At 43.9% G+C, this 269,697-nt stretch overlaps 2 protein-coding genes across 14 annotated transcripts; one reads left to right on the forward strand and one right to left on the reverse strand.

Moving 5' to 3' along the window:
- Window positions 1-4,321: 4,321 nt before the first annotated feature.
- trpm2 (transient receptor potential cation channel, subfamily M, member 2) lies at window positions 4,322-234,987 on the forward strand. Of its 12 annotated transcripts, none has more exons than XM_059647003.1 (36): window positions 4,322-4,442; window positions 21,996-22,613; window positions 37,546-37,652; window positions 41,230-41,442; window positions 48,027-48,103; window positions 55,463-55,628; window positions 65,467-65,647; window positions 68,367-68,533; window positions 87,095-87,275; window positions 89,092-89,153; window positions 90,090-90,290; window positions 97,974-98,076; window positions 98,705-98,826; window positions 104,153-104,509; window positions 113,597-113,746; window positions 114,575-114,704; window positions 116,703-116,848; window positions 118,696-118,808; window positions 122,278-122,388; window positions 156,432-156,669; window positions 158,405-158,523; window positions 168,776-168,908; window positions 174,542-174,713; window positions 176,669-176,849; window positions 181,754-181,935; window positions 184,605-184,737; window positions 185,227-185,308; window positions 185,507-185,594; window positions 187,534-187,682; window positions 201,080-201,147; window positions 204,782-204,856; window positions 214,864-214,950; window positions 221,784-221,886; window positions 231,476-231,577; window positions 233,928-234,029; window positions 234,598-234,987. In XM_059647003.1, the coding sequence occupies exons 3-36, from the start codon at window positions 37,650-37,652 to the stop codon at window positions 234,775-234,777; spliced, it is 4,677 nt and encodes a 1,558-aa protein (XP_059502986.1). In that variant the 5' UTR covers window positions 4,322-4,442; window positions 21,996-22,613; window positions 37,546-37,649; the 3' UTR covers window positions 234,778-234,987. The 12 variants fall into 12 exon arrangements, with proteins under 12 accessions (XP_059502986.1, XP_059502991.1, XP_059502992.1 ...); XM_059647008.1 differs by having other exon boundaries at window positions 37,546-37,618; XM_059647005.1 differs by lacking the exons at window positions 4,322-4,442; window positions 21,996-22,613 and adding exons at window positions 28,007-28,138; window positions 36,544-36,597.
- Window positions 234,988-251,206: 16,219 nt separating this feature from the next.
- On the reverse strand, window positions 251,207-262,920 carry LOC125454273 (NAD(P)(+)--arginine ADP-ribosyltransferase 1-like). 2 transcript variants are annotated; one of them, XM_048534880.1, is made up of 4 exons: window positions 262,747-262,920; window positions 261,423-261,677; window positions 255,801-255,906; window positions 251,207-252,291 (listed from the first exon to the last, which is right to left on the reverse strand). In XM_048534880.1, the coding sequence occupies exons 3-4, from the start codon at window positions 255,835-255,837 to the stop codon at window positions 251,363-251,365; spliced, it is 966 nt and encodes a 321-aa protein (XP_048390837.1). In that variant the 5' UTR covers window positions 255,838-255,906; window positions 261,423-261,677; window positions 262,747-262,920; the 3' UTR covers window positions 251,207-251,362. The 2 variants fall into 2 exon arrangements, with proteins under 2 accessions (XP_048390837.1, XP_048390838.1); XM_048534881.1 differs by having other exon boundaries at window positions 262,722-262,920.
- Window positions 262,921-269,697: the final 6,777 nt, after the last annotated feature.

Consider the following 269,697-nt stretch of genomic DNA (forward strand, 5'->3'; position numbering starts at 1 on the left):
GTCTTCTCTCTTGCCACCTGTTTGGCCTGCCCTGATTATTCTGGATCATGTTTTTAAATTTCTTGCTTGTTTTCTCTCATGTCTTTCAAAGAGAATTTCTTTGAAATTGCTATTAAGCTATCGTCTGCAGTAGTTTTTTAAAAATTTAAAATATGGGGGCAAGGGCCCAAAGTTGGGATGTTATGGTGAACCAAACAGCGGTGGAAAAAGGAAATGGAGGAAGGCATTTATGTGGAAAATGACAAACAGGCAATGACAGGAATGGCCAGAACATACAGATTGAAGAGCAAAACAGCAGGTAGAGAGTAGAGGTTACAAAAAATAGTAAAAGGACAAAATGTAAGGCACTGTATTTGAATACATGCAGCATTCAGAACAAAACAGATGAACTGGTAGTAAGAGTTGAGATAAATAAGCACAATCTATTGGCCATTACTGAGCTGTGGCTGCAGGATGGCTTATCTTGGGAACATTGAAGGGTATGTGACATTCAGAAAGGGCATAATGCTGCGCAAGAGTGGAGGAGTGGCTCTGTTAATTAAAGATGATACAAGCACAATAGAAAGGGATGGACAGGAAATTAGAATAAATAGCTGGTATGGGTAGAGATGAGGAATAATAAAAGCAAGCCCTTGAGCAATAACCACATGATAGGGTACGTGTCAAGGAAGGAGTAGTGGAGACTTTGTACACTTTTCACTGTATGCCTGTACTCAAGTACAAGTGACAATAAAATCTAAATCTAAATAAAATCTAAATTACTTTCAAATATATAGTGGAGGCAGGCATTGATTGGGCCCATGCGGGTACAGATGACCACCCTCTTTGTCTGTAGGAAGTGGGAGGAAATAAAGGAGAAGTTGTTGAGGGTGAGGACAAATTTCGATAAGTGGATAGGGTGTCATTGGAGGGGGACCTGTCAGGTCTGCGGGACAGGAAGAAGTGGAGGACTTTTAGGCCATCAGCATGGGGAATGCAGGTGTATTGGGACAGGATGTCCAGATTGAAGATAAGGTGTTGGGGACCAGGGAAAGGGAAGTTCTGGAGGAGGTGGAGAGTGTGGGTGGTGTCATGGACATCGGTAGAGAGTTCCTACCAAGGAACTACCTAGGACCAAGGGGGGGAAAATGGAATCCAGATTAGGTGGAGATAAGTTCGGTGGGGCAGAAGCAGGCAGAGATGATGGGTCAACCAGGGCAGTCAGGTCTGTCTCCTCTATAGATGTTAATGTGATAACATCCCATTGATTTCTATACTTAGAACATAGAACATAGAACAATACAGCACAGAACAGGCCCTTCAGCCCACAATGTTGTGCCGACCATTGATCCTCATGTATGCACCCTCAAATTTCTGTGACCATATGCATGTCCAGCAGTCTCTTAAATGACACCAATGATCTTGCTTCCACAACTGCTGCTGGCAACGCATTCCATGCTCTCACAACTCTCTGTGTAAAGAACCCACCTCTGACATCCCCTCTATACTTTCCTCCAACCAGCTTAAAACTATGGCCCCTCAAGTTAGCCATTTCTGCCCTGGGAAATAGTCTCTGGCTATCAACTCTATCTATGCCTCTCATTATCTTGTATACCTCAATTAGGTCCCCTCTCCTCCTCCTTTTCTCCAATGAAAAAAGCCCGAGCTCACTCAACCTCTCTTCATAAGATAAGCCCTCCAGTCCAGGCAGCATCCTGGTAAACCTCCTCTGAACCCTCTCCAAAGCATCCACATCTTTCCTATAATAGGGCGACCAGAACTGGATGCAGTATTCCAAGCGTGGTCTAACCAAAGTTTTATAGAGCTGCAACAAGATCTCACGACTCTTAAACTCAATCCCCCTGTTAATGAAAGCCAAAGCACCATATGCTTTCTTAACAATCCTGTCCACTTGGGTGGCCATTTTAAGGGATCTATGTATCTGCACACCAAGATCCCTCTGTTCCTCCACACTGCCAAGAATCCTATCCTTAATCCTGTACTCGGCTTTCAAATTCTACCTTCCAAAATGCATCACCTCGCATTTATCCAGGTTGAACTCCGTCTGCCACCTCTCAGCCCATCTCCGCATCCTGTCAATGTCCCGCTGCAGCCTACAACAGCCCTCTACACTGTCAACGACACCTCCAACCTTTGTGTCATCTACAAACTTGCTGACCAATCCTTCAATCCCCTCATCCAAGTCATTAATAAAAATTACAAACAGTAGAGGCCCAAGGACAGAGCCCTGTGGAACACCACTCACCACTGATTTCCAGGCAGAATATTTTCCTTCTACTACCACTCGCTGCCTTCTGTTGGCCAGCTATAAATTACTTCTATAAATTAAAGTCTTTTATCTGCATTTGATTCCTATACAGAGACTTTGAATTATAGAAGTGAAGTCTTTTATCTACCTACACATAGGAATGCAGGCACTGCCCTGAAGCTTCCTGCCCAGCTAGGAATTCAGTGTAAAACTTTTGTAACTCCTTATCTTCTCACACATCGTTCGATAAGGTTCCCCACAATAGGCTATTGTACAAAATGCGGAGGAATGGTATTGTGGGAGATATAGCAGTTTGGATCGGAAATTGGCTTGCAAAAAGAAGACAGAGGGTGGTAGTTGATGGGAAATGTTCATCCTGGAGACCAGTTACTAGTGGTGTACCGCAAGGGTCGGTATTGGGCCCACTGAACATAGACCATTACAGCACAGTACAGGCCCTTCGGCCCTCCATGTTGTGCCCACCCATCTCACCTACACTATTCCATGTACGTCCGTATGCTTGTCCAATGACGACTTAAATGTACCTAAAGTTGGCAAATCTACTACCGTTGCAGGCAAAGCGTTCCATTCCCTTACTACTCTCTGAGTAAAGAAACTACCTCTGACATCTGTCCTATATCTTTCACCCCTCAATTTAAAGCTATGCCCCCTCGTGCTTGCCATCACCATCCTAGGAAAAAGGCTCTCCCTATCCACCCTATCTAACCCTCTGATTATTTTATATACTTCAATTAAGTCACCTCTCAACCTTCTTCTCTCTAATGAAAACAGCCTCAAGTCCCTCAGCCTTTCCTGCTGTTTGTCATTTTTATAAATGACCTGGATGAGGGCGTAGAAGGATGGGTTAGTAAATTTGCAGACAACACTAAGGCACTAAGGAATTGCGGATAGTGACGAAGGATGCTGTAGGTTGCAGAGAGACATAGATAAGCTGCAGAGCTGGGCTGAGAGGTGGCAAATGGAGTTTAATGCAGACAAGTGTGAGGTGATGCACTTTGGTAGGAGTAACTGGAAGGCAAAGTACTGGGCTAATGGTAAGATTCTTGGTAGTGTAGATGAGCAGAGAGATCTTGGTGTCCATGTACACAGATCCTTGAAAGTTGTCACCCAGGTTGACAGGGCTGTTAAGAAGGCATACAGTGTTTTAGCTATTCTTAACAGAGGGATTGAGTTCCGAAACCAAGAGGTTATGCTGCAGTTGTACAAAACTCTGGTGCGGCCGCACTTGGAGTATTGCATACAGTTCTGGTCACCGCATTATAAGAAGGGTGTGGAAGCTTTGGAAAGGGTGCAGAGGAGATTTACTAGGATGTTGCCTGGTATGGAGGGAAGGACTTGTTGGGCTGAAGGGCCTGTTTCCACACTGCAGGGAATCTAATCTAAACACCAGGAGTGACAGTGAACTTTATACCAACGGACAGGAAGAAAGGTTGGAACGGAAATCCCATCGGAGAGAGGACCAAAACTTCAAGGTGGGCATGCCTAGAAGAGATATGGCAGTCAGTTAAAGACTAAATAAAATCCAAAAGGGCTGCAGATGCTAAAAATCAGGAACAAAAACAGAAGTTGCTGGAAAAGCTCAGCATTTCTGGCAGCATCTGTGAAGAAAAAAATCAAAGTTAACGTTTTGAGTCCAATGAACTGATGGTAGCTGGGAAAACGTTGGCTTATATGCACAAAATAGGGAGGACATGGGGTCGGGGGTAATCGATAGGATAGAGCCCGAGGAGAGAACAGTTGGATAGACAAAGGAGTTGATAACGATCTGGCTTGGAGGGTGAACAGTTGTTAATGGGAACTGTTAATGACTAATATTCAATTCATTATTTGTCCTATCTCTCTCACTTAATACTTACGTTATTTTCTTCTAGTGCCAGATTTGAAATCAAATTCTCTTTATCCTCTGTGTTCAAAACAAATTAAGTTTATTTGTAGTCATTTCTCCAATCTCTGTACTTGCCAACCAATTAAGTTTCTATTTGAAGTCTGAAAATTTCAGTTCCTTTAAAACATTCAACGAGAATTTGAAGTTAACAGACAGCAGCATTCAGCCACAAGCTGCTTATCTACAGAACAGACTCCATCGAAGACACATCTGTACAAAGCAAGTGACGACGTCTGGATCTCCAACACTGATTTTCAAAAAATTAATCAACAGCTGAATTATAACAAGGTAGGGACAGAAATGAAGTAATCTTCATTAATGTTGAGTTGAGGGAACAATCAGATAAGGTTTTATTGAAATTTATAGGTTCTCACATAAGAATCGTGAAAGATTTAGAAGTTTTTAGAAGCTAACTTTTAGAATCTGACCAATCCTTCTCAGAACATTAACCCACTGAAGTCAAAACCAGAAATGTGCTCATTCTGGCTGTGTATAAGAAACACTAGTCTAATCATGGGCAAGAAGTGTGAATGTAATTCCTATGAAAGCCAATAAATGGCCTATTCATTTTCGGATAAGGGTCTTAGTTAGACTTAGTTCTCTTGTTAAACATTAGGCTCTCCAGTTCTTGCGCTTAATGCTTGCTCACTCTCTCATGCCTTATCCATATTAACTCCTGCCTCCAGCTACTTATAGCTTATAGCTTACATGACAACCCATTCTCCCCACACAACTCCAAAGGCCCCTCAGACCTTCCATACTAACCATATCCCCTGCAGCTCCAAAAGCCCCATACCAATCCTCTCAATACCCTCTGTTTTATTTACAAACGAACACAGACAATATCTTCAAGGATATACTTCAGGAACCAAGTTGGGATGTCCTTGAACCCTGGTTGTCTAGAAATATTCAGGAGTGGAAAAAAGGAAAAGAGAGGTTTTAGCAGGTACAAAGGAAGCAAATCAATGGAGGCCCTCGTGGAGTATAGAAAGTGCAGGGGAAGCTTACGAAAGCAATTAGGAAATCAAAGAGAAGGCATAACAAACACTTTGCCCCTTAGTCTCTAATGGGCCCTACTCTTTCAGTGGTTATGCTTTCCTGTAATATACTTACAGAAAATCTTTGAACTTGCCTTAACGGTCCCTGTCATTTGCCCTGCTAATTGTTTTCTTAAGATACCCACACCCCCCCCTTTAGTTTTTATGGGGTTTCAGCAAAGCCCTTGACAATATCCCACATGGGAAATGATAAAGAAGGTTTGCGATGCAAGGGATCCAAGGGAATACAAACATGGGATCCAAGGTAACTTGGCAAAGTGGATCCAAAAGTGGCTGAGTGGCGGTACTGGAGCCCAGTGTGCAGTGGCACACTTCAGCAATCAGTGCTGTGTCCCTTGTATTTCGTGATACTTATGAACAATATTGATGAGAATTTGGGGAGGGATGTTAAGTAAGTTAGCGAATAGCATAAAAATTGGCCAGGTGGTTCATAGCGAGAAAATAATTCTTAGGTTGCAGAAGCGATTGATCAGATGAGAGATAGTGGTGGGTGAAATTTAACCCAGAAAAGTAAGGGTTTGTGTTTTTGCAAGAACTAACAAGACAAGGGAATACTCAATAAAGTTCAGAGGAACAGTTGGATTTTGCCCACAGATTCCTGAAGGTGGCGGCGGGTTAACAATGTAGTCAATACGCCATAAGGACATCGCCTTTCAGTTCAGGCTTAGACTATAAGAGCAGGAAGGTGATTTTGGAGTTGTACAAAACTTTGGTTAGGCCACAGCTAGAGTACAGTTTGTTCTGGTCACCGCACTATGGGAAAACAGTGATTGCATTGCAAGGGGTGCAGAGGAGATTCACCAGGATGTTGCCTGGGATGGAGCAATGAAGAGAAGCTGGATAATTGGGGACCGCTTTGCAGAACACCTACACTCAGTTCACAATAAACAACTGCACCTCCCAGTCGCGAACCATTTCAACTCCCCCTCCCATTCCTTAGACGACATATCCATCCTAGGCCTCCTGCAGTGACACAACGATGCCACCTGAAGGTTGCAGGAACAGCAACTCACATTCCGCTTGGGAACCCTGCAGCCCAATGGTATCAATGTGGATTTCACAAACTTCAAAATCTCTCCTCCCCACACTGCATCCCAAAACCAGCCCAGCTTGTCCCTGCCTCCCTAACCTGTCCTTCCTCTCACCTATCCCCCCCTCCCACCTCAAGCTGTACTTCCATTTCCTACTTACTAACTTCATCCCCTGCCCCCTTGACCACTTTGTCCTCCCCGGACTGACCTATCCCCTCCCTACACTCACCTTACAGTCACCTCTACAGGCTCCATACCCGCCCCTCTAACTTCTCTATCTCCTCTCCACCTATCTTCTGCTCTATACATCTTCGATAACCTTCCCCCTCTCTCCCTATCTATTTCAGAACCCTCTCCCCCTCCTCCTTTTCTGATGAAGGGTCTAGGCCTGGAAAGTCAGCTTTTGTGCTCCTCTGATGCTGCTTGGCCTGCTGTGTTCACCCAGCTCTGCACTTTGCTATCTTGTTGGGTTGTTTTCTTTGGAACAAAAACTTTTGAGAGAATGCTTGATAGAGGTCTAACAGATTATGAGAGCCCTAGACAAGGTGGATAGGAAGCAACTTTTCCCCTTAGTCAAAGGATTAATAACATGTGAGCATAATTTTAAGGTGAACGGAGGTTTAGAGGGCATTTGAGGGAAGTTGTTTTCACCAAGAGGGTGGTGGGAATCTGGAAAGCACCGCCTAAGAGGGAATAGAGGCAGGAAACTTCACAATCTTTAAAAAGCATGTGGATGAGCACTTGAAACGAGAGATTGGACAGAATCCTTACAGCATACGAGATTAAGAGTGGACATGATCGAGTCGCATGAATATGATGGATATACTTTGGATAGACAGCAAGAAACTTCTCCCCTTTATGAAGGATCAATGACCTGTGCGGACATAGATTTAAAGTAAGGGAGAGAAGGTTCAGAGGTGATGTGAGGAAAACCTTTTTACCGAGAGTGTATGGAGTCTGAAACTCACTGCCTGTAAAGACAGTTGACACAGAGACCGTCATAACATTAAGAAAGTATTTAGGTGTGCACTTGTGATGCCAAGACATACAAACCTATGAATCAAATGCTGAGAAATGGAATTAGAATAGGTTGGTGGTTGTTTTTAACTGGCATTGATATGATGGCCTGAAAGGCCTTTTTGTGTGCTGAACGGCCCTTTAATTAAGTTGCAAACATCTATTACAACGCTTACTTTATTAAAAAATTCCAATTCATGAAAATCCGTTCAAAACTCAAGGATTTAATTCTTATTTTAAAAAAAGTATATCCATTCCCACATATCCAAACAGCTAATCGTAAAACCTGCAAGCTATTAACCCATCTGTGAACTTTAGAAATGCTTACTGAGATAATGATAGGTTGTGGAAGGCAGCCAAGTATCAACAATGACATCATTTTAGCACTTAGGGCAATATCAACAAATAGCTATTGTTACTGCTAAAATAGTTTATTTTTATAAAAACTGATGCAGGCATCCATTTTTTATTTTATAAGTGGCTGGAGATTCAAATTTAATTTCATTGCTTTAGTTTTTTTAAAGTCTTCTAATGACACAGCAGTTTTAAATGGGATAAGGATTTAAATAACTTCACAGCTTGACAGTTCTAAAGACCTATTCTCTTTTCACAAGCCTTTGTGAATCTTCACAAAATCCGTTAAAGTGCAGGTTTTGGTCATTGATACAGTGAGCATACTATGTAAGTAGCTCTGCTGAGTTCAAATTTCTCTCAATAGTGAGTTATGCCCTGGGCTCTTTCCCTGAATGTGTAAGTAGGATCAATTGAAAGTGGGCACAAGGCTTGCAAACTTGAGTCCCAGCCACCATTTTGAACAATCCATGGAGTCTCTCCATCTCTAAGCAAATTTTTGCTAGACAATGTTGCTAATGGGCTGCATGTTGAGAAATATGAAGGAACAAAGGTTCAATCTGTGGCAACTTTAGAGGTTAACCAAAGAGGCAGAAGCAAGAAAAGAAGTTGTTGGAGTTGGCTATGATTAGGTTAGATTAGATTCCCTAGTGTGGAAACAGGCCCTTCGGCCCCACAAGTCCACACTGCCCCTTACAGCATCTCATCCAAACCCATCCCCCTATAACCTACACACCCCTGAACACTATGGGCAATTTAGGATGGCCAATCCACCTAGCCTGCACACCTTTGGATTGTGGGAGGAAACCGGAGTACCCGGAGGAAACCCACACAGACACGGGTAGAACGTGCAAGCTCTCCACAGACCCGGGGCTGGAATTGAACCCGGGTCCCTGGCGCTGTGAGGCTGCAGTGCTAACCACTGAGCCACCATGCTGCCCAAAGATTAGACAGATACGAATGCATTTAACATTTTTTGGGAGTTTACAGTTTGTAAGGGCTGTATTCTGCTGTAATGAGGACCAGGAAACATGGGCCGGAGAATAATTAATATTATCTGATAGTAAGCATCTTCCAAAAGGTTAATTTCCCACATTAGCAGGAGAGCTTATAGCTATAGTGCACTCCTCCTGCTCTGTGTGAGAAGCTGGACACATTTCTAGTGCCCAGCACCAGAAAGTGTGCAGAAAATGTCTAAAGCAGCAGTTCCTGGTAGCCTGGGTTTCGGAGCTGGACAGGCAGCTGAGGATGCAGTGGAGCATCGTGAGGCAGACAGTGTCATGGGCAACTCATAAAGAAAGGTACTGATACCATAGGTGAAGAGTCCATCGGCAGGAAGGAATTGAGTGACCACCAGGCCGACAGGCAATATAGAAATCTGCTGTGGCTACTGTCCTGAACAACAGGGAATTTGCAGGGAATCGCCTGTCAAGGAAAAGCAGCAAGAGGAAAATTTGTTGTGCCATGGTGGGGTCTGTTGCACAGGGAGGATTAAAAAGTGTGGATATGTAACACTTATAGCGAAATTAATCTCAGGAGAAGAAACAGGCATTTCTGTGGCCACAAATGAGATTCCAGGATGGTAAGTTGCCTCCTGGTGTTGGGGTCAAAGAGCAGCTACAGGACATTTTGAAGGGGAGGATGAACAGTCAGTGGGCATGGTACACATTGTTACAAGTGACATGCACAAAAAAAAACAAGTTGAGATCCTATTGGTTTAAGAAGTCATTTTAAAAGTAGAATCTCAAAAGATAGTGATCTCAGCATTTTACCACTGCCAATTGTTAAGCAGAGTAGAAATAGCAGGATATATCAGATGAATCACATCATCTGAAGAGATGGTGTGGGAATCACACTCTGGGGGCATTGAGACCAGTTCGGCAGGAGGTGAGACCAGTACAAACTGGATGAGTTATACGTGGACAGGAACAGGTCTGATGTCCTCAGAGACTATTTGCTAGAGTGGTTGGGGAGGCTTAAATTAAAATAGCAAGGAGATGGGAACCTACGCAGGGAGAAGGGGAATCAAGGACAGAAAGGGGAATAAGAACAGCAACAGAGAAATCATGGGCCACTATTAAACAGGATCAGTGAGAAACAGTGGGAATGGGACAAGTAATGTTAAAAAGACAAGCCTTAAGGCTTTGTGCCTTAATGCTCAGAGCATTTGCAATAAAGTGGATGAATTAGTGACAAAAATTGATGAAAACAGATATGATTAGGTTAATAAAACCATAGAGGAGGAATCTCTGGAGTGTATAAAGGATGGTTTTCTGGGCTAATACATTGAGGAACCAAATAGAGAGCAGTCCACGTGAAGCTGCATATTGTATAATGAGAAAATAATAAAAGAACAATGTAGTTATGCAAGGCCTCTTGGGAATAAGCAACCACAATATGGTCTCATCAATATAATCTTATCAAGGTGGAGAGTAACGCAGTTGATTCTGAGGCTACAGTCCTAATGCTAATTGGAGGAAATTGTGATGGTTTAAGGCACAAGTTGGCAACGTTAGACTAGGGAGCATTATTTTTAAAGGAACTATAGTGGATAGCAATGGCGAATATCCAAAGAGCAATTATGTATTTCTAACTGGGACAAAACAGAATGAGAAAGGGGGCCAAACGATGGCTTACAAGGGAAATTAGAGAGAGTATCAAATTCAAGGAAAACAATTACAAATTCACCAGAAAAATAACAAACCTCAGGAGTGGGATTCAGCAAAGGAGAACATTAAGAAAGGGAAAACAGAACACAAGAGTAAGCTTGCAAGGAATATAAAAACTGACTGTGAATGGTTATATGGGTATAGTGAAGATAAATGTAAATCCCTTAGTCAAAAACAAGGCAATTTATACTGGGGGAAGGAAAGAAATGGCTAACCAACTAAATACATACTTTGGTTCTATGTTCACAAAGGAGAATACAAATGACGTATCAAAAATGTTGGGGAACACAATATTTAGCGACAGGGAGGAACGAAAGAAATCAATTTTAGGCGAGAAATGGTGTTGGGGAAATTGATGACTTTGAGCAAATGCCCACGACCCTGTAATCTACATCCCAGAGCACTTAAGAAAAGTGGCACTAGAAGCTTTGGATGCATTGGTGGTCATCTTCCAAGACTCCACAGACTCGAAACAGTTTCTGTAGACTGAACGGTAGTGAATACAACCCTCTATTCCAGAAGGAAATCAGAGGGAACACTTGGAATTACAGACCAATCTGCCTGATATAGAAGAACTGGTAAGTAAATTTGCAGACCACACCAAAATTTGGTGATACAGCAGACAATGAGGAAGGCTATCTCAGAGTACAACAGGATCTTGATCAGATGGACCAAGGAGTGGCAGGTGGAGTTTAATTTAGATAAATGTGATGTGTTGCATTTTGATAAGGCAAATCAGGGCAGGAATTATACATTTAATGATATGGCCCTGGGGAGTATTGCCAAATAAAGAGACTTTGGGATGCAGGTTCATGGTTCCTTGAAGGTGGAGTCACGGGTAGACAGGGTAGTGAAGAAACCGTTTAGTATGCTTGCCTTTATTGGCCAGTTCATTGAGTTTAGGAGTTGCAATGTCATGTTGTGGCTGTACAGGACATTGGTTAGGCCACTTTTGGAGTACTGCATTCAATTCTGGTCTCCCTGCTACAGGAAAGATGTTGTTAAGCTTGAACGGGTGCGAAAAGATTCACAAGGATGTTGTCAGGGTGGAAGGTTTGAACTCTTGGGACAGGTTGAATAGGCTGGGGCTATTTTCCCAGGAGCACTGAAGGCTGAGAGGAGGCTTTATAGAGGTTTATAAAATCAGGACAGGTTTGGGTACGGTGAATAGCCAAGGTAATTTTCCCAGGGTAGGTGAGTCCAAAATTAGAGGACATAGGCTTAAGGTGAGCGGGAATGATGTAAAAGGGACCTGGGGGAAACCTTTTCACACAGAGGGTGGTATGTGAATGGAATGAGCTGCCAGAGGAAGTGGTGGAGATTGGTACAATTACAACATTTAAAAGGCATCTGGATACGTACATGAATAGGAAGGGTTTAGAGGGATATGGGCCAAATGCTGACAAAGGGGTCCAGATTAATTTTTGATACCTGGTCAGCATGGATGAGATGGACTGCAGGGTAGTTTTCAGTGCTCCATAACTCTAGAATGCTATGTCGGTAGTGGGGAAAATGCTAGGGTCCACTTAAAAAATTAATAGCAGAGCACTTGAATAACATTTGGTGGGATTGGACACAGTCAGCGTGGTTTTACAAAAGGGAAATGGTGCTTGACAAATCTGCTGGAATTCTGGATGACTTGATGAGTGGCAGCCTGTGGATGTGGTTTATTTGGACTTTCAGAATATTTTCAACAGAGTCCAACATAGGAGATTAGTGTGTAATATTAAAAGGACATGGAATTAGGAGCCATGAGATGGGTAAAACTGGTTGGCAACAAAGAGGAGAAGTAATCAGGTTACTTTCAAAATAGCAGGTAATGACTAGTGGGGTACTGCAGGGATCAATGGTAGAACACCAGCCATTCATAATATTAATTTGCATGAGGGAACTAAATGTAACATCTTCAAATTTGCAGATGTCAAAGCTGGGTGGGAGGGCAACCTATGAAGAGGATGCAGAAATATTTCAGTGTGATTTGGACAAGCTGGGTAAGTAGGAAAATGCAGTATAATGTAAATAAATACGAGGTTATCCACTTTGGTGGTAAAAACAGGAAAGCTGATTATTATCTGAATGGCTATAAATTGAGAGACAGGAACATGCAGCAAGGTCTGGATGTCCTTATATACCAGTCACTAAAGGTGAGCATGCAGGTGTAGCAGACAGTAAAGAATGCAAATTGTACACTGGCCTTCATCACAAGATTCAAGTAAAGGAACAGGGATTTCTTACTGCAACTGTTATAGGGCCTTGTTGAGATCACACCAAAAAGCAAGGAGGTGATGCTATACCAGGGACAGTACAGAACAAAAAAGCCCTTCAGTCTAACAAGTCTATACTGCCAAAGTTTCACAAAGTCTAGATTGGTCCCACCTTCCATCAGTAGACCCACAGCCTTGATTATGATATTTCAAGTGTCCACTCAAGTACATTTAAAAGGTGTGAGGCTTCCTGCCTGAACTACCCTCCCAGGCAGGGCATTTCAGACCCCCATCATCATTTGGGTGAATAAAAATAACTTTTTTCAAGTGCCCAATAAACATACTTTCACCTTAAAATTATGCTCTCTTGTTCTTTATCCTTCAACTCAATGAGACAGTTGCATTCCAGTCACCCAGTTCATGTCTTTCAATCTTATACAGGGTGACATGGTGGCACAGTGGTTAGCACTGCTGCCTCACAGCACCAGAGACCCGGGTTCAATTCCAGACTCGAGCAACTGTCTGTGTGGAGTTTGTACATTCTCCCCGTGTCTGTGTGGGTTTCTGCTGGGTGCTCTGGTTCCCTGACGTGCAGGGTAGGTGGATTGGCCATGCTAAATTGCCCGTAGTGTTCTGGGAGGCCTAGATTAGGTGGGTTATAGGGGGAATGGGTCTAGGTGGCACACTCTGAGGTTTAGTGTGGACTTGTTGGGCCAAAGGGCCTGTTTCCACACTGTAGGGATTCTATTTTGTAATCTTATACACCTCTAACAGGTCTCCCCCTCAACCGTCTCTGCTCCAAAGCAAACAGCCCAACATTATCCAGTGTCTCTTCATAGCTAACATGCTTCATCCCAGGCAACATCCTGATGAATCTCCTCTGTAACCCCTTTAGTACAATCATATCATTCCTTTGGTGCACAGATCAGACTACACAAAGTACTCTAATCATGGAGTTTTGTACAGCTTTGATTTTACCTCAGTGCTCTATAATCTATGCTTTGACTGATAAAGGCAGTATACCTTATGCCTTCTTAACAGAGTTGTTAGCCTGTCTTTCCAGCTTTGGAAATCTGTGGACAAGTACTTCAAGATCCTTTCGTACCTTTGAGCTTCCTAGTGCCCTGCCATACATTCAGTACTGACTTTTCTATTTCTTCTTCTAAAGTACATCACCTGACATTTCCTATCTGGCCCTCATTGCCCATCTGACAAATCCATTTGTATCCTGCTTGTAATCTAAGGCCTTCTTCCTCACTGTCAATCTATTTCATGATTTGACCAAGATATGGATCAACATGAGGAGTTTAGACAGAGTAGATAGGGACAATCCATTCCTACTAGTGGAACAAACGCAGGGAGTACAAATTTAAGGTGATTTATCAGCAACAATGGCAACATGAAGGGAAATGTTTTCTTGCAGTAAGTGCGAATATAATCTGCAATTAGTTGCCTGAGAGGGCAGAGGAGTCAGTTTGAATTGAGACTTTCATGGGGCAACTACATAATTATCAAAAAAGGAAGAATGTGCAGGGTTACAAGGAAAATGCAGAAGTATTGCACAAGATGACAGAGTTGTACAGCACAGAAACAGATTCTTCAGTACAACTCGTCTGTGCAGTAAACAAGTCCTAGAGAGAGTTGGTGTAAATCTGACAGGTAGAATTACCTCCCTCTGTTCTGTAAATGGTATATAATTTGAGATCAGCTCAGAAAAAGGATAGATTATACAGCAGTAGAGCATGTTGCAAAATCAGGGCAAGAGCAGGGGACGTGACCTCAGTGGGGGAGAAAAGGAGAAATACAGGCAGCTGAGCAGACAGTTTCAATCTTAGACAGCAAATGAGATCAGCTTTACGATTTCCTCTCAATTCCTGACAGTGAAGATCGAGTAGATGGGGGAGAGGAATTTAAGGATATAGCTTGCAACAGACAAAAAGATATTCTGGAATAGTGATTTATTACGGCAGACGAGGGCAGTGTGCAATAATGGTCTGTATGGTACAACCAGATCTGGTTGTGAATTTACTAAATCTATTGTACACCACACTTGAGCAAGCCTGTTTCACGTGGACTTAAAGAAGTGAAAGCATGGGTTGCACCAGCAGCAGCAAGCAGGGCAATGGAGTCACGTTCCACAGTATCAGAGATGGAGGAGAGGTTTTAGCTGTGCAAATGAGTACCTCCAGAAACATCACAATAAACAGATGTGTCCAGCTTGACAGTTGAAATTTGGAGACAGTGTTTTCAACAGCAGCAGAAAAGAAAAGAAGTTTTGAGAGGCAGGGGTGAAGATGACGTCTGTGAAGATTTTTACATTGGGACCAGGGATCGCCATATTTGTGATCAAAATGCTGGGAGTAGAGAGGCTGCACAAAATGGTGAGGTCGAAGAGATAGCTGCAAACATTGTTTGGTGAGTTTATGTGGAAATGAGGGATTGAGGAAAGATTTTAAAAAAGGAGCTATATCGAGGGAAAGCACAATTATTTGAGTTGAGGAATAGAATTACGGAAACCAAGAAGTCACTTTGTGCAAGAGGATGCAGGCAGGCAGAAAGAATGGAATCTATATGGAATGAGAATATTTATGTTACTCAGGTGAATGGAGCCAGACAGAGAATTTAAATTTAAGAACAGAGAGATGAAGAAAACAGGGGATGCTCAAAAGGAGAAAAATTGAATTACACCACATTACATCAATACAATTCCTCCTGGTCAAGGTTATGCTAGCTACTAACTAGCAGTTACAATACATTGGATTGGCTGGGCCAAATGCATTCTGTAGAGATATCCAATCAGTCCCCTTCTCCTGCTCCATCCTGGTCATCCTGCCTTGTATTTCTCTCAACTTCACTGTCTCCCATATTGCAGGGTGATAAATACCCCTTCAGTGAGATAGTGAGTCTGTCTTTAAGCATAAAAACAGGCTCTTCAGTTCATCATGTCTATGCCAAGCAACAAACACCCAATTACACTGATCCCATTCACATGAATCTTGGTTTATAGCCTACAATGCTCTGGCATTTTATGTGCTCATCCAAATGCTTGTCAAGTGTTGAGACAGCACCCGCATCCGCCAACCTCTCAGGCAGCACATTCTGTATTTCTACCACCCTCAGTGTAGAAAACATTTTCCTCAGATTCCCTCTAAACTACTTACTCACTTTAAACTTATGCCCTCTGGTCTTAGAGATCTACCCTGTCAATGCGTCGCAATTTTGTATACCTCAATCAGATCTCCCATCAACCTCGTCTGCTCCAGGGAAAACAAACCCAGCCCACCCAGTCTCCCTTCATAAATTGAGAATTTCCATCCCAAGCAACATCCTGGGAGTCCTCTCTGCACCCTCTCCAGTGCATTCAGGTCCTTCCAATAGTGTGGTGACTAGAACTGCATACAATATTCCATCTGTGGCCTAACCAATGTTTTATAAAGTTGTAACAAGACTTCCCTGCTCCTATATTCTCCCTCCGGCTGATGAAGACAAGAATCCCATATGCCTTCTTAACCACCATCTATCAGTGCTAACACCTTCAGGGATGTTTGGACATGTATACCAAGGTCGCTTTGTTCCTTGGTATTTCCTAAGAACCTACCAATCATTGTATATATCCTTCCCTTATTAGATCTCCCAAAATAGATCACCTTACACTTGTCAGGATTAAATTCTGCCCCATTTCTGAAGAAGGGTCCCCACCTGAAATAGCTGCTTTTCTGCTCCTCGGATGCTGCCTGGACTGCTGTGTTCCTCCAGCTCCACACTGTGTTATCTCAGGATTAAATTAGAACATAGAACATAGAACATAGAACAGTACAGCACAGAACAGGCCCTTCAGCCCACAATGTTGTGCCGACCATTGATCCTCATGTATGCACACTCAAATTTCTGTGACCATATACATGTCCAGCAGTCTCTTAAATGACCCCAATGACCTTGCTTCCACAACTGCTGCTGGCAACGCATTCCATGCTCTCACAACTCTCTGCATAAAGAACCTGCCTCTGACATCCCCTCTATACTTTCCACCAGCCAGCTTAAAACTATGACCCCTCGTGCTAGCCATTTCTGCCCTGGGAAATAGTCTCTGGCTATCAACTCTATCTATGCCTCTCATTATCTTGTATACCTCAATTAGGTCCCCTCTCCTCCTCCTTTTCTCCAATGAAAAGAGACCGAGCTCAGTCAACCTCTCTTCATAAGATAAGCCCTCCAGTCCAGGCAGCATCCTGGTAAACCTCCTCTGAACCCTCTCCAAAGCATCCACATCTTTCCTACAATAGGGCGACCAGAACTGGACGCAGTATTCCAAGTGCGGTCTAACCAAAGTTTTATAGAGCTGCAACAAGATCTCACGACTCTTAAACTCAATCCCCCTGTTAATGAAAGCCAAAACACCATATGCTTTCTTAACAACCCTGTCCACTTCGGTGGCCATTTTAAGGGATCTATGTATCTGCACACCAAGATCCCTCTGTTCCTCCACGCTGCCAAGAATCCTATCCTTAATCCTGTACTCAGCTTTCAAATTCGACCTTCCAAAATGCATCACCTCGCATTTATCCAGGTTGAACTCCATCTGCCACCTCTCAGCCCATCTCTGCATCCTGTCAATGTCCCGCTGCAGCCTACAACAGCCCTCTACACTGTCAACGACACCTCCAACCTTTGTGTCGTCTGCAAACTTGCTGACCCATCCTTCAATCCCCTCGTCCAAGTCATTAATAAAAATTACAAACAGTAGAGGCCCAAGGACAGAGCCCTGTGGAACTCCACTCACCACTGACTTCCAGGCAGAATATTTTCCTTCTACTACCACTCGCTGTCTTCTGTTGGCCAGCCAATTCTGTATCCAAACAGCTAAGTTCCCCTGAATCCCATTCCTCCTGACCTTCTGAATGAGCCTACCATGGGGAACCTTATCAAATGCCTTACTGAAGTCCATATACACCACATCCACAGCTCGACCCTCATCAACTTTTCTAGTCACATCCTCAAAAAACTCGATAAGGTTTGTAAGGCATGACCTACCCCTCACAAAGCCGTGTTGACTGTATTTGATGAAGCCATGCTCTTCCAGATGGTCATAAATCTTATCCCTCAGAATCCTTTCTAACACCTTGCAGACGACAGACGTGAGACTTACTGGTCTGTAATTGCCGGGGATTTCCCTATTTCCATTCTTGAAGAGAGGAATTACATTTGCCTCTCTCCAGTCCTCGGGTACGACTCCAGTGGAGAGCGAGGATGCAAAGATCTTCGCAAGTGGCGAAGCAATTGCATTTCTCGCTTCCCAAAGCAGCCGAGGACAAATCTGGTCCGGGCCTGGCGACTTGTCAATCTTAATGTTTGACAAAATTTTCAGCACATCAGCTTCCTCTATCTCTATCCATTCCAGCATGCACACCTGCTCTTCAAAGGTTTCATTCACTACAAAGTTCGTTTCTTTCGTAAAGACAGAAGCAAAAAACTCATTTAGGGCTTCCCCTACCTCCTCAGGCTCCACACACAAGTTCCCTATGCTATCCCTGATCGGCCCTACTCTTTCTTTGATCATTCTCTTATTCCTCACGTAAGTGTAAAATGCCTTTGTGTTTTCCCGGATTCCTTCTGCCAAGCCTTTCTCGTGCCCCCTCCTGGCTCTCCTCAGACCATTTTTGAGCTCCTTCCTTGCCTGCATGTAATCCTCTCTAGCTGAACTTGACCCTAGCTTCCTCCACCTTATGTAAGCTACCTTCTTCCTTTTCACTAGAAGCTCCACCGCTGTCGTCATCCAAGGTTCCTTAATCTTACCCCTTCTTGCCTGTCTCAGAGGGACATATTTACTCATCACTCCCAACAACTGTTCCTTAAACAGTCTCCACATGTCTATAGTTCCCTTACCATGGAACAACTGCTCCCAGTCCATGCTTCCTAACTCATGTCTAATCGCATCATAGTTTCCCCTTCCCCAATTAAATATCCTCCCATTTTGCCTAATCTTCTCCTTCTCCATAGCTATGTAGAATGTGAGGCAGTTATGGTCACTATCACCAAAATGCTCTCCCACCACAAGATCTGATACCTGCCCCGGCTCGTTTCCGAGCACCAAGTCTAGAATGGCCTCTCCCCTCGTCGGCCTGTCAACGTACTGCGTTAGGAAACCCTCCTGAACACACCTTACAAAAACAGCTCCATTCAAATCTTCTGCTCGAAGGAGGTTCCAATCAATATTAGGAAAGTTAAAGTCACCCATTACAACAACCCTACTGCGTGCACACTTTTCCAAAATCTGTCGACCTATGCTTTCTTCAATCTCCCTGCTGCTATTGGGGGGCCTGTAGTAAACCCCTAACGAGGTGACTACTCCCTTGCTCTATTTGCCATTGCTCTGCCCAATTTACCAGTTGATCATAATCAGACGTCAGCCTTTCATGTCATCAGCTTTCATGTCATCTACAAACTTATGAATTATACCTCCTACATTCACATCCAAATTGTTAATACACATAACAAACAACAAAGGTCCCAGTACTGATCCCTGAGCTATGCTGCTGGGCACAATAATTTAAAAAAACAGCAGCCATCCAACATGTGCCTCTAATTTGCGAACCAATTTTGCAGCCCGTTTGCCAACTTGCCTCAGGATCCCATGGGCTCTTACCTTTTAGATTAGATTCCCTACACCGTGGAAACAGGCCCTTTGGCCCAACAAGTCCACAGCGGCCCTTGGAGCATCCTCCTATAACCCACACACCCCTGAACACTACGGGCAATTTAGCATGGCCAATCCACCTAGCATGCTCATCTTTGGATTGTGGGAGGAAACCGGAGTCACTCGGAGGAAACCCACGCAGACACGGGGAGAACGTACAGACTCCAAACAGACAGTCGCCCGAGGTTAGAATCGAACCCGGGTCCCTGGCGCTGTGAGACTGCAGTGCTACCCACTGAACCACTCTGCCAGCTTTTTATGCGGCACCTCGTCAAAGGTGTTACTGGTCCATATTAACCACAAGAACCACACCACTTTCATAATATATTTTGTTACCTTTTCAAATCACACAGTTAAAAACTAATCAGACACAATCTCCAAGCTAACACCAAGCCTTTAGCCAAACATGGTAAAGAGTATGTAGCTTGCCAGATGTCCTCTCCAAATCCATGGAAGACAATATCCTTGATGTTTCCTTCACAAATTTTATGTTATTACAATCAGAAAATTAAATTTGATTAGTCAAGGAGGTTCTGTTACTCAGTCTAACACAATATAATTACTAGCTTGCAGTTTATTGGCATGAACTGACGCTAATAATGACTATATTGCCAGTTACAGTAAAGAGCATGACAGCAGCGTGTCCCATTATCTCTGTTACATTAATTATTGACTAGTTTCGCTGGGTACTGGCCAAGGATACAATAGCACTTGACTGATACTAACAGACTCTGGTTAGTCCAGCTGTAATCGAACTTCTACTGAGTTTTTTTGCTAGTTATTCAATGGTTATAACGTGTGAACGTTACTAACCAAAATTATACTGAAGGTTAAGTGTTTACAACTAATCATCTCCAACCATCACGTTAGTCGTTAGCAACGGGCGGGGATGACGACGGATTCAGGAGCCTCCGGGGGTGGACACTGTCGAGGGCCGGGGCCTCTCTCCCTCCGATTCTGACTCCTCTAATTCCCTTCCAACCCCGACTCAGTATTGACCAAAGGATTCAATTTCCGACGAAAACAACTCCTTCCTTGAACATAATGGCGGAGTCACCATGGCAACCGTCGGCGTACTTAAAGGCAAGGGTCCGAAACCAACTGTTAAAGGGGCGGAGACCACATAATAGATTAAAAGGCGGCGACAGTAAAGTTTCAACGGGAAGCACAGTCCATGGTGCGAGTTATTTCAGGGAGAGCACAATGTACGAAGCAGGTTGATAAATGGAAAGCAGGGTGCATGGAGCAAATTGATAAAGGGACAAGCGTGAAGCACGGAACGTAGGGACTTCCCATTTACCTTTAGGAGCAGGATTTTTATTAGAGCTTTCTTTTTCATTATCCTTGGCAGTACTTGTTCTTTTTCTACGAAATGTCTTGAGTAGGTTACTCTTGTTTTGCAAATTAACTTTTTGGCTAAATTTATTACTTATCCAGACAAATGTAATTGCTAAAATAGGTCTTCTACTTGTCCTGAGATAGCAAAAACTGCAGACGCTGGAGTCAGAGTCAACACAATGTGGAACTGGAGAAACACAGCAGGTCAGACAGCATCAGAGGAATAGGTTGCAGCAGAGCGAGAGGAATTGGGAGTAAGGGATCACATTCTTTCAGGAGGGTGGCTGAGTGAAGGTGCAGCCCAGGTAGCTATGGGAATAGGTGGATTCGAAATAGGTGTCAGTGCAGAGACAGTTACTGGAGTTGGAGATGGAGAATTCAGGAAGGGGAGGGAGGTATCTGAGATGGTCCAGATGAATTTGAGGTTGGTGTGAAAGAAGTTATTAAAGTTCACGAACTGTTCAACCTCCTTATGGGAGTACAGGGCAGCGCTGATACAGTCATCAATGTAGCAGGGGAAGAGGTGAGGGATGGGGCCGGTGTAACACAGGAAGAGATACTATTTCATGTATCTTACGAAGAGGCAGGCATAGTTCCAACCCATAAGGGTGCCCATAGCCACCTCCTTAGATGAAGTGCCGTGACCTGAAACATTGACTCCCCTGTTCCTCTGATGCCACCTGACCTGCTGTGTTCCTCCAGCTCCACACTTTGATGATTTCTATTTGCCCTACATGCTGTTACCATGCAATATACCACACCATAACGTCATCCAAATAAACTGCACACTTACGAAATGTATCTACAACTTGATTCATAAGCCTCTGGGCTGGAGCTGAGGCATTAGAAACCATTTGGTGTAAGAAAAGCAGATATTTCTGTAGTACTGATGTTAATCATGTGACAATAGTATGGCTTTAAGAGGTGTATTTTGTCCAGTTCTTTTGTGAAGAAAGGTTGAGACAGAAGTGATGAGCAGCCTGTTTCATAGCCAATAAAGTAAATGGCTTGTGAGATTTTGAGATTTTTTTGAAGTTGGAACATGAGAAGTGGCCTGAATGGATGGGATCAAGCTCTTACAGAACTAGTTTTCTTTCAGTTTTAGCCTTCAGAAACAGTTGCTGGGGTCTTGAAGTTGGATGTGGAAGTTCTTATTCCTCTCTCTGTTACAGCAAAAAGCTGGGGTTCTCCTGCAGCTAGAGTTGCGTGTGAGACTATCTATTTTACTGAATTTGCCTTTGCCAAGGATATGTTTGTTGAATGTAACTATATTGATACAGTTAATCAGTAGTAGTTTATATGTATATATGTTGTGTTAAGCATTTCAATAGAGTTACAGTTAAACCAATTTTTAAAATTATTTTGTCTGTATTTTAATTATAGCGTGTGAATTAATGTGTTTTGTTTCAAACCTGGTTGTTTGACCAATCCAGTCGCATCCAAACGTAATACCTGACACTTACCTTTATTCCCCATCAGGATGGTCCGAGAGTTTTCGGCTTCTTCCTCGACCAGAGGATAGCTCCAAAAAACATTCAAGGGGCTTGATACTATCCAGGGCAAAGCAACTTGCTTGATTGGCACCTCAGCTTCCACGTACAATATTCATTCCCTCCATCACTGATCCGCATATCATCTGCATTTACATCTATCATCTACTAGATTCACTGTAGCAACTCACCAAGTATTTTTTTGACAGCACCTTCCAAATGTTATCTGTAAACTGCATGGCAGTGTATGGTCACAACTGGTCTGATGCGATTGGCATCAGTATGCCAATTGCGCCATCGAATTCCAGTTCCAGAAGTCGCTGCTGCACGCCGGCCCTGAAGTCTCAGGTAACCAGGAAGAAAATTAGAGTGAATGCTGCTTCCAAGCCCATGTAACTACCAACTAGAAGGAGAAAGGTAGCAGATGCAGGGAACATGACCACCTGCAAGATCCACTCCAAGCCACTCATTCCTGACTGGAAATATATCACCTCCTTTAATGTCACTGGCGAAAATCCTAGAACTTCCTCCCTAACAGCCATGGGCATGCCTACGCCACAAGAACAAAGAACAAAGAAAATTACAGCACAAGAACAGGCAAGAAGGGGTAAGATAAAGGAACCTTGGATGACGAGAGCGGTGGAGCTTCTTGTGAAAAGGAAGAAGGTAGCTTACATAAGGTGGAGGAAGCTAGGGTCAAGTTCAGCTAGAGAGGATTACATGCAGGCAAGGAAGGAGCTCAAAAATGGTCTGAGGAGAGCCAGGAGGGGGCACGAGAAAGGCTTGGCAGAAGGAATCCGGGAAAACACAAAGGCATTTTACACTTACGTGAGGAATAAGAGAATGATCAAGGAAAGAGTAGGGCCGATCAGGGATAGCATAGGGAACTTGTGTGTGGAGCCTGAGGAGGTAGGGGAAGCCCTAAATGAGTTTTTTGCTTCTGTCTTTACGAAAGAAACGAACTTTGTCGTGAATGAAACCTTTGAAGAGCAGGTGTGCATGCTGGAATGGATAGAGATAGAGGAAGCTGATGTGCTGAAAATTTTGTCAAATATTAAGATTGACAAGTCGCCAGGCCCGGACCAGATTTGTCCTCGGCTGCTTTGGGAAGCGAGAAATGCAATTGCTTCGCCACTTGCGAAGATCTTTGCATCCTCGCTCTCCACTGGAGTCGTACCTGAGGACTGGAGAGAGCCAAATGTAATTCCTCTCTTCAAGAAAGGAAATAGGGAAATCCCCGGCAATTATAGACCAGTAAGTCTCACGTCTGTCGTCTGCAAGGTGTTAGAAAGGATTCTGAGGGATAAGATTTATGACCATCTGGAAGAGCATGGCTTGATCAAATACAGTCAACACGGCTTTGTGAGGGGTAGGTCATGCCTTACAAACCTTATCGAGTTTTTTGAGGATGTGACTAGAAAAGTTGATGAGGGTCAAGCTGTGGATGTGGTGTATATGGATTTCAGTAAGGCATTTGATAAGGTTCCCCATGGTAGGCTCATTCAGAAGGTCAGGAGGAATGGGATACAGGGGAACTTAGCTGCTTGGATACAGAATTGGCTGGCCAACAGAAGACAGCGAGTGGTAGTAGAAGGAAAATATTCTGCCTGGAAGTCAGTGGTGAGTGGGGTTCCACAGGGCTCTGTCCTTGGGCCTCTACTGTTTGTAATTTTTATTAATGACTTGGATGAGGGGATTGAAGGATGGGTCAGCAAGTTTGCAGACGACACAAAGGTTGGAGGTGTAGTTGACAGTATAGAGGGCTGTTGTAGGCTGCAGCGGAATATTGACAGGATGCAGAGATGGGCTGAGAGGTGGCAGATGGAGTTCAACCTGGATAAATGCGAGGTGATGCATTTTGGAAGGTCGAATTTGAAAACTGAGTACAGGATTAAGGATAGGATTCTTGGCAGCGTGGAGGAACAGAGGGATCTTGGTGTGCAGATACATAGATCCCTTAAAATGGCCACCGAAGTGGACAGGGTTGTTAAGAAAGCATATGGTGTTTTGGCTTTCATTAACAGGGGGATTGAGTTTAAGAGTCGTGAGATCTTGTTGCAGCTCTATAAAACTTTGGTTAGACCGCACTTGGAATACTGCGTCCAGTTCTGGGCGCCCTATTATAGGAAAGATGTGGATGCTTTGGAGAGGGTTCAGAGGAGGTTTACCAGGATGCTGCCTGGACTGGAGGGCTTATCTTATGAAGAGAGGTTGACTGAGCTCGGTCTCTTTTCATTGGAGAAAAGGAGGAGGAGAGGGGACCTAATTGAGGTATACAAGATAATGAGAGGCATAGATAGAGTTGATAGCCAGAGACTATTTCCCAGGGCAGAAATGGCTAGCACGAGGGGTCATAGTTTTAAGCTGGCTGGTGGAAAGTATAGAGGGGATGTCAGAGGCAGGTTCTTTACGCAGAGAGTTGTGAGAGCATGGAATGCGTTGCCAGCAGCAGTTGTGGAAGCAAGGTCATTGGGGTCATTTAAGAGACTGCTGGACATGTATATGGTCACAGAAATTTGAGGGTGCATACATGAGGATCAATGGTCGGCACAACATTGTGGGCTGAAGGGCCTGTTCTGTGCTGTACTGTTCTATGTTCTATGTTCTAGAACAGGCCCTTCGGCCCTCCACGCCTGCGCCGATCAAGATCCTCTGTCTAAACCTGTCATCTATTTTCTAATGGTCTGTATCCATTTGCTCCCTGCCCATCCATGTACCTGTCCAAATATATCTTAAAAGACGCTAACGTGTCTGCGTCTACCACCTCCGCTGGCAACGTGTTCCAGGCACCCACCACCCTCTGTGTAAAGAACTTTCCACACATATCTCCCTTAAACTTTCCTCCTCTCACTTTGAACTCATGACCCCGAGTAATTGAGTCCCCACTCTGGGAAAAAGCTTTTTGCTATCCACCCTGTCTATACCCCTCATGATTTTGTAGACCTCAATCAGGTCCCCCCTCAATCTCCGTCTTTCTAATGAAAATAATCCTAATCTACTCAACCTCTCTTCATACCTAGCACCCTCCATACCAGGCAACATCCTGGTGAACCTCCTCTGCACCCTCTCCAAAACATCCACATCCTTTTGGTAATGTGGCGACCAGAACTGCACAAAGTACTCCAAATGTGGCCGAACCAAAGTCCTATACAACTGCAACATGACCTGCCAACTCTTGTACTCAATACCCTGCCCAATGAAGGAAAGCATGCCATATGCCTTCTTGACCACCCTATTGACCTGCGTTGTCACCTTCAGGGAACAATGGACCTGAACACCCGGATCTCTCTGTTCATCAATTTTCCCTTGGACTTTTCCATTTACTATATAGTCCGCCCTTGAATTTGATCTTCCAAAATGCATCACCTCGCAAGGACTGCAGTAGTTCTAGAAGATACCTCACCCACCACCTTTTCCTGGGCAATAAATTGTCATTGGACAATAAATTCTGGCCTAACCTGGCACGGACAATAAATTCTGGCCTAACCTGTGACACCCACATTTTATGAACAAATAAAACAAACACATGGCTGACCAATGCAGCCCCACATTCCTGGTGCAGTCCCAGCAATGGCTACAGTGCATGATGACAGTTTGTAGGCTGCAGGTCATCTGATTCTCTGATTGAACCAACAGTTCTTAGGGATAGACCTCTGTCTTCAATTGAATAGAGGCCCAAGACCCAATCTGTCCTCCAATTTCACAGGGAAAATGTGAGGCAAAGTTATAAACAACTCAGCAGGCCAGGGTCTGGCTTTAGCCTGGGATTGGGATTAGACAGAGATTTCATTGCCTCCCTCAATTCAGTAATGTTGCAGATAGTCTTTTAATTGTATTTTTCAGACCTGTTTTCTCCTATAGAGTCATCCTCAGTCTGGCTGCAGGCAGACATCACTCTTCTTCAGCAAGAACTACTTTAGCCTGCAGTGATCAGGCAAATCTCATTCTTCCACAGCCAGGCCTCAAGCAGACTGGCCATTTAGAATAACACAAACTCGGCAATAAAGCAAAAGGCTGCGGATACTAGAGATTTGCACCAAAAACAAAAGACAACTGGAGAGACTTGGCAGGTTGGGCAGCATCAGTGGTGAATGAAACAGAGTTAATGTTTTGAGGTGATGACCTCCAAGCAGAACTGAAGAAGGTATAGTGTAGATGTTTGGAAGCCAGGGATAGGAGAGAAGAGGCGGGAAGTCTACCCCTCCACCCATCCTTTGGGTTCAAAACTCTTACATCTGGGCACAGAAACTTAGGCCCTCCCTGGCCTAAAACATACAAGTAACATCTTCCAACATTATCTTTGATGAATGACCAGTGGGGCCAGATACTTGAAATAGTGCAGTAGCCAGGCAGTGTCCATGGTATTTGAGCAGCTGGGCAATACATTAATGAGAGGGTTAGACCATAAAGTGTAGGAGCAGAATTAGGCCACTTGACCCATTGGGTCTGCTCTGCAAGGTTATTTCTGATGTACAAACTTGAGAAAATAATCTTGAGAGAGCATCTGTAAAAGCTAATCATTAAATCATAGAATCCCCACAGTGTGGGAAAAGGCCATTCATCCCATCAAATCTACACCAATTCTCTGAAGAGGATCAGACCCAGGTACCAGGTAATCCCCACATCTATCCCTATAACCCTGCCTTTACCATAGTTTGCTTAGCTTGCACATTCCTAGACACTATGGGGCAATTTACCATGGCCAATCCACTTAGCCTAAACAAGTTTGGGAGAAAACCAAAGCACCTGGCAGACTCCCACACAGTCACAGGGAGAACATGCAAACTCTATGTGGTCATTCAAGGTTGAAATCAACTCATGTCTCCAGTGCTGTGAGGCACTGCCACTCTGTTGCCCGGATTATGATAATTGATGATAATATTTGAAAGCCAACGCTCCTAAGGGATTAGCTCAAACAATAAGTGCTGCGAGTGAGTGGAGAGCAGAAAAAATGCTGCAGCTTTGCAAGCTAGTACAGAGAGGTTCCTCCAGTTGACAGACATACACAGGAGACTCTGCTACTTCTTGAACTGCTTCTTGATTCTCCCAGTATCTGTGAGTAAGTTTGATGTACAAATTAGATGATTAAGATGGGGTCAATGTGCTACCATTCATCTCAGCTGTTTAATTACATAGTATACTGGTTGGCAAGCACTGCCACTTCCATTGTGAGGAGGAAGCTAGCAAACTGACAATGGAATGTCCATCTGATCACTGGACGATCAGAATTTTTCTCCAAGTGCTATCAAGGCAACTTTCACGACAGGGCTCTGTTTCCCAAATGTTTCATTTGAAGGACCCTCAATCCTGAGGAGTTAACAGAGATTCTGGTTGTAGTGGGGTGGAAGAGAGCAGAGACCAGCATTCTCACACCCTTTGGATGTACACAGCGAGGCTACCAGGCTCACAAGCAGGGCTATGCTATTTGATTTGGGCACCAAGGTTTAACTTAGTTTGTTGAAAGTATAGTTGTTTCCATTTGTTAAGATAATCTCTTTACCATATTGGGCATAAACTAATTGCAGTGAGCTGATATTGGAATGTGTAGGGGTGGGGTAGAAATAGGATGGGAGTCAGGATTGCAGAATAAGATACAGTCTGGGAGAAAGGCTGCTTTACTGTTGACTGCATTGTGCAGCACTGGGGGGAATTACTGGAGTTCCTGCATCATGTTGTAGAGTGCTGCTCATTGCAAAGCAGTGACAATTTCAGAATCCACTGTGATGCCCTGTGTTGTTGGGTAGTTTGGGTGAGTTACCATAAGATTGTTGGCACTCAGGGAATTATGATTATCCGCACTGGAGAGACCAGTATGAGGAAATGCCTGGGATTATATTCCAGGCAAACAACAAAAATAATGATAGGTTAACATTCATGTTATACAAGATAGGTATATGATTATGACTTCAGGCAATAGAGGTATTTCTTCTCCTCCTCCGAGCCTCCTCCCAGATTCATGTAACTAAGCAACCCCCAAGCACTCTCCCAGGTGAGAGAAGTCTAGCAGCAGTATATACCTGGTCAGGAGGCCATACAATGTTTCTTTGCCTTTGACTTGTATCTTCTCTCAAATGATTCAAAATCTCATGCACAATTCCTCTCCGTTGGACTGTACTTGCAGGGTGTGGACAAGTAAGTGACATGAAACAATACCAAGTGAGTCATGGCAAACAAAGTAAGTGGCAGTCACCAGGAATAAGAATTTCTTGGTTAGTTTAATCCGACACAGGGGTGTGTTCTGTAATGGGTTATCTCTGACCGTGATGGACTTTCAGGGAGGATCTTCCAGGTATTAGTTGGCATTATTGTGCAGAGGCTGCATCCAAAACCATGTTCCTCTGTTGTAACTGATACCAAGCCATATTTTGTCCCTTTTGCTCACTCAGCCCAATTGGCTGTCAGTTTCACTCCCAGTTAAGCATGTACTGAGTTTAAATTTTTCATCCTTGCATTCGAACAAACAAACAAGGTACAGGCGGTGGCCATTCAGTCCCTCAAATTTGCTTCCTCATTTGACAAGATCATGGCCTCAATTCCACATTCCCAATATTCCTTGGCTGTCTGTTTAATCCAGAAACTATCCACCACTGCCTTAAAAAATATTCACTGACACTCCCTCCGCTGGTCTCCTGGAACAGGATTTCCACAGACCCTTTAAGAGAGAAACTTCCTCCTCATCTTTATCTTAAACGGACGATCCCTTATTTTTAAGCTGTGACCACTAGTTCTAGTCTCTCTCACAAGCGGAAACATCTCAGCCTGTTAAATCCCTGTATGGTCTTATATGTTTCAATTAGATTACTTTTTATTCTTCTAGAATCCAATGACTGTAGGCCTAACTTCTCCTCGTAAAATACCCACTTCATCCTAGTATTAGTTGAGTGAACATTCCCTGAACTGTTTTGAATACATTTTACACACTTTCTCAATTAAGGAGACCAATATTGTGCTTAGCACAAAACCAAGAAAGTGCTGGAGAAATTTAGCAGGTCTGGCAGCATCTGAGGGAAGAGATACAGGGTTAATGTTTCAAATTTGATATGATTCTTTTTCAGAACTCCTGATGCAGGCTCAGCACCATATAACTGAAGCATAAACTCATTATTTTTGTATTCAATTCCCCTCAGAATAAATAACGACATTCAGATTGCCTTTTTAATTACTTGCTGCACCTACATGCTAACTTCATGGGAGCCTTGCACTCAAGTGTCAAATTGCAGTGAGACAGCTATGAGGGCCTTGGATGCGCTGTCTCACCATCCTCATAATTAGTGAGGGGGCAAGGACAACGTTATGGCACAGAGTGCACCCCATTGGGCGCTCCCTGTAACTTGCAGAGTTGTAAACCTCATTTTCTTCCCGAGTTAAATCACAATCATTTCTCTTGAAAGTGCGTGTCAGTAACTTATCTTCCTACACTATTAGCTTTATTCACTGTAGTCAACAAATCTGATCGGGATTAAAAAGCAAATTAGTCTGTTTTTAACAGGGAATTTAAGAAGTCTTTATTTGATTCAATTTGTTAATTAAGCAGTACGCATCCAAGGCTAAAAGCATTCTCCTTTTAGACGAATGTAGCCCATTTATCTCACACCAATGTGCTGCCAGTGATAGCAGCATAATCAATTGTCAATCTAATAATAGCCTCAATATTACAAAGCACTTTCTGCAGATTGTCCCATGAGCTTTAATGGAGCTTTAAAGCCATTAATGGTCTCCGTCTGAAACACTGTGGTCAGTGCTATGATCCTAGGCCAGATGCTGGTGAGGAACCAAACATATTATTTGTAAAGTGGAAAAAGAGTGAAATCCAGGCGATTTACTAAATAAAGCCATCCAATTCCAATAGTTTTAAACAAGCAATAATAAATGTAACCATACGAAAATAGGACAGCAATGCAATCTACAACCCATGTACAACTTATTTGTAACATTGACCTAATAGACTGTGACTGAACACCCCTCATGTACAATAAATAACAATGCGATCAGTACAGATCCCTCAGATTTCTCAGCAACAAAATGACACATCATTAAATTTCATTAAACTTCACAAGGGATCACAATTTTTCATTTCTTTGATGATCTGGTCTTGAAATTCCCTCTGAAGGACTGCTTTGTCATGGACAATCTCAACAACTGCTCCTGTTAACATAGAACATAGAACAATACAGTGCAGAACAGGCCCTTCGGCCCTCGACGTTGCGCCAACCTGTGAACTAATCTAAGCCCCTCCCCCTACACTATCCCATCATTATCCATATGCTTATGTTCTGGTCAATCATGCACTTTCTATGTTCCTCTTGGACTTAGAAAGCTGTTCTCCTGCATTCATTCTTAGGTGCAACTCCAGCTTTTCAACCACAACTAACCTCACCACGCTCAAGCTGTCCCTGGCTTGTTCCTGAGCTCCAATCAGTCATATGAACTAATTACCATTTGTGCCTTTTCGGCCTTCAGTCTTATATACTGACCTATTACCATAACTTCAATGACTTTTCCTAAGCACAGATAACAACACTGAGCTGCCTAAAAACTCCTCAAACTTGGCCTGACATAGAATATAAGAACATAAGAACTAGGAGCAAAAGTAGGCTGTTTTGCCCTTCGAGCCTGCTCCGCCATTCGTTAAGATCATGGCTGATCTTTTCGTGGACTCAGATCCATTTACCCGTGTTCTCACCTTATCCCTTAATTCCTTTATTGTTCAAAAAAAAATCTACCTTAGCCTTAAAAATGTTTACTGAAGTATTGTCAACTACTTCACTGGGTAAGGAATTCCATAGATTAACAACCCTCTGAGTGAAGAAGTTCCTTCTCAATTCAGTCCTAAATCTGCTCCCTCTAATCTTGAGGCTATGCCCTCTTGTCCTAACTTCACCTGCCCCAGCGGGAACATCCTCTCTACTTCGATCTTATCTATTTTCTTCATAATTTTATATGTTTCTACAAGATTACCCCTCAATCTCCTGAATTCCAATGAATATAATCCTAATCTACTCAGTTTCTCCTCATAAACCAACTCCCTCAACTCTGGAATCCAACCTAGTGAACCTCCTCTGCACCCCCTCCAGTGCCAGTACAGCCTTTCTCAAGTAAGGAGACCAAAACTGCAAACAGTACTCTAGGTGTGGCCTCACCAGCACCTTGTACAGCTGCAAACTCAATCCCTTTAGCAATGAAGGACAAAATTCCATTTACCTTCCTAATTACTTGTTATACCTGCAGACCAACCTCTGTGATTCCTACACAAGGACACCGATGTGCCTCTGCATAGCAGCATGCTGTAACTTATTACCATTCAAGTAAAAATCCTTTTTACTATTACTCCTACCAAAACGTATGACTTCACATTTATTTACATTGTATTCCAGCCAGGGATATGCAACCTCTTTTGGAGCTTAATTCGCATGGAACCCATGTAACTGAATTGTCTTCCTCCCAATTTGGTTAAAAATCAGCATTTCTAGTGTAGTTAGTGTAGGGGGATGGGCTTAGATTAGTTCACAGGTCGGTGCAACATCGAGGGCCCAAGGGCCTGTTCTGCGCTGTCTTGTTCTATGTTCTGTGTTCTACCATGGAGTTTCTGCTGTCTCTGTTAATTTTACCAACTGCCTGTACCAACTACCTGTGACCCCACAATTCCTTTTCAGTGACCCTTGAACTGTGCTGAGAACTCAATCAAAAACTTTTCAATATCCCTACTACTATCACGGGACTAAATTAAATGTTTTACCACCTAGTAATTTTTGCAACTGCTTGTTCTATAAATATTATGTTTTCATAGAATGCTGGCAATGTCACCATGCCACTCATAAACTCCAGCTTTTATATGCAATCTGTAAACATCCCTAAAATACCTGCACAGAGGCAGTATCCCATCACCAAGTCACCCTTTATTTACGTATGCTCAGTACATGGACACTGACCAGCTAACTCAGAGCCAGTCCCAAGAGTGAGGACACTGTCTCCTGTTTATTTCTGTCAGCCAGGTTAACAACCCCAATCAAAGATCTGATTGTCAATGGGATACACATGACTCTAGTTCCAATCACTACATCATCCCCCGCTAAGTTCTGGGATACTGTTCTTCTTCTAATAGTTGCTCCTGGTGTATCTACACTCCAGGTCCAGTTCCTCTGACTCAGACACAGGTAGCATGTACCAGACTGTAGTGTATCTCTTGCACTCAAAGCATCTCGGGAGACTTTACTCCTCTTCTTTAGGCAGTAACAGTATCGAGGCTGCATCTATCGCGGACTCTGAGGTTTCTTTGACACTGGATGGAAGGGGTAGAACTCACAGTTTTTGACAGCCTTTCTGGCTATTCTGAGGGGCCAGGTATGTTTTGCTCCTGCCCCAGTTGCGAGGTAACAACTTTCAGATGATCCACACGTTTGGTCAGGATGACCCCACCCACTTGAAATTTATATGTCACAGAACCTGACATCATGGTAACCTAGCCCTGTATCCACTGCAGGGCCATTTCTGAGGTTTCAACAGCAAACTTCATACCTGAAGTAAACAGTCTGTCTCACTTTGATGAGGCATGTGGCCAGCATTGGCATTCCTGCTGCCATTTCATCCTCCCTGCCAAGCCTGAGAATATCAGATTTAACCTGGTGCGGAGACTTCTCCCCGTCAGCAACTCTGCTGGAGCTTTCCCCATAGTAGCACACGGGGTGTTCCTATACTCAAGCAGAAGGCTAGACAGTTTAGTGTCGAGTGAAGCTGCTGGCTGTTTATTTAAGCCTGCTTTCAAGGTTTGGACTGCCCTTTCCGCCAGACCATTGGATGATGGACACTATCTGAACATGCTGAATGCCATTCGACTTCAGGAAATACTCAAAATCCCTGCTGCTAAATGATATCCCATTGTCTATGGCCAGTACTTCCAGCGGTCTGTACATGACGAACAATGCTTTCAGCTTTTCAATTGTCATCCCTCAGTTTGCCAAATGAACACCATGCACAACCAACCTCTTTGAATGGGCATCCACAATGACCTAGAACATTGAGCCCACTAAAGGATCACCATAGTTGATGTGTAACCGAGCGCATTGTTTACCCAGCCGCTATTCCCTCAGCTGATCAAATAGCCTCAACAGCAGTTGATAGTGATGAACATTGGACATAGAATAGTACAGCACATGATGTTGTGCTGACCTATTGTCCTACTCTAAGATCAAACTACTCTGCATACCCTACATTTTACTATCATCCAAGAGTCGCTTAAATGTCCCTAATGTATCTGACATGAGATGACAGATACATCAATTCCTGTGAGAGTTGGGTGGCATGCATTGTGAATTACTTTTTTTCACTAAGCTTAGCTTGGTTTTCATTTGAAACTCTGCACTGGCCCTCATTGCTCATACTTAGCCAGTTTAGCACTTCTCTTGCCTCCTCAGACGAGACTTAATTCTTTAATGATTTGCAGTGATATGGTTCAGAATCTCTTTTCTCACCTCCTTAGGGTTACTGACTCAATTTCATATGTACAAGATGCCATTTTTGGTTTTCACATCGCCTCTTGTGTGCCTAAAACTCCCTTATGGCAAAAGGTGTGCCCTCGGTGGTTTCAGACTGTCCTTGCAGCACTACTTCCCATAGAATTTGCATAGTGGCATCTAGATCTTGTTTGTTTGATCTGAGCAAATGTTTATCCTTCACAGTCTAAACCTCTGCAACGTTGAGCTGTTGCTTCACATTGAATCTGGAAGATTTCACATTCTGCATGAGCATCCTCAACATTTTTCATGGCGGTGTTCCTTTCAACAGCATGTCAACAATATATATCTGTTTTCCTCACTTCTGCATTTCTTCTGAATTATAGTCCTTGAACATTAAGTAACACCCTCTTGTAGACATTTTATGGAAGATAAAAGCTCTCTGAAAAATATGCTTTGAAGTTGCAACTGGTGTGATTTTACTATAACTATCTTACGCAAACAAGTATTAGCTAAAATATTCACAAGCAAAGAAAATAGCCAAGATCTCTTTGTCAATCTGTGCAGAGTGTTGTTCATTAAAACTCTTGGTGTAAACACAACACGTTGCCTTTGCTGCAGAGGGTAGTTGTAAGTACTGTCTTGTTGGCATCACACTGTTGGGTGATTTTATTGTTGAAACTGTAGCCATTAAAGTTGCTTCTCATTCTGTGTCCAAATACCATTACACATTCTTTGCAGTGAGACAACTCAAAAGGATTAAGACAGTGAATTTGATATATTTAGGAGAGGGACAATGTCCTAGTGGTATTATGAATAGAATAGAATCCCTACAGTGTGGGAACAGGCCCTTTGGCCCAAAGAGCCCACACTGACCCTTGGAACATCCCACCCAGACCCATCCCCCTTTCACCCACCTAAGCTACACATCCCTGAACACTATGAGTAATTTAGCATGGCCAATCCACATAGCCCACACACCTTTGGACTGTGGGGGGAAACCGGAGCACCCAGAGGAAACCCACACAGATACCGGGAGAATGTGCAAACTCCACACAGACAGTTGCCCGAGGGTAGAATCAAACCCAGGCCTCTGGCACTATGACGTAACGATGCTAACCTCTGAGCCACTGCGCCGCCCCAATCATTGGATTTTTACTTCAGAGATCCAGGTAATGCCCTGGGGACCCAGGTTTGAATCCATCCATGGTAGAATTTGAATTCAATAAAAATTGAAAATCTAAAAAAGACTATGAAACAATTATCAATTGTGAGAAAACCCCATCTGTCCTTGTGTCCCTGTGTCCTTTAGGGAAGGAAACTGCTGTCCTTACTGAGCCTGGGCTGCATCTGACTCCAGACCCACAATAATGTTACTGACTGTTAACTGCCCTCTGAGATGAGCAAAATAAATGCTGGCCAGTTAATATACAAACAGGCAGTAAGACCTTCTTGAAATCTATTAAAAGTAAAAGCAAGGTTAAAGTGAATATGCTTAGAAACGGAGGCTGGGGAAATAATACTGGGGAACTAGGAAATGACAGAGATCTTGAAAATAACTTGCATCAGTCATCATAGTAGACAACTCTAACATCAATAATCAATTGCTTGGTGGTGAAATAAGAACAATTACTATCATTAGAGAAAAAGTACTGTTGAAACAAATGGGATAAAAGTTGATGAGTCCCCTGGAACTTATGGGATCCATCCAATGCTTTTAAAAGATGTAGCAACAGAGATAATAGATGCAGTAGTCATAATCTTCTAAGAATCTTTAGATTCAGATTGGAAAACTTCCCAAAATTTCAACGTCAAAATGGGACACAAAAAAATTAACTGTAGGTCAGTTAGCTTAACATCTGTCAGTGAGAGAATGTTAATATCTATTATAGAGATTGCAATAACTCAGCATTCAGAATTAAGAAAACTATAATAACAGAGCATTCAGAAACACATAATAAAATTTTCAGCATGGTTTCATGAAGGGAAAAGCATGCCTTATTACAGGCTTTTGAAGTCTAACATGCAGATAAATAATGGGGAATCATTAAATATAATATATTTGGATTTCCACAAATCATTCAATATAGTACTGTAGAAAAGGCTTTTTAATAATGTAAGAGCCCAGAGTATTGGGGGTAATTTCTTAAAATGGATAGACAATTGGCTAACACATAGAAGATAGAGATTTGGGATAAGGTGGCCAGTATCCAGTTGGCAAACCGTAACTAGTGGTGTGCTGCAGGAATCAAGGCTGGAGCCACAATTACTTACAATATTTATTGATGATTTGGATGAAGAAAGTGAATGTGAAGAAAGTGAAAACCAAGTTTGCAGATGATACAAAAATAGGTGGAATGATAAGTGGCAAGGATGACATAAAGAATTTTCATAGGGATATTGACAACAGGCAAAAACTTTGCAAATGTGGCAAAATGTGAAGTGGTACACCTCGGCAAGAAAAACAGAATAACTGAATATTATTTAAATGGAGAAAGACCGCAGAAATCCACAGCACGTAGGGATGTTGTTTCTTCATTCATAGGATGTAGGCCAGCATTTATTGTCCATCCCTAATTGCCTGAAGACAAGTTAACAGTCACCCACATTGCTATGGGTATTGAGTCACATGTAGGCCAGATAGGATAAGGACAGCAGATTTCCTTCCTTGTCCATCTCCCTTATGAATAAATCACAAAAAGCCAGCATCCAATTGAAAGGGTAATAGAATAGACTTTTGGCCTTTATTTCAAAGGGAATAGAATCAATTGTTTGAGTGCAGATATGGAGGAACTGTCTCATTTGGGAGGTTGAGTAGGCTGGGCTTGTACTCATTCGAGTTTAGAAGAATGAGAAGCAACCTTATTGAAACCTACAAGATTCTTGGGAGGTTGTGGAGAGCTTGTTTCCGTTTCAGGGGGGATCTAATACCAAAGGGCTTTAGCCTCTCTGCTTCATTTTTCTTCTGTGGAATGGAGATTCTTAGGAATTGTTCCACCATTTGGCCTCACTTTACTTTTTCATTTTATCAGTTCTGAAGAAAAGTCAAATGGGCTTGAAATATTAACTCTGTTTCTCTTTCCAAAGATGCTGCCTGAAGAATGAAACAAAATAAAAAGACAAGAACAGCTCAGTATTATAGTAAGGATGTAAATTCTAAAGCAAAATAGCTCATTATGTGGAAAATTACTGAAAAACATCATATACATAGCGGGTAGATGTCTGAGAGCAGGAAATTAAAAACACAAAGTTTGGAGTGGATTTGAGTCATAGAATCTGTACAGTGCAGAGAGAGGCCATTTGGCCCATTCTGTCTGCACTAAATCTCTGAAGAGCATTCCACCCAGACATATTATGCCCACCTTATCCCTGTAACCCTGCATTTACCATGGCCAATCCACATAACCTACATATTTTTGGATTGTGGTAAGAAACCAGAGAATGCAAAAGAAACTCATGCAGACGCAGGAGGAACATGCAAATTCTACACACAATCACCTGAGGCTGGAATTGAACCCAGATCAGTGGCACTGTGAAGCAGCACTGCTAACTGCTGTGGCACCATGCCGCCTTTAACTCTGTGGCTATCTATAATTTTGCCATTGAACTGGAAGAAATTCTAAGCTTGCCTCAAATCACCTTTCATCTCTATGTGAACAGGGACTGCAAAATTCATAGCTGGACTGATTCATCCATTTCTATAGAATTGCAGAATGAAGCTCAAATTATTCCCTGCTGATTCCCATAGTGGATAACTCTTGTAAGCTGTCAAAATGCACACAATTTCAGCAGCACTCTCTTAATATCATGTTCCCAGAAGCCAGTTTTAATGTTTTTCCTCTTCAAGCCGCAAACAGAAAATAACAACATCCAGTGTCATATGATTATGGCAAGTTACAGTGTACAAGCCATTGTGGACAAGTACATTTCTCCATTATCCAAGATGAAATAACTATATTAGAATAAATGTGATATCCAAAGTCATTCAGAAGTATAAATTCAGAGAAAAGAAATGTTTCTTCAAATGTAAGCACATGTGAAAATTGCATTTAATTTGTTCATATAATCATATTAAAACTTCATTTTCAGGGAGTAAATAAAAATTTGAAGTTATTCCATCAGCTACGAGGATCGATATGTTTAACAGACAGCAGTACTCCATGTGAGAGAGCTACACGAACTTTAATAAGCCAATGGTATAATTTTTAGATGTAACAATATTGTGGTTTTGCACGTGTTAATTTCTCTACACCCACGTCCCTCTCCCCTCCCCATCCCGCTTCCCTGACCCTCATCTCATTCCCTGTCCCTGCTCACTGTGTCACCTATCCTGCTTCCTTCACCTTTCATAGAATCATAGAATCCCTACAGTATGGAATCAGGTCCTTCAACCCAACAAGTCCACACCGCCCCTCAGAGCATCCCACCCAGATCCACACCTTGTAACCCACCCAATCTACACATCCCTGAACACTAAGGACAATTTAACACTGCCAATCCGCCTAGCTTGCACAGTCTTTGGATTGTGGGAAGAAACTGGAACACCTGGAGGAAACTCACGTGGACACAGGGAGAATGTGCAAATACAACACAGACAGTCACTCGAGGGTGGAATCGAATCCGGGTTCCTGGTTCTGTGAGGCAGCAGTGCTAACCACAGAGCCACTGTGCCACCCAGGTCAGGCATTTAGCCATAGAATGCTCAAAATGGGAATGACCAATGAAGTATTGGGTCCATGGTGAAGATGAAAGTATTTGGCTGGGATGACAATCGAACAATTGAGTTGGAAAATGTGGGTCTGAAAGGTTGAGTTATTTGTTTGAAAGGATTAGGTAAGGATAAGTATGGAAGGATTGGGTTGAGAGTGATTATTGAAGTACTGGGTTTGTGGTGACTGTGGAAGGGTCAAAGTGAGGTGACAATGGAAGATTTGAGTTCGTGGTGACTATGGAAGTGTCAGGTAGTGGTGACTATGGAAAAGTTGAGATGGGATGTCTATGGAAGGGTTGAAGTGTCATTGTATTTGAAGAGTTGGACAGTTGTGACTGTGGAAATGTGGATGTGGGATGATAATGGAAGGGTTGAACTCATGGTGACTATGGAAGAGTAGGGTTGGTGAGGCCTATGGAAGTGTTGAGGTGTGGGTGAGTATGGAATAGTTGCGATGAGGGTGATTTATGGAAGGATTGAGGTGGGTCTGACTATGAAAGGGTTGGAATGGGGTGAAAATAGAAGGATTTGGTTGGTGGTGACAATGGAATCAATGTATTGATTGATTTATGATGCCAGAATTGAGAATTTAAATTGATAATTAACTCACAATCCAAAAAATGTACATTGAGTCGATATGAGTGCTTGCATCTACAAATATAACAACTAGACAAACTGTCCAAAATCAGTAACATCAACCTGCATTTGTATAGCATCTTTAATTTAACACACTTACATACTTTCATTTCCACATTATTAAGCAAAGTTGAACACTCGACAAGCCATTCAGATGGAGAGGGGGAATCTAAAACTTTGTCAAAAATATACATTTTTACATACATCTTAAAAGAGGGAGGATTACTGAAGAGATGAATTCCAGAGATTAGGGATTTGGAATCAAGGACAAGAGCTAAAAATATAATCTTTACTAACTGTCATGTAATGTGTGAGCGGGTCCTGGTGTATTGTAGGATACCAGCAGTAGCATTTTAGTCAAGGTCAAGTCTTTGGAGGGTGGATAGTGCTTGGGTTCTATAACTATATGTCCTTCATTTTAAATCTTTACTGCAGTAATGGAGTTATGGAGTTCACTCCGGGAAAATGCAAGGTGATGCATTTTGGAAGATCTAATTCAAGACCGAACTATACAGTAAATGGAAAAGTCCTGGGGAAAATTGATGTACAGAGAGATCTGGGTGTTCAGGTCCATTGTTCCCCGAAAGTGGCAACGCAGGTCAATAGAATGGTCAAGAAGGCATACGGCATGCTTTCCTTCATCGGACGGGGTATTGAGTACAAGAGTTGGCCGGTCATGTTGCAGTTGTATAGGGCTTTGGTTCGGCCACTGTGTACAGCTCTGGTCACCACATTACCAAAAGGATGTGGATGCTTTGGAGAGGGTGCAGAGGAGGTTCACCAGGATGTTGCCTGGTATGGAGGATGCTAGCTATGAAGAAAGGTTGAGAAGATTAGGATTATTTTCATTAGAAGGACAGAGATTGAGGGGGGACCTGATTGAGGTCTACAAAATCATGAGGGGTATGGACAAGGTGGATAGCAAAAAACTTTTTCCCAGAGTGAGGGACTCAATTACTAGGGGTCATGAGCTCGAAGTGAGAGAAAGAAAATTTAAGGGAGATAGGCATGGAAAGTTCTTTACGCAGAAGGTGGTGGGTGCCTGGAATGCGTTGCCAGTGGAGGTGGTAGACACAGACAGAACACTGTCTTTAAAGATGTATCTGGACAGGTATATGGATGGGCAGGGAGCAAAGGGATACAGACTCTTAGAAAATAGATGACAGGTTTAGACAGAGGATCTCGATTGGCGCAGGCTTGGAGAGCCAAAGGGCCTGTTCCTGTGCTGTAATTTTCTTTGTTCTTTAGTTGTGGAGAATATTGTTTTGCTGCAGATGTATAGGATATTGCTGAGACCCACATTTGGATTATGGTAGAGTTTTGTAGCTTTGGTTTCCTTATTAAAGACATGTTGAAAGCACGTTGGAAACAGTTCAGAGAATATTCATTGGACTGGTACCTGGAATGAGGGAAGGTTGGACAGATGAACTTGTATTCATTACAATTCAGAAGAATGAAAGTTAATCTTGTTGAAATATCCTGAGGAAAAATCCTGAGGGAATGTGACATGGTAGGGCTGTTCAGAAGAATCCAGAACTAGGAGGAAAGGTTAAAAATCGGGGGTTTTCTGTTTAAGATGGAAAAGAGAATGAATTTTTTTCTCTCAGAAGGTCATAAGTCTATGGAACTCTCCTCCCCAGAGTGGTGGAAATTTGGTCATTAAACATTCTGAAGGGAGAAGTGGATAGATTCTTAACTAACAAGGGAGTAAGAAGTTATGAGGTGGTTACTACGTTATCTACATAGGAATATAAATTTGTGGTTACAATCAGATCAACCATGATCTTATTGAATAGTGGAGCAGGCCCAGGATGTGAATAATGTAGTCCTGTTTCTGATTCAAATATCTATATATATTGTAAAGGTACACATGTCACACAACTTTGCTCAGTGGTTTGAGTAACCATAATAGAAGGGAAACAGGCTGGGTGGTCCAAACCTTGACAGCAGAGGGGGTGGAAGAGGAAATAGTTAAAAGTGACACACAACTAAAAAGATTCAGCAAGAATTTTAAGGTAAGTACCATGTGGGAATCCTATGGAATTAGGTCTTTATTGCACTCTGTACAATGTTATCTTCAATGCGGAGAATAACATCAGGTAGATGATAAATTTACATATTGAGCAAGCTCTCCTTGTCACCATTACATTGATCTTTCTACAGTTACTCTTCCTCTGAGCTTTTCTTCTGTCCCAGCTAAGCCACTGTTACTCCAGTCCATGTAGTGTCCCTCCTTCTGATATCACACTGAAATCACACTGCATGGTTTCCCACTTAAATACATTATTTCTTGGCCTTCCAAATTCTTCCCTGCTTTCAGTTCTCCCACACATTGCGGAGTCGTAACAGAAATGTGGTGGTCATTGATTTTAAGTAGCACTTGAATTCCATTAATTTAACAGATCAAACTTCTTCTTTGCCAACAGGATGGGGCATTGACCATGAGTGAGAAGGCCACACCGGCTAAACACAAGTCCTCTGCTGATGAGCAAAACATAAACCGAGTCCATCCTCTTCAAGCCGAGCTCTATGACCAGTGCAAAACCATGTACAACACCGATATGCTGAACATCATTAAAAGAAGCCCCAGTTTCATCAGGACAGGGCAAAGTTCAGCAAAAATAGTTTCTGCAGAGCAGGTAGAGTTCATGGCCATTTGAGCGAATAATACAACGATCTAATTCCAATGGTGTTTATGTGATTATGTAAGAGAATGCTAGCAATGGAATAATTTCCACTTACCATGTAATTATGTCCTTTCTGAAATAAGGACATCAAAAATGTACACAGAGCTCCAGATAGTAGTTTTAATCAATGCCCTGCACAACTGCAGTTAAACATCTTCACTTTTAGATTCCATTCTTCTTGCAATAAGTGCCATTTGACTTCCTAATCACTTGAAATATCTGCTTGTCATTTATGAAACATCTGGCCATCCACTCAGTCCCTTAAAATGTCCCAGCACTGATACAGCAAAGGTTAACATGGGCTGCGAAGATCCCTCAACAGTTTCTAACCAAGCTCTAACATGGTTATTATTGTGGTTGGTGGGCCATTGTTGCCAGACTTGCTGAGCTTTACCACCATTTCCTGTTTAGCAGCACACAGACTGCCAGAATGAACAGATATAGTGCTCATGTAATTTCCTGTGGCCAGTCGTGAAATGCTGCACTTCAGAAGCATCAGCATGGATAAGCAGTTTAATTTAAAGAACTTTACTCTGAGAGGTGGAGGGAGCATGGAGGGCACATGCACAAAGCTTTGAAAGTATCAGGCTATGTTAATAAGGTGATTATGGAAGCAGGGATATTTGGCATTGTCAGTAAGATCAAATGCAACGTAAAATCAAGCCAGTCCTGTAATGTGAAATCATTACATGTTACAAGTTGAACCTCAACTCAGTGTTTATGCATTCTGAAGAAGGGTCACTGGACCGATATGTTAACTCTGATTTCTCTTCACAGATGCTGCAAGACCTGATGAGCCTATCCAACAACTTCTATTTTTGTTTCTGCCTTATGCCATCTTTGCTCACACAATTAATGGAGACGACATACCTTTGTAGTGGGTACAGAGGGCAGTTACCAGGCCAGAAGAACCTGGGGTACATGAGTGACAAGGTGGCTCAGTGGTCAGCAATGCAGCCTCACAGTTCCAGGGGCTCAGGTTCAATTCCACCCTTGGGTGACTCCAAACATGGAGTTTGCACATTCTCCCTGTGTCTGCATGGGTTTCCTCTGGGTGCTCCAGATTTGTTCCGATGTGAAGATAATTGGATTGACAATGCTAAATTGCCCATAGTGTCCAGGGCTGTGCAGGTGAGGTGGATTAGCTGTGGGAAATGCAAGGTAGGAGGCTGAGTCTGGGTGGAATGCCGTTTGGAGGGTTGGTGTGAATGTGATGAGCTGAATGGTTGCTTTCACACTGTAGGGAGTCTATGATCTATTCTATGACTTGGAAGTTGAAGAGGATTCCACTGGAACTTTCAAAAGCAGTTGAACAGGAATTTGATGATGATGAATTTTCAGACTAATGGGGAAGATATTGACAGCAACATTAAGTGAGATAGCTCATTTGAATCTGTACTGAAAACAACAAATGCTGGAGATCTAAGAGGGTCAGGGCAGCATCAATGGAGAGAAAACAAGCTAATGTTTCGAGTCTCGATGACTCTTCATCAGAGCTGATGTTGAGGAGGCAGCATTTATGCAATAGTGGGGTGGGGTAGGAGCTGAATGTTGGGGAAGAAACAATGTTGATAGTTCAGATTTAGTGACCGGAAAATGAGAATGGTGTGTCTAACTGCCAGGCTGGAAAGAATAAACAGTCCCAATGGAGTTGGGGGGAGTGAAGAGAGGGCATAGTGACAAAGAATGTAACAAGTAAAGCTAAAAGAAAGGGAAGAAATGGGAGTGGGTTCATAATTTGAAGGTGTTGAACTCGATAAATATCAAGCCCAGAAAGTGCCTAGTCTGAAGATGAGAAGTTGCTTCTCCAGTTTTTGCTGGAGCGAATTGTTCTGCCATTCTCACATTCTGATTACCTAATTTGAGATATTAATATTGTTTCTCCCCCAGAAATCCACACACACCCCCGACCCACCCACTATTGCATAAGTGCTGCCCCTTCCACACCTCACATCAGCTCCGATGAAAAGTCATCTAGACTCAAAACGTTAGCTTACTTCTGTCCATGGATGCTGCCAGGCCCACTCTGAATTCCAGCATTTTTGGTTTTCAGTCAATCAAATGACTATTCTGGAGATGATGGGTGAATAATATTCTGGGCTACAAAATGCTATGATTCTACGAGAAAAGTTTTCGCTCAACTGTAAAAACAGACAAAATCCTGAAGCTGAAATTGTATTGTTTAGAAACAGACAATGCTCCCTACTCAGAGCACCATCAAATACTCTCTTGATGGTTCTAGTAAAGGTGACAGGCAGAGTACAGCATCGTCTGAACTCTCCCATCAAAAATACATAGATTAACTAATGCATGGATAAGCTCAATAGCGGAGCTCTGTCTATAACATCACAATAACTATGAGGGGAATATTACAAGTTAGACACAGCATAAAATTGCGACAGTACTCCCCTGTAACCAATTCCAACAATCACAAAACAAACAGTGAGACACACTGCAAAGATTCTCCTTCACTTTCCAGCCAAACTCCTTCACAGAAAGCATAGCATAGGGTTAGATAGAGAGTAAAACTCTCACTACACTGACTCCATCAAACACTCCCAGGACTGAATATGCACAGGGTTAGACCCAGAGTAAAACTTCCTTTAAAATGACCCCATCAAACACTCCCAGACAATAAAATTTTGCAGCTGCTGATAGCATACGGAGTTCAACAGCACACATTGAAACCAGGAAAGAATATAAGCAATTTACGAGAGATATTGGAAGATTAAGTAAGTGGACAAAAAGTTGGCAAACAGAGTACGATGGGAGAAAATTTGAAGTTGTATATTTTGGAATGAAGAATAAAATAGCAGTAATATTTAAGTGCAGAGAAACTGCAGAAAGCTGCAACACAAAAAAAAAAGACTTGGGGATAACATGGTGTGAAGCTGGATGAACACACCAGGCCAAGCAGCATCAGAAGAGCAGGAAAGCTTGATGTTTCGGGTCGGGACACTTCTTCAGAAATGGGGGAGGGGAAGGGGATTCTGAAATAAATAGGGAGGCAGGGGGAGGCAGATAGAAGATGGATAAAGGAGAAGATAGGCTGAGAGGAGACAGACAGGTCAAAGAGGCGAGGTTATAGCCATTGAAGGTGAATGCACGTGGAGAGTTAGGGAGGGATAGGTCAGTCCAGGGAGGACAGATAGGTTGGGGGTGGGGGGTGTGCGGGATGACGTTAGTGGGTAGAGGGTGGGGGTGGGGATGGGACTTGAGGTGGGAGGAATGGTTAGGGAGGCAAGGACTAGCTGGGCTGGTTTTGGGATGTGGCCGGGGTGGGGGACTTTGAAGCTTTTGAAGTCAACATTGATACTTTTGGGCTGCAGAGTTCCCAAGCGAAATATGAGATGCTGTTCCTGCATTTTTCGGGAGGTGTCATTGTGGCAATGCAGGAGGCCTAGGATGGACATATTGCCTGAGGAGTAGGGGAGTGGGGCTAGTTGAAATGGTTCGTGACTGGGAAGTGGAGCTGTTTGTTGCGAACAGACCATAGGTGTTCTGCAAAGTGGCCCCCAAGCCTCCGTTTGGTTTACTGGATGTAGAGGAGGCCACAACGGGAACAGCGGATAGGGTATATAACATTGACAGATGTCCAGGTGAAAAACTGTTTGATGTGAAAAGTCTTCCCTGGCCTGGGATGGGGGTGAGGGGGAGAGGTACAGGGGCAGGTGTAACACTTGCTTCGGTTGCAGGGAAAAGTGCCGGGGGTGGTGGGGCTGGAGTGGAGTGTGGAGTGGACAAGGGAGTCATGGAGAGAGTGGACCCTCCGGAAAGCACATAAGGGTGGGGAGCAAAAAATGTCTTTGGTGGTGGGGTCGGATTGCAGATGACGGAAATGTCAGATTTGGATTTGGAGGTTGGTCAAGTGGTACGTGAGGACAAGGGGGATTCTGTTTTGGTTATTACTGTGAATAGGGGGTGTGAGGGAAGAGTTGCGGGAAATGCGGAAGACACGGTCGAGGCCAGTTTTGATCACTTTGGAGGGGAAGTTGCAGTTTTTGAAAAAAGAGGACATCTGGGATGTTCGGGAGTGGAATGCCTCATCTTGGAAGCAGATATAGCGGAGGCGAAGGAATTGGGAATAGGAGATGGCACTTTTACAGGAAGGTGGATGAGAGGAAGAATATTCTAGGTAGTTGTGGGAGTCAGTTAGTTTAAAATGGATATCAGTTTCCAGGTGGATGCCAGAGATGGAGACAGAGAGTTCAAGGAAGGACAGAGCGGTATCAAAGATGGTCCAGGTAAACTTAAGGTTTGGGTGGAAGGTGTTAGTGAAGTGGATGAACTGTTCAAGCTCCTCATGGGAACACGAGGCGGCGCCGAAACAGTCATCAATGAAACGGAGGAAGAGATGGGAGATAGGGCCAGTGTAACTTTGGAATAGGGATTGTTCCACGTACACTACAAAGAGGCAGGCATATCTTGGGCCCATGCGGGTACCCATGGCCGCCCACTTTGTCTGTAGGAAGTGGGAGGAATTAAAGGAGAAGTTGTTGAGGTTGAGGACGAGTTTGGCTAAGTGGATGAGGGTGTCAGTGGAGGGGGACTGTTCGGGTCTGCGGGACAGGAAGAAGCGGAAAGCTTTTAGGCCATCCGCATGGGGAATGCAGGTGTATAGGGACCTGATGTCCAGAGTGAAAATAAGGTGTTGGGACTGGGGAATTGTAAGTTCTGGAGGAGGTAGAGAGCGTGGGTGGTGTCACGGACGTAGGTAGGGAACCTGGGGATACTTATGCACCGAAGTGCAGTCGGTAATCAGGAAGGCTAATGGAATTACCAGGATGCTGCCTGGACTGGAGGTCAAGTCCTATGAGGAAAGGTTGAGGGAGCTAGGGCTTTTCTTGTTGGAGCAAAGAAGGATGAGAGGTGATTAGATAGAGGTATACAAGATGATGAGAGGCATAGATAGATTGGATACCCAGAGACTTATTCCCAGGGTGGAAATGACTCTTACGAAGTGGCACAATTTTTAAGGTGATTGAGGGAAGGTATAGGGGAGATGTCAGAGGTAGGCTCTTTGCACAGAGAGTGGTGGGTGCGTGGAATGTGCTGCCCACCGTGGTAGTGGAGTCAGATACATAAGGGACATACAATTGACTGTTAGATATAACACAGATGATAGTAAAATATACGGTATGCAAGGTAGTTTGATCTTTGAGCAGGATAATAAATCGGCTCAACATCATGGACCGAAGGGCCTGTATTGTGCTGTACTGCTCTATGTTCTATGTTGGCCTTTATTTCAAGATGGTTTGTACTGTTCTACTGTATACTCTGTAACTGTACAAAGTGCCAGTGACACCACATCTAAAGATAAAGATACCGTAGTCTTACTTACCAAAAAGCTGCTCTCTCATTAGATAATGTTATCATAGAAAAATATAGAATCTTTACAGTGCATATTGAGGCCATTTCACCTATCGAATCTGAACTGACACTCCAAAGTATGCCACACCCTATCCCCATAACCGCAAATTTATAATGGTTGCAATGTGCAATGCTGCACATCCATGGACACTGCAGGACAATTTAGCATGGCTAATCCACCTAATCTGAACCCACACAACCATGGGGAGAATGTGCAAACTCCACCCAGATAGTCACCCAAGGCTGGAATCAAACCCAGGTCCCTGGTACTTGAGGCAGCAGTACTGACCAATATATCTCCACGCCACCCTAAGGATCACCATGCCTCCGGTGAAGGGAGAGGTTGAGAAGGAGAATTCTTCATGGTAAATTCAGCTAGTGTAGACATTGAACCCAGACTGTTAAGCATCACAAACTGGCTGTCAAACCAACTGAGATAACTGACCTCCAACCATATTTAGAGTCCTGTGAGCAGTTTTCGTTCCCTTATTCAAGGAGGAATATAATTTTATTGGAGGCACTTCATAAAAGGTTCACTAGATGCTCCCTGGTATGGAAGGAATGTCTTAATGGACTTCTACTCACTGGGATTTAGAAGAATGAGAGGTGATCTCATTGAAAATAAACAGGATTTTTAAGGGGATTAACAGGGTAAATGCGAAGATGGTGTTTCTGTTTGTGGGAGATCTAGGACCAGAGGACATAATCTCAGAATAAAGGAGCACTAATTTAAGACTGATGTGAAGAGGAACTTCTTCTCTCATAGGGTTGTGAGTAACTGCTTACTACAGAAAGCTGTGCAGGCAGAGGTCTTGCATATATGTAAGGCTGAGATAAATAACTTTTCATCAGTAGGAGAATCAAGGGTGATGGGGAAAGGGCAAGAAAGTGAACCTGAGGAATGTTGGGTCAGCCATCATCATATTGAGTCACAGTGGATTCTCAAGGGATTGAACAGCCTCATTCTGTTCCTCTTTTTTATGGTCTCATAGGATTATTTGTTAGTAAGTAGGCATTACAAAAGCATATTTAAAAAAGGAGGCAGCTGAATTTAAGAAACAGATCCGTCAACATTCAAACAAACAGAATTAAGACCCTGAATGGACTCTTTTCCATTAGAAACCCATAATCAGAACTTAATTTATTCATCTGTTTATCTGCTTCAGGACCAGTTCAGAAAATGGATTCGTGACAACATCAGGAAAAAGGAGTGCACCTATTTTTCTGAGAGACAGACTGCTGGGTAAGACAGAGAAGTGAACGATTATGTTGACTGGATCTGGAACAGATAAATCACAAGCTTCATCACATACTCAAAGTTCTAGTTTTCACCTTGATATTCAACTCAGGATGACTTGAAAAGTGGTTGACTCATTTCCAGTGTGGTCATTGATGACATGATATACAACAGGTTAATTAATTCCACTCACAGATCAGACCATCAAAACAAAATCTCAGCCTTTATCCTGCATTAAGTTGTTTCTGTGGGCTTACTGAAATATCACTGCACTGATGCAATGATAGCTATGTGCAGCACTATTTACAGATCCACAAACTCAAAATACTCATTAGCATCTGTCTTCTCCTCTAACACCTACAAAGTGGTATGATCCAAAATAATCTGGTCATTTATGGTGTCACATTTGCAATAAGTAACTGAAAGAAGCTGAATTGTCAATAAAACCAAACTCACTCATGAATGTAGCAGTAAAATGAGATTCCTGAAAATTCTGATGGTATTAAATATCAGAGGATAAAATAAGACACCAGTCAAGAATGAGAGAGAAACATTACACTTGCAAGCTGTATTTGAGAACCTTGTGATCAGAGATAATGGGAACTGCAGATGCTGGAGGATCCAAGGTAACAAAGTGTGAAGCTGGATGAACACAGCTGATGAAGGGTCTAGGCCCGAAACGTCAGCTTTTGTGCTCCTGAGATGCTGCTTGGCCTGCTGTGTTCATCCAGCTTCACACTTGTTATCCTGTATTTGAGAACCTACTATGTACAAGGGTGGTGTAGTACAAAAGGAGTCAAAGAGCCTACTTTACTGAAAAGGAGCAAGCAGCTTTATGATTAGATTTCCTACAGTGTGGAAACAGGCCCTTCAGCACAACAAGTCCACACTGCCCCTTGGAGCATCCCACCCAGGCCCATCCCCCTTTAACTCACACAACCCTGAACACTATGGGCAATTTAGCATGGCCAATCCACCTAGCCTGCACATCTTTGGACTGTGGGAGGAAACTGGAGCACCCAGAGAAAACCCACATAGACACAGGGAGAATGTGCAAACTCCACACAGACAGTTGCCCGAGGCTGGAATTGAACCTGGGTCCCTGGTGCTGTGAGGCTGCAGTGCTAACCACTGAGCCACCGTGCTGCCCAGTGTATGTCCGGACCTCCACAGCTGGAATATTCCTGATGAGTATCTCAATTGGCTTTTAAGGTAAGCTAATGCAAATGCCCTGTGCCAAATCTTCAATGGGTAATCTTTATCTCCCTCCAGTTGTTCTGGTGGACCAGAGATCCCTGGCACCTGGGAGTGCACAAGGATACGCGGGTCATGACTAATTCCAGGATAGCTGGCACCCACCTGCATAGTCCTCTCATACAGACCCACATGAGCTCAATGCACACTGATGGAGTGGAAAGTTTTTGGATTCATGGAGACTCCAGCTGTCCCCAATGATCACATGCTGAGGGATTCCTACCCTCAGGGCATTGTGGTTCCACCTACTGCACATAGATTGCAGGTTTTCATGAAGGCAGCTCACTACCACCTTCTCAAGAGCAATTAGGGATGGGCAGTAATTGCTGGCCAGCCAGCGACACTCACATACCACAAGTGAATAGAAAAGATCCGGCTTTATTTTTTCTCTCAGGCAGACTAGCCTTTTACATGTTGATGTGGAATTAATTTATTTTCCCTTCAAACATTACTTCAACCCTTACCTTGATTCATTGGTATGCTGAGACTTATGAGGTTCTGCAGAGCTCTCAGAATGATGCTAGGAATTATCCCATTGCATAAAAATTCAAAGTATCCATTACCTTGAGAGCAGCAGGCACAGATTGAGCACAAACACAATTTGAAATCATCTCCCAGCCAGTTTCCATGCAGGGATGTACTTGTCTCCTTAGAGAAACACTGACTGTAAACATCTTTGCATCCAACAGCTGAAGGTAGAGACTCCTTTCCCCTTTCTCATCAAGGATATTATAATCTTCTATTGACTACTGTGGTCTCTCTTCTGCACAGTAGCAGGCATCTCACCTGCATGATCCACAGAGCACCCCCTGTCCTTGGATAGCTCTTCTCTGCTGTCTCCTGCTTTCCTTTTCCGTTCCTACACAAACTACATGATGAGGAAGATCCAGTTTCTGAGGCTGGTGACCTTCACCTTCCAGTGTATTTGTGTCTGTAGGCTGTTTACCCATGCATTCCCTCTGGAGTGCTTTTGTAGCATTGTGGTGGTTTCTCTACCTCTGAACCAAGTCCCACCTGCTCCAAAGGTATATCATAACGTCTCTGAACAGGTCGATTAGGGAAATTTCTGCAAGACTATAGGCTAAGTGTTAGAAATGGCATTAGTATATACCATAAGACCATTAGAAATAGGAACAGGAGTAGGCCGTTTGGACTGTCAAGCCTAATCCATCATTCAGTAGGATCATGGTTCATCTGAATTCCACACATTCACTTTCTTGCATTTTTTTCTTAGATAGATGTTTGATGACTACTGTGAACATGATGGAGTGAAGGGCTTCTTTCTCTGCTGTAAAATCTCTACAACTCCTGAGGCTTTCAAGAAGGCATTGGATGTTTATTTGGATAAAAATAATGTGCAAGGATGAGGGAGAAAGGAAATTGGCACTAAGCAATAATCCTCACTTCATGAGCTTGTGCAAGCACAATGGACCAAATGGCCTCCTTCCACACATAAAATCATAGAGTTTCAGAGATGTACAAGACAGAAACAAACCCTTCAGCCCAGCTCATCCATGCCGACCTGATATCCTAAATTAATCTGGTCTCACTTGCCAGCATATCCTTCTAAATCCTTTCTATTTGTATACCCATCCAGATGCATTTTAAATGTTGTAATTGTATCAGCCTCCATCACCTTGTCTGGCAGCTCATTCCATACACATTGCACCCTCTGTGTGAAAGTGTTGTCCCTTTGGTCCCTTTTAAATCTTTCACTTCTGCCCTCCAGTTTTGGAGTCCCTTACCCTCAGGAAAGACCTTGACAATTTTCCCTATCCACGTGCCTCATGATTGTAGGGAAAGCATGGTGGCTCAGTAGACAGCACTGCTGCCCCACAGTGCCAGGGATGTGGGCTCAACTCCATCTTCGGACAACTGTCTGTGTGGAGTCCACACACTCTCCCCATGTCTCAATGGGCCTCTTCCAGGTGTTCCTGTTTCCTCCCACAGTACAAAGATGTGCAGGTAAGGTGGACTGACCATTCAAAATTGCCCATAGTATAAGGACATCTGTGATACTTCTTCTGGTAAACAGTAAGAAACTGAAGTCACAAAGCTAACAAACACTGCCTCATTCAGCAGCACCTGTGGCCTAATTCACTACCTGCACTGCCCCAGCACTGCCTCCTCACACGGGCATAACCCTCTCCAATGTTTCCCTATGGACCGAATCATAAATAGAGTTGGTCGCATAAAGCCCTGGTGTTTGGATGCTTAACAAACTCAAATCCTTTTAAATTTTTTTTAAAGTGACAGGCTTCCGTGTTTGGTATCTTTCTGCAGTATCAGAAAATGGTCTTTTTTTTATACATTCGTGAGACAGTATTCATTGCTGTGGGTCTGAAATTGCATCTAGGCCAGTAAGGATGACAGATTTCTTTCCCTGAAGGATATTAGTGAAACAAATAGGTTTTTATGACAGATGATGATGTTGGTTGCTGAATATTATGTATACACGGGAGATGAAATGCACCTGATTTTCAGAAAGAAAACATATCCCTTTGTTTCCTGACTTGCCCAATCTCCACTCCCTTTTACTCTGGAAGGCTAGGTTTTCTGTCATTCAATCTCTCCCGCCTTGCACCCACAGACCTTCTTTCCAAGAACTTCCTCTTGTCCTTGGCCCACCTCTAACAAGTAACAAAATCCCCATCATTGTTCACCATCATAATGGTATAGTTATATGGATCTTTAGCTGATCACAGAAACCAAGTGGGATATTTTGTATAGATTCATAATCACCAACCCTTCTGGCTGGTGTTAGTCTAAGTTACTGATATTGAGCCAGGAAGGACGCCCACCTGAAGTCTCAGGCAGAAGGTAGGCTCAGTCTTTGGAAACACAATGAGTTTATAACATAGAACATAGAACAGAACATAGAACATAGAACAGTACAGCACAGAACAGGCCCTTCAGCCCACAATGTTGTGCCGACCATTGATCCTCATGGATGCACCCTCAAATTTCTGTGACCATATGCATGTCCAGCAGTCTCTTAAATGACCCCAATGACCTTGCTTCCACAACTGCTGCTGGCAACGCATTCCATGCTCTCACAACTCTCTGCGTAAAGAACCTGCCTCTGACATCCCCTCTATACTTTCCACCAACCAGCTTAAAACTATGACCCCTCGTGCTAGCCATTTCTGCCCTGGGAAATAGTCTCTGGCTATCGACTCTATCTATGCCTCTCATTATCTTGTATACCTCAATTAGGTCCCCTCTCCTCCTCCTTTTCTCCAATGAAAAGAGACCGAGCTCAGTCAACCTCTCTTCATAAGATAAGCCCTCCAGTCCAGGCAGCATCCTGGTAAACCTCCTCTGAACCCTCTCCAAAGCATCCACATCTTTCCTATAATAGGGCGCCCAGAACTGGACGCAGTATTCCAAGTGCGGTCTAACCAAAGTTTTATAGAGCTGCAACAAGATCTCACGACTCTTAAACTCAATCCCCCTGTTAATGAAAGCCAAAACACCATATGCTTTCTTAACAACCCTGTCCACTTGGGTGGCCATTTTAAGGGATCTATGTATCTGCACACCAAGATCCCTCTGTTCCTCCACGCTGCCAAGAATCCTATCCTTAATCCTGTACTCAGCTTTCAAATTCGACCTTCCAAAATGCATCACCTCGCATTTATCCAGGTTGAACTCCATCTGCCACCTCTCAGCCCATCTCTGCATCCTTTCAATGTCCCGCTGCAGCCTACAACAGCCCTCTACACTGTCAACGACACCTCCGACCTTTGTGTCGTCTGCAAACTTGCTGACCCATCCTTCAATTCCCTCGTCCAAGTCATTAATAAAAATTACAAACAGTAGAGGCCCAAGGACAGAGCCCTGTGGAACCCCACTCACCACTGACTTCCAGGCAGAATATTTTCCTTCTACTACCACTCGCTGTCTTCTGTTGGCCAGCCAATTCTGTATCCAAGCAGCTAAGTTCCCCTGTATCCCATTCCTCCTGACCTTCTGAATGAGCCTTCCATGGGGAACCTTATCAAATGCCTTACTGAAGTCCATATACACCACATCCACAGCTTGACCCTCATCAACCTTACTAGTCACATCCTCAAAAAACTCGATAAGGTTTGTAAGGCATGACCTACCCCTCACAAAGCCGTGTTGACTGTATTTGATCAAGCCATGCTCTTCCAGATGGTCATAAATCTTATCCCTCAGAATCCTTTCTAACACCTTGCAGACGACAGACGTGAGACTTACCGGTCTATAATTGCCGGGGATTTCCCTATTTCCTTTCTTGAAGAGAGGAATTACATTTGCCTCTCTCCAGTCCTCAGGTACGACTCCAGTGGAGAGCGAGGATGCAAAGATCTTCGCAAGTGGCGAAGCAATTGCATTTCTCGCTTCCCAAAGCAGCCGAGGACAAATCTGATCCGGGCCTGGCGACTTGTCAATCTTAATGTTTGACAAAATTTTCAGTACATCAGCTTCCTCTATCTCTATCCATTCCAGCATGCACACCTGCTCTTCAAAGGTTTCATTCACTACACAGGTCGTTTCTTTCGTAAAGACAGAAGCAAAAAACTCATTTAGGGCTTCCCCTACCTCCTCAGGCTCCACACACAAGTTCCCTATGCTATCCCTGATCGGCCCTACTCTTTCTTTGACCATTCTCTTATTCCTCACGTAAGTGTAAAATGCCTTTGTGTTTTCCCGGATTCCTTCTGCCAAGCCTTTCTCGTGCCCCCTCCTGGCTCTCCTCAGACCATTTTTGAGCTCCTTCCTTGCCTGCATGTAATCCTCTCTAGCTGAACTTGACCCTAGCTTCCTCCACCTTATGTAAGCTACCTTCTTCCTTTTCACTAGAAGATGTTCACTAGAACATATTACCTAATTGTCAGCTACAATTATATTAGTGGTACAAGATGAGACATCAGTTCAATTTAAGTATAAGTTCGGGTTACTGCAACTGAAACATTCTTATACATAATGTCTGAACCACTTGAACTAACTGGTTAGTTTCTACCAGGAGAATCCCAATGTGCAAAGCTTATTTCATTGCGCCAGTTCATCCCTTCAGGTACTAGCCGCCTCATACATAGCCATTGTGTGCAAACCTATTGAATTTCTAACTTTTCTCAGTTTTGACAAAATGTCATAGCCCTGAAACATTTGTTCTGTTTTTCTCCATACAAACACTGTCTGATCTAATGAGTTTTCGTCCAGCATTTCCCACTTTCATTTCAGATTCCACCATCTGTACTTTTCTGCAATTTAAGTAGCATCAGCTCTCAAAGGACTTAGAACTCATTCAGCCAGACTTTTGGAACAAAAATCAGGGCAGCCTGCAATGAACAACAACTTGGGCCCTGCCATGGGAGTTAACTTGAGCTTCCTGGAGAGATGCATGAAGAGTTAGAGGTGCCATGAGCTAACCAGGGTGAAGACAGGAAACAATAGGATTGATTCATGCTAAATAAAAACCAAAAGAGCTGCAGATGCTGTAAATCAGGAATAAAAACAGAAGTTGCTGGAAAATTTCATCAGGTCTGGCAGCATCTGTGAAGAAATATCAGAGTTGGGTTTCGGGTTAACTGAGTTCTGAGGAAGGGTCAGTGGACCGAAACATTAACTGTTGTTTTTCTTCACAGATGGAGGTGCAGAGGCTCAGTGGTTAGCACTGCTGCATCACAGCACCAGGGTTCAATTCCACCCTCAAGCAACTGTCTGTGTGGACTTTTTATGCTTTCCCCATGTCTACTTGGGTATTTTCCGGGTGCGCCGGTTTCTTCCCACGGTCCAAAGATGTGCAGGGTAGGAGGACTGGCCATGCTAAATTGCCTGTAGTGTCCAGGGATGTTTAGGTTAGATGGGTTAGACACGGGAAATGCAAGGGGTAGGAAATGAGTCTGGGTGGGATGCTCTTCAGAGGGGCAGTGTGGACTTGTTGGGCTGAATGGCCTATTTCCACACTGCAGGGATTCTCTGAATCTATGAATTCTATGCTGCCAGACCTGCTGAGCTTTTCCAGCAACTTCTGTTTATGCTGGATGGATACTATTTGTTTTGGGGACTAGGCCTGGGAATGGTGAACCTGCTCCAAACTATGACTCGGGGATTTGATACAGTTTGTTTTTCTCTTCAAAGGTCAGTATGTGAGTGTGGGTACCCCAAGGAACATCACAGTGAGGAAGCCATTAACCTGGGCCATTTACACAGTGAGAGCTGGAATGCCTTGAAACACTGCCAGCAAGTTCCAACTGATGCATTTGGAGACATAGCATTTAAAGGTCAAGGGCAGAAGACTGCAAAGGTTTGTGAATCCATCCTAACCATGTCCCACTTTCACTTCAGTTTAGAAGGTTAGCTGTCAATCTTCCTTTCTATTCAGAAGTCACATGACACCAGGTTATGGTCCAACAGGTTTATTTGAAATCACATGTTTTCTGAACAATGCTCCTTCGTCAGGTAATGTCTGAATTTTGACCTTGTCCACCCCAATCCAACACCGATACTGCCACATCATTCTGTCCTATTGGCACTCATATCCTGCCCATTAGACCTATTTAAACCACTTGAATAGGATGTTAAGTGCCCTGGAAGAGTGGCTATCTGTGATGGGAGGGGAAAGCAGGTTAAAGTGTGAAAATAACTGGTCAATCAGTGTCCTCAGAAAAATACCAGGAACTTTTGGTTCTCTGAGCTTTGAAATGTCATTCAACGACAGTGGAGATTTTGTTATAACTTGAATACACAGACTTCCTTCTGTTGGACTTCAGTAAGGCATTTGATAAGGTTCCCCATGGTAGTCTCATTCAGAAGGTCAGGAGGAATGGGATACAGGGGAACTTAGCTGCCTGGATACAGAATTGGCTGGCCAACAGAAGACAGCGAGTGGTAGTAGAAGGAAAATATTCTGCCTGGAAGTCAGTGGTGAGTGGTGTTCCACAGGGCTCTGTCCTTGGGCCTCTACTGTTTGTAATTTTTATTAATGACTTGGATGAGGGGATTGAAGGATTGGTCAGCAAGTTTGCAGATGACACAAAGGTCGGAGGTGTCGTTGACAGTATAGAGGGCTGTTGTAGGCTGCAGCGGGACATTGACAGGATGCGGAGATGGGCTGAGAGGTGGCAGACGGAGTTCAACCAGGATAAATGCGAGGTGATGCATTTTGGAAGATCGAATTTGAAAGCCAAGTACAGGATTAAGGATAGGATTCTTGGCAGTGTGGAGGAACAGAGGGATCTTGGTGTGCAGATACATAGATCCCTTAAAATGGCCACCGAAGTGGACAGGGTTGTTAAGAAAGCATATGGTGTTTTGGCTTTCATTAACAGGGGGATTGAGTTTAAGAGTCATGAGATCTTGTTGCAGCTCTATAAAACTTTGGTTAGACCGCACTTGGAATACTGCGTCCAGTTCTGGTCGCCCTATTATAGGAAAGATGTGGATGCTTTGGAGAGGGTTCAGAGGAGGTTTACCAGGATGCTGCCTGGGCTGGAGGGCTTATCTTATGAAGAGAGGTTGACTGAGCTCAATCTCTTTTCATTGGAGAAAAGGAGGAGGAGAGGGGACCTAATTGAGGTATACAAGATAATGAGAGGCATGGATAGAGTTGATAGCCAGAGACTATTTCCCAGGGCAGAAATGGCTAGCATGGGGGGTCATAGATTTAAGCTGGTTGGAGGAAAGTATAGAGGGGATGTCAGAGGCAGGTTCTTCTCACAGAAAGTTGTGAGAGCGTGGAATGCGTTGCCAGCAGCAGTTGTGGAAGCAAGGTCATTGGGGTCATTTAAGAGACTGCTGGACATGCATATGGTCACAGAAATTTGAGGGTGCATACATGAGGATCAATGGTCGGCACAACATTGTGGGCTGAAGGGCCTGTTCTGTGCTGTACTGTTCTATGTTCTATGTTCTATGTTCCTGCAAGCCATCAGGTCAGACTTAGAAGCAGGACTGCAGTGAGTCGCTGAGCTGAGCATCTGCCAGGCAGGGATAGCTTTAAAAGACCTTGGAGTTGATTCGTTGCATAAATGAAAGGTGTTTGCTCACAGGCCTTCAACAACCCCTAATCCATGAGGGCTCTGCCATTGCAGGTTTGGAAATGCTGTCTAAGGATCCATGGAGAATTTCTACAGTGCATCTTGTAGATGGCAATTACTGCCACTCCTGAGCATCAGTGGTGGAGGGAGTGAATATTTACCAATCAAGTAGAGCTGCTCTGTCCTGAATGGTGTTGAGCTTCCTGAGTGTTGTTGGAGCTGCGCCCATCCAGACAAGTGGGAGTATTCCATCATATTCCTGACTCGTGCCTTGTGGTTTGGGGTGTCAAGAACTGAGTTACTCACTGCGGTATTCCAAGCCCCATGGCCTGCTCTTGTAGTCACTGCACTTATATAATGAGTCTGGTTCAGTTTCTGGTCAATGGTAACCCCCGGTGATGGTAATGCCACTGAATAGCAAGACGTGAAGTTTAGATTCTTTCTTGTTTGAAGTTGGCAGTTGCCTGACATTTGTGTGCTGCGAATCTTACTTGCCAGCCCAAACCTGGATATTGCCCAGATCTTGCTGCATTTGGACGTGGAATGCTTTGGTATCTGAGGAGTAATGAACACTATGTGGCCAAAGAGTGAGACAGCATTAGAGACAAGTAGAAAAAAAGTTGAGTGGTTCTAGTACTGAGGAAGTTCAGTTGCATAGATAGATCAGAGATATTGGGCTTGTTTTCCTTCAAGAAGAGAAGGTGGAGAAGCAATTTGAATTAAGTGTTTAATAGCATGGGGGGCCTAGACAGAGTGTATGTGGAGAAATTGTTTCCGTTAGTGGAAGGATAATGAAGCGGGGAGCACAGTTGTGGGAGCATGGAATGCGTTGCCAGCAGCAGTTGTGGAAGCAAGGTCATTGGGGTCATTTAAGAGACTGCTGGACATGTATATGGTCACAGAAATTTGAGGGTGCATACATGAGGATCAATGGTTGGCACAACATTGTGGGCTGAAGGGCCTGTTCTGTGCTGTACTGTTCTATGTTCTATGTTCTATTTAGTTAATCAGAAGCGGGGAGCAGAGTTAACTTATCTGAAGTAGCAATGGTGACATGAAGAGAAATGTTTTCATGCAGTCAGAGAGATTATCATCTGAAATTTACTGCATGTGAGTGCAGTGGACACATTTCAATTGAGACTTTCGTGACGGAATTGAATCATTATTAGAAAGGGGAGAATGCGCAGGTTAGAGGAAAGGGCTCAAATTAAATTCCTCCTTCAGTGAGCCAGCACAGACTCAATAGGATAGACAACTTCTCTTTGTACTGTAACTATTCTGTAAAATCTATGATTGGTGAACATCCCCACTTCAGACCTTATCATGGAGGGAAAGTCATTGGTGAAGTAACTGAAGATGGTTGGATCTGAGGAACTACCACAGAGATGTCCTGGACTGACCTCCAACAACCACGTACATGCTCTTGTATGCAAGGTTTGACTCCAACAAATGTAGAGTTATCTTAGTCTGTCATGGAATGTAGGTGACACTACAATATAGCATTTGTTTCCTACCCTTAATTACCCTTGAACTGATTAGTCTGCAAGGTCATTTCAGAGGACAATTAAGACTCATCCACATTGTGGTTCATTGGCTCACCATTGTTTTTCTGTGGATGTTTCATTACCCTGCTGGGTAGCATCATCAATGCAGCTCTGGTGAAATGCTGTTGTGTTTTATCACCTGGTATTTAAACTCTAGAGTGCATTGAACTGGATTACCTCACTTCCAGCTTTCCTTTGCAGTGGAGTGTAAATGGGGTTGAGCTCTATGTGTTTGTTAATGGCTTTCTTCATGGAGTACCAGGCTTCTAGGAATTCCTGTGCTTGCCTCTGCTTTGCTAGTCCCAGGATCTTGGTGTTGTCCCAGTCAAATTTGTGGTTCTCCTTATCCATATGGATAGAGATGAGTGAGTATTGGTTGTGTCCTTTTGTAGCCATTTGATGTTCGTGTACCCTTGTTGTTAATTTCCTTCCTGTTTGTCCGAGGTAGTGTTTGTCACAGTCTCTGCAGGGAATCTCATGTATGAACCAGCTATGGTAGGGTTGAAATTGTATCAGTGATAATGGGAACAGCAGATGCTGGAGAATCCAAGATAACAAAGTGTGAAGCTGGATGAACACAGCAGGACAAGCAGCATCTCAGGAGCATAAAAGCTGACGTTTCGGGCTAGACCCTTCATCAGAGGCCCTCTGATGAAGGGTCTAGGCCCAAAACATCAGCTTTTGTGCTCCTGAGATGCTACTTGACCTGCTGTGTTCATCCAGCTTCACACTTTGTTATCTGTGGACGGGTTGATGTGGGTTTGTGTGTTGCTCTGATGCCTAGTAGTTGTAAGAGTCTTGTGGCCAGTTCAGGTGTGTTCCTGATGTAAGGTAGCGTGATGAGTGTGTAAGGGCATGTAGTATCTTCCTGTTGTTGTTTGTGTTAAAGGCATCTTCTGACCCAGTTTTTTTTTGGGTATCCATTGTCTTTGAATACTGGGAAGAGATACTCTCCTTCTCAGCGTAGCTCTTATCTGCTGCAATGTGTTGTTGGCAGTTTAAATAATGTTCTCACACAACTTTGTTTATGTGTGTTGAGGTGGTTGCTGTGGAATTTCAGTACTTGGTCAGTGTGTGTGGCTTTCCTGTGTACTTTTGTTAGGAATTCCCCATTTTTCCTGCGCTCTACCATGACTTCCACATACACTCCATTGTGAAGGGAAACTGGAAGTGATGTTGTGACTCTGATATCTATCATGCTATTCCAGTCATTGGTTTATCTCCATACCACCTTATTTTTTAGTTTTTTTGTAATTATCTCTGTATCTCATTTAATTGGATTACAGTCATCCCTTCACTTGCTATTTAGGGGTTGACACTTAACTCACACTGTCTGACACTTTTGATCACTTGCAGAGACTTATTATTCAACACTCACACCATTTTTTGATCTTTTGATCTCTCTGCCTGGATCTCTCTGACTATAAATTCTGTATCTGACTTCACGTGACAAAGGGGCTATGGTCTGAAAGCTTGTGATTTCAAATAAACCTGTTGGACTATACCCTGGTGTCATATGCCATCTGACTTCGTCCAGGCCATTCCAAAACCACATCATGAAAAAGAAATCAAGGCTAGAGAATTCAGGGAAATAAATATTGATGCTTTGAAAATAGTTCACATTACAGAAGAGGGTGTACTGGGGATCTTAAAAGACATAAAAGCAGATTAATTTCCAGGACCTGATCGAGTATATACCAGGACACTGACAAGTTAGGGAGGAAATTGTGGGGCCCCTAACAGAAATATTTGACTTAATGGCAGGAGACAGAGAGTAATGGTAGAGGGCTTCTTTTTGGCCTAGATGCTTGTGACCAGCAGTGTTACACAGGGATTGGTTCTGGGTCCTCTTTTCTTTGCCATTCGTGAAAATAATGAGCACGAATGAGCCAAAGTTAGAAATTTTGTGGACGACACCAAAATTGGTGGCATAATAGACAGTAAAGAATGTTTTCTAAGAATACCAAGGGATCTTGATCAAATAGGTCAATGGGCTGAAAAATGGCAGATGGACTTCAATTTGGCTAAATTTGAAATATTGTGTTTTGGTACAACAAACAAGGGTAGGGCTTATGTAATTAATGGTATCCCTTGGGTAGTGATGTAGAACAGGGGGAACAATGGTTCTTCAAAATTTGTGTCACACATAGACAAGATAGTTAAAAAGGCCTTTGGCACGCTTGCTTTCATAGCTCAGTCTATTGAGTATATGAGTTGGGCAGTCATGTGAAAATTGTACAGGACATTGATAAGGCCTCTTCTGGAGTATTAGAACATAGAAAATTAGAACATAGAACATTACAGCACAGTACAGGCCCTTTGGCCCTCGATGTTATGCCGACCTGTCATGCCGATCTCAAGCCCATCTAACCTACACTATTCCATGTACGTCCATATGCTTATCCAATGACGACTTAAACGTACTTAAAGTTGGCGAATCTACTACCATTGTAGGCAAAGCGTTCCATTCCCTTACTACTCTCTGAGTAAAGACATCTGTCTCTGACATCTGTCCAATATCTTTCACCCCTCAATTTAAAGCTATGCCCCCTCGTGCTCGCCGTCACCATCCTAGGAAAAAGGCTCTCCCTAGCCACCCAATCCTAACCCTCTGATTATTTTATATGTTTCAATTAAGTCATCTCTCAACCTTCTTCTCTCTAATGAAAACAGGCTCAAGTCCCTCAGCCTTTTCTCATAAGGGCTTCCCTCCATACCAGGCAACATCCTAGTAAATCTCCTCTGCACCCTTTCCAAAGCTTCCACATCCCTCTTATAATGCGGTGACCAGAACTGTACACAATACTCCCAAGTGCGGCCGCACCAGAGTTTTGTACAGCTTCGCCATAACCTCTTGGTTCCGGAACTCGATCCCTCTATTAATAAAAGCTAAAACACTGTATGCCTTCTTAACAGCCCTGTCAACCTGGGTGACATCTTTCAAGGATCTGTGTACATGGACACCAAGATCTCTCTGCTCATCTACACTAGTAAGAATCTTACCATAAGCCAAGTACTTTGCCTTCTGGTTACTCCTACCAAAGTGCATCACCTCACACTTGTCTGCATTAAACTCCATTTGCCACCTCTCAGCCCAGCTCTGCAGCTTATCTATGTCTCTCTGCAACCTACAGTATCCTTCGTCACTATCCACAACTCCACCGACCATAGTGTCGTCTGCAAATTTACTAACCCATCCTTCTACGTCCTCATCCAGGTCATTTATAAAAATGACAAACAGCAGTGGACACAACACCAACCCTTGCGGTACACCACTAGTAACTGGTCTCCACGATGAACATTTCCCATCAACTACCACCCTCTGTCTTCTTTCAACAAGCTAATTTCTGATCCAAACTGCTATATCTCCCACAATTCCATTCCTCCACATTTTGTACAACAGCCTATTGTGGGGAACCTTATCAAACGTCTTGCTGAAATCTATATACACCACATCAACCGGTTTACTCTCATCTACCTGTTTGGTCACCTTCTCAAAGAACTCAATAAGGTTTGTGAGACACAACCTTCCCTTCACAAAACTGTGCTGACTATCCCTAATCAATTAATTCTTTTCCAGATGATTATAAATCCTATCCCTTATAACCTTTTCCAACACTTTACTAACAACTGAGGTAAGGCTCACTGGTCTATAATTACCAGGGTTGTCTCTACTCCCCTTCTTGAACAGGGGAACCACATTTGCTATCCTCCAGTCATCTGGCGCTATTCCTGTAGACAATGACGATTTAAAGATCAATGTCAAAGGCTCGGCAATCTCCTCCCTGGCTTCCTAGAGGACCCGAGGATAAATCCCATCTGGCCCAGGGGACTTATCTATCTTCACCCTCTGAAGGATTTCTAATACCTCTTCCTTGTGAACTTCAATCCCACCCAGTCTAGTAGCTTGTATCTCAGTATTCTCCTCAACAACATTGTCATTTTCCAGAGTGAATACTGTTGAAAAATATTCATTTAGCACTTCACCTATCTCATCTGACTCCACACACAACTTACTACTACTATCCTTGATTGGGCCTAATCTTAGTTTCGTCATTCTTTTATTCCTTAAATACCTATAGAAAGCCTTAGGGTTTACCCTGATCCTATCCGCCAACAACTTCTCATGTCTCTTCCTGGCTCTTCTGAGCTCTCTCTTTAGGTCTTTCCTGGCTACCTCGTAGCCCTCAAGTGCCCTAACTGAGCCTTCACATCTCATCCTAACTTAAGCCTTCTTCTTCCTCTTGAAGAGAGATTCCTCCTCCTTCGTAAACCACAGCTCCCGTACTCTACAGCTTCCTCCCTGCCTGACAGGTACATACTTATCTAGGACACAAAGGAGCTTTTCCTTGAATAAGCTCCACATTTCTAATGTGCCCATCCCCTGCAGTTTCTTTCCCCATCCTATGCTCCCTAAATCTTGCCTAATCTCATTGTAATTGCCTTTGCCCCAGCTATAACTCTTGCCCAGTGGTATATACCTTTCCATCACTGAAGTAAACATAACAGAATTGTGATCACTATCACCAAAGTGCTCACCTACTTCCAAATCTAACACCTGGCCAGGCTCATTACCCAGTACCAAATCTAATGTGGCTTCGCCCCTTGTTGGTCTACCTACATACTGTGTCAGGAAGCCCTCCTGCACACACTGAACAAAAACTGACCCATCTATCGTACTCGAACGATAGTGTTCCCAGTCAATATTTGGAAAGGTGAAGTCCCCCATGACAACTACCCTGTCTCTGTCACTTCTATCGAGAATCATCTTTGCTATCTTTTCCTCTACATCTCAGGAACTATTCGGAGGCCTATAGAAAACTCCCAACAGGGTGACCTCTCCTTTTCTTTTTCTAACCTCAGCCCATACTACCTCAGTTGGCGAGTCCCCAAACATCCTTTCTGCAACTGTAATACCGTCCTTGACCAAAAATGCCACACCTCCGCCCCTTTTACCATCTTCTCTGTTGTGGACAATTCTGGTCACCCAGTTATAAGATGAATACTACAAAGCTGGAGAAGGTTCAGAAGAGATTTACCAAGATGTTGCTACATATGGAAGATTTAAGTTATAAAGAAAGGCAGGTTAGGTTTTGAATTTTTTCACTGGAGCACAGGAGATTGAGAGGCAACCTGATAGAAATTTATAAAATAACGAGAGGTATAAATCGAGTTGTCTTTTCCCCAGAATGGGTGATAGAACATGGAACATAGAACAGTACAGTACAGTACAGGCCCTTCAGCCCATGATGTAGTGCTGGACTTTTCCCCTAAATCTAAGGTCTATCTAACCTCCACCAGTACTTCGTATTTTTAAGGGATTATTAAGGTGACAGGAGGTTTAATGAAGACATAAGAGGCAATTTTTTTACACAGACGCTGATTCACACGTAGAATGAACTTCCTGAGGAAGTGGTGAATGTGGGTACAATTACAACTTTTAAAAGACATTTGGATAGATACATGAATAGGAAAGGTTTGGCAGGATATAGACCAGGAGCAGGCAGGTGGGGCTAATTTAGTTTGGGATTATGTTCAGCATGGGCTGTTTGGACCAAAGGGTCTTTGTTCCACACTGTATGAGCTTCTGACCTATCTACATCCAACCCAGCAGAGATTTCAGGATCCTCATACTCACTCATCCTCCAACACAAATTAGTGGACCATCTCCATCATCTTTTTACAGTTTGCTTACAATGTGCACATCACTTTGTGACAATGAGTGAGTTGTTTTGTGGGTCCCACTGAGCTTTGCAAAGCTAAGCTGCTGATGGAATCAGGTGATTTTGTCTGCTTCTACATTCTCAGAGTGCATGACCTCCTGTTAGAAGAGTGTTACAAATATGCACACAAAAATTAGATTAGATTCCCTACAGTGTGGAAACTGGCCTTTCAGCCCAACATCCACATGACCCCCTGAAGCATCTCACCCAGACCCATCCCCCTATAACCCACACACCCCTGAACACGATGGGCAATTTAGCATGGCCAATCCATCTAGCCTGCACATCTTTGGACTGTGGGAGGAAACCAGAGCACCTGGAGGAAACCCACGCAGACACGGGGAGAATGTGCAAATTCCACACAGACAGTCACCCGAGGCTAGAATCGAACCTGGGTCCCTGGTGCTGAGGCGCAGTGCTAACCACTGAGCCACAGTGCCACCCAAAGTTGAGCAGGTATAAACCAATCAGGCCCTCAAGCCTGGAATGCCATTCAATAAGATAACTGCAGATGTAACTCTGCTTCGCCCTCTGCCAATTAATAGAAAATTAACTTGAAAGTTAGCCCCTTATTAATGGCCATGACAACAATCAAGTATGAAGCAAAACTGGAGATTAGAAAAAAGCCTATTTGACTGGAAGTCTATAATTGCCTGACAGAGTCTTCTCATTCTCTTATGGCCAGTGGTAGGTCATGGTGATAGATGCGCTGAGTGACCAGTAATCAGAGGGTGCGATCATTGCAGTTGGTGTCATTTGATGAATCCTCCTGAAATCGAGGCTACCAGGATTAACGACCTGTGACATGAATAACACTTGTGCCCAACTCTTATTTTCAGTACGCCCGAGTCTCAAATGACACTGCTCCAGCAACACTCTACCATCTTATGACTGAGTACTGGGGACTAACCCCTCCGCATCTTCTCATTTCTGTAACTGGAGGGGCAAAGAACTTTCACTTGAAGCCAGGCCTGAGAGTCATGTTCCGGAGAGGCCTAATTAAAGTGGCTCAATCGACAGGTGTGACACAACCATCATTTTTAAACATGTTCCTGATGATTTTAGAAGTTATCAGTTGTATTAAGGCCTTTCTAGATCTCTGTTGTACCTTTCTGATTTGTAATGTGTGAACCAGAATTGGGCATGAAACTCTGTTGCTGCAATTCGGATCATGCATGACTTTAAACCTATGTCTGCTCTTGATTCTGTTTCTTTAGAAATGAATGCCATTGCGTTATTTACACTGTTATAAGTTTGTTAGTCTATGTTCTGAGATAATGATTATTGAACCTATATCCCTGAAACCCTCTCATCCTCCACACCACTTGCAATTTCATAGAAAGCACGGCCTCTTTAACCAGTTATCAGTGTTGACATTCATTTGCCATTTCAAAACATCCTGCAGATTATTCAAGTCTTTGTTTATTTTCTCAGGGTCCTTCAGTGTTATCAACACTTCCTAATATCATCTCATCTATAACCTTGATATACTTCAGTGCACAAGTCAGTGAGCAATCAGTCGCGTCTTCTCCTGCTGGATACATACTAAAATTAGTTTTCTTGTGTTTCAGTCCTGATGTTGCAAGATGAAAAGCATCAATGTCATCTCTTTCTTTGTTTAGCAATTCTTAAATTCTGTAGGACAAAGCAATTCCTAATGCACAAGTATAATGGTGTCACCAAATCTCTTCCCTGTGTCTTTAATATGTCTGTGGAATGTTTTGTGATTCCATTTCACAGTCTTCATTTCGGAGGTACTTTTCACTTTGATATTATTTATATGTTATTTTGCCATTTCCTTCCTTGTTGTTTTAGAAATGTAGAGACATAGAAAATAGGAGCAGGAGAACACCATTCAGCCCTTTGAGACTGCACTCCCATTCAGTATGATCATCCAATTCAATACCTGGCTCCCACTTTTTCCTCATATCTTATGATCCATTTTTCCTTTAGAATTATATCTGTTTCCTACTGGAAAACATTCAGTGTTTTGGTTTCATCACTCACTAGGTCAAGGAATTTCTACTCATCTCAGTCGAAATGGCCTAGCCTATATCTTAGAGCTGTGACCTCATGTTCTGGATTCCCCAGCCACTGGGGGACGATGCTTCCTGTGTTTATACTGTCTGGACCTGTTTGAATTTTTAGGTTTCTATGAGATCCCCCTCATTCTTCTAAACTCCAGTAAATACAGTCCTGACTGAGCTAGATAAAAACCGAAAAAACTGTGGATGCTGTAAATCAGGAACAAAAACAAAGTTGCTGGAAAAGCTCAGTAGGTCTGGGAGCATCTGTGAAGGAAAAAAACATAGTTAATGTTTCGGGTCACGTGACCCTTCCTCAGAACTGGTAGTGGCAGGGAAAACATCAGTTTATATGCAGAAAATAGGGAAGTAGGCGTGGTAGGGAGTAAACAATAGGATAGAGCCAAAAGAGAGAGAAAGACAGTTGGATAGACAAAGGAGTTGCTAATGATCAGGCTGGGAGGGTGAATAGTTGTTAATGGGGACTGTTCGTGATTAACAACAGGGGATGTGTAATGGTAGGCTATGTGGTAACAAGGTGTAGGCTTGGCGACAAGTTCGCAGAATATCTACGTTCTGCTCGCAAAAAAGACCCAGTTGCCTGCCATTTCAACACACTACCCTGCACCCTGGCCACCATCTCCATCTCTGACTTGCTGCAGTGTTCTCACAAGCCCAATGCAAGCTGGAGGAACAATACATCACTTTCTGTTTGGGGACCCTACAGCCCTCCAGACTCAATATTGATTTCAATAATTTTTGGGCCTAAATGCTCCCATGTCCCAGCCCCCTACCCCACACACCAGGCCTTGTTACCACATAGCCTGCCATTACACACTCCCTGTTGTTAATCACTAACAGTCCCCATTAACAACTATTCACCCTGCCAGTCTGATCGTTGGTAACTCTTTTTATCAGTCCAACTGTCTTTCTCTCTCTTCGGGCTCTATCCTATCGTTTACTCCCTACCCTGCCCACTTCCCTATCTTCTGCATATAAACTGATGTTTTCCCTGCCACCACCAGTTCTGAGGAAGGGTCATCAGACACGAAATGTTAACTCTGTTTTTCTTCTTCACAGATGCCGCCGGGCCTGCTGAGCTTTTCCAGAAACTTTGTTTTTATTTCTAACTGAGCTGTCTCTCTTCACACATCATCAGAAATCAGTGTGGTAAACCATTGCTGCATTCACTCCATGGCTCAGATGGGGATTCTGTGATTCTATAAAGAGACAAAAACTGTGCAGAATACTCCAGGTGTGGTCTCATCAAAACTCTGTATAATTGCAGCAAGACATTCCTCCTCCTGTGATCAAATCCTCTCACAATGAAGTACAACATATTGCTTGCCTCTTCACTGCCTGCTACACCTGCACACTTACTTCCAGCAACTGGTGTACAGAGAAACCAAGATCTCGTTGCATATGTACCTCTCACAATTTACAGCCATTCAGATAAAAATCCATTTTCCTGTTATTGCTCCCAAAGTAGGTAACCTTACATTTTATCCACATTACCTGCCATGCATTTGGACAGTCACTCAACTTGTCACAATCACATTTCAACATCTCTTCATGATCCTCACTCTTCACCCATCCACTCACCTTTGTGTCATCTGCACGTTTGTAGATTTTAGATTCAGCACCTTCATCTAAAACATGACTATATATAACAGATTCTGTGAGCCTTGACGTTTACCCCTCTGTTTCTCTCCCAGGAGCATGGATTATCACAGGAGGTACCTTTGCTGGTGTAATGAAGCATGTTGGAGAGTCAGTGCGACACTGTAAGATGACCAGCCGATCCAAGAAACAACAGATCGTGTCCATTGGCATTGCTAGCTGGGGCATTGTGCATAACCGAAAGGGTCTGATATCTGAAGAGGTGAGCCATATAGGAACAGCATACCTAACAGCTGGAGAGAGGGTCATAAGAAAGAAAGAGACTGATTAGTGAACAGGTGAGCCACAGAAAGAGAGCCTGATACCTTGAGAGATGAATGATATATATAGACAGAGAAGCTGATAGCTGAATAGGTGAGTGACACAGGGAGAGAGTAGCTGATGGCTGGAGAGATGAGCAGCAGAAAGCGAGAGCTTGATAGCTGGAGACATGAATGATAGAGAGAGAGAACTTTGTATCTAATGCCATCAGCCATAGAGAGAGAGAGAGAGACAGAAAGAGGAGAAAGAGAGAGAGAGTCTAACAGCTGGACAGGTGACCCTGAGGCAGACAGTCTGCTAGCTGGAGAGTTAGTGATATAAAGAGAGAGATTGAGATCCTGATAATTGAACAGGTGAACTAAAAAAAGAGAGAGGGTCTGATAGTTGAGGAAGTAAGCTGTAGTGGAAAGGTAAATGAGAGAGAAAGAGACAGAGTGAGCCTGATACCTACAGAGGTAAGCCATATAGAGAGAGGGAGAGAAAAAGAAGAGCCTGATAGCTGGTGATGTGAACTGTAGAGAGAGACATGAGTGATAGAGCTAGAGACTTGGATATCAGGAGACGTGAACAGATATTTGGAGGCAAGCCATAGAAAGAGAAAAGGAAAGTGCTTGATAAATGGAGAAGTGTGATATATAAAGAGAGGAAGAGCCTCAGAAAGGTGAACCATAGAGAGAGAGAAAACCAGATAGCTGGAGAGAGCCAAGCCATAAAGAGAGAATGATATCTGGAAAAGTGCACCATAGAGCAAGAAAGAAAGCTTGATAGCTGGAATGGTGAGTGAAAGGGACAGAAAGTCTGATAGCTGGAGATGTGATCCACCGTGTGAAAGAGATAGAGAAGTCCATTGACCCAGTTGATCGAGATCCCATTGTACCCTTATATAACCTTCTTCACTGTCCACTATACCAACCAATTTTTGTGTCATCCACAAACTTACTAACCATGCCTCCTATATTCTCATCCAAATCATTTACATAAGTGATAAACAACAATGAAGACAGCACTGATCCTCTGTGGCATACCACTGGTCATGGGCCTCCAGTATGAACAACATTTCTGTGCTGCCACACTCTGTCTCCTACTGTCAAGCCAATTTTGTATCCAATTGTTTGGCTTTCCATGGATCCCATGTGATCTAACCTTACCTACCAGTCTACCATGCGGAACATTGTCAAAGGCCTTGCTAAAGTCCATGTAGACAATGTATACCTCTTTTCCCTCATCTGTTTTCTTGGTTACTTCTTCATAAAACTTAATCAAGTTTGTGAGACACGATTTTCCATGCACAAAATCATGCTCGCTATCCCTAATCAGTCCTTGCCTTTCCAAATATATGTAGATCGTGTCTCGCAGGTTCCCCTCCAATAACTTACCTACCACTGATCTCAGGTCTGCAGTTCCCTGTCTTTTCTTTGCAGGAGTAACAGCACAGCATTAGCCGTACTCTACGCTTCTGACACATCACCCTGGCTACTAATGATGCATGACAGAGAGACGATGATAATTGGAGAGGTGAGCCGTAGGGACAGAGCCTGAAAACTGAAGATGTGAGCCACAGAGAGTGAGAGAGACAATGAACCTGATAACTGAAGAGATGACTGATCCTGATAGATAGAGAGGTGAGCCATAACACAAGAGAGAGAGAGAGAGACAGAGACAGAGACAGAGAGAGAGAGACTGAGAGCTGGAGAGGTGAGCTACACAGAGAGAGAGAGAAAGAGAGAGAGAAAAGAAAAGGGTGATAGTTGGAGAGGCGAGCAATAGGGGCAAAAACAGCTTGAAAGCTGGAGATGAGATACTGATGGAGAGGTGAGAGACTGATAGCTAGAGAGACAAGTGATAGAGATAGTGAGAGAGCCCAGGAACAAACTACTGCAGATGCTGGAATCTGTACTGAGGAAAACCATTGTTGGAGATCACAGTGGGTCAGACAGCATCCATCGAGATAGAGCAAGTTTACATTTCGAGTCTAGGTGACTTCATCAGAGCTGAAGTGAAGTATGGAGGGAACAATATTTATGCTTTTGTTTGGGAAGTGGGGGTGATGGATGTGGGACTAGTGGGTGTAGGGTGTTGGTGGAGAAAGGATATTAATAATTCAGATTAACTGTTCGGAATGTGAGAACGATAGAACAATGGCGTGTCTCCAGTCAGACTTGAAAGGATAATAACTGGGATGGGAGGAGGGAGGACGTGGTAACAAGCTAAAAGTAAGGGAAGAAATAGTTCACAATTTTAAAAATGCTGAACTCAATATTAAGTCCAGAAAGCTGTAAAGTGCCAAATCTGAAGATGAAATGTCATTCCCCCAGTTTGCGCTGTGATTCATTGGAGCACTGCAGCATGCCGAGGACAGACAAGTGGGCATGCAAGCAGGACACTATGTTCAAATGACTGGCTATGGGAAGGTCGGGATCATGCTTGTGCACAGACTGGAGGTGTTCCGCAAAGTGGTCACCCAGTCTGCATTTGGTTTCTTCAAAGTAGAGTGGGCCACATTGGTTGCAGCGAATACATTTACAAGATTAGAGGAGGTACAGGTAACATGCTGCTTCTCCTGGAAAGAATGTTTAGGCTGTTGGTTGGTGAGCAGGGAGAGTGTGAAGAGACAGATATTGCACCTTCTATGTTTACATGGAAAGGTGCCATGGAGAGAGGGATGTTGTTGGTGGTTATGGAATGTACTAGGATGTTCCAGAGGGAATGATCCCTGTGACATGCAGACAGGGGGAGTGAGGGGAAGATGTGTTTGTGGGTGGCGTTCTGCTGAAGTTGTCTGAAATGGCAGAAAATGATCCTTTGAATATGGAGGCTGATGGGATGAAAATTGAAGACAAGCGGAACCCGTTCACACTGTTGTGAGTGATGGGAAGGGGCAAGGGCAGTAGCACAAGTGATAATGGGAACTGCAGATGCTGGAGAATCCAAGATAATAAAATGTAAGGCTGGATGAACACAGCAGGCCCAGCAGCATCTCAGGAGCACAAAAGCTGACGTTTCGGGCCTAGACCCTTCATCAGAGAGGGGGATGGGGTGAGGGTTCTGGAATAAATAGGGAGAGAGGGGGAGGCGGACCGAAGATGGAGAGAAAAGAAGATAGGTGGAGAGAGTATAGGTGGGGAGGTAGGGAGGGGATAGGTCAGTCCAGGGAAGACAGACAGGTCAAGGAGGTGGGATGAGGTTAGTAGGTAGGAGATGGAGGTGCGGCTTGGGGAGGGAGGATGGGATGGGTGAGAGGAAGAACAGGTTAGGGAGGCAGAGACAGGTTGGACTGGTTTTGGGATGCAGTGGGTGGAGGGGAAGAGCTGGGCTGGTTTAGGGATGTGATGGGGGAAGGGGAGATTTTGAAGCTGGTGAAGTCCACATTGATACCATTAGGCTGCAGGGTTCCCAAGCAGAATATGAGTTGCTGTTCCTGCAACCTTCGGGTGGCATCATTGTGGCACTGCAGGAGGCCCATGATGGACATGTCATCTAAAGAATGGGAGGGGGAGTGGAAATGGTTTGCGACTGGGAGGTGCAGTTGTTTGTTGCGAACCGAGCGGAGGTGTTCTGCAAAGCGGTCCCCAAGCCTCCGCTTGATTTCCCCAATGTAGAGGAAGCCACACTGGGTACAGTAGATGCAGTATACCACATTGGCAGATGTGCAGGTGAACCTCTGTTTAATGTGGAATGTCACCTTGGGGCCTGGGATAGGGGTGAGGGAGGAGGTGTGGGGGCAAGTGTAGCATTTCCTGCGGTTGCAGGGGAAGGTGCCGGGTGTATGGGGTTGGAGGGCAGTGTGGAGCGAACAAGGGAGTCACGGAGAGAGTGGTCTCTCCGGAAAGCAGACAGGGGTGGGGATGGAAAAATGTCTTGGGTGGTGGGGTCGAATTGTAGATGGCGGAAGTGTCGGAGGATGATGCGTTGTATCGGGAGGTTGGTGGGGTGGTGTGTGAGAACGAGGGGGATCCTCTTTGGGCAGATGTGGTGGGGGCGGGGTGCGAGGGATGTGTTGTGGGAAATGTGGGAGACGCGGTCAAGGGCGTTCTCGATCACTGTGGGGGAAAGTTGCGGTCCTTGAAGAACTTGGACATCTGGGATGTGTGCGAGTGGAATGCCTTATCGTGGGAGCAGATGCGGCGGGGGCAGAGGAATTGGGAATACGGGATGGAATTTTTGCAGGAGGGTGGGTGGGAGGAGGTGTATTCTAGGTAGCTGTGGGAGTCGGTGGGCTTGAAATGGACATCAGTTACAAGCTGGTTGCCTGAGATGGAGACTGAGAGATCCAGGAAGGTGAGGGATGTGCTGGAGATGGCCCAGGTGAACTGAAGGTTGGGGTGGAAGGTGTTGGTGAAGTGGATGAACTGTTCGAGCTCCACTAGGGAGCAAGAGGCGGCGCCGATACAGTCATCAATGTAACGGAGGAAGAGGTGGGGTTTGGGGCCTGTGTAGGTGCGGAAGAGGGACTGTTCCACGTAACCTACAAAGAGGCAGGCATAGCTGGGGCCCATGCGGGTGCCCATGGCCACGCCCTTAGTCTGTAGGAAGTGGGAGGAGTCGAAAGAGAAGTTGTTGAGGGTGAGGACGAGTTTGGCTAGGCGGATGAGGGTGTCGGTGGAGGGGGACTGGTCGGGCCTGCAGGACAGGAAGAAGCAGAGGGCCTTGAGGCCATCTGCATGCGGAATGCAGTAGCACAAGTGTTAGGTCAGATGCTGTTGAGGGCCCTGTCTACCATAATGGGTGGGAAACCATAGTAGATGAAGGAACTGGGAGAATGGGATGGAGTACTTGCAGGACATGCAGTGTGATAAGCTGTAGTGAAGGTAGCTATAGGAGTCAATAGCTTTGTAGTGGATAGCAGTGGATGGTTTATTTCCCAAAACAGAGACAGAGTGGCCGAGGAAAGGAAGGGATGTATCATAAATGGATGATATGAAAGCCATAGAGGGGTGGAAATTGGAAGAGAAAGAATGAAGTTTTCAAGGTCCTGGCAGGAGCACGAAGTGGCATCGAAGCAGTCATCAATATACCGAGAAAAGAATTATGGAATGGGTCCAGTGTAAAACTGATGTAAGGATCTTTCCACATATGCCATAAAGAGGCAAGCATTACTGGGACCTATGTTTGTGCCCACAGCAGTTCCTTTGACTTGGCAGAAGTAAGATAAATTAAAGGAGAAATTGTTCAGTGAGAGAACAAGCTCAACCAGGTGGACTAGAGTGGTGGTGGATTGGGGCTGTTCGGGCCTCTAGTCAGAGAGAGACCCAGGTAGCTGGAGAGTTGATCAATAGAGAGAAAGAGCACTAAAGGTGGAGAGATTAGTGGTAAATGGAAAGAATCTGACAGCTGAAGGGGTAAGTGAGAGAGAGACTGTTAGCTGGAGAGTTAAGCAGTAGAGTGAATGAGAGAGAAAGAGCCTGATAACTGGAGATGTGAACCATAGAGTGTGAGAGACTGATAGGTGGATGGGTGAACCATTGAAAGAGAGCCAGAAACATGGTGAGGTGAGCAATAGAGAGAGAAATATAGTCTAATATCGAGAGCTGAGCCATTCAGTGAGAGATATTGATACTTTGATACCTGTTGAAGTGAGTAATACAGACAGGGAGTCTGACAGCTGGAGATGTGAAGTAGAGAGAGAGAGAGAGAGAGAGACTGAGATCCTGATAGCTGGAGAGGTAAACCATAAAAACAGAGACAGCTTAATATCTATAGGGGTGAGACATAACAACAGAGAGAGAGCCTATCAGGTAGAGAAGTGAGCAATAGAGGGACAGAGAAAGAGAAGCTGAGATCTGGAGAGGTCAACCACAGAGAGGGAGTAATAGCAGGTGTGTGAGTGATAGAGACAGAGAGAGAACCTGATATCTGGAGAGGTAAGCAAGAAAGATTTTCAGCTGCAGAGGTCAGGAATTGTGTGTGTGAGAGAGGGAAAATCTGATAGCTGAAGAGGTGAACCAATGAAAGTGAGGGACTGATAGCTGGAGAGAAGAGCCACAGAGAGGGAGAGACTGAGATCTAGAGAAGTGAACAACAGAGAAAGAGAGAGAGACTGATAGTGGATGAGGGGAGATACAGAGAGAGGGAGAGAGTTTGTTGCTGAAGAATTGAACCAAAGAGAAAGAGAAAGCCTGATAACGGGAGAGGTAAGCCACAAAAACAACAGAGAGAGGCTGAAGAATGTAAGATGAGCCACAGCAAGAGAGAAACAGCTTGACAGCTGGAGGTGCGAGCCAGAGAGGGAAAGCCAGAGAGAGCCAGAGAGAAATAACTGAAGAGGTAAGCCACAGGGAGCGAAAGAGAGATGGGGAGGGGTATAGAGAGACTGATTGCTGGAGAGGTGAGAAGTACAGGCCCTTCGGCTCATGATGTCGCGCTAACCTATTATCCTGCTAAGGTCAATCTATCCTGCATACCCTACATTTTACTATCCTCCATGTGCCCATCCAAGAGTCGCTTAAAAGTCTCTAAAGTATCTGACTTCATTACCACTGCTGGCAGCACATTCCACGTGCCCACCACTCTCTGTCTGAAGAACCTAACTCTGACATCTTCCATCTACCGTCCTTCAATCACTTTAAAATTATGATCCTTAGTAATAGTCATTTCCACCATTGGAAAAAGTCTCTGACTATCCACTCAATCTTTGCTTCTCATCATCTTGTAAACTTCTATCAAGTCACTTTCCATCCTTCTTTGCTCCAATGAAAAATGCCCTAACTTCCTCAACCTTTCCTCATAAGACCAGGCAGCATCCTGTGGACCCTCTCTAAAGCTTCCACATCTTTCCTGTAATGAGGTGACCAGAACTGAACACACTATTCCAAGTGTGGTCTAACCAGAATTTTATAGAACTGCAGCATAACCTCACGGCGCTTAAACTCAATTTCCCTGCCGATGAAAGCCAACAAATCATATGCCTTCTACGTAACCCTATCAACCTGGGTAGCAACTTTGAGGGATCTATGGATGTGGACTCCAAGATCCCTCAAAGTTGCTCCACACTGCCAAGAATTCTACCATTAACACTGTATTCTGCATTCAAATTTGACCTTCCAAAATGAATTACTTCACACTTTTCTGGATTGAATTCCATCTGCCACTTCTTTGCCCAACTCTGCATCCTGTCAATGTTCCGTTGCAACCTATAAAAGCCCTCCACAACTCCACCAACCTTCGTGTCATCAGCAAACTTACTAATCCACCCTTCCACTTCCTCATCCAAATTATTAATAAAGATCACAAAGAGCAGAAATCCCAGAACAGATCCCTGCGGACCACCACTGGTCACCGAGCTCCAGGCTGAATAATTTCCATCTACTACCACACTCTGTCTTCTACTGAACAACCAGTTCTGTATCCAAACAGCCAAATTTCCCTGCATCGCATAGAGAGAGAGCAATATATATAGACATAAAGGCCGGTGAGCTTGATGTCTGTGGTGGAGAAGTTCTTGAAGAAGATACTGAGTGACAAGATCTGTGTGTTGGATGAAATTGGATGTATTAGTGACAGGCAGCATGGTTTTGTCCAAGGAAGGTCATGTTTTTTCTTTTATTCATTCATGGTATGAGGACATTGCTGGCTAGGCAACATTTATTGCCCATCCCTAATTGCCCAGAGGGCAGTTCAGAGTCAACCACATTACTGTGGGTCTGGAGTCACATGTAGGCCAGACCAGGTATGGATGGCAGTTTCCTTCCCTAAGGGACGTTAGTGAACCAGATGGGTTTTTCCTGAAAATCGACAATGGATTCACAGTCATCATTAGATGCCTAATTCCGGATATTTATTGAATTCAGATTCCACCATCTGCCATGGGGGGATTTGAACCTGGGTCCCCAGAATATCATCTGGGTCTCTGGATTAACAGTCCAGTGATAATACCACTGGGCCATTGCACCCCAACCTGATGGAATTTTTTGAAGAGGTAATGAGGATAATTGATTAGGGAAGGCCTGTGGATATAGTTTATATGGACTTTAGTAAAGTATTTGATAAAGTCCCACATGGTAGGTTGGTACAACAGCTAAAATCACAAGGGATTCGGGGTGGCCTGGCTAGATGATGGAAACTGGTTTGGTCATAAAAGACAGAGGAGAGTGGTGGAAGGATGTTTTTCAGAATGGAGACCAATAACTAGTAGTGTTCCACAGGAGTCAGTCTTACGTCCTTTGTTGTTTGTAGTATATATAAATGTTCTGGAGGAAAATGTGGGTGGTCTGATAAGCAAGTTTGCTGATGATGCAGAGATTGGTGGAGTTGCTGATCATGCCAACGGCTGTGAAAGTATACAATAAGATATTGGTATATTGGAGTCTTGGGGGCACAGAAATGACAGATGGAGTTTATTCCAGACCAACATTTGACCAAATTTGAATGTGAATTGTGCTGTAATTGGCAGAACCATTAGAAACACTAACATTTAAACTGATCAGGGCAAGCAGGTCCACAATTCCTTGAAAGTGGCAACACAGGTAGCCAAGGTGATTAAGAAGGCAAATGGCTTGCTTGCCTTCATCGCCTGGGGCTTGGAGTACAAGAATTGGCAACACATGTTGCAGCTATATAAAGCCCTCATTAGGCCACATTTGGAGTATTGTGTGCAGTTTTGGTCACCATACTACCCGAAGGATGTAGAAGCTTTGGAAGAGTACAGAGATGGTTCATTAGTATGTTGCCTGGTCTCCAGAGCATTGACAATGAGGAAAGGTGAAAAAGACTAGGATTGTTTTCGCTGGAAAGACAACAGCTGAGAGGAGACCTGATAGAGGTCTTCAAAATTATGAGGGGTGGATCGTCAGAGGCTTTTTTACCCAATGTTGAAGTGTCAATTATAAGGGGACAGGTTCAAGGTCACAGGGGGAAAATTTAAGGGAAATGCTGTGAGTGAATTTTTTCATGCAGAAAGTGGTAGCAGCCTGGAATGCACTACCAGAAGTGGTGGTGGAAGCAGACACACTGAAGGCATTTAATAGGCACCTAGATGGGTACAAGAATAGCGAAGGAATAGAGGGATATGGATCAAAAAATGGCAGGTTTGTTTTTAGATTAATTAGGGCATGATGGTTGGCACATGCTTGGAGAGCCGAAGGCCTGTTCATGTGTGATACTTTATCATTTGTTCATTCTATTTTCCAGTCTATTTTTATAACTCAAATCTCTATTCCTGGCAATATCCTGGTAAATCTTTTCTGAACCCTCTCCAATTTAATAATATCCTTCCTATAACAGGGTGACCAGAACTGAACACAGCATTCCAAATGTCATGTAGAACCTCCACATGATGTTGCAACTCCTATACTCAAAGGTCTAAGCATTAAAAGCAAGCATGCTAAATGCCTTCTTAACTACCTTGTCTACCTGTGACGCAAATTTCAAAGAATTATGCGCCTGAACCCTAGGGTCTGTCTGTTCTACAACACTACCCAAGGAATTGTATAAGTGCTGCCCTTATTTGTTTTACCAGAATGCAACACCTTGCATTTATCCAAATTAAGCTGCATCTGCCACTCCTCAGCCCATTGGTCCAATCAATAAAGATCTCCTTGTAATCTTATATATTATTCTTCACTGTCACTATATCACCAATTTTGATGCCATCTACAAACTTACTAACCATGCCTCCTATATTCTCATTGAATTCATTTATATAAATGAAAAATAAAAGTGGACCCAGTACCAATCTCTGTTGAACACCACTTATCATAGGCCTCTGGTCCAAAAAACAACCCTCCGTTACCACTGTTTGTCTCCTACTGTCAAACTAGTTTTGTATCCAAATGGCAAGCTCATGCAGAATCCCACTTGATCTAACTTTACCAATTAGCCTGCCACACTGAAAGGCTTTACTAAGGGCCATGTCTAACACCAATGACAATAGCCACTGAGAGAGAAAAAGTGAGTGATAGCTGGAGAGGTGAGTCAAAGAGAGAAGTACAGAATTTGATTGTTGGAGAGGTGAGTACTGGAAAGAGAGAGAACAAAGAAAAATACAACACAAGACCAGGCCCTTCACCTACAGGATCCATATCCCTTTATTCCCTTCCTATTCATGTATTCGTCCAGGTTCTTCTGGAATACTGTTCTTGCGTCTGCTTCTACCACCTCTTATGGCAGTGTGTTACAGGCATTCACCATCCTTTAGGTGAAAACCTTGCCTCCCAGATCTCCTTTAAAACCACCCCATCTCCCACTGCAAAACCTTGAACATGTGTCTCTCAGTAATTGACCTTTCCATCCTGAGAAAAAAACCTCATGCTTTCCACTCTATCCAAACCATTCACAGTCTTATAAACTTCTTTCAAGTTGCCTCTCAACCTCCTGCATTCCAGTGCAAACAAACCTGGTCTATCCAAACTTTCTTCATAGCTAAAATTCCCCAGATCAAGCAACATCCTGGTAAGCCATTTCCGTACCCTCTCCAAAGCATTCACATCATTCTGGTAGTGTTGTGACTGGAATGATATGCAATATTCCAATTGTAGCTGAGCTAAAGTTCTATAAAGATAAGGGAAAGGAAGGCTATGGCCTAATGGTATTATAGGTGATTAATCTAGAAACCCAGATAATGTTATGGGGACCCAGGTTCAAATCCCACTGCAGCAGATGGTGGAATTTGAATTCAACAAAAAAAAATCTGGAATTTAGAATCTACTGGTGACCATGAACCCATTGCCAATTGTCAGGGAAAAAGCCCCACCTGGCTCACTAACGATCTTCAGATAAGGAAATCTGCCGTCTTCACCTGGTCTGGCCTACATGTGATTCCATGCAATGTGGTTGACTCTCAATTGCCCTCTGAAATGGCCTAGCAAATGATTCAAATGTACCAAATGTTACTGTATCTCAAAGAAATGAAACCAGACGGACCCCCTGGCACCAGCCTAGCCACCGGAAAAGACAATGGCAGAAGCAGTCCTTTAAAATCTGCAAAGTCCTCCTCACTAACATGTGGGGGTTAGTCCCAAAATTGGGAGAGCTGTCTCACAGACTAGTTAAGCAATGGCCTGACATAGCCATACTCACAGAATCCCAGATGTCTCAGAAACCACCATCACCATCCCTAGATATATCCTGCCTCACTGGCAGGACAGAGCCAGCAGAGGTGCTCGCAAGTGGTAAACAGTTGGGAAGGAGTTGCCCTGGGAGTTCATAAAATTGACTGCAGTCCCCATGAAACCTCAGCGTCAGTTAAACATGGGAAAGGAAACCTCTTGCTGCTTACCATGGATCGTCTTCCCTCAGCTGATGAATTGGTACTCATAGAATCATAGAGACCTACAGCACAGAGACAGGCCCTTTGGTCCAAACTAGCCCATGTCAACCAAAATGTCCATCCATTCTAACCCCATTTTCCTGCACTTGACCTATATGCTTCCATTCCTCCATGTTCAACAATACTTAGAGGAAGCACTGAGGATGGCGAGGGCACAAAATGTACTCTGGCTGGGGGATTCCAATGCCCACCACCAGGAGTGGCTCAGCAGCAATACTACTGATTGAGCTGGTCAAATCCTAAAGGACGTAGCCGCTAGACTGGGTGTGTGGCAGTGATAAGGGGAAAATGTAATTGACTTCTTCCTTACCAATCTGCCAGCTGCAGATACAACTTACCAACAGGATTGGTAAGAATGACCACCTTACAGTCCTTGTGGAGATGAAGTCCCGACTTCACATTGCGAAACCTCCATCATGTTGCGTGCAATTATCATTGTGCTAAATAGGTCACACTTCTAACAGAGATAATGGGATGCTGCTTGGCCTGCTGTGTTCATCCAGCCTCACATTTTATACACTTCTAACAGATCTTACTTTTTATGCATTTATAAAAAACTTTGGGTTCTGCTTAATCCTGTTTGCTAATAACTTTCTATGACCCCCTTTAGCCCTTCTAATTCCTTGTTTTAAGTTCTTTCCTAATTTCTTTGAATTTCTTCAAGGGCTTCGTCAGTTCTCACCCTCCTTGAGCTTACCTGTACTTCTTTCCTCTTTTGGCCAAAGACTGGGGGTAGGGTGGTGGGGTTTAACCTACTGTGGCAGGGTGATGGGAACTAGGGGAGGAGAGTGGTAGATGCAGAAATTGAAAGGGAGGAAGAAACCAAGGCAAACATGACTAACCAGAACAGGCAGGGAAACACTCCTGAAAAGAGCAGGGCTGATGGCCTGAAATGCATGTGTTTCAATGTGAGAAGTATAATAGGCAAGGTAGATGAACTTAAGAGCTTTGATTACTACTTGGAACAATAACATTATTTTGCTTATGGACACTTGGCTGAAAGAGGGATGGGACCGGCAGCTAAATGTCCTAGGATTTAGATGTTTCAGATATGATAGAAGGGGATGTAAATGGGGTGGGGAAATTTCAAGATAACAAAATGTGAAGCTGGATGAACATAGCAGGCCAAGCAGCATCTCAGGAGCACAAAAGCTGACATTTTGAGAGCTCTCTGATGAAGGGTCTAGGCCCAAAACGTCAGCTTTTGTGCTCCTGAGATGCTGCTTGGCCTGCTGTGTTCATCCAGCTTCACACTTTGTTATCTTGGATTCTCCAGCATCTGCAGTTCCCATTATCACTGGGGAAATTTCAACACTGGTAAAGGAGTATCTCACAGCTGTACTAAGGGAGGATAAATCAGAGGATTCCTACAGTGAGACAATATGGGTAGAACTCAGAAATCAAGTTCTGGAGGCATAATACAGGCCTCTCAACAGCCAGTGGTAGATAGTAGAAAGAATAGTACACAGGCTTTGGAAAGATGTGAAAACAGCAGCGTTATTGTGGTGGGTGATTTTAATTTCCCCTTTATTGACTGGGACTCACTTAGAGCAGGGGTGGAAACGCCAGGCCTGGACCAGATTTGTCCTCGGCTGCTTTGGGAAGCGAGAAATGCAATTGCTTCGCCACTTGCGAAGATCTTTGCATCCTTGCTCTCCACTGGAGTCGTACCTGAGGACTGGAGAGAGGCAAATGTAATTCCTCTCTTCAAGAAAGGAAATAGGGAAATCCCCGGCAATTCCAGACCAGTAAGTCTCACGTCTGTCATCTGCAAGGTGTTAGAAAGGATTCTGAGGGATAGGATTTATGACCATCTGGAAGAGCATGGCTTGATCAAATACAGTCAACACAGCTTTGTGAGGGATAGGTCATGCCTCACAAACCTTATCGAGTTTTTTGAGGATGCGACTAGAAAAGTTGATGAGGGTCGAGCTGTGGATGTGGTGTATATGGACTTCAGTAAGGCATTTGATAAGGTTCCCCATGGTAGGCTCATTCAGAAGGTCAGGAGGAATGGGATACAGGGGAACTTAGCTGCTTGGATACAGAATTGGCTGGCCAACAGAAGACAGCGAGTGGTAGTAGAAGGAAAATATTCTGCCTGGAAGTCAGTGGTGAGTGGTGTTCCACAGGGCTCTGTCCTTGGGCCTCTACTGTTTGTAATTTTTATTAATGACTTGGATGAGGGGATTGAAGGATGGGTCAGCAAGTTTGCAGACGACACAAAGGTCGGAGGTGTCGTTGACAGTATAGAGGGCTGTTGTAGGCTGCAGCGGGACATTGACAGGATGCAGAGATGGGCTGAGAGGTGGCAGATGGAGTTCAACCTGGATAAATGCGAGGTGATGCATTTTGGAAGGTCAAATTTGAAAGCTGAGTACAGGATTAAGGATAGGATTCTTGGCAGTGTGGAGGAACAGAGGGATCTTGGTGTGCAGATACATAGATCCCTTAAAATGGCCACCGAAGTGGACAGGGTTGTTAAGAAAGCATATGGTGTTTTGGCTTTCATTAACAGGGGGATTGAGTTTAAGAGTCATGAGATCTTGTTGCAGCTCTGTAAAACTTTGGTTAGACCGCACTTGGAATACTGCGTCCAGTTCTGGGCGCCCTATTATAGGAAAGATGTGGATGCTTTGGAGAGGGTTCAGAGGAGGTTTACCAGGATGCTGCCTGGACTGGAGGGCTTATCTTATGAAGAGAGGTTGACTGAGCTCGGTCTCTTTTCATTGGAGAAACGGAGGAGGAGAGGGGACCTAATTGAGGTATACAAGATAATGAGAGGCATAGATAGAGTTGATAGCCAGAGACTATTTCCCAGGGCAGAAATGGCTAGTACGAGGGGTCATAGTTTTAAGCTGGTTGGAGGAAAGTATACAGGGGATGTCAGAGGTGGGTTCTTTACACAGAGAGTTGTGAGAGCGTGGAATGCGTTGCCAGCAGCAGTTGTGGAAGCAAGGTCATTGGGGTCATTTAAGAGATTGCTGGACATGCATATGATCACAGAAATTTGAGGGTGCATACATGAGGATCAATGGTCGGCACAACATTGTGGGCTGAAGGGCCTGTTCTGTGCTGTACTGTTCTATGTTCTATGTTCTATGTTCTAATTTGTAAGGACCATTCAGGAGGGTTTCTTGGCATAGTTTATAAACAGTCCAACCAGGGCAGGAGTTATACTGGACATGGCTTTGGGAAATGAGCCGGACCAAGTGAATGAAGTTTCAGTGAGGAAGCATTTCAGGAGTAGTGACCATAATACTGTGAGTTTTAAGATACTCATGGATAGGGATGAGAGTAGTTCTCGGGTGAAGGTGTTAAACTGGTGGAAGGCGAACCACAACAATATTAGACAGGAACTAGAGACTTTTAACTGAAGGCAGCTGTTTTAGTGTAAATCCACGTTGGACATGTGGGAATATTTCAAACAGCAGTTGACAAGGGTTCAGGAATGGCATATTCCTGCAAGAATGAAGAATAGGTATAGTAACTTACATGAACCTTGGATGACCAGGGATATTATGAATTTGGTGAAAAAAAAAGAGAGAGACAGAGAGAGATGCTGATTGCTGGAGATATGAGCCATACAGAGAAACAGAGAGGTAGATAGCTGCAAATGTAAGCCATAGAGAGAGAGAGACAGAGAAAGAAAGAGACTGACTAGTGGAGAGGTATGCCATAGACAGAGAGGTGGAGAGTTGGGACACAGAGAGTGAGAAAAAAATGACTAAATGTTAGGGAGATGCGACAAGGAGACAGTCTGTTAATTGCGGATTTATAGATTCATACAGCTTAGAAAATGACCTTCAGCCTAACGAGTCTGCACTGCTGAAAGCCTGCTAATCCACAATTCTGCATTCATCTCGTATCCTTGAATATTATGATATTTGAATTGCGCATCCAAATATTTTTTTAAAGGTGGTAAAGTTTACAGCCTCCACTACCTCCCCCATTACCCTCTGCAATGCATTCCAGATTCCAAGCATCTGTTGAATGAAAAGGGTTTTTTCCCAAATGCCCTCTGAATTTCCTGCCCCTTACCTGAAAACTATCCCCTCTCGTACCTCTCATCCAAGGGGAACAGCTGCTCTCACTGTTCACCCTGGCCATACCCCTCTTAATCTTATAAGCCTGAAACATGTCCCTCCTCAGCCTTCGCTGCTCTAGCGAAAACAATCCAATCCTATCTACTCTTTCGGTATAGCTCAGTTTCTCCATCTCAGGCAACATCCTGGTGTACCTTCTCTGTACCCACTATAATGCTATCACATCCTCCCTGTGATGAGGTGGCCAGAACTGCACATAGTACTCCAGCTACAGCCTGAGCAACTCTTTGCACAACTCCATCATTACCTCCTTGCTCTTACACTCAATGCCATGATTATGATAGCAAGTGTGCTGAATGCCTTTTTAACTATCCTATTCATGTGCCCTGTCGACTTCACGGATCTGTGAATAATTACCCCACAATCCCTCTGTTCCTCTAAGCTACCCAGTGTTCTGCCATTAATTAAGTACTCCTCATCTTGTTTCATCTTTCAAACTACATCACCTTGCACTTCTCAAGATTAAATACCATCTGCCAGTAGTCTGTCCATCTGACCAACACACCTATTATCTTCCTGTAACCTACAACCATCTTCTTCAATGTTAATCACTCTACAAAGCTTGGTGCCATCTGCAGATTTGCTAAATATTTCCCCATATTTTCATCAATATCATTTATATATATGACAAACAACAAGGGTCCTAGGACTGATCCTTGTGACATTCTGCTGGACACCAGGCTCCAGTCACTCAAACAACCTTCTACCACTCCCCTTTGTGTCCTATTACTAAGACAGTTTCTGACCCATCTGACCAGGTTTCCCGCAGTCCAATATGTTTTAACATTCTCAATAGGCCACACATGTGGGACCTTGTCAAAAGTTTTGCTCCTGCCTTGCCTCTATAAGCAACCTAGATTGCAATTAATTCGGGCTTGGGGATTTGTCTGATTTTAAGCTTGACGGAACCTCCAAAACCTCGCCATTTCCTCTGTCAAAGTTTTACATCAACTGAGCCTCTCTCATCCACTCACTTGATCACACTTTCAAAAAATTCTAACGAATTTGTTACACGTGATCTTCTGACAGAGCCATGCTGACAATCCCTAATAATCCCATGCCTTTCCAAGTGATTATTAATTTGGTCCTTCAGAATTTTCTCCAATAGTTTCCCCTACCACTGATGTGAGCCTCACCGGTCTGTAATTTCCTAGTTTATCTCTATCATCCTTCTTGAAAAGTGAAACTACATTAGCTGTCTTCCAGTCCCCTGGTACTTCCTGTGCGACCAGAGAGGAATTAAAAATTTGTGTCAGAGCTCCTGCCTTGCCTCTATAAGCAACCTAGATTGCAATTAATTCGGGCTTGGGGATTTGTCTGATTTTAAGCTTGACGGAACCTCCAAAACCTCGCCATTTCCTCTGTCAAACTGTGAAAATTACTCACTGTAAAGTTTCCTGAATTCCATCCCTACGTTCTCTCTTCAGAATGAAGGCCAAAGACTTCACGCCCTTCCAATATCCTGTACCCTCACACACAGGTTTCCCCCTTAGTCCCTATTGGGACTTACTCTTTCCCTGGTTAACCTCTTCCCTTTACTGTGTTTATGTAATATCTTAGGGTTCTCCCCAACCCTGTTTACAAGTCTTTTGTCATGGAGAGGTGAGCCATGGATGGGGATGTACCTGATAGCTGGACAGGTGAATGATTATATACATGAGAGAGAGAGAGAGAGAGAGAGAGAAAGAGAGAATTTGACAAGTGGATTGGTGAGCCATAGAGAGAGACAGCCTGATAGCTGGGGAAATGAGCCACAGAGAGAGTGAGAGACTGATAGTTGGAAACAAACAGAACTGTGGATGCTGGAAGTCAGAAATAAAAACAGTAATTGCTGGAAAAAGTCAGCAGGTCTAGCAGCATCTGTGGAGAGAAATCAGAGTTAATGTTTCAAGTTCAGTGACCCTTCTTCAGAACATTAGGTAGCTGGAGAAGTGAGCCTTGGGGCGGCACGGTGGCTCAGTGGCTAGCACTGCAGCCTCACAGTGCCAGGGACCTGGGTTCAATTCCAGCCTCGGCTAACTGTCTGTGCGGAGTTTGCATATTCTCCCTGTGTCTGCGTGGGTTTCCTCCAGGTGCTCCGGTTTTCTCACACAATCTAAAGATGTGCAGGCTAGGTGAATTGGCCATGCTAAATTGCCCGTAGTGTTCACGGGTGTGTGGGTTATAGGGGAATGGGTCTGGGTGGGATGCTTCAAGGGGCAGTGTGGACTTGTTGGGCTGAACGACCTGTTTTCACGCTGTAGGGAATCTAATCTTAAGACAGAGAGCCATGTTGGAAAGAAACAGGAGCAATGTCACTGGACCAGTAATTCAATTGTCCAGGTACTGGTATGGAAATAAATTACAGTAATTAATTAAAATCTGGACATTTGAGCTACCCCACTGAAAAAGCCCACCTGGCTCACATGAGTTTGCACATACTCCCACTGTCTATGTGGGTTTTCTCCGGGGGTCTAGTTTCCTTCCATGATCCAGAGATGTGGAGGGTAGATAGATTGGCCATGCTAAATTGCCCAAAGTGTTCAGGGATGTGTAGATTAGGTAGGTTATAGGGGATGGGTATGGGTGGGCTTCTCTGAGGGTCAGTTTGGACTTGTTGGGCCAAAGGGCCTGTTTCCACACCGTAGGGATTCTGCAATCTGTGATGTGTCAATTAGGGAAGGCAATCTTCCATCCTTACCTGGTTTGGTCCACAAGTGACTCCAGACTCAGAGGCTTGAGGGCCCTCTGACAGGGTCAAACCATTGCAGGTAATGGATGCTTTATCACAGATTAAGATCGCAGATTACCACTACCTTCTGTAGGGCAATTAGAGCTTGGCATTATATGTTGGCCTTGCTTGCAATCCCACAAATGAAGAAATCAAAATTCAAGGACACCCATGAAACAGGATTCCTGGCTGGATCTGAGCTGCGTGATGAGGTCACAACATTTGTGGACATGTAGGTTAAGGAATCTGAGGCCTTGGTTATACTGGGGGCTTCAATCACATCATACCTGTCTGTTGGTCTCTTCAGCAGGAAGACAGGAACTCAGCTCTCTCCAAACTGATGCAATGAGGTCGAGCTAGAGGCAGGAATGATATAACAGCTATACTGCTTGCAACTGATCAGAACTCACTTTTCTGGAACAGGGCAGTTTTCCTGTGGAATATTACATGGATGAGGCCAGTCAGGGTAGACTATCCTGTCTGGACCACAACCATACTCACTTTATCCTGGTGGACAATGGCACCCATGGACAATATGGTGTGGAGATACCCCTAAGGGCCCAATTGGAAAAGTACATCTCAAAGCAGCGAATGGGAACTGAAGGTAAGGCTTGTCCACTTGTAGTTTTGGGTTAGGCAGCTACATTTGCCATGCATTGAGGGGGCTGTTTAACACTCCATGATTGAAACCGTGACCTAAACCTAACTGGTGTTGTCATTGCACTGGGAGTGTTACTGAAATAATATACACAGAATTTAAATCTGAATTTCACCCGAGCATTATCTTTCCTGTAAGTGTCTCATGCAACTGTTTTCTACTATTATATATTGAGCCCGTGTGGTGATACATGCCAGAGAAACTTTTAATCTCAATTTAAACAATGCCATTCCCATACTGGACTGTTCATATAACTGTGTAAGTGGCAGTCACTTAGTCACGGGCTAATGCTGTCCTGTGAGTGTTTGATGGGAACAGTGTCAAGAGAGATTTACATTTCCAGCTTAAAAGATTTGAGGCAGCTTTACTCTGTATCTAACAGTGATATACCTTTCCAGGGATTGACTGGGGATAGTGTACAGAGAGCTATCCTTTCAGTTTCAGAGATAAAGGGAGTTTTACTTTCAGTTTCAAAAGAGTAGAGGAAGTATTATTCAGCATCTAACCCTATGCTCCTGGAAGTGTTTAACGGGGTCAGTGTAGAGGATACTCTATGTCCAGTTTAAAAGAGTAGGGGACATCTACTTTAAGTTTGAAAAGAAGAGAAATTTGTAACCTCTATCCAACCCCATGCTGTCCTTTCCCAAGAGAGCTTCATGAGTACAGTGACCAGGGAGCTTTATTTTCTGTTTAAGAGTACATGGAACGTAGAACATAGAACAATACAGCGCAGAACAGGCCCTTCGGCTCTCGATGTTGAGCCGACCTGTGAACTAATCTAAGCTCCTCCCCCTACACTATCCCATCATTATCCATATGCTTAGCCAAGGACTGTTCCTGCCCTAGACATACTTGATTGGGACATTGTAGAGACAGAGTTACTCTGTAATAGTCCATGTTATCCTTGTCCTGTAACTGTTTGATGTTTAGATCTCAGGTGAGAATAATGTCTGTCTCAGCTGTGAAGCTTTCCAAAGTCAAATAGCTGAAAGTATCTACCGAAACACGCATGAGGTATAGCAATAATGGTCAGGATGTAGAGAAATATGTCTTTTAAAAGAGGAAATGAGGATAAGTTACAAAAACTGTGATGCTAACTATCGTGTCTGATTCTTCCAGCAATATTGCTTTCAGTGAAACTGTGAGCTACAGCCATAGATTTAAGGTTTCCCTGTCTGGAAGAGAAGAGCGAAGATCAAGAATGAAGGATCAGATTTAGGAATATTGCATTTACCAGGGAGTGTCACTCACAAAGCATCTATGTTGAGAACTCATGGCCATGGTGAAGAGAGTATTGTTTTAGAGAACAAAAGAACATGGGGCTGTAAGGTAGCTCAGTGGTTAGCACTCCTGCCTCACTCTGTGTGTGTGTGTGTGTGTGTGTGTGTGTGTGTGTGTGTGTGTGTGTGTGTGTGTGTGTGTGTGTGTGTGTGTGTGTGTGCGTGTGTGTGTGTGTGTGTGTGTGTGTGAGTGTGATTTGCACATTCACCCTGTGTCTACATAAGTTTCCCTCTGGTGCTCCAGTTTCCTCCCACAGTCCAAAGATGTGATGGCTAGGTGGATTGGTCATGCTAAATTGCCCACAGTGCCCAGGTTAGGTTAAGTGGATTAGACATGGGAAATGCAGGCTTGGGAGAATGGGTCTGGGTGGGATGCTGTTCGAAGGGGCAGTATGGACGTTTTGGGCCCCAAGGCCTGATTCCACATTGTAGGGGGTTCTATGATTGCTGCTGACAAATTCTGACTAATGATTGTTTTGTAGATGTTGGAATTGAAATCCCAATTGTATGTGTTGTCCTTGAAGGAGGCCCAGGAACTCTGAATGTGAGTAAAAAAAAATGAGATTCAAACATTTGCTTCCTATCACACCAACAAACTGCAGGATGTCCCAAAGGTCACAGATAGAATGAAGTACCTTTTGCAGTATATTTACTGCTGCAATGCAGGAATGTAAAAGTATTAATGCAGAGTAACTTACCCTTAATATTGGCTGAGACCTGGTCAGTATTCTGTTGGAAATGCTACTGGAAATTTGACTCCACCTGGGAAGCTTTTCTTTGATGAATAATCTGAAAGATGGTACAAGCAACAGTGTGGCATTCCCTCAGTCCTGCCCCCACCTGACTGTGCAGTGCTCCCTCACTCCTGCAGAGACCCTCTCAACAGTTTGGTGCTCCCTCAGTCCTGCAGCCCCCTGTTGGCAGTGTGGCACTCTTTCAGTTCTACAACCTGTGCAGTGTGGCTTTCCCTCAGTCCTATTCTCTTTCCAACAGTGTGGTGCTCTCCCAGCTCTGCCTGTCCTTAACCGACAGTGCGACATTCCTTTAGTCCTGCTTGCCCATCTGACATTGCGGCGCTCCCTTAGCACTGAATCTCTGACCCAGTCCTTTTACAGCCTGGAGCAGGCCTTCCTGCTGAGCCCAGCACCTCCAACAGATAGTCAAGATGATGGGAACTCAGGCCTGAAGGACATCCTGAATTCTGTACCTCATGCTCCCCGCTCACCTTCTCCAGGCCTGTGATGGGTTGCTGCAGTTGGAGAAAGCACTTCAGGTCATCATTGATTCCTAGTCAGATTGCCAGATCAGGAACGTAGCCCACCTTGATTTCAAGCTGCACTTCATCAATGAAGCATGTCATTTTCCTCCTGAGGGGCTGAACAAGAGACTAATGTAAGGGAGTAGCTTGGAGCAAATGGCCTCCTGTTATGTAAGGACTCCTATGTTTTCTGGTTTAGTAATGGTGATTGTTCTGTTACAGACTATATACAATGCCATGGAAAATGGCACCCCCTGTGTAATAGTAGAAGGTTCAGGAAGAGTAGCCGATGTTCTGGCCAATGCAGCTGATTTGCCCGTGGCTCAGATAACCATCTCCTTCATCCAGAAGCAACTGCGCGTATTCTTTGCTGAAACTTACACCAACTTCTCTGAGCAGGAGATAATATCGTGGACCAAAAAGGTACAACATCAGAACTCTCCTCAATATCACTGTCACTGTGGCTGCTACCTATGCTGCTACATTCCGTTCTGGATTTCAATGAAAAGCCTCTTGGAGATCACCTTCTCAGATAATAGGATTGAAAAGCCCTACACACCGCACTCCATTCCCCAGTCCAGTTGTTTCTTCGAAAGACCCCATTGAATGTGTCCCATATGGCTTGTATTGAAGTCATCACACTGACTGCACCTGCTTCTGCCATGCATTTCTAAATACTCACTAATTCAATCTAGAATTGAGAATTTTAAGAAACATCCCATAAATTATTTAGATGAACTGTCCATAAATGTTGCTGAAGAAAAGACTCAATTTAAGGGGAAAATACCAATATTTACACTATTAAATATTTATACAATTCTTGTTAATTGCCCAGATGAGTGTAAGATACAAAGCTTTCATGAAAAGTTTACTTTTTTTAAGTAATACTCAAATCTGTACTTCCAAATAACTACTTATTGAAGCTTTAATTTGTCAATAGTCTTTCTTTCCAGTCAAAAGTGTTACAGTATTTATGCCCCAGTTACTTGGCATAATTTTCTTCTTTAAGGGCTGTTGACAAAGTTCAATCATATATTTTGTTATATTCTGTTGAATTTTAGGGCCTTTACATGCCAGAATGAGACCATTCTGTCCATCATGTTTGTGTCAGCATCCTGAAACTGCTATTTATTAGCAGTTATTATTTATTAGCTGATGGACTGCACCAGGCTGCATCGGAGAGATCCTCGCTTGTGCTCATAACCTTAAATTACTCTGAGCCGACTAGGATGCTCACAGCATCCATACCTTTTCTTGCCTTGTTGTGCTTTGCCTCATCAGCTAGACAGCTCAAGGTAATGCTGACTTGTCTTGCTGTTTAGCACAGACTCAAAACCAGGAAGCTTGACATTGTTTTCAGTAAGCCTCAGTCAAATTAATGGGTTGGCCTTTGATCAGTGTGGTCCAGTGCAGTTGCAGTCCCTGATCTCAGTCCAGAGGTTTGGACACAGTCAATCAGAAACTTGGGGTGGTCAGATTCAGGATTGTCTACCCATAAGAGGCACAGAGCTGAATGTCAAGCAGCCCAGCTTCCGTCTTGACCATTTCTGCTCCACTGTTCTCCTCCTGACAGGCAGATATTACAGGAGATGCTGGCAACGGGTAGCACGGTTATTACTGTAGTTGCAGATTAGCAGGTATTCTGAGCAAGTGAATAGGCAACATAGAGTATATGCAGGGTTAGTTGTGTTGTGGGGGGTGGGGGGGGGTGAGTGAAAGCAAGTGATATAATATATTGCAGGTAACAGTGAAAGTGGTAGAGCATGAGCCTTGGAGGGAGGTCAGTAAAGTAGCAGAAATGGACCGAGTGTGAGGTTTTCGAGGGATGGCAGTGGTACTGACCTAGGCAGAATAGAGAAGGTCGTTAACCTTCTTTCTGCAGTACTGAGCATTTCTCCAGATGTCTGAGACTACATTGACCTGTGTAGCATCCTTATAACAGGTGGCATGGTCTGGTGTCATAGCCTCTAATGCTGTTACAAGGGGAAGAGGAAATGCTGACTCTGCACAATTGCTTCCAGCTGAATGTTCAGGAACCTATCCATAAAACAGGCACCAATTTTCCCCCATCTGTGATGCTTGACAGGATGCAGAGCTGGGCAAAGAAGTGGCAGATGGAATTCAACCCAGAAAAGTGTGAAGTGGTTCATTTTGGAAGGCCAAATTTGAATGCAGAACATAGGGTTAATGAAAGAATTTTTGACTGCGTGAAGGAACAGAGAGATCTTGGGGTCCACATCCATAGATCCCTCAAAGTTGCTACCCAAGTTGATAGGGTTGTAAAGAAGGCATATGGTGTGTTTGTTTTCATTGGCTGGGGAATTGGGTTTAAGAGCCATGAGGTTATGCTGCAGCTTTATAAAACTCTAGGTAGACCACACTTGGAATATCGTGTTCAGTTCTGGTCACCTCATTACAGGAAAGATGTGGAGACTTTAGAGATAGCGCAGAGGACATTTACCAGGATGCAGCATGGTCTAGGGGGCAGGTCTTATGAGGAAAGGTTGAGGGAGCTAGGGCTTTTTCACTGGACTCAAGAAGGATGAGAAGTGATTTGATAGAGGTTTACAAGATGATGAGGCATAGATAGGGTGGATAACTAGAAACTTTTTCCAAGGGCAGAAAAGGCTATTATGAGGGGACATAATTTTAAGAGGATTGAAGGAAGGTATGGGGAGATGTCAGAGGTAGGCTTTTTACACAGAGAGTGGTGGGCATGTGAAATGCAATGCCAGCAGTGGTAGTGGAGTCAGATACTTTAGAGACTTTTAAGCGACTCTTGGATAGGCACATAGAGGATAGTAAAACGTAGGGTATGCAGGGTAGATTGATCTTAGTAGGATAACATACACACAACATTTTGGGCTGAAGGTCCTGTACTGTTCTATGTTCTATGTTTATTCTGTTTGAGGCAAATGTCAGGAACCAAGCAGACAATTCTAGACTGACAGTGCTTCGCCAGGTGCACAACAGGCTTCCAAAGATGGCACCAGCAGCAGGGATGCCATTCAATTCTGGAATCCCTTCTGAGTGGTGGGGTGCTCCAAACAATGCAGGTGGTAACTTGGGGTGGATGTAGGGTGTGATTCTGACCAGAAGGACTCAAATGGTAATTAATGTGATAAGTTTGGTGAGATATAGTGAGAAAACCCGCTCAGCCTTGAGGTGGCATGGTGGCTCAGTGGTTAACACTGCAGCCTCACAGTGCCAGGGACCCAGGTTCAATTCCAGCCTTGGGCAACTGTCTGTGTGGAGTTTGCACATTCTCTCCGTGTCTGAGAGGGTTTCCTCCAGGTGCTCCGGTTTCCTCCCACAGTCCAAAGATGTGCAGGCTAGGTGGATTGGCCATGCTGAAATTGCCCGTAGTGTTCAGGGGTGTGTGGGTAATAGAGGGATGGGTCTGGGTGGGATGCTTGTGGACTTGTTGGGCCGAAGGGCCTGTTTCCACACTGTAGGGAATCTAACCTAAACCAAACTCAACACCGCCTGACCTTGGCCAGAGAAAATGGTGATATTTTCCCCTTGTCTACTTGATCCCTCTGTACTCACAGCTCCTTCATCAGTCTAATGAGCCCTTGTTGGACTCAGGTAACTAAAACCTTCCTTGAGTAAGGAGACCAAGCACGCACTCACCAAGGAGGATAGAATTGTACTCAAACCTCTTTTGCTAACATTCCAAACTTTCTGTACCAAACATAAAATCAGCTTTCCCAATTACTTGAGAGCACATTAATGTTCAGGGATTCATGTCCAAAGACAAGTAATTCTCTCTGCATGCCAGAATTTTTCAGACTTTTGCCATTTTAGAAATATTCGTCTTTCCCACACCAAAGTTAATGACCTTGTACTTCTACACATGATATTCCATCTGAGATTTTATTGCCCAGTTAGCTAATGTACCTGAGTCTTTTTGCAGCCGTTTTCCTTTTTCCTCTGAGCCTGCCTTCCTACTCAACTTGTATCATCATTGTCTTTGGATTACATTTTGTTCCCCCATCCATGACATCAAAATTATGCTCGTGACACAAGTAATAAACATTTAGGTTTTGCTAAATGCATCCTGCTAACCTAATCTATTTATTCTCACTTTTTGTTTTCTATTGTAAATCCTTAATCCTTCCCCATGAGTCCTTATTTTGTACAATAACTCTTCTGTGGTAATTGATTGAATGAGTCCAAATCAGTACATCCACTGGTTTCTCCTCATCTACCATATAACATAGACTATAGAACATTACAGCACAGTACTGGCTCTTTGGCCCTCGATGTTGTGCCGATCTGTCATGCCAATCTGAAGCCCATCTAACCTACACTATTCCATGTATGTCCATATGCTTGTCCAATGATGACTTAAATGTACTTAAAGTTGGCGAATCTACCACCGTTGCAGGCAAAGCGTTCCGTTCCCTTACTACTCTCTGAGTAAAGAAACTACCTCTGACATCTGTCCTATATCTTTTACCCCGCAATTTAAACCTATGCCCCCTTGTGCTCGCCGTCACCATCCTAGAAAAAATTTGCCATCTACCAATCTACAGGAGCTAGTGTAGAACCAGAGAATGCTTGGGAGTTCAAAGCCAATGTGTGTTATTTCTCCATGTCATCATTTGACATCCAAAGCAGAGCCCACTTATCCACCTTGGATTTTCCATAATGATTTCGAATAAATTTCTTCTGTCCAGTTACATCAGGCAGTTGTTTCAACTCATCTAGTGGTATGTCAAGATTCTCATTTTCGTCATCATCATCCCTGTCCACCCTATCTAACCATCTGATTATTTTATATGACTCAATTAAGTCACCTCGCAACCTTCTTCTCTCTAATGATAACAGCCTCAAGTCCCTCAGCCTTTCCTCGTAAGACCTTCCCTCCATATCAGGCAACATCATAGTAAATCTCCTCTGCACCCTTTCCAAAGCTTCCACATCCTTCTTATAATGCGGTATCCAGAACTGTACGCAATACTCCAAGTGTGGCCGCACCAGAGTTTTGTATAGCTGCAGCATAACCTCATGGTTCCGGAACTCGATCCCTCTGTTAAAAAAAGCTATAACACTGTATGCCTTCTTAACAACCCTGTCAACCTGGGTGGCAACTTTCAAGGATCTGTGTACATGGACACCGAGATCTCTCTGCTCATTTTAATCGGAAAAGGCAGTTCAGATTTTAACAGATTTGTCAAACAGTTTTCTTTCCACAAATCTGTGTTGCTGCTATTGAAACAAATGGTTTTCTGAATGCCCATCCATCATACAATCATGGAAAATGAAAGAGGCCCTTCAGCCCATTACATTTATACTATCAAAGCTACATTAAATATTAGATAGTCCTGCCTTCCAGCACCAGGCCAATGCTTTAAATGCCAATGACATTGTGTCACTAACAATAGATTAAGGGTTAATGGGTGTGTTACTACTGGGGGGAGCAGAGAGTGTACACGTGCTGAAACACAGGGTTAATATTACAGCTATTGTTAAATCTGATGAGTAAGAGCACACACACACACACTCAGACACCCACTCAGAGACTCACTCTCACATTTTGTCTCTCTTCTCTCTTTCACAACTTTACCATACAGACAGACATACATAGGGTCAAAAATCACACATCAGGTTATAGTCGAACAGGTTTATTTGAAGACACAAGGTTTTGGGGCCTCTCTCCTTCCTCGGGTGTCATGGATAGCCCCGACATATGCTCCTCTCAGGACCCATATATTTATTCACATGAGATATTGCCTGTCCCACTGGGTGGACAACATCAACCACCACTGACTGATACTGGGAATAGAGTCATGGTACTTGAAAGGACAGAGTATCAGATTAATAAAAGCAAGCATTTCTCTGCAAATAAGCCGTCTCCATCAACCAATTTCTAGCTTTTATCTTAAACTTAATCACTGCAGTGTGACATTTATGCACTCCTCTTGACAGTGGTGGACATCTTTTCTAGTCATTTGACATTGGCAGCACATACTCCGTGATAGAGTTTTCCTTCCTACTAATGCCAGGCTAACTGGCCTATTGTTCTCTCTTCTTTCTCTCTCCGTCCCTCTCTGCCCCTTCTCATCTATTGTGTGATTACGTTTGCCATCTACCAATCTACAGGAGCTATTGTAGGACCTGGAGAACGCTTGGGAGTTCAAAGCCAATGTGTGTTATTTCTCCGTGTCATCATTTGGCATCCAAAGCAGAGCCCACTTATCCACCTTGGATTTTCCATAATGATTTCGAACAAATTTAGAACATAGAACATAGAACATAGAACAGTACAGCACAGAACAGGCCCTTCAGCCCACAATGTTGTGCCGACCATTGATCCTCATGTATGCACCCTCAAATTTCTGTGACCATATACATGTCCAGCAGTCTCTTAAATGACCCCAATGACCTTGCTTCCACAACTGCTGCTGGCAACGCATTCCATGCTCTCACAACTCTTTCTTCTGTCCAATTTCTTCTGTCCAATTACCTCAGACAGTTGTTTCAAATCATCTAGTGGTATGTCAAGATTCTCACTTTCATCATCATTGTAAAAGCTGATGTCAAGTTTTTTTTAAATGATTTCAGCATACAACCATAACTCGCAAGTTCCCCAAGAAAGACTTTTTTACCTTTTAAAGACATCTCTATACTATCTACATTTTCACTTTTCTTTTGAACTTTATCTTTCTCTCTTATGCCTCCAACTCACATTTTCAATAATCCACCAGGATTTTCTTTGCAATTGTTCATTGTTTGCTAACTTTTAAGTCATTTTTTCTCTGATTTCCAGCATCTGCAATTCTTTCAGTTTTTATGAGGAAGACTTTCTTCTCTATGAGGGTAGTGAATCTGTGAAATTCTTAAGGCACAGGGCAGTTCAGGCTAGTTCAATAAGTGGATTCAAAGCTGAGACAGACAGATTTTTAATCAGTAAGGGGATCACGGTGGCTCAGTGGTTAGCACTACAGCCTCACAGAATCAGGGACTCGGGTTCAATTCCAGACTCGGGCGACTGTCTGTGTGGAGTTTACACATTCTCCCCATGTCTGCGTGGGTTTCCTCCAGGTGTTCCGGTTTCCTCCCACAGTCCAAAGATGTGCAGGCTAGGTGGATTGGCCATGCTAAATTGCCCATAGTGTTCAGGGGTGTGTGGGTTATAGGGGGATGGGTCTGGGTGGGATGCTTCAAGGGACGCTGTGGACTTGTTGGGCCGAAAGGCCTGTTTCCACACTGCAGGCAATCTAATCAATTCTTTCATTTAGATATTGGGAGGTATTCTCTGCAAATGCCCCTTTAGGTGCTGTACAAATGCTGTTCTGTTTTGTTGATCACATTTGATATTCGAAGGCTGTTGAGTACAGATCTGACCTAAATAGTCATATCTCCCATTATTGAGAGGTTAGGCCCAATTACCAGATGGGGACATGGGGGTACGATACACCCACAATTGCTGGATGTGGGTGATTTATACAAACAAGTGACAGAGAACTCCTCCTGCTCCTGCTTCTTTAAATAAGGCCATAAAATATGAGGTATTTAGCCCCTCGAGTTTGCTTTGCCATTCAACGTGATCATGGCTGACCTGCTAATCCTCAACTCCACTTTCCTGCCTTTCCTCTGTAACCCTTGATCCCCTTACTGATTAAAAATCTGTCTGTCTCAGCTTTGACTTCAATTATTGACCTAGCCTGAACTGCCCTGTGCCTTAAGAATTTCACAGATTCACTACCCTCTTAGAGAAGAAAGTCTTCCTCATAAAAACTGAAAGAATTGCACATGCTGGAAATCAGAGAAAAAATAAACAGAAATTGCTGGGAAAGCTCACCAGGTCTGGCAGCATCTATGAAGAGAAATCAGAGTTCATGTCTTGGCTCCAATAACACTTCCACAGACCATTCTTTACCTTTGTCTTAAATATGTGACCTCTTATTCTGACATTATGCTGTCTGGTTCTACACTCTCCTTCTTTTGCCAATGTGTCTCCTCTCTGAGCTGTACTGCAAACCTCTGTCCCTTCAACTGGGTTTCCCTTTGAGCTGCCAGGATCGAGGTAGATATATGTGTGTTACTGATGAATATAGCTGTCAAATGAGTAAATGGCTGCTTGTCGTCACTCCTCAGATCCAGGACATTGTTCGGATGCGGGACCAGCTGACTGTTTACCGAGCAGAGAAATCAAGGAATGATGAGTTGGATGTTGCTATTCTGGAGGCCTTGCTGAAAGGTAGGTTTGGAATATCAGAATGGTAGGGGCTGGATTATCTGGCATTTTCGTGCTGGGCCTTAATCTTGGGCTCCTGATACAGCCCTAAGTGAGAACAGAGAGACAACAGGCTAGATGCCCCTTAGCAAGCATTTTGACAAGGTCTCATATGGTAGACTGGCCAGAACAGGAACCAAGCCTGTTGTATCCAAGATAATGGGAACTGCAGATGCTGGAGAATCCAAGATAACAAAGTGTGAAGCTGGATGAACACAACAGGCCAAGCAGCATCTCAGGAGCACAAAAGCTGACGTTTCGGGCCTAGACCCTTCATCAGAGATGAAGCTCTCTTCAGCTTCTCTCTTCACAGATGCTGCCAGATCTGCTGAGTTTCTGTAGGAAGGTCACTGGGCTCAAAACAATAACTTTACTTTCTCTCTTCACAGATCTTGACAGGCTTGCTGAGTTTCTCCAGCAATTCCTGTTTTTGTTTTGATGTTTGTTGTGCTTCTTTGTTTTATTTCCAGAATCTAATCTTAGTGTTCTACATTATTATCTCAGTGACATTAGCACCGCAGCACAGTCTGCTTGCATTGCATCAGTCACATACATTAAAAATGAACTGTTTCTCTTCTGTCTGGCATCGCAGCATCTAGTTCCTGTGGACACAAAGGCCAGGAGAACCTGGATCACCAACTGAAGCTGGCGGTGGCCTGGGACAGAGTGGATATTGCCAAAAGCAACATTTTTACCGATGACAAACATTGGAAGGTGAGTCACAGTGTGCTTTGTGCAATATTCAGAGAACATTACAGCACAGTACAGGCCCTTCGGCCCTCGATGTTGTGCCGACCTGTCATACCAGTCTCAAGCCCATCTAAAGTACACTATTCCATGTACGTCCATATGCTTATCCAATGATGACTTAAATGTACCTAAAGTTGACGAATCTACTACCGTTGCAGGCAAAGCATTCCATTCCCTTACTACTCTCTGAGTAAAGAAACTACCTCTGACATCTGTCCGATATCTTTCACCCCTCAAGTTAAAGCTATGCCCCCTCGTGCTCGCCGTCACCATCCTAGGAAAAAGGCTCTCCCTATCCACCCTATCTAACCCTCTGATTATTTCATATGTTTAAATTAAGTCACCTCTCAACCTTCTTCTCTCTAATGAAAACAGCCTCAAGTCCCTCAGCCTTTCCTCGTAAGACCTTCCCTCCATACCAGGCAACATCCTAGTAAATCTCCTCTGCACCCCTTCCAAAGCTTCCACATCCCTCTTAAAATGCGGTGACCAGAACTGTACACAATATTCCAAGTGCGGCCACACCAGAGTTTTGTACAGCTTCACCATAACCTCTTGGTTCCGGAACTCGATCCCTCTATTAATAAAAGCTAAAACACTGTATGCCTTCTTAACAGCCCTGTCAACCTGGGTGGCAACTTTCAAGGATCTGTGTACATGGACACCGAGATCTCTCTGCTCATCTATACTACTAAGAATCTTACCATTAGCCCTGTACATTGCCTTCTGGTTACTCCTACCAAAGTGCATCACCTCACACTTGTCTGCATTAAACTCCATTTGCCACCTCTCAGCCCAGCTCTGCAGCTTATCTATGTCTTTCTGCAACCTACAGCATCCTTCATCACTGTCCACAACTCCACCAACCTTAGTGTCATCTGCAAATTTACTAACCCATCCTTCTACGCCCTCATCCAGGTCATTTATAAAAATGACAAACAGCAGTGGACCCAACACCGACCTTTGCGGTACACCACTAGTAACTGATGTCCAGATTGAACATTTCCCATCAACTACCACCCTCTGTCTTCTTTCAGCAAGCCAAGTTCCGATCCAAACTGCTATATCTCCCACAATTCCATTCCTCCGCATTCTGTACAATAGCCTATTGTGGGGAACCTTATCGAACGCCTTGCTGAAATCCATATACACCACATCAACTGGTTTACTCTCATCTACCTGTTTGGTCACCTTCTCAAAGAACTCAATAAAGTTTGTGAGGCATGACCTTCCCTTCACAAAACCGTGCTGACTATCCCTAATCAATTTATTCTTTTCTAGATGATTATAAATCCTATCCCTTATAACCTTTTCCAATACTTTACCAACAACTGAGGTAAGGCTCACTGGTCTATAATTACCAGGGTTGTCTCTACTGCCCTTCTTGAACAGGGGAACCAGATTTGCTATCCTCCAGTCGTCTGGCACTATTCCTGTAGACAATGACGAGTTAAAGATCAATGCCAAAGGCTCGGCAATCTCCCCCCTGGCTTCCCAGAGGATCCAAGAATAAATCCCATCTGGCCCAGGGGACTTATCTATCTTCACCCTCTGAAGGATTTCTAATACCTCTTCCTTGTGAACCTCAATCCCACCTAGTCTAGTAGCCTGTATCTCAGTATTCTCCTCAACAACATTGTCATTTTCTAGAGTGAATACTGTTGAAAAATATTCATGATTTATTCATATTCATGATTTATTTCAGGTTAACTTTCATCTTTCTTGCAAATCCCTCACCATGAGCTGCCAAATCAATAGCAAGGACAGAAAAATGCTTTCTTTTGGCCTTATATGAAGTGGCCAGAACGTAAACCAAAATGCCAACCATTATATGATAATACTCTCAAGCAATGCACAGTTTGTCATCCCTGGCAACCTCATTCACTCAGTAATGAAAATGTGACAGGATTGAGAATTTCTTGCCGTTGAGGACCTGACACTGGGACCAAACAGGCACTATGCCCCACTTGGCACCAGTGAGATTGGCATTGAACTTTTCCCAGAGACAGGCATCCATTAGATTAGATTAGATTCCCTACAGTGTGGGAACAGGCCCTTTAGCCCAACAAGTCCACACTGCCCCTTGAAGCATCCCACCCAGACCCATCCTCCTATAGCCCACACACCCCTGACCACTACAGGCAGTTTAGCATGGCCAATCCACCTAGCCCGCACATCTTTGGACTGTGGGAGGAAACCAGAGCACCTGGAGGAAACACACACAGACACGGGGAGAATGTGCAAACTCTACACAGACAGTTGCCTGAGGCTGGAATCGAACCCTGGAGCTGTGAGGCTGCAGTGCTAATCACTGAGCCACCGTGCCGCCCCTTATTATCAATAATATAAAAGTAGGGAGTAAAATCAAACAAAGAAATGTCGATGCTTGGAGTTTCTGGAGAAACTTTGCAGGCCTGGCATCATCTGCACAGAGAGAAAGCAGAGAGAAAATGTTTTAAGTCCAGTGACTCTTCTTTCGAGCGGCTCTGAAGATCAGCCATACTGGATTAGAAATGCTAACTCTGCTTTTCGTCTAGATACTATCAAACCTGCCGATTTCAGCTGATTCTGTGCATCTAGACCAGAAGCAGAGTTAGCTCTGAAGAAGCGTCACTGGACTTAAAACATTTTCTTTCTGCTTTCTCTCTGTGCAGATGCTGCCAGTCCTGCTAAGTTTCTCCAGCGACTTCTGTTCTTGCATAAAAATACAGAGATTTTGCTGAACTATACAAGGCAGTGGTGAGACCACAGCTGGACTACTGTGAACAACCTGTCAAGGTGTTGGGCTTGAAATCCAACAGGATCTCTCCACGTGTTCAAATCCTATTCATGGCATAGAACAATGAACAGTACAGCACAGGAACAGGCTCTTCAGCTAATCTCTTTTGCCTGCCTATGGTCCGTATCCTTCCACTCCTTGCTTATTCATGTTGTTGTTTTTTTCCTCCTTAAACAATACCAAAGTGGTCAAATCAATACAAATACACACCAGTATCATTGAAAAAACAGTCCCAACTTTATTAGGAACAAAATTACAACCTTCAATACTAAATGTACCGTTTCTAATCCTATTTGCCCTCTTAAGGTTACGATATTTCCTGAGTCTCTTGTATATTTATGCAGTTGCTCTCTCTCTCTCAATGGTCAACTATTCTCTGTTTCTTGCCATGTTGGTGTCCTCCGAAGGCCTCAGCCAATTCTAACAGTCTGCTGGTGAACCCTGCTTTTATACCTTTGAGAAGACTTTCTGGGACTTTCAACAGTTCTGCCCAATCAGGGACATAAGCTTAATAGTTTGAAACAGAGTCAATCATTTCAACGGCATACTACTGTTAGTTTCTTTGCGTAGCAGCAAGCACTTGGTGCCTTTCTGTCTGACCCCTCCTTCATTTAGTGATAAGTTGCTGGGGATATGTCTGTTCAGGATAACTGACGCCTTTTGTATTATACTAATATCATTACCACCTGGTTGCTGTCCTTGCACTGTGTCTGGTGTGTAGGTTTTGTGATTTCAGAGTTTCACTTGGCTAATGCACCCACCACCCTTGCTGTTTGGCCAAGTTAGCAATCAATCTGTGTTTTAGAAGCTACAATGTGCTTATCTAAATGCCGCTTAATATGCCCCTATTGTATCTGCCTCCACCACGACCCTGGCAGTGTGTTCCAAGCACCTACCACTTCCTGTGGAAACAAAATTTGCCTCTCACATCTCTTTTAAAGATTCCCCCTCTTAAATGCATGCTTCCAGCATTAGACATTTCAACTCAGGGAAAAATATTCTGACTGTCAACCTTACCTGTGCCTCTCATAGTTTTATAAACTTCTATCAGGTCTCCCCTCAGCCTCTTCTGCTCCAGAATAGACACCTCTGGTTTGTTCAGCCTCTCCGTATAGCTCATACCCTCGAATCCAGGCAACATCTTGGTGAACTTTTTCTGCACCCTCTCCAAAGCCAAAGATGATGCAGGTTTTCTTGAGTCTTCTTGTGGTGCAGTGGGGTAGCATCCCTACCCCTGTCACAGAGAACCTGGGCCCAAGTCCCACCTGCTCCAGATGTGTGTAAAAACATTTCTGACTAGGTTGATTAGGAAAAATAGGTTGTTTCTAACAAAAAAGAACAAAAGGTACATGGCCATTGGAAGAGACCAGAGAAGGTTCATTAGGTTGATAATGAGAATGTCTTATGAAGAGAGGTATCCACTGTGCTACCATATGGGGAGTTGAATATGTGGGAGGGGACAGCCTGTTCAACTCACCCAGTCTTCTGATGCTTGGTCACCAATCAGCTGCTGAGGACCTTTGAGCAACTTAGTCTCCACCCTACACCCAAGGGCACAATTGTAAATCTGAGCACATTTCACTTGTGGTGTTTTCCTACATGGTGCGCCCCTTTGTCCACTACTAGACCTGGACCAGCCATGGTGGGCATGAATTAGTCATGTGAGGGGTCTGGTAGGTTATGGGGGTTTGGGGAGTGGGAAGTACTGAACATGGGTGCATTAATTTAGATGAAGTGGTGGTGGCAGGATCCAATTCCCTTCCCTCCTAGTGATTAAAATCCCTGCTGCCACTAACCATCCCACTGGGAGGGCCTCAATTTCCACTTCCAATTTTTAAGTTTGTTTTGTTTCCCCTTGGATAAGCATATGGATAATGATGGGATAGTTTAGGGGGAGGGGCCTAGATTAGTTCACAGGTCAGCACAACATCGAGGGCCGAAGGGCCTGTTCCGTGCTGTATTGTTCTATGTTCTATGCTCTAAGAACACGATGGCACACTTTATATATGTGTGTGTGTATAAACAGTGTGCAGGGATATGGAGAAATGGCAGGAGATTAGCAGTTGAGAAAATAAACAGTGCAGTCACGATGCCTAATCAACATCCTTCTGCACCATAACAATTCTACAATAACAAAAACAAAATTGCTTGGAAAGCTCAGCAAGTCTGGCAGCATCTGTGAAAGAGATAACAGAGTTAACATTTCAGGTCCGGTGATCCTTCAGGAAGGGCCTGAGGAAGGGTTATCAGACTCGAAGCATGAACTCTGTCTTCTCCTTCACAGGTACTTCCAGATGTGCTGAGCTTTTCTAGCAACTTTGTTTTTGTTCCTGATTTACAGCATCTGCAGTTCTCTTGGTTTTTATTTACAATTTTGTGGTAACTTGCTTAGTGGAACAGTAGATGTTTGAATGCAGAACTGGAGCAGGTTACTGAGAGAAGTCCTTCAACAAAAGTGCATTGACTATTCTTCACTCAACCCAGTAAATCATTTGTTTCTCTGAACGCCAGTCCTACCATCTCCACCAAGCCATGTTCGCAGCTCTTGTCAGTGACAAGCCTGGCTTTGTAGAACTATTCCAGGAGAAAGGGGTGAATCTGCAGGAATTCCTCACACCAGAAATCCTCATGCGACTTTACAACAACATCCCGCCCTACACTCTCCTGCACAAGAAGCTACAGAAAGTGGTGCAAGGGGGAAAACATCCTCATGTCACTGATACAACAGACAGCAAGAGGAATGTCCATCTCCACCATGTCTCCATGGTCCTACAGGAGCTTCTAGGTGAATTCACCGAACCACTCTACAGAAAACTGAAGGATGTACAGGAGAGAAAGAAGGTCAACAACACGGCAATAAAAATAAATGTAAGTAATTTAACTCCCAGGGATTGGAACCACTCCAAAGGATGTTAGGTATAGGGTAATCTTCTTCAAGGCCCTTAATGAATACTTTTCTTCAGTATTCATAACTGAGAGGGACCTAGTTGTCGGGGAGGGCAGTGTGAAACAGGCAGTGTGACTTGATAGTGTTGTACAAAATGATCAGAGGTATAGATAGAGTGGGCAGCCCAGAGACTTTTTCCTGGGGTGGAGGTAGCTATTACGAGACTAGAGGAGGTGGATGTTAGTAAGGAAGATGTACTAGGCATTTTGAGGAACTTGAAGATAGATAATTCCCCCGGGCCTGATGGGATTTATCCAAGGATTCTATGAGAAGCGAGGGAAGAGATCGCAAGGCCTTTGGCGATGACCTTTTCATCCTCATTGTCCACTGTTACAATGCCAGAGGATTGGAGAGTGGCAGAAGTCATTCCCTTGTTCAAAAAAGGGAATAGGGATAGCCCCAGAAATTACAGGCCAGTTAGTCTTATTTCAGTGGTGGGCAAATTATTGGAAAGGGCTCTGAGAGATAGGATTTATGGACACTTGGAAAGGCACAGTTTGATTTGTGATAGTCAGCATGGATTTGTGAGGGGTAGATCATGCCTCACAAACCTTATTGAATTCTTTGAAGAGGTGACCAAACATGTGGATGAAGGTAGAACAGTGGATGTGGTATACATGGATTTAACTAAGACGTTTGATAAGGTTCCCCATGGTAGGATCATGCAGAAAGTAAGGATGCATGGAATAGGGGGAAATGTGGCAGATTGGATTCAGAGTTGGCTGACCCTTAAAAGAAAGAGTGTGGTAGTGGATAGAAAGTATTCAACATGGTGCTCAGTTACGAGTGGGGTATCACAAGGACCTGTTCTCAGTCCTCTTCTATTTGTGATTTTTGTAAATGATTTGGATGTAGAAGTGGAAGGGTGGATTAGTAACTTTGCGGATGATACAAAGGTGGGTCGAGTTGTGGATAGTGCGGAGGGCAGTTCTAGGTTACAAAGGGACATTGATAGGATGCAGAGCTGGGCTTAGAAGTGTCAGATGGAGTTTAACACTGAAAAGTGTGAGGTGATTCATTTTGGAAGGACAAACTTGAAAGCAGAATACAGGGTTAACGCAAAGATTCTTGGCAGTGTGGAGGAGCAGAGGGATTTTGGGGTTCAAGCCCATAGTTCCCTGAAAGCTGCCACCCGGGTGGATAGAGTTATTAAGAAGGTGTATGGTGTGTTAGCTTCCATTAATAGAGCGGTTAGACTAGATTCCCTACAGTGTGGAAACAGGCCCTTTGGCCCAACAAGTCCACACCGCCCCTTGAAGCGTCCCACCCAGACCCATTCCCCTATAACCCACACATGCCTGAAGACTACCGGCAATTTAGCATGGCCAATCCACCTAGCCTGCACATCTTTGGACTGTGGGAGGAAACTGGAGCACCCGGAGGGAACTCACGCAGACATGGGGAGAACGTGCAAACTCCACACAGACAGTCCCCGAGGCTGGAATCTAACTTGGGTCTGTCGTGCTAACCACTGAGCCACCGTGCCACCCCATGGTTGAGTTGATGAGTTCAAGAGCCCTGAAATTATGGTCCAGCTATACAAAAGCCTGGTTCGGCCACATCTGGAGTATTGTGTCCAGTTCTGGTCACCTCATTACAAGAAGGATGTGGAAGCATTGGAAAAGGTGCAGAGGAGATTTACCAGGATGTTGCCTGGAATGGAAGGAATGTCTTATGAGGAAAGTTTGAGAGAACTAGGGCTTTTCTCTTTAGAACAACAAAGGATGAGAGGTGACTTGATAGAGGTGTACAAAATGATCAGAGGTATAGATAGAGTGAACAGCCAGAGGCTTTTTCCTAGGGTGGAGGTAGCTATTACGAGGGGGTATAGTTTTAAAGTAAGTGAAGGTTGATATCAGGGAGAAGTCAGAGATAGGTTCTTTGGCGGTAGGGGCGTGGAATGCATTGCTGGAGCGTGTAGTAGAATTGGCCTCATTAGGAGCATTTAAGTGGCTATTAGATTGGCATGTGGATGATAATGTGAAGTTGGGGTTGAGGTTAGATAGACATTAAGTGTAGGGTGAAAGTTTGGCACAACATGGCGGGCCGAAGGGCCTGTACTATGCTGTACTGTTCTATGTTCTATGTACTCTTTCAAACTGTAGGTAACGGCGTGAGTAACTGTGAGCAGCACGGTGGATCAATGGTAAGCACTGCTGCCTCATAGTGCCAGGGAGCCAAGTTCGATTCCACTCTCGGGTGACTGCCTGTGTGGAGTTTGCACATTTTCACTGTGTCTGCTTGGGTTTCCTCCAGGTGCTTCAGTTTCCGCCCACAGTCCAAAGATGTGCAGGTTAGGCGGATTGGCCATGAGAAATTGCCTGTAGTGTTCAGGGATGCGTAGCTTAGTTGGGTTCTAGGGGGAAGGGCTGGGTGGGATGCTCCAAGGGTTAGAGTGGACTTGTTGGGCTGAAGGACCTATTTCAAAACTGTAGGGATTCTATGATTCTGTAAATCTACCTATATACTGTCCCCATCAAACACATCCAGGACAGGAACATTGTCATGGTTAGACAGAGTAAAGTTTCCTCAACACTGTTTCCATCAAACACTCCCAGGATATGTACAGAACAGGGTTGGATACAAAGTAAAACTCCCCCGACTCTTTTAACCTGAAATTTGAGCTCTGTCTGCTCTTTTAAACAGAAAGTGAAACTATCCCCATTGAAATTTCCAGGACAAGTCTAACCCAGGGTTAGAAACAGAGTAAAGCTCTTTTCTACTCTTTTAGAGTAGACCTCTTAGGAATGGTCATTGGACCCAAAACACAAAATTTGACTTCTTTCCACAGGTGCCGAGTTTTTTCAGCAACTTTTGTTTTTGTTACTCCCAGGGCAGGGTCAACAAAGGGTTAGATACAGAATAAAGCTCCCTCTCTACTGTCCCCGTCAAATGTAATCAGGACAGGGTTAGATGCAGAGATAAGCTTCCTTTACACTGTTCCCACCAACACATCTAGGACAAGCGCAGCATGCGGTTAGATACAAAGTAAAGCTTCTTCGAAACTGTAGCTGTTAAACAAGGTGCAGTAGGGACAGTTTGGGATTATATACCAAGTAACATTTCCTCTATACTGTCCAATCAAACACTTCCACAATGTGAGCACTGTTTGTTTTGATGTTGGCTGTCATAGACACAGCAGTAGGAGCTGATTGTTTCGGATGCAACTGGGCTGACTTTGAAGTGAGGCCCTTAGAAGTGAGAATTGTGGTTGAACCCTGACCCACAGAGTAATAGTTTGAAAAATGACAGTTGTAGGGCTTCCCATAGGATTCTCATTCAATAAAAATCTAGAATTAGGATGACTATGAAACCATTGCCAATTGTCTGAAAAACCCATCTGGTTTGCCAAAGTCCTTTAAGGAAGGAAATTGCTTTCCTTACGTAGTCTGGCATACATATGATCCAGACTCACAACAATGTGGTTGATGCTTAGCTGCAATTTATGCAATTCAGGATGGGCCTGAGCAATGAAATGAGGCTAAACAGGGCTGACAAGAGAAACTGGAACTTCAGTTGCAAACCTTGACTAAAACAGGGATTTTTGAAAGAGGAATGGGGAGGAAAGTCATGACAAGCCCGTCAATCCCAAAGCTGCTTCGGGGCGACCCCCAGCCCCACTGCAATTGTCAAATCTCTTCACCAGGAATGGTGAAAAGGGTTCACTGATAGCCAAACAGCAGACAGAATGCCTCAAAGGGTAGAGGATGATCAGAGATTAGATTCCCTACAGTGTGGAAACAGGCCCTTCGGTCCAACAAGCCCACACTACCCCTTGAAGAATCCCACCCAGACCCATCCCCCTATAACCCACTCACCCCTGAACACTATGGGCAATTTAGCATGGCCAATCCACCTAGCCTGCACATCTGTGGACTGTGGGAGGAAACTGGAGCACCCGGAGGAAACCCACGCAGACACGGGGAGAATGTGCAAACTCCACACAGACAGTCACATGAGGCTGGAATTGACCCAGGTCCCTGCCGCTGTGAGGCTGCAGTGCTAACCACTGAGCCACCGTGTAGGGTGTAGAGTGTTGCTCACTGGTTCAGCTCCATTTCTCCCTCCTGTTAGAAAGCTAGTCAGAACACTGGCATCCATAAGTAGCAATGCATGTAATCCCTCATATCACCATGGAAACATTCCTGCTCACTCATTGGTACAAACGAGCAGCGAGACTGGCTCACATCCACATTCTGTATGGTAAAGTGAACATCCATGGGAACAAATGTGAGCATGAAATGTGTTTCCTTTCATCACCAACAACATAATTCAAACTGGACAAGTCCCAACTAGACAGGTGTAGCAGCAAGTGCAGGAGTGAGAGCCAAGGCAGTTGCACAGCTCAAATTCTTCAAACAATAACACGTACTTAGGGTCAAAGAGATATATAGCAAGTCAACAGACCCTTTGGCCCAACTCATTCTTGCCAACGAGATAAGCTAAATTAAACTAGTTCCATTTGTCAGCATTTGACCCATATCCTTCTAAACCTTTCCTATTCATATTCCCATCCAGATGCCTTTTAAGTGTTGTAATTGTACCATGCTCCATCACTTCCTATGCCAGCTCATTCCATACATGCACCATGCCCTCTGTGAACATGTTGCCCCTTAGATCCCTTTTAAATCTTTTCCCTCTCACCTTAAAACTATACCCTATACCCCAGGGAAAAGAGCTGGTCTATTCATTCTATCCATGCCCCATGTGATTTTATAAACCTTTATAAGGTCACCCCTCAGCCTCTGACAGTCCAGGGAAAATAGCCCCAGTCTCTTCAGCCCCTCTCTATAGCTCAAACCCTCCAAGCCTGGTAACATCCTTGTAAATCTTTTCTGAACCCTTTCAAGTTTCACAACATCCTTCCTATAACAGGGAGACCAGAATTGAACACAGTATTCCAATAGCGGCTTAACCAATGTACTGTACAGCTGCAACAAGACCTCCCAAATCCAAAACTCCATGTACTGGCCAAAAAAGACAAGCATACCAAATGCCTTCTTTACATCATACTTGAGTCACAATCAGTCCAAATGCTAAGGCTCACAAGCCAAGTCAGCATCATCAATTCTCCCTTCAATCTTTACCAATTCATGTCAATTATTGGAGTATGCAGGATAACAAGGTGCTCCAGGACAAGGTGCTGTTTGTATTTATACTGGATCTGTCATGGACCCAGCAGACAGAACTGACTGTTTCTGGATGCAGCTGAACTGACATTGAAGTAAGGCCCTTACAGTACTGTCGTTGAACCCAGTCAGATTGAGTAATAGATTGAACAATGACAGTTATAGGGCTTCCCACAGGATTCTCATTCAATAAATATCTGGAATTAGGATGCCATGAAGCCCAAACCCCTAACCCTTATCAGAGAAGAGCCTTTCCTTCTACCTTTCTGCCACTAAATGATTCATTGCCGAGATTGGCAACTCGCCAGGAGTAAAGGCACAATTGGATTGGGAGCTTGGTTCTCCAAGTGAAATCAGAGGAACAGAAACTACTGCTTAATGCCAGGGACAGGATTTAAACTCCTCAATTCAGGACTAAAGTCAGCAACACAGAGTCAGCATAGCACAAATAGAGGCCACTGAGCCCATGAGAATCACATTGGATTACGAGAGCAATCCATTTTTTATTTAAAAGCCATTCATCATCTCCACTTCAGTTCTCCTCATTGGCAGTGTTGCAGGTCAAAGGTCGTTCCTTACACGTCTCAATTGCCTCCTTGAATCCCATCCTACCTCCTGGTAAAGACTTTAGTTGTTTTCCCTCGCCCTTGTACCATCATCCAATGGGAACAGTTTTTCTTTGACCACCTTATCTAAACAAGCCACAATTTCATCTGTCAAAATAAAACAAAGAACTCTGGATACTGGAAACTTAAGGCAAAAACAGAAATAGCCAGAGAAACTCAGCAAGTCTGGAGCATCTGTAGAGTGGAATCAGAGTTAATATTTGGGGTCTAGTGACCCTTCTTCAGAGCCCTTCACTGGATGCAAAGCATTAACTCTGATTTCTCTCCACACATGGTGCCAGACTTACTGAGATTTTCCAGGAATTCCAATTATTGTTTCAGATTTCTGGCATCTGCAGTTCTCTCAGTAGTTTTGTAGGAGGCCAGAGATTGTTAAGTTGAAAACTGACAAAAGTGTTTGTGACATCTGAACCAAGAGGGGATTCCCAGCACAGCACTGTCTGTTTGATCATTAAAATTTGCTCGCAAGTGTATGAATGGCTGAGACCATTGGTTCATTGCATTCCAATTCAGGCTTGGACTAGGTCACCATGCTGCAGTGACATGGGGCAAATGCCATGGCTTAGCAGAGAGGCCCATTATTGAATAGGCTCACACTGAGGGGAACCAGGAGACCATGATCTGGGTATAGATAATGAGGGAATCCTGAAGACTGTGGCCTGGGAATAGATGCTGAGCGGAATGGAGACATTGTGATCTGAGAGTAGAGTATGAGGGGATTCAAGATAGTGTGATCTTGTTATAGTGAGGAGTAGGTTTGTAGTTATATATGTTGAGGAGCTAGGTATTGGTTATTCAGGAGCCTAAGTGAAGATTAGGGATTAATTACTTAGGGGAGTGTGTAAAGAGTTGGAATTGGTTATTTTGGGGGAGGAGTGAAGAACTTTGATTAATTACTCTGGAGAGTGAATGTAGAGTTGGGATTGGATGCTCCTACAAGCAACAGTGTGAGAGTGAGTAGATCATGTTACAGTTATTGATTTAGTTATAATTATTGCTTCAGTGTTCAGCAAGAATTCAGCTCTTCTTTGGATTGGTGCTGACTGACCTTTTCCAGCCATTTTGACGGCATCTGTTCAATATCATATTAGGAAGTGCCAGAACTTCTCACTATTTAACAGCCTGTAAAATAGTATAATGCCATAGTTTCCTGGAAAGCCTAGTGAGAAATGGGACTAATCTCTTTCAAAGAATCCATACTGACCAAATGTGCAAAATAGCTTCATTGTTTTAATTCTATGAACTACTCAAATTAATGGGAAAGGTCACTAAACTTCTGTCAATGGTGAAATGGTACACCAAGACACCTTGATAGTACATGATGATCTGTGCAAGCACTGAAAAAGTGATGTGTTCAGAACTTGATGCTGTAATTATTGTCGACTTCTGCACTGGTCAATGCTGGGGCCTCAACCAGTCACATCAATGTTAGCTGAAGACAACCGGAGTTGTAATGGCTAATAACACAAAGCTAGATAGGAATGGAAGCTGCAAGGAACACACAGACTGCACAAAGATATGAACTGGTTAACTCTGTGAACACCTTGGAAGATAACATAAAATTTTGCAAGGGTGGGAGGTTATTCAGTTTAGCTGAAAGAACAGAAAAGCAGGTTCTATTTGAAAAAGTATGAAACTTCAGAATATTGATATTCAAAAGGCCTCAAGGGGTGTATTCATCCAAGGGACATAATCATAATACATGTACAGGTTGGGAAAGCAAATAACATGTTGGCCTTTAGTCAAAGAGGATGGAGTACAGAATTAAAGAAGTCTTGCTACAAACGTGTGGGGTTTTGATTGGGCCACATCAGGAATACCGCATGTGGGTTTGGTTTCATTTTTAAGGAAGGAGAGACTTCCATGAGAGATGATACAGCGAGGGTTCACTAGATTGTTTCCTGAGATGAGGGGATAGTTCTGAGATGGAAGTGAGTAAAATAGATTGGTTTTCTCTGGAGTTTAGAGGAATGAGAAGTGATTCCATTGAAGGATTCCAGATTCTATTGAGGAGTAACAGAGTAGTCACTGAGTGGTTCTTTCCCTGTGGCTGGGGAATTTAGAATACTGGGGTACATCAGGGTAAAAATACTGATAATTCAGGAACAAGGACAAATTTATTCTCTTTGAGGTTTATGAATATTTGGTGTTCCCAACCCTGAAGATTGTCAATGCTACATACAAACAAACAGCAACAGCAGGCCAGTCAGCCCTTCAAGGTTCTTCCACCATTCAATATGATTGTGGCTGTTATGACTTTAACCTCAACTCTGTATTCCTGCACATCCCCAATAAACTTTCATTACATTGGTAATTAAAAATCTGTCTACCTGTACCTTAACAATATTTAAAGATTCTGCTTCCACCCATTTTTCAGGAAGGAAATTTCAAAGATTCTCAACTCTCTGAGAGAGAAAGAGTTCCAACATCTCTGTTTTAAATAGACACCCCATAATTTTAAAACAATAACCCCTAGTTCTAGTATCTCTGAAAACTGGAAATACCATTTCCACATTCACCCGTTCAAATTCAATTTGATCTTATATGTTTCAATTACGTCACTTCTGACTCTACTAAATGCCAAATGGTACATGCCTAGCCTGCCTAGCCTTTCGTCATAAGGTAATCCACTCCTTCCAGGCATTAATCTAGTAAATTTTCTTTGAGCTGCTTCCATTGCATAAGCATCATTTTTTAAGTACAGTGACAACAGTACAGCAGATGCAATCTCACCAATGTCCTATGTAACTGAGACATAACCTCCTTACTCTGGTATTTGACTCTCCTCACAATAAACCATTTTAATTTTTCTGATTACTTGCTGTACCTGCATTCTAACCTTCTATCATTCAATCACTAGGACACCCAAATCTCTCTGCATCTCAGAGCGCTACAAACTCTCACCATTTTGCTTTGTTTCTTAATTCTTCTCGTTAAAATTAGCAACCATGTACGTTCCTGCATTACACTCCATTTGCTCCATTGTTGAATGTATCTAAGACAAGGATAGGGACTCTTTTTCTGCCTCTAAGAGAATCAAGGAAATGGGGAAGGGTGTGGACAACAAAAGTAGAGTTGAGACAGAGGATTAGCTATAATCACACTTTGAATCCTGGAGCTGCCTCAAAGGGCTGAGTGGCTTCCTTCTGTTCCTATTCCAGATATTCCTCAAGTTCTGTTGTGATGGGCATTCTTTTGGAAGATGCAGATGAACCTTGAATCTGCTACAAAGCTTTTATTGTTTTGTTTCTAGATCCTGCCATCAAGTCCCCAGGAGATGCAGCAAACCTACTCCCAGGAAAGTGGGATCTGTGAGCAGGAAGTTGAGAATCCAGAGCGTGACCTTTTCATCTGGGCCATTTTGCAGAAACGCAAAGATCTGGCATCAATTTTTTGGGTGCAGGTACGGACCATTCCAACAAGAAACACAACATTCAGGTTCCAGCTTTTAAGAACTATCTTCACTCCTCCCACGTTCTGTCATTTTCTTACCTATAGACCCTGACCCTTCCTGAAGATCAGAATAGTGGACTGGCTTAAGATTGATTTAAGACTATGATTTAAAACTCCAAATTCCAGATTTTTACTGACTCAAGTTCCACCATCAGCCATAGCAGGATTTGAACCACAGTCCCCAAGACATTAACTGAGTCTCTAGATTAGTGGTTTAATGATAATACCACTAGACCATTGCCTCCATGTTTACAGATGACTCCAGACCAGAGTAATGGAATCAATGCTGAAATGCTCTCTGAAATGGCCCTAAAAAGCTGCTCAGTTCAAGGGCAATTAGAGATGCTGATGTTGTCACTGGCCAGATATGTTTATTGAAGCCAATAACGTGGGGAAGAAGAAGGAAAGGAGAAGATTTTGTCCCAGAATTCCTCCGCTTTCCTCGCTCCAGCTGCAGTGACAGGATGGACAGATGACCAGCTCCAGCAACCTTCCAAAGCCTTGACTGTCTCTTTCACCTTCCCTGAGCAGTAGGAGATCATATCTCTTGGGCTGTTTCTAACTTTAGCCCTTGGTCCCATCCATCATAGGGTATTTCTACCAAACATTAGCCAACATTACAGGAACAGAGCATGACTAGTCCATGAGAGATTAATGTCCATGGCCTGATCTTCACCACAGAGATCACCCTGTGTTGGTAAAGAAAACTGCATGGCTGTTTTTATCGATGGAACAATTTTGATTTGTCTCCTAAAGATCACTGTTGTGTTTTTGCCAGGCAATGGACAGCATTGATGCTTCACTGGTTGCCTGTAAGATCCTGAAGAAAATGTCCTGTGAGGAGAATGATACAGACCTTTCTGAGGAAATGGGAGAACTGGCCCAGGAATATGAGGATCGAGCTGTCGGTAGGCTGGAACCTAGGGTGGTTTGGATATCTGTCATGAGGGAAGGCTACTCATGGCTTCTGAGCACATTCCATGTAGAATCTGGCCACACAAGGCACAGTTTCCTCCACTCTAGATGTTTTATTTTTGTGCTCCTTCCTTGGATAATATGAAAGAATCATAGAATGATTAAATCTAAGAGTTGAAGGAAAGAAGAGCAGCACTGAGGCTCAGTAGTTAGTACTGCTGCATCACAGTGCCACAGACACTGGTTCTTCTCCTTGGGTAATTCTCTGTGTGGAGTTTGCACATTCTCTCTGTGTCTGTGTTTGTTTCTGCCAGGTTCTCTGGTCTACTTCCACAGCCCAAAGATATGCAGGTTAAGTGGCTTGGCCATGCTAAATTACCCATAGCATCCAAAGATGCACAAGCTAGGTAGATTAGCTATAGTAAATATTCGGTTATGGAGATAGGGTGCAGGGCTGAGTCTGGATGGTCTTTGGAAGGTTGGTGCAGACTCAATGGGCTGTAACTGTAGACTCTATAAAACCTTCTTTACCAATTGATGGGGAATTGGGGGATGTTGTTTGGTACAATGGCATGGTGTGTGTTCCTGTGTCAATCAAAATATGGAGAGATGTTGAATTCACCAGAATAAAAGACCATAAAAAGAATGCTGGTCTAATGGTAGGAGATATAGGAGACAAGATTTCAGAATTAGTGTTGAGATTCAAGTCATGGGATGTGAATGTTGGTCTCTGGACAAGCATTTATTACCCATCCCCAGTTACCCTTGAGAAAGTGTGTTGAACTGCCTTCTTCAACTGCTGCAGTCCATGTACTGCAGGTAGACCCATAATGTCATTAGGGAGGAAATCCAGTATTTTGACACAGTGACACTGAAGGAATGTTGATATAGTTCCAAGTCAGGCTGGTGAGTAGCTTGGAGGGGAACTTGGAGGTGGTGATGTTGCCATGCATCTGCTGCGTTTGTCCTTCTAGATGGAAGTAGTCATGGGTCTGGAAGATGCTGTCTAGTGATCTTTGGTGAATTCCTGCATTGCATCTTGTTAGATAGTTCACACTGCTGCCACTGATAGTGAAGGATCTGAGTGTTGATGGATTGATATGATGCCAATCTAATGGGCTGCTATGGCCTGAATGGTACCAAGCCTCTTGAGTGCACTCATCTAGGCAAGTGAGGAATATTCTAACAAATTTGTGACTTGTGCCTTATAGATGGTGGACAGACTTTGTAGAGTCAGCAGGTTAGTTATTCAATGGAAGATTCATAGCCTCTGAATCTGCTCTTGAAGCTTTTGTATTTATATGGTCATTTAAGTTCAATTTCTTGTTAAAGGAAGTCCCAATGTTGTTGATAGTGGTGATTGAATGGTAAGGATTGATTGTTAGATTCTCATTTGCTGGAAATGTTATTGCTTGGCATTTGTGTGGAGTAAGTGTTGTTTGTCACTTGTCAGTCTGAGCCTGGATACTGTCCAGATCTTGCGGCATTTGGACATGGACCGCTTCATCATTCAAGGAGTCGTGAATTGTGCTGAACATTGTGTAACCATTAGTGAACAATCCCACTTCCACTTATGATGGAAGGAAGATCATTGAATGAAGCAGCTAAAGATGGTCGGGCTTAGGACACTACCAAGGGTACCTCCTGCAGACATGTTCTGGAGTGTTATTCGACCTCTGAGAGCTATAACAAAATGATTATCAATGGCTCAACAAAAAAAATCCAACCAGCCTCTCCTCAGCACAACTGCTGATGGACAGTACATGTTGGCTTTCTGGTGCCAGTTACATTCTGAGGGTAGATTTTTCAAAAAAAGAATATAAAAATGTCAGTTCAAATTGTGCAGTGCAGTGCAGACTGTCCAGCTTTAAAGGGTCCAGCATGGCCATTCACTGTGAAACACTATTGACATGGTTTAATACTCTCTCATAACTATAATCTGATTTACTATTTCTGTGTCTTAATTTTAATTGTTGTCTCTTTAATAAAAGGGTTATTCACAGAGTGTTACAGGAAACACACCAAGCGAGCACAGAAGTTGCTAATTCGGGTATCAAGTACCTGGGGGAATACAACTTGCTTGCGTCTGGCATTAGAAGCTGAAAGCCAGAAGTTCATGGCACTTGGAGGTGTTCAGGTCTGACTCCAGTCTGATTTGGGAAATTGGTAACTGGGCTGAGGTGCTTGAGGGCTGAGCAGGGAGTGGGATTAACTGGATTCCTCATTTTCCAGTGCATTATATGGATCTCTGGGTTAACTGAATTACCTCCTCTTATTTTACAACCATTTTCACTTTCCAGCCCAATGTAATTTCATCTAAACTTCCACTCTCCCTCACATCTCCTTTCGCTCAGAGCTTGCATTTACATAGCACTTTCAACAACCACCAGATATCAGAAAATGCCTTACAACCAATGAAATACTTGGAAGAGATAGTAGGAACTGCAGATGCTGGCCCTAGAACCTAGGTGTAGAACTGGATGAACACAGCAGACCAAGCAGCATCAGAAGAACAGGAAGGCTGTCGTTTCAGGCCTAGACCTTTCTTCAGAAATGGGGAAGGGGAAGGGGGTTCCAAAATAAATAGGGAGAGACGAGGAGGTGGATCGAAGATGGATAGAGAAGACAGGTGGAGGGGAGACAGACAGGTCAAAGAGGCAGGGATGGAGCCAGTAAAGGCGAGTGTAGGTGGGGAGTTAGGGAGGAGATAGGTCAGTCCATGGAGGACGGACAGGTCAAGGGGACAGGATGAGTCTAGTAGGTAGGTAATTGGGGTGGGGCTTGAGGTGGGAGGAGGGGAGAGGTGGGAAGAAGACAGGTTAGGGAGGCAGGGACAAGCAGGGCTGGGTTTTGGGATGCAGTAGGGGGAGAGGAAATTTTGAAGCTTCTGAAATCCGTTGGGCTGCAGGGTTCCCAAGCGGAATATGAGGTGCTGTTCCTGCAACCTTTGGGTGGCATCGTTGTGGCACTCCAGGAGGCCCAGGATGGACATGTCGTCTGAGGAATGGGAGGGGGAGTTGAAATGGTTCGTGAGTGGGAGGTGCAGTTGTTTAATGCGAACCAAGCGTAGGTGTTCTGCAAAGTGGCCCCCAAGCCTCCGCTTGGTTTCTCCAATGTAGAGGAGGCCACAATGGGAACACTGGGGGTGAGGGGGGATGTGTAGGGACAGGTGTAGCACTTCCTGCGTTTGCAGGGAAAAGTACCGGGTGTGGTGGGGCTGGAGGAATGTATAGCAGACAAGGGAGCCCCAGAGACAGTGGTGGTGTCATTCTTGTTGTACTGTGGGATAAATTAGACCCAGGCCTGTAATCAGCAAGAACCCATGAGCAACAATGTGCAGCATCCATTGTTTTCGTATTGCTGATTAGGCATGAATCTTGGCCAAGGCACCAGGGATAAATTGTTCCCAAGAATTGTACCATAGAATTTTTTTACACCAAACAGAGGGGGCAAATGGAAACAAAGGGGAGGGGATAGCCTAATGGTATTATTGCTGGACTGTTAATCCAGAGATCCAGATAATGCTCTAGATTCTGGGGTTCAAATCCTGAAAATCTTGAATTAAGATTCAATGATGACCACTGTTATTGTCAGAAAAAACATGTCTGGTTCACCAATGCCCTTTATGAAAGGAAACTGCCGTATTCACTGACCAATGACTTCAGACCCACAGCAATGTGGTTGACTCTTATCTGTCCACAGGGATGGAAATAAATGCTGGCCTAGCCAGTGATGCCTTCATTCCGTGTTGCAGAAAAGCATTGCCAGCTGGCAGTGGACCATTGTTTATATCCTTGTTCTGTGATCATAAGACAGCAGTTTGGTCCAAATATAGAATTTGTAGTGAAGTGACTGTCTGCAACATGAGTTCCTCTTCACAGAGGTCACATAAGTATGGCAGAGCATGAAGCACTTTTGTATGAGATTGCATTTTGCTCCAAACACATACCATTCATACTTGCCTTCCTTTGCCTTCTCCTGCAGGCACTGCTGACTAAGATCTGGTGGGGTGAGCTCTCTGTTGACACCAACACATGGCAAGTGCTGCTCTGCCTTCTTCTCTGGCCTGCAATTTACTCCAACCTCATCACTTTCAGGTAGGAAACCAATTACACGGCCCATTGACAGTCTATGTCAATGCCAACCTCCAATCTCTTTGTGTTCAGTCATCAGAAAGAGTGCAACTTGGGCACTGAGGTCAAAGGTTCTGCCCACAAAGTGGAAAGGAATTGAATATATCCCACCTTCTAGCCTTGTAGCTAAGCTGTCTGATCCCTCAGACTATTTTGGTGAATCTTTGTATTGTCTCGAAAACCCTCACATCCTTCCTAAAGTGTAATGACCAGAACAGGACATAATAACCAAGCTGTTGGTGAACCAGAGCTTTATTGAAGTTTAGTACAACTTGCTGGCCTTTTGTTGAATATCTGTTTAATCGTGCCCAGGACCTTCACTAACTCCTCTCACACAATGTGTTCTGTCATTATCAAAGTGCTTCTCTGGCCCTCCACACTTATAGAACTGTGTTATTCAATCTGTATCACTTACCCTATCCCCTCAGCCAAAATGCACTATTTAACACTTTTCTGTGTGAAAGTCCATATCCTACTTTTCAGCTAGCCTGTCCCTGGCCTATTGAGTTGTATAATATCATCATAACTGTTAGAAATACATCCTTGTTTAGTATGAATGACTAATTTTGACACTGCATTCAAATATCAAAAACAGTGATCCTTGCACTGACTCATGGAGAATATTAGAGTCCACTATTGTCCAGTCTACTAGCCAGTTACCCTGGTTTTCTGCATTTTTAAGGCAATTTGTACTTATCCAAGTTAGTACAGACCCTCCTGATCACTGAGCCTTAACCAGCCTTTTATAATGGGACTTAGCCAAAATCCATGTGGACAGTCTTGGTCAATTTGCCTTTATCAACTTGACTCATATTCTTCAGAAAATTTAGATTTTTAAGAATGATCTGACCTTTACAAATCTCTACTGGCTTTCCTTATTAAATGGAATACGTCAGAAAGGCTGTTCAATATTTCCCTGATGACCATTTCTAAAACTTGATCCACGGCTGAGGAGAAACTGACCAGCTTGTAGTTACCGACAGAGTCCCTACACAATTTCTCCATTTGACAATCTTTTGATACCTATCTAGAGAAGACTGGGAACATTATGATCAGCCTGTCTGTTCTATCCACTCAATTTTGCTTAGCAACTTGGGGTTGAAGCCAGCCTAGCAACCTAACCATTCTTTTCCAAGGCATCCAGCTGGACAGTGTTCACCTTCTCCACTTCTATGACCACCTCCACCTCCACCTCCACTAAGATACTGTCGGCATCCTCTTCCTTACTAAACACAAGTACAAAGTAATTATTAAAGGACTCTACTGTAGCCCGTCACTCTCACTTTCCATCACACGTTCTTCCCACTAACTGCTGCCACTCTTATGTAGCATTCACATACTGATGGAAACTTTTGGGCTCTCTTTTCAGTTAGCTACCATTTGACTCTCATATTCCTGTCTCCCCCAATCCAAAAGTCCTATTTCCCTCAAGCCCTCCCCCCCCCAACCCACTGTATCTAGCTTGGCATTGGCTTGAGGAATTCCCCTGACATTGATCATCCATCCCTTAGCATCATGTTCCTGATCTCCCTTTTCATGTAAGGGCTTTGACACCTTTCTTCACCCACTGCATCAGTATGTGCACAGTAGAGTTTAATGCACAGAAGTGCAACAGGAATCAGTTTGGTAGAAAGGAGGCAGCGAGACTTTAATTAAGGGTCCAAATGTAAAGGGGTGCTGCCTCAGAGGAACCTGAGTCTTTATGTTTCTAAGACATTAAGAGTAACACAACAACGAATAAATCCTATCATCTTGATATAGAGACATGGCATACAAGAGCACAGTGTTTATGTGAAACCTGTACAGGCTCAGCTGAAGTATCACACTTAGCTCTGGGAACCCCACTTTAGGAAGGATTTGAAGACTTTAGAGAGAGAATGTAGCCAAGATTGAGGAGAATGGTATCAGGAATGAGGAATTTCAGTTTTGAAGACAGATTGACGAAGTTTTGGCTGCCTTCTTTGAAGAGAAGACAGAGACATGATTGGGTTGAGCCATTTATAAGCACAGAGTGGATAGGGACAATCTGTTCTCAATGGAAGGATAGTGAAGCTGAAAGCTCAGATTTAAGGCATTTTATCAGAAGCAGCAATGGTAACATGACGAGAAATGTTTTCATTCAGTGAGTATGATCATGATCTGGAGTATGGTGCCTGAGAGTGTTGTGGAGTTTATTTGAATTGAGACCTTCATGAGAGATTGAATCATTATTAGAAAAGGAATAATGTGAAGAGTTACAGGGAGAAAGTTTCAAGGCTCTCCACAATTCTCCACCAAGCAGAATACCATGAAGAATCCTATTGGCTGAGACCCCTTACAATAGATGGCATGGTGGCTCAGTGGCTAGCACTGCAGTCTCACATCACCAGGGACTCGGGTTCGATTCCAGCCTCAGGTATCTGTGCGGAGTTTGCACATTCTCCCTGTGTCTGCATGGGTTTCTTCTGGGTGCTCTGGCTCCTTCCCTCAGTCCAAAGGTGCGCAGGCTAGGTGGTTTGGCCATGCTAAATTGCCCGTAGTGTTCAGGGGTGTGTGGGTTATAGGGGGATGGGTCTGGGTGGGATGATCCAAGGGGCGGTATGGACTTGTTGGGCCAAAGGGCCTGTTTCCACACTGTCGGGAATCTCATCTAGATGTTAATTGCTGTTTTTTGGGTATGACTCCCAAAGACAAGGAATTGTTCGTCCATGCTTGCCTGCACAAAGATGTTCAAAATCCAGCCCATTGAGAAGAACACTCTTAGTGGCAGATATTGATATGTTGGAGGTAACTCAAAGTCCGGGAAGGATTATGCTAACCATACCCTGAGATGGCCCCTCATGTGGGCTTCACTGACACTCTTCTTTAATTGCCTGCAATAATTGTACCCACTTCACTTTTCCATAGCTGCTACCCAGCCTGTTGCGTCTTAGATTTCTCTTCCACTGTTCCATTCCAATGCGCCCCCTGTCCTCACCATTGACTCATCCTTGCCTGTTCTGGACTAAACTGCTGGCTGTCCTCCCTCCTGATGCCTCATGGCATCAAGCTGAATGACAGAAATCTCAGACATAGCAAAGCAGCTTCAAACTGTAACATGCTATGTAAAATCTTCTTTTACCCTCACTGGGAGAAATGGACCAGGACTGTCCATTGTATTTTCCCCATGGATCAAATCAATTTCTCCCTCTATCCCTTTGCTGTCCACTGGTGCTGGAAAGAGATATCATTGGATTTGATTTTCAGAGTTGGGCTTTATGAGGGCAGCAGGCTGGGTTTGGCCCTCCAGACAGGGAAAAGAAATCCAGCTCCCTACGGTCCATGTAGGCAGTTTGAGTTTGAGGCATTGAAGCTTTCTCCAACATTTGTGCCTGGTGCCTGCGAATGCACATCAGTTACCTGGAGAGACAAAGTCCTAGAAAATCTCATGAAACAAAATCATTTTCCTTTCCAGGCAGGATGAAGAATGGAGAAAGAAGAAGCTATCCAGTGATAATGAGCTGATTGCCAACCTTCCTGAAAACAGCAATGTCAAACCTTGCACTGGACAATGTTCCATCTCACGGTTAGTACAGTACAGCAACTCAGCAACTCATGTCCCTCACATTCCTTGACAATCTCTTCCTCCTCATAACCTCCCTGTTTCCTTCCTTCACTGTATCATTCCCTTTCTTCCCCCTTTGCCTTTTTCATGGCATTTTTTTTAGATTAGATTCCCTACAGTGTGGAAACAGGCCCTTTGGCCCAACAAGCCCACACCACCCTTTGAAGCATCCCATCCAGACTCATTCCCACACATCCCTGAACACTATGGGCAATTTAGCATGGCTTATCCACCTAACCTGCACATCTTTGGACTGTGGGAGGAAACCGGAGCACCTGGAGGAAACCCATGCAGACATGGGGGGAATGTGCAAACTCCACACAGACAGTTGCCGGAGCCTGGAATTGAAACTGGGTCCCTGGTGCTGTGAGGCTGCAGTGCTAACCACTGAGCCACCATGCCGTCCCACTATGTCCATCTCGCACAATATGTTTCTTCTTCTACATAGAACATAGAACATTACAGCACAGTACAGGCCCTTCGGCCCTCGATGTGCCGACCTGTCATACCGATCTCAAGCCCATCTAAACTACACTATTCCATGTACGTCCATATGCTTGTTCCATTCCCTTACTACTCTCTGAGTAAAGAAACTACCTCTGACATCTGTCCTGTATCTTTCACCCCTCAATTTAAAGCTATGCCCCCTCGTGCTCGCCATCACCACCCTATCTAACCCTCTGATTATTTTATATGTCTCAATTAAGTCACCTCTCAACCTTCTTCTCTCTAACGAAAACAGCCTCAAGTCCCTCAGCCTTTCCTCATAAGACCTTCCCTCCATACCAGGCAACATCCTAGTAAATCTCTTCTGCACCCTTTCCAAAGCTTTCATATCCTTCTTATAATGCAGTGACCAGAACTGTACACAACACTCCAATTGCGGTCGCACCAGAGTTTTGTACAGCTTCACCATAACCTCTCGGTTCCGGAACTCAATCCCTCTGTTAATAAAAGCTAAAACACTGTATGCCTTCTTAACAGCCCTGTCAACCTGGGTGGCAACTTTCAAGGATCTGTGTACATGGACACCAAGATCTCTCTGCTCATCTACACTACTAAGAATCTTACCATTAGCCCTGTACTTTGCCTTCTGGTTACTCCTACCAAAGTGCATCACCTCACACTTCTTCTCTCCTTCTTTGTCTTGTTTCAAGAAACTGACAAACAAGGGAAAACAGCAAGAAACATAAAATGGACTGTAATAGCTTCCATGCTTGCGTGAAAAGGAAAAGATTAGCAAAGAAAAATGTGGCCTGATGAAAAGAAGACAAGAGGAAAAAAAACATTCCTAGAAATATTAGAGATCTAAAGAATAGTGAGAATGGGGAGCAGAAAGAATTTAGTGTTAGTAAAAATGTACTACTGGAGATGTGATTAAAAATTGATAAATTCCTTAGACATGATGATCTCCAACCCAGAGTACTGAAAAGGGTTATTACGGATGGTCACCCTTCAAAATTCTATAGACTCTGGAACAGTTCCCGTGGGGAGTGAAAGGGAGAAAATGTAATCTCATTTTTGGAGAAAAAGAGGGAGAGAAATAATTGGGAACTACACACTTTAGTTTGCTGTCAATAAGAAGGAAAGTACTAGAATCTAATTTAAAAGATATGTTAACAGGGCACTTCAAAAATAATAATTGGGCAGAATCAAGTGGATTTATGAAAGGAAAATCAAATATGACAAACTTGATGGGGTGGTTTTGAGGATGGAACTAGCAGAAAAGGTACAGTGTCACCAGCGTATTTGCTGTTACTCAACTTTCAGAGGGCTTCAAATAATGAGCAAACAAGAGGGTGGTAAACACATGGGATTGGGAATAATAAACTGAAATGGATTGAGGATTGAAGGAAGAGTGCAGGAATAAATAGGTAATTCTTCAGTTTGCAGAGTCTGACCAGAGGTGTCACAAAGATCAGTGCTTGGATCCCAGCTGTCCACAATCCATATCAATGTGAAGATGTGGGGATCAATACAAAATTTCTAAGTTTGCAGATGATATAAAACTTGGTGGGAATGTGAGTTGTACAGAGGATGCAAAGAGACATTAGGCGTTTAGAGAGACTGAATGAGTGATGAAGGATATGGCAGATGGAATATAATGTAGACATGTGTAAGCTTATCCACTTTTGGAAAGAGGAATGAAGATGCAGAATATTTCTTGAATAAATTGACAGTGGAAAGTGTTCATATCCAAAGGGACCTGAGTGTCCTTGTTCGTAAACTAACATGTTGGTGCAGCAAGCTATTTGTGATGTAAATATGTGTTGGCTTTTAGCACGAGGATTTGAGCACAGTAGCAAGGTAGTGTAGAAATTGTAAAAAAAAAGGTAAGACAACATCTGGAGTATTGTGTACAATTCTGGTCCCCTGCCTAAGGAAGGATATACATATACAGGATTTATGCAATGGAGGTTTATCAGACTGAATCAGGGAATGGTGGGACTGTGCTATGAGAAGAGATTGAAGAGATTGAACCTGTGTTCACTAGAGTTTAGCAGAATGAGAGAGGATCATTTTGGGGTGGCATGGTGTCTCAGTGGCTAGCACTGCAGCCTCACAGCATCAGGGACCTAGGTTCGATTCCAGCCTCAGGTAACTGTCTGTGCAGAGTTTGCACGTTCTCCCTGTGACTGTGTGGGCTTCCTCTGGGTGCTCCGGGTTCCTCCCACAATCCAAAATGTGCAGGCTAAGTGGATCAGCCATGCTAAATTTGCCTGTAGTGTTCAGGGGTGTATGGGTTATGGGGGATGGGTCTGGGTGGGATGGTCCAAGGGGAGGTGTGGACTTGTTGGGCCAAAGGGCCTGTTTCCTCACTGTCGGGAATCTAATCTCACAGAAAGGTATAAAATTCTTAAAAGAATGGACAGACCAGATATAGAAAGGATGTTCACCGTGGTTGTGAGGTCTAGAGCCAGGGGAGACAGTCTCAGAATAAGATATAATTAGTTAGAACTGAGTTGAAGAGAAATTTCTTCATTCAAAAGGTGGTGAATTTTTGGAATTCTGTATCCCAGAGTCTGTGGTCACTTGATCATTGAGTAAGTTTAGGACAAAGATTGTTGGATTTCTAACGAGTAATGATGTCAAAAGATAAAAGGGAAGTGTGTGAATATCATCACAGGATGGATTTTCAGTCATGACCTTATTGAATAGTGGAGCAGGCTTGAGGGCTGAAAAGCTACCTCCAGCCTCTATCATCAATGTTCCTACGCTTGTTTTATCATTGCCACGCTCTATCATGCCCCACATATCACCTTTCCTGAGTTTTCATATCTTTTTATCTTCACCTGTACTTGTTTTTGAAACACAAGATGTAGGAGAAGGAATACATCCTAGATTGAGCTTGCTCTATCATTAACCAAGATCAGAGTTGAAGTTTCACATCACTTTACAACATTCTTTGAATCTAGTCTCTGTGCCCTCTATTCCTTCAGTGACCAAAGACCTAGTGGCCTAATTAATGTATGTACTTATCGACAGATCATCCTAAATCCCTGGGCTGGAGAATTCCAAAAGCTAACCAACCCTCTGGGCGAAAAAAACTCCCCTCACATCAGCCTAAAGATGGTTGACTCCTCAGCCAATTCTGTGACCGCCAACACTCCTGCCAGGGGAAGGAGCTTTTTGACATGCGCACTGTCAAGACTTCGATGATGTCTACATCTCAAAGTGCTCATCTCTCAGTTTTCTAAGCTCCAGAAAGTTCAGACCCATTCTAATTGAACTCTCTCAGAATTCAGTCCTCACTGTCCCAGGAGCCAAACTAATTAACTCTGCCAGATGTTGACAACTGAGTGTTTCCTGCTCTTTCTGTTTTTAGTTCAGATTTCCAGCACAGGCAGAATTTTCTCTTCTGGCAGTCTTGACTAAATCTCTGTTGTGTCTCTTTATATGGCCAACCTATTGTTCCTTTGGGAAGACGACACATCTGTGATGATATCCCAGCTTCTGAGCCAGGAGACCAAATATAAATCACACATGCCCTGGATATGTGTCACAGCTTGTCAGAGCCAGGTGATTAAAAAACAACCCATTTGATTGACACAAGCCAAGATTTCACTACCCACACCATCGATGCTCAGTTGCAGCAGAGTGTTCTATCTACAAGACACATTGCAGAAATTCACCAAGGATTCTCAGACAACACCTTCCTAACCCATAACCACTTCCATCGAGAAGGACAAGAACAGCAGGTATATGGGAACACCACCATCTTCAAGTTCTTGTCCAAGCCACTCACCATTGTGATTTGGAAATATATCATTGCCGCTGGGTCAAAATCCTGAAATTCCCTTAGTAATGGCATTGTGGGTCAATCCACAAAAGGTAGATTGCACCAGTTCAATAAGAAGGCTCACCACCACTTTCTCAAGGGCAACTCACAACGGGCAATAAATGCTGGCCGTCAGTGACACCCATATCTCGCAAATGAATAAAAAAAAATTAGTGGCTAACAAAGAGTGTGTGTAATAGTAGTCTGTTGTGATAACAAGACCTGTTGTGTGGGTTGGGATAAGGACAGTGGGGAGATTAAGCCCTAAATTTATTGAACTGGATATTGAAAGTCCTGAAGGCTGCAGGGTCCACAAGTGGAAAATGAGGTGCTGTTCTTCCAGCTTGCGCTGAGCTTTGCTAGGGCACTGCAGCAAGCCTGTTGGCCAAGGGAGAGGATGGTATGCTGAAGTGGCAGGCAATTGAAAGCTCAGTGTCATTTTTGTGGATGGAACAAAGGTGTTCTGTGAAGCTGTCACACAGTCTACACATCATTTCCCAAACATAGACGAGATTCCATTTTGAGCAGTGCATGCAGTCAAAAGTGCTTTACCTGAAGGTGTGTTTGAGCCCTTGAATACTGAGGAGGGACACAGTATAAGGGCAGCTGTTACATCTTCTGTGATTGCATGGGAAGAAGCCGTGGGGTTATTGTGAGAAAAACCATCCTTCTGCATATAAACTGACATTTTCCTAGCTATCGTCAGTTTTCACAAAGGATCACTGAGCCCAAAATGTTAACTATGATTTTTCTCCATAAATGCTGCCAGGCCTGCTGACCTTTTCCAGCATTTTCTACTTTTGTTCCTGATTTACCAGAGGCTGGTGTTGGGCAAGATAAGGAACAACGTGGCCTTAGGAGAGGTAGGACCTGGTGAAATTTACATGCAGGGCAAAAGGGCCACCTGCTATTTGGTCATGCTTTGCCCATCAAGGAAACAACCCAGTATTTCACATCTCCAACTTCCTCTACCCTATCCCAAGTGCTACTTTTGGAGAACATAGAACAGTACAGCACAGTACAGACCTTTCAGCCCACGATGTTGCGCGTACTTATTATCCTACTAAGATCAATCTACCCTGCATACCCTACATATTACTATCCTTCATGTGCCTATCCAAGATCCGCATAAAAGCCTCCAAAGTATCTGACTCCACTACCACTGTTGGCAGCACATTCCACATGCCCATCCCTCTGACTTGCCTGTACTTCTTTCAATTTCATACTCAATTGGCTCATCATAGGGTCTCCAACCCATGTCCTCAGAACATTATCCATAATTGTGTGACATTGACAATATGTTACACAAATGCCTCATATTTTTCTCTGCCACCTTGGACCTAGCAAACTACCCAACCACATGTTGGCATTTTGTGACAGTCGGCAGTGTTCTCAGTCTGATCTCACCAAGGTCCCTTATAACAGCAGCCAGATCGCTTGATTCCCATGTCTTTTTGCTGTAATGGGGCCACAGCAGCAAGCTTCCCTACTACAGGAGTGTTGACCACTGCTTTGTCTGCAGATAGTCTTGAAGACAGGCTGTGCAAACCTGCAGGTAATTTAGGCTGTCACCACGGCAAGGTTGGTAGGCCCGGGGCAACGGGGTATGCAGCCAGGATCGATAGGGTAGAGGAAGTTGGAGATGTGAAATACTGGGTTGTTTCCTTGATGGGCAAAGCATGACCAAATAGCAGGTGGCCCTTTTGCCCTGCATGTAAATTTCACCAGGTCTGACAGGACAATCTGTAATCTTAGTACTCTTTACTCATGGGTATCCAGTGGTAGTGGGAGGAGGCTGTTTCGTTGTTTACTCACCTGAAGAAGGACTGAGGCTTAAAAAGCTAGTGTTTTCAAAAACTATAACCTGGTGTCATGTGATTTCTGACATTGTCCACTCCAGTCTAACTCTGGCACCTCCACATCATCCACTAGACCTTTACAGGGCACTGATTTCAGTTTGCAAGCTGGATTTTTATTGAAGGACATGACATCCTGGTGTAAAGTCAAATGCAATCATGCTCATATCTTGTTTTCCAGTCCATTGTAAATGAATTGGGTTGAGATTTAGATTTTTTTGAGATTTAGCTTTATTTATTTGTCTCACGTACTAAGTATAATAATAAGTAATACTTAAATTCAGCAAAATGTGCACAAAGTTGCCATTTACAGACACCCAGTTGGTTACAAAAACCAGAATTAAAAGATTTAAAAGAGCCAAAATGTTAGCAAGAGAAAAGTCTATATCTTGGAGTACCAAGTCCCACCTTCACAATCGTACAGGCACCATTCCAATCTCTAGGCCATCATCACCTCCTCAACAGGCCACTCTCACCACCGACCACTGCTCCAACACAGCTATTGGCTGCAACTGCTTCTAAGAGCCGCCAGCCAGTCAAATGGCCATCAATATATGGTCTCAGAGTGCCACTTGGAATGAAGGCCACTGCTGGAAATATACCCAGTCTGAAAGTAGGAGGTCTATTCTCATAGTCTGGCAGATAAAGAGGGTAAATGAGGGAAAAGGTAGATGTTGTTGAGAGGGATACACTGTGATATCTATGGGGAGCAAATGAAGAGGTTACCCACATGACCAGCTTTACTATCCAAGCTGCAAACCATGCCATGGTGTGCTCTGGCATTGGGTTCAATCTTCCACTATGTTGAAAATGCTGGGGTAGTGGAAGGAAGCATGGAAGTGATGACTAGATGGGTTATTTAGGATCTAAACTGATACTCCCAATACCTCTTTGCCACTGATAAAAGTGCGCCCTTGAGGAAAAGGCTGTCCCTGGTGGAAGACCACCTTCCTGTCCTCACACTTGCCCCCTTTGCCTCTCTTTTCCGAATTGAAGGGACTTGTCTGAGTGGCACCAAGAGTTGTACAATGATATCTTAAGTCTAGGGCCTGTCCCACCTTATCTATTCTAGTCATAGCAGTGGCAACTACTCCCAGTGAGGCTACTGGTGTTGAAGAGCCACTGACCCTGGGATTATCTGGGAATGGATGCCATTTTGTAAAGGAGCAAATTTCATGACTGCAGGCCACTAATTGCCTGGGGATCATGAAATCCAGTCAGAGCTTCCAGGGTCATTCAAGATTGTCACTGGGTTTCTCTAGGGCCACATGGCTCATAGATAACAACGTGTGGAGCTGGATGAACACAGCAGGCCAAGCAACATCTTTGGAGCACAAAAGCTACGTGTTGGGACTTGACACTTCATCAGAAAAGGGGGATGGGAAGAGGGTTCTGAAATAAATAGGGAGAGCGGGGGAGGTGGATTGAAGATGGATAGAGGAGAAGATAGGTGGAGAGGAGACAGACAAGTTAAAGGAGCGGGGATGGAGCCTGTGGAGGTGAGTATAGGTGTGGAGGTAGGGAGGGGATAGGTCAGTCCAGGGAAGACAGACAGGTCAAGGGGGGCGAAACGAGGTTAGTAGGTAGGAAATGGAGGTGTGGCTTGAGGTGGGAGGAGGGAATAGGTGAGAGGAAGAACAGGTTAGGGAGGTGGGGACTTGCTGGGCTGGTTTTGGAATGCAGTGGGGGGAGGGGAGATTTTGAAGCTTGTGAAATCCACATTGATACTATTGGGCTGCAGGATTCCCAAGCGGAATATGAGTTGCTCTTCCTGCAACCTTCAGGTGGCATCATTATGGCACTGCAGGAGGCCCAGGATGGACATGTCGTTTAAGGAGTAGGACAGGGAGTTGAAACGGTTCACGACTGGAAGGTGCAGTTGTCTATTGCAAACCAAGCATGGGTGTTCTGCAAAGTGGTCTCCAAGCCTCCGCTTGGTTTCCTCGATGTAGAGGAAGCCACAACAGCGGATGCAGTGTACCACATTGGCAGATGTGTGGGTGAACATCTGCTTGATGTGGAAAATCATCTTGGGGCCTGGGATAGGGGTGAGGGAGCAGGTGTGGGGGCAAGTGTAGCACTTCCTGCGGTTGCAGGGGAAAGTGCCGGGTGTGGAAGGGTTGGAGGGGAGTGTAGAGCGGCTAAGGGAGTCCCGGACCGAGTGGTCTCTCCAGACAGCAGACCAGCGTGGGGATGGAAAATTGTCTTTGGTGGTGGGGTCGAATTGTAGATGGCGGAAGTGTTGGAGGATGATGCGTTGTATCTGGAAGTTGTTGGGGTGGTATGTGAGGACAAGGGGGAGTTCTTTTTTGGCAGTTATTGTGGGGATGGGGTGTAAGCGATGAATTGCAGGAAAGGCGGGAGACACGGTCAAGGGCATTCTCGATCACTGCAGTCGGGGGGGCGGACTTGTGGTCCTGGAAGAATAAGGGCATCTGATATATACGGGAGTGGAATGCCTCATCCTGGGAGATGTGGCGCAAGCAAAGGAATTGGGAATAGGGGATGGAATTTTTGCAGGAAGGTGGGTGGGATTCTAGGTAGCTGTGGGAGTCAGTGGGCTTGAAATGGATGTCGGTTGACCTCATTGCCAACTTAGTTGAAACATGAACAAAAGAAGCTGAGTTTAGGAATTGATGTGAGAATATCATCAAGGCAGAATTTGATCAAGTAAAACTGGAATCAATAAAAATCAGGGGGTAAACTGTCTGCTGGCTAGAGTCAACCCTGGCATATAGGAAGATGGTTGTGGGTGTTGAATGTCAGTCATCTTAGCTCCAGTACATCTTTGCAGAAGTTGCTAAGATATTGTCCTAGGCCTGATCTGCAACCTGCTTACACTTGGGCTGATTGATGTCCTTAAATGACAACTTAAGAGCCGCCTCCCACTACCAGTGATATTTTACCCATGAATGAAGGGCAGTAAGATTACAGGTGCTCCAGTCAGACCTGGTGAAACTTATATGCAGGGCAAAAGGGCCACCTGCTGTTTGGTCATGCTTTGCCCATCAAGGAAACAACCCAGTATTTCACATCTCCAACCTCCTCTAGCCAATCAATCCTGGCTGCATACCCGGTTGCCCTGGGCCTACCAACCTTGCTGTGATGACAGCCTGAACTACCTGCAGGTTCTGCACAGTTTGCCTTCAAGACTATCTGCGGACAAAGCTGTGTTCAACACTCCTGCAGTAGGGAAGCTTGGTGCTGTGGGCCCATTACAGCAAATGGCGATCTGGCTGATGTTAAAAGGGACCTTGGTGAGATTAGACTGGGAGTACTTCTGACTGTCACACAATGCCAATATGTAGTTGGGTAGATTTCTGTCACCTTCCTCCTTTTCTGACTTGGCAAAAGTGGCAGAGAAAACCACGAGGCAGTTGGGACAAATGCTGTGTAACATAATGGTGACGTCACACAATTAGCAATCTAAAACTCCAGATTAATATTCTTAGGACATGGGTTGGAGACCACACGCTGAGCCAATTGAATATGAAATTGAAAGAAGTATAAGCAAGTCCGTTTCTCCAAAAGTAGCATTTGGGGTGAGAAGAGAATGGATAATCCTGTTGTATCTTCTGCACGTAGACGGGACATTGTTGCAGGAAGGAGAAGGCATCACAGTGATCCTGGAGAGAATGGGCTCTTCCTATCTCTCCTAAGACCACCTTGCTCCCTGTCTTGCCTGGCACCAAGCCTCCAGTAAATCAGAAATTTAAGTAGAAAATGCTGGAAAAGTTAAGCAGGCCTGGCAGCGTTTATGGAGAAAAATCATAGTTAATATTTTGGGCTCAGTGATCTTTCCTCAGAATTGATGGTAGCTCGGAAAATGTCAGCTTATATGCAGAAGTGTGGTTTTTCTAACCATAACCCCATGGCTCCTTCCTCTGCAACCACAGAAGATGTAACACCTGTCCTTTTACTATGTTCCTCCTGTATTCAAGGACACCTTCCGGTAAAGCACTTTTGACTGCATGTGCTGCTCAAAATGTAATCTTGTCTACATTGGGGAAACGATGTGTAGACTGTGTGACAACTTCACAGAACACCTATGTTCTATCCACAAAAATGACCCTGAGCTTTCAATTGCCTGCCACTTAAACATGCCATCCTGTTCTTTGGCCAACGTCTCTGCCTCAGCCTTGCTGCAGAGCTCTAGCAAGCTTGAAGAATAGCATCTCATTTTCGACTTGTGGACACTGCAGCCTTTTGGGCTTTCAAAATTCAATTCAATAAATTTAGGGCTTGATCTCCTCATCGTCCGTGTCCCAACCTACACAGCAGGCCTTGTTATCACATAATCTGCTATTACACACACTCCTTGCTTTTTTTTATCCATTTGTGAGATGTGGGTGTCACTGACTGGTATTTATTGCTGGTTGTGATTTGTCCTTGAGTGGTGAGCCTCCTTATTGAACTGCTACAGCCTGTCTATTGTGGATTGACCCACAATGCCATTAGCGATGGAATTCCAAGATTTTGACCCAGCGGCAGTGATATATTTCCAAATCATGATAGTGAGTGGCTTGGACAAGAACTTAAAGACGGTGGTATTCCCATATACCTGCTGTCCTTGTCCTTCTCAATGGAAGTGGTTATGGGTTAGGAAAGTGATGTCTGAGAATCCTTGGTGAATTCTGCTATGTGTCTTGTAGATAGAACACACTGCTGCAACTGAATGTTGATGGTGCAGAGCGTGGATGCTTAGCTAGTATCAATTTAAGCAGGCTGTTTGTCCTGGATGGTGTCCAGCTTCTTGAATTTTGTTGGGCTGCACTCATCCAGCCAAGTGGGAAAAATTCCATCATACTCCTGACTTGTGCCTTGTAGATTGTGGACAGGCATTTGGGAGTCAGGAGTTGAGTTACCAGTCGTAGTATTCCCAGCGTCTGACCTGTTCTTGTGACTATTGCATTTATGTGGTGAGTCCAGTTGAATTTCAGTGATGGTAACACCATTGAATGTCAAGGGGTGGTGGTTAGATTGTCTCGTATTGGTAGTGATCATAGGGTGGCATTTGTGTGGCACGAATGTTACTTGCCACTTGTCAGCCCAAGCCTCAATATTGTCCAGATCTTGTTGAATTTGAACACGGACTGCTTCAGTATCTGAGGAGCCATGAACGGTGCTGAACATAATGCAATCATCGGTGAGTATCCCCTCTTCCTAACTTATGATGGAGGGTGAGTCATTGATGAAGCAGCTCAAGATGTTGGGTCTAAGGCATGACCCTGAAGAGCTTCTGCAGAGACGTCCTGGAGCTGAGATGACAAACTTCAAACAATCACAAAATAAAAACTGAAAGAACTGCAGTTGCTGTAAATCAGGAACTAAAACAAAGTTGCTGGAAAAGCTCAGCAGGTCTGGCAGCATCTGTGAGGGAGAAAACAGAGTTAATGTTTCGGGTCCGGTGACCCTTCCTGAGGCCAAAACTCTGTTTTCTCCTTCACAGATGCTGCCAGACCTGCTTAGCTTTTCCAGCAACTTTGTTTTTGTTCAAACAATCACGACCATCTTCCTATACGCCAGGTATGACTCCAACCACCAGAGAGCTTGCCCCGATACCTATTGATTCCAATTTTGCACGGGGACCTTGATGCCATACTTAGTCGAATGCAGCCTTGATGTCAAGTGCTGTCACCTTCCCCTCACCACTGGGATTCAGCTCTTTTGTCCATATTCGAACTAAGGCTGTAATGAGGTCAGGAGTTGTGTGGCCATCGCGGAACCCAGACTAGATATCACTGAGCAGGCTATTGCTGAGCAGGTGCTACTTGATAATACTGTTGATGACACCTTCCATCACTTTACTGATGATCAAGAGTAGGCAAATTTGTAATTTGCTGGATTGGATTTGTGTTGCTTTTCATGTCCAGGACATACCTGGGCAATTTTCCACATTGTCGAGTTGATATCAGTGTAGTAACTGCACTGGAATAACTTGACTAGGGGAACATCAAGTTCTGGAGCACATCTCTTCAATTCTATTGCTGGAATGTTGTCAGGACCTTTTTTTGCAGTATCCAGTACCTCCAACTGTTTCTTGACATCATGTGGAGTGAATCCATTTGGCTGAAGACTGTTATCTGTAATGCTGGGGACTACTGGAGGAGGCCAAGATGGATCATTCATTTGACACATCTGGCTGAAGATTGCTACCTAAGCTTCAGCCTTATCTTTTGCACTGAAGTGTTGGGCTGTTCCATAATTGAGGATGGGGATATTTGTGGAGGCGCCTCCTGCAGTGAATCATTGAATCATAGAATCTCTAAAGTATGGAAACAGGCTATTTTGCCCAATAAGTCCACACTGATTTACTGATGAGCATCCCACCCAGACTCATCCTCCTACCCTGTCCCTGTAACCATGACAAAATCCACCAGATATGCACATCCCTGCTACTATGGGCAATTTAGCATGGCCAGTTCACCTAACCTACACATCTTTGAACTGTGGGGGGGAACCGGAACACCCAGAGGAAATTCACTCAAACATGGGGAGAATGTGCAAATTTCACAAAATTGCCCGAGGCCTGAACTGATCCAGAACCTCTGGTGCTGTGAGGCAGCTATGCTGCTCCAATATTGTTAATCATCCACCACCATTCTTGATTGGATGTAGCAGGACTGCAGAGCTTAGGCCTAATTCATTGTGGGTTTGCTTAGCTCTGTCTACCACTTGCTCTTTATGCTGTTTGTCATACGAGTAGTGCTGTTTGGTGGCTTCACCTGGTTCACACCTCATCTTCAAGACTGCCTGATGCTGCTCCTGTCATGCCCTCCTGCACTCTCCATTGAACCAGGGTCGACCCCAAGGCTTGATGGTAATGCTTGAGTGGATGATATGCCAAACCACAAGGTTACAGATTGTCCTGGAATACATCTTCTGCTGTTGATGGCCCACAGTGCCTCATGCATGCCCCAGTCTTAAATTGCTAGATCTATTTGAAGTCTGTCCCATTTAGCATGGTGATAGTGCCGCAAAACACAATGGAAATTATTCCCAATGTGAAAGTGGGACTTTGTCTCCACAAGGACTATGTGGTGGTTGCTCTTATTGTTACTGTCTTGGAAAGATGCATTTAAAGCTGGGTGATTGGTAAGGATGAGGTCAAGTATGTTCTTCCCTCACCACCTGTCACAGACCCAGTCTAGCAGCTATATCCTTTAGGACCCAACTGGCTCAATCTATAGTACTGCTGCTGAGTCACTCTTGGTAGCGGACATTGAAATCCCCGACCCAGAGTACATTTTGTTTCCTTGCCATCTTCAGTGATTTCTCCAAATGTTCTTCAACATGGAGGAGTATCAATTCATCAGCTGAGGGAGAACAGTAGGTGACAGTCAGCAGGAGGTTTCCTTGCCCATACTTAACTTGAAGCCATGAGACTTCATGGGGCCCGGAGTCAAAGTTGAGGACTCCCAGGGCATCTCCCTCCTGACTGTTTACCACTGTGCTGCCATCTTAGCCAGATCTGTCCTGCAGGTGGGGCAGGACATATCCAGGGATGGATATTGCTGGAAGATTGCTTGTAAGATATGATTCTGTGAGTATGTCAGGCTGTTGCTTGGGCACTTTAGAAATGTGGAGACTATTCAAGGAAAAGCTCCTGTGTGTCCTAGATAAGTATGTACCTGTAAGGCAGGGAGAAGCTGTAGAGTGCGGGGGCCGTGGTTTACAAAGGAAGTGGAATCTCTGGTCAGGAGGAAGAAGAAGTCTTATGTTAGGATGAGATGCGAAGGCTCAGTTAGGGCACTTGAGGGTTACAAGGTAGCCAGGAAAGACCTAAAGAGAGACCTCAGAAGAGCCAGGAGGAGACATCAGAAGTTGTTGGCGGATAGGATCAGGGTAAACCCTAAGGATTTCTATAGGTATTTAAGGAATAAAAGAATGGCGAGAGTAAGGTTAGGACCAATGAAGGATAGTAGTGGTAAGTTGTGTGTGGAGTCAGAGGAGGGAGGGGAAGCACTAAATGAATATTTTTCAACAGTATTCACTCTAGAAAATGACAATGTTGTCGAGGAGAATACTGAGATACAGGCTACGAGACTAGGTGGGATTGAGGTTCACAAGGAAGAGGTATTAGAAATCCTACAGAGCATGAAGATAGATAAATCCCCTGGGCCGGATGGGATTTATCCTAGGATCCACTGGGAAGCCAGGGAGGAGATTGCCGAGCCTTTGACATTGATCTTTAACTCGTCATTGTCTACAGGAGCAGTGCCAGATGACTGGAGGATAGCAAATGTGGTTCCCCTGTTCAAGAAGGGGAGTAGAGACAACCCTGGTAATTACAGACCAGTGACCCTTACTTCAGTTGTTGATGAAGTGTTGGAAAAGGTTATAAGGGATAGGATTTATTATCATCTAGAAAAGAATAAATTGATTAGGGATAGTCAGCACGGTTATGTGAAGGGAAGGGCGTGCCTCACAAACCTTATTGAGTTCTTTGAGAAGGTGACCAAACAGGTAGATGAGAGTAAACCGGTTAATGTGGTATATATGGATTTCAGCAAGGCGTTTGGTAAGGTTCCCCACAATAGGCTGTTGTACAAAATGCGGAGGAATGGAATTATGGGAGATTATGGCAGTTTGGATCGGAACTTGGCTTGCTGAAAGAAGACAGAGGGTGGTAGTTGATGGGAAATGTTCATCCTGGAGACCAGTCACTGGTGGTGTACCACAAGGGTCGGTGTTGGGTCCACTGCTGTTTGCCATTTTTATAAATGACCTGGATAAGGGCGTAGAAGGATGGGTTAGTAAATTTGCAGACGACACTAAGGTCGGTGGAGTTGTGGCTAGTGACGAAGGATGCTGTAGGTTGCAGAGAGACATAGATAAGCTGCAGAGCTGGGCTGAGAGGTGGCAAATGGAGTTTAATGCAGACAAGTGTGAGGTGATGCACTTTGGTAGGAGTAACCAGAGGCAAAGTACAGGGCTAATGGTAAGATTCTTAGTAGTGTAGATGAGCAGAGAGATCTCGGTGTCCATGTACACAGATCCTTGAAAGTTGCCACCCAGGTTGACAGGGCTGTAAAGAAGGCATACAGTGTTTTAGCTTTTATTAATAGAGCGATTGAGTTCCGGAACCAAGAGGTTATGGTGAAGTTGTACAAAACTCTGGTGCGACCATAATTGGAGTGTTGCGTACAGTTCTGGTCACCGCATTATAAGAAGGATGTGGAAGCTTTGGAAAGGGTGCAGAGGAGATTTACTAGGATGTTGCCTGGTATGGAGGGAAGGTCTTATGCGGAAAGGCTGAGGGACTTGAGGCTGTTTTCGTTAGAGAGAAGAAGGTTGAGAGGTGACTTAATTGAGACATATAAAATAATCAGAGGGTAAGATAGGGTGGATAGGGAGTGCCTTTTTCCTAGGATGGTGACGGCGAGCACGGGGGGGGGCATAGCTTTAAATTGAGGGGTGAAAGATATAGGACAGATGTCAGAGGTAGTTTCTTTACTCAGAGAGTAGTAAGGAGATGGAATGCTTTGCCTGCAATGGTGTAGATTCGCCAACTTTAAGTACATTTAAGTCGTCATTGGACAAGCATATGGATGTACATGGAATAGTGGTGGTTAGTTGGGCTTCAGATTTGTATGACAGGTCGGCACAACATCGAGGGCCGAAGGGCCTGTACTGTGCTGTAATGTTCTATGTTCTATGTTCTATGTTGTCTGTGAGACAGCTTTCCCAATTTTGGCACTCGCGCCAAGACATTAGTAGGGAGGACTTTGGTGTTCGACAGGGCTGTTTTTGCCATTGTCTTTTCCGGTGCCTAGGTCAATGCTAGCTAGTCAGCCTGGTTTCATTTCTTTGAGTCTTTATAGCAATTGGTACAACTGAATGGCTTGCTAGGCCATCTCAGAAGACAATTGAGAGTCACCCACATTGCTGTGAGTCTGGAGACATATATAGGGCAGACCCGGTGACGATGGAGGATTTCCTTCCCTGATGGACGTTAGAGAACCAGATGGTTCTTTTTTCCCAACAATCAGCAATGATTTCATGGTCATCAGTAGATTCTTAATTCCAGATTCTCTAAAATTGAATTTTAATTCCACCCCCTGCTGTGATGGAATTTGAACCCACCTCTCCAGAATGTTAGCTTCTGGAATAATAGGTCTAGCAATAATACCACAAGGCCATCAACTTCTAGCTGTGCCCATTAATAGTTATTCATCTTTTTAGCCAGATCGTTTTCCACTCCTTCGCCTGTCCGACTGTTCTTCTCTGTCTTCAGGCTCTATCCCCACCTATCATTTACTCCTTACCCTGTCCTCTCAGCCTATCTTCTGCATAAATTCCATCCCCTATTCCCAATTCTTTCGCCTGTGCCGCATCTGCTCCCAGGATGAGGCATTCCACTCCCGTACATCCCAGGTGTCCTTGTTCTTTAAGGACCGCAACTTCCCTGCGGCAGTGGTTGAGAACACCCTCGACCGTGTCTCCCGTGTTTCCCGCAACTCATCCCTCACACCCCATCCCCGCTATAACTGCCAAAAGAGAATCCCCCTAGTCCTCACATATCACCCCGCCAACCTCCCGATATAACGCATCATCCTCCGACACTTCTGCCACCTACAATCCGACCCCACCACTAAAGACTTTTTTCCAACCCCATCCTTGTCTGCCTTCTGGAGAGACCACTCTCTCCATGACTTCCTTGTCCACTCCACACTCCCCTCCAACCCCACCACACCCGGCACTTTCTCTTGCAACTGCAGGAAGTGCTACATCTGTCCCCAAACCTCCTCCCTCACCCCCATTCCAGGCCCCAAGATGACCTTCCACATCAAGCAGATGTTCACTTGCACATCCATCAATGTGGTATACTGCATCCACTCTATCTGGTGTGGCTTCCTCTACATTGGGGAAACCAAGTGGAGGCTTGGGGACCGCTCTGCAGAACACCTATGCTTGGTTCACAATAAACAACTGCACCTCCCAGTCACAAACCATTTCAACTCCCACTCCCATTCCTTAGATGACATGCCCATCCTGGGCCTCCTGCTGTGCCATAATGATGCCACCCATAGGTTGCAGGAACAGCAACTCATATTCTGCTTGGGAACCCTGCAGCCCAATGGTATCAATGTGGATTTCACAAGCCTCAAAATTTCCCCTCCACCCACTGCATCCCAAAACCACCCAAGCTCGTCCCCGCCTCTCTAACCTGTTCTTCCTCTCACCTATCCCCTCCTCCCACCTCAAGCCGCACATTTCCTACCTACTAATCTCATCCCGCCCCCTTGATCTGTCCATTCTCCCTAGACTGACCTATCCACGCCCTACCTCCCAACCATACTCTCCTCTTCATCTATCTTCTCCTCTTTCCATCTTTGGTCTGCCTCCCGCCTCTCCCTATTTATTTCAGAATTCTCTCCCCATCCCCCTTTTCTGATGAAGTGTCAAGTCCCAAAACGTCAGCTTTTGTGCTCCTAAGATGCTGCTTGACCTGCTGTGTTCATTCAGCTCCACACTTTGTTATCTGAACCCAGATGTTAACTCTGATTTCTCTCCACAAATGCTGCCAGACCTGCTGTGCTTTTCCAGCAATTCCTGATTTTATTAGTTGTGTCCTTGTTTATAAACACAGAAACAAAGTATATATTTATTCATTTCTTTGTTTCCCAACATAAATTCCTCTACTTCTGACTGTAAGGGACCTACCTTTGTCTTCATCATTCAAACATGCCTGTTGAAACTTAGACAGTCATTTTTTATGTTCCCCACATACTTACTCTCATACTCTATTTTGCCTCTCATAATCAATCACATTGTCCTCCTTTTCTGAACTTTAAACTGTCCCCATTCATAGAACATTACAGAACAGCAAGAGAGGCAGGCAAGAAGGGGTAAGATTAAGGAACCTTGGATGACGAGAGCGGTGGAGCTTCTAGTGAAAAGGAAGAAGGTAGCTTACATAAGGTGGAGGAAGCTAGGGTCAAGTTCAGCTAGAGAGGATTACATGCAGGCAAGGAAGGAGCTCAAAAATGGTCTGAGGAGAGCCAGGAGGGGGCACGAGAAAGGCTTGGCAGAAGGAATCCGGGAAAACACAAAGACATTTTACACTTACGTGAGAAATAAGAGAATGGTCAAAGAAAGAGTAGGGCCGATCAGAGATAGCATAGGGAACTTATGTGTGGAGCCTGAGGAGGTAGGGGAAGCCCGAAATGAGTTTTTTGCTTCTGTCTTTACGAAAGAAACGAACTTTGTAGTGAAATGAAACCTTTGAAGAGCAGGTGTGCATGCTGGAATGGATAGAGATAGACGAAGCTGATGTGCTGAAAATTTTGTCAAACATTAAGATTGACAAGTCGCCAGGCCCAGATCAGATTTGTCCTCGGCTGCTTTGGGAAGCGAGAAATGCAATTGCTTCGCCACTGGCGAAGATCTTTGCATCCTCGCTCTCCACTGGAGTCGTACCTGAGGACTGGAGAGAGGCAAATGTAATTCCTCTCTTCAAGAAAGGAAATAGGGAAATCCCCGGCGATTATAGACCGGTAAGTCTCACGTCTGTCGTCTGCAAGGTGTTAGAAAGGATTCTGAGGGATAAGATTTATGACCATCTGGAAGAGCATGGCTTGATCAAATACAGTCAACACGGCTTTGTGAGGGGTAGGTCATGCCTTACAAACCTTATCGAGTTTTTTGAGGATGTGACTAGAAAGGTTGATGAGGGTCGAGCTGTGGATGTGGTGTATATGGACTTCAGTAAGGCATTTGATAAGGTTCCCCATGGTAGGCTCATTCAGAAGGTCAGGAGGAATGGGATACAGGGGAACTTAGCTGCTTGGATACAGAATTGGCTGGCCAACAGAAGACAGCGAGTGGTAGTAGAAGGAAAATATTCTGCCTGGAAGTCAGTGGTGAGTGGAGTTCCACAGGGCTCTGTCCTTGGGCCTCTACTGTTTGTAATTTTTATTAATGACTTGGACGAGGGAATTGAAGGATGGGTCAGCGAGTTTGCAGACGACACAAAGGTCGGAGGTGTCGTTGACAGTGTAGAGGGCTGTTGTAGGCTGCAGCGGGACATTGACAGGATGCAGAGATGGGCTGAGAGGTGGCAGATGGAGTTCAACCTGGATAAATGCGAGGTGATGCATTTTGGAAGGTCGAATTTGAAAGCTGAGTACAGGATTAAGGATAGGATTCTTGGCAGCGTGGAGGAACAGAGGGATCTTGGTGTGCAGATACATAGATCCCTTAAAATGGCCACCCAAGTGGACAGGGTTGTTAAGAAAGCATATGGTGTTTTGGCTTTCATTAACAGGGGGATTGAGTTTAAGAGTCGTGAGATCTTGTTGCAGCTCTATAAAACTTTGGTTAGACCGCACTTGGAATACTGCGTCCAGTTCTGGGCGCCCTATTATAGGAAAGATGTGGATGCTTTGGAGAGGGTTCAGAGGAGGTTTACCAGGATGCTGCCTGGACTGGAGGGCTTATCTTATGAAGAGAGGTTGACTGAGCTTGGTCTCTTTTCATTGGAGAAAAGGAGGAGGAGAGGGGACCTAATTGAGGTATACAAGATAATGAGAGGCATAGATAGAGTTGATAGCCAGAGACTATTTCCCAGGGCGGAAATGGCTAGCACGAGGGGTCATAGTTTTAAGCTGGTTGGTGGAAAGTATAGAGGGGATGTCAGAGGCAGGTTCTTTACGCAGTGAGTTGTGAGAGCATGGAATGCGTTGCCAGCAGCAGTTGTGGAAGCAAGGTCATTGGGGTCATTTAAGAGACTGCTGGACATGTATATGGTCACAGAAATTTGAGGGTGCATACATGAGGATCAATGGTCGGCACAACATTGTGGGCTGAAGGGCCTGTTCTGTGCTGTACTGTTCTATGTTCTATGTTCTATGTAGCACAGGCCCTTCAGCCCTCGATGTCGTGCTGACCTGATCTCAAGCCCATCTAACCTACACTATTCCATGTACATCCATATGCTTATCCAATGACAACTTAAAGGTACCTAAAGTTGGTGAATCTACTACCGTTGCAGGCAAAACGTTCCATTCCCTTACTACTCTCTGAGTAAAGAAACCACCACTGACATCTGTCCTATATCTTTCACCCCTCAATTTAAAGCTATGCCCCCTCGTGCTCGCCGTCACCGTCCTAGGAAAAAGTCTCTCCCTATCCACCCTATCTAACCCTCTGATTATTTTATATGTTTCAATTAAGTCACCTCTCAACGTTCTTCTCGCAAACAAAAACAGCCTCAAGTCCCTCAGCCTTTCCTCATAAGACCTTCCCTCCGTACCAGGCAACATTCTAGTAAATCTCCTCTGCACCCGTTCCAAAGCTTCCACATCCTTCTTATAATGCGGTGACCAGAACTGTACGCAACACTCCAATTATGGTCGCACCAGAGTTTTGTACAGCTTCACCATAACCTCTTGGTTCCGGAACTCGATCCCTCTGTTAATAAAAGCTAAAACTCTGTATGCCTTCTTAACAGCCCTGTCAACCTGGGTGGCAACTTTCAAGAATATGTGTACATGGACACCGAGATCTCTCTGCTCATCCACACTACTAAGAATCTTACTATTAGCCCTGTACTTTGCCTTCCGGTTACTCCTACCAAAGTGCATCACCTCACACTTGTCTGCATTAAACTCCATTTGCCACCTCTCAGCCCAGCTCTGCAGCTTATCTATGTCTTTCTGCAACCTACAGCATCCTTCGTCACTATCCACAACTCCACCGACTTTAGTGTCGTCTGCAAATTTACTAACCCATCCTGCTACGCCCTCATCCAGGTCATTTATAAAAATGACAAACAGCAGTGGATCCAACACCGACCCTTGCGGTACACCGCTAGTAACTGGTCTCCAGGGTGAACATTTCCCATCAACTACCACCCTCTGTCTTCTTTCAACAAGCCAAGTTCCGATCCAAACTGCTATATCTCCCACAATTCCATTCCTCCGCATTTTGTACAATAGCCTATTGTGGGGAACCTTATCAAATGCCTTGCTGAAATCCATATACACCACATCAACCGGTTTACTCTCATCTACCTGTTTGGTCAACTTCTCAAAGAACTCAATAAAGTTTGTGAGGCATGACCTTCCCTTCACAAAACCGTGCTGACTATCCCTAATCAATTTATTCTTTTCTAGATGATAATAAATCCTATCCCTTATAACCATTTCCAACACTTTACCAACAACTGAGGTAAGGCTCACTGGTCTATAATTACCAGGGTTGCCTCTACTCCCTTCTTGAAAAGGGGAACCACATTTGCTATCCTCCAGTCATCTGGCACTATTTCTGTAGACAATGACGATTTAAAGATCAATGTCAAAGGCTCGGCAATCTCCTCCCTGGCTTCCCAGAGGATCCAAGGATAAATCCCATCCAGCCCAGGGGATTTATCTATGTTCACCCTCTGAAGGATTTCTAATACCTCTTCCTTGTGAACCTCAATCCCACCTAGTCTCGTAGCCTGTATCTCAGTATTCGCCTTGACAATATTGTCATTTTCTAGAGTGAATACAGTTGAAAAATATTCATTTCGCGCTTCCCCTATCTCATCTGACTCCACACACAACTTACCACTACTATCCTTGATTGGGCCTAATCTTATTTCGTCATTCTTTTATTCCTTAAATACCTACAGGAAGCCTTAGGGTTTACTCTGATCCTATCCGCCAACAACTTCTGATGCCTCCTCCTTGCTCTTCTGAGCTCCCTCTTTAGGCCTTTCCTGGCTACCTTGTAGCCCTCAAGTGCCCTAACTGAGCCTTCACATCTCATCCTAACATAAGCCTTCTTCCTCCTCTTGACCAGAGATTCCACCTCCTTCGTAAACCACGACTGCCTCCCTCTACAGCTTCCTCCCTGCCTGACAGGTACATACTTATCTAGGACACAAAGGAGCTTTTCCTTGAAAAGGCTCCACATTTCTAATGTACCCATCCCCTGCAGTTTCCTTCCCCATCCTATGCTCCCTAAATCTTGCCTAATCTCATCATAATTGCCTTTCCCCCAGCTATAACTCTTGCCCAGTGGTATACACCTATCCCTTTCCATCACTAAAGTAAACATAACAGAATTGCGATCGCTATCACCAAAGTGCTCACCTACTTCCAAATTTAACACCTGGCCGGGCTCATTACCCAGTACCAAATCTAATGTGGCTTTGCCCCTTGTTGGCCTATCTACATACTGTGTCAGGAAGCCCTCCTGCACGCTCTAGACAAAAACTGACCCATCTATAGTACTCGAACTATAGTGTTCCCAGTCAATATTTGGAAAGTTGAAGTCCCCCATGACAACTACCCTGTCTCTCTCACTCCTATCGAGAATCATCATTGCTATACTTTCCTCTCCATCTCTGGAACTATTCAGAGTCCTATAGAAAACTCTAACCTCAGCCCATACTACCTCAGTTGACGAGTCCCCAAACATCCTTTCTGCAACTGTAATATTGTCCTTGACCAACAATGCCACACCTCCACCCCTTTTACCATCTTCTCTGTTCTTACTGAAACTTCTAAATCCTGGGACCTGCAACAACCATTCCTGTCCCTGCTCTATCCATGTCTCTGAAATGGCCACAACATCCAAGTCCCAGGTACTAACCCATGCTGCAAGTTCACCCACCTTATTCCGGACGCTCCTGGCATTGAAGTAGACACACTTCGAACCAACTTCTTGCTTGCCAGTGCCATCTTGCTTCCCTGGAACTTTATTTTGGACCACCCCACTGTCAACCTTTTCTATAGTCGAACTACAACTTTGGTGCCCATCCCCCTGCTGAGTTAGTTTAACCCACCCTTAGCCTTCGCAAATGTCCCCCCCAGGATATTGGTACCCCTCTGGTTCAGGTGAAGACTATCTTGCTTGTAGAGGTCCCACCTACCCCAGAAAGAGCCCCAATTATCCAAGAATCCAAACCCCACCTCCTGCACCATCCCTGTAGCCATGTGTTCAACTCCTCTTTCTCCCTATTCCTCGCCTCACTAGCACATGGCACGGGCAACAAACCAGCGGCAACAACTCTGTTCGTCCTAGCTCTCAGCTTTCATCATAGCTCCCTGAATTTCTGCCTTAACTCCCCATCTCTCTTCCTACCTATGTCGTTCGTGCCAACGTGGACCACGACTTGGGGCTGCTCCCCCTCCCCCTTAAGGATCCCAAAAACACGATCAGAGACATCACGCACCCTGGCACCTGGGAGGCAACACACCAACCATGAGTCTCTCTCGTCCCCACAGAACCTCCTATCTGTCCCCCTAACTATGGAGTCCCCAATGACTAATGCTCTGCTCCTCCTCCCCCTTCCCTTCTGAGCAGCAGGGACAGAATCTGTGCCAGAGACCTGTGCCCCACTGCTTTCCCCTGCTAAGTCCCCCCCACAACAGTATACAAAATGGTATACTTATTGTTGAGGGGAATGGCCACAGGGGATCCCTGCACTGCCTACGGTTCCCTTTCTGCCCCCTGACCATAACCCATCTGCCTTTTTCCTGTACTTGAGGAGTGACTACCTCCCTGTAACTCTCCTCAGGTCTGTTGTTTTATTTTCTCTGGCCAATGTGTATGGCTTTCCTTGGATTTAATACTCTCTGTAATTTCCCTTGATTTGTACAACTTCCCCATTTTACTTTTGCCCCAGACGTGAATAAACAATTTTTGCAGCTCAACTATGTGCTCTTTGTTTGCCATTGCTTTTGCACCTTTCATTGCTCCGATCTATCATAGCCATCTTACGCCTCATTTCTGCATTATAGTTCCATCTTTTTAGATTCAGGACCCAAGTTTCAGAATCAACTGTATTGCACCAACTCCCTCAGGTCCGAGTCATTATGCATGACCAAATGTAGTTGCACTTTTTGCTTTCCTGCAATAAATCTCTTTGCTATTTTGCAACTGTATCTTCTGTCAATATTCTACAGTGGTCTATGTCCACCACAAATGTTGAGATAGGCCCAAGATAAAGGAAGATTAGTGGCAGAAAACAACCCTTACCCAGTATCACATACTGGGAGAAATAGCAAATATCACAATGTGACCGCTGTGGTTAGCTGCAAAATAACATCCCTTTTGGCTCACTCTTTCTGTTCTTCCCTCTTACCTCCACCTTTCCCTTGTCTCCTGTGCTTCACTCTTCCCCAGCTTCTGTTTGTCTCTTTTCTGTCTGTTTCTGTCTTTTACCACCAACTTTACACTTTCCCAACTATCATAGGGCAATCACAGAATTCAAGAACAACTAAAGAAGGGCAATAAATGCTGACACAGCCTGCAAAGCCCACATCCCCAAATGACATTTTTAATAAAACTTGTTTCTTCTACTTCACCCTAATGTCTAGTCCCTTTTCTTAAAAATTTCTTTCAACCTTTCCCCCTCAGTCCTTCTTTCTCTTGAATCCCATTTTCTATCTCATTTTCTTCTCTTTTCTTCCCCACAATCTCTCAGTTCTCCCCTCGGTCTCTTGTCCAATATTTGTCTTTCCCACACTCTCTCTTTCTTTGTATTGGTGTTTGTTAAGAAAGAGGATGATGACAAAATCTCTGCAGAGCTGGAAGCTATTAGCAAAATATGTAGGATCTTGGGCTTTGCAAATAGAGGTATTCAGTACAAAAAGGAAAAGTTGGCTGAATCTTTATGAAGCTCTGGTTAGATCACAATTAAAGTATTCCTTCTATTTCTGGTCACCACACTTCAGGGAGGATGTGAGGGTCCTAGACAGAGTGCGAAGGAGATGTACCAGATTGGACCCAGGCGTGAGGGAATTCAGCTACAAATTTAGGATGGAGAACCTGGGGTTACATTGTTTGAAGTAAAGCCGTTTGATGGGAAATCAGGAGAGGTGGACAGGAATTTAATGGGTTTTGATGGGGCCAAAAAAGATGGTACAGGATTGATGCCATGCTGCACTAATTCTAAGAGTGTATGTGATTCTTCCTCGTATTTATCTGCCTTACTCCCCTGTTACTTCTTGATGTTCAATCATGCCTTCTGCCTCTCCATCACTTTATCTGTATCTTCTGCATCTCTCCTCCTTCGTGTCTCTATCATTCTCATGCTCTCCCTGTCTCTCTTGCTCTCTCTGCTTCTTTCTTTCACTCTCTATCTCCCTGTCACTCTCGCTGTCTCTCTCTTATTCTTTCTATGTGTCTTTCAAGCTCTTGCTCTCTCACTCTCTGTCTCTCCCTCATTCTCTCTATCTCTTCTATATTCTATTCTTCACTCTCCCGCTGGCCTCATACTGTATGTCTCTCTCCATCATGCTCTGACTCTGTCTCTTTCTCTCGCTGCCTTGCAGTCTCTGACTCACTGTCATTCTCTGCCCCATGACCATCTTCTCCTTGTTCTCCATGACACTCTGTATCTCTGATGTGCAGGTGTCGGTGCCGGTGTTGGGCTGGGGTGAACAAAGTCAGAAATCACACAACACCAGTATATATTACAACAAGTTTATTTGAAATCACAAGCTTTCAGAGCCTCAGTCCTTCTTCAGGGGCTAGTGAGAGAGCTAGTATCAGACACAGAATTTATAAGTAAAAGATCAAAGATTCACACCATCGATAAGGATGTACTAAACAAAGCTAAGATGCCATTAAAACTGTAATCAATTAGAAGGTTTTAATTGATTAATATGTATCTGTAAATCCCCAAATTCCTTTCCAGTCCTGAGAGAGCTATAGGTTTTATCAGTGTAAAGGAGAGGTAACATTTTAGGTCAGACAATGCATGTTAGGTGTAAGACCTTTCTTAGAATCTGCTTGTGCATTAGTTTGGAATCAGACTGGTTTTATTTCTAAAGTAGGAATTTATAAAACACCACATTGACTGACTGTTTATAAATTCTGTACTTTTTGAATGAAATAAAATGTATTTATAAATACAAATACACCCCACTGTGTGGCAGTATGTGTGTTGTGTGAATGAGAGCGGACAGAGACAGTGTTTGTGTCGGGGGGAGATGTATGTGTGTGTGTGTGTGTGTGTGTGTGTGTGTGTGGGTCAGTGCACACATGTGTACATGGGGGAGTGTGTGTGTGTGTGTGTGTGTGTGTGTGTGTGTGTGTGTGAGAGAGTATGTATGCATGAGAGTGTATAGTGTAGTGGGGTCACCTGTGGTGCGACATGAACACAAGCTCCCACTTGAGGTCGTCATGGGTACTGAACTTGGCTATCAGCTTCTGCTCGGCGACCCTGCATTGTTGTGTGTCCCCAAGTCCACTTTGGAGGATGTTTACCCAAAGATCCGAGGCCAAACATCCTTGACCGCTGAAGTGGTCCCCCACCGGGAGGGAGCATTCCTGTCTGGCGATTGTTGTGGAGTGTCCATTCATCTGTTGGCATTACAGCTGCATGGTTTTGCCAATATACCATGCCTCAGGGCATCCTCGCCTGCAGTGTATGAGATAAACAACGTTGGCCAACTCTGCTGTGCACGTGATGGGTGGTGTTCCCACATGTGATGGTAGTGTCCATGTCGAAGATTTGGCATGTCTTGCTGCAGTTACCATAACAGGAGTGTGTAGTATTGTGGTTGATGTTGTATTTAAACAATGCTGCAAACATTGGTACAAACAATAGTCTGTTTAAGGTTTGGCAGGTGTTTGAAGGTGAGAAGTGAGGAAGGTCTTTGCGAGGTGCTCATAACACACACACACACACACACACACACACACACACACACACACACACACACACAGCGTCCCCCCCCCCACCTCACTGTACACATGTAGGCACATATGAAACTGTGGGGTGAATTTGAATTTGCTGATATATTTTAGTATGTTCAAAAAGCACTTAATTTATAGCCAGTCAGTCAGTGTGGTGTTTTATAAATTCTTACTTTAGAAATGAAATCAGTCTGACTCCAAACTAACACACAAACAGAATCTAAAAAAGGTTTTACAGCCAACATGCATTTTCTGATCTAAATTGTCACTTCTTCTTTACACCGATGAAAGCTTTCGTTCTTGCAGGACCATGACTTGAAAGGAATTTGGGTATTTACAAATACATATTAATCAATAGAATGTTCTAACTGTTTAAAGACTTAACAGCATCTTAGGTTTGTGATAATGGGAACTACAGATGCTGGAGAATCCAGGATAACAAAGTGTGGAGCTGGATGAACATAGCAGGCCAAGCAGCATCTCAGGAGCACAAAAGCTGACGTTTCGGGCCTTAGACCCTTCATCAGAGAGGGGGATGGGGAGAGGGAACTGGAATAAATAGGGAGAGAGGGGGAGGTGGACCGAAGATGGAGAGAAAACAAGATAGGTAGAGAGGAGAGTATAGGTGAGGAGGTAGGGAGGGGATAAGCATCTCAGGTTTGTTTAGTACATTCTTATCAATAGTGTGAAAGTTTGATGTTTTAATTATAAACTCTGTGTTTGCTAATACCTCTCTCACTAACACCAGAAGAAGGACTGAGGCTCCAAAAGCTTGTGTTTTCAAATAAACCCATTCCACTATAATCAGGTTTTGTGTGATTTCTGACCTCTCTATCTCTGTTGCGCTCTCACTGTCTTTCCGCAATTCTCTCCGTCTCTTCCTCACTCTTTCTCTCTCTCCCTGTGTGTCTCTTGCTTTCTGTTTCACTCAGTCTCTCCCTCATCTTGTTGTCTTTCCCCATTGCTCTCCCTGCCTCTCTCCCCTGCTCTCTGTTCCTCACTTGTTCTCTGTCTCTCACCCTGCTTCTTAACCTATCTCTATCTCATGGTCTCTCTGTCTCTCCCTCTTGTTCTGTCTCTCTGTTTCTCCCTGTTCTCTCAGACCCTCCCCCATTCTCTCAGTCCCTTCTCATTCCCTCTCTGTTACTCTTCCTCACATTCTCTCCAACCCGAACTCTCTTTTTCATTCTTGCTGACTTTCTCTCCTGCACAGGCTCTATCTCTCTCTCTTTCTCTCTCTCCCCTTTGTTCTGATGCGCTCCTTAGCTCTTTCTTCCTAATTCATTGCCTCCCTTTCTCTTGTTCCTTGTTTCTCCCTTCCTCTCTCGCTCTCACCTGCTCTGTATCTCCCACTCTCACTTTAATTTACCCACTCTCTCTGCTTCTCACTCTCTTTCTGTCCCACTTTCACTCTCCCTCTGTCCCTCCCTTGTTCTCTCTCTCTGTCTCCCTCCTGTTTTCTCTCTCTCCATCCCCTTCTCTCTGCCTCTCTTGTATTCTCTCAGGCTCTACCTCACTGTCTCGGACACTGCTTTACTCTGTTTCTCCCTTGTTCTGTCCGTCTCTCCCTTTCGCTTTCATTGTCCCTCTCCTTCACTCACCCCGTCTCTCTCTCTCTCTCACTCACTTTCTCACTCTTTTGCCCACTATCTCTCTCTCCCTCTCTCTATCTCTCTCCCCCACCGCCCCACCCCACATGCAAGATCTCTCTCCCTATCAGGTCACGTTCTCTCTATCTTCCTTGATCTCTCTCTACCCTCCTTAGGCTCTCTCTCGTTCTCTCTCTCTCTCTCTCTCTCTCTCTCTCTCTCTCTCCCCCTCCCTCACGCTTTCTTTCTCTCCCCCACCTTCTCTCTCTCTCTCTCTCTCTCTCTCTCTCTCTCTCTCCCCCCCTCTCCCCCTCCCCCTCTCTCCCCCTCCCCCTCCCTCTCTCTCTCTCTCTCTCTCTCTACCTCTCCCTCTCTGTCTTTCCCTCATTCTCTCCTTCCCTCATTCTCTCAGTCCCTCAGTCATTCTTTTGGTCTGTCCCTCATTCTCCCAGTCTCCCCCTCTTTCTTTGTCTCTCCCTCACTTTCTCTCCAACCCTAACCTTCTGTCTCTCCCTTGCCCATTTTCTCTACCTTTTGGGCTCTCTCTCTCTCTCATTCTCTTTCTCTCCCCTTCATGCTCTTTCTCTCTCTTTCTCTCCATTGTGCTCTCTTTCTCTTGCTCACATCCTGTCTCTCTCCCTGTTGCTTTCATGCTTGCTGTTGTTCTCTCTCCCTAATTTCGTCCCACTCTCTCCCTCGCTTCCACTGTGTCTCTCCCTTCTTTTCTCTTTCTCCCCACTCCGTGTCTCCCATGCTCACTTTGTCTGTCCCACACTCATTTTATGTCCTCAACACCCAGTCTGTCTACACCACACCCGCTCTGTCTTCCCCATAACTGCTGTGTCTCCCCAACACTCACTGCCTCCCCCACTCTCCACTGGCCTCTCCCTCGCTCTCTTTGAACATAAGAACTAGGAACAGGAGTAAGCCATCTGGCCCCTCGAGCCTGCTCTGCCATTTAATAAGATCACGACTGATCTTTGAGAATCAGGCCCACTTACCTGCCGACTCACCGTAAGCTTTAATTCCTTTACTGGTTAAAAATTTATCTAGCTTTGCCTTAAAAACATTCAGTCAAGTCGCTTCAAACACTTCACTGGGCAGGGAATTCCACAGATTCACAACTCTTTGGGTGAAGGTATTCCTCATGACCTCAGTCATCTGCTTCTCTTTATTTTGAGGCGATATCCTCTAGTCCTAGTTTCACCTGTTAGCGGAACCAACCTCCCTGCCTCCACTTTATCTATTCCCTCCATAATCTTATATGTTTCTATAAGATCCCCCCTTATTCTTCTGAATTCAAAAGAGTATAAGCCCAGTCTACTCAGTCTCTCCTCATAATCCAACCCTCTCAACTCTGGAATCAACCGAGTGAATTTCCTCTACACCCCCTCCAAAGCTGGTATATCTCTGTTCAAGTAAGGAGATCAAAACTGCACACAGTACTCCAGGTGTGGCCTCATCAGGACCCTATATGGCTGCAGCATAGCCCCCCACTGTTTTTAAACTCCATCCCTCGAGCAATGGCAGACAAAATTCCGTTTGCCTTTTTAAGGGAGGATGATGCCTTCAGCTTGTACAAGGGGGCATAGCTACAAATTGAGGGGTGATAGTAAGACAGATGTCAAAGGCAGGTCCTTTACTCAGAGAGTGATAAGGGCGTGGAACACCCTGCCTGCCAATATAGTTAACTCAGCCACATTAGGGGCATTTAAACAGTCCTTGGATAAGCATATGGATAATGATGGGATAGTGTTGGGGGAGGGGCTTAGATTAGTTCACAGATCGGCGCAACGTGTTCTGCGCTATATTGTTCTATGTTCTATGTAATTACCTGCTGTACCTGCAATCCCATCTTCAGCGATTCATGCACAAGGACACCCAAGTCCCTTTGCACAGCAGCATACTGCAATTTTTTACCATTTAAAACATAGTCCATTTTTCTGTTATTCCTACCAAAATGGATGACTTCACATTTATCAACATTGTACTCCATCTGCCAGACCTTTGCCCACTCACTTAGACTATTCATATCCCTCTGCAGACTTTCAGTGTCTTTTGCACACTTTGCTCTACCACTCACCTTAGTGTCATCTGCAAATTTTGGCACAGCATACTTAGTCCCCAACTCCAAATCATCTATGTAAATTGTAAACAATTGAGGTTCCAACACTGAACCCTGAGGCACACCACTAGCCACTGACCGCCAACCAGAAAAATACTCACTTACTCTTTGCTTTCTACTGGTCAACCAATCCTCTATCCATGCCAATATATGACCTGCAGTTCCATGCAACTTTATCTTATGTAGCAGCCTTTGGTGTGACACCTTGTCAAATGTTTTCTGGAAATCCAGATACACCACATCCATACATTCCCCATTGTTCACCATGCAAGTAATGTCCTCAAGGAATTCCACCAAATTAATGGCTGACCCTCCATGAACATATGCTGGATGTTCCCAATGGGACAATTTACAATCAGATGTCTTGCTATTTCTTTCTTGATGATAGATTCGAGCATTTTCCCCACTACCGAAGTTAAGCTAACTGGCCTATAGTTACCTGCTTTTTGTCTACTTCCTTTTTTAAACAGTGGCATCACATTGGCTGTTTTCCTATCTGCGGGAACAACCCCAGAGTCCAATGAATTTTGGTAAATAATTACTAGTGCATTTGCTATTTCCCCCATCACCTCTTTTAGTACTCTGGGATGCATTTCATCAGGGCCAGGAGACTTGTCTACCTTTAGCACCATTAGATTGCCCAGCACTGCCTCCTTCATGATAATGATAGTTTCTAGGTCTTCAGCTGCTATTACCTTCTTGCTATTAGTTTTTGGCATGTTATTTGTGTCTTCCACTGTGAAGACTGACACAAAATAATCATCTAATGTCTTGGCTATTTCCTCATTCCCAGGTATTAAATTGGCCTTCTCATATTCTGAGCTAGTTTACTCTCAGAATCCGTTTACTTTTCTTTATAACTTCTTTTGTGGCTTTCTGTTGGTTTTTAAAGATTTCCCAGTCTACTAGTTTCCCACCACTCTTTGCTTTTATATATGTGTATTTTTTTTAATCTGATACCTTTATTTCGTTAGATATCTATGGCTGGCTCGTTCTTTTCCTGCGGTTCTTCCTTATCACTGGAATATACTTCTGTTGAGCACTGTGTAAAATTGTTTTGAAAGTCCTCCACTGTTCTTCAATTGACCCACCATAAAGTTTTTGTTCCCATTCAACCCTAGCTTCCTCATTCCTTCATAGTCTCCTTTGTTTAAGCACTGGACATAGGTACTGGATTTAACCTTCTCACGTTCCATCTGTATTTTAAATTTGACCATACTGTGATCGCTCCTTCTGAGACGATCCCTAACTGTGAGATCATTAATTATTCCTGTCTCATTACACAGGACTAGATCTAGGATAGCTTGTTCCCTCGTAGGTTTCATTACATATTGTTCAAGGAAATTAGCCTGGATGCATTCTATGAATCCCTCCTCAAGGCTGCCATGACTGACCTAGTTTGACCAAGCGATATGTAGATTAAAATCTCCCATGATAATTGCTGTACCGTTTTTACACATATTAGCTATTTGTATGTTTATTGCCCGCCCGGCACGCTGTCGTTATTTGGTGGCCTACAGACCATAACTATACTTCTCCCTGCTATGCCTAATTTCCACCCAAATGGATTCAACGTTTTGTTCAGTAAAATGTGTATCATCTCTCACTATTGCCCTGATATCATCCTTAAAAATTAGAGCAACCACGTCCTTTACCTTCCTGTCTGTCCTTCCGAACAGTTTGATACCCCTGGATATTTAACTCCCAGTCATGACCACCCTGTAACCATGTCTCTGTAATGGCCACTAAATCATACCCATTTGCCATGATTTGAATCTGCCTCTCCCTTTTTCATCTTTATCCTCCCTCACTTTCTCTGTCCCTCCCTCACTCTCTGTTTTAATCCCTCACTCTCTCTGCCCCTCACTCTTGGACTGTATCTTGCTCTGTCCATCTCTCCCTCTCACTCTCACTGTCTCTCTCCCTCACTCACCCTGTGTCTCTTTCATTCTCTTGTTCATTTATACACTGCTTCTCACACAATCCGTTCTCACACTATCTCCCCATTGGGCTCTCTTTTTCTCACTCTCATGCACTCTCTCTCCCCGTTGTGCTGTCTCTGCATTTCCTTCATTCTGTCTCTCCTTTAGTTTCTCTGTCTGTCTCCCTTTCTCTATCTGTCCCTCACCCTCACGCTCTCTGTCCCATTCCTTCATGTTCACTGTATCCCTCTGACTCTCTGTCTCCCTCATTTTATCTGTTTGCCTGACTCTCTCACCACCCCTTCCTCTCTCTCTTTCCCTCACTGTCACTTCATTTCCCTTGCACACTCTCTCACACTTGCTGTCTCACCCTCGTGATCTCTCCCTCCCTCGTTCTCTCTCTCTCCCTTGTTCTCACTCTCCCTTGCTCTCTCCCTCACATTCTCTGTCTCCCTCCATTGCTCTCTCTCTCTCTCCTTTGCTGTCTCCGTCTCTCCCTTCATTTCTCTCTCTCAATCGCGCGCTCTCTCTCTCTCTTTCCTCTCTCCAGCCCTCACCCCTCACTCTTTCTCTCCCTTGCTCACTCTGTATCCCTTGTGGGCTCTCTCTCTCTCTCTCTCTTCCCTTCACTCTCTTCTTCACTCTCTTTCTTCTTTGCTGTCTCTGTCTTCCTTGCTCTCCTACTTACCCTCACTCTCTGTCTCTCCCTTGCTATCTGTCTCTCACTCGCGCTCTCTGTTTTTCACCTTGCACTCTCTCTTTCTCACCTTGCTCTCTTCGTTTCTCATCTTACTCTGTCTGTCTTTCCCTCACTCTCTCTATCTCTCCCTCAGTTGCTCTGCCTCTATCCCTTGCACTGTCATTCAATCACGATCTCTTTCTCTTTCCCCTTCCTCTCTTCCCCCTCTTACTCTTTCGTTATCTCACTCTTTCCCTCTCTCACTATTTGTCTCTCGCTCTCTGTTTCTTTCTCTCATTCTCTCTCTCTCTCTCTCGCCCTTGCTTTCGCTCATCCTCTGACTCTCCATCATGCTCTTGCTCTTTCTGTCTCTCTGCCTACTGTCCATGTGTTACTCTGCCTTTTCCCTCATGACCTGATGTTTTGTTCTCTGTCTTTCCTCTCCCGCAATATTTCTGTCTCTCTTTTTCTGTCTCTTCCATAGTATGTCTCTTCGTCTCTCCATCCTTTCCCATATCTCTATCTCACTCACTCTTTGCAGGCTCACACTCCATCTCTTTATTCTTTATCAACTCATATTATCCCTCCTGGCAGAGTCTGATAGGGACAGTGGGGAGGGAGTTTAACTCTGCACCTAACTTCATGTACTACTTCTGGAATTGCTGATTGGGAGAGCATAGAGAGAAGTTTGCTCTGTATTTGTTCCCATTCTGTACCTGCTTTGCAAGCATTTGATTGGGAGAATGTGGTTGGAGTGTTACTCTGTGTCTAATCCTGTGCTGTCCCTGTCTTGGTTTTTGGTGCCAATGTGGGGAAGATTTCCATTCCCTGATATAAGATCATTGGGGTTAAGTTCTGTGATGCCACGTTGCAGTTTATTGAACTTCCATTTTCTGTTTGTGCCACATTTGAAGGACTGCCCTGCTACCTCAATCTGATGATGTCGATTTGAAGCCACTGACACACTGGCAGAAGCTACAAACTTTCTACACAGCTCCCGTGGTGGTCTTTTACTGGAATGTCCTGGCCTATTTTGGCTTCCTGTGGCTGTTCTCCTATGTTCTGCTGATTGATTTCCAGCAGCAACCTTCAGGAAGGGAATATCTTCTCTATTTCTGGCTGTCAACCCTGGTGTGTGAAGAAATAAGACAGGTGAGGTCTCATCTGCTGGTATATGTGGACAAGGGAACATGGAGTGCTGCAGCCGGAAATCTTCCTACAGTTCTGAACTCTCACCCTTTTAAACTTCAATTCATTCTTCATTGATTCCTGGAAATGTTAATTGGGGGTAATATACTAGCATAGATTGAGGATTAGTTAGGCAGAAAGCAGAGTGTAAGAATAAATGGGGTTATTCTAAGATTAACAGAGTGCGACCAGTAGGGTATTGCAAGGATCAGTGCTTGGACCCTGGCTGTCCACAATCCATGTCAATGTGAAGATGTGGGGATCAATTGCCATACTTTCAAGTTTGCAGATGAGATAAAACTTGATGGTTATGTGTTATGTACAGAATGCATTGAGGCTTCAAAGGATTTAGATATACTAAATGTGTGGCTAAGTGTATGGCAGATGGAATTTATTGTGGACAGGTATGAGCTTATACACTTTGGTATGAGGAACAAAGAACATTCCACGAACAGAGAGTGGGAAGCATTGAAATTAAAAAGTACCTGAGTGATCTTGTTCATTAGTCCTTGAAAACTGTCATGTAAGTGCAGCAATATATTTGTGATGTAAACAATATGTTGGCACTTATCACAAGTGGATTCAAGCACAGGAACAAGGTTATCTTACTTCATTTGTATTGAACATAAGTGAGGCCATGTCAAGAGCAGTGTGTACAGTTCAGGTCCGCTTGCCTAAGGAAGGATATACTTGCCATAGAGGGAGTGCAGCAGAGGTTTTGCAGACTAAATCCTGGGATGGTGGGACTGTCCTATGAGAAGAGATAGAGGAGAATGGCATGTACGACAGAAATGGATGCAATACTCCTGATCAATGGAGAAGGGTGGGAATATAATTTGATAATTTGCATCATTCTTTACAGTGGGACATACTTCAAACATTCCATTAATAACAACAAATATGGGGGAAGAATTAATCATCATCATCATCATCGGATGAACTACAGGGGCTAAAGTCAGATAAATCCTCTGCCTCTGATGGCTTGCATCCCAGGATTTTAAAAGAAATAGCTACAGAAGTAATGGTTGCATTGGTTGTAATTTTTGAAAAATCATTGGCTTCTAGGAGAAGTAACAGAGGATTGGAAAAGTACTCATGTGACATCCCTATTCAAAAAGAGAGGGAGGCAAAAAGTGAGAGACTAGACAATAAATAGCCTAGAAATTGCTGCAAGATGGACACATTTTTAGATTCTGTCGGGATGGAGGCCTATAAGGAAAAAGTGAGAGAATATGACAGTGATGTAGAGGATCAGCCATGATCATGTTGAATGGTTAACCAGGCTGGAAATGCTGAATGGCCTACTCTTGCTCCTATTTTCTATGCTTAAACACAGGCCTGGGGATAATGTCCTAGCTGTACATGGTTCAGGAAAGATGCATTGACATATACAACTGTATGATGTATTTATGAAGAAAGATATGTAATATAGATATGGTAAAAGACAGGTTATAGAGATATGATTTATCTTTTGGAACTGTCTATTCCAAACAAAACTGCTAAGATGATAAGTCCATTGAAATTGTGAAAATATAAGATTTATCATTGCTCAACAAGATTATGAAGACTAAGAACCAAAGCTAGAGAGCAGTTGTCATATAATGAAACAGGAGATGTTGTTTGAGATGCTGAATGTTCTCCTTTTGTTTGGTTGTGCAATATTACTGTGCTCTGTTCCCTTGGGCTTGTCTGATTTCAGCTGTTCTATGATCCGGGTGGTTTTGGCTTCCGGAGAAAGGCCCTCTTGTACATCAGCAGTGCCTGGAATTGTATGGATGTGGCTGCCATCCTGATTTTTGTGATGGGGCTCCTTTGCAGGTTTGTGTTGATTTGATGTTTGAGACTTTTTAACTTCTCCCAGTATGCCCAAGGCATGGATTCTCAATGGTTACAGGATTTATTGCTTTTACATGGTCAATTACACACCAGCTTCACATGGTCAATTACAAACTCATTATATCAAAACTTCAAACAGCTTTACAAATTCACATACTGAAATAACTCCAAAAAGGCCAGTATGCTGTCGCCAAGTCACCTTTACATGTGCATAGTACCAGACTCCGATCAGCTAGCTAGAGTGAAGAGAACCCAGATCCAGGTTGTTTTGCCATTACACGTGTTTTGTTAATGGAATTGGCTATAATGTGATTGATGAATAGTGGACACTGTTTGCACAGTAGGAATACTGTGCTGTGCTGGCATGTGATTTTCTATAGCAATTTCCATATAATGTGATTTTCTATGGCAATTTTTCATAACGTGGTTTTCGATAGCACAAGGTCACACAAGAATGCAACTATCACATTATAGGAGAAGTTCCTGTACTCCTGGTTATATCTGTGAGCCAATACTCCCTGAATGGACCAAATTAGTGACCCCAATTAGGGAATGCATATTTTGTGTGATCCACCTGGCTGATGTTACTTCTATCACTGCATCTCACTTTCTGTAAGTCGTGGGATATGGGCCTGTGCTTTCTCCTGTAGCGTCCCCTGGGGTGTTTTCACATCAGGTCCGGTTCTCCTGACTCTGCCTCGGATACTGATGGTGTGTAGTGGACCGTACCCCGTCTCTGTCTTGGCCAAAATTCATCATCTTCACGCAGCAATGGCATCGAGGCTGTGACATCTGCCGTGTCCACCTCATCCTCAGAGGTTTCTTCGACGCAGTGCAGAGGGGACGAACCAATGTGTTCTTACATGGTTACCAGAAGTTCTGAGGGGCCGGGTATGATTTACTCCTCTTTTCTCTCCATCTTTGGTCCGCCTCCCCCTCTCTCCCTATTTATTCCAGAACCTTCTCCCCATCCCCCCCTCTGATGAAGGATCCAGGCCCGAAACATCAGCTTTTGTGCTCCTGAGATGCTGCTTGGCCTGCTGTGTTCATCCAGCTTCACACATTTTTTTACCTTGGATTCTCCAGCATCTGCAGTTCCCATTATCTATGATTTACTCCTGTTCCATTTGCGAGCTTGCACCTTTCATGTAGCCCATGTGCTTGTTCTAGACCACCTGTCCTACCTTAACTTTGTACCTCACATCGACCATGCCTCTTACCCATACAGGACAATGCCCATGGTTTTGATATCAAACTTTGTTCCCTGAATGTCTCTGTCTCTGTCTCTGTCTCTGTCTCTCACACTTAGAGGAACGTTGTGTCCAGTATTGGCATTCCTGATGCCCTTTTACCTAGTCCAGAGTCTTCTGGGCATTAGCAACTTTAATGGAGGTCTCTCTTGTTGTGTGAAGTGTGGTCCTATAATCAAACAGGAACTGGGACAGTTTGTTATCGAGTGAAGCGGTAAGCTGTTTCTTTAAGCCTTCAAAATTTTGCCTACTCTTTCCACCATATAGTTGGACAATGGATGGTTTGGAGCTGTCCTTACATGCAGAATGCCAATCAACTTTAGGAAATAATCGAACTCCCTGCATGTAAGTGATTTCCCATTGTCTGTGACCGACACCTCTGGGAGTCTGGATACTGCAAAATATACTCTCAACTTTGAATTGTCATCCCAGTGTTCGATGAATGAACTCTATACACATCCAACCACTTTGAATGGGCATCCAACATGACCAAAAACATAGATCCTATGAAAGGACAGGCATAGTCAACAAGTAACTAAGTACAGGCTTTACCCAGCCATTCCCACAAACGTGGGGGAGCTGCTGATGGTAATTTTTGTCCTTATTGGCACACTGGGCACTGCCCTACCAACATGGTTATGTTAGCATTCAATCCTGGCCACTAGACATAACTCTTCACCAACCTCGTCATTTTGGAAACCCCCAATGGCTCTGGTGGAATTCAGCCAGTCTCTGGTGGTGAACTTTACTCGGGACAATCACTCTTGCTCCCCATAATCATACACCATCCTCTTCAGTGATCTCTTCTCAACAGGTCCAGAAAGGTTTCAGTTCTGGATGTGATGGTCCTTTTGATTCCCCCATCATCACAAGATTTTCACTTTTGCCAGGACAGGATCTTTTTGGGTTTACAGTCTGATATTGTCAGCAGTGACTGGAAAGCTGTCCAGAAAATGTAAAATCAGAATGGAGTCTTCTAATGGCGGCACCATAAGTAGTGTATCTGCCAATAGGAGACTATTCGCATGTGCCACTTTGCCTCCTGGATGATGTTCCAACTTTAATTTTACACAGTCAGAAAAAAAGCCCACTGCTAAATTCGCCATGAAGCTAAGGTGGCACTACCTTGACCTGCCCCATCGCATGGGGTTTATCGTCCATCACTATTACAAATTTGCATCCATAAACATATTGGTGGAACTTTCTCACACCAAAGATGATTACCAAGTATTCCTTCCCTATCTGGATGTATTTGCACTCTACATCAGCCAAAGTCTGGCCAGCATGCACTGTCAGGTATTCCTCTCTGCTGGGTCATCAGTGAGCCAACACTACACCAACAACATGCAGGGAGGCATTGCATGTCAGCACCACATCTTGCTTGGAAGTTGTAATGCGCCAACAGCTTAAATGGTGATAGTAGCTTCTTCACTTCTTTAAAGTTTACAACTTGGCTATGAAACCATTTCTAAAGCTGACACTTTTTCAATAACAGATGTAAGGGTGCCAGGATACAGGCCGGGTTACATATGAATTTTCAGTAATAATTCACCAACCCAAGGAAAGACCGAATCTCCAGTACAGGGGTGTTGTACAGAGGGAGCTGGGGCATCTTTGATTGCCGTCACTTTATCTTCCAATGGGTGTAACTTTGTCTTTTTTACTCTGTAGCCCAAGTAGGTGACTTGGGATGCCTGAGCACACATTTTCTCCTCTAAGGAATATACCTACATTTGGAGAAACATTTAAGCATAATGTCCAAGTTCTATAAATGCATTTTTATTGGTCTTCCCAGTTATGAGCACATCATCCAGATAAATGGAGTTAACACAAAGAAAGAACAAAGAAAATTACAGCACCGGAACAGGCCCTTCGGCTCTCCAAGCCTCCAGAACTAAAACTCCCTGCCCTTCTGGGGACCGTATTCCTCTATTCCCATCCTATTCATGTATTTGTCAAGGTATACTTTAAAAGTCACTGTCATATCTGCTTCCACTACCTCCCCTGGCAGTGAGTTCCAGGCATCCACCACCCTCTGTGTAAAACATTTGCCTCGCACATCACCTTTCAACCTTGCCCCTCACACCTCACACCTTAAACCTATGCCCCCTGGTAACTGACCCTTTCACCCTGGGAAAAAGCTTTTGTCTGTCCACACAGTCCAGGCCCTTCATAACCTTGTAGACCTGTGTCAGGTCGCCCCTCAACCTCTGTCGTTCCATTGAGAACAGCTCAGGCGTCTCCAACCTCTCCTCATAGCTCATGCCCTCCATACCAGGCAACATCCTGCCAAGTCTTTTTTGTACCCTCTCCAAAGCCACTACACCCCTTTGGTAGTGTGGCGACCAGAATTGAACACAATATTCCAAGTGCGGCCTAACTAAAGCTCTATAAAACTGCAAAATTACCTGCCAATTTTCAAACTCAATGTCCTGGCTGATGAAGGCAAGCATGCCATATGCCTCGTTGGCTGCCTTTTCCACCTGTGTCGCCACTTTCAGTGGCCTGCATACCTGTACATCCACAGATCCCTCTGCCTATCAGTACTCTGCCATTTGCTGTATATTTTCCAACTGGATTAGACGTTCTGAAATGCATTACCGCAATATTTTCCAGATTAATCTCCCTCTGCTGTCTCTCCGCCCAAGTCACCAACTGATCTATATCCTGCTGTATCCTCTGACGGTTTTTATCGCTAACTGCAATTCTACCAACCTTTGTGTCATCTGCAAACTTACCATTCAGAGCAGTTACAGTTACATTCACCCCCAAGATAACAAAGTGTGGAGCTGGCTGAACACAGCAGGCCAAGCAGCATCTCAGGAGCACAAAAGCTGACGTTTCGGGCCTAGACCCTTCATCAGAGAGGGGGATGGGGAGAGGGAACTGGGATAAATAGGGAGAGAGGGTGAGGCGGACCGAAGATGGAGAGAAAACAAGATTAGGTAGAGAGGAGAGTATAGGTGGGGAGATAGGGAGGGGACAGGTCAGTCCAGGGAAGATGGACAGGTCAAGGAGGTGGGATGAGGTGATAGGTAGGAAATGGAGGTGTGGCTTTGTGAGGTGGGAGGAAGGGATGAGTGAGAGGAAGAACAGGTTAGGGAAGCAGAGACAGGCTGGGCTGGTTTTGGGATGCAGTGGGCGGAGGGGACGAGCTGGGCTAGTTTTGAGATGCAGTAGGGGAAGGGGAAGAACTGGGCTAGTTTTGAGATGCAGTAGGGGAAGGGGAGATTTTGAAGCTTGTGAAGTCCACATTGATACCATTGGGCTGCAGAGTTCCCAAGCGGAATATGAGTTGCTGTTCCTGCAACCTTCGGGTGGCACCATTGTGGCACTGCAGGAGGCCCGTGATGGACATGTCGTCTGAGGAATGGGAGGGGGAGTTGAAATGGTTCGCGACTGGGAGGTGCAGTTGTTTGTTGTGAACCGAGCGGAGGCGTTCTGCAAAGCGGTCCCCAAGGCTCCGCTTGGTTTCCCCAATGTAGAGGGAGCCACACCAGGTGCAATGGATACAATATACCACATTTGCACCCGGTGTGGCTTCCTCTACATTGGGGAAACCAAGCGGAGCCTTGGGGACCGTTATGCAGAACACCTCCGCTCGGTTCACAACAAACAACTGCACCTCCCAGTCGCGAACCATTTCAACTCCCCCTCCCATTCCTCAGACGACATGTCCATCACGGGCCTCCTGCAGTGCCACAATGGTGCCACCCGAAGGTTGCAGGAACAGCAACTCATATTCCGCTTGGGAACCCTGCAGCCCAATGGTATCAACGTGGACTTCACAAGCTTCAAAATCTCCCCTTCCCCTACTGCATCCCAAAACTAGCCCAGTTCTTCCCCTCCCCCCACTGCATCACAAAACCAGCCCAGCTCGTCCCCTCCGCCCACTGCATCCCAAAACCAGCCCAGCCTGTCTCTGCTTCCCTAACCTGTTCTTCCTCTCACTCATCCCTTCCTCCCACCTCACAAAGCCACACCTCCATTTCCTACCTACCACCTCATCCTGCCTCCTTGACCTGTCCATCTTCCCTGGACTGACCTATCCCCTCCCTACCTCCCCACCTATACTCTCCTCTCTACCTATCTTGTTTTCTCTCCATCTTCAGTCCACCTCCCCCTCTCTCCCTATTTATTCCAGTTCCCTCTCCCCATCCCCCTCTCTGATGAAGGGTCTAGGCCCGAAACGTCAGCTTTTGTGCTCCTGAGATGCTGCTTGGCCTGCTGCGTTCATCCAGCTCCACACTTTGTTATCTTGGATTCTCCAGCATCTGCAGTTCCCATTATCACTGATACACTTACCTCCAAATCATTTATGTATATTACACAAGGAAAGGTTCCAACACTGATCCCTGAGGAACGCCACTAGCCAAAGCTCTCCATTCAGAAACACACCCTTCCACTGTTACCCTCTGACTTCAATGACTGAGCCAGTTATTTATCCATCTCGCAAGCTCACCTCTGACTCCATGCGACTTTACCTTCTGTAACAGTCTGCCATGAGGGACCTTGCCATAGGCCTTAATGAAGTCCATGTAGACAATATCCACTGTCCTACTGTCATCGATCATCTCTGTCACTTCCTGAAAAAAAATCAATCAAGTTAGAGAGACATGACCTCCCTTTCATAAAACCATATTGCCTCTCGTGAATACGCCCACTTATTTCCAAGTAGGAGTAAATCCTGTATTGGAGAATCCTTTCCAACAATTTCCCTACCATTGATGTAAGGTTCAGCCTGTAATTAGCTAGATTATCCCTGTCACCCTTCTTAAACGAAGGAACAACATTGGCTATTCTCCAATCCTCTGGAACCTCCCCTGTAGCCAGTGAGAATGCAAAGATTTCTCTCAAGGCCCAGCAATTTCCTTCCTTGCCTCTCTCAGTATTCTGGGGTATATCACAACTGGCCCTGGAGCCTTGTTTATGTTAATATTTTTCTGGGGTAGATTTATAAAATAAACCAGCATCATAAATTGGTCTAAGCCCTTATGCATGGCTGACGTCCACCTTCATGAAGGACCTTCCCCAACCTCAACCCAGTTTGGCATATAAGTCCTCTATGATAGGGGTTTGGTACTGCAAAAATCAGTTTGCCGTTTGTTTGAAATCCCCATAAAGGTGAACTGACCCATTGGGTTTCACAATCAGTGCAACAGGTGCTGCCCATTCCATAAATTATACTGGTTTGAGATTACTTCATTTTCCAGTCTCCTAATTTCTGCCTCTACTTTTGCACATAAGGCAAATGGCACGGGGTGTGCCTTGCAGAATCATGAAATTGCTTCCTCATCAACATATCAGCCTTTACTCTTTAAAAATCCCATGACTCTTATGGAGAACATCTAGGTATTTACTTAGGACTTCATTAATTTGTGACTTCCTCATTGTTGAGCCAATCAAGTTGAATCTTGCTTAACCAATTTTGCCCAATCAAGCTTGGACCCAAATCTTTTAATTCAATCAGTTCTAACCGAATCAGCTGCTTCCCATGAGTGACTGGAAACAAAGTTGTATCCTTAAAATGTAGGGATTCTCCGGTATAGGTTCTTAGCCTGGCTAAAGCCTTATGCAAATATAAAGGTCGGATCCCAGAGCAAATTTTGTTAAAGACTGGTTCCACGATCACTGTTACAGCAGTGCTGATAATGGCAGCCTTTAGGACTGGTTGACTGCTTAACTGGATATTTGATTGATTCTGATTTAGACATTGCTAAGCAATTTAACTGTTCCAAATCAGTTGTAGGTGGATTTTCCAGTTTGTGCACCCTCCTGGATACCAGCTTATGAGTTTTCCTACTCAATTCAGGCCTAGTGGAACTTTTATGCTGTATGAATTTCACTTTCCAGCAGCAACCATGATGGCTTGCCAGCCCAGATCCTTGTGAAAATTTTAACTATTTGATCAGAGTTTGGCCTTGTTTTGGGGTTTTGCCGACCTAGAGGCCTTTTACATAGAACATAGAACTTAGAACGTTACAGCACAGTACAGGACCTTCGGCCCTCGATGTTGTGCCGACCTGTCATACCAATCTGAAGCCCGTCTAACCTACACTATTCCTTGTACGTCCATATGCTTGTCCAGATAGGCAATTCAAGGGACTATCAATGGTGGTCATGTGAAAAACTGGAAACAATTTTGTATGAAAGGACATTTATTCAGGATATGTCCTGAGTGAAACAATGCGGTAGCCTCCACTTAAGTAATGCTCACCAAGCTCAGTCAGATTGATAAGGGTGTCCACTTCTAACAGCACATCCCATAACTCACAAGCTCTACTTGCCTCATTTTCTAATGACAAAGTCAGTTGTAGTACCTGTTTGAAGTCTGCATGGACATCAGCTAGTAGACATTTTTGCATGGTCAAATCATTAATCCCACATAGTAAACAGTCCCTCAACATTTCACTTATGGTTAAACCAAAATTACATGTCTCTGCCAGTCATCTTAACCTCATTAAAAATCCTGATACAGATTCCCATGGTTCTCAAATTGCCAAGAAAAACCAATAGCATCTTAGAGTAGAGGAGCTCATAATATTCCTAAAATTAGATTCCCTACAGTGTGGAAACAGGCCCTTTGGCCCAACAAGTCCACACCGCCCCTTGAAGCATCCCATCCAGACCCATCCCCCTATAACCCACATACTCCTGAACACTATGGGCAACTTAGCATGGCCAATCCACCTAGCCTGCACATCTTTGGACTGTGGGAGGAAACTGGAGCACCCGGAGGAAACCCATGCAGACACAAGGAGAATGTATAAACTCCACACAGACAGTTACCCAAGGCTGGAATCGAACCTGGGTCCCTGGCATTGTGAGGCTGCAGTGCTCACCACTGAGCCACCGTGCCGCCCTCAACAATCTGTCAACACTTGAAAGGTTTTAGGACCTGGTGTCTGAGGGAAAACAAGGCTTCTAATACCCAAAAAAGTTGCGGATCCACAAACTGTCAGGAAAATTACTCGCTTTTCATCTGCTCCAGTGTCTTTTGCCCAGAAAAACAAACACATTCTTTCCACATACTGGGCCCAGTCTTCAACAGCAGGGTCAAACAAGCCCAGCTGCCCAAAATAGCAGTTATGATGTCAAAAATCGTTACCCCAACTGAAAGACAACTGTTAGGACAGAATCTCTTCAAGAGTCTGTTTTTCTCTTGTCACCACTGAAATAACTCCACAAAGGCTAGTATCCTGTCATCAAGTCACCTTCTGTTTATATACGCATAATACAAGATACTTGACCCAGCTAGCTCAGTGTCAGCCTCTAGAGCAGAACCTAGAGTGGCTGACACAGTGGCTCAGTGGTTAACACTGTTGCCTCACAGCTCAGCCTAACTGTTTATGTGAAGTTTGCACATTCTGCCCGTGTCTGCGTGGTTTTCCTTTCGGTGCTTCTGTTTTGTCCCACAATCAAAGACATGCAGGTTAGGTGGATTAGCCATTGGAAATGCAGGGTTACAGGGATAGGATGGGGGGGCATGGGTGTGATGCTGTTCAGAGGGGTGGTATATATTCAATGGCCCAAATGGCCTGCTTCCAGAAAGTAAGGATTCAATGATATTATGAACTCCTGATGTTCGTTTTTAACATCTGTCAGTGAGTAACACTTGATTGGACCTATATTCTATGATATCCATCTGGCCGCCCTCATTTCAATCACTACATACCTGCACAAACTTACGCTCACTTACACACATTCAAACTTTCACAGCCAGTCACTCAATTACATGCTCATGCGCCTAGACATTAATATATTCAGTAAAACACATATTCACTTTGCTGCTTATATACATGCACTCACTTATATGCACACACATAATTCACCCACTCTGACACACACTTAGGCACTGAAAATACATACATACAATCACTTATACACATGTAGCCATATACTCATTTACACACATACACACAATTTATTTGCTCACTTAGACTAACTTGCATATAAAATTACATACATGTGTGCACACTCATTCGCACACTCAGACAACACACACTCGCACATGCACATATTCATTTGTACACATACTTTTGTCCATGCATGTGGGGATACTCTCACACCCACCTACACAGACAACATACATACACACTCATCACATTCTCCTCCACACCCCATCAAAACACACACATACACACACACACACACAAACACACATACACACACACACACACACACACACACACACACACACACACACACACACAAAATTTGTCACTCACACTCAGCTCTGCAGATCGTACCTTGCAAAGACAAAGAATAAAAAGAGGTTAAAGGACAGTTTAGCACCAAAACAGGCCCCTTGGGGGATGAGGATCAATCATCTTTTCAGTTCCTCAAAAAACTCAATCAAGTTTGTGAAACATGACCTACCCCCCATCCCAAAACACAAAGCCATGCTGCCTTTTGTTGATAAGAGATATTTTTACAAGGTAACAACAGTGGCTATTCTCCAGTCCTCTGGAACATCTCTTGTGACTAAAGAGGATACAAAGATTTTGTACAAGGCCCCAGTAATTTTCTCACTTGTCTCCCTCAGCATTCTGGGATAGATTCTATCAGGTCCTGGGGACTTGTCTCCCTTAATGCTTTTCAAAGCACCAACACCACCTCTTTTCTGATTGTTTTCTTACTGTTCCCAACATCTCCTTTCTAAAATGTAATCAGTTCTTCCTTCCTGTGTTTTGTATTTATTTCCAAAGTTCCTGAAATTGGAGAGTTTGACAAGATAGACAGTCTCGTAGAAGGGAGCAGGGAAACCAGTTTCCACTGAATTCCACTCAACATGGACTGTCCATTTCAGTGCAGATGGCACATGTGTGGCAGCAGGGAGGGAGGTGAACCTAGAGTCCTCTGCCCTGAAGTGATTTGGTGGTAAGAGGTCATGGGGGGTGCTGGTGAATATCATTGAAAACCTCTCATTGTGTGAGATGATTTATGGGTAAAATCTAAAATATTCAAACTATTTGTACTTCTAGGTTTTTCCCTTCAACTTTATACCTAGGAAGGATCATATTGGCCCTGGATTTCATCATTTACTGTCTCAGAGTGATGCATATTTTTACAGTCAGCAAAACACTGGGGCCAAAAATTATCATGGTGCAAATGATGGTAAGTTATTGGTGTACCACGTAGCTGTGCATGTGCCTATGTGCGTGTGTATACGTAGACATTTCATATTTCTGTGTGTACATCTGTGTGTGCGATTTGTGTGCATACTTTTGTATGTACATCTGTGTGTGCTTGTACATGTTGCTACAGTAAACAATTATAAATTGTCACCGTACATCAATCCAAACTAAAAACCTAATCCTTTATAAACTCTCCTTTACACAACACCCATTCCCCCATACATACATACATGCACAGAACCAAACAAATAGACAGTAAGTTATGCATAGGGGGAAATTGTGAAGGCTGTTCAGTGATTCTCAATATAAAACATAGAACATAGCTCAGTACAGCACAGTACAGGGCCTCCAGCCCGTGATGTTGTGCCGACCTATTTTCCTACTCTTAAGATCAAAATACCCTGCATACCCAACATGATACTGTCATCCATGTGCCTACCCAAGAGTTGCTTAAAAATCTCTAAAGTATCTGACTCCACTACCACTGCCAGCAGCACATTCCACACGCCCACCACTCTCTTTGTAAGGAGCCTACTTCTGACTCCTCCCCTATACCTTCCTCCAATCACCTTAAAATTATGCCCCCTCGTAATAGTCATTTCTGCCCTGGGAAATGTCTCTGACTATCCAGTCTATCGATGCCTCTCATCATCTCATACATCTCTATCAAGTCATCTCTCATCCTTCTTTGCTCCAATGAAAAAAGCCCTAGTTCCCTCAACCTTTCCTCACTTAGACCTGCCCTCCAGTCCAGGCAGCATCCTGGTAAATCTCCTCTGCACCTCTCTAAAGCTTCCACATCTTTCCTAAAGTGAGGTGACCAGAACTGAACACAATATTCTAAGTGTGTTCTATTCAGGGATTTATAGAGCTGCAGCATAACCTCATGGCTCTTAAACTCAATTCCCCTGCTAATGAAAGCCAACTCACCATACCCCTTCTTTACAACCCTATCAACTTGGGGAGCAACTTTGAGGGATCTATGGATGGGAACTCCCAGATCCCTCTGTTGCTCCACACTGCTGAGAATTCTGCCATTACCCCTGTATTCTGCATTCAAATTTGACCTTCCAAAATCACTTCACACTTTTCTGGGTTGAATTCGATCTGCTATTTCTTTGCCCAGCTCTGCATACTGTCACTGTCCCATTGCAACCTACAACAGCCCTCCACACTGTCCACACTTATATTGATCAGAACATTGCTTTTCAGTCGTCTTTCTCTGAGTATTTCCATTAGTTTACAAAAGGCACATGGTGGCTATGTCAGTTATTAAAGGTGATAGCAAGATGCTGGAGTCAGAGAGTGTGGGGTTGGGGGAAAACAGCAGGTCAGGCAGCATCAGAGTAGAATGCAAGGCAATGTTTAGGGTTTATATCCTTCATCAGGACTGGGGAGCTGGAAAATTAATGGAAGGATGGGGCAGGTAGGTGGGATAGTGAGAGATGGATGCAGATAAGGGGTAATGGAGATTGGCCAGTGGAAAGGGTGGGACAGATGGGTGGGAAAGAAGATGGACGTGTTGTTTCAGGTCGAGGAGGTGGGGATGAGAGGGAGAGTTGGACGAGGGATGAGGCCGGGTGTGGGGTGATTATGAAACTGGTGAATTCTATGTTGAGACCATCAGTTTGTAAGTTCCCAAGGCAGAATATGGAGTGTTGTTCCTCCAGTTTGTACATGACATCATTGTGACACTGAGGCTGCCCAGGATGGACATGTCACCAAGTGAGCAGGAGGGGGAGTTAAAATGGTTGGCAAGCAGAAGGTGTTGTTGTGTTTCGAAGGCAGATGCTCCGCAATCAATCTCTGAGCCTGTGCTTGGTCTCACTGATGTAGAGGCCACCACATTGGGAGTGATGGATACAGTAGACCAGGTTGGAGGATGTACAGAAAAATTGTTAGTAGCCTTGGACAAAAGTAAGAGGGAAGGTGTAGGGACATGTGTAGCACCTCCTGGGGTTGGAAGGAAGGGTGTCGGTTATGGGATTGTGGAGCAGATGAGGGGCTTGCAGAGTGAGCAATCCCAACAAAAGGCGGATGGGGTGGGGAGGGAAATATCTCTTTGGTGGTGGGGTTGAATTGCAGGTGGCAGAAGAGGCCAAGGATGATGTGCTGGATGCGAAGATTGGTGGGGTGGTACATGGGGACTAGGGAAACATGATTCTTCTTTTTGCTGGGGTGAGGGGGTTTGAGGACAGAAGTGTGGAAAATGCAAGAGATGCGGTTGAGGGCATTATGAATCAATGGAGGGGGGAGGTTGCAGTCCTTGAAGTAGATGGATATCTGGGATATCTCTTTGGTGGTGGGGTTGAATTGCAGGTGGCAGAAGAGGCCAAGGATGATGTGCTGGATGCGAAGATTGGTGGGGTAGTACATGGGGACTAGGGAAACATGATTCTTCTTTTTGCTGGGGTGAGGGGGTTTGAGGACAGAAGTGTGGAAAATGCAAGAGATGCGGTTGAGGGCATTATGAATCAATGGAGGGGGGAGGTTGCAGTCCTTGAAGTAGATGGATATCTGGGATGTCCGGGAATAGAACACGCCAGCTTGGGAGCAGATGCAGAGTGGGCAGAGGTATTGGAAGTAAATAATTGCATTCTTGCAGGAGGGTGGGTGAGAGCAGGTGTAGTCAACATAACAATGGGAGTCAGTGGGTTTGAAATAGATGTCGGTGCTAAGATGGTTACCGGAGATGGAGACGGAGAGGCCCAGGAAGGGGACGGTGATGTCATTTGTGGTCTAGGTGAACTTCAGTTTGGGGTGAACGGTGTTAGTAAAGTTAATGAACTTTTCAAGCTTCTCATGGGAGCACAAGACAATACAGTCATCAAAGTGGTGGAGGAAGAGGTGATTGATGGTGCCAGTATAACAATGGAAAGAGGGACTATTCCGTGTATCCTACAGAGATGTAGGCATAGCTTGGACCATACAGATGCCCATAGCCACCCCTTTAGTTATTTAGCTATTAAAAGTCTCTGACTTATCAATATAGCTGAAGTAAAGATAAATGGGTTTCCTTAGGTTGAAAGTGGTATTTGACTGCAGGGAACAGAGACATGATTCCTGAGCTAGTGGAGATCTGCTCACTTCTCCATGCACCTTGTTCCCAGTCCAAAATAGTTCAGTCACCTTAGAACCCACCACACAGTTGTTAGCTGGCAAAATCATCGATAACTGCTCACTAGTCTATAGACCAATTGGCTTCTTGTTGCCAACCTGAACTCCATTTGATTACAGAAGCACTAGGCACCAGTTAGCTTCAATTCCTGCTTGTTCAAGTAGTTGTTTAAACATCACTTGCCATAAGGATCCAGTGACTTTCTTTTCAAAACATGCAGCAATCCTTTACAACATTGTTTTGAAGACGGTCCTTTCTCATTTCAGTCCATAATTTTAAAAAGCTCAAAGAGAAAAAGGTGTGCCCTTTGCAGAACATAAGCCTGTATATTGTCCAGGTCTTGTAGCATTTGGACACGTACTGCTTCTGTATCTGAGGAGTTGAAAATAATGCTGAATATTGTGCAATCAGCAGCAAATATCCCATTTCTGACCTCAGGATGGAGGGAAGGTCATTGATGGAACTGCTGTTAAAGGATGAAAGAAAGGAGGTAAGTGATTGACAGAAAAAAAGAGAAGAGGAGAAAAGAATGGGAAGAGTGAGAGAATGAGCAGAAAGAGGGGAGGGACGAGAGGATTCAAAGAAAAGAGCAAAAGAGATGGATTTATAAGACAAGGAAATGAGATAGAGGTCAAGGTGACACGGTGACTCAGTGGTTAGCACTGCTGCCTCACAGCACCAGGGACCTGGGTTCAGTTCCACCCTGGGGTGACTGTCTGCATGGAGTTTGCACATTCTCCCTTTGTCCAAATGGGTTTCCTCTGGGTGATCTGGTTTCTTCCCATAGTCCAAAGATATGCGGGTTAGGTGGTGAGATAGTAGGAACTACAGATGCTGGAGAATCTGTGATAACAAGGTATAGAGCTGGATGAACACAGCAGGCTAAGCAGCATCAGTGAAGAAGGGTCTAGGCCCAAAATGTCAGTTTTCCTGTTCTTCTGATGCTGCTTGGCCGGCTGTGTTCATCCAGCTCTGCACCTTGTTATCTGCAGGTTAGGTGGATTGGCCATGCTAGATTGTCAGGGACGTGTAGCTTAGGTGGATTGTAAAGGGATGGGTCTGGATAGGATTGTCCAAAGCTTGGTGTGGACTCGTTGGCTAAAGGGTTTGTTTCCACACTGTAGGGATTCTATACATGTCTAAAAGGAAAGAAAAAAAAAGTGAACTAAGGTAGGGCAAATGAAAGAATTCAGATCTGACATGCATAGACCAATGCAGTGAAAAGTGTGCACCTTTGACATACAAATATAAGAAAAAAAAGATAATTTAAGAGAGTCCAACTTTCCTTCCACTGCGGCAATCCCACTCAGGGCTTTCCAGTCCTCACCTTGCCTCTGCCAGAGTCCTGCTCTGGTCTGCCTCACTGGCCCATTCTTGGCTGATTCACCAGCTTGTTCTCACCATCACTGCTACGCTGGGCTGACCTTGCCACCACCGCCTTACCGACCCGCTCTCTCCAGCCCACTCTTGATCGTCACCGTGGTCCAGCTCACGCTTAATCTGCTGTCGCTCTAGGACACAACCTACATGTTCATCTTCCACCACATGGTTCCCAGTCATGACCCACCTCCTTCCCAGCTCTTTAGGTAGGTAGTTAAAAGGGGTGGGGTGGGGTAAAATTACTACAGAGGGAGAGCAAAGAAGGGAGAAAAAAAGGAAGGACAAAGAAATAAAGAGAAAGAGAACTGGTGAGCAGAGTGGAGCTCTGAATGGAGTAACTTGCCCTGTTGCCATCTTGCCAGAAGTAAAGGTTCAGGCTGATAGTATTCTCACAGAAGTGTTCCTGCGAAGGAACTGACTCCTTCAGAACAGTAGAGGTGCAACAGGGCTACAACTGGTGCTGCGGGGTGACAACTGGTACCCTTTTCACAGAAAGGTACACATGGGTTCCCTGCATCCTCTTCCAGTGATGGTGTGGAGTGCTTTGACTGACGCACATTGTGAAAGGTCTGTTTCTCGGGCATGGCATTAGTGCTTGTCTTGAAGGAATGGTAGAGGATGAAAAGTGAAATACGTCCACAGAGGCCAGTATCCCATTACTAAGCCAACCTTTATTTTCATTTGGAGAGTCCTTGATACTGATCCAGCTTCCTCAGACCCAGCTGTCAGAATGAACAAAACCTCTGACACTCCTGTTTACTTATGTCAGCCAGGGTTCCCTATTTGGACCAGATTAACGTCCCCAGTCAGAGAATTCATACCCTATGAGGTCCACCTGACTGACCTCATAGCAATCACTACAAAAGGAAAGCTAGGCTTGTCTACTGTCTCCTGGAGGATTCTGACTCCATGAATGTTTCACCCACTTAGCATGCTTAGGACAACTGTTCCTCACAGGAGATCTGACTCTTTCACCAAGGTGACATGTTGCAATGAATGTGGGTTAATTGAAACTGTCAATTTTTTTACCCACTTCAGAAATCACTTAATGCTTCAGTGCACTGCTTAATGTCACTCCTCAAACAACCTTCTCCTGTTTTTTTTCTCTGCTACAGATGAAGGATATCTTCTTCTTCCTGTTTCTACTGGTACTGGCAATCGTGGCATATGGTGTGGCCAAACAGGGTATTCTCATCCACAATGAGCAGCGGCTGGACTGGATTTTCCAGGGGGTGCTGTACCAGCCGTACCGAATGATATTTGGCGAAATCCCCACTGATGTCAGTTGTAAGTCCACCTTCCCATCAGATGTCTGAAATCATCAGATTTGAGGAAAATCCTGCCCAAAAGTGTTTTATAGCAGAAGACATTTCAGGGACTGTTCAATGTTGTAGTGCAGGGAACAGCACAACCATTTTGAGCACAGTAAAATCCCCTAGATAACCACTTATGGCGTCATCAGCACTGAAAACAATGGTGCTATTCTGTGGCCTTCACAAGGCAACAAACAGTAGTGAAGCTCCCAGTCCTAATACCCACTGGCATGAACCATCCAGTATCCAATAGACTTTTGTATGCTGCACCAGTAGGTGTCTTGTGCCTGTGGTGATATCTATCCATTGGCAATCTGTACACTTGGAAGAGAAGGTTCTGCACTTAGGATGCTGTGATGCAGTGATTATTACAGTAAATTGATAATGCAAAGATCATAGGACTTTGAGGATATGTCAATAGTTTGTTTAAACAGGCAATGAGGAGTGAAGATCAGTAAAGGAGACTGTGAAGTTATCCTAAGTTGACAGGAGTTGTGACACCATTTACACATCAATTTGTGTGATTCTTTAAACTCCTTTATAAGACAGTCAGTACCTAAAAGACTAACTTTAAGATCATTGGATAAACCATACCCATAAAAATATAAAAGGCTGGCCTTCGAGGATCTAACCGGAATGCCTAGTGCAGTAGCTGAGTTCAGTTCATGTTCTTCTAATGCTAGGTCCATGATACTAACAATAATCTTGTGGTGCAGTGGTGGTATCACTGCCTCTGAGATAGAAATCCTGAGTTCAAATCCCACCTGTGCCAGAGGTGTGTAGTAACACCTCTGAACAGATTTTAAAAAGAGCAGTACTTACCATGAAGCTTACTCTTATGTTAAGACTAATGTTTCTCAACAGATAATCATATATCTCGAATGTAATGTCTGAACACTTGAATAATGTGTTATAAATCTTAACTGTTTTTCAAGATTGAGAATATCTTCTAGATAGGAAACAAAGATAATATTTTGTAGATATTTCTCAGGCTGGAGGAAGGTTTGTAGCAGAGAGCCCCATAGAGTAGAAGAGCTGGGAGATTATGGTGAATTTATATAAAACACTGGTTAGACGTCAGCTGGAGTATTCTGTACAGTTCTGGATGCCACATAATAGGATGAATGTGAAGACACTGGAGAGAGTCCAGAGGAGATTTAAAAGAATGGCTCCAGTGATGAGACACGTGCTTTGTGAGGATAGATTAGAGAGTTAGGAAAGTTCTTGATAAGGAGAAGTTGATCCCAAAATCATAGAGACTGGACAGAATTGATAGGGAGAAAATGTTCTCACTTATAAAAGTATCAAAAACCTGAAGGCATGGATTTAAAGTGTTTTTCCAAGACAAGTGAATTAGAAGCAAGATAAAGCAGTTTCATTCAATGACTAGTTACAGTCCAGAATACACTGCCTGAAAATGTGGTGGAGGTAGGTTCCATTGAAGCATACAAAAGGGGCATTGGATGATTGTTTAAATAGATGTAATGTTTAGGGGATTGAGAAGAGTTAGGAGATCGACGCTAAGTCTGAATGCACAGAAGCCAGTGCAGACACAATGAGTTGAATGGTCTCCTCCAGCAGAGGAACAATTAGGATTGGTTTCAGTGAGTGTGCTAAGGTGTCTCAGATGGTTTAACCATACTATGCCAGAGATGGCGATAATGATGTGGCTTCTGACCATTATATTGGGCAGGGCAGCCCTGGGATCTGACATTATAATTGTCATAGTCCCCGGAATTGGTCAAGAGAAAGCCACTCAACTGTGTTATGGAGATGCTGCAATAAATAAGTCTCAGCCTCACCATCACAGGATGGACAATACCCAGAGTCCAGGAATCTGTTTTATACAACAAAATTGTTGCTTTAGATGTTACTCCGGTCATTTGTTGTAAATGATCAACTAATGAATATCTTCTCTTACCATTGAAGATACAGGTTTTGATCTAAGCCAGTGCACGGTGAACGGCACTGACCCCTACAAGCCTATGTGCCCTGAGCATGACAGTGAGAACAATCCCAACTTCCCAGAGTGGTTAACCACCATCCTGTTATGTCTGTACCTACTTTTCAGCAACATTCTCCTGCTCAATCTTTTAATTGCAATGTTCAAGTAAGTGATTAAAATATTAAAAGAGTAAGTTAATTATTAGTCTCAGTCATTGTGATCATGAAACTATTGTCAATTGTTGTAAACGGAAAACCCAGATTGTCATTAATACTCTTCGGAGAACAAAATCTGCCATCCTTACACATGGCTTACAGATCACTCCAGACCCACAGCAATATGGGTGATTCTTAACTGACTTTGGCAGCCTGAGCAAGCCACTCAGTTCAAGGAGAAATTAGACATGGACAATAAATATTGGATTGTGCAGTCATGCCCACATCTCATTAAAGAATTTTTTAAAAAATCATTCCATTTCAGCAAGGTGTTCAATAAGGTTCCCCACAGTTGGCTATTGTACAAAATGCAGAGGAATGGGATTGTGGGAGATATAGCAGTTTGGATCAGAAATTGGCTTGCTGAAAGTAGACAGAGGGTGGTGGTTGATGGGAAATGTTCATCCTGGAGACCAGTTACTAGTGGTGTACCGCAAGGCTCGGTGTTGGGTCCACTGCTGTTCGTCATTTTTATAAATGACCTGGATGAGGGCGTAGAAGGATGGTTTACTAAATTTGCAGACGACACTAAGGTCGGTGGAGTTGTGGATAGTGACGAAGGATGCTGTAGGTTGCAGAGAGACATAGATAAGCTGCAGAGTTGGGCTGAGAGGTGGCAAATGGAGTTCAATGCAGACAAGTGTGAGGTGATGCACTTTGGTAGTAGTAACCGGAAGGCAAAGTACTGGGCTAATGGTAAGATTCTTGGTAGCGTAGATGAGCAGAGAGATCTCGGTGTCCATGTACACAGATCCTTGAAAGTTGCCACCCAGGTTGACAGGGCAGTTACGAAGCCATACAGTGTTTTAGCTTTTATTAATAGAGGGATTGAGTTCCAGAACCAAGAGGTTATGGTGAAGCTGTACAAAACTCTGGTGCGGCCGCACTTGCAGTATTGCGTGTAGTTCTGGTCACCACATTATAAGAAGGATGTGGAAGCTTTGGAAAGGGTGCAGAGGAGATTTACTAGGATGTTGCCTGGTATGGAGGGAAGGTCTTAGGAGGAAAGGGTGAGGGACTTGAGGCTGTTTTCATTAGAGAGAAGAAGGTTGAGAGGTGACTTAATTGAGACATATAAAATAATCAGAGGGTTAGATAGGGTGGATAGGGAGAGCCTTTTTCCTAGGATGGTGACGGCGAGCACGAGGGGGCATAGCTTTAAATTGAGGGGTGAAAGATATAGGACAGATGTCAGAGGTAGTTTCTTTACTCAGAGAGTAGTAAGGGAATGGAACGCTTTGCGTGCAACAGTAGTAGATTCGCCAACTTTAATTACATTTAAGTCGTCATTGGACAAGCATATGGACGTACATGGAATAGTGTAGGTTAGATGGGCTTCAGATTGGTATGACAGGTCGGCACAAATCAAAGGCCGAAGGGCCTGTACTGTGCTGTAATGTTCTATGTTCTATGTTCAATAGATTGCCAAAAACAGAGAAGGACTAATTGAAGATTTGAATGTTCAGCTAGGGGTGGGTTAATTCCAGTGAGTTGCAGAGAGAAGTAATGTGTAAGGATTGTAATCAAAGATTGTCTTGGATAGTTTGAGTACAGATTAGGAAAATTAGTCTAGCCAAGGTGCAACAGGAAGTCAATGCCAAAGAACAAAGAACAAAGAAACCTACAGCAGAGGAACAGGCCTTTCAGCCCTCCAAGCCTGTGCCAATCAAGATCCTCTGTCTAACCTGTCACCTATTTTCTAATGGTCTGTGTCCATTTGCTTCCTGCCCAACCATGTACCTGTCCAAATATATCTTAAAAGACGCAAATGTATCTGCGTCTACCACCTCCGCTGGCAACACGTTCCAGGCACTCACCACCCTCTGTGTAAAGAACTTTTCTTGCAAAGAAGACAGAGGGTGGTAGTTGATGGGAAATGTCCACCCTGGAGACCAGTTACTAGTGGTGTACCGCAAGGGTCAGTGTTGGGTCCACTGCTGTTTGTCATTTTTATAAATGACCTGGATGAGGGCGTAGAAGGATGGTTTACTAAATTTGCAGACGACACTAAGGTCGGTGGAGTTGTGGATAGTGACGAAGGATGCTGTAGGTTGCAGAGAGACATAGATAAGCTGCAGAGTTGGGCTGAGAGGTGGCAAATGGAGTTTAATGCAGACAAGTGTGAGGTGATGCACTTTGGTAGCAGTAACCGGAAGGCAAAGTACTGGGCTACTGGTAAGATTCTTAGTAGTGTAGATGAGCAGAGAGATCTCGGTGTCCATGTACACAGATCCTTGAAAGTTTCCACCCATGTTGACAGGGCTGTTAAGAAGCCATACATTGTTTTAGCTTTTATTAATAGAGGGATCGAGTTCCGGAACCAAGAAGTTATGGTGAAGCTGTACAAAACTCTGGTGTGGCCTCACTTGGAGTATTGTGTACAGTTCTGGTCACCACATTATAAGAAGGATGTGGAAGCTTTGGAAAGGGTGCAGAGGAGATTTACTAGGATGTTGCCTGGTATGGAGGGAAGGTCTTAGGAGGAAAGGCTGAGGGACTTGAGGCTGTTTTCATTAGAGAGAAGAAGGTTGAGAGGTGACTTAATTGAGATATATAAAATAATCAGAGGGTTAGATAGGGTGGATGGGGAGAGCCTTTTTCCTAGGATGGTGACGGCGAGCACGAGGGGGCATAGCTTTAAATTGAGGGGCGAAAGATATAGGACAGATGTCAGAGGTAGTTTCTTTACTTAGAGAGTAGTAAGGAAATGGAACACTTTGCGTGCAACGGTAATAGATTCGCCAACTTTAGGTACATTTATGTTGTCATTGGATAAGCATATGGACGCACATGGAATAGGTTAGATGGGCTTGAGATCGGTATGACAGGTCGGCACAACATCGAAGGCCAAAAGGCCTGTACTGTGCTGTAATGTACTATGTTCTATGCATATCTCCCTTTAACTTTCCTCCTCTCACTTTGAACTCATGACCCCTAGTAATTGAGTCCCCCACTCTGGGAAAAAGCTTTTTGCTATCCACCCTGTCTATACCCCTCATGATTTTGTAGACCTCAATCAGGTCCCCACTCAATCTCCATATTTCTAATGAAAGTAATCCTAATCTACTCAACCTCTCTTCATAGCTAGCACCCTCCATACCAGGCAACATCCTGGTGAACCGCCTCTGCACCCTCTCCAAAGCATCCACATCCTTTTGGTAATGTGGCGACCAGGACTGCACACAGTACTCCAAATGTGGCCGAACCAAAGTCCTATACAACTGCAACATGATCTGCCAACTCTTGTACTCAATCCCCCACCCAATGAAGGAAAGCATGCCATATGCCTTTTGACCACCCTATTGACCTGCGTTGCCACCTTCAGGGAACAATGGACCTGAGTTATAGTATTATAGACATGTTATAGTATTTGGAGAATGCTAAGATAATGGAGAACATAATGTGAAGCGAACTATGGGATTAGAATCATAGAATCTCCACAACCTCTACAATGCAGGAAGAGGCTATTCGGCCCATCAAATCTACAGTGACCCTCCAAACAGCACCCCAACAGACCTAGCCTCCAACCCTACCACGTAAGGCCGCATTTGCCATGGCTAATCTCTCTGGCCTGTATAACCCTAGTCACTAAAGTCAATTCAGCATGGCCAATCCATGTAGCCTGCACATCTTTGGACTGTGGAAGGAAGCCAGAGCACCCTGCAGAAACCCATGCAGAAGCTGAGAGAATGTGTGAATTTCACACAGACAGTCACCCAGGCTGGAATCAAACTCAGATCCCTGGTGCTGTGAGGCAGCAGTGTTAGCCACTGAGCGACGTTGCTGCCTTTTAGACTTAGGATTAGAGGATTTGATGCAGGGGAATATGAAGTGGGACAGGTTGTGAGTAGGAAAGTGGGATTAGACTGTGTTGGATGTGAACTGGGACAGCACATGCGTGGGAGAGACTGGGGATAACCTCAGGAGTCATGCTAACTTGGATATGTGACTAATACTGCAGATCCTCTAAATCTGAAACAAAACAGAAATTGCTAACCAAACTCAGCAGTGTTGTGTAGAGAGAGACAGAGTTAACATTTTGAATCCAGTGACTCTTTGTAGTGGGACCTCAACTCACCAAAAATCAAGTTGCCCGGCTCTGACTTAGTCCATGTTGTGTACTTTCAGCTCAAGACTGCAGGGAAAACCAGGTTGGGCTTTAAATGGGGATTCTGTCCATTTAAATGCCTTTATGTGTCTATAAACTGCACACAAAGTGAACCCTGGGCCCTCACCAAACAGGACGGAAGCAGAGCTTGAGGTTTGTGTTTCCATTGACTTTCACTGTTTCACAACCTGGTGAAAAAGTGACGTGAAATGAAAGGGCTTGGGGAACAATCTGGAAAGTGGGATTCGACTGTGTGAAATATTCCAGGGCAATGGTGAGAGAGCAGGTGACGTTAGACTGTGTGGGATGTTAAATAGTTCTATTTACTTTGGAGCTTATCTCTCACACAATTCCTCCACCAACTCTGCTGGACTGCTGAGAATCTCCAGCATGTTGTATTTTTAAAATTTCAGGTCTCTAGCGCCTGCATTGTTTAGCTTTTCTTCTGATCCGCTGAAGGTTCCGGGCAGTGGGCTGTAGGATGAAATCAGATCTGTGGAGAATTATAAAAGGATTGGATGGGTGAGCAGAAGCTTGAAACGTTTCAAGTCTAAATAAGATCAACAAGGATTCTAATTTCTATATAATTCTATGAACTTCAGCAAACAAAGGAAGTCTGGGGCAGGATGTTAGGAGGCAAAGTGTATTTAGATTGAGATTTTGCAGAACCAACAATGTCTGCGTTAAGAAATGCCGAGATAGTTAAGTATCACTCACTTCATGGTCACTGGTCTTTCCTTTCTCAGCTACACCTTCCAAGTGGTCCAGGACAATACAGATATAATCTGGAAGTTTCAGAGGTATCCCTTAATCGAGGAATATTACTGCCGCCCACCTGCACCCCCTCCCTTCATCATATTCAGTCACATCTTTCTCTTAATTGAACAATTAGCCCAGAGGAAACCAAGATGGAAGCACAAGAAATTCAGTAAGTGTGTCCTTCTATTAGTTACCTTGATGGCAAGCACACACTTCAATATGTAGATTGAAAAAATTAAGTTACTTTTAAGAAGGCACAGACCAACATATTTTCTAAAGGGAGGCTATGGTGCTGTGGTAATGTCACAGAGATGCAGGCTAATGAAATTTGAGTTCAATTTTTTTAAGAAGTGTCTGGACTTAAGCTAGGCCAAAGCAATGATTGATGTACAACCCACCTGTTTCACTAAGGGCCTTTAAAGAAGGATTTTGCCAACCTTATTCAGTATAGTTTGCATGTGACTCTTGATCTACAGCAATGTGGTTGATTCCCTTCAAGAAATTAGTTTCTGAGTGCCTCAATTGTCTATGTCTCTACCCTCCTCTCACGGAGCATGTTCCATTTGCAGTGTCATAAATATTTTCCCTCACGCAGCAACTGCTTGATTTGCCAACAACCTCCAATCAGTGTCCTCTGATTCTGAGTCTTTCCATCAGCGGACCATTACTTTTTCTGCCCCCTGTGTCCTTTCAGCAATATTCCTATCAGCCTTTGCCTATAATCAGGCTTGTTGTTGTCACCTTGCTTTGACATTCCAGCTTCTATTATCTATTGGCCATTTCCCAGCACCCAAAGCTTATTTCCTGGTGCCATCTGCCACCTGCTTATAGCCTAACGTCCATTGCCTTTACCGTAATAGATAAATATAAATCAACATTGTTTAAGCATTAATTAATAGACAAAAGAAAAGATTTATTTGAAAAAATGCATTTCCTATTGATATCACAAATATATATGTCATTACAAGCACTCACACTGCTATCAAATACAATCTCTTTCTAACTCGGCTTACATAATGTAGGCTTTTCCACATATCCACTCGAACATTTCAGTCCTTATGTTGCAATCATTTCACCCAAAGACCTCAGACATGGTTATTGCTAACAAGATACATGTTTCTGAACCCCTTCTTCCTCCAGCCATATCTTTCCTGATGGTACAAAATCCTCAAAGATCCCTTGCTGGAGCCCTTTAAGCAGTTCAGTTGGCTTTGAAACAGCAGCAATAAGTCATGCCCAATCTATATGCTTTGTCTTTCCCATCTTCAGCTCTTTGTCCTTTTCAATACACAGTTTATTGTCTCTTCCCAAGATTCTGCTTCACCACAAGGATGTCATTTGAAAGCTACTAAATAAAAAAAGCACTACATTCTAAGAGAACTTTGTTTCTTCTCCCATAAAATGTCAAACAGGAAAACAGGTTGAAAATAAGTACCACAACAATTACCTGGTGATTTACCCTTTGCATCTTTGATCTTCATGCCCAAGTCCAAACCTCAGGCCTCATGGACAATTCTGAGATTACAATTCCTTCAATATCACTCGCTCAAAATTTTGGAATTCCCTCCCTAACAGTCGGTCTAGCTACAGTATGTGGACTGCAGTAGTTCAAGAAGGCAGTTCATCAGCGCCTTCTCAAAGACAGTTAAGCAACAGACAATAAATGCTGGCCAACTGATAGAACCCACATTCCATGGATGAATAAAAGAAAAAAAATTGTATCATGATTAGAAAACCAGTTAATCCTCTTTCCAAATACTCCCAGTTTACCTTGGACTCAAAGTGGTCAAGACGTGTTCCTTCATTGGCAACCTACTGTGAGATTACACATGCCAGCTGTCTCAATTGGCAAACGTAATAATTGTAATTGAAATCTACTAAGTGTTGACACTGTGACCCATGAGGGGTCGGGGTCATGCCAACAATCATGTGTACATGATGTGTATTTATACACAGTGTTTAAAAAGGCATGTGTGATACTTACTTTTATTATTCAAGTGTAAAAGCAGGGAAGTGAGGCTGGAACTTATAAAATGTTGGCAAGGCCTCAGCTAGAGTATTGTCTGCACTTCTGGAATCTACAGTATAGGAGGGATGTATAATTTTGGAGAAGCTGCAGAGAACATATTTTAGGATGTAACCTGGGCTGGAGAGTTTCAATTATGAAGAGAGATTAACAGACAGGGGTAGTTTTATTTTAGAGCAGAGAAAATTGAGCAGAGCTACCATTGAGATGTATAAAATTATGACAGGCAGGGGAGACAGGAAGAAACTTTTCCCCTTAATGGAGGGATCAAAGACAAAGATCAAGTGTATAGAAATCAAGGCAGAGGGTTTAGCGGAAATGTGAGGAAAAGCTTTTTCATCCAGAGAGGGATGGGAATTTGGAATTCACTACCTGTAAGGATGGTAGAAACATAAATCTGCTTAACATCTAAGCAGTACTTAAATGAGTACTTGCAATGCCAAGCTACTGTAGGCTATGGGCTAAGTGCTAGAAAATGAGATATGAATAGTTAGGTAGCTGTTTTTGACCAATGTTGAATCGTTGGGTTGAAGGGCCTTTTCTGAGACAGAGACCTCTAAGATTCTATGCTTGATGGTCAGGCTTCATTATGTCGGCACAAAGGTAGTTTTGCATAGGCTTCCAGAGGGATCTCACTAAAGTGCAGGGTAGTTTCTCTGCAGCTTTTACCATCAAATTATGAATCTTTCACCAACCTGAAACCCTCCATCCATCATCCCCTGCCCTTCCTTAGCACACACACCACCTAGTCTCCCACTAACCTAGTGGAGCTTTGTAATGTCTGATCAGTAGCCTGATCTTTCTTCCTATAGAGAAACTGCTGGATGAGAAAGAGGAAGCCGAGCTATTGGCCTGGGAAGCCATCATCAAGGAGAATTACCTGATCAAACAGAAACGCCATGAGAGCCAGAGTCTCAACCAACAAATCAACTACACCATGGTGAAGTGAGTGAGGCCATTGGTTCTGAACACATTGTTCCCCGTTAACCTTCTTCTTATTCTCTGTCTGCTTCTACTCTTCCTGAATAAGGCTGTTCACAAGCCTGTTCTACATTGTCCATTGCTCAAGATTCTGAGTATCAGAAACCCACATTCCACACGGTTGTAATCACCCACCTCACCCCAAGATTCAACATCAATTTAATGATCAGCCAAGATCAGACATGAAGGCTGAGTGTCCTACTCGTGCTCCCATTTGCTATCTTTTTCCAGAAATCTTTGACCAAACCAACCTTGTTGAAGATATGTGGAGGGAATGTTTGATTAATTGAATCTATATTTTTCCCTCCGTTTCTCTTTCTTTCTCTCTGCCTCTTACTTGTTTTCTTCCTTCATCCTTATCCCTGCTTTGGTTCTGAACCAAACCAACTGCACTCATGTGGTGAGACCTGGCATTGTTCTGACCTCTTGTCTCTATCTGATCATGTCTTCCAGGATGGATGCAGTAGCAGAGGCACTTGACATCAATAGGGAAGGCAGCAAAATGGAGCAGAGAATGTCTCATCTGGAGGAACAGGTTTGCTTCTGAGGGAGGGGCAGATAGGCAAGAGGAGATCTGAATATGGAATACGATTCATTGTGCAAAGGGATGCAACAAGGGGCGTGATTATTATAGTCCATCACTATGACCCAATGGCCTCGTAACATGGCTGATTTGAAATTAACCAGATGGTACTGGTTTTGCTGAGATGTTACTATGATTTTTTTCCTTTAGATGATGCAGACTGTAAAGACCTTGAACTGGATCGTAAACACACTCGTAGAAAATAATTTTGGCTCACGGGAGAGCGCATCTGCTCTTGGTATGTCTTCTGTCAAGCACATTCTGTTCAAGTCCCACCCTGTGAAATCCTCACACTGTCCCACAAGGCATGACATTGCTTAACTATTTGGTGATGTTCACCTCTCAGCCACTTGGGTTTAGAACATAGAACATAGAACAGTACAGCACAGGACAGGCCCTTCAGCCCACAATGTTGTGCCGACCATTGATCCTCATGTATGCACCCTCAAATTTCTGTGACCATATACATGTCCAGCAGTCTCTTAAATGACCCCAATGACCTTGCTTCCACAACTGCTGCTGGCAACGCATTCCATGCTCCCACAACTCTCTGCGTAAAGAACCTGCCTCTGACATCCCCTCTATACTTTCCTCCAACCAGCTTAAAACTATGACCCCTCGTGCTAGCCATTTCTGCCCTGGGAAATAGTCTCTGGCTATCAACTCTAACTATGCCTCTCATTATCTTGTATACCTCAATTAGGTCCCCTCTCCTCCTCCTTTTCTCCAATGAAAAGAGACCGAGCTCAGTCAACCTCTCTTCATAAGATAAGCCCTCCAGTCCAGGCAGCATCCTGGTAAACCTCCTCTGAACCCTCTCCAAAGCATCCACATCTTATGACAGTTTTATGACAGTTTGTCCTCAAGGTTATCCTCAGCTGGTGCAGTTGCCAGAAGAATTTCAAGTACTGATGATGTGAGTTCTGTTGCCTACACTCCCCCATCAGAAAGAGCCTGTGTGCATGCTCGACGGTAGAACTGAAAACTAGCAGGATGATTATCACTGAATCAGTGAATACTGTTCTGTTTGCTACATCATATCAAACTCAGAAATGTGCTTTCTTGGTTGAATTTGGAAGGATACCAGAGTTTGAATGCTGCTGTACCCTGTGTTCAAATGTTGGTGTATTTATTGTGCACCCATTAGCACATTGGAGGGAGGCATTTAATTCTGGCCATATTATAATGAACATGTACCACATGCAAATATATTCAAATGAGGCTTCTGAAGCTTGTTTTCAGGAACTACAAACCACTAGGAACATAATGTAGTTGGGTAATTGGGAAGGTAACTTTTAGCCTGCAGTACATTTAAGTACATCCTCCCATCTGAGACACCACTCCTGGACCTTGCCAAGAATCTTCACAAAATTTCAGGTTAGATATTCAACAATTATACAATAAAACAGATGGAGCTTTACTCTGTATCTAACCCCATACTGCTCATGACCCGGAATTGTTGATGGGGACAGTGTAGAGGAAGCTTGCTTCTGTAGGGCAGAAATGGCTAGCACAAGGGGTCATAGTTTTAAGCTGTTTGGAGGAAAGTATAGAGGGGATGTCAGAGGCAGGTTCTTTACGCAGAGAGTTGTGGGAGCATGGAATGCGTTGCCAGCAGCAGTTGTGGAAGCAAGGTCATTGGGGTCATTTAAGAGACTGCTGGACATGTATATGGTCACAGAAATTTGAGGGTGCATACATGAGGATCAATGGTCGGCACAACATTGTGGGCTGAAGGGCCTGTTCTGTGCTGTACTGTTCTATGTTCTATGTATCTGAACCCATGTTGTCGCTATTCTGTATAGGGTCAATGTCAAAGAAGTTTTACTTTCAATTTGCTTTACTTTTCAAAGAGTAGAGTGACCTTCATTCTGGATCTAACCTCGTCCAGTCAATGAGTGGGGAGTGTTTGATGGGGGCAGTCTAGGCTTTACTCTGTATTTAACCCTTAGCTGTCCATGTGTGGTGAATGTTTGATGGGAGCAGTGTAAAGGGAGCTTTACTCTGCACCTAATCCGATGCAGTACCTGACCTGGTGTTGGAGAATGGTGTTTGCTATTGTCAGTGAATACCTGAAATGTTCCAATCTCTGAATGCTCATGGTCCTGTGTTACTGAAGATTAGAGGAAAGGTATGGTGACCATATTGCTGACTCTCAGATCTTTTGTCCTATTCAGGCATTTCTGACAGTAAAGCTACAGAGGAAGAAATTGAGCCTGAAGCGAAGGAACTCAAGCCTATGTGCCATGTGCATGCCCGAAGTTTGGTGTATCCAGGTACCAACATTAATCGGTTCCCAGTGCCTGACGAGAAGGTGCCATGGAAGGTAATGAACTTGCTATTTCCCCTATTTCATACGTATACCTCTTTTGATTCCCAAAGTCTGAGCTCAGTTGTGTTTTCAGGCTGCCCTATGTCTAACAACCTTGAACAAATTTGATTAGATTCCCTACAGTGTGGAAACAGGCCCTTCGGCCCAACAGGTCCACACCGCCCCTTGACCCACACCCCTGAACACTACGGGCAATTTAGCATAGCCAATCCACCTAGCCCGCAGATCTTCGGACTGTGGGTGGAAACCGGAGCACCCGGAGGAAACCCACGCAGACACGGGGAGAATGTATAGAGTTTGCACAGACAGTTACCCGAGGCTGGAATTGAACCTGGGTCCCTGGTGCTGTGAGGCTGCGGTGCTAACCACTGAGCCACCATGCCACCACCTCAGTTGAGGCCCATCTCAGCATTGGTTGAATCTCCCTCCAATTCTTTCAAATTTCTAAGCTAACGAGATACCTGGGTGTCCTAGTGCATGAATCCCAGAAGGCCAGAATGTAGGTAAAGCAAGTAATCAGGAAAACTAATAGAATGTTATGATTTATTATGAGGGGAGCTAAATACAGGACTAATCAGCTTATGCCTCAGTTGTAAAGGGATTTGGTGCGATTGCATCTGGAGTACTGTGTACAGTATTGGTCATCGTACTCTCAGAAGGATGTTAATGCATTGGAAGCAGTTCAGAGAAGGTTTACTAAACTAATACTTGGTCTGAGTGGATTGACTTATGAGGAAAGGCTAAATAGGCCAGGTCTGTATCCTCTGGAGTTTAGAAGAGTCAGAGGTGATTCAGTTGAAACGTTAAGATTTTGGGGGGTCTTGGCCAGGTGATGTGAAAAGGAACTTTCCTCTTGTGGGAGAATGTAGAACTAGGGGTCATGATTTAAGAAATGAAATCATGGCTAGAATGCATAGTTGAGGAATGTAGCATTGAAGTAAAAATCAGATCAGCTATGATCTTATTGGATGACACAATCACTTGTCTCAACCTGATCGGCCATTGTGGATCTCACAGGGAGGCCATTCTACCCATAGATGGATATATGTTGGACCCCTCAATCTGTCACTGCTGCACCCACCCTCTCCAATCTGTCCCTGCTCTACCCACCCTCCACACCCTGCCTCCCTGAATCTGTTACTACTGCACCCACACTCCATAGCCATTTCCCCACTCTGTCACTGCTACACCAACCCTAACACATATGACACCCTATCTGTCACTGGTGCACCCGCCCTCCACACTCCTGGCCCTCCCAAGCCTCCAGCATGTTCAAGAAAGTATATTCTTACAGGGGTAAGCAGTACTCTGCCCTCTTCCTGGAAAATGTAAACGGTGGAAATCAGCATCTCAATTAGTGGCCAGAGTGCTAAAAGTCCTGCTGAACAGAGTGATGCAGACTGCCTCCACAGAGATGAGATAATGATTGGGATGGGGAAGAGATTGGATCCCCTCAAACAGGCTAAGTCGGAATGACACAATGTTCGGTCTCCATCAATGCACGCAGTGACACCACTACATGGTGTGCCTCTCCTTATCTCCTTTTCAAAAAGGCATTTTTCAAAACAACTTTTGAAGCCTGCCCAACACTGTCCAATGTATTATGACTCTTAGTCTGAACCTAGAGGGCACTTTACTCTCCTTTCCCATTGTGTTAGGGTGAAAGGTCAATGGGTGGGCAAGGAAAGCAAGTGGGTGTTCATTTACATAACCCAAAGTCTGGCAGGGGGTAGCAGAAGTGGCTTAAAATCCAGCCTGTGGTGCTGACATGTATAGCAGTGCCAGGAGAAAGTGTCAGGATCCCAGCTGCAGCCTCAAGTTTGGGCCAAGAAGCCAGAAATAGCCAGGCAGGGCACCCAGTGTAATCCACCCAGAGCCTGACACCTCTGGGAATCCCGGCCAGTCACCTCAGGGAATTAAGCTTCCAGCAAGCTATTCAGCAAGCGTTCTCCTTCATCAACCTAGGCAGTCCCTCAAGAGTGAGGATGATCCTCTTCTGCTGTAGAGTTGTGGGTCCTAAGGTGATGGAGCTCTCCAACGCCAGATGCACCTACCCTGCCACTGGAGTGGGTCCATGTGGTGCATTGGTATGACCGAGGTCTTTTTGAAAGTCTTGTGTTAGGCTTGCTGCTGAAGTTTCGATCAACAGTGCTATCAGCTGTCCTGGACGAGACATGGACAATGTATAGCAGACAACTCAAACCTCTGGAGAAGTATCAGAAACAATACCTGTGCAAATGCAATGGACCCACTGGCAGGACAGTCACTCTAATATTGCTGGCCTGTTAGGCCAACATCAGCAACATCGAAGCACTAGTACTGTCGGTTAGTACTATAAATACAAGAATTGTTATTTGGAAGCTTACAAAATGAGAAACTTCAGCAATGAGGATAGAATGAAGAAGTTGAGACTGATCTCCTTGGAGATAAGTTGGGTGAAAGGAGATTTGATAGAGGTTTTCAAAATCTTTAGTGGGCTGGATAGAGTAGGTAGGGAAAAGCTTTTTCTGCTCAGAAAAGAAATAAGAATGAGGCAGCATAAAGTGATTCGCCAACAAAGTAAGGGTGATGTGAGAAAATTTTATCAGATAATGACTAATTAGGGCATAGAATGTACTGCCTGGAAATGTGGAGGCAGGTTCAATTGTGACATTGGATGGTTATTTGTATAGATGTAGTGCGCAGGGATATGGGGAAAAGGCAGGAGATTTGCACTATGTAATGATGTTCATTTGAAGTGCTGGTACAGCCATAATGAGCTGAATAGCTTCATTCTGCACAGTAACAATTCAGCAATTCTCTGTGATTCAGTAGAAATAATAGAACAAAGCACAAAGAAAATTACAGAACTGGAACAGGCCCTTCCAAGCCTACACCAACACGCTTCCCATCACAAATAAAACCTGAACCATCTGGGGACCATATCCCTGTATTCCCAGCCGTTTCACGTATTTGTCAACACACACTTTTTAGTCACTGTCGTATCTGCTTCCACTACCTTCCCTGGCAGCAAGTTCCAGGCACCCACCACCGTCTGTTTAAAAATGAGTTTCATACATCACCTTTAAGCCTTGCCCCTTGCACCTGGCCACTGGTAGCTGATTTGTCCACCCTGGGAAAAAGCTTGTGATTGACCACTCTGTCCATGCCCTTCATAACCTTGTAGACCTCCATATGATCACCCCTCAACGTCTATTGTTCCAGTGACACCAACCCAAGTTTCTTGATTCTCTCCTCATAGCTAATGCCCTCCATACGAGGCAACATCCTGATAAATCTTTTCTGTAGCCTCTCCAAAGCCACCTCATCTTTCTGGCAGCAGTGACAACCAGAATTGAACACAATATTGTGTGGCCTAACTAAGGTTCTATAAAGATGCAACATTACCTACCAAGTTTTGAGAAGATTTGTAGCTCAGGTTGAGGTTCTGGGTGTGAGTTTGCTCACTGAGCTGGAAGGTTCGTTTTCAGACGTTTCGTTACCATTCTAGGTAACATCATCAGTGAGCCTCTGACGAAGCGCTGGTGTTATGTCCCGCTTTCTATTTAATAGAAAGTGGGACATAACACCAGCGCTTCGTCAGAGGCTCACTGATGATGTTACCTAGAATGGTAACGAAACGTCTGAAAACAAACCTTCCAGCTCAGCGAGTAAACTCACATCCATTACTTACCAATTTTTAAACTGAATGCCCAAAGCTGATGAAGGCAAGCATGCCACATGCCTTGTTGACTGCCTTTTTCACATACGTTGCCACTTTCAGTGAGCTGTGTACCTACATACCCAGATCCCTCTGCCTATCAGTACTGTTAAGGGTTCTGCCATTTACTGTATATTTTCCATCTGGATTAGACCTTCTGAAATGCATTATCTCAAAATTTTCCAGATTAAACTCCATCATCCATCTCTCTGCCCAAGTCACCAACTAATCTACATCTTGCTGTAACCTCTTGACAGTCCTCATTGCTATCTGCCATTCTACCAACCTTTGTGCCATCTGCAAACTTACTAATCAGACCAGTTGTATTTTCCTCCAAATCATTTATATATATTACAAACAGCAAAGGTCCCAACACTGCCTCCTGCAGTGCCACAATGACGCCACCAGAAAGATGCAGAAACAGCATCTCATATTTCGCTTGGGAGCCCTGCAGCCTAAGGGTATCAATGTGGACTTCACAAGCTTCAAAACCTCCCCTCCTCCGACCACATGTCTAAACCAGCCCAGCTAGTCTCCGCCTCACTAACCATTCCTCCCACCTCAAGCCCCACCCATCCCCTACCCACTAACCTCATGCCACCCGCCTGACCTATCCGACTTCCCTGGACTGACCTATCCTCTTCCTAACTCCCCACCTACATTCACCTTCAATGGCTCTAACCCCACGTCTTTGACCTGATTGTCTCCTCTCACCCTATCTTCTCCTTTATCCATCATCTATCTGCCTCCCCCGTCTCCCTATTTATTTCAGAATACCCTTCACCTCCTCCATTTCTGAAGAAGGGTCCCGACCCGAAATGCAAGCTTTCCTGCTCCTCTGATGCTGCTTGGCCTGCTGTGTTCATCCAGCTTCACACCGCGTTACCTCAGATTCTCCAGCATCGGCAGTTCCTACTGTCTCTGTAACAATTTTAACCCCACTGCAAAAGCTCTTCTAAGGATGCCTTCTTTAAAGAAGTTACCCTCCTCCCTTCGAAAAAATCTCAGTTCATCCCTCTCCCACCGCAACCCTCTTGTACTTTCTTTGGCCTTGAAACTGCTCAACCACGTCCTAAAGCAAACCAGGTACTACAGCCACATTTCTTTTCTGAGCACCTGCCTACGGAACCGGATAATCCTTCCAAATTTGGCCCCAACCGCGACGACTGCTACACTCAGAATGTTGATCTCCTACAACATTCTGCGACTTCTGAAATACACGCTTGCTGCAATGTGCCAGCGTCTCCAACTACTGCAATCAAACCTACCCCAAATCAGAGCCTCCCTCTCCCAGGCCTGCAAAGGACCTCTCCTATTTTTTATCCTTCATAAGATTCACAACCTGAACTCTCAATTTTACTTGGATTTACTAGATTCTAAAAACCTAAAGTACTTTAAACTCACTGGTGCTTGCCACCAAACCCAGAACCTTCCCCACCATTTGCCTTTAGACATGTCGGCCACCTTCATAGAACATAGAACATTACAGCACAGTACAGGCCCTTCGGCCCTCGATGTTGTGCCGACCTGTCATACTGATCTCAAGCCCATCTAACCTACACTATTCCATGTACGTCCATATGCTTATCCAATGACGACTTAAAAGTACCCAAAGTTGGCGAATCTACTACCGTTGCAGGCAAAATCTACTACCGTTGCAGGCAAATCTACTACCGTTGCAGGCAAAATCTACTACCGTTGCAGGCAAATTTCAGAGCACCAACGGTTTTCACAGATGACGTCATATCCGCTGTCACTCGGTACGCCACTTCTGGTACAACTGACGCCATCATCCCGGCTGCTGATGCCGATGCTGCCTCTGTTTCCGAGGCCAACGCAGACATCGAGGGCGCCGCTGCCACCAACACAAGCATCGAGGACACCACATCCACCAACATGCTCAATTTGCCAGCCGACGTCCCTCCGCCTACCAGTGACATCACTCCGCCCATTGCCAAGGTCACCCTGCCCTTCACTGATGTTCCTCCGCCCCCAACCGACATCTGTCCGCCTAAAGCTGACTTCGCTTCGCCCACCGGCGACATCACTCCAACCACTGCCCGTATTGCTCCACCCACCACCTTCACAGCCAGCATCTCGAGACAAAACAATAATACTGAGCCAAGTCTTCACCATCCCACCAGACCTCCCACTTACTGAGGACCAATAGTCAGTCCTCAGTAAGGGTCTCACCTTTGTCTCCCTCCACCCACACATTGATGAATATAACTCTCATCTGAACATTGAGCAGTTTTTCCGCTGCCTCCGCCTCCACGCTTATTTCTTTAATCATGAAACTAACCCTCCCTATACTGAACCCTTCTCTCGCCTCCAACGCACCACCTCCTCCTGGACACCACCCAAGGCCTCCTCCCTTCCCTCGACCTCTTCATTGCCGTTGAGACATCAATTGCCTCAGCCTCTCTACCCCTCTGACCCAGTCCAACCTCTTCCCCGCAGAACATGCAGCCCTCTGCTCCCTCCACTCCAATCCCGACCTCATCATTAAATCTGCGGACAAGGGAGGTGCAGTTGCAGTATGGCGCACTGACCTCTACGTTACTGAGGCCAGGCACCAACTCTCCGAAACCTCCTCCTACCTGGATCATGACCCCATCCCCGAGCACCAAACCATTATCTCCCAAACCATCCACAACCTCATCACCTCAGGTGACCACAGCCTCTTACCTCATTGTTCCCCAACCCTACGCCGCCTGCTTCTATCTCCTTATCAAAATCCACAAACCTGACTGCCCTGGTCAATCCATCGTCTCCGCCTGCTCCTGCCTCACCGAACTCATTTCCGCCTATCTGGATTCTATTTTCTCCCCCTTGGTCCAGGAACTCCACGCCCACATCCGTGACTCTACCCACGCTCTCCACCTCCTCCAGAACCTGCAATTCCCCGGTCAACAACACCTCATTTTCACTCTTGACATCCAGTCCCTATACACCTGCATTCCCCATGCTGATGGCCTAAAAGCCCTCCGCTTCTTCCTGTCCCGCAGGCCCGACCAGTCCCCTCCACTGACTCTCTCATCTGCTTATCCGAACCCGTGCTCACCCTCAACAAATTCTCCTTTAATTCCTCCCACTACCTACAGACAAAGGGGGTGGCCGTGGCTAACCTCATGGGCCCAAGCTATTTTGTAGAGTATGTGGAACAATCCCTCTTCAAAGCTACACTGGCCCCATCCCCTATTTCTTCCTCCATACATTGATGACTGTTTCGGTGCCGCCTTGTGTTTCCCCGTGGAGCTCGAACAGTTCATCCACTTCACCAACACCTTTCACCCCAACCTTAAGTTTACCTAGACCATCTCTGATACCTCTCTCTCCTTCCTGGACCTCTGTCTCCATCTCTGGCATCCACCTGGAAACTGATATCCATTTTAAACCTACCAACTCCCACAACTACCTAGAATATTCCTCCTCTCACCCAACTTCCTGTAAAAAGGCCATCCCCTATTCCCAATTCCTTCGCCTCCACCGCATCTGCACCCAAGATGAGGCATTCCACTCCCGAACATCCCAGATGACCTCTTTTCTCAAAAACTGCAACTTCCCCTCCACAGTGATCAAAAATGCCCTCGACTGTGTCTCCTGCATTTCCCGCAATTCATCCCTCACACCCACTATCTGCAATAATAACCAAAACAGAATTCCCCTCATCCTCACGTTCCACCCCACCAACCTCCAAATCCAATGCATCATCCTCTGACATTTCCACCATTTGCAATCTGACCTCACTACCAAAGACAATTTTCTCTCCCCACCCTTATATTCTTTCCGGAGGGACCACTCTCTCTGTGACTCCCTTGTCCACTCCACACTCCCCTCCAGCCCCACCACCCCCGGCACTTTTCCCTGCAACCAAAGCAAGTGCCCCACCTGCCCCTATACGTCCCCCTCACCCCGATCCCAGGCCCAAAGAAGACTTTTCACATCAAAACAGATGTTCACCTGCACATCTGTTCATGTAATATACTGTATCCGATGTTCCTGTAATGGCCTCCTCTCCATCGGGGAAACCAAACGAAGGCTTGGGGACTGCTTTGCGCAACACCTATGCTCAGTTCGCAACAAACAACTACACCTCCCAGTTGCAAACCATTTCAACAAACCCCCAAACCCCACCCTCCCCGACTCCACGGACGACATGTCCATCCTGGGCCTCCTGTATTGCCACAATGACGCCACCTGAAAGATGCAGGGACAGCATCTCATATTTCACTTGGGAAACCTGCAGCCTAAGGATATCAATGTTGACTTCACAAGCTTCAAAATCTCCCTTCCCCAACTACATGCCAAAACCAGCCCAGCTAGCCCCTGCCTCTCTAACCATTCCCCCCACCTCAAGCCCCACCCCCATCCCCTACCCACTAACCTCATCCCGCCCCCACCCCCCCCCCCCCCCCCCCCGGCCTGTCCGACCTCCCTGGACTGACCTATCCCCTCCCTAACTCCCCACCGACATTCACCTTCAATGGCTCTAACCCTGCCTCTTTGACCAGTCTGTCTCCTCTCACCCTATCCTCTCCTTTATCCATCTTCTATCTGCCTCCCCTTGTCTCCCTGTTAATTTCAGAATTCCCTTCCTCGCTGCCATTTCTGAAGAAGGGTCCCGACCTGAAATGTCAAGCTTTCCTGCTCCTCTGATGCTGCTTGGCCTGCTGTGTTCATCCAGCTTCACACTGTGTTATCCAAGGTCCCAACACTGATCCCTGAGGAACACCACTTGCCACAGCCCTCCATTCAGAAATGCACATCCCACTGCTATCCCCTGTCTTCTATAGCCATACCAGTACTTATCCACCTTGCAAGCTCACCTCTGACCCAGTGTGATTTTATCTTCTATATTAGCCTGCCATTAGGGACCTTGTCAAATGCCTTACTGAAGTCCATGTACATAATATCCACTGCCCTATCCTCATCAATCATCTTTGTCACTTCCTGAAAAAAACTAAACCACGTTTCGACATGGCTCCCCTTCACAACTATGTTGCCTCTTGTTAATACATCCACTTATTTCTAAGTGAGAATAAATCCTGTCTCAAAGAATCTTTTCCAATAATTTCCTGCCACTGACGTAAAGTTCACTGGCCTATAATTAACTGGATTATCCCTGCCATCCTTCTTAAACAAAGGAACACCACTGAACTATTCTCCAATCCTCTATCACCTTTCCTGTAGCCAGTGAGGATGCAAAGATTTCTCTCATGGCCCCAACGATTTCCTCCCTTGCCTCTCTCAGTATTTTGGTGTATATCCCATTAGGCCCTAGGGATTTGCCTACCTTAACGTTTTTCAAGACCCTCAATACCTCTTCCTTTTGATCTCAATATGACTGAAACTGTCTACATAGCCTTCTCCAGACTCATCATCAACCAAGTCCTTCTCTATAGTGAATACAGATGCAAAGTACTCATTTAATACCTCGCCCATTTTCTCTGGCTCTACACAAAAGTTGCCTTCCCTGTCCTTGATTCAGCCAACCCTCCCCTGGCTACCGTCTTGTTCTTTCTGTTTGTATAAAAAGCCTTGGGGTTTTCCTTAATCCTGTTGGCCAATGACTTTTCATGACTCTTTTTAGCCCTCCTGACTCCGTGCTTAAGTTTCCTTTGACTTTACTAGTATTTCCAGCTTCCTAACCTTGGCAAATGCTTCCTTTTTCTCTTTGACTAAGTTTACAATATCTCTCGATACCCAAGATTCCCTAAACTTGTCATACTTATCCTTCATCCTTAAAGGAATGTGCCGGTCTTAAGTTCCTATCAACTTACACTTAAAAGCCTTCCATATACCAGATGTTGATTTGCCCTCAAATATCTGCCTACAATCCACATTGTTTAGTTCTAGCCTAATATTGTTGTCATTAGCCTTCCCCGAAATTTAGTATCTCCAACTAAAACTACACTTATCTTTATCCATCAGTACCTTAAAACTTACTGAATTGTGATCACAGTTCCAGAGCTGCTCACCTACTGAGATGTCGACCACCTGGCCAGGCTCATTCCCCAATTCTAGATCGAGTACAGCCCCTTTCTTTGTTAGATTAGCCACATGCTGTTTCAAGAAACCCTCCTGGATGCTCCTTACAAACTCTGCCCCATTCGCCCACAAGCACTATGTGAGTCCCAGTCAGGATATTGAAAGTTAAAATCACCCATGACAATAAGCCTGTTGCTTTTACATCTTGCCAAAATCTGCCTACATATCCATTCTTTTATCTCCCACTGGCTGTTGTGAAGCCTATCACGAACCCCAAACATTGTGATTGCACCCTTCCTGATCCTGGGCTCTATCCATATTGTCTCACTGTGTGAGCCATCCAAGGTGTCCTCCCGCAGTCCAGCTGTGATATTCTCCTTAACAAGTAGTGCAACTCTCCCACCTCTTTATATCCCCTTTTATCCCACCTGAAACATCTGTGTACTGGAACGTTAAGCTGCCAATCCTGGCCCTCCCTTAACCAAGTCTCTGTAATAGCAACAACATCATTGTTCCTCTGTAATAACAACAACATCATATACTGACAGAGATGTCAGTGACCTGGATTTAGTTGGTAAGAAATGCTGCCTGTTTGCCTGGAGCCAAACTCTGTGCAGAATTATAAAAAGAATATTCAAAGATGGCAAAGAGAAAACAAAATAAAAGGAAGAAACAAGAATGAGAGTAAACTAACCATAAATATAAAAATATATTTCAAGAGCTTTTATGGGCATAAAGAATACAGTCGGTAAAGAAAATATTGGAGACAAAGTTAGAATTTTATTAATGAAACCAAAATTGCAGAAGAAACTCAGCAGCATCCGTGGAGAGAGCAGAACTCATGTTTCGAGTCCAACGTGATGCTTCTTCAGAGCTGAAGAGAGAGGTGTTAGGTTTATACTGTTATAAAGGGTGCCAAGGAGTAAGAACAAATTATCATGGGGAGCGAGGAAATGGTAGAGACTTTGAATAACTATTGTGTGCTGCTCTTCACTGTAGAAGAGAAAAACTACACAGCAGTACTAAAGGGTAACCTGAGGCTAATTAGCATTGAAGAATTAATGTGATTAATAACAACAGGGTGCAAGATAATAGAGAATTAAAGATGTTAAAAGCCTACCAATGCTCAGAGCCTGATGGCCTGAGTCTCTATAAGAGATACTGAACACGTTGTTTATGACTCTAGATTCCAGAAAGATCCCAAAAAATTGGATCCCCACTGTTTGCGAGAAGTGTTAACCTGATATCAGCCATCAGGAGAGGGTGAGAATATATTGGTAAAGAAGTCTTCAAGTGCTAAGAAAACAATCAATCAGTTAGAGTCGCCATGGCTTAGAGAACAGGAGACTGTGGCAATTTGACTATAATAAGTAGTTTGAATGAGGTAATACCAGTATAGGTCATATGTAGCACACATGGAGAATTGGTTAAAGGACAGGAGCAGGGAGTAGGCATAAGTGGGTGATTTTCAGATTGTCAGGAGGCGACATTTGGTGTACCACAGAAGTCGCATTGGGACCTCAGCCATTTATAATCAGTACCAAATCATTTAGACAAACAGATAGAGAATAACATATTGTTATAAAGCAGAGTTTAACTCCCCTCTGATAACTAAACCAAAATACCCTGAGAGGATCACCCCACTTTATAACCTGTTAAAAAAAGTGTGAAAAGTGGCATAAGCTGCCTGTCATCTCCCAATCTGTTATAAAGGGGAGGTTAAATGAAATAAATTCACGATAGACATTCTATAATCATCAATTAATAATTTGTTTATCTGAACCACCATGGGTGACATAGTGGCTCAATGGTTAACGTTGCTGCCTCACAGCGCCAGGGACCTGGGTTCGATTCCACCCTTGGGTGACTATCTGTGTGGAGTTTGCAATTCTCCTTGTGTCCGTGTGGTTTTCCTCCAGATACTCCAGTTTTCTCCCATAGTCTAAAGATGTGCAGACTAGGTGGATTGGCTATGCTAAATTTCCTGTAATGTTCAGGGATGCGTCAATTAGGTGGGTTATAGGGGGATAGGTCTGAGTGGGATGCTCTGAGGGTCAGTGTGGACTTGTTGGGTGGAAGGGCCTGTTTCACAACTGTAGGGATTATATGATTTTATCATGATTCTAAATCTAACAGTGACAAAACCAAACAATTCCTTTTTAACTACTAACTCTTCCGAATAAAATAAAATTATAATAGTATGCTGTTCCAAAAACCAAATTAATAAAAAAAATTAAAACATAGTCTCTCAAAATTATAACCAGGAAAAGTCTTCTGGAATGCTCTGTGCCCTCTCCACTGATCTTCAGTCAGGAACACCTATCTCCATCAACTTCCTGTATCAGGAATATTAAGTAAGAGTGCCTATTAACTTTAGTTAGCTGTTTGATATTTTGAGAGCTCAGAGAGTTCTGTGTGAGCCAGTCATTTTCTCTTTAGAGCTGCTGGATTATAACTCTATTAGTTGCCTTCACACTGATTTTCAAATGCCCTCTTCTTTTATACCCTTTATGACCTATTAATTTCATACAATAGGATTTATCCTAGACTGTCAAAACGCTCAGATTTAATTTTCATTGGCTTTTAACCTTTAATTCTGGTTTAAATTAATTGGCTGATTTTCGAACTGATTGCCTTAATAACAAAACAAACTACTTGCCTGGGTTGCTAACCACACAGCTTTTTGATACAATATTTCAATTTCAGGAGCTCTCTATGCACCTGCACTTTTTTAAAAATCTCTAAGACTAGAAAAAACACATCATCTTTTAAAGGGACCACACACTCTTTCTCCATCACATTTTATAAGCATCAATATTTTAAAAACACCAAATTCTTATGTTCTACCTTCCCATCTACAAGTATGCCACCCAACTTCGCAGCAGTACCTACATTTGGTGATGATACAAAGCTCAGTGAGAAGGAGGAGGACACAGATACAGCATAGAGGTATAGACATATTGAAGTGAGTAAGTAGGAAGGTGACAGATAGAGTATAAAGTGGGGAAACATGAGGTTTTCACCCTGGTTGTAGGAATAAAAAAGAATATTTTTTAAAAAGTGAAAATTTATAGAATAAACAGAGAATGCCGGGGATGCTCAACATCAGTGGAGAGGTACACAGAGATGACATTTCGAGTCCTACTTGACTCTTCTTTGGAACTTGTTAATGTTAAACCTATAAATGTTGACATTCAAAAAAGCTGATGTGTACAAGAAACAGAGTCAGAACACAAAGTATTAAAGAAGCCAAGTGGTTCTTTATTTCAAGGGATTGGTGTGCACAAAAGAGGTTTTGCTACAGTTAAATGGGGCTTTAGTAAGACTATGCCTTCACATCTTAGGAACAAAATGTAAAATGCAAATGGTTCCAAAGATTGGTTCCAAAGACAAGATGGTTCTTCCATCATTGGCTGATCACCCCTCCTTACTGACTGGCAGGGGTAGGGCCACCTGTGGATCATCCCCACAGTTTCCCTTGCATTCAGTCACTGTGCCCTTTGCCTTCAGCTGGTTCTCACTCTCTGTCTAGTTCTCAAGCCCTACATCCAGTCAAAGTCCTGGTACTCCTCTAATCTGGACACTTATGTGGATTCTGATTTTAATCAATTTTTTCTGTCTTGACTTCACATAATAATCATTGCATTGATTTATCTGTTGCCTAAATATTTCCTAACCTTTCAACTAATTCTTTTTGTAGGTTAAGTTTGATGGATATGCCCCTCCTGTTTACACAACTGAAACAGCAGGAGGAGACCACTCTGCTGGGTAAGGTCTCAACAGGATACTTGTATTTCATTTCTCTTGGGCATTAACTGTATTGGGTATGTGCAAACTGGCTGAGGTCTTTATGTCAGCTGGCCAACTTCCAATCGCCAGTCGTCACAAAACAGAGCAGCCACAAGTTCAGAACTAAACTAACCATGAAGGTTCAGAGGACATTGGGTAAGGAATATGAAAAGTCCATCATTTTTGAGTTTAAAAATTAGATAAATGGAACTTTACACAGAGATAGATAAACCCCATGCTGTATTTGCCTTGCATGTGTTTTTCTCTGTATCTAATCCATGCTGTTTTGCGCCCTAGAGGTCCTCGACTTCATACCTGACCTGTGATGTATCTGGAGTGCCTTTTTCTATATTTAAACCGGCGCTGCATCTGCTTTGGGTGTCCCCCAGACTGAATCTAATCTGTGCTGTACCTGGAATGCCTTTCTCTGTGTTTGATCTGTTTTGTATCTGCTCTAGAAGTGTTTGATGGACAGTGGAGTAGGAACTTACTGAATATTAGTAGCCGAGAAATAATGACTCATGGATATTTTTCAGGCTAGACGAAGGTTTGTAGTGGCAACTTGTTTGGGACACTTGCTGATTCTGATTTCTATAATGATAGATCTTGATGTTCAGGGGACAATTTCAAAGTTTGCAGATGATACAGAACTTGAGAATTGTAAACTATTTTTTACATACTGTGTGGTTCATGTGTGGAATAAACTTGCTGAGGAAGTGGACAATGTGGGTATAATTACATTTTAAAAAATTTTGGATTGGTACATGAATTGGAGAGCTTTGGAGGGATACAGGCCAAGAGCAGGCAGGGGGGAGTAGTGTAATTTGGGATTATGATCAGCATGGACTAGTTGGACAGAAGGGTCTGTTTCGATGCAGTATGACACTATGACTCCTTGAGGCAGGCAATGTGAAACTTCAAAATGATGAGTTGGTAGAGTGGATGGATAGGTAGAAGATGAAGTTCAATGTAGAGAAATATCACGTGATACATTTTGGTACAAAGAACCTGAAGCAGTGATGTAAAATAAAGGGTTTTACCAACTTGATTGAATTCTTTGAGGAGGTGACAAGGCTGATAGATGAGGGAAGGGCTGTGGATGTCATATACATGGACTTTACTAAGGTGTTTGATAAGGTTCCCCATGGTAGGCTGATGGAAACAGTGAAGTCACATGGGGTCCAGGTTGTACTAGCTAGATGGATAGAGAACTGGCTAGGCAACGGGAGACAGGAGTTGTAGTGGAAGGGAGTTTCTCAAAATGGAGAACTGTGATCAGTGGTGTTCCACAGGGATCCATGTTGGAACCACTGTTGTTTGTGATATGCATTAATGATCTGGAGGAAGGTATAGATGGTCTGATTAGCAAATTTGCAGATGACACTAAGATTGGTGGAGTAGGAGACAGTGAAGGGGACTGTTGGAAAATACAGCAGAATATAGATTGGAGAGTTGGGCGGAGAAATGGTAGGTGGAGTTCAATCCAGACAAATGTGAGTGATGCATTTTGGAAGATCCAATTCAGGAACAAACTATAAGGTAAATAGAAAAGGCCTGGGGAAAACTGATGCACAGAGAGATCTGGGTGTTCAGGTCCATTGTACCCTGAAGGTGGCAACACAGGTCGATAGAGTGGTCAAGAAAGCATATGGCATGCTTTCATTTATCAGACAGGGCATTGAGCACAAGAGTTGGCAGATCATGTTACAAATGTTTAGCATGTTGGTTGTGCCACATTTGGAATACTGTGTACAGTTCTGGTCGCCACATTACCAAACGGATGTGGATGCTTTGGAGAAGGTGTAGAGGAGGTTCACCAGGATGTTGTCCTGGAGGCCATGAAGAGCTATGAAGAGAGGCTGAGTAGATTAGGATTATTTACATTAGAAAGATGGAGGTTGATCTGATTGAGATCTACAAAATCATGAGAGGTATAGACAGGGTGGATAGCAAGAAGCTTTTTCCCAGAGTGGGGGATTCCATTGCTATGGGTTTCAATTTCAAGGCAAGTGGGGAAAGGCTTAAGGGAGATATGCGTAGAAAGTTCTTTACGCAGAAGGTCGTGGGTGCCTGGAACGCCATGCCAGCGAAGGTGGTAGAAGCAGGCACGATAGCGTCATTTAAGATGTATCTAGACAGATACATAAATGGGAAGGGAGCCGAGGGATACAGATCCTTGGAAATTAGGCAACAGGTTTAGATAGAGTATCTGAATTGGCGCAGGCTTGGAGGGCTGAAGGGCCTGTACCTGTGCTGTAATTTTCTTTGTTCTTTTTTGTTATTTAGTACTAATTCTAAAGGGCATGCAGCTGTGTTTGTGCACAGATCATTGAAGGTGAGAGGACAGGCGGTGAGATCAGTAAGTTAAGCATAGAGTATCTTGGTTTTATTAATAGAGACAAGAGCACAAGAGCAAGAATATGCTGCTGAAACTGTATAAGACACTGGTTAGACCTCAGCTGGAAAATTGTTCCAATTCTGGACAGCACATCTTAGAAAGAATGTGAATGCAGAAGAGTTTCACTTAAATAGTTCCAGGGTTGCAAAACTTCAGTTTTGAAGGTAGATTAGAGAAGTTGAGTAACTTTGAGAGAGGCCAGGTGGAGATGTCATAGAAATTTCTAAAATCATGATAGGTATGGACAAAGTGAATAGAGAGAAACTATTTCTACTTGTAAAAGAATCAAGAACAAGAGGGTGCAGATAACTGGTAATTTAGAAACAAAGCAATTAATAAATTGTCCATTTCTACCTTGGAAGTGCCACAGTGAGCTAAAGTTTCTCACCTTGCTAAATGTAAGACACAGTTGAGGGAAGAGCCTAGCATATAACTAATAAATCAAACTGGCTAAAACCATCAGAGATGTTTCAGATCAATGCATTTTGTGTGAAGTGAGGAGATGCTCAGTTATATGTACTGAGGTTTTTCTGAAAATACTTGATCAAGATGATGCAGGATTGTTAGAGAATGCTAAACTGGAGAAATAAAGATTTGGGGCTGTCTGCTTGATGAGTTCTTCCAGTTTGTCTCAGTTTTATAATACAGAAAGTACCAAATTTCATCCTTGATGATAGGGAGCAGCTAAACATCATATTTACCCTTGTTCCTCGAAGATCTTTCTTCTGCAATCACTGGATGTGGCCTTGTCAATAGCACAGTGAGATTTTGCTTTGCTAACCCCTCCATCACAAAATAGTTTGCTGTCTCTCATTGTCTGCACTGACACACAAGGAGTGCCTACAAAATAACATTTTCCTAGGACAAGCCAAACAGAGCCTGCAGCTAAGCACTAGGGCTGAAAACCATTTAGTTATCATTCTCTGATAAAGGGTCTAGGCCTGAAATGTCAGCTTTTGTGCTCCTGAGATGCTGCTTGGGCTGCTGTGTTCATCCAGCTTCACACTTTGTTATCTAGTTATCACTCTCTACTCAGTAACATGAAACCAAAGGATTAAAAAATACCTTTGGTTTCATTTGGGTTTGCCAGAGGCTGACGACATACCTCCAAAATTGGATTCAAGCCCCATGACCAAGTTCCATCCACTTTCCCCTCTGCACAACACAGTAACATACTTTCTCCATCCAAATTGACATTGACTTACTTTTTTCCAGGTTGGCAGAAAGTAAAAGCTTCAAGATTGGAGATGCAGGCCCGGACACTCATAGGCTTGAGGAATTGTTACCCCTGTGAGTTGAACAAAGTGTTTTTCCTCTTGAACCCTTTTCAGACGATAAACAAATGCCGTCTTGACTCAATCATTGTTTTTGCTTGTTCGAGCAATGTATTTTTACAAGGATTCTCCAAACTTCTTTCTTAGCATCACGGGTCCTCTTCAAAATTGATTGATCAGCCTATTCTAATACACATCTGTGGTAGGTGGAATATAGCTGAACATCCTTAATTCCAAAATTATTGATATATTTAAGGGTTTTTTGTCACTATTTTATAACCCACAATCTGGGGTGTATTTAAAGCAAAAGTTTATACATATAATTCTATATACCATATACATAAATGCGTATATAAACCTATTTGCTTATATATTCACAAAGATATTCATATCACCGTTTCACAGACTCAACAAGGCCAAACAATTCATATTCAGAGAATTATTGTTCAAACTCATTATGTAGCCATACTTTCATAAATTCATACAGCACGGAAACAGACTCTTCAGTCTAACCAATCCATGCTGAACATAATCCCAAACTAACCGAATCCCAAACTAACCGAGTCCCATCTGCCTGCTGCTGGCCCATATCCCTCCAAACCTTTCCTATTCATATATCCATCCAAATGTCCTTTTTTTTAAATGTTGTAACTGTACCCATATCCAACACTTCCTTAGAAAGTTCATTCCACATGTGAACCAGCATTTGTGTAAAAAATTTCCCATCCTAGGGAAAAGACAACTACCATCACTCTATCTTTACCTCTTATTATTTTATAATCTTCTATCAGGTGACGTCTGAACCTTTTACAGTCCAGTGAAAAAAGACCTAGCCTATCCAACCATTCCTAATTAGCCACACCTGCTATTTCCGGCAACAGCCTGGTAAATCTCTTCAGAGCGCCTTTTCAACAAACATTGAGAAAACAGCGCAGACTTAATTTCACAGGAAGTAAATTCTTTGTTTTCTCAGTCTTCTCTATAAATGGCAAAGGCATGACCTAAATGTAGATATGTAATCACACTAAGGGAATCATGTCTGACATATTGGAGACCAGTTACTAGTGGTGTACCACAAGGGTCGGTGTTGGGTCCACTGCTGTTTGTCATTTTCATAAATGACCTGGATCAGGGTGTAGAAGGATGGGTTAGGAAATTTGCAGACGACACGAAGGTCGGTGGAGTTGTGGATAGTGACGAAGGATGCTGTAGGTTGCAGAGAGACATAGATAAGCTGCAGAGCTGGGCTGAGAGGTGGCAAATGGAGTTCAATGCAGACAAGTGTGAGGTGATGCACTTTGGTAGGAGAAACCGGAAGGCAAAGTACAGGGCTAATAGTAAGATTCTTAGTAGTGTAGATGAGCGGAGAGATCTCAGTGTCCATGTACACAGATCCTTGAAAGTTGCCACCCAGGTTGACAGGGCTGTTAAGAAGTCATACAGTGTTTTAGCTTTTATTAATAGAGGGATCGAGTTCCAGAACCAAGAGGTTATGGTGAAGCTGTACAAAACTCTGGTGCGGCCTCACTTGGAGTATTGTGTACAGTTCTGGTCACCGCATTATAAGAAGGATGTGAAAGCTTTGTAAAGGGTGCAGAGGAGATTTACTAGGATGTTACCTGGTATGAAGGGAAGGTCTTACGAGGAAAGGCTGAGGGACTTGAGGCTGTTTTCATTAGAGAGAAGAAGGTTGAGAGGTGACTTAATTGAGATATATAAAATAATCAGAGGGTTAGACAGGGTGGATAGGGAGAGCCTTTTTCCTAGGATGGTGACAGCGAGCACGAGGGGGCATAGCTTTAAATTGAGGGGCGAAAGATATAGGACAGATGTCAGAGGTAGTTTCTTTACTCAGAGAGTAGTAAGGGAATGGAACGCTTTGCCTGCAATGGTAGTAGATTCGCCAACTTTAAGTACATTTAAGTCGTCATTGGCCAAGTATATGGACATACAAGGAATAGTGTAGTTTAGATGGGCTTGAGATCGGTATGACAGGTCGGCACAACATCGAGGGCCGAAGGGTCTGTACTGTGCTGTAATGTTGTATGTTCTATATTTGAATGCCAGGACTCAAGCACTGGTAATTTGTCTTTTTTAAATCGCTTTCATGAATTATCAAACCATAAGCAAAAAGTTCTGAATTGATGTAGCTCATTGCTGTGATCAAACGTTAAGGCCTTTTGACAAGTTTGGTGTGGTTTGCACAACTCTAGTGACATAAAATTGTAGATTCTTGCATCAGATTTTCTTGGGAGAATGGCTGCTGAGCACTGGAGACACACTCATAAACCAGAATCACGTTACACTGAGAGCAGAGGCATTCTAGGCATTGAATCTCTGATTGTCATAGACATCCACCTCTCCGAACTCCCCCAACAATTGGGACAGAATGCAATCCTTCCTGAGTGAGTGATTTAATACACGGGAGTCCACAATAACATTATGTTGAGATCCAAGAGATCAAGTCACGTTGTAGCTGGACTGCATTAAGAAGTCGTACGCTCTTCCAATTTAACTCGCAAAATGAAGCTTTAAATAAAGCTAAATGCAGAAGCCACCAAATGAACAGTGACATCCCAAAAATAACAATAAACAAAAACAGTAAATCAATCTGTTTTGCTGTGCTTTGTTGATAAGTGGATAGATATGATTGGCTCTGGGACAGCTCTCAGGTCTTAGCTACAAGAATGCGAGAGCAGAAGCCACACTATATTTTCCCGGCAAAGTCTGATTGTAGAGTATGGAGAGACCTTTATTCTGTAGCTAATTTGTGCTGTTGCAATCATGGGGGTATTTCCTGGGACAATAACATGAAGGCATGACTCTATAATTAACTGGACAAGTTTGATTAACCATGTCTAGGGGCACCTTTACCTTTCCAAGAAATATTGTTAGATGGATCAGTTTAGACAAGCTCTGTGTTAAACCCGTTCCATTCCTGGCAGCAGTGTTTGGTAGGAAAGTGTAAATCAAATGTTCCCTGTTTTTATCCCGTATTATAAGATAGAGAGTACCTAAAATAGCCAGTGCTCCATCAATATCACAAATGTAAAAAGCCAAACAATGCAGACCATAGTCAACTGATTGGCCACTATGGGCAACATCAATAACCAACATGTATAGCTGTGGTTGATAAATTAAACAGTCTCCACCGAGCCAGTATATTTGAGAGGCTAAAGGAAAACAAATCCCCAGGACCTTAGAAACTGCATCTTTGGCTTCACAAATAGTTGCCACAAAAGTACTGAACACACTGGATGTGATTTTCTAAAACTTACGAGATCTAAAAGCAGACCCACTATTTGGAAGTTAGCATATGTAACTGCTTAACAAAATTATACATTGGCCATTCAGCCCAACAAACCTGCTCCATCATTGAAACAGTCGTAGTTGATCTGGTTACAGCTTTAACTTTACTTACTTGCCTTATTCCATTCCCTTCCTTGACATTGTTTAACATCAAAAATCTGCTTAATATGGCTTTGAATATCTACAAAAAGCCAGCCTTCACAGCACATTGTGCAAGAAAATTTCTAACACTGCTGGCCTACAGAGAGGACAATAAAATATTGAAGATAGTCCAATGAAAAGTAATCTCAACCTGAAATTGTAATTTTGTGTTGCTCAGGTGATGCTGTTTGACCTACTGATGGTTTCCAGCATTTTTCCTGCTTTTATTCCATGGTTGCTGTTTCTTTTTTAAATTTCTGCACATTTATTTGTAAGCTTTTAGCATGAATTCAAAGACATTGTCCATCTCAAAGTCAGTGATCATGGTGGATGCGACAGGAAAGAGCTCACTGTTTAGTTTTGGCTTAAATTCAAACCAGGACAGTTGACTTTGATTGGTCAAGGCATTGTCATGTGGATTGCACCAAGAAGTGGCAGCTCCTGACCTCTTGTTCAAATATTCTTTTAGTTTGCAAAGGACAGGAACTACAGGTGTGAATATACATCGATTCTACCAAGTGAGCCACAATGCAACCTGATAGATAAGCTTAAATTTCTTGTTAGCCTAATGCTTAGCCAAGTCTGGATTTTTCAGCAAGTGTTGTCCAATTGAAGAATACATCTTATCTTGAAACAACATGCTCTGAGCCTTGCCAACATGGGCCAGTCAAGTACATAAGGCAATTGAAACTAGGTGCAGGAGTAGGCTTTTCAGATCCCCCTACCACTGCATCCAATTCTGAAGAAGAGTTGCTGCAAATGCTGCCTGGCCTGCTGAGTTCTTCAAGCCTCCTGTTTGTCTACATTCAGTCCCTTGAGCCCGCTCTGCCATTTGATATGATCATAGCTGATCTCATCTTAGCCTCAACTCCACTTTCCTGCCTAATCTCCACCCTTATACGCATTACTAATTTCAAATCTTTACACTGTCTCCTTAAATTTGTTTAATGACCCAGAATCCACCTTACATTAGGTGTTGACTTCCATAGATTCATAACCTGTTGAAAGATATAATTTCACTTGATCTCTGTTTTAAATCTGTCACACCTTTTCCTAAAATTAAGACCTGTTATTCTCAATGGCTCCACATGAGGTGACATCCTCTCTATGGCTGCTTTGTCAATCCTGTTTAGATCTTACGCACCTCAATTATATCTTCTCTTATTCTTCTAAATCACTCACCTCTGGAATAAATCTGGTGAATAAATCTTCTCTGAACTGCCTCCAGTGTAACTACAAATTGGCAGCTCCACCAAGGGGACCAAAACTATGAATTACTCCAGGCGCAGTCTCACTAATACCTTGTACAATTACAGGATCGCTTCCCTACTTTTATACTCTCTACGTTAGCAACAAATGCCAGAATTGTATTTGCCTTCCTTATTACCTGCTGTACCTGCATAATGGTTTTGTGTGAATCATCCACAAAATTTTGTCAATCATTAAGATTGACAAGTCGCCAGGCCCGGATCAGATTTGTCCTCGGCTGCTTTGGGAAGCGAGAAATGCAATTGCTTCGCCACTTGCGAAGATCTTTGCATCCTCGCTCTCCACTGGAGTCGTACCTGAGGACTGGAGAGAGGCAAATGTAATTCCTCTCTTCAAGAAAGGAAATAGGGAAATCCCCGGCAATTATAGACCGGTAAGTCTCACGTCTGTCGTCTGCAAGGTGTTAGAAAGGATTCTGAGGGATAAGATTTATGACCATCTGGAAGAGCATGGCTTGATCAAATACAGTCAACACGGCTTTGTGAGGGGTAGGTCATGCCTTACAAACCTTATCGAGTTTTTTGAGGATGTGACTAGAAAAGTTGATGAGGGTCGAGCTGTGGATGTGGTGTATATGGACTTCAGTCAGGCATTTGATAAGGTTCCCCATGGTAGGCTCATTCAGAAGGTCAGGAGGAATGGGATACAGGGGAACTTAGCTGCTTGGATACAGAATTGGCTGGCCAACAGAAGACAGCGAGTGGTAGTAGAAGGAAAATATTCTGCCTGGAAGTCAGTGGTGAGTGGAGTTCCACAGGGCTCTGTCCTTGGGCCTCTACTGTTTGTAATTTTTATTAATGACTTGGACGAGGGAATTGAAGGATGGGTCAGCAAGTTTGCAGACGACACAAAGGTCGGAGGTGTCGTTGACAGTATAGAGGGCTGTTGTAGGCTGCAGCGGGACATTGACAGGATGCAGAGATGGGCTGAGAGGTGGCAGATAGAGTTCAACCTGGATAAATGCGAGGTGATGTATTTTGGAAGGTCGAATTTGAAAGCTGAGTACAGGATTAAGGATAGGATTCTTGGCAGCGTGGAGGAACAGAGGGATCTTGGTGTGCAGATACATAGATCCCTTAAAATGGCCACCCAAGTGGACAGGGTTGTTAAGAAAGCATATGGTGTTTTGGCTTTCATTAACAGGGGGATTGAGTTTAAGAGTCGTGAGATCTTGTTGCAGCTCTATAAAACTTTGGTTAGACCGCACTTGGAATACTGCGTCCAGTTCTGGTCGCCCTATTGTAGGAAAGATATGGATGCTTTGGAGAGGGTTCAGAGGAGGTTTACCAGGATGCTGCCTGGACTGGAGGGCTTATCTTATGAAGAGAGGTTGACTGAGCTCGGTCTCTTTTCATTGGAGAAAAGGAGGAGGAGAGGGGACCTAATTGAGGTATACAAGATAATGAGAGGCATAGATAGAGTTGATAGCCAGAGACTATTTCCCAGGGCAGAAATGGCTAGCACGAGGGGTCATAGTTTTAAGCTGGTTGGTGGAAAGTATAGAGGGGATGTCAGAGGCAGGTTCTTTACGCAGAGAGTTTTGAGAGCATGGAATGCGTTGCCAGCAGCAGTTGTGGAAGCAAGGTCATTGGGGTCATTTAAGAGACTGCTGGACATGTATATGGTCACAGAAATTTGAGGGTGCATACATGAGGATCAATGGTCGGCGCAACATTGTGGGCTGAAGGGCCTGTTCTGTGCTGTACTGTTCTATGTTCTATGTTCTATGAAACCCCATACCTCTCTGCACCAAAGCTTTGCAAAGTATCTCTCCATTTAGATAACAATTAGCATTTGACGAAAATGGATAACTTTACACCTATCCACATTGAGCTTCATTTTCTAGTATTGGCCCAGTGTTCTCCTAACCTATCCAAATTCATTCGTAAATTTCTTATTTCATTCCTGCAACTTACTTTCCCACTTATTTTAGTGTCATTTGCAAATTTGACTATAGTACTTTCTATTCCTACATCCAAGTTATGAAAGTAAATTATAAATAGTTGGGGCCAAAGGATCAAACTCTGTAACATCCCACTAATTACATCTTGCCAAAAGACCCATTTATCCCAACTCTCTGCTTTCCATTGGTTAGCCAATCCTCTACCTAAGCTAATAAATTACCCCTAACCCAATGTGATCTCACCTTGTATTTATCTATTGTGTGACAAACCACCTGCTCCCTCCTTCACAATCCCAACCCACTGACAGTTTGAGGATAGTTGTTCCATGTCCATTTCAGATGTGCCACCTGACTAGCTGGCTGTATGGGCAATCCACACACGCACAGATGCCTGTTACAGAAAGGTTTGACTGTGACCTCTTCTCTTGGGACAGTGGAGTTTATAAACCAATGATTTAGATTTGAATGTAGGAAGCAGTGCAGACCACACAAAAATTGATAGAATAATAACTATTGAGGAGGGTGGACTTGGAATACAAGTGGATATAGTCAGGCTGGTCAGGTAGGCTGATCAGTGGCAAATAGAATTCAATCCAGATAAATATGAGGAGATGCTTTTGGGCACAAGACAATGTAATACATGATGAATGGTAGAACCCTGGGAAGCACCGAGGATCAAATGGACTTTGGTATGCCTGTACACCAGTCCCTTTAGGTATCAGGACATGTAGATAAAATGGTTAAAAATGCATCTGTGATATTTGAATTTATTGGCCAAGGAATGTAGTTTATGAGCAGGAAGGTGATGCTGGAACTGTGTAAAAAATTGGTTAGGCCTCAGCTAGGTAGTGTGTGCAGCTCTGGAATCCACGTTATAAGAGGAATGTGATGGTACTGAAGTGGATACAGAGAAGATTTACCAGTATGATGTCTGGGCTGAAGAATTTAAGTAATGCAGAGAGATTGGACAGACTTGGGGTTGTTTTCCTTAGAACTTAGACTGAAAGGGAACATGATTGAGATGTATAAAATTAAGGATCATAGATAGGGTAAAGAGGAAAATATTTCTCTGCTGTTTTCACTGCTCACAGTGTGGTGTCCTCTATACTGGTGAGATGAAACGCAGACTGGAAAACCACTTTGTTGAACACCCACATTTTGTCCTCAAAAGTGACCCTAAGCTTCTGGTTCCTGCCACTTGAACATACCATCGTGTTCTTTGGCCTACAACTGTGCCTCAGGCTTACTGTAGTGCTCCAGCAAAGCTCAGAACATCATCTTATGGCTTCAGGGATCAATATTGAGTATACACAGACACGTACACACACACACACACACAAACCTCAAACTTTTACACCTTTGCTCACTCACTCAAACGCAAGTTCAGTTTTTGTTACTATTTTTTTCATGATGGAGGGATCAGTGACCTGGGTGCATACATTTAAGATAAGGGACAGCAGGTTTACAGGAGTTGTGAGAAAAACCCCTTTTCACTGAGATGGTTCTGGGGATCTGGAACCCACTGCCTGTAAGGGTGGCTGAGGCGGAAACCCTCATCATACTGAAGAAGTATTTAGCTGTGCATTTGTGATGCCATGGCACATATGATGGAATGATGAAATACAATGTAGGAAAGTGTGAGATCATGCACTTTGATAGGACAAATAGAGGCATAGACTATCTTCTAAATGGGGAGAAAATTCAGAAATCTGAAGTGCAAAGGGACTTGGGAGTCTTAGTCCAGGATTCTCTGAAGGTTAACTGGCAGGTTGAATTAGTAGTTGGGAAGGCAAGTACAATGTTGGCATGTATTTCAAGAGGACTAGAATATAAAAGCAGAGATGTACTTCTGAAGATTTGTTAGGCTCCGGTCAGACCACATTTAGAATATTGCGAGCAATTTTGGGAGGAAGGATGGATTGGCCCAGAGGAAGTGGGTCCAGAGGAAGTTTTTGAGAATGATCCCAGGAATAAAAGGCTTAAAATATGAGGAATGTTTGAGGATTCTGGTTCAACACTCGTTGGAGTTTAGAAGGATGAGGTGAGGTCAAACTGAAACTTACAAAATACTGAAAGGAGTAGATAAAGTGGACATTGGAAAGATATTTCCATTAGCAAGAGAGACTCAGACCTGAAGACATAGCCTTAGAGTAAATGGAAGACCTTTACCTTAGAACAGAGATGACGAGAAACTTCTTCAGCTAGAGAGTGGCTAATCTTTGGAATTCATTGCCACAGAATGAATTGGCAGCATGTTGGCTCAGTGTTTAGCACTGCTGCCTCAAGCTATTCTAAGAAGGCTGTGGAGGCCAGGCCATTAAATATATTTAAGACAGACATACATAGGTTCTTGACTGTCAAGGGGGTCAAACGTTATGAGGGAGAAAGTGAAAGAATCGGTTTAGAACATAGAACATAGAAAAGTACAGCACAGTACAGGCCCTTCGGCCCACGATGTTGTGCTGTGGAATAATCCTTATCCAAAAATAACCTAACCTACATTCCCCTCAATTCACTGCTGTCCATGTGCATGTCCAGCAGTCGCTTAAATATCACTAATGACTCCGCTTCCACGACTACCACTGGCAAACTATTCCATGCGGTCACAACTCTCTGGATGAAGAACCTCCCTCTGACGTCTCCTCTATACCTTCCTCCTAACATCTTAAAACCATGACCCCTCTTGGCAGTCAATCCTGCCCTGGGGAAAAGTCTCTGGCTATCGACTCTATCAAAGCCTCTCATTACCTTGTACACCTTGATCAGGTCACCTCTCCTCCTTCTTCTCTCCAGAGAGAAACGTCCGAGCTCAGTCAACCTCTACTGGTAAGACAAACCCTCCAGTCCAGGCAGCATCCTGGTAAACCTCCTTTGCACCCTCTCCAAGGCCTCCACATCTTTCCGATAATAGGGCGACCACAACTGGACGCAATATTCCAAGTGTGGTCTCACCAGCGTTTTGTAGAGCTGCAGCATAACCTCGCGGCTCTTAAACTCGATCCCCCTGTTAATGAAAGACAAAACACCATATGCTTTCTTAACAACCTTATCCATCATTTGAGAACCCTTTCATCCATAACTGAATGGCAAAGCAGATTTGATGGGCTAAATGGCCTAATCTTTGCTCCTATGTCTTACGGTCTTATGGTATAAGGCAGTAGGCCAACTACAGAAAAATGGGATTAGAATAGGTAAGATAGGCTGAAAGACATTTTGCTGTGCTGTAGAGCTCTTTGAACTTTATTACTGGTGACCCTTGGGCCCTGCCATGAATATGCAGGAAATGGTATATCCTGGAATTTGCAAATGATTACATCACAAGTAGATACCTTGCAAAACTCTCTGCCGGTAACACAGTGCCCAGTTACAGACCTACCAAAAATGCTAACTGAATGTTTCAGAAATCCACATGGAAGGACTGGCCTGGGGGGAAGAGGAAGTCTTTGCTGTTATGGACGAAACATGGCAATGGATCCCATTATTACACGGTAAGTGAACAGAGAAATTGACACATTTCCAATCGGGAATCGTGCACATTGTTTAAGTCCATAATATTTTCATTTTTACAATGCCAGTCAGCCCTGGTCAAGCAATGTAGTGTGTGTGAAAGTATCATCAGATGCAAAACTTGAAATGACCATACTGGAGGACCATGTTGAAATGAGAAGTGGTGGTGTCATGGTATGTCACTGGATGAGTAATCCAAAACCCCAGGTTAATGTTCTGGCCAGATCCTCAGCCGCATGGGTGAGTCTCAGAAATGGCTAACAGTGATGCCCACATCCCTCTTTTCACTCACACACACACACACACACACACACACACACAACACCTCATTTTCACCATGGACGTCCAGTCCCTATATACCTGTATTCCTCATGCAGATGGCCTCAAGGCCCTCCGCTTCTTCCTGTCCCACAGACCCGACCAGTCCCCCTCCACCGACACCCTCGTCTGCCTAGCTGAACTTGTCCTCACCCTCAACAACTTCTCTTTCAATTCCTCCCACTTCCTACAGACAAAGGGGTTGGCCATGGGTACCCACATGGGCCCAAGCTATGCCTGCCTCTTTGTAGGTTACGTGGGACAGTCCCTCTTCTGCACCTACACAGACCCCAAACCCCACCTCTTCCTCCATTACATTGATGACTGTATCGGCACTGCCTCTTGCTCCCCAGAGGAGCTCAAACAGTTTATCCACTTCACCAACCTTAAGTTCACCTGGGCCATCTCCAACACATTCCTCACCTTCCTGGACCTCTCAGTCTCCATCTCAGGTAACCAGCTAGAAACTGATGTCCATTTCAAGCCCACCGACTCCCACAGCTACCTAGAACACACCTCCTCCCACCCACCCTCCTGCAAAAATTCCATCCCCTATTCGCAATTCCTCCGCCTCTGCCACATCTGCTCCCAGGATGAGGCATTCCACTCCCGTACATCCCAGATGTCTACGTTCTTCCAGGATCGCAACATTCCCCCTGCAGTGGTCGAGAACGCCCTTGACCGTGTCTCCCGCATTTCCCGCAACACATCCCTCACACCCTGCCCCCACCACAACCGCCCCAAGACGGTCCCCCTTGTTCTCACATACCACCCCACCAACCTCCAGATACAACGCATCATCGTCCGACACTTCCGCCATCTACAATCCGACCCCAACACCCAACACATGTTTCCATCCCCACCCTTGTCTGCCTTCTGCAGAGACCACTCTCTCCGTGACTCCCCTGTCAGCTCCACACTCCCCTTCAACCCCACCACACCCGGCACCTTCCCCTGCAACCGCAGGGAGTGCTACACTTGCCCCCACACCTCCTCCCTCACCCCCATCCCAGGCCCCAAGATGACTTTCCATATTAAGCAGATGTTCACCTGCATATCTGCCAATTTGGTATATTGTATCCACTGTACCCGGTTTGGCTTCCTATACATTGGTGAAACCAAGCGGAGGCTTGGGGACTGCTTTGCATTACACCTCTGCTCAATTCGCAATAAACAACTGCACCTCCCAGTCGCGAACCATTTTAACTCCCCCTCCCATTCCTCAGACGACATGTCCGTCGTGGGCCTCCTGCAGTCCACAATGATGCCACCTGAAGGTTGCAGGAACAGCAACTCATATTCCACTTGGGAACCCTGCAGCCCAATGTTATCAATGTGGACTTCACAAGCTCCAAAATCTCACCTCCCCCCACTGCGTCCCAAAACCAGCCCAGCCTGTCCCTGCCTCCCTAACCTGTTCTTCCTCTCACCTATCCCTTCCTCCCACCTCAAGCCGCACCTCCATTTCCTACCAACTAACCTCATCCCACCTCCTTGACCTGTCCGTCTTCCCTGGGCTGACCTATCCCCTCCCTACCTCCCCACCTATTCTCTCCTCTCCACCTATCTTCTTTTCTCTCCATCTTCGGTCTGCCTCCCCCTCTCTCCCTATTTATTCCAGAACCCTCTCCCCATCCCCCTCTTTGATGAAGGGTCTAGGCCCGAAACATTAGCTTTCGTGCTCCTGAGATGCTGCTTGGCCTGCTGTGTTCATCCAGCTTCACACTTTGTTATCACACACTCACACACACTCTTTTCACACACACACATGCACTGTCTCTCCACATACACAAATGCACACACACACACACAAACACAGGTTCTCTCTCTTTCCACACACACAAACACATGCATACCCACACACACTCCCTTAAACACACACAAACACTCACACACACTCACACAAACGCATGCGCAAACACACACTTTTCACACACACTCCCTCTCTCCACTCACACAAACACACACTCAAATAGATACACACAGTGTCTCTCCACACACAGAAACACATAGACACAAACACCCTCTTTCTCCACACACACAAATGCACACATACATGTGTGCATACAAACACGGACACTCTCTCTCCACAGACACACATACACACACACACGCACATACACACACACACACACACACACACACACACACACACACACACACACAAGCACATATACACGCACCCTCTCTTTCATACACACAAACACATTCTGTGACCACACATATACACACACGTGCACACACACACACACACACACACTTGCTCTCTCAACTCATACAAACACACAGACACAAAATACACACACACTCTCCACACGCACACACCCATGTGCAAACACACAAACACACTCTCTCACCACACACACACACAGTCCCACACAAACACACACTCACACTCTCCCACCCACACACAGACATACTCTCTTTCTCTCTCTCACACACACACACACACGCACTAGTACATATACACACGCTCTCTTTCACACACACAAACGCATTCTGTGACCACACACATACACATACACACTTACTCTCTGAACTCACACAAACACACACACACACACACACACACACACACACAGTCCCACATACACACTCTCCCACACTCTCCCAACAGCCCCCCAAAACACACACACACACTCACACTCTCCCACCCACACACAGACATGCTCTCTCCCACACACACACACACACACACACACACACACAAACACACATCCTCTCTCTCTCTTCCTATACACACACGCATACACATTCTCTCCCCCACAACCACACTATTTCTCTCCCTCACACACACACTCCTCCCTCAAGCGCACACACACACACACACACACACACACACACACAATCTCCCATTCACTCATTGTCTGTCTTCCACACACACATACATGTGCACAAAGGCATACATGTGAATCTATGGGGTGAATGTTCATTTGTAGATGCATTTTATATTGTTCAAAAAGCACAAAACTTATAGACAGTCGGTCAATGTGACATTTTATAAAATTGTACTTTTGAAATAAAGCCAGTTTGACTCCAAATTAAAACACAAACAGATTCTAAACAAGGCCTCACACCTAACATGCATTATCTGACCTAAAATATCACCTGTTCTTTGCACTGACAACACCTTTAGTTCTCTCAGGACAATGACTTGAAGGGAATTCAGGGATTTACATGTACATATTAATCAAATAAAACCTTCTAAATGATTATCGATTTAATACCATATTAGGTTTGTTTAGTACATCCTCATTAATGGTGTGAAAATTTGATCTTTTACTTATAAATTCTGTGTCTGACGCTTCCTTTGCCACTAACACCTGAAGAAAGACTGAGGCTCCGACAGCTTGAGTTTTCAAATAAGCCTGTTGGACTGTACCCTGGTGTCATGTGATTTCTGACATTCGTATTCAGAGCAGAAAAGGAGGATGCCTTGCCAAAAGTTCCAAAGAAATTAACAGAGGGACAGGGACTAAATAAAATCAGCTTAAGTAAATTATCAATTGTTGGGGAAATTAATGGAACTGAACAGTGACATATCTCCAGAATCTGATTGTTTCCATCCACTGAAGTGGAAGGAGGCAGGAAAACACATTGTCAGTGCTCTAAACATAATCTTTAGATTTCCCTGATTTCAGGAATTGTACCACTGTTTTGGGAATTTGCTCATGTCACTCTGCTTTTTAAGAGGGTTGACAGAGGGAGCTTTGTGTTTCTGCTGGGCACTTCGGTTTCCTCTCAGAGTCCAAATATGTGCAGGTTAGGTGGATTGGCCATCAGAAATGTGGGGTTATGGGGATAGAATCTGGGTCTAGGTGGAATGCTCTTCGAAGGACAGATTTGATGGACCAATGGCCTGTTTTGGCACTGCAGTGATTCTGTGATTCTATCACGTCAAAAAATTTCAGTTAACTAGGGAGAGCCAGCATGGATTCATGAAGGGCAAGTCATGCCTGACAAGCCTCTGCTCATTAATGAATTGGATAATGATGTAAAAAGGACAGCACAGTGGCTCAGTAGTCAGCACTGCTACCTCACAGCAACGCAGTATCGATTCCAGTCTTGGTTGATTGCAAACATCCCCCCCATTTCTGCATGGGTTTCCTCTGGGTGCTCCTGTTTCCTTCCACATTCCAATGACATGCAGGTTAGGTAGATTGGCCATGTTATTTGTCCGAATTGTCCAGTGATGCGCAGGCTAGGTGGATTAGCTGTAGTAAAATGAGGAATTTCAGAGGGAGGGTGTGGTCTGAGATTGGGCAGAACATTGTTTGGAGGGCCAGGGCAGACTTGTTGCGTCAAATGGCCTCTTTCCACACTGTACGGATTCTATGATCGAAAAGTCAAATATCCAGGTTTGCTGATGATACAACATAGTAGACAGTGTAAACGACAGCATAAAGTTACAACAGAACATTCATGGTGAATGGGCAAAGCTGAGACAGATGGATTTTAAATATTAACAAGTGTGAAGTTATCCATTTCAGACCGTAAAAAGATAGAACCCTGGGCATTTTTTTTTGAAGGCAAAAAGTTACATATAGTGGAAGCCCAATGAAAATTGGGAGTTCACGTGCTCTTTAAAATGCTCCACACAAGTGCAGGAAACATTGAGAAGACTACCGGAACACTGACTTTCATGTGTAAAGGAATGGAGTATAGGAACACGCCATTATGCTGCAGTTAGACAAAACCCCAGTTAGACCCAACTTAGAGCATTTTGAGCAGATCTGAGCACCACACCTTAGGACAGAATTCAACACAGGTTTATTAGGACCGTCCTTGAACGTCAAGGTTAAGTTATGAGGAGAGATTAGACAATAAGTCTCTATAATTTAAAAATTTAAGGGGTGATCTAATCATCATCTTCAACACATTAACAGGGAAAAACGAGTAGATAAAGATAAATTATTTCCACTGGTTAAAGGTTCTAGAACAGGATTAGGCTATTCAGGAGAGATGTTAGAAAACACTTCTACATGCAAAGAGTAGGAGGTGGGGTAGTAATTCTCTTTAAATGGCAGTCATTGCTAATTCAGTTGTTAAATTTAAATCTGAGACAAATTTTATTTATCAAGGGTATCAAGGAGTATGTTCTCAGAATGGCATATGGAGCTAAGCTGCAGATTTGACATGAACTTATTGAATGCGGAGTAGACTCAAGCAGCTGAATGGCCTTCGTTTCTTGTTTTCCAGTGGCAGGATTTGTACCTGGATTTTTAGATTATTACTCAAGCGACATTACTATTGCACCACCATCTCCCCAGATGTAATCTGAAGTATTGACTTCTTTCATATCCTCTCAACGTTCCTCAGAAGTGGCACGGTAGCTCAGTGGTTAGCACTGCTGCCTCACACGTCAGAGACTCGAGTTTGATTCCACCCTTGGGCGAGTGTCTGTTTGCACATTCTCCCCATGTCTGCATGGGTTTCCTCCAGTTGCTCCGGTTTCCTCCCACAGTCCAAATATGCGCAGGTTAGGTTGATTGGCTAAATTGCCCAGTGCATTCAGTGGTATGTAAGTTAGGTGGATTAGACATGTGAAATGCAGGGTTACGGGTAAAGGGTTGGGAGATGGGTCAGGGTTGGATGCTCTTGGACGATGTGGACTTGTTGGGCTGAATGGCCTGTTTTCACACTGTAGGGATTCTATGAGGAATCTTCAGGACTGAAATGGCCATTGCTGCGGCCACTCATTGTATGGCTCTGTTCTGAAAGCTGTGGTAACTGGGAATCAATTGCATATTTTTCAAAACCTACAAACATCATTACTTGCCTCACTCAGTCCCTTATAATCACAGAAACCAGTCCCTTATAGTCACGAGCAGTGTTGCACAGATTTCTTCATCTGTCTCTGACATTATTATAGGAGTTAAAACAAAAATATTACTCAATCCTCTCAATTTATTAACTGGTGATGCAGTTTCTCATAGAACTACGCGTCAGGAGCACAATGGTCATTTGCCCATTTTTCTCTCTCTATTGTATTTCTTCAGGCCCAAGTTGAAAAATTGGATAATTAGTGGGCAGGAGTTCATTCAATTAAAGTACACACACACTCAGCACTAGACTGAGAGAAACATCCACCTACACAAGACCAGATTGTACCTTCAGGCTAAATACCAGGCCCAAGGAGTATGGGCTGCCCCAGGAATGCACCATCAGTCTAAGCCAATTGTCTGGAATTAACACTAAGCATCCTGGGATTGACATCCTCTCAGGAAGGCCAAGCACTTTTAAAGAAGGAGACTTATTCATTCAGAAGCCCGGGATGACTCCTGGGATACAACCCAGTGTCTGGAAAATGCAGCATCACATAAGTAACTTGCTTCAGGTCCACCTGTTCAGGGCTTAGGAAGGGAACTGTAGGCTTACAAGAGAATGCATTATCAAGCATAGGGTTCATATTAGAGACCAAGCTACAGGGTTATAAGAAAATGCATTTGTGCTTTTGTTGACACACATTAAGTGCAATATTTGGTTTCTGTTGCAGCTTTAAGAGGAACTCAGATAACTCTGCCACTGCAAAAAATGGCAAGCGGTTACTGGAGTTTCTTGTCATACGATATCCAGGTGAAGACTGGACCCTACCTGCGGTATGTTTTATTCTGTTGTACAAAGTCCAAGGAGAGTTATCAATAGGCTTGACAACAGTCAGTCCAAAATCTTTATCTCCATTATTGATGTTACACCTCATTATAAAGGCCAATGTCCTTATTTCCTAATGACATTTCCTATGTCATTCTGTTATCCTGTCTTCATCTCTGCACAATGATCTTCACACGTCAAAAGTCATGTTGCAAGCCTCTGCGAGGATCATGTTCCAAAATTGTGAGCTGGAATCTTCACAGTCAGCGTGGATTTGTGCATGGGCAGTCATGCCTGACAACTCTTTTAGAGTTTTTCGAAGAGGTAAGCAAGACGATGGATGAGGGGAGGGCAGTAGATGTTGTCTATAGGAACCTTAGTAAGACTTTTGACAAGCTAGTCACAAAAATTAGATTGCATGGGATCCAGGGAGAGGTAGCTACTTGGATTCAAAATTGGCTTGATGGTAGGAAGCAGACAGTGATGGTTGAAAGTTGTTTTTTGGACTTTTGTGACTAGTGGTGCGCCATGGGGTGTGCCATGGGGTTGGTGCTGGGACCTTGGTTATTTGTTATTTGCATAAGTGGTCTGGATGTGAATGTGCAAGGTATGAACAGTAATTTACAGATGATACAAAATTAGAAAGTATTTAGGCAAAAATTAGGCGAAGAAGATTACCAAAAATTAGAGGGATTTTGATCAAATGGGGAAGTGGGCTGAGGATTGGCAAAAGCAATTCAATACAGTTAAGTGTGAGGTGTGCCCTCTGGAAAGTCAAACCAAGGCAGGACTTATACAGCAAATGGTAAGGTCCTGAGGAGTGTTGTGGGCCTAGGAGTACAAGTACATAGTTCGTTGAAAGCAGCACCACAAGTGGACAGGGTGGTGAAGAAGGCATTTAGCATGCTGGCCTTCATCAGTCAAGACAGCGAATATTGGAGTTAGGATGTTATGTTACAGTTGTATAAGTCGTTGGTGAGGCCGCACTTGGAGCATTGTGTGCATTTTGGGTCACTCTGTTATAGGAAAGACATAGTTAAACTGGAAAGTGTGCAAAGAAGATTTACAAGGATATGCCAGGACTAGTAGGCCTAATTTACAGGAAAGGTTGGCCTGGATAGGACTTTATTCCTTGGAACATGCGAGAATGAGGGGTAACCTTATTGAGGTGTAAAAAATCATGAGGGGCTTAGATAAGTTGAATGCTTATAGTTAATTCACAGGGATGAGGAATTGAAAACCAGAGGGCATTGGTTTAAGGTGAGAGGGGATCGATTTAAGAAGGACCTGAGAGACAACTTCTTCACACAGGGAGTGGTGCGTATGTGGAATGAGCTGCCAGAGAAAGTGGTTGGGGCAAGTACAATAGCAACATTTAAAACATTTGGATAGGTACAGGGATGGGAAGGGTTTAGAGGGACATGGACCAAATTCAGGCAATTGGAATTAGCTGCGTGGGCACCATGGACCAGTTTGGCCAAAGGGCCTGTTTCCATGCTATATTACTTTATGATTGTGTCTCACAATAGCTTAACCCTGTACACCCAACCCCTTTGCAAATAGTGCTATATAAAGCCCAATGCACAACAATATTTATATTTATATGACCTGCAGCTACATTCACACTCATATCTTTATTAGGCTGAATACTTTTAAAATGTTGCAAGAATGCACCTATCCACATCATACTACAAAAATACGCTCGTCAACGGATTGTAAAAATGTTTCAGAAATAATACAGAGAATGTTTAGCATTAATCAGGCAGAGTAACTGTATTCCAATGACAATGCACTGTAATGTATTTTGCTGTCAGTACAACAACAACAACTCATGTATTGAATGGTCAACTCTTTGATTATCAAAGGTGAATTAGGACTGAGTCAGTCGTGATGTGTTGCCAGCAAGCTAAGAAACTTAAAGTGAGGTTTCTGTGAGATGTGGAGCTAATTAAAGATCCATTTTCGAAAAGACACTAAGCCACACTGAACTCTGTGCCCTGTATTTCACCTATGTCTTATATTTACCCTTTGTCCTATAATTACACTATAACCTGTACTTACCCTGTACCCTGCACTTACCCATTACCCTGAATTACTTTTATGGTAGATTCCTTGTATTCACCATGTCTTATACTTGCCCTGTACTGGCTGCGCACTGTGTATACATCCTGCATCCTATACCCATCCTATGCCCACCCACCCTATGCCTGTACTCACCCTCTACCCTTGTACTTGAATTAGCTTTATGAATTGAATCAGCACTATTGTCACTTAGAGTCATGGAGTTCTACAGCACGGAGACAGGCCCTTCAGCCCAAACTGGTCCATGCCAACTAAAATGTCCATCCACACAATCCCTGCACTTGGCCCATATCCTTCTAAACCTTTCCTACCATGTATTTGTCCAAGTGCCTTTTAAATGTTGTTAATGTATTCACCTCAACCACTTCTGCTGGCATCTCATTCGATATGCGTGCCATCCTCTGTGTAAAAAAGCTTCCCCTCTTACCCTAAATTGATGCCCTTTAGTCCTTGATTCCCCAACGCTGCAAAAAAGACTGTTTTCACCCTATCCATGCCTCTCATCATCGTATACACTTGCATAAAGACACCCGCTCAGTCTCCTAAGCTCTAAAGAAAGATGACCTAGCTTGTCCAAGCTCTTGTAAACCAGTCCCTTGAGTCCCTTGTAAATTTCTTCTGTTGTCTTTCAAGTTTAATAACATCCTTCCTATATTCAAATGAGTACAGTGAAAAGTTCACAAGTCGTCACTTACATCTCCATCTTAGGTACAAAAGGTACCTAGGTATAATCCTTAGTTACAGAATAGAGAAATGAAGACAAAAAAAAGGTACATTACAGCAGTACACAGTATAACCGTAGTCCAGAAAAACAAGAAACAAAGGTAAAAAGACAAACATCACAGTCTCTCTCCCAAGCCTCTCTGCAGCAGACAAGCACAGGGGCCTCCATGTGGTCTGATTGTCAGCTGTTGCTATGTTCCACACTGGAGCACTGATTGCTGGCATCCCTGCTGTAGCTGCCGGCGTCCCCGCTCTGGAGCAGGTGTCTGAGGCCAAGAGAAGGAAGGCAAGGGGAAAGAATAAAAAGAGAAAGAATGGGTGGAGCTGAGGAGTTATTTACCCAATGACCTGCACTTACTTTCTCAGTACATTCCCTGTACTGGGCCTGCCCCCTGTGCGCAAATTGCACCTTGCACTCCATAAGACCATAAGACCATAAGACATAGGAGTGGAAGTAAGGACATTCGGTCCATCGAGTCCACTCTTGCATTTAAATCATGGCTGATGGGCATTTCAACTCCACTTCCCTGCACTCTCCCCGTAGCCCTTGATTCCTTCTGAGATCAAGAATTTATTGATTTCTGCCTTGAAGGCATCCAATGTCCCGGCCTCCACTGCACTCCGTAGCAATGAATTCCACAAAAGCCAACCACTCTCCGGCTGAAGAAATGTCTCCTCATTTCTGTTTTAAATTTACCCCCTCTAGTTGTAAAGCTGTGCCCATGGGTCCTAGCCTCCCAGCCTAACAGAAACAACTTCCCAACGTCCACCCTTTCTAAGCCGTACATTATCTCGTAAGTTTCTATTAGATCTCCCCTCAACCTTCTAAACTCTAATGAATGCAATCCCAGGATCCTTAACCGTTCATCGTATGTTAAACCTACCATTTCAGGGATCATCCATGTGAATCCAGCATGTCCTTCGTGAGGTGTGGGGCCCAAAAGTGGACACAATATTCTACATGAGGCCTAACTAGAGCTTTATAAAGTCTCAGAAGCACATCACTGCTTTCTTGAGATAAACGACAACATTACATTCGCTTTCTTGATCACGGACTCTACCTGCAAGTTAACTTTTAGAGAATCCTGGACCAACACTCCCAGATCCCTTTGTACTTCTGTTTTATGAATTTTCTCACTGTTTAGAAAATAGTTCATGCCTATAATCTTTTTTCCAAAGTGCAAAACCTCGTACTTGCTCAAGTTGAATTTCATCAGCCATTTCCTGGACCACTCTCCTAAACTGTCTAAATCTTTCTGCAGCCTTCCCACCTCCTCAGTACTACCTGCCTGTCCACCTATCTTCGTATCATCGGCAAAATTCGCCAGAATGCCCCCAGTTCCTTCATCCAGATCATTAATATATAAGGTGAACAGCTGCAGCCCCAACACTGAACCCTACGGGACACCACTCGTGACTGGTTGCCATTTCGAAAAAGAGCCTTTTATCCCAACTCATGCCTTCTATCAGACAGCCAATCCTCTATCCAAGCCAGTAGCTCACCTCAAACACCGTGGGCCCTTACCTTGCTCAGCAGCCTCCCATGAGGCACCTTATCAAAGGCCTTTTCGAAGTCTAGATAGATAACATCCACTGGGTTTCCCTGGTCTAACATACTTGTTATCTCTTCAAAGAATTCTAACAGGTTTGTCAGGCACGACCTCCCTTTACTATGCTGACTTGTTCTAATCTGACCCTGCACTTCCAGGAATTTAGAAATCTCATCCTTGACAATGGATTCTAGAATTTTACCAACTACCGAGGTTAGGCTAATCGGCCTATAATTTTTCATCTTTTGCCTTGATCCTTTCTTAAACAAGGGGGTTACAACAGCAATTTTCCAATCATCTTGGACTCTCCCAGACTCCAGTGACTTTTGAAAGATCACAACCAAAGCCACTGCTATTTCCTCAGCCACCTCCCTCAGAACTCGAGGATGTAGCCCATTGGGGCCAGGAGATTTATCAATTTTTAGACCTTTTAGCTTTTCTAGCACTTTCTCTTTTGTAATGCCTACCATACTCAGCTCTGCCCCCTGACTCTCCCTAATTGTTGGCATACTACTCATGTCTTCCACTGTGAAGACTGATGCAAAGTATTTATTAAGTTCTTCAGCTATTTCCTTATCTCCCATCACTAGCCTTCCGGCATCAATTTGGAGTGGCCCAATATCTACTTTTGCCTCTCGTTTGTTTATGTATTGAAAAAAGCCTTTACTATCATTTCTAATATTATTAGCGAGTCTACCTTCTTATTGGATCCTCTCCTTCCTTATTTCTCTCTTTGTTGTCCTCTGTTTGTTTTTGTCGCCTTCCGAATCTTCTGATTTCCCAGTGCTCTTGTCCACTTTATAGGCTGTCTCTTTTTCTTTGATATATTTCCTGACTTTCTTTGTCAGCCATGGCTGTCTAATCCCATCCCGGATAATCTTTGTTTTCTTTGGGATGAACCTCTGTACTGTGTCCTCAATTACACCCAGAAACCCCTGCCGTTGTTGCTCCACTATCTTCCCCGTCGATTTTGCTTCCAGTCAATTTTCTTCAATTCCTCTCTCATGCCCGTGTAATTACCTTTATTTAACTGTAACACCATTACATCCGATTTTGCCTTCTCTCTTTCAAACTGCAGACTGAACTCTACCACATTACGATCGCTGCCTCCTAAGTTTTCCCTTATTTTAAGATCTTTTATAAAGTCTGGCTCATTACATAGCACTAAGTCCAGAATAGCCTGCTCCCTTGTGGGCTCCATCACAAGCTGTTCCAAAAAGCCATCCTGCAAACATTCCATGAATTCCCTTTCTTTTGATCCAACGGCAACATTATTCACACAGTCCACCTGCATATTGAAGTCCCCAATGATCACCGTGATCTTGCCTTTCTGACATGCCCTATCTACTTCTTGGTGCATCTAGCGCCCCTGGTCCTGATCACTGTTAGGAGGTCTGTACATAACTCCCATTATAGTTTTGTTGCCTTTGTGGTTCCTCAACTGCACCCACACAGACTCCATATCCTCTGACCCTATGTCATTGAGTGCCGTAGATTTAATTTCATTCTTAACTAACAAGGCAACCCCACCCCCTCTGCCGACCTCCCTGTCTTTTCGATATGTTGTGAATCCTTGGATGTTTAACTGTCAGTCCTGAACTCCCTGCAACCATGTCTCTGTGATGTCTACCACATCATAATCATTCAAGATGATTTGCACTGTTAATTCATCTACTTTATTGCAAATACTACAAGCATTTAGGTAAAGTGACTTAATGCTAACTTTCTTTCATTATTAGAGATAATGGAAATCCTGAGAAGTCTTAAACTATCCTTCCTTTTTGCTGTATTCCTAGTCTGCCTCGAGCTTAAACCCACCTGTACGCATGCTATCCTGTTGCTTATCTTTCCACTTAACTCCATACTCCCTGTCACTTTCGCTTTCCTTTCCCGCCAACTCGGAAGTTTAAAGTCCTCTTGACCACCCTATTTATCCTTTTCGCTAGAACACTGTTTCAGATTGGTTCAGGTGGAGACCACCCCAATGGTTCAGATCCCCCCCCCATTCCAAAACTGATGCCAATGCCCCATGAAATGGAATCCCTCTTTCCCACACCAATCCCTCAGCCACATGTTTACTTCCCTAACTTTCTTTTCCCTAGCCCAATTGGCATGTGGCTCAGGCAGTAATCCGGAGATTATGACCCTTGAGGACCTGTACTTCAATTTCTTTCCTAGTGCTTCATAATCCCTGAATAGGTCCTCTACCATAACTTTGCCAATGTTGTTAGTCCCAACGTGGACCACAACAACTGGATCCTCCCCCTCCCGCTCCAATATCCTTTCAACCTGGTTGGAGATGTCTTGCACCCTGGCACCGGGCAGGCAACACACCATGCGGGATTTCCGATCCAGCTTGCATAGGATACTATCTGTCCCCTTAATTATAGAATCCCCTATAACAACTACCTGTCTTTTTGCTCCCCCCCCTCTTGAATGGCCTTCTGCACCACAGTGCCATGGTCAGCTGGCTCATCCTGTCCACAGTCCTTTCCCTCATCCGTACAGGGAGCAAGAATCTCAAATCTGTTGGTCAAGGTCAAGGGCTGAGGCTCCTGCACTCCTGAACTCAGAATCCCCCTACCTGCCTCACTTACCGTCATACCCTGTCATCCCTGAACACTTTTTGAATTTGAGTTGTTTAATCTACTGGGTGTGACTGCCTCCTGAAACAAAGTGTCCAGGTAACTCTCCCCCTCCCGGATGTGCCGCAGAGTTTGAAGCTCAGATTCCAGATCATTAATTCTGATCCGGAGTTCTTCCAGCAACCAACACTTGCTGCAGATGTGGTCGCTACCGTTCGCAATGGGATCAGCCAGCTCCCACATCATACAGCTACTGCACATCACCTGTCCAGCCATGATTACTTATTTAGTTCACTTTTACAATTTATGTACTAAATAATTTCTAGTACTTCTCTGCTCTGGTCGTTTTCAATTAAGCAATTTAAACTTTTAATCAATTACACAATGCACAAGAAATATAAATTGAAAACGCTTATCTTAACAACACACGAGAGTCCTCCGCGGCTAGAGTTCCTGCTCTTTCTGCTGCTGGAACAGGAACAGAGGGCTCCACCGGTCGAGGTAGGTATTTTCTAATCTTTAAAGCAAAGACTGACCCACCTGTAGGCCTCTGATCGACACTCTTGCTCTTCCTGCTGCAAGTCTCTGGACCTTTAATTAGGTTATAGGAGGAGGGAGGGAGGGAGGCCCTACTGTGTAGGACCTGGGCTTCGAGGGAAGTGCTTAAATAGCAATCACTTACCTTCCCAACTGCCTCCCTGCTCCGACTTCACTTCCGCCCAGCTCCCGCCGCTCTCTGCTGAAAAAAAGACCGCTGGCTTTGAGGTAAGTGTTTAAATAACAATCACTTACCTTCCCGACTGCCTCTCTGCTCCGACTTCACTCCCGCCCAACTCATAGAACATAGAACAGTACAGCACAGAACAGGCCCTTCAGCCCACAATGTTGTGCCAACCATTGATCCTCATGTATGCACCCTCAAATTTCTGTGACCATATGCATGTCCAGCAGTCTCTTAAATGATCCCAATGACCTTGCTTCCACAACTGCTGCTGGCAACGCATTCCATGCTCTCAAAACTCTCTGTGTAAAGAACCCGCCTCTGACATCCCCTCTATACTTTCCACCAACCAGCTTAAAACTATGACCCCTCGTGCTAGCCATTTCTGCCCTGGGAAATAGTCTCTGGCTATCAACTCTATCTATGCCTCTCATTATCTTGTATACCTCAAATAGGTCCCCTCGCCTCCTCCTTTTCTCCAACGAAAAGAGACCAAGCTCAGTCAACCTCTCTTCATAAGATAAGCCCTCCAGTTCAGGCAGCATCCTGGTAAACCTCCTCTGAACCCTCTCCAAAGCATCCACATCTTTCCTATAATACGGCGACCAGAACTGGACGCAGTATTCCAAGTGCGGTCTAACCAAAGCTTTATAGAGCTGCAACAAGATCTCACGACTCTTAAACTCAATCCCCCTGTTAATGAAAGCCAAAACACCATACGCTTTCTTAACCCTGTCCACTTGGGTGGCCATTTTAAGGGATCTATGTATCTGCACACCAAGATCCCTCTGTTCCTCCACACTGCCAAGAATCCTATCCTTAATCCTGTACTCAGCTTTCAAATTCGACCTTCCAAAATGCATCACCTCGCATTTATCCAGGTTGAACTCCATCTGCCACCTCTCAGCCATCTCTGCATCCTGTCAATGTCCCGCTGCAGCCTACAACAGCCCTCTACACTGTCAACGACACCTCCGACCTTTGTGTCGTCTGCAAACTTGCTGACCAATCCTTCAATTCCCTCATCCAAGTCAATAATAAAAATTACGAACAGTAGAGGCCCAAGGACAGAGCCCTGTGGAACCCCACTCACCACTGACTTCCAGGCAGAATATTTTTCTTCTACTACCACTCGCTGTCTTCTGTTGGCCCGCTGCTCTCTGCTGAAAAAAAATCACTCACCCTACACCTTGCACCACCCTGTATGCACTGCTGGGTCTAGCAATGCCTTTATTTTAAATTTCGCAACTTTAGTTTCAATCTGTTACCTCTTTCAATGTTCTTCAACCCTGCAATCCTCTGCAGTCTCTCTACTCGTTGGAGTGGGTGTCGTCCATTCCCCCAGATCTTTCCATTCTGTGTTTTCTTGTTTAAGGGCCTCTTTAAAAACCAACTCCTTATTGTCGTTATAATGTAAGAAATATGGCAGTCAATTTGTAACCAGTTCCGAGAAAGAGTTTCTCGACCTGAAACATTGACTCCCATTTCTCTTCACAGATACTGGTGAGCTTTTCCAGCAATTTCTGGTTTTGTTTCTGATTTACAGCATCCACAGTTCTTTTGGTTTTTAATTTTGCACCTATGGGATGACCAAGAGATAGTGAGTGAGGGAAGAGACAGAAAAAGATATTAGAAAGATAGAGAGAGCAATAAAGATGAAGGCGAGAGGGTTTGAGAGAGAAATTGAGCACCAAGCAAATTAAAATAGGTAGGGCAGAGACTAGGAGAGGGATACAAAAGGAGAGACAATCAATGAGAAATATGTTGGAGAGCTTGCTGATTTGAACTTTCTAGACCAGCAACATTGCCTCCTAGGGTGAGTGACTGGAGAATTACTGCTGATGAATCCAACGGCCTGCAGGAGGGATGAGGATGAGCCTGGGGAAAATGCAACTCGAGGTCCTTGAACAAAATCTGTTTTTTCCTTTCACTTCAGGGAATTCTGGATGCTGGAAAGATGTTCCCAAGAAACATGATGTTCATCTTAAATGAAAAAATGCTGGACATGTTTCAGAAACTGCAGAAGAAGGCCTTAGAGGTTGAAGCTAAGTCCTGTGTTCATTACTTTGTAAAGAGATGTTAAATTACTGGGTACTCACAGTGCCAATGTCAGTTAGCAGTCTCACCTTTCTACAGCCTTGAACCTGGCAGGCACACTCATCTTTGCAACTAGTCAAGGCTTCACAGGCTGTTCCCAGTCCAGGGCTAACACTAAGACAGTGTAAATCTGACTGTTGCTGAAAAGAAGAAGCTTTTCTTGGATGCTTCTCATCTTGTACCCATCAGAAAAATATAGAAGATTCCATAGTAAAAAGTATCAACATGTATACTGTCTGAGAGGAGACAATATATATTCATAGTGCATTAGTTACATTGGCACTACGTGTGAATTGTCCTGAAAAGTGATAAACAAAAACCTTTATCAATTACAATTTTTTCAGTAATATTCAAGTTCTATCCTCCCAAAGAAATGCTAATGTGAACCTGCTGATTGTGTCATCTCTTGAGGATTGTATAGATAGGAGATCTCTGCCAGAAGACGTAACAGCAAATAATGTCATATCTTAACTGACCACTTGATTAAATCATGCTGCCTGGATGACTTCACAGCATGCACTGGTGTATAGTCTGGGCTTCTCTGACACCATATCTCACCTCATCTCTTGTGATGGTCCAATTTATCAGAGTCTTCACCACCTCTGCATCTTCCTATGACATGTGAAGCCTGTGATCTTTGAATCCTTATAGTGTGGAAGAAGGCCATTCAGTTCATCAAGTCCACACCGACTATCCAAAAAGCATCCCAACTAGACCCAACCCAATACCCTATTCTTGTAGCCATGCATTTCCCGTAGCTAATCCATCTAACCTACATATCCTTGGACACTGTGAGGAACGTAGCATGACCAATTACCCAAACTGCACATCTTTGGAGTGTGGGAGGAAACCAGAGCATCCAGAGGAAACCCACACAGATATGGGAAGAACATTGGGTGGAATCAAAACCTGGTGCTGTGAGGCAGCTGTGCTAACCAATGAGCCACCATGCTGCTTTGTGTGAGACAAGCGACCCTGTGTCTCCTATGCCTGTATTTTCTGTCATATGGAGTATTGAACTCTGTACTGAGCAGATCCCCTAACATTCCTGTTTATATCAGTCAGCCAGAACTCTCTGATTGGGCCAGTTAACACCCCACTCAGGGAACTGGTAAGGTCCATCTGGCTGATATCATTCCAATGCCTACATCCCTCCCCATCTAAGTCCTGGGATATGGGTTCATTCTTTAATCTATAGCTTCTCCTGGGGAGTACATGCACCAGGTCCAGTTCCTCCAACTTCTGCCTAGGATATCGGTGAGTACTGGACCACTGTCCATACTTGGCATCCAGAAGGTTAAAACGTGTCTTCTTTAGGCAGTAACGGCATTGACACTGTAACATGTGATGTGTAAATCTCATCCTCAGAGGTTTCTTTTGATGCTAGGTGGAGGGGGAAGAACCCACAGGTTCTGACAAGTTTGTGGGATATGAATTTAGATGGTATCATTAATGAGGTGACACAAATAATTGGAGTGAGGAAGATGGCTGCAGGCCACAGCCTGATACGGATCACCTCGTCTATTAGGCAAAACAATGGCAGATGGAATTTAGTCCTGATAAGTGTCAAGTGATGCATTTTAAGAAGTGATGCAATCAGTGTATTAAATACACAATGAGTGGTAGGTTCCTAGTGAGTACTGAAGGACAAAGGACCTTGATGTGAAGGTATCAATCCAGGTAGATGGTGGTTAAGAAGGCATAAGGGGTGCTTGTTGTCATTAATCAGGACATAGAATATAGGAGGAAGGAAGTCTCATTGTTCCAAGGGATTGTATTCCTTGGAACAGAGGAGGCTGAAGGGAGATCTGATTGAGGCATACAAAATTGTGAGAGGTATGAAAAGATAGATCGTGTGAATCTTTTCATCATGGCAGATGTCTAAGATCAGAGGGCACAAGTTTAATATGAGGAGTAAGTCATTTAGAGAAGATCTGAGAAAGAGTTTTTTCATGTGGAGTGTGGTAGAAATACGGAACGTGTTGCCTGAAAGGATGGTGGGGGCATGGACTCTCACAAGATTTAAGAAGCATTTGGATGAGCACTTAAAATGCCAAGGTGTGGTATACTTGGGCCAAGTACAGGTAGATGGGATTAGTGTAGTTTGCTGTTTAATGTTCAGCATAGACATGGTGGGCTGAAGGGCTTGATTCTATTCTGTATAACTCTATGAAGTGATTCAGTCAGCTCTTTGCTCATCTCGTGAGCACCTTGCTCCATTGCCTTTCCCTTTGCCCTGTAATTTGATTTGAATTCGGAGCTGATCTCCTGTACTGGTGTGTGTATTTTAGGTCTATAAGGGATATGAGGATGATTCCAGAAACACAGACAATGCATGGATTGAAACTGTGGCCTTCAACTTGCATTTGGACGATGACAATCCATATATAAATGTGAGTTTTCTTCCATTTTTACCTAAAAGAATGGTTGATAGAACAACTTGTTTAACTCCTTTGTTTTGTTCCAGAAGCAGATTGTAGACAGCAGGAGTCATAGCTTACAGCCAGCTGCCTGGAACTTGGGATTTGCTTTGTTAATGGGGGCACTCTAAAAACAGCTCTCGTGGCACTAAGTGAGGCAGAGCTGAGCAGTTGCAGGTTGCATTGACAGTCTGCACTGAACTTGCTCAGTGCAGCCAGGGACACAGCAAGGCAGTTAATGTAGATCTCAGTTCATTGACAGGGGGTTGCAGGGGATAACATTCGGCCAAAACCTCTGGTCCTGAGACTCTTCTGGTGAGCAGGCACCAATCTGCGGCTGAGAAAGGAACAGGTCCCTGCGTTGATGCCTTTTCAGTTGAATAGACTGAAGTGCCAGGGCATGGACATGGGTCTTTGACTCACTTCACTCCCTGACTATCAGTGAGGCATGTGAGTGAACTGGCTGTCACAGCTGTCCTGTCCACCTCCAGGGATTTGTAAATGTTCTTTTTTTGTCTGTGTTACCTTCCCTTTCCTCAAGTCGATCACAAGCAGAGGTAGCTCAGAGACGAGCATTGAGATGAAGATTCCGGTGATGGTGGAGGGAATAGCAAAGCAGCTAGCAGTGCAGTGGAAAACTGTGGAGCAAGGAGACCCAGTGTGTGCACGTTACAAAGCATACTTGCAAGTAGTGACTGACTTTCACGGCGCCTGCTTCTAAGCTGCTCACATCATCAGTGCACCAATGGCAAAGCCAGAGACCACCTCAACCAAGTCGGAGTGGCCAAAAACAAGGGAGACAGATCTGACCCACTTAGCAAAGCACCAACTAGATATTGCTCCTGCAAACAGAGTGGAAACACAAAACCTGCTGATAAAAAAAAGACACTTGATAATGGCACATTATATCGCATGTTCTGATCCTGCTACTCGAAGGATATAGAAATCTGTTGAATGTTGCAGAATAAAGATATAATTATAAATATTTGTACACCAATCAGTGTTTTATTTAAGGGAGCTGGGTGTCACTGCCTTCGCTATCACTAATGTTAACCTGCATATACTTATTAGGAATATCTTCACCTCCTCATCCAGGGGAACACAAACAATTTGTGGGGCTGGATGAACACAGCAGGCCAAGCAGCATCTTAGGAGCACAAAAGCTGACGTTTTGGGCCTAGACTCTTCTGACTCTCCTCTGCGCCCCCTCCAGTGCAATCACATCCATCCTTCCTATAGCGTGGTGACTAGAAGTGCACACAGTTCTCCAGCTGTGGCCGAACCAGTTCCAATGTAACAATCCTGCTCATATAATCTATGCCATGACCCATAAAGGCAAGTGTTCCATGTGACTTCTTAACTACCTTATTAACCTGTTCTGCCATTTTTGTGTCTGTGGACAAACACCCCGAGATGCCTCTGTTTCTCTTAGTTTCCCAGTATCCTGCCATTTATTGAGTCCTCCTTTGTATTGTGCCTTCTTCCAAACAGTATTGCTTCACTTCATCAGACTAGTCTGTTTATATCCTCCTAAGACCTTTCTCCTCACTGTCAACCAGCCAGCCAACCTTTATGTTGTCCACAACTTTATTTTTCATTCTCCCAACATTATCATCAGCATCATTTATGAATGTTGTTATAAAACAGAGGTTGGCCCCCCACCCTACTCTGATAACTAAGACTGAAAAGGCAGCATAGTGGTTCAGTGGTTAGCACTGCTGCCTCACAGCGCCAGGGACTCAGGTTTGATTCCACCGGCAGGCAATTGTCTGTGTGGAATTTGTACATTCTCTCTGCATCTGCATGGGTTTCCTTGGGTGCTCCAGTTTCATTCCATAGTCCATTGATATGCAGGCTAGATGGAGTGGTCACACTAAATTGCCTATAGTGTTCAGCGTTGTGTAGATTAGGTGGATGGATCTGGATGGTATGCTGTGAGGGTCAGTGTGTTTCCACACTGTAGAGATTCTATGATCTAAAACTGAAATGTCCAGCAAGGAGTAGCTTGCCCTAAAATCTGTTAAAAGGGGAACAACCTGTTTTTTCAGCAACTTCTAGTGATTAAGTAAAACAAACCACTGACACTCACTTTACAATCAACAAGTAACAATTTAGCTATCTAACTCTCAAAATTAATTTTTCCTTGATATATTTGTGACTATATTAACGAAATTATTAAAAAACCAAATAAACCTTCATATTGCTAACTATTCCTAAATAAAACAAGATTCTAATGGTAGATAATAAAATGTGAGGCTGGATGAACACAGCAGGCCCAGCAGCATCTCAGAAGCACAAAAGCTGACGTTTCGGGCCTAGACCCTTCATCAGAGAGGGGGATGGGGTGAGGGTTCTGGAATAAATAGGGAGAGAGGGAGAGGCGGACCGAAGATGGAGAGAAAAGAAGATAGGTGGAGAGGAGAGTATAGGTGGGGAGGTAGGGAGGGGATAGGTCAGTCCAGGGAAGACGGACAGGTCAAGGAGGTGGGATGAGGTTAGTAGGTAGGAGATGGAGGGGCGGCTTGGGGTGGGAGGAAGGGATGGGTGAGAGGAAGAACAGGTTAGGGAGGCAGAGACTGGTTGGACTGGTTTTGGGATGCAGTGGGTGGAGGGGAAGAGCTGGGCTGGTTGTGTGGTGCAGTGGGGGGAGGGGAGATTTTGAAGCTGGTGAAGCCCACATTGATACCATTGGGCTGCAGGGTTCCCAAGCAGAATATGAGTTGCTGTTCCTGCAACCTTCGGGTGGCATCATTGTGGCACTGCAGGAGGCCCATGATGGACATGTCATTTAAAGAATGGGAGGGGGAGTGGAAATGGTTTGCGACTGGGAGGTGCGGTTGTTTATTGCGAACCGTGCGGAGGTGTTCTGCAAAGTGGTCCCCAAGCCTCCGCTTGGTTTCGCCAATGTAGAGGAAGCCACACCGGGTACAGTGGATGCAGTATACCACATTGGCAGATGTGCAGGTGAACCTCTGCTTAATGTGGAAAGTCATCTTGGGGCCTGGGATAGGGGTCACCAAATTCCAACATTCTGCTTTCCAGTCCATAGATATTCTACCCAATTTTGCAATAATATTGTAAACAATAAGGTACCTAGTAATGATGCCTGTGGTGGACCACTGCACACCAGGCTCCAGTCCACACAGCCAGCCTTCTCCTCCCATTGTCTATCTCCTGTCACTCAGTCAGTTTGGATCCAATTTGACAAGTTACTCTTGATCTCATAAGCTTTTACCATTGTCAGTTACTTTGTTACAGGCCTTGCTGCAGCTCTATAAAATTTTGGTTAGACCACACTTGGAATATTGTGTTCAGTTCTGGTCGCCTCATCATAGGAAAAATGTGGAAGCTTTAGAGAGGGTGCAGGAAAGATGTACCAGGATGCTGCCTAGATGGAGGGCAGGTCCTATTGCCCTAACCTTGGTCAACATCACAAAAAATTCCACCAGTCTTTTTAGACATTACCTCCCTTTGTCAAAACCTTGCTAACTATCCCTTACCTCCCTAAATGGAGATTAATTTTTTTTCCTTCATTGCTTTCTCCTACTGCTTTCCTACCACTGATGTTAGACTCACTAGTCTACAGTTCTCCAGTCTATCTCTACCATTCTTCTTGTAAAGTGGTCCCCTTGGCTGCTAATTGGCTTTCTCTTTTTTCTCTTCTCCTTGATATATTTGCAAATATCTTGGGACAGCCCCTAATCTTCCTCACCAGAATTTTATCATCCTCTATTTGGTCTCCTAATGGCTTTCTTAAGCAACCTTGCCTGCTTTCTATACTCCTCCTGAGCCTTTATTATTTTACTCCCTTTGTCACCCTTTTCCTGAATGTTCCTCAATATCTGGGTTTGTTGCTCCTACATTTCATCCTAAAGAGAACATTTAGGTTCTGTCCAATACCTTTCTGAATGCCTTCCACTGTTCTGTTGTAGATTTACCCACAAATATTTTAGCCAGATCCTGCCTTATTTTAATAAAATCAGCATTACTTCAATCCAAAACCCTTTTTTGCAGCCCATCTTACTCCTTTTCCATTATAAAAACACACAATGTTGAGGTTGTCATCACTAAAATACTCCCTCACTGTCAGCTCAAAGATCTGTCTGGCTTCATTCTCCAGGATCAGGTCCAGCACTGCACCATCCCTTGTGGGGCCATCTACATGTTGTTATACAAGGCTCACCTGCATATATTTCAAGAAATCTGCCTCCTCCAAGCCTTTCACATTATGATAATCCCAATTAATCTTAAGATAGTTGAAATCGTCTAATATACCCTATTATTGTTTTTACATGTTTACTCCATATCTGCCCCTCAGCTGCCCACTAGTTATAATGTAGTCCTAACAGTGTGATGGCAACAACATTACAGTTCCACATGTCAATTTACACACAACCCTCATACCTCTCATACTCCTAGCATTAAGGTGGAGGACATCCAACCTCACATTACTCCCTTGAGACTTTGCATATCTGAACTACCTCTACCTACATTCCTTTCAAAGTTTTGCTATGTTGCTACAGAACTAAGTCACAGACCGCTGTCCCTGCCGTGCAAGTTTAAACTCCTCCTAACAGGACTATCAAACTCTCTCACAAGGATATTGGTCCCATTCTGTTTCAGTTGCAGTCTGCCTTGCTTGTAGAGGTCGCACCTTCCCCAGAAACAGCCCCAGTGATCCAGGAATCTAAAACCCACCCTCCTACACCAACATTTGTTCATGCATTCATATGGTCTATTCTACTACTTCTGTGCTTGCTAGCATGTGGCACTTGGAGGAATTCTGAGCTTACAACCTTCAAGGCCCTGTGTTCAATGTACTGCCTAGCTCCCTAAAGTCTTGATGCAAGACCTCATCTCTTATTCTACCCACATTATTATAAATGTATGCTATTTTATCACCTTCCCCTGGCCTGGCTGAACTCTCTCTTTAGGTATTTCCGGGCTACCTCGTAGCCCTCAAGTGCCCTAACTGAGCCTTCACATCTCATCCTAACATAAGCCACCTTCTTCCTCTTGACCAGAGATTCCACCTCCTTCGTAAACCACGGTTCCCGCACTCTACAGCTTCCTCCCTGCCTGACAGGCACATATTTATCTAGGACACACAGGAGCTTTTCCTTGAATAAGCTTCACATTTCTAATGTGCCCATCCCCTGCAGCTTCCTTCCCCATTCTATGCTCCCTAAGTCTTGCCTAATCTCATCGTAATTGCCTTTTCCCCAGTTATAACTCTTGCCCAGTGGTATACACCTATCCCTTTCCATCACGAAAGTAAACATAACTGAATTGTGGTCGCTATCACCAAAGTGCTCACCTACTTCCAAATCTAACACCTGGCCAGGCTCATTACCCAGGACCAAATCTAATGTGGCTTCGCCCCTTGTTGGCCTGTCTACATACTGTGTCAGGAAGCCCTCCTGCACACACTGGACAAAAACTGACCCATCTATAGTACTTGAACTATAGTATTCCCAGTCAATATTTGGAAAGTTGAAGTTCCCCATGATAACTACCCTGTCTCTCTCACTCCTATCGAGAGTCATCTTTGCTATCCTTTCCTCTACTTCTCTGGAACTATTCAGAGGCCTATTGAAATCTCCCAACAGGGTGACCTCTCCTTTCCTGTTGCTAACCTCAGCCCATATTACCTCAGTTGACGAGTCCCCAAACATCCTTTCTGCAACTGTAATACTGTCGTTGACCAACAATGCCACACCTCCCCCTCTTTTACCATCTTCTCTGTTCTTACTGAAACATCTAAATCCCGGAACCTGCAACAACCATTCCTGTCCCTGCTCTATCCATGTCTCCAAAATGGCCACAACATCGAAGTCCCAGGTACTAACCCATGCTGCAAATTCACCCACCTTATTCTAGACACTCCTGGCATTGAAGTCGACACACTTCAATCCAACTTCTTGCTTGCCGGTGCCATCTTGCTTCCCTGAAACTTTATTTCGGACCACCCTACACTCAACCTTTTCTATAGTCGAACTACAATTTTGTGCCCATCCCCCTGCTGAATTAGTTTAAACCCACCCGAACAGCCTTAGCAAATTTCCCCCCCAGCATATCTGTACCCCTCTGGTTCAGGTGAAGACCATCTTGCTTGTAGAGGTCCCACCTACCCCAGAAAGAGCCCCAATTATCCAACAATCCAAAACCCTCCCTCCTGCACCATCCCTGCAGCCACGTGTTCAACTCTTCTCTCTCCCTATTCCTCACCTCACTAGCACGTGGCACAGGCAACAACCCAGAGACAACAACTCTGTTCGTCCTAGCTCCCTTTGTACTTCTGTTTTCCGAATTTTCTCGCTGTTTAGAAAATAGTTCATGCCTGTATTCTTTTTGCCAAAGTGCAAAACCTCGTACTTGCTCAAGTTGAATTTCATCAGCCATTTCCTGGACCACTCTCCTAAACTGTCTAAATCTTTCTGCAGCTTCCCCACCTCCTCAGTACTACCTGCCTGTCCACCTATCTTCGTATCATTGGCAAAATTCACCAGAATGCCCCCGGTCCCTTCATCCAGATCATTAATATACAAGGTGAATAGCTGCGGCCCCAACACTGAACCCTGCGGGACACCACTCGTCACTGGTTGCCATTCCAAAAAAAGAGCCTTTTATCCCAACTCTCTGCCTTCCGTCAGACAGCCAATCCTTAATCCAAGGAAGTAGCTCACCTCGAACACCATGGGCCCTCACCTTGCTCTGCAGACTCCCGTGAGGCACCTCATCAAAGGCCTTTTTGAAGTCTAGATAGATAACATCCACTGGGTTTCCCTGGTCTAACATACTTGTTATCTCTTCAAAGAATTCTAACAGGTTTGTCAGGCACGACCTCCCTCTACTAAATCCATGCTAACTTGTTCTAATCTGATCCTGCACTTCCAGGAATATAGAAATCTCATCCTAGACAATGGATTCAAGAATTTTACCAACTACCGAGGTTAGGCTAATCGGCCTATAATTTTTCATCTTTTGCCTTGATCCTTTCTTAAACAAGGGGGTTACAACAGCAATTTTCCAATCATCTTGGACTTTCCCTGACTCCGGTGACTTTTGAAAGATCACAACCAAAGCCTCTGCTATTTCCTCAGCCACCTCCCTCAGAACTCGAGGATGTAGCCCATTGGGGCCAGGAGATTTATCAATTTTTAGACCTTTTAGCTTTTCTAGCACTGTCTCTTTTGTAATGCCTACCGTACTCAACTCTGCCCCCTGACTCTCCCTAATTGTTGGCATACTACCCATGTCTTCCACTGTGAAGACTGATGCAAAGTATTTACTAAGTTCTTCAGCTATTTCCTTATCTCCCATCACTAGCCTTCCAGCATCAATTTGGGGTGGCCCAATATCTACTCTTGCCTCTCGTTTGTTTCTTATGTGTTGAAAGAAGCTTTTACTATTGTTCCCAATATTACTAGCTAGCCTACCTTCATATTTGATCCTCTCCTTCCTTATTGCTCTCTTTGTTATCCACTGTTTGTTTTTGTATCCTTCCCAATCTTCTGATTTCCCAGGGCTCTTGGCCGCTTTATACGCTGTCTCTTTTTCTTTGATATATTTCCTGACTTCCTTTGTCAGCCATGGCTGTCTAATCCCATCCTGGGTAATCTTTCTTTTGTTTGGGATGAACCTCTGTACTGTGTCCTCAATTACACCCAGAAACCCCTGCCGTTGTTGCTCCACTATCTTCCCCGTCGATTTTGCTTCCAGTCAATTTTCGTCAATTCCTCTCTCATGCCCGTGTAATTACCTTTATTTAACTGTAACACCATTACATCCGATTTTGCCTTCTCTCTTTCAAACTGCAGACTGAACTCTACCACATTACGATCGCTGCCTCCTAAGTTTTCCCTTATTTTAAGATCTTTTATAAAGTCTGGCTCATTACATAGCCCTAAGTCCAGAATAGCCTGCTCCCTTGTGGGCTCCATCACAAACTGTTCCAAAAAGTCATCCTGCAAACATTCCATGAATTCCCTTTCTTTGGATCCAATGGCAACGTTATTCACCCAGTCCACCTGCATATTGAAGTCCCCCATGATCACCGTGATCTTGCCTTTCTGACATGCCCTATCTACTTCTTGGTACATCTAGCGCCCCTGGTCCTGATCACTGTTAGGAGGTCTGTACATAACTCCCATTATAGTTTTGTTGCCTTTGTGGTTCCTCAACTGCACCCACACAGACTCCATATCCTCTGACCCTATGTCATTGAGAGCCGTAGATTTAATTTCATTCTTAACTAACAAGGCAGCCCCACTCCGTCTGCCGACCTCCCTGTCTTTTCGATATGTTGTGAATCCTTGGATGTTTAACTGTCAGTCCTGAACTCCCTGCAACCATGTCTCTGTGATGCCTACCACATCATAATCATTCAAAAGGATTTGTGCTGTTAATTCATCTACTTCGTTGCGAGTACTACGAGCATTTAGATAAAGTGCCTTAATGCTAACTTTCTTATCATTATTAGAGAGATTGGAAATCTTAAGATGTCTTAAGCTATCTTTCCTATTGCTGTATTCCTAGTCTGCCTCGAGCTTAAACCCACCTGTACACATGCTATCCTGTTGTTTAACTTTCCATTAAACTCCATACTCCCTGTCCCTTTCACATTCTTTTCCCCCTGACTCAGAAGTTTAAAGTCCTACTGACCACCCTATTTGTCCTTTTCGCTAGAACACTGGTTCCGATCGGTTCAGGTGGAGGCCGTCCCAATGGTACAGATCCCCCCGGTTCCAAAACTGATGCCAATGCCCCATGAAATGGAATCCCTCTTTCCCACACCAATTCCGCAGCCACATATTTACTTCCCTAACTTTCTTTTCCCTAGCCCAATTGGCATGTGGCTCAGGCGGTAATCCGGAGAATATGACCCTTGAGGATCTCTACTTTGATTTCTTTCCTAGTGCTTCATAGTCCCTCAACAGGTCCTCTACCCTAGCTTTGCCTATGTTGTTAGTCCCCACGTGGACCACAACAACTGGATCCTCCCCCTTCCGCTCCATTATCCTTTCAACCTGGTCAGCGATGTCCCGTACCCTGGCACCAGGCAGGCAACACACCATGTGGGACTCCTGATCTGGCTTGCATAGGATACTATCTGTCCCCCTAATAATAGAATCCCCTATAACAACTACCTGTCTTTTTGCTCCCCCATCTTCTATGGCCTTCTGCACCATGGTGCCCTGGTCAGCTGGCTCATCCTGCCCACAGTCCTTTTGCTCATCTGTACAGGGAGCAGGAATCTCATACCTGTTGGTCAAGGTCAAGGGCTGAGGCTCCTGCACTCCTGAACTCAGAATCCCCCTACCTGCCTCACTTACAGTCACACCTTGTCCCTGAACACTTTCTAAATTTGAGTTGTTTAATCTACCGGGTGTGACTGCCTCCTGAAACAAAAGTGTCCAGGTAACTCTCCTCCTCCCGGATGTGCCGCAGAGTTTGAAGTTCAGATTCCAGATCATTTACTCTGATCCGGAGTTCTTCCAGTAACCAACACTTGCTGCAGTTGTGGTTGCTGCTGTTCACAATGGGATCAGCCAGCTCCCACATCATACAGCTACCGCACATCACCTGTCTAGCCATTACTACTTATTTAGTTAACTTTTACAATTTATGTATTAGATGCTTTCTAGTACTTCTCTGCCACACTCTTTTTCAATTAAGCAATTAAATTTTTAATCAATTACACAATGCACAAGGATATAAATTGAAAAGCCTTACCTTAACTGCACATGAGACTCCTTCTCGGTTAGAGCTCCCACTCTTTCTGCTGCTGGAACAGGAATGGAGGGCTCTGCCGGTCAAGGTAGGTATTTGCTAATCTTTAAAGCAGAGACTCACCCACCTGTAGGCCTCTGATCGATGCTCCCACTCTTCCTGCTGCGAATCTGTGGACTTTTAATTAGGTTAGAGGAGGAGGGAGGGAGGGAGGCCCTACTGTGTAGGATCTGGGGCTTCGAGGTAAGTGTTGAAATAACAATCACTTACCTTCCCAACTGCCTCTCTGCTCCGACTTCACTTTCGCCCAGCTCCTGCCGCTCTCTGCTGAAGACCGCTGGCTTCGAGGTAAGTGCTTAAATAACAATCACTTACCTTTCCAACTGCCTCTCTACTCCAACTTCACTTCCGCCCAGCTCCCGCCGCTCTCTAATAGCACTGAATCTCCTGTCAACAGTAGCATGGGCTCATCCTCTAACAATAACATTGACACTCCCTGTAACAGTGCACTGGTTCTCCCTGTAACAATGACCCTGGCTCACCTTATAACAAGATACTGACTCTTCCGTAACTGTGAAACTGGCTGTCCTGTAATGATGGCACCTGTTAGCAGTAGCACTGGTGTGGACTGTAACAGTGACACTGTCTCCGCCTTTAATAATGGCATTTGATTTTCCTGTAATTATGACACTGACTCTTCCGTAACAGTGGCATTAGTTTTCCTGTAACTGTAGCACTGGATCTCCTATTACCAGTGATACTTGCACACTTTGTAACAGTGGCCCTAGATCACACCGTAACAGTCACACTGAGTTTTCAGTAACACTAGCCTTGGCCTTCTATAACAATGGCACTGGATCCCTGTCAATAGTAGCACTGGTGTGCACTGTAACAATGGCACTGGTTCTCCCTGTAATAATGAAATTAGTTCACCCTGTAGCAGTGACACTGACTCTTCCTGTAACAGTGACGCTGGCTCTTCTGTAATAGTGAACCTGTTCTTCTGTAATTATGGTGCTGTATCTCCTTCTAAAAATGGAATTGTTGCATCCTGTGGCTCCCCCTGTAACAATGGCACTGGTTCTCCCTTAAACAATGGCTCTGGCTCTCGCTGGAACAGTGAGACTGATTCTTCTGTAACAGTGATACTGGCTCTCCCTGTAGCAATGGCACTGGTTCTCCCTTAAACAATGGCTCTGGCTCTCGCTGGAACAGTGACACTGATTCTTCTGTAACAGTGATACTGGCTCTCCTTGTGACAAAGGTACTGGCCGCTGCTGTAGCTGTAGCAATGATTATTTTGTAACGGTGGCACTGGCTGTCCCTGTAATGATGACACTTGTTCTCATTTAAACAATGACACTGATCCTCCCTGTGATAATGGCACTGGCTGACTCTGTACCAATGGCACTGGGTTTCCCTGTAGCAGTAGCAGTGGCTCTCCGTTTAGCAATGGCAATGGTTTTCCCTGTAACAATGACTGGGACTCTCTCTGTGACAATAGTGGTGAACTTCCCTGTAACAGTGACACTGAGTCTTTTGTAACAGCAGCAGTGGCTCTCCCTGTACAGTGGCTCTGGCTCACTCTGTAACAATGGCACCATGTATCTCTTTAATAATGACAGTACTTTCTTTGTAACAATAGCCCTGGCTCTCTGTAGCAATAGTCCTGCTTTGCTCTAACAACAGCATTGGTTCTTGTGACAATGGCCCAGGGTCTCTCTGTAACAGCAGCATTCACTCTCCCTGTAACACTGGTTTCTACCTGTTGGTCTTATACTGGACTCTACCACTCTCTACCACCAGTTCTCAGTCCACCTGTCTGTTGCTCTGCCTGTGATCCTGCCAATGATCTGCATCTTTATCTCTGCCCAGCTGTGTCCATGGCTCTACTGCAGCACCATTGACACATCTGTGTTTGGGAAGAACACGTTTGGCTGTACATCAGCTTGTGTGTGTCTGTGTATGTGTCCATGGTTCCTTCTATAAATCAGTGTTCTCTATCACTGGATTCATAGCTTTATCCTGAGTCTCTAACTCTGGCTTAAGCTCTAACTTGTAATGTAGTATTTAAGTACTGGTTCAGCTTGATTTTGGAAGAGCCATAGCAATAACATCACACTCTGGGGAAATATTTTCAATTCCTATCACAGGAACTGAGGAAATTTAAATTCAGTTCATAAATCACAGTGATGTTGGCAGAGATTACTGTAAAAATCAGTTGGTTCACTAGCCTCTCAAATAGCCCCAGCAAGCCATTCAAAGGTATTAGGGGTGTGTGACAAATGCTGGCCTCACAAAAAACACCGACGTCCTATGAAAAGAATAAAAATGCTCATAGTCTTTTACAGCTTTGTCTCAGCTATCTGTGCAGTTTTGTGTAACTGTGTCTGACTCTCTGGAGTAGTCCTCAGGTGAATGTACTAAGTTGGGGGAAGGCTAATTACCACAATGTTAGGCAGGAGCAGGGAATGGAGATTGGGGGCAGCTGTTTGAGGGCAAATCCACATCTGGCATATGGGAATCTTTTAAAGGCCAGTTGATTAGAGTTTAGGATCAGGGATTTCCTTGAAAATGAAGGATAAGGAACCTTGGATGACAAGAAAAATTGAGAGTTTAGTTAAAAAGAAAAAGGCTTAGGATTCTGAAGACAGACAGAGCCCTTGAAAAACAATAAGAAAGCAGGGAAAAATAAAGTTGCAGGAAAAACTCAGCAGGACTGGCAACATCTGTGAAGGAATAAACAGCTTCACCATAACCTCTTGGTTCCGGAACTCGATCCCTCTATTAATAAAAGCTAAAACACTGTATGCCTTCTTAACAGCCCTGTCAACCTGGGTGGCAACTTTCAAGGATCTGTGTACATGGACACCGAGATCTCTCTGCACACCTACACTACTAAGAATCTTACCATTAGCCCTGTACTTTGCCTTCCGGTTACTCCTACCAAAGTGCATCACCTCACACTTGTCTGCAATAAACTCCATTTGCCACCTCTCAGCCCAGCTCTGCAGCTTATCTATGTCTCTCTGCAACCTACAGCATCCTTCGTCACTATCCACAACTCCACCGACCTTAGTGTCGTCTGCAAATTTACTAACCCATCCTTCTACGCCCTCATCCAGGTCATTTATAAAAATGACAAACAGCTGTGGACTCAACACCGACCCTTGCGATACACCACTAGTAACTGGTCTCCACGATGAACATTTCCCATCAACTATCACCCTCTGTCTTCATTCAGCAAGCCAAGTTCCAATCCAAACTGCTATATCTCCCACAATTCCATTCCTCTGCATTTTGTACAATAGCCTATTGTGGGGAACCTTATTGAACGCCTTGCTGAAATCCATATACACTACTTCAACCGGTTTACTCTCATCTACCTGTTTGGTCACCTTTTCAAAGAACTCAATAAGGTTTGTGAGGCACGACCTTCCCTTCACAAAACTGTGCTGACTATCCCTAATCAATTTATTCTTTTCCAGATGATTATAAATCCTATCCCTTACAACCTTTTCCAACACTTTACCAACAACTGAGGTAAGGCTCACTGGTCTATAATTACCAGGGCTGTCTCTACTGCCCTTCTTGAACAGGGGAACCACATTTGCTATCCTCCAATCATCTGGCACTATTCCTGTAGACAATGATGAGTTAAAGATCAATGCCAAAGGCTCGGCAATCTCTTCCCTAGCTTCCCAGAGGATCCTAGGATAAATCCCATCCGGCCCAGGGGACTTATCTATCTTCACCCTCTGTAGGATTTCTAATACCTCTTCCTTGTGAACCTCAATCCCACCTAGTCTAGTAGCCTGTGTCTCAGTATTCTCCTCGACAACATTGTCGTTTTCTAGAGTGAATACTGTTGAAAAATATTCATTTAGCGCTTCCCCTATCTCATCTGACTCCACACACAACTTACCACTACTATCCTTGATTGGGCCTAATCTTACTTTCGTCATTCTTTTATTCCTTAAATACCTATAGAAAGCCTTAGGGTTTATCCCGATCCTATCCGCCAGCAGTTCTTTTGGTTTTTATTAAGAAAGCATGAAAACCTAAAACAAGGAATTAGAGGAGTTACTAAGGACTACGAAATAATTACAGCAAACGGGATTAAGGAAAATCCTAAGGCCATCCTTATATATAGGTACAAGAGGGAAAGGGTGGGGCCACTCATGGGCAAAAGAAGGAATAACTGCGTAGAGTTACAGGAAATGGATGAGGTCTTTAAGGAATACTTTGCATTGAATTCACTTAGAAGGAGGATATGGTGGTTGATGAATCTCAGGAAAGGGACGTTGAGGACATTTCTGGGGTGTTGTATGAAATCTTTATATCCTCTTTAATCACAGGACAGGTCCCAGAGGATGGAAGAATAGCCAACATTGTTCATTTGTTTAAGAAAAGCAAAAGGGTTGATACAGAAGGGGCAGTTGGTAAGATGGAAACAGCGTTGGCACAGAAGGCAGGGAGAAATAGAACATAGACATAGAACAGTACAGCACAGTACAGGACACTCAGCCCATGATGTTGTGCTGAGCTATTATCCTACTCTAAGTTGAAACTAACCTGCATACCTTTCATTTCACTATCATCCATGTGCCTATCCAAGATTTGCTGAAATGAGTCTAATGTATCTGACTCTACTACCACCACTGGCAGTGCATTCCACCGACCCACCACTCTCTATGTGAAGAACTTACCTCTGACATCTCTCCTATACCTTCCTCCAATCACCTTAGAATTACACCCCTTGTGATAGTGATTTCGGCTCTGAGAAAAAAGTCTCTGGCTATCTACTCTATCTATGTCTCTCATCATCTTGTATACCTCTATCAAGTCATTTCTCATCCTTCTTCGTTCCAATGAGAAAAGTCCTAGCTCCCTCAACCTTTCCTCATAAGACATGACCTCCATTCCAGGCAACATCCTTGTAAATCTCCTCTGCATCCTCTTTAAAGCTTCCACATCCTTCCTATAATGAGGTGACCAGAACTGAACACAGTATTCCAAGTTTGGTCCACCCAGGGTATTATAGAGCTGCAGCATAACCTCACAGCTCTTAAATCCAATGCCCCTGCTAATGAAAGCCAACACACCATACACCTTCTTAACAACCCTATCAGCTTGGTGGCAACTTTGACAGATCTAAGGACGTGGACCCCAAGATCCCTCTGTTTCTCTACACTATCAAGAATCCTGCTATTAACCCTGTATTCTGCATTCAAATTTGACCTTCCAAAATGAATCACTTCACACGTTTTCGGATTGAATTCCATCTGTCACTTGTTTATCCAGCTCTGCATCCTGTCAGTGTCCCGTTGTAACCTACAACAACCCTCCACACTAATCGCAACTCCACCAACCTTTGTGTCATTGGCAAACTTAATAACCCACAATTCCACTTCCTAATCCAAGTTATTTATAAAGATCACAAAGAGCAGAGGTTCCAGAACATATCCCTGCGGAACACCCCTGGTCACTGAGCTCTAAGCTGAATACTTTCCATCTGCTATCACCTATTGAATTGCCAATTCTAATCCAGACAGCTAACTTACCTGAACTCCATGCCTCCTTACTTTCTGAATGAGCCTACCATGGGGAACATTATCAAATGCCTTGCTAAAATCCATATACACGATATCCACTGCTCTACCTTCATCAGTGTGTTTTGTCACATCCTCAAAGAATTCAGTAAGGTTTGTGAGGCATGATCTGCCCCTCACAAAGTCACGATGACTATCTCTAATCCAAATATGCTTTTCCAAATATTTATAAATACTATTTCTCAGAATCCTCTCCAAATATTTACCCACCTCAGAAATAAGACTAACCGCTCTGTAATTCCCAGGGTTAGAACATAAAACATAGAACAGCATGCACAGTACAGGTCCTTCGGCCCACAATCTGGTACCACCTTTTCCCCAATCCTAAGGTCCATCTAACCTCCACCCCAACCTTATTCTATCATCCATATGTCTATCTAATAGCTGCTTAAATGCCCCTAATGAGGCCAACTTCATTACCCTCTCTGGTAATGCATTCCATGCCCCGACCACTCTCTGAGTAAAGAACCTACCTCTGACGTCTCGCCTATATCTATCTCCACTCACTTTAAAACTATGCCCCCTCATAATATCTACCTCCACCCTAGGAAAAAGACTCTGGCTGTCTAGTCTATCTATATCTCTGATACTTTTGTACACCTCTATCAAGTTACCTCTCATCCTTCATCATTCTAAAGAGGAAAGCTTTAGCTCTCTCAACCTTTCCTTGTAAGACCTTCCCTCCATTCCAGGCAACATCCTGGTAAATCTCCTCTGTGCCTTTCCCAACACTTCCACATCTTTCCTATAATGAGGTGACTATAACTGGACACAATACTCCAGATGTGGTTGAACCAGGCTTTTGTACAACTACAACATAACTTCACAGCTCCTGAACTCAATCCCTCTATCAGTGAAAGCTAACATACCATACGCCTACTTAACAACTCTCTCCACCTGAGTGGCAGATTTTAGGGAACTGTGGGCATGAACTCTGCTCTGCTCCACCACACTGCCAAGAATCTTTCCATTAACCCTGTATTCTGCTTCCAAGTTTGTCCTTTCAAAATGAATCACCTCACACTTTTCAGGGTTAAACTCCATCTGCCACTTCTCAGCCCAGCTCTGAATCCTATCAATGTCCCTTTGAACAGCCCTCCACACTGTCCAAAATGCGACCCACCTTCGTATCATCCATGAACTTACTAATCTACCCTTCCACTCCTACATTCAAATCATTTCCAAAAATCACAAGTAGAAGATGTCTCAGAACTGATCCTTGTGGTACACCACTCATAACTGATCACCATGTTGAATATTTTCCATCCACTACCATCCTTTGTCTTCTGAGGGTCAGCCAATTCTGAATCCAATCTGCCACATTTCCCCCTATCCCATACCTCCTTACCTTCTTCATGAGCCTACCATGGGAAATCTTATCAAACGTCTTACTTAAATCCATGTATATCACATCCACTGCTCTACCTTCATCCACATGTTTGGTCACCTCTTCAAAAAATTCAATAAGGTTTGTGAGGCATGATCTACCCCTCACAAGTCCATGCTAACTATCATGAATCAAACTGTACCTTTCCGAGTGAGCATATATCCTATCTCTCAGAGTCCTTTCCACTAATTTGTCCACGACTGACGTAAGACTAACTGGCCTGTAATTTTCGGGGTTATCCCTGTTCCCTTTTTTGAACAAGGGAATGATGTTTGCCTTTCTCCAATCTTTTGGCACTATACCTGTGGACACTGAAGACGAAACTGTGTGTTGTTTTTTCCTAGTCCTTGTGTATGTGTACACTTTTACTTCAAGCCACAAATGAATTAATTGCATCGTGTTCATTTTTAACAGCCTTTATCAAGATGCTCGGATATTAGGAGAATCTTACACTAAACAAATGGAAGGGCAGTGAACAGATTTTTAATTAATTTTACTGAGGTGTGGCCTCATTGTGCTTTGTGACTACAACTTCTCAATTATGGACACACTGGACACTCTAATCAACCAGGGGATTAGATATATTTCTGTTTCTTCAAATAAAAAAGACAAGTGGCAAGCAGCAGGAGTCCTATGAGTGCCAAAAGTGAGAACCACAATGGAGATATTGGTTCTTGCATCCTCACCACACGAAGATGTCCCGGGCCATCTGACTCAAGTTTTACCACCGTTTGTTTACGTCCAACGGATGAAAGGGCAATGTTGACACCTCGCACCCCAAGGTCATCTTCCCACTTGATGACATTGGTAACGTTAAATATCTCATACGGTGGAATGAGCACTTCCTCTTCCCTACGAAAGAAAGAGAAGTTTTGGATGGCAACACCCAGGGATGTGGTGATGTTAAAGAGTGTGTTACTGCTTGATTCCTTGTCTGTGAATGTTGAGACCGATTGAAACATGTTCAGGGATGTTGAAGCAAATTGGCCAAAGCGGATATGTGCTCCTTCACTGACCAGAACTGCTCTATTTATTGTTCTGTAGACCTGTGTTCTTGGATCAGGACCCCAAGAACTGTTCTGCAATACACTCAGAGCTACAGACAAAAGATAGTGCAGACTTTTGTAATGGAAGCATTCAGAATACATTTTATCAGTGGCACCATAGTTTCGAAGAGCCCTGTTGAAATAGCCGTAGAGCGGTGGGCTGTCTAGGGTGTAGCACAGGATTGCGATGACATGCTCTTCCACGAGACCAGTAGGTATTTCGAGTTCCTTTTTTCTGAGCTGCCATTCATGATAGGCTGTATGCCAGGCCTCCCCATAGTATGTTGCATTGTTCTTATGTTCTACCTTAGCATAATCTATTGCAATCTTGTCCGATTCCAGGCTCTGTAAGAAGTAATAATCAGCGGAGCGTGTTGCCATGTCCATTTTGATATTGACTGCGTTTTCTGAAATTTGGCACAGGGGCTCCATTGAAGGATTGGAAAAAGCATCAATCCCTTCAAAAGAAAAATCAACTATTTAAGAGTGAGATAAAACAGACCACACCACATTCAAGTTAATTCCAACACAAGCTGCCTAACCTGTTGGACCTTATCTCCTTTGAATCCCAAAGCTTTTCTTAGTCATGTCAGCTGCTCCTGCTGCAAGCATGGTGGCTTTCATCACTTAACCTAGTACCAGGAGATGGTGCTGGAGGAGTAACCTCACTGGGCTAGTAACTGCAAAAAGGCAACGTCTCTTGGCTATTAGCTAAAAGGAATGGTATCACTTGGCTACTAACTTGCAATGGGATAATCTCACTGGGCTAGAATGAGCAAAGAGGTAATATCACCGGACTAGTAGCTGGAAAGCATGAATGTCACTGGACCAAGATCTGCAAAGAGTTAATGGCACTGGGCTAGTAAGTGCAAAGGACTAAGATCAATAGTCAAGTAACTGCAAAGGAGTAATTTCACTGGACTTATAGCTGCAAAGGAGTAACTTCACTGTGCAGGAACTATAAAGGCATACTGTCACGTGGGCAATAATTGCAAAGGGGTCATGAGACTTCACTAGTAACTACAAAGGAGTACTATCACTGGAGTTGTAACAGCAAAGGAGTAAAGTTACTAGGCTAATCCCTATGATGGAGTAATGTCACTGGACTAAGTGCAAGAGGATAATGTCATTTCACTAGAAACTGTAAAGGTGTAATGTCACTAGGCTAGTAATTGTAAAGTGATATTGTCGCTAAGCTTGTAACCGTAAAGGGGTAATATCACTGGGTTGGGTTCATAAAAAGAACAAGAATGGAAAGCACATATATAAATTGATTTAGGGGTGTCCCAGTGCCGGGGACCAGGGTTCCGTTCCAGCCTTGGGTGACAGTATGGAGTTTGCAGATTCTCCCTGTGTCTGCATGGTTTCCACCAGGTGCTCCAGTTTCCTCCCACAGTCTAAAGATGTGCAGGTTAGGTGGATTCACCATGTTAACTTGCCCCTTAGTGTATGGAGTGGTGCAGCTATGTGGATTAACTATGGTAACTGTTGGGTTACAGGGATTAAATGGGATACTATTTGGAGGGTTGGTGCAGTCACGATGGGCCAAATGCCCTTTTTCATATTGTGCTGTGATTTGATTGGTTCTTGAACATCTTGTGTGCAAGTGTGATGGAGGCAGATTCAATTGAAGAATTCAAGAAGGGATTTGATGTTTATTTGTAGAAAAACGTGATGGTTATGGGAAAAAGGCAGGGGGATGATACTAAGTCATAATGTTACTATGAAGAACCAGTACAGAAAGTGGCTGAATGGCCTTCTACGATGTTGTAACAGTTCAAATAGATTGCACTTTTACAGTGTGTGGACAGATTAGTTAAAATGTTATCCTGATTTACTAAGCAGTGGAGGGCACATTGTCACTGCCTCTTTTCAAGTCTGCAACATCCCTCCTAAAGTTTTCTGAAGAAGGGTCCAGACCCAAAATGCCAGCTTTCCTGCTCTTCTGATGCTGCCTGGCTGCTGTGTTCATCCAGCTCTATATTTTGTTATCCTAAAGTGTGGTGCCCAGAATTCATTTCAATATTCCAGCAGAGAGGCTATCCAATGTTAGTATACTATCTAACTCCATGTGTCTGTTGCTAAACAGAAATTCATCCTAAGGAAGACAAAACATATTAAGGGGAGGATAAGGCAACCAAACCTGGCAAGGGAAGTCAGGTGCAGCATTAAAGCATAAGTAAAAGAAAAAAAAAGTAAAGATTAGTGGGAAACCAGAAGATTGGAAAGCCTTGAAAAATCAGCAGAGGATAACTAAAAAAGCAATAGGGTGGAGGAGATGAAATATGAGAGTAAGCTAGCTAATAATATAAAAGAAGATTGCAAGGGCTACTTTTTAGAGATCTAAAAGGTATGAGAGAGGCAAGAGTGGAAATTAGACTGCTGGAAAATGAGCTTAGAGAAGTAGCAATTAAGAGCAAAGAATTAGCAGAGGCATTCTGGAACAGGACACTCGGTGCATGATGTGGGCTGGCATAGCCCGGAATGAGACACTTTGCAGTAAGATCTGGGCTGGTGTAGACTGGAACTGCACACTCTTGGTGGCATAGCATGCCTGGTGTAGCCCGGACTGGGGCACTCCCTGCAAGTATGGCATGGGCTGGTGTAGCCTAGAGCAGGACATTGTAGTATGACATGGGCTGGCATAGCCCAGAACGTGACTCTAGCGGTGGTATGCTGTAGCAGTGGAGTAGGAAAAGTTGGACTCTCTTTAAGTTATCTTATTTTATTTCATTCTGTGAATGGCGCTCATATCCAAGTCATGGTACACACTTTTCACTATTTTAAATTGAGTACACATGACAATAAAGGGCACTTCTGTACTTTGCATCAGTTTTCACAGTGGAAGACAGCAACAGCATACTTGAACTTCAAGAGAGTCAGGGCAGAGGTGATTGCAGTGGCCATCACTAAGGAGAATGTGCTGGGGAAGCTGAGAGGTCTGAAGGTGGATAAATTACCTGGACTAGATGGATTACACCCCACAGTACTGAAGGAAATAGCTAAGGAGATTGTGGAAGCATTGGTGATGATCTTTCAGAAATCACTGGAGTCAGGGATGCTTCCAGAGGATTGGCAAATCCCTAATTTAACACTTCAGCTTTGGAAGGGAGGAGGATGAATTCAGGAAACCTCAGTCATTGATAAGATTTTAGACACTATTATTAAAGATGAGAAGTGCATGGTAAACTAAGGTGGAGTCAGAAAGGCTTCGCCAAGGAGAGGTTGTGCCGAACAAATCTGTTAGAATTCTTTGAGGAGGTAATGTAGAAGTTAGACAAAGGAGAGCCGACAGACATGATCTATTTGGATTTCCAGAAGACTTTGGATTTGAAGATACACGAGGTGCCACACAGGAGACTAGAGTCACTGGTGTTAGGGACAAGATACTGGCATGGATTGAGAATTGGTTGACTGGCAAAAGACACAAAGTAGGGATAATAGGGTCTTTTTCAGGTTAGCAGCTACTAACTAGTGACGTTCTGCAGGGGTACGTACTAAGACCATAACTTTACATCACATATATGTACACTACCTAGACCAAGGGACAGAAGGCATTGTTAAGTTTTCAGGCGACACAAGGATAGCTGGAGGAACAGGTGGTGTTGAGGAAGTGGGGAGGCTGCAGAAGATCTTAGACAGGTTAGGAGAGTGGAGACAAAATGGTAGATGGAATACAGTGTGGGAAAATGTGAGGTTATGCAGTTCTCTTTCTGGAAGTGGGCACCTCACTCATTTTAAAATGGATATTTCTCCTTGTTCTCATCAAGCCAGTAAATGTGGCATCAATCTGTTAACTTCAAGGTGGGCAAAGTTACCAGTCAGGTTAGAACACTGACCAGGTCGGGAAGAAAACTGACAGAATAACTGAGGCAATCAAATAATTACAGGATAGGGAAAGCAGGAAAACCAATTATTTTCTAAAGTTGAACCTGAACTGTTTAAAGAAATTGTTTTTTATACATACTTAGGACAAAAATCAGAACAAATCCCAGAGTTCTCATTGTTATTGTTTCGACCTTTTCCTGCAACAACTTTCATGAATTACATCAGCATACACATTCTGTAGATGTCTGTAATAAAATGAGATGATTAACTGTAAGTATTAAAAGTATTTAGAAACCAGATTTTTCTTGTTGAAGAGATCAAAAGCCCTGCGTTAAGGGATTGAACTGGGGATGGTATTGAATTGTACAACTAGCCTATGCCTGGTTTCCTAGCCCTTACTGTTGCCCAATGATGCCATTCTATAACAGATCAATGAAAATAAAGACAGGTTTGCACTGCCATAGCATACAAACAAGGAACAAGTGTTGGTCATTTGTCTCTTCCAACATGCTGTGCCATTCAATAAAATCAATGCTGATCTGATTTTAACCTCAACTCTACATTCCTACATACCCCCAATAATCTTTCATCCCCTTAGATATTAAGAATCCAACTATGTCTACCTTAAAAAAGTTTAAAGATTCTGTATCCAATGCCTTTTGAGGAAGGAAATTCTGAAGACATACAATCTGCTCAAAGAAAAGATGTTAACTCATCTCTGTCTTAAATGGGTGCCCCTTTATTTTTAAATGATGACCCCTGTTTCTAGATTGTCAATTAAGTCACCTCTGACACTTCTGAACTCCACAGCCTATCTAGTCTTTCCCCATAAGGCAATTCGCTCCTTTCGCATATTAGTCTAATAAACCTTCTCAGAACTGCTTCTAAAGCATCCTTCTATAAATACAATGACCTGCACAGTACGCTATACTCCAGATACCCTGTAACCCAGCCCCCAATCATTATATTTCATGGTCAAATAGCTCATCTGCAAACTGTGCACAGTTTCATATTCTAGTCAAGGTGGCCTCATGAGAGAGCATTGGCACCAACACTGACTCACAAAGGAAACATTGGAATAGAGTATTTCAGTTATGAACCATTACATACAGTGTAACATGAAGTAACTTCACATAATTTCATGTTAGGTTTAGTATCAAAAGTACAACATATTTCCGTCGCATTTCAAAGCACCCCCGGGGCTGTAAACAAACTTACTACTTTTTTAATAGGATATTACATAAAATAATACATTAACAGGCCTCAGTGGTGCAACAAACTCCTTTGTGTCCTCAACTTCAAACCCATGGGTTGGAGTCTACACTGTGCCCAATAAGGGATTTGAAAGTGGCATGGTGTACAATTTCCATGCCATGAATCAACCCCCAAACCATTCCTGCCACCACTGCAAGTAAATGGAGAGTGGGCAAATTGACTGGTGCTCTGCCCAACTTTCGGCTTTCTCAAGACTGTTAGTGACCAATTAATGTCCACTTAAGAATGTCAACTCACCACTGAGCCCCTGTTATCACTGCAAAAGTGTGTGGAATTGGGGAGGGGTGACTGCTGTCTCACTCCAGTCAAGAAGCCATTATCAGGCAAGTTGGGACTGGTCTTCTTTTCAGATCCCCAGGCTTCCGCCTTCTGCAAAATTGTACTTCCCCTTTTGCTATCTACGCAGGCCTCTTGAATACCGACTTTCACTGGAGTCTGCTAAACTGACCGCGGTGAGACCCAAGCTAAAGTCAGTTCCCTGGCATGGTGAAACTATCTGTAGTCCCAGAAGTTGCCATTGCTGCAGGGGTCACTGCAGAACAATACAAATCAAACAACTGCAGCAAGTAGGAGCATGCAGTTGAAAATGATCATCTGGAAATTGCTGTCTGAGATGTGAGATTACAGTGTGCACTTTTAGGATCCTTATCTGAGGAAGAATATTGTGGCTATAGGGGCAATATAGCAAAGGTTCACCGCTTCCTGGGTTGTCCAGACTGACGTATGAAGAGAGATTGGATCAATTAAGATAATATTCTCTCGTGTTTAGAAGAATGTGTGGATCTCATAGAACCTTATAAAATTCTAAATGGATTAGATACGGTAGATACAAGAAGGAATTTCCTGATGACTGGCGAGTCATGGAACAATGAGCCACAGTTTAAGGATACAAAGTAGGCCATTTAGGTTTGAGATAAGGAGAAGTTCTTCTCCTAAAGAATGGTGGTCCAGTGGAATTTTCTGCTTCAGAAAGCAATTGAGGCCAAAATATTCAATGTTTTCAAGAAGACAAAAAAGATCTAATTGTATGAGGAGAAAGTGGGAACAGGGGACTGAGTTGGAAGATCAGCCATGATCATATTGAAAGGTGGAGCAGGTTTGAGGGGCTGAATGGCCTACTTGTATTCCTAGTTTCTATGTTTCTATGTACTTTTAGCATTTCTTCTTTTTGCTTCAGGTTTCCAGAACTTAAAGTATTTTGTAAGCTTTATTTGCTTACAATTATTTTCCTGCACCTTATATGTCTTTGAAATCATCCGCTAAGCCCTTCCCTGAAAATCTCTTAGCTGTTCCATCTGATTATTGGAGATGATACCCAGATACTCACATGATTCCAGGTAGTCTGTGGATGTTACAACTCAACAAGATTTCTGTCTGAACTTTCAGATACATGTAGCACAGAAATAGAATGGACATTAGTCAAGCAAGAGAATGCCTATCTCGCATCTTTTAAGTTTCACAACAATTCCCTAGGAACTCTCATGTCATTATGCAACTGAAACATTGTCTTATCTTTCTATATTTGCCTCATGACTAAAGTTTCTTCACTGTTTTTCTGATCACACTCTTGAGTTTGTAAAATTATCTGAGAGATCTCTTGCTTTGCAAGCTTTGTTCAACAAAACTTTTGTCTTTATTTCATTTTCCATTAATTTGTTAATCTTTTAATGGCTGTCTTTATCTGGAATGATTAATTCTCAATTTGGTGACCTAACGCAGAAAGGGGCTGTACTACCCATTGCACGTGTTGTGTCTTCTGCTAGATGGCAAGAAGTATTTACTTGAGTTAGTTTCTATTTTACTTGACATTGGCTGGAAAACCCAGGGTGAAAAAGTCTGTTCTGTCAGTTTCAACTGATGCCTGTTTAACACAAGTCTGAGTGTGACAATCATAGTCTTGTTACTGCTCAACTATCTCATTTGGAGGGGAGGGCTTTAAATTCGGTTTGTTTGACAGCTCTGTGATATTATTAAAAGGTTGCCTACTTTTGATTTGAGGTTATGAATACAAATGATTGGTTTTATGACTGATAAAGTGCTTGAGGACACCTATATGTAGTGAGTACTGTTTCTTGCACGAGATTTTTTTAAAAACGTAGTGAAGTCTGTAATTGATATTTAGAACATAATTTTATTTTATCTTAGTTCCTGGCATTTACACAAGGTGGATACAGCATGAATTGGCATTAAGTGATGAAGGGGTGGGGAGGCATAGTTAGGCAAGAGTTGATATGGGCACAGTGTGTGGCTATAGGAATTAATGGGGCAGGGCCTTTGAGGGTGAGTGGGTTGGTAGGATTGACAAGAATAGGGCATGGAGAGTTGCTGGAGGAGTGGGTGCTGAGGCTAGCTGGCCTAAGAGTCAAAAACACAACTGGAATGCAGTTAACAAAAAAGGCCTATTAACTAGCTCCTTAACACTTGGCATCCTCTATTTAATCCATGTTAGGTTTTAATCTTTTCTGCACTCCCTGTCCCACCAGTCCAAGAAGAGAATCGCATGTTTGAGGCCCTGGATATTTCTGAGCTAGGAGATACCTCATATGTCTAAGATGGAAATTGGGCACTTGGTGCTGGAGTGCGTTGCAAATCCATATCAGAGGTGTTTAGCCCTTGCTTCATACATGTTTAATGCACAGCATGGAACTCTGCTATCTCGCAAAATCTGCTTCCAACCTGCTGGGAGGGGGGTTTTGAGCAATAGTAGTGTTTTAGGGGCTGAAACAGAGAGAGCACGAGTTGCAACTCACAGCTCTGCAGCTGAAAACAGGAGAAAAAGTACACAGGACGAGTTGCTATTGATGAGCTGTAACAGCAGCCAATTGCCAAAAGTAGCTTGTGATGCTATTTGCCATGTGCTAAAACTTGAACATCCACTTGCTATTGTCAATCAGCTTTCTAAGTTTAGCTGACCTCTGTAAGGAGAGGACCCACTGTAGCTTACTTAACAGGCAGTGGTATTCTGCTCCTTAGGCATTTGATCCTCTTACTGTAATTTAACTTAGTTTAATTTTGACAACTTCCTGATCTTGATTCATTCCCTGTTTCTCCCTCAAACAATTGCCTCACAACCCCACAATTTCCTTATTTTCAAAGATAATATCCCATTATCAGTCTTTTGGGTATCATTGTAAACATTTGATGTTGATTTTGACACCTTTTTCAAGTATCTACCACTTTCATTGTCAAAAGGAGGTCATGCCAAATGAACTTGGTGAAATTTTTCAAGGAGGTGACCAAGTGTTTGAATGAGGGTAGTGCAGTGATATGTTGACATTTTATATGGATTTCAGCAAGATTTTTGACAAGATCCCAAATGGGAGACTGATAAAGAAGGCAAGGCTCATGAGACACAGGGCAGTTTGACAAGTTAGATTCAAAATTGGCCAAGTGGTAGAAATAGAGATTGGTCGTAGAAGGCTGGAGACCAGTATGCAGTGGTGTACTCTAGGATCAATGTTGAGTCCTTTATTGTTCATGATATTCATGAGTGATGTAGGCAACATTGGAGGGAGGGGTGGGAGTGGATGAAAAGTAAGTTCACGGATGACACAAAGGCTAGCCAAGCAGTTGACAGTGAAGAGAGTGTGTTAAGTTACAGGAGGATACAAACAGATTGATCAGATGGGCAGATCGAATTTGACCCTGATAAATGTTAGCTGATACACTTTAGAAGAAGAGAGTCAAGGGAGTACTCAATGAATGGCAGGTCATCATAAAGCCCAGGAGACCAGGGATCTTAAGGTGTTTGTGGCAGGACTCGTTAATAGGGTCGAGGCAAAAGATTTTTAGTTTAGAAAGCTCACAAATCTTAGAAATCTTGCCATCTAAGGTTCCAAATCTTTCCATCCTTATCTTTCACTTTCACAAGAGCACATTGGTTCTAAACTCTAATCAATTGGCTTTTAAAAGATTCCCACATGACAGATGTGGGCTTACCTTCAAATAGCTGCCCCCAATCTACTTGCCCCAGTTCCTGCCTAATATTGCCTTTGTCAGACTTCCCCCAATATAGTACTTTCACTGGAGTACTCTTAATCATATCCCTAAGTATTTTTGGATTCAAATACTTGTGTATATAAGTGAATACATGGAGTAAAATGCATTTATTTTTGTCTTCATGTTTTTATTTTAAGAATCACTTTAAACATTTTCTTTAATCTCAGCATGTATGCTGAGGTTTGTCCATTTTGGACACTGGGGCAGTTGGGATGGAGGATGTAAGAACAAATGGCGGTGAGAGTGTGAAATGTAGAAGCAGGAGCTATAATGGATGGAATGTGGGTAGCGATGGGATGCATGGGGTGATTTTGGTTTCAATATTTATTTCGTGGCTTTGGTGAATGCTTGAGTGTTGATGTGAATAATTTATTCAGGTGGCTTCCACACCCAGCAAATACTGCCAATGAGAATCTACCTGCACCACTGTCCTCCCAGTCCTGCCCAGGCTAGCGGCAATGAAACCATTACTCCTATTTTCACTTACCTTCTGGCATGAAAATCCAAATATCTAAGCTCTTTCTCACCACGGATCCGGGAACTGACCCAACTCTGAGCTCCCACCACTGCAGTGAAAATCCAGGCTTAGCATTTGTTTTTGAAGTTTGCTTTTTGAACTATTGCCTTGACTTCTGTCATTTGATGAACATTAGAATGTAAATAAAAACCGGAAGAACTGTGAATGTTGTAAATCAGGGACAAAAACAAAGTTGCTGGAAAAGCCGAACAGGTCTGGCAGCATCTATGAAGGAAAAAACAGAGTTAACGTTTCGGGTCCAGTGACCCTTCCTCAGAATGTAAATATTCATATAGCATGAGTGATTTGACTTAAACTTATTACAATGTTGATTCAATCTAGCCCTTGTTGGCACTGCAGAAAGCAATCACAAATAGACTCTCAAAGCTCACTCCCAACCTAAAATTTTAGTCTCTTGTTAAAGCTGAATGAAAGTTAAAATCCTTCAATGGAAACCATTCTGCTTTTGTTCAAGGTTTGTCGACACTCTACATTAATAATCTACCAACTCACAAATCCTTTGTTATTTCTTAATTTCTACTAGTATTTTTGGCACAGTCTGCTCTCCTCTTTTTCTACTGAAGCAATTTCATTCTTAATTACAAAGGCTAGTCACCTCCCTCCTCCCACTGCCCACACCACTTTCTCAGTTTATGTAAGCATCATAATGTGATCCCAAGCTTAACCATCTTTCTGTCATATCACACTCTCCAACTTGAATTTCAACCTGCAATTAGTTCCTAATTTCCCATAAAGGTGTTTAAAGAATGTCTGTTGCTAAACACCCTGACCCTCTATTTGAATGTTTTATTCACACATCTTTTTCCACTCTTTCCTAGTTTAATTACTCGACTTGACTACAGTCGTGCCTTTACCTGTGGTCACTGAACTGTGATTTGATTATTACTCACTTTTTGTTTACTTTCATTCTTTTATTTTCAAGCCCACCCCATGTTCCACTTGGTTACTAATTTAGAATCCTTAATTTATCTTTTGCACAAAGATATGTCCACTTACATCTCAATGCGCTAATCGTCAGAATCAACATCAAATGTTTACACTCGGAACTTTGACATATTTTCTCTCCACACAACTCTCACACAAAAAAGAGGCACAAGCTCTAACACATAGAGAATTGATCCACATGAGCACTCAGTGTTACAACTCACACACCAACTGACAGCACAGAGTACACACACACACACACACAGTACGATACACACAATATTTTTTAAATACAGAAAGGTTTATCATGCACCGAGCATTCACTTATGGATTAATTTGTAGAATTTACTGTATCCTCTGATCCTTAGAGAGCCACTGCTTGAAATGTTTTGTTAAACGTCTTGTTTGAATCCAGTAGCCTCTCACTGGTTAAACTGCAATGGTTCTTTTGCTTCCCTTCAATAACAGCCTGTTGAAACTTTAGTCCACTGAGATTAGATAGTGCGGCTTGGTTCTTTCTCCTGCTACTGATCTCAGCAATTCTGCTATGACATGCCAAAAGCTATGAGTAAAACATGCAAATAAGTTTTACACCCCTATCTGTCAGAGCTTCCTAAGGACTATCAAACTTAAATCATGTTGAACGGCAGGACAGATCAAGTGGAGAATACTGCTTCTGAGACAAAGGCCTGGCTCTTAATTCAGGATTTTGCAGACTACATTACAGCCCTGACTATTTATCACAGATACTTTTGAGTATCTGGGGACATCGTGAGGAAATGAACTGAGTACAAATTCAATTTTTCTTTTTCTTTTTATTATTGTTGTAGGAAAGAATTCCAAGTACCAACTGTACAGACATTCATTTCCATTCTTCTCACACCATCACCTACAAAGTCCCCTCCACGCCATTCACCATCCTTACTTGGAAATATTTTGCCATTCCATCACTGTCACTGGGTCAAAATCCTGGTACTCCCTCCCTAAGTGTTCTGTGGGCCAACCAACTGCATATGGGACCAACAGCAGTTCAAGAAGGCAGGCCGCCACCACTTTCTTACGGGCAACTAGGGGCAGGCAATAAATGCTGGCTAGCCAGTAATGCCCACATCCTCTGAATGTAAATGCGCTGAAACAGTTTTGGTTACCTATGGATTAAATTTTCAATCACATTGTAAAAGTAAATGAGGACTACAGATGCACAAAGGCAGGTTAAAAGTGTCATTGCGACACACTGGTGACTCAACCATAGCTAACAAAAGAGAGACAGTATTAGATCCAAGGAAGATACATATATGGTGCAACTGTGAGAGTCCATTATACAATAATTAATAGAAGAGCTCTTGGAAACATACAACATAGAATCCCTACCGTGTGGAAACAGGCCCTTCAGCCCAACAAGTCCACATCTACGATTGGTGCATCCCACCCAGACCCATCCCCCTATAACCCACCTAAGCTACACACCCCTGTGCACTACGGGCAATTTAGCATGGCCAAGCCACCTACACTGCAAAGGTACTGGAAAGAAGCGGAAACTTGGACAGAGTCAGCATGAATTTACAAAAGGGAAATCATGTTTGACTAACCTACTGGAATTCTTTGAGAATGTAACTCGCAGAGTTGATGGGGTGTATCAGTGGATATGGTTTATTTGGACTTTCAGGAGACTTTCAACAGTCACACATAAGGGGTTAATGTATAAAATTAAAGCAAATGGTATTGGGGATAGTGTATTGAGATGGACAGCAAACTAGTTGGCAGACAGGAAACAAAGTGAAGGAATAAGTTGATCTTTTTCCAAATGACAAGTACTGACTAATGGGGTAATACAGGGGCCAGTACTCGGAGGCCAGCTATTCATGGCATATATGAATGGTTTAGATAAGGGAACTAAACTAAATTTGTGAATAATACAAATCGACATGAGGGTGAGCTGTGAGGAGGATGCAGAGTTGCTTCAGTATGATTTAGACAGACTTTGAGTGAATGTGCAAATAAATGGCAGATTCAGTATAGTGTGGACAAATGTATGTTTTCCACATCGATAGGAAAAATACAAAGGCCAATTATTATTTAATGGCTATAAACAGAGATGGGGCAAGTGGAACAGGACCCGGGTCTCTTCATATACTAGACACAGAAGGTAAGCATGCAGGTGCAGTAGGCAGTGAAGAAGGCAAATTCTATGTTGGCCTTCACAGTGAGAGGATTTGATTACAGTCGCAGGGATGTCTTTTTGTAGTTGTACTAGGCATTGGTGAAAACATACCTGGAGTAGTATGTGTAGTTCTGTATGCCTTCTCTGAGGAAAGATGTTCTTACTATGAAGGGAGTCTAGTGAAGGTTTATCAGACTAATTTCAACTGTGCTTGGCCAGATACGTGAAAAGACATTGGATCAGTTAGGATTATATTCACTGGAGTTTAGAAGAATCGGGGGAATTTAACAGAAATCTATAAATTTCTAACAGGCCTAGATAAGGTAAGCACGGGAAAGATGTTCGCAATTACCAGGGAGTCTAGAGTAGGGGTCACAGTGTAGGAAATTTAGAAATGAGATAAAGACAAATTTCTTCACCCAGCAAGTGAGTCTGTGGAGTTCTGTACTATAGAAAGTGGTTGAGGTCAAAACGTTGATTGTTTTCAAGAAGGAGTTAGATATCATCTTAGGTCTAAAGGGATTGAAGAGTATATGGAGAAAGCAGAAACATGGGAATGAGTTGAATGATCAGACATGATCATATTGAATGGCAGAGCCAACTTGAAGGACCGAAGGGCTTATTCCAGCTTCTATTTTCAATGTTTGTACATGGCATCTTGAATAGATTATAGAATAGAATCTCTACAGTGTAGAAACAGGCCATTTCAGCCAACAAGTCCACACCACCCCTCTGAAGAATATCCCACCCAGCCCCATTCCCCCACATCTAATCCCACCTAACCTAAACATCCCTGGGCACTATGGGCAATTTAGCATGGCCAATCCACCTACCCTGCATATCTCTGACCTATGGGAGGAAACCCACACAGTCACGGGAAGAATGCACAGGCTCCACATTGACAGTCACCCAAGGGTAGAACTGAACCTGGAACCCTGGCACTGTGAGGCAGCAGTGCTAACCACTGTGCCACCACACTGTCCAAAAGATGATACATACTGCTGTTACTGCGTATTGGTGGTATAAAGAGTGGATGCTTGTGTATGTGGTGCCAAACAAGGAGGAACTTTGTTCTGGATGGTATCGTACTTCTTCAGAGTTGTTGGAGCTGTCCCCATTAGGATAGTGGGAAGTAATCCAACACACTCCTGAATTGTGCCTTGTAGATGGTGAACAGAATTTGGGAGTCAAGGTGATTTACTTGTGGGTTGTCCAAATGAAACGTCCACTTAGCCCTTCTGGCTGAATATTGTTGCGAATTTTTCAGTTTGGCACTACATGCTCTTTGCTGTAATGTGCTGGCTACCCCATCATTGAGAATGAGGATGCTTATGTAGCTACCTCCTCCAGTGAGTTATTTAATTGTCCGCTGTTATTCATGATGAGAATTGGCAGGACTGCATGGCTTAGATGTATTCTATTAGTTGTGGAATCTCTCAGCTCTGTCTATCTCTGTCACTTGCATGCCAAACAACATAAGTTGCAAAAATTTAGTTGTAAACCAGAGGATTAGGAAACCAACAAAAGACTAAAAAAAAGAGAAAATAATTTTTAATAGTATACTTGCAAGTAACGTCAAGGTAGACAGTAACAGCCTTGTTAAATATATAAAAAGGAAGAGAGAAGCCAAAGTGAACATTGGCCACTCAGAGAATGATGCTAGAGAAATAATAATTGAAAATCAGGAAATGATAGATGAGTTGAACAAATGTTTTGCATCAGTCTTTGCAGCAGAAGAAACTATAGCGTTCCAAAATTAGTAAATAATCAAGGGGCAAGAGGAGGAGAGGAGATAAATAATAATAACTACCATTATAGAAACAAAGTGCTAGGGAAGCTAATGGTATTAAAGACTGACAAGTCCACTGGACCTGATGGGATACATTCTATAAGAAAGATAATAACAGCACTGGTAGTAATCTTCCAAGAATCCTTCAATTTTGGGAAAGTACCAAAATGATTGAAAATCTGCCACTCTAACATCTTTATTTAGAAAGAAGAGACAAATGAAAGGTAAATATAGGCCAGGTATCATAACATCTGCTATGTGGAAAATGTTAAGAGTCTATTGGAATGAATGTAAACTGTAAAAATGTAAATTTAGAAATACATAATATGATAAAGCACAGTTAGCATGGCTTCATGAAGGGGAATCACTCCTGACAAAATTAGCAGAGTTCTTTGAGGAGGTATCAACAAGGATAAACAGGAAATAGTGGATGCAATTTATTTAGATTTTCAGAAGATATTTGCTAATATATGCCTTACTCTACTTAATAAGAAGACACCCTATGTGTTGAAGGTAGCATATGAGTATGGTTAGAGAATTGGCTAACTAATAGAAGACAGAAATGTGGGATAAGGGAGGCATTTTCAGGATGGCAAACTGTAACTAGTGGGGTGTTGCAGGGATCTGTGTTGAGACCATGACAATTTACAATATGTATAAATGATGGGGAAATGAATTACCACCAGCAAATTTGTGGATGACAAAACGAATGATGGAAGGCAAATGGTGAAGATGGCATGAAGAGTCTGCCAAGGGATATAGACAGATTAGGTTAATGGACAAATGTTTGGCAGATGGAATATAATGTGGGAAAGGTGAGATTACACATTTTGGCAGGAACAAGAGGAGCTGAATGTTATTTAAGTTTGTAAGGACTACAGAAAGCTGTCTTCCGTGAATCACAGAAAGCTAGCATTCAAGTTCAACGGGTACGAGAGAAGACAAATGGAATGCAACCTTCATTTTAAAGGTAATGAAATGTAAAAGTAGGGAGATTTTGCTATAACAATGCTAAGTACTAATCAGACCACAGCTGAAATACTGTGAATGATTTGTATCCCTCACCTAAGGAGAGAAATATTGCTATTGGAGGCAGTCTAGAGAAGGCTCACTAGGCTGATACTGCATCTGGAGGGACTATCTTATGAGGACAGGTTGAGTAATTAGATTAGATTAGCTTCCCTACAGTGTGGAAACAGGCCCTTTGGCCCAACAAGTCCACACCACCCTTTGCAGCATCCCACCCAGACCCATCCCCCTATAACCCACGCACCCCTGAACACTACAGGCAATTTAGCACGGCCAATCCACCTAGCCTGCATATCTTTGGACTGTGGGAGGAAACCGGAGCACCCGGAAGAAACCCACGCACACGCGGGGAGAATGTGCAAACTCCACATGGACAGTCGCCCGAGGCTGGAATTGAACCCAGGTCCCTGGCGCTGTGAGGCTGCAGTGCTAACCACTGAGACACCGTGCCACCTTAGATTGGGTCTGTATTTATTAAAATTTTGAAGAATCAGAGGTGACTTTATTGAAACATACAAGATTCTCAGGAGCTTGACAGGGTCAATGTGGAAAAGTTGTTTCTCCTTCTGTGGGACAGTCTAGGACCAAAGGAAACAAACTCAAAATAAGGGGGTTATACTTTTAAGAGGAGGAACTTCTTTTCTGAGGGTAGAGAATCTGTGGAATTCTTTATCACAGAGGGCTGTCAAGGCTGGGTCATTAAGTATATTCAAGGCTGAGATAGACAAATTTTTAATTAGTAAGGGAATCAAGAGTTATGGGGAAAAGGCAAGAAAGATGAGCTGCAGACTTGAGGACTCCAGAAACGTAATTAAGGCTGTGGATGAAGAATCTAAAGGATCATCAACAATTTCACACAACAAACTTGAAAGATAGGAAAATTGTAAAAGAATTCAACTCTAGGATACTTTGGCAGCAGAATTTAGAAGAACAACACTGCTCAAGGGCCTGGACTATCCAAAGACAGATGCTGTCAATTGGAATCTTAAGTGAAATCCACCGTTAATCAGCTAATAGCTAAGATGAGTTGTGAGGCTTAATTTCTTATTTGATGTGTCTTATTTTAGTTGCTACGTGCAACAACATTTAAATAATTGCTTCAGTGTTTGAGTGTCTGGGAGATTTCTTAATAAGTACTCAATTAAAGATAGCTTGTGGCAATTTACACACAACTTTTTTTCTGCCTGACTGGACAATTTCACACCTTCCTATATTCTAATTGCCAGATCTTTGTCCACTCAACCTACCTTTGTAGAATCCTTATATCCTCTTTACAATGCAATTCTTGCTTATCTTTGTATCATTCAGATTCTCTTGAGGGGCAACAGTTGCAGAGAAGACAGGAGTAGATTGGCAGAAGAAAGGATAGGCATGAAATGGTTAAAGGAATGGGTGCTGAGAAATAAAAGCAACTTCAATTTGCCTCAGTATCACCAAGTTTGTGCAGGGCTTGGGTCAGATGAAGCACAGCTCCTGATCATTGCACATATTCTTATGAGGGTACAAATCAGGGTAAGGCAGGGTAATTGTGCCATCTTGCACTGAAGAGGCTGCTGACCCCTCCTGCCCAGTGGTGAGTGAATGGACGGTGCCCAAGCTGGTGGGACCATTACAGGTTTGTGGGCAGGTGAAGTGAAAAGTATGTGAAGGAATGAAATGTATGAACAGGCATGATCACACCCTCCTCCCTACAAAAACAGCACAGTGTTTAATTAAACAATGATTTATTGCTGTTCAGATACAGTTATAAGGAATTATACAGGATCACAGCAGAGGGATGACATGTACATGAAGCACTATGAAAAATAAAACACCAGCCCTGTTTGTGGCCATACATTATATTAGTGACAGCCTGACTCATTTTCTGAAAATTACATTGGTTCTACTCTTGGATGTCCAGTGAACCAGAGATAGTGCTCCTCTACAATGCAAAAAGCCACTTGGCACAGAGAACATATCTTCTCACTGGGATCAGGGGTAATAGGAAGAAGGTACAATGTGTCTGTTGCCATTTCAAGATCATGAGTAGCCACACCACACACACACATCAGATGGACGGGACCTGTAAACGGCCACGGGCGAGAATCAGAAAACATATTGGAACTCTACAAATTCCAGTCAAGCCCAGACTAGGGCAAGATCCTCAGAGGAATATGAGAACACTGCAGGTTAGCAATGGGCATGTGGAGGGCCCTGGGGCAATTCAAGCTCAACGCCAAGCCAACCCATCACTTGTCATCAGTATAAAAGGGCCCACTTCTGATTCATTAATTGCGAGGACTGAAACAGTGCCAATTGTGTAACCCAGGGAGCAACTGTTG

This window comes from Stegostoma tigrinum, chromosome 7 (assembly GCF_030684315.1).
Source record: "Stegostoma tigrinum isolate sSteTig4 chromosome 7, sSteTig4.hap1, whole genome shotgun sequence".
In the NCBI taxonomy this organism is placed as follows: domain Eukaryota; kingdom Metazoa; phylum Chordata; class Chondrichthyes; order Orectolobiformes; family Stegostomatidae; genus Stegostoma; species Stegostoma tigrinum.

What these genes read in the sequence shown, in the direction of transcription:
- LOC125454273 (XM_048534880.1), bottom strand. Translation starts at nt 255,837, where the DNA reads ATGAGAACTCTGGGATTTGTTCTGATTTTTGTCCTAA. An exon ending in TGTTCTGATTTTTGTCCTAA is followed by an intron (nt 252,292 to 255,800) that starts GTATGTATAAAA and finishes TTTCTTTTGAAG; the next exon opens with GGATTGATGCTTTTTCCAAT.
- trpm2 (XM_059647003.1), top strand. An exon ending in AAGGGCAGAAGACTGCAAAG is followed by an intron (nt 55,629 to 65,466) that starts GTTTGTGAATCC and finishes TCTTATTTTCAG; the next exon opens with TACGCCCGAGTCTCAAATGA. An exon ending in AGGGTCTGATATCTGAAGAG is followed by an intron (nt 68,534 to 87,094) that starts GTGAGCCATATA and finishes TTTCTGGAACAG; the next exon opens with GGCAGTTTTCCTGTGGAATA.